This window comes from Theropithecus gelada, chromosome 14 (assembly GCF_003255815.1).
Source record: "Theropithecus gelada isolate Dixy chromosome 14, Tgel_1.0, whole genome shotgun sequence".
Taxonomy (NCBI): Eukaryota; Metazoa; Chordata; class Mammalia; order Primates; family Cercopithecidae; genus Theropithecus; species Theropithecus gelada.
Window position 1 is genome coordinate 90076170 of NC_037682.1, and position 288358 is coordinate 90364527.

Consider the following 288358-nt stretch of genomic DNA (forward strand, 5'->3'; position numbering starts at 1 on the left):
CTCTTATTTTCTTGAGCAGTGGTTTGCCGTTCTCCTTGAAAAGGCCCTTCACATCCCTTGTAAGTTGTATTCCTGGTTATTTTATTGTCTTTGTAGCAATTGTGAATGGGGATTCACTCATGATTTGGCTCTCTATTTTTCTATTATTGATGAATAGGAATGCTCGTAATTTTTGCACATTGATTTTGTATCCTGAGACTTTGCTGAAGTTGCTTATCAGCTTAAGGAGTTTTGGGTTGAGATGATGGGGTTTTCTAATTATACAATCATGCCATCTGCAAAGAGAGACAATTTGACTTCCTCTCTTCCTATTTGGATACCCTTTCTTTCTTTCTCTTGCCTTATTGCCCTGGCCAGAACTTCCAATACTATGTTGAATAGGAGTGGTGAGGGAGGGCATCGTTGTCTTGTGCCAGTTTTCAAAGGGAATGCTTCCAGTTTTTACCCATTCAGTATGATATTGGCTATAAGTTTATAATAAATAGCTCTTATTATTTTGAGATATGTTCCATGAATATCTAGTTTATTGAGAGTTTTTAGCATGAAGGGATATTGAATTTTATCGAAGGCCCTTTCTGCATCTGTTGAGATAATCATATAGTTTTTGTCATTGGTTCTGTTTATGTGGTGGATTACGTTTATTGATTTGCGTATGTTGAAGCAACCTTGGATCCCAGGGATGAAGCCAACCTGATCGTCGTGGATAAGCTTTTTAATGTGCTGCTGGATTCGGTTTGCCAGTATTTTATTGAGAATTTTCACATAAATGTTCATCAGGGATATTGGCCTGAAATTTTCTTTTTTTGTTGTGTCTCTACCAGGTTTTGGTATCAGGATGATGTTGGGCTCATAAAATGATTTAGAGAGGAGTCCCTCTTTTTTCTGTTGTTTGAAATAGTTTCAGATGGAATTGTACCAACTCCTCATTGTACGTCTGGCAGAATTTGGCTGTGAATTCATCTGGTCCTGGACTTTTGTTCGTTGATAGGCTATTAATTACTACCTCAATTTCAGAACTTGTCATTGGTCTGTTCAGGGATTTGACTTCTTCCTGGTTAAGTCTTGGAAGAGTGTACGTGTCCAGGAATTTACCCATTTCTTCTAGATTTTCTACTTTCTGTATGTAGAGTTGTTTATAGTATTCTCTGATGGTAGTTTGTATTTCTGTGGAATCAGTGGTGGTATCCCCGTTATCATTTTTTTATTGCGTCTACTTGATTCTTCTCTCTTTTCTTCTTTATTAATCTAGCTAGTGGTCTATCTATTTTGTTAATCTTTTCAAAAAACCAGTTCCTGGATTCATTGATTTTTGAAGGTTTTTTCGTGTCTCTCTCTCCTTCAGTTGTGCTCTGATCTTTGTTATTTCTTGTGTTCTGCTAGCTTTTGAATTTATTTGCTCCTGCCTCTCTAGTTCTTTTAATTGTGATGTTAGGGTATTGATTTCAGATCTTTCCAGCTTTCTGATGTGGGCATTTAGTGTTATAAATTTCCCTCTGAACACTGCTTTAGCTATGTCCCAGAGATTCTGGTATGTTGTGTCTTTGTTCTCATTGGTTTCAAAAAATTTCTTTATTTCTGCCTTAATTTTGTTATTTACCCAGTCGTCATTCAGGAGCAGGTTATTCAATTTCCATGCAGTTGTGCGATTTCAAGTGAGTTTCTTAATCCTGAGTTCTAATTTGATTGCATTGTGGTCTGAGAGAATGTTTATTATGATTTCCATCCTTTTGCATTTGCTGAGGAGGGTTTTAGTTCCAATTATGTGGTCTACTTTAGAATAAGTGCTATGTGACGCTGAGAAGAATGTATATTCTGTTGATTTGTGGTGGAGAGTTCTGTAGATGTCTATTAGGTCCACTTTGTCCAGAGCTGAGTTCAAGTCCTAAACATCCTTATTAATTTTCTGTTTTGTTAATCTGTCTAATATTGACAGTGGTACATTAAAGTCTCCCATTATTATTATGTGGGAGTCTAAGTTTTTTTATAGGTCTCTAATAACTTGTTTTATTAATCTGAGTGTTCCTGTATAGGGTGCGTATCTATTTAGGATAGTTAACTCTTTTTGTTGCATTGATCCCTTTACCATTATGTAATGCCCTTCTTTGTCTTTTTTTGTTTTTTATTCTTTGTTGATTTAAAGTCTGTTTTATCTCAATTGATCCTTAACTGTTGTTTCTCTAATCAGTTTTTCTTCAAATGGATTTATTCTCCAGTGTGGCACCAGATTTATAGTAGCATTACTTATCACCTTTTATCTATTGAAAGAAAACAATTACTAAAAGTTCTGAAATTATCTTTAAAGTATAAAATCAAAACTCAACTCTCAGTGTACAAACGCTTTTGAAATCCGACACTGAGGCCGGGCGCGGTGGCTCACGCCTGTAATCCCATCCCAGCACTTTGGGAGGCCGAGGCGGGCGGATCACAAGGTCAGGAGATCGAGACCACGGTGAAACCCCGTCTCTACTAAAAATACAAAAAATTAGCCGGGCGCGGTTGTGGGCGCCTGTAGTCCCAGCTACTCGGGAGTCTGAGGCAGGAGAATGACGTGAACCCGGGAGGCGGAGCTTGCAGTGAGCCGAGATCGCGCCACTGCACTCCAGCCTAGGCGACAGAGCGAGACTCCGTCTCAAAAAAAAAAACAAACAAACAAACAAACAAAAAAAAAGAAATCTGACACTGAACCTCCTTTTCTTCTCATCTCTCATTCTTTTCTCTTAAGCATCCTCACAGTCTGTTATCTTGCCTCTTTTCTAACCTTAAACATTCAAAGACCATTTATTGCGTTACAACTTGACATTGTTAAGGAACTTATTTTATTCTGCCTTGTCTGGGCAATATGCTATTCATTCTTTAGGCAGATAGCATAGTTGGGATGATGGGTGCTGATGGTCTGGGTCAAAACCGTGCTTCTTTAGGCAAGCCTCTTAACCATTTTAAGTTTGGTAGGTTTAACGTTCTATTTTATGAGACATTTGCAAAACTCAATATGATAATTATGTAAAGCACTAATAGAGATCCTGGTTTACACCTATCCTCAACAAAGGGTATATTTTATGATAGACTCATCCAAAAGGCCACTGATGCCAAAAAATTATTTTTAATAATCTCTGCAAGCCTCAGTATTTTGATCATGTATAATAATTCTGATAGCACTTATCATGGTGTACACGTAATTTATATTACATGGACTTCATGAAACTTGACTGAGCTTCACAAAATATTGCTTCCAAGGGAAAGAGAAGAAGTCTCAGACAAATGTTTTAGAGATATCAAACCTTCAAAAATTTCAGACCATTCATCTAACTACAGGTCACACTGCCCCATATCTTTACATTTCTTCACTTATATATCACAAGAACACTGAAATGACAGAATCATTGGAAGAGAAGTTTTGCTCAAAATCAGTAATGAGACACCAAGAAGCACTCATTTCACAGTTTTTAGTGTTACTCAAAGTATTGTTTCTGATAAAGAACTTGCATCAGAAGGTAAATCAACAAACTACTTCATTCTTGAAGAAAGTCAGATTGCTGAAGAGGGAAAAATATTTGCTGAACTAAACACTGAACCTAGTGATTAGGTTGTTTTGTATTTTTGTGCAAGTTCCTTATCACATAACAACCAAAAAGCAAAAAACAGTTCAGATATTAGGAGATAGTTTATGGATCATCCTTTGAGTATAATTAGACAATATCATTTATATCCAGTATTAGCCATGTTCAATACCATACTTACCTTTCTATTTAGAAGCAAAATGATATGATTCTGCATTCTGAATTTTCCAAACCAGTCGATAGCCATGAACATACTCTGATGTCAGTAGTTGAAATGTTCATTAATATGAGTCAGGGGGAACCAAAAGATGGCCGACAATAGAAAGTTTTAAATATTGTCATATTTTCATAGAAGAGGACACAGAATTTGGTAACAATTGAATATAGTAAATATCATTTATAATATACCACATTTTGTCTTCATGGTTTTTCTTAGAATAGAAGCTTGAAAAAAAGAATTATTAGGCTATATAATTTAACAAATAATTGCTGCATACAGGATTATATGCATAGCAGACATTCACTGTATTTCAGAATGAAATGAGTCTATGTTTAATATGCATCTCCTGTAAACAGCATATAGTTTTATCTTGCTTTTTTATCTAACCTCTTAAGCTCTGTTATTTAAATAAGATGTCACATCTATTAATATTTGACCTAATTAGTGATATGGTTGGATTTAATTCTACTATCTTGCTATTCTTTTTTATTTGTTTAATCAGTTCTTTTTAAATTATTATTCTCATGCTTTCTTTTTAGATTAATACTCTTTAGTATTCAATTTTTATATATTTTATTGAACTAGTAATTTAATCTTTGTTTTATTTTTTTTAAAGGATGCTTCTGAGTTTACAGCATGAATCTTTAACTTTTTACAAGTTGCCCCTAAATAACTATTTCAATACTTCACATATAACATAGGAACCTTAACAATAGTTGGTGTCTATTTTCCTTTCCCGTTGTTTGTACTGTTATACCTGTATATTTTACTCTTATATATGTTAAAATCTTATACTATCTGGTTATTAACTTGGATTTACACTGTCAATTATATTTTATATAAATTAAGACATGAGAGAAAATTTGTTAAATTTACCATTTCAGCACATTTCTTTGTGTAGATTAGGGATTACAGCTATTAACATTTCCTTTTGCCTGAGGAAATTACTTATTTTTTCTTGTAATGCAGGTCTAAAGAAAATGAAATAATTTTTGTTTGTCCAAAAATATCTTTATTGCATCTTTAGTTTTGAAGGATTCTCTTTTGGCTAGCTATGAAAGTCTGAGTTAACATTATTTTCTTATTTTGTTTCTGCACTTGAAAGATGCTCTGTTGTCTTCCATTTTGCACAATAAGCAACCCTGTATAGTGCTGTATTTCCTTTGGTTCAATAGCCAAATAATATTATTTTACAAGAAAAATTATTTCACAAGAAGTCTGGAGTTGTTCTTATTGTTAATCCCTTGTAAGTGGTATTTTTTGTTGTTGTTCCTCATTGATATTAAGAGGTTTTTGTTTTTTTGTTTGTTTTGTTTAGGTTTTGGGCTTTTTTGTTTGTTTGTTTTGGGATAGAGTCTTGCTCTGTTGCCCAGGCTGGAGTGCAATGGGCACAATCTCAACTCACCACAACCTCCGCCTCCAGGGTTCAAGTGATTCTCCTGTGTCAGCCTCCTGAGTAGCTGGGATTACAGGCATGAGCCACTAGGCCTGGCTAATTTTTGTATTTGTATTAGAGATGGGGTTTCACCATGTTGGTCAGGCTGGACTTGAACTCCTGACTTTGTGATCTGCCCACCTCAGCCTCCCAAAGTGCTGGGATTATAGGTGCAAACCACCGCACCTGGCCAAGATTTTTAAAAAATAATTTATTTTTAGAAATTTGTGCCATTTTCTGATTTACTGTGTTTATTTGTCTTGGGGGTTATTGAGATTCATAGATATATGAGATCTTTATCAGAGTTAAAGATATGTTATCAGATAACAACTTCTACAAATGTTTTTCTTCTCTATTTTCATTTTTCTAGTCTAATATATGTGTTTAATACATATCTAATATGTATGTTACTAAACACATATTGATATTATCCAATACATCTGTATTAGTTCATTTTCATGCTGCTGATAAAGAGACTGGGTAATTTATAAAGAAAAAGACATTTAGTGGACCAGTAGTTCCATGTGGCTGAGGAGGTCTCACAATCATGTCAGAAGGTGAAAGTCACATAAGTCACATCTTATATTGTGGCAGACAAGAGAGAACTTGTGCAGGGAAACTCCTCTTACAAAACCACCAGATCTCATGATACTTATTGAGTACCATAAGAACAGTACGGGGGAAATCACCCCCATGATTCAATTATCTTCCACTGGGTTTCCCATAACAATTTGAGCTACAATTTGAGATGAGATTTGGGTGGGGATACAGTCAAACCATCTCCATGTAATTGAGTTTCATTCATTTTATTCTGACATGTTGATCTGAATGACTCTGTTTGGAGAGTTTCTATTGTCCTATCTTCATGTTTACTAATCATCTCTTTGACAGCTTCTAATATGCTTCCAAGTTCATTTAGTGACATTTTTACTTAAATGCTTTTTCATTTTAGATATCAGTTTGTATTATTTTTATATTCTCATTTCTTGCTCAAAATTCCCTATTTGTTCTGTAATTTTTATTTGTTTTTTAACTTAAATTTAGCATTACATGTGCAGGATGTGCAGGTTTCTTACATAGGTAAATGTGTGTGTCATGGAGATTTGTTGTACCAGTTATTTTAGCAACCATGTATTAAGCTTAGTAGTCATTAGTTATTTTTCCTGATCCTCATCTTCTCCCTCTTCCCACTCTACACCCTCTGATAGGCCCCAGTGTGTGTTGTTTCCCTCTGTGTATCCATGTGTTCTCATCATTTAGCTCCCACTTATAAGTAAGAACATGCACTATCTGGTTTTCTGTTCTTGGATTAGTTTGCTAAAGACAATGGCCTCCAGCTCCATCCATGTCCCTGCAAAAGAAATGATCTCATACTTTTTTATAGATGCATAGTATTTTATGGTGTATATATACCACATTTTCTTTACCCACTCTATCATTGATCGATATTTGGGTTGATTCCATATCTTTACTATTGTGAATCATACTCTAATGAATGTATACATGTATGTGTCTTTATAATAGAATGATTTATATTCCTTTACTTATATACCTAGTAATGAGATTTTTGGGTCAAATGGTATTTCTGACTGTAGGTCTTTGAAGAATTGCCACACTGCCTTTCACAATGGTTTAACTAATATACACTCCCATCAACAGTGTATAAGTGTTTCTTTTTCTTTACAACCTCATCAGCATCTGTTATTTTTTTACCCTTTAGTAATAGCCATTCTGACTGGTGTGAATGGTATCTCATTGTAGTTTTGATTTGCATTTCTCTAATGATCAGTGATATTGAGCCTTTTTTCATATGATTGTTGGCTGGATGTATGTCTTCTTTTGAAAAGTTTCTGTTTGTGTCTTTTGCCCATTCTTCAACGGGGTTGTTTGCTTTTCTCTTATAAATTTAAGTTCCTTATAGATGCTGTATATTAGACTTTCGTTGGATGCATAGTTTGCAAAAGTTTTCTTCCATTCTTTACACTGTCTGTTTGTTGATAGTTTTCTTTTGCTGTGCAGAAGCTCTTTTTAAAAACTGAATCCCATTTGTCAATTTTTGTTCTTATTGGAATTGTTTTTGTCATCTTTCTCATGAAATCTTTGCCTGTTCCTATGTACAGAATGGTATAGCCTTGGTTGTCTTCCAGGGTTTTTATAGTTTTGGGTTTTATATTTAAGTCTTTAATCCATGGATTATACAGAAATAATCCATAAATGTTTGTACATGGTATAAGAAAGGGGTCCAGTTTTAATTTTCTGTGTATGGCTAGCCAGTTACCTCAGCACTATTTATTGAATTGGGAATCCTTTTTCTATTGCTTGTTTTTGTCAGGTTTGTTGAAAATCAGAGAGTTGTAGATATGTGGTCTTATTTCTGGGTTCTCTATTCTGTTTCATTGGTCTATGTGTCTGTTCTTGTACCAGTGCCATGCTGTTTTGGTCCCTATAGCCCTGTAGTATAGCTTGAAGTTGTGTAACGTGATGTCTCCAGGTTCATTCCTTTTACTGAGGATTGCCCTAGCTATTCAGGCTCTTTCTTATTTCCACATGTATTTTGAAATCATTTTCTTTATTTCTATGAAGAATGTCAATGGTAATTTAATGGGCATAGCATTGAATCTGTAAATTGCTTGGGTCAGTGTGATCATTTTCACAAAAATGTAAGACAGTACTTGGTCTTCTTTGCCTTCCACCATGATTGTGAGGCTTCCCCAGCCATGTGGAACTGTAAGTCTTAGTAAACCTATTTTTTTGTAAATTATCCAGTCTCTGGTATGTCTTTATTAGCAGCATGAAAATGAAGTAATACAGAGTTCATTCATGATTTGGCTCTTGGCTTGATTATTGTTGGTATACAAGAATGCCAGCAATTTTTGCACATTGATTTTGTATCTTTAGACTTCGTTAAAGTTGCTTATCAGCTTAAGAAGCTTTTGGGCTGAGATGATGGGGTTTTCTAGATATAGGATCATGTCATCTGCAAATAGGGATAGTTTGACTTCTCTTACTATTCGAATGCCCTTTATTTCTTTCTGTTACATGATTGCTCTGGTCAGACTCTAATTTTGCTTATACCTTCTTTCAAATCTTAGAACATATTTATTACAGTTATTTTAAATTTAGTGCTTGCTAATTTCATAATTTCTCTAATTCAATATATGTGTTTCTACTGGCCGATTTTTCTCCTGGCTATGGATAAAATTTTCCTGATTCTTCATAAGCTCAGCAATTTGTGATTATGTGTTGGGTGCTACTAAGACTGCATTGGTTAGTGTCTAGATTTTGTTATATGTCTTAATAAGGCATTGAGTTTTCACCTAGCATGCAGATAATTTGCTTTTGTTTCTGCTTGGCGTTGTTGAGGCTTTTAAAATTTCGATTAATATAGAGTACTCTTTAAGGCTTCATAATGCTATTCCAGCTCTGTAAGCTTTCTGAGTTCTCAATGGAATGCTCATGATGTTCATGAAGCTGTCTTCACTTTGGAGACTTGAAACTCTGTTGTCTACCTACATTGTGGAAGCAGTTTTTTATTCAGAAGATTTATGGTAATTTTTGTATCAAAAATCCAAGCTATACTTATAGTTCATTCTTTAATATCTGATTCATTAATTTGGCAAGATTATCCTGTTGTGAGTTCCTCTCTGCGATCCAGTTAGAATAGTAACTTCATACAGAAATTTAGAGTAATGATTGAGGAAAATTTGTTTACTTTGCTCAAGGAGATAAGTCCTCCATACCCTTTAGCCCAACACATCTAAAAGGCTTATAAAATAATGTATTTTATTTATATAAAATATAATTTTTCTAATTTTAGAGTGGTGTAAAACAGGAAGACCAGTACATTAAAAGTTGGATAATAGTAAAAATGGACAGAAGTGAGTAGATTTAATATCTGTTTTCTTTAAAAATTGGATTAAATGGGCCAGGCACGGTGGCTCAAGCCTGTAATCCCAGCACTTTGGGAGGCTGAGACGGGTGGATCACGAGGTCAGGAGATCGAGACCATCCTGGCTAACATGGTGAAACCCCGTCTCTACTAAAAAATACAAAAAACTAGCTAGGCGAGGTGGCGGGTGCCTGTAGTCCCAGCTACTCGGGAAGCTGAGGCAGGAGAATGGCATAAACCCGGGAGGCGGAGCTTACAGTGAGCTGAGTTCTGGCCACTGCACTCCAGCCTGGGCGACAGAGCAAGACTCCGTCTCAAAAAAAAAAAAAAAAATGGATTAAATGTATCAGTATATCTTTCCAGTTCTTAGCTATAGACACTAGTTATAAAAATATTGGTTAATTTCTTTTCTGAAAATACCAACACAATCTGAATGAATAAAAATTGGCATATACTCCTGAGTTTCTAAAAAGGTTTTTGTCCTGGTGCTTCAAATGTGGCTGATGTGAGTCCCAGGAATTTCATGTCTACTGAGTATTGCTGTGAAATAAATATTTTATTGCTATGCTTCACTAATATAATTAAGTCTCTTTGGATATACCATAGGCTTTGAAGGATGATACATGTGGGAAAAAACATTAAAGACTCATTTATTTTATGTATTTGTTCTCTTATAGTGCTTTTTTTTTTTTTTTTTTCTTTCACTGGTCTAGCCTGTGCTTCTGTGGTTCCAGACTGACACAAGCTAAGGCATCAGGGATTATAGAAAATTGAAGTTATTTGGTGCTAGTATAAATGAGAAGCCATTCTTAATATTTACATTATAAATGTTCATAAGCCATTTTGAAATGATGCTTGAGTATAGAATATTATTTATTTTCAAAGGAATGCAAAAGTATCTAAGTAGAGTTTCAAACTCAAGCCAATGCTTTATTAATAAAAAATATAATCAGCAAAAATATTGCTTAAGAGTATTTAGAATTAAATTGAGAAAATCCCGCTTTGATGATTAGGAAGATCATTATTAAGCTCAGTGCTTATTGATGTATATTTATTTTTACTGGAAAAATAATATAGAAATCTTACCTAACAAGAACATGTTGGACAAATATCTTTGAATTTGCCATTATCTTTAAATAAGTGACAGATCTATTTCAGAACTGCTCTGATTTGTAGCTTCCAATTCTTTCAGACATGCCTGAGATTTTTGCTACTATGTGAGGAGAATCAGTGCATTGATCTGACAGAAAGTAATAGATAAAATAGTTGTGTAACAATGCTACTACTCAAAATAGCTAGAAATAGTTTAACACTTTATTTGTTTGACCTCTGTGAGAAAATGTAATAAGGCTTCTGATACTTTGTTCAATCAATTAAAAATGCCTGCGTGTTTTTGTTCAGTTCAAATTTATGCTTCCACAGACATATCTCTGACAATTCTCTCTTAATTGTATTTGTTCCTCAGAAATACAGGAGTATAATTCTGAGATAATCTGTATACTTAAATTACTAACTGCTTGCTCATGCCATTAGAAAGCACTTTATTTTGTAATGAAATCTTTGTTAATTGTTTCACACGGAGAATGAACAGTTATGATAACAAGTAGATTTTAATGGTTACTTTTATATGTTGGTTGGATTGGACCAAGAAATATCCATGTCTAGGTAAATGTAATTATACTTAGAATTTGATTATACCTATAAACAACGTGAATATATGATACGTACTTTAGTATGTTACCAGATAAAATCCAGCAGTTAAGTTCTCTCTCAGAGATGAAAATATGATTATACATTCTGGCATTCCTAAGTAACTTCTATCACTTAGGCTAGTTTATATCAGTTTATTTTCTCCTGTCTTGCCTATTTTTTTCTTCTGAACTTATAGTTTTCAGTTTTATATCTTCTTTCTTATCTGAACTTACAGTTTTCAGTTTTATATCTTCTTTCTTAGTACATTGACTCAAAAGTGAAAACAAACCCACCTGTGGTTTTCCAGATAAAAACAATGAAAACACTTCAAAAATTGTAAAAATGTATTAGACTTAACACTTCAGAGACCATGGGATAGGGGTACCAAAGTATAAACTTTACCAATCTAGTATGTAATTATTCTCATTCCTGTCTCTCCTTGCTTCTCATTCTGTTCTTATAGAAATATCTTGAAGAGTTCCAAATATTCTATTTTATATGCATATAACAGCGTTTACTAGGGGGTCCAAGACACTCAGTTAAACTCCTCTCAGGGAAATGTATACCTCTGGCATTATAATTATTATGTAATAGAGGCCACTCATGTTTTTATTTCCAAAATAAATTACAGTTCTATGTCACTTGTCTTATATACCTAAACATCAAAGATGTATATGTATGTATTTAAATTATACCTCACTAAATACCAAAAAGATAAATTATATATAGACCCTATGGATTAGTAATATGTTGTATAAGGTATTATTATGATAAAGACACCCTTATGGAAAATGAATTACTTGACACAGAGAGCTCATATTTTTTGAGGGCCATAGAAAGTAGTGATGATTGCCTAGATAAGTGAATGGAGAGGGTGAAAGAAGACAAAACTAATGAGAACTGGATAAGTCTAACTTTAAAAGAATCCATACTTATGGAAAATTTGGAATAGAGAATAAGAGAGTAGCACAGAGCTGATAAAAGCTCAAAAAGCAAAAAGGATGAAAGGAAACATGCAGAAAAAAAGATTGATGTTGAATGAAAGAGGGAAAAGATGGAAAGGAGAAGGGTTGTGAGCATCCATGAGCAAGGAAGTAAATATAGGCTAGCAGCAAGGGTGTAAGCCAATCCAATATTAACAATTCAAGTGTAAGAAGTGGATTACTTAACAGCAAATATTACAACTTAAAACGTGAGAGTGTGAGATTTTGACCTTTATGACAAAGGAAGATGTATAAATTATTAGGTGAAGGCAATTTATTTTATTAAAAATAGTAAAAATTTCATTGACAGAAAAATAATGTAGAGTTTAGACTCACCACAAAACTTTTAATAATGCAGATATTACAAAGGAAAATGAAAATAATTATAAAATGACAGTAATGAGAAAAGGAGAGATAAATAAAATTAGAGCTGAATTTTATCATTTTTTGGTGCCCTTGTAAGTTTAAAAACAATGAAAGTCATTACAGAATAAAAGTTATGCTTGATTATGATGGCACTGACAGACTGTCTGGAGAGGCCACTGCGAGGAAGACAGCTGCAGCAGGGGAGGCAAGGCCAGGGCTGCACACTCCATGGAACCATGGGAGCGGGGAACACGCAAGAGCCCCACTCCCAACCCAGTTGGCAGGGAAGGAGCATGGGCTCCTGCCCGGAACTGCAGCTGTCCAATTGCAGCATTACTGAGCTCTTGGGGGTCCAGGAAGCCCCTTACCCCTGCAGGCTTGAAAGTGCCTGCTCCTGCTTGCCATCCTCTCCTGACTCCTGACACCTGCTCTATGGTGGGTCTTGGTGAAACCCCACCTTCCAACCAGGGACGGCCTGAAGCCTGGAGGCTGAACTGCCGGTTCCGGGGGAAGTCTGCAGCCTGGAATGAGAACTTCATTGATGACCATTCAGCCAATCAGATGGAACTTTTTCCAGACTTGTCTATGGTTGCCATGGACCAATCAGCATACACTTCCTTCATTCACATAAAAACCCCAGACTCAGCCAGACTCACTCACTCATCAAGATGACCTGCCTGAAGAAAGAAGCTACTTACTACAGATCTCTTTTCCACTGAGAACTGGACACTCATAAGGACAACCTGCCTGCAGAAAGATGCTATCCACTTTGGGTCTCCTGAGAGCTGTTATGTCACTCAATAAAGCTCCTCTCCATCTTGCTTGCCCTCTAGTTGTCCACGTACCTCATTCTTCCTGGATGTGGGATAAGAACTCAGGACCTGCCAAATTATGGGACTCAAGGAGCTGTAATACAAACAGGGCTGAAACATGCTCCCTCCCTGTGTCCTCCATTCTATGGGCAATGAGAAGAAGAGAAGAGCTGCAGTCCTTTGGGAACCCCAGACCTAGGGACTCCCTGAGCGAGAGCCGTAACACCCTCTTTGGGGCTCTGTGGTTCTTGGTGTCTCCAAGCTTCTGGGTATCACCACGTTCCCCTTGCCCAGGCGTGGGTGCCCACAGTGGAAGCCACTTGCAGTACATCTAATCCAGCCACAGCCTTGCACAAAGCCAACGCCTGTGCTGACAGTTGAATCTGCCAGCCCCACACAGCAGCTGGTGTGCCTGGCTCTGCACAGTGGCCGGACCCCATGCTCACTTACTCACACACCCTTCACCACTCCTGCCTGGCTTGCCCTTGGCAGGCATGGGATCTGGGCTGGTAGTATGAGTTGTGTGCAGCCTGCCAGACTGAGTGGGCAGAACAAGCCCAACAGGCCCCAGCAAAACTCAGGCCAAAGCACCACTAGCCACAGACATTTCCATCAGGAAAAGCAACACCCTAAGGATGCTGTGACAGTTACGCATTCTAAAATTAATATCTACACATGAAAAAATGTTATAAAAGGCAACTAAATTATGAGAAATTGATATGGTTTGGCTCTGTGTCCCCACCAAAATCTTATTTTGAATTGTAGTAATCCTCACTGCTCAAGGGCAGGAACAGGTGGAGATAATTGAATCATGGGGATGGTTTCCCCCATGCTTTTCTCATGATAGTGAGTTCTCACAAGATCTGATGGTTTTCTAAGGGGCTTCCCTCTTCGCTTGGCACTCATTCTCTCTCCTGCCACCCTGAGAAGAGGTGCGTTCCACCATGACTGTAAGTTTCCTGAGGCCTTCCCAGCCATGTGAAACTGTGAGTCAATTAAAACTCTTCTTTATAAATTACCCAGTCTCAGATATTTCTTCATAGCAGCATGAGAATGAACTAATGCAGAAATATTTGTAGCAAATGTTGAAAACTATTAATATTTTAAATGAAAGTGTTCATATAAATCAGTAATATAATAGTATGGGGGCAGGCATCCCCTAAAATAGCCCCTTAGGATTCCTGACTCCTCATATTCAGTAGAAGTGCATATATGTTATTAGGTGTTTATTGTCAACGCAGAAAATTGCTCTTGATTTCTGTACGCTTTCTTTTTAGAAAGTTGTTTTAACTAAGAAAGAATATTAGTATATATTTTATGGATAAATATTTACACATATTTATGGAGTACCTGTGATATTTTGTTACGTGAGTAGAAAGTGGAATAATCAAGTCAGGATGCTAAGGATGTCAATCACCATTTATTATTCCTATGTGCTGAGAACATTCTAAGTCCTCACTTCTAGCTATTTCGAAATGTACAATATATTGTTGTTAACTATAGTCACTCTACTCTACAATTGAACACTAGAACTTATCCCTTCTATATAACTGTATGTTTGTGCCCACTAAAGAAACCTCTTTATATGCACCTTCCTCATATACACCCATATCCTACCCAGCACCTGTTAACTATCATTCCACTTTCTACCTTGACAATATTATTTTTCTTTTAGCTTCCATATATACAAGAAAGTCTGTTTATACAATCATATCATCAGCAAAAGTGACAGTTTTGCCTTTTTTTCCTACTACTTTTTGAGATAATTCTTACGTGGTGATCATAACATATCATTCTTTAGATATATTACTGAATTCTATTTTTTATTATTTTAATTATAATTTTTGTTTTTGTAGTCATGAATAAGATTAATCTGTAGCTTTTTAAAAACTCCATTTGTTTTTGCTGTTAAACTTATCCTGACCTTATGAAATAAATTTGGGGTTATACTTTATGGATTGAAATATTTTAAATAATAATGAAACTGTTCTTTCTTTAAAGGTTAGATAGAACTAATTATTAAACCTTGTGGGTATGGAGCATTTTTTATTCTTAGATTTTTAATCACTCTTTCAAATTCTTCAATAGTGATTGTTCTATCATGTTTTATACTTCTTATCACTATTTTTGTAACATATTTTGTTGAAAAGTATTCATCTGCTATTCTTAAAATGTATTTATTAGAATTGTATTAGGTAATGCTACAATTGGAAAGTTTGCTTCACCTCAAAATTCATATTTTGAAAGCTAATATTCAATGTCATACTATTTAGGTGTGGAGACTTTGAGGGGTGATTAGGTTATGAGTTAGAAGTCCTTATGAATGTAATTAGTACCGTTGTAAAAGGGATCCCAGGGAACTTCCTCTCCTCTACTACATGTGAAGTTATGGTTAGAAGATAGCTATTTATGAACCAGACACTAAAACTATAGATGGCTTGATCTTGGACTTCCAGCTTGCAGAACTTTGAGAAATAAATTTATGTTGTTTATAATCCACCCAGTTTATGGTAATTTGTAATATCAACTCAAATGGACTAAGTCTCGTATTTCTTGTCATTCTTTTAATTGTGTCTATATCTATGATTATGTAGCCTTTCTCATCAGGATCAGACATTCTGACCTGGAGGAAAATGTTGAAAAAAGTAGGTTTCAAGCAGACATTTATTTTCTTATGTGGATGACATGTCAACTCGGAAAGCAGACCTTTTAAAATTATAAGAAAGATTTAAAAACTTGGTATTAAGCATCCAGGGCATTCATAATACCTTTTTAAACTTTCACATTCCAGAATTCACTCTTTCCAGAGTGATTATATTTACGTTTTTAAAGTATATTCATAATCTCGTTCATAAAATAGTGTTCATACTTAAATCATGATAACACTTAAGCCAAAACAATTTGTACGAATTATCTATATTGATAACATTTCTTCCAAGGATTAATTCCTGAATACACAATGAAATTGGGTATCTTGGTCAAGGCTCTCTGACAATTATATTTCAGTTCATCTAGGCATTCTTTCTAGCATGAGTTTATCATGTCTACCAGTGTTGTCTTCTGATAGAAAATGGCCACATTCATTGCATCCATAAGTTTTCTCTTCTGTGTGAGTTCTCCAGTATTTATTGATGCATCACTTCTGGCTAAAGGATTTTCCATATTCTCTACAACAATAGGTCTTTATACTGCATGTATTTTTCAATGTACATTGAGGTATGACTTTTTTGTCAAATGACTTTCCACATTCATTGTACACAAAGGCACAATGGATCTTTCTCCTGTATGTGTTCTCTGATGTTCTGTGAGATATGATTATAAGTGAAGGCTTTCCTACAAAAAACATAGTGTGAATTGTTTGATGTTTGATGAGGGTTAACTTACGTGAAAAGCCTTTCCCACAGTTAGTACACCCATGTGGTTACTCCCTAGTGTGATTTCTCTGATGTCTAATGAATTCAGACTTGTGGCAGAAGGCTTTTTCATATTCCTCACAGATGTGTAGTTTCTCTGCAGGTGGATCTTTATTCATTTGTACATAAGATAATTGGTTACTGCTAGTTTATACGTAAGTGCTGTGTTATTCTTGAAATCTTTCTCACAGTGGCTGCATTCCCAGGGTTTTTCCTATTATGTCTTCTATCATGGTTTGTACACTTATCTAACAACTTCCCATGCAAATTATTTTTCTGAGTAGTTTACCGTAAAACCCACCAGGTCTAAATTACATTTCAAACTCTTTCCAGAAGTATTTCAATTATTAAAACCTTGAATTGAACAGAAATTATCACTGTTCAAAAGTGATGTTTTCCTGAACATTATTCATAACTTCTTACCTTGGGCAATGTTTTTTTTTGTTTGTTTTTTGTTTTTGTTATTATTATTATTATTATTTTAAATTGAAGGGCGCACCTTATCTTAAAAGCATGCCTTGCTGTCCTTTCATCTGGAAGTTTACTTGTCAGATACCTTGTCAACAGTGGCAGCCTGGACATGCATCCTTGAAAATCCATTGTGCTTCTTCCTGCTCCATCCTGAGGATCACATCTGATTTGATGCTTTCATAACGCACTGAGATGAGGTTGCTCTTTTAATGTTTTCCCTTACTCTATTATGCTATCTTACAGAGGCTTTGAACTACATTTTGGGTGAGGGACCAAGGAGACACAAAGAGACTGTGTATCTTCTAAACCCATTTAGGGAATACAATATCTAGTATATTTCCAATTAGTCATTTTAGCCTTAGGTGGCTGCATTTGGGATTCCCAAGATCCTTCAGAGTCCACAGTGGGGTAAAGGAGTATGAAGTTTGAGTAACTATAGGTAGTTAAGTGACTGGAGTAGGGTAGGTGAAATCATGCACATAAGAGCAAAAAAACGCTTTAAAATTGTTATATAAATATTGCTAGAAATTTAGCCCTCATGTTAAGCAGGCAATCTCAACTCATCATAAGTTGCAGTTATGTTAGAGCATAGTTGGTCTTATTGTCTCTACTTGGTCGACTAACTACAGTAAAGGTTGAAAGGATTGTGGAGTAAATAAAGGAAGGTATAAAGAGGGGATGGCATTGAAGCATTTTGAAATTTTACTGAGGCTACAAGAATACCTAGCTCTGTCATTTGAGCTCTTTTGAGTAATTACCAGGCATACTATGCATGACATATTTTTTTCCACATAGATGTAGGTTTGACTTGGATTAGAATTATTAAACCATGGCCTCATTTTTTTCTCAGAAATCTGTAGATACATTTCACTTATAATATAAACATGTTTTGTTAAAATTAAATATCTTATATATTCTTCAAGGGTATGCTCACTTCTAAATTTTTAAAGAGTAATACATATTGAGAGGCAGTTCCCTTGAAATGGGTATGTCTCAGATATCTGAACCTGAGAATCAGAGGAAAAACCTCGGGTGTCCTGGAAAATGGGATTGGTTTTGACAAGGAAATGTCAAGGTGTCTAAGAAACACATGCCAAAGTGTGGGTGTTAAATGTCTACCTTCTTGAAGAGAGTTCAGGAACTAGAAAGTTAGTATTAATAAGTCAGACAAGTAGACTGTGTAGTTATGCATGTATTTCCAGGAAAAATACATCCCAGCTATTAAGGGCCTGTAATGTAATTAGTTTCCGGACAGTGGAAGATGGCATGTAAAAAATCATGAAGACTCTCAGGTCAAGTCCTCATGGTATAAATTGGATAATTTGATGCTTCTTAACACCCATCTTGTTTTTGTTGTGTATGATCTTTTAGTGAAATCTTTAGAATGTTTAAAAATTGATAGAACGATATGATTGTGAGTGAAAAGAAGCATCCCTCTAACAGAAGGGCTCAATTCTATCAATATTTGAGGAGTTTTTGGAAAAAAGAATTGATAAACTTGGCTATTGCCTTTAATGTATAGTATAAGGAAAATAAAACTTTAGAAAAATGATATGTTTAAACAGATTTAAGTATCAGCAGAGCAAACTACAACTTTTTAACAGTGGAGAATAAAAAACAGCTTTGAAAATAAATTAATGAAAGAAGAATTGATGCAATATGTTTGCATATAGTTTACCAAGCCAAACAGGTAATTTAGCAAGTTTAGAAGAATATGGTCAGATGAAAATTTGGATAATCATTATTATGGTGAAGCAGGGTAAGAATATGTATTTTCTGGCATAGTACTCTGGGATATTATATATGTGTGTGTTTCAAGTAAAGAGAAAGTAAAAAAAGGAGTAACCTGATAACTTTGGAACAGTAAGAACACAGTCAAGACCTAATTAGGATAAAGGAAATAGATTCAGGTATTAATCTAATAATTTAATGTATAATACATATAATTGTGACAGGTTGGGATCTGCATGTAAAAGGTTACATTACTATTTTTCCTAGAAGTCTACATTTAGATGTCAGTGTTATTTTTTAGAATTCCAGAAAAAAGTATTGTAAAACGCCTTTTAATTCTACTTTTATGTGACAGAAACAGATACAAGTGTACTGATAGTTTTTTGAAAAGAAGAGAAATTGACAACCCAGAATTAGAAATGCAGTTTTCTTTAATGATAGGCAGCATAACAAAGAATTTAGTAGCGTGAAATCTGAAAACAAAATGCTTGGGTTCAAACCCCAACTCTACCACTTATTAGCAGAGTGATATTGGGTAATTTGCATAACATGTCATATTGTTTTTTCATTTATAAAGTTGGAGCTGATCATGTTACCTATTTCATAAGCTTACTATCAGTTTAAATTAAATTAAAAATGTAAAGCTCTTAAACGCTGATTAGCACATTACAGTTACTGTATAAATATTTGGTTCATTTTATAATTTTCATCAATGATTATGAAAACTATGTTAGTCACTTAACTATGGTCCATGACTTACTGGTATATTGAAGTGTAGGACAGAGTAAAATTGAAAAATTGCTATTTTAAAAGTAAAAGCAGAAAGTATTGGAAATAACCATCACAATAGTATATAAACTACTTCAGGATGAGGAAATTAAATAGATCATTCAGACTAAAGTGAATTTCAGAAAAAATCAGATTCCCACATTAAATTTCCAAATAGGTGAGGAAAACTCATGGATAGTGACTGAATTATCAAATAGAAAAATACTCTGGAGATCATTTAGCCAGGATTATGGTGTTTAAAATGTGAAAAATACCATCTGAGAGCAGAGAAAACTATCTAAAAACATCATCAGACAAGAAAGCATGTGTTTTAAAGAGTAGAAATACAATTTAACATTCCATCAAACAACTAAAATGACCAAATAATACAACAGAATTTAGAAGTATTGGTCTTCAAATAAGACCAAACTAAATATGTGTCCGACCTCTGATACTATGTGAGGAACTACATGAGCCTCAGTTACCTCATCTATAAAATGAGGATATAATATCTATTTTGGATAGTGTCATTAACGTTAAATATGATAGTAAATATAAAGTACCTGGCAATGACCAGGAAAAGAGTGAGAATACAAAGTACAGTAAGTAATTATTAGTTTTTTAAATGAACATTGAAAGTATAGAATGTTAAGATGAAAAAGGAGACTGAAAAAAGAATCATCATGTGACTAACTTGATTTATAAGATATTAATAACATTTATAATTAGAAATTGTACCTACTGGTCAAAAATATAATCTAAGTATGTTAATGTACTTTATTATTAAAAACTCATGAGGATCATATAGCATACTCTATCCCAAAACAGAAGAATTAGTAAGTGCTAATTAAATACATTGGATAAATAGGTACTAAATTATCATTAAGTTAAAGCACCAGGACCATTAACAGATGAGAGAGCAGGTGTAGTTGAAAATAATACAACGTTGATGTTAGGACTAAAAATATAAATTACTGGCCAGGCGTGGTGGCTCACGCCTGTAATCCTAGCACTTTGGGAGACTGAGGCGGGCGGATCACGAGATCAGGAGATCGAGACCATCCTGGCTAACATGGTGAAACCCCGTCTCTACTAAAAATATTTAAAAAATCAGACGGGCGTGGTGGTGAGCCCCTGTAGTCCCAGCTACTCGGGAACCTAAGGCAGCAGAATGGCTGAACCCGGGAGGCGGAGCTTGCAGTGAGTCAGGATCACGCCACTGCACTGCACTCCAGCCTGGGCGACAGCACGAGACTCCGTCTCGAAAAAAAAAAAAATAATAAAAATAAATAAATAAATAAATGAATAAATAAATTACTGTATAATGAAGAACAACTCAAAAGAGCAGGAGAAGGAAACATCATTTTTGAAGGTCTCAATTTAATGAATTTTTGGGACCATAAGCATGCCTTGTCATTGAGAAGTTTTGACATATGTATATGCCCATGAATCAATCATCATAGTCAAAATATTGAATATATTCGTTACTCCAAATATTTTTGTAGCCAATTGCTATTACTTGCTTTCACCTTTCCCTGTCTTTTTCAACCAACATCTGATGTGCATTCTGTCACGATAGATCAATCTGAATTTTCTAGAATTTTGTATACATGGAATTATACAGTACACATTTTCGTCGTTTAGTTTCTTTCACTCAGTCTAATTATTTTGAGATTCATTAATGTTGTGGCGTGTGTTATTAGTTTATTCCTTTTATTGTTGTGTAGTATTCAAGTGTTTAGGTATAGCATCAAATGTTTACTCACTTTTCCATTGATGGTCATTTGGTGTTTCCCATTTTCCCATTTTTGACTATTATAAAAAAAAACTTATGGTAGTATTCATATTCAGCAAGAAGACCTAACTATCCTAAATATATATACGCCCAACACAGGAGCACCCAGATTCATAAAGCATATTCTTGGAGACCTAAAACAAAGACATAGACTCCCGCTGTTAACGTTAATGACCCTTTGTGCATGATAAGTTGGATTTCTCTTGCTTCCTTTAGAACTGTCTGGCTTTGTTTCTTAACAATACTTTTGTTCACCTCTCTTTGAGTTGACCTTTTTTAGACTTTGTTGACCTCCTTGGACATGCAGATAAATGTTTTTCATCAAAATTGAGAATTATTTATCCATTATTTAAATACTGTTTTGAGTCTATATCTTCTTTTATTCTGGAATTCTATTGTGCATACACTTTGTAGTGTTCCACAGGTCTATAAACTCTATTTCTCTTTATTGTTTCAATGTTCCTAAGACTGGTTAAACTCAATTGACCAAGCTTCAAGGTTGCCTATTCTTTCTTCTACCAGCTCAAATATATTGTTGAACCCCTATAGTAAATTTTCATTTCAGTTATTGAAATTTCCAACTTCAACATTTCCATCTGTCCCTTTTTATAATTTAAATTTCTTTATTGGCATTCTCAAGTTGTTGTCATGTTTTCCTATAATTCTTTGACAATGTTTCCTTGAAATATTTGTACATATGTATAATGCTGACTTAAAATACTTTTCTTTTTTTTTTTTTTTTTTTTGAGACGGAGTCTCGCTCTGCCGCCCAGGCTGGAGTGCAGTGGCCGGATCTCAGCTCACTGCAAGCTCCGCCTCCCGGGTTCACGCCATTCTCCTGCCTCAGCCTCCCGAGCAGTTGGGACTACAGGCGCCCGCCACCGCGCCCGGCTAGTTTTTTGTATTTTTTAGTAGAGACGGGGTTTCACCGTGTTAGCCAGGATGGTCTCGATCTCCTGACCTCGTGATCCGCCCGTCTCGGCCTCCCAAAGTGCTGGGATTACAGGCTTGAGCCACCGCGCCCGGCCTAAAATACTTTTCTAATAATTCCAGCATCTGTAGTTCCTTAGGGAAATTGTCAATTGTCTTTTAATTTGTCCTGTATATGGGCCAGATTTTCTGTTTCTTCGCATGTCTGCACATTTTAAATGATAATGTGGCAACTGTGGAAATTAAGGATCCCATGTCCTGGGTTTTATGTTATTGTTGTTGTCAATTGTTTGTTTAATAAATTCCATGAACAACTTCTGTAATTGAGAGGTGAGGCCAGCTGGACTTCCTGGGCCAAGTGGGGACTTGGGGAACTTTCCTTACAAGAGGATTGTAAAATGCACCAGTTATCGCTCTGTAAATTGCACCAATCAGCACTCTATAAAACACATGAATCAGCAGGATTCTAAAAGTAGCTAATCGCGAGGAGGAATGAAAAAAGGGCACTCTGATAGGACAAAAATGGAATATGGGCGGGGACAGAAAGTGAATGAAAGCTGGCCACGCCAGCCAGCAGCTGCAACCCTCTCTGTTCTCCTTCTAGCTGCGGTAGCTTTGTCCTTTCACTCTTCACAATAAGCCTTGGTACCGCCCACTCTTTGGGTCAGTGCCATCTTTAAGAGCTGTAACAGTCACCTTGAAGGTCCGCGACTTCATTCTTGAAGTCAGCGAGACCACCAACCCACCGGCAGGAACCAGCTCCGGACACATAATGACTGTATTCATTATTGCATGTGGCCACTGAAATCTCTTTTTGATTAGCTTAGTGGCCTGCTAATGACTTGACAGAGATTTCTTAAATAACCTGGAGCAGTTTCTCACACCCTTTGCTGGAGCGCTGTGTTTGTTGGGACATGCTTTGAATGATCAAGGAGTTTACAAGGCTCTCTTAGCCTTCACTTCCTGTTTTTACAGAGGCCTCAAGCTCAGACAGAAGTGAGAAGTTGGTGCCCTCTCAGGTCTTTCCGCACATGTATATTGGGTAAGTATTTTTGTCTGCCTCTTTTCTCCCAGGGATATTACCACCTCAGATAATATGTTCAGCTGCAATGCTGAACAATTGCCATGAACATTTTTCAACAAAATCTCTGGGGATAGGGCTTTCCTCACTGAGCAAATCCTCAGGTCAAATGAAAGGAAGCAGTAAGAATAGGAATTTTCCAGGTAGCTGCTAGACAAGTCAGGCTATTATAATTCCCTTAGGTTTGGGCGTGGAGGGATCTCCAAACCCATTCGGTTTTCTCCAGGTGATGTTAAGTTTTCTTTTCTTTTTTTCTTTTTCTTTCTTTCTTTTTTTTTTTCTTTTTTTTTTTTTGGTAGAGACGGGGTTTCGCCATATTGGCCAGGCTGGTCTTGAACTCCTGACCTCAAGTCATTTGCCCGCCTCAGCCTCCCAAAGTGCTGGGATTACAGCCGTGAGCCCCTGCGCCCGGCCAGGCTTTTTTTTTTTTTTTAATGAGATCCGAAGAAAAACAATCAAAAGTGAGGAGTTCAGGAAAACACACTCTCTAGATTGATTTTATGGGTTACTATTATCAAAAACTATTATCAAAGAGGTAGGTGACTACCTATGGAAGTTATCAATGAATGACTGACTTATGAATTTCATGAAATATTTTGAATTTTATTTTCTGTTAAAAAAATTTATAGAAACCTTAAAATCAAATATACATTAAAAAATAGAAAAAAAAATTATGTTTCGAGGGCTTATTTCTTGTATGGAAAAGAATTATATCTTTACAAATAAAATATTTGGAATTGACTGGTGATAAATGATTCAATATTAATTGTTAAAACAGACTTTTTTTCATTGTCGATAAATTGCATTAAATCTTTTTATTTTTTTAATTACAATCTCATCAACATACATGTGTAAAAATGATTTCTCCTCACTGAATGCTATTGAAACAAAACGTGGAAACAGTTTAGCTACGCGTCATCCCTTGTGGATACCACTGTTATCAATCTGTCCAAGATTAGATAATGAGCAAGAAGCAAGTTCATTATATTACAATACTTTAAGTATAGATACACACAGTGTTTGTTCAAAGTATGTGTATATCTTTGTTGTTAAAAGTATATATATAAGTATATATGTGTGTATATATACATGCATATACATGTATATACACGTGTGTATGTTTATACATGTGTACATACATGTATATATGTGTATATATATACGTGTGTGTGTGTATATATCGATATACACACAATACGAGGAAATCATTATTTCACTTATAATTTTTGTTTCATTATAATGGCAGAATAACAACCTTTCAAGTATAATGGTGGTTTGCCACAGTACCTATCTTTGTGTTCTTGTGCTGCCTTTGTGTTCTTTCAGTGAATGTTGTTTACAGGTTTCTGTTACATGTTACTGATTATATTTTCTAAAATGCAATTTTTTTGTAGACTCCTATAATTTAAAATGTGCTTGGCTGGGCGTGGTGGCTCACGCCTGTAATCCCAGCACTTTGGGAGGCCGAGGTAGGTGGATCACAAGGTCAGGAGATCGAGACCATCCTGGCTAACATGGTGAGACCCCATCTCCACTAAAAATACGAAAAATTAACCGGGCATGGTGGCAGGTGCCTGTAGTCCCAGCTACTCGGGAGGCTGAGGCAGGAGAATGGCGTGAACCCAGGAGGTGGAGCTTGCAGTGAGCCGAGATTGTGCCACTGCACTCCAGTCTGGGCGACAGAGCAAGACTCCATCTCAAAAAAAAAAAAACAAAAAAAGAAAAGAAATGAAAAATGTGCTTATAATTTGTATATCTGTGGCTTTTCAACTTATTTGATTCTGGTAATATTTTTGTATTACTAGAACTACTAGTATTATTTTGATAATAAAAATAAAACTGTTTGGAAATGTAAACACATTTGTTAAATAGCTGCTTATCACAGATGCTTAAACAGTAATGCATAAGAGGTCTCCTGGTCTGTTCCTTCTCTTTCCAATGTCTGTCTTGGAAAATAAGAAAGCAAGAAAGCACCTGCAACCAACCACTCTCCTCTGCTAAACAGGGCTCCTGGGAACTGATACCCTTGATTTTCTATCAAAAAATTATCAGACCATTTCCGGGGCCTCTACCAGCCTCCTTCCTAGATATGACTTCATGTGGGCAAATCATACTCCTGATTTGTGTACCCCTTACCTGACAGTGATCAAATGGTAGACGTTTCAGGGAGTGTTAACAGAGCAACTATTTATGAGCTAGGACAACTATATTGTTCAATGTAGCTATGTATCTCAGGCGCTCCTGGACATCCAGGTCACTTAAAAAAATACAGTTGTTCAGGGGAGAAAAATAGAATTTGTTTTATTTAACAGCTTCTTAGCTTTCTTATAATTTTAATATATTCATACATACAGAATGCGTGCTTCCATTATACTCTCCTGCCTTTGTCCCAGGAAATGGTTGGGGTGGATTTGACTATCACCATTATGGTCAATATTCATTGATTCATTCATTCATTCATTCAGTAAATATTTATTTAATTCCTACCATATGTCAAGCACTTTATTTGATGTTGATAATACAGCAGTAAAACACCAGAGTCCTATGCCTCACTGACTTCATATTTCTGAGGAAAAAAAGTGCAATATTTTAATTTGAACATTTCCTTATTAAATGGCACAGCAGTTCCCATTTCTAGGGATATTCTCCAGATAATGTCTTACATCTTTACATGAAAATATGCAAAAACATGTTTGTATCAAAAAATGGAAATAACCCAAAATCCATTTGCAAGAGATTTATTATATACTGTGCTATATCTATAAGTGCAATACTATAAAGCACTGTAAACCCCCACAGGAACTAAGTCTATGTGTATTTTTAAATTTTTTAATAAAATTAGTGACATAATTTTAGAATATGTATTTATTATAATATTTGGACAGCATGTTAAAACATGCACAGCTCTTAGGATAGATATAAATGGAATTTATAAATGATAAATATAAATGGAATTTACAAAATCATGGAAATAATAAACCTCCATTCTAGTGAATGTTTATTCCAGCAGGTAGGTGCTGTAATAAGATTAGATAGAAGATTGCACTGAAGGGTCCAAATATTTTGATTTCATGTTAATTTTTAAATTGTATATTGGTTATATGCATGCTCATTATATTATTCTTTACATTTCTTCACCAGTCTCAAAGTTTTTTACAATAAGTTAGAAAAGAATAAATATTGTCAAGCAGTGATGTATTGGCTTCCATCATTGTGGACTGTGAACTTACTCCAACAGGGCTTGTTAGCTCATGCATTTAAACAGATGATTATGATGATTGGATTTATGAAGCCATAATGTTTTTCCTTTTCCAAGGGTGAAATAACAGTGGTGGCACAACTCTGTTCTGATGAGGGCAAGGCCATGTTGATGGGCCTGGAAGTGTGGATGAAATGTGGTTGAGTAATTTTAAAGAAGAATGCTAGAGGCCAGATGGATTTCTACTAGCTATTCCTAGTTGTCTTTCTCTTTCTCTCTCGTATTCTCTCTCTATGTCTTTGTCATTCTGTATCTCGTTTCTATACATATTTCCTTCCAACTCATTCTGTTTTAGAAAGATAAAGGAATAATCTTTTGGAAGAAAAATGATACCAACTTTTGAGCAGCACCTATAGCAAATACAAAGTAGTAAATCTGAAAACAAAGGAAAGTTTCCATGAAATAAATCATTCAGTAACAAGTTAGAAGATGTTTGATTATTTGTTTAGAATAGCATAAAGTTCCAACAGGCATTGGAAAAATTTAGATGGACAGAAATCAATGCTGGGGAGGGTGCATGTCAGGGAACAGAAGCTCGGGCTTCCTTCTGCAAGAATTTTGGAAAAGGTAGGCACTTTTTAACAATATATACCATAGAGACTTACAACATATTGTTTATAAGATTTTTGGTGTTCAAAAGACTTTGTTCCCTAGGTGGAGAATAGAGTTGTGTCTTAAATACCTATCATAACCTCTGTGGTTCATGCTATGTCATCTTGCAGCAAATGTTCAATAATTTGTATTTCAGAAGTACATAACTGTGGAATGTTTTAATAAAATACATTGGAAAGACCATTCTTTGTTAAAGAGCACTAAGGTGTATAAAAGGCAATAATAAATTATAGTTTCAAAATATTCTACAGGGGTTGGAGAGTTCTCAAATAACTGAAAATAGAATTGCCATTCAACCCAGCAATCCCATTAGTGGATATATACCCAAAGGAAAATAAATTGTTCTATGAAAAAGACACTTGCACTGTACATTCACTGCAGCACTATTCATAATAGCAAATATATGGAATCAACCTAGGTGCCCATCAACGATCGATTGGAGAAAGAAAATATGGTACACATACAACATGGAATATTACACAGCCATAAAACGGAATGAAATCATGTTCTTTGCAGCAACATGGATGAGGGTAGAGGCTATTATTTTAAACAAATACTTCCAAAAACAGAAAACCAAATACCACATATTCTCACAGTGGGAGCTAAACATTGGGTGCACATAGATACCAAGATGGGAACAATAGACACTGGGATTCCAAAAGGGGAGGGAGGGCAGGTGTTGAAAAACTACATCTCAGCTACTCTGTTTACTACTTGGGTGATGGCATCATTAGAAACTCAAATGTCAGCATTATGCAGTATACCCATGACACAAACTTGCACATGTAGTCCTTGAATCTAAAACTAAAAGGAAAAATTTTACAGGGCTATGATTCTATTCCAATGTTAATTAATATAAAGTCTACCCTGTTTCCAAAAAGAAAAACCCAAAATAAAATAAAATAAAATAATAAAAATCACTTGAGATCTTATCAGGTATATAAGCCAAGATACAGGTCATCAATATCTCAAATGAAAAAGTTGTAGTTTAATGTTTCATGTGTTCATTCCATCAATATTTTTACAAACATATGTATTGAGTATTCTATGTATGATAATAAATACATTTTTTAAAGATTTAAACATATTTGACAAAGAGATGAGAGGAGGTAAGAGACCAAATTACCAAGTTTCTTAGTCTTCAACTCTGTGAGATTTGATAGATGATTGTTTTTGTTTATGTTTATTTTATTTCTATAGCACCATTCCATAATATGGTTAAATCCATTATACATAGGATATACAAAAATGAATTTTTAGCATTTTTTTATGTTATACCAAATAAGTGCTCAAGGAGTTCCTTTCTGATATTATAAACATGTCTTTGTCTTTAACGATAGCCCTCATCATAATACTGAACTAGCACCCCAATCCACTTTTATTTATTCACAAAGTATCAATCTAAGTTTGATTTCTTATGAGAATTGTTCACATAAAATTTTTATTTCAATTCTTCACAATAATCTGACATCTTTATTCCTTATTCATTATGTGTCACATAGCTTGTTTTCTGACATTCATCTTGTTCTTATAATCATGGCAGAAGGAAACTTAATCATGGCAGAAGGTGAATGGGAAGCAAGGCACATCTTCTTATGGTGGCAGGAGAGAGACAGAGGGAGAGAGAGTGAGAGAGCACACAGAGGAAGCGCCACACACTTATAAGCAACCAGATCTTGGGAGAACTCACTCACTCTCATGAGAACAGCATGACAGAAATGGCTCCTATGATCCAATCACTTCCTGCTAGGTCCCTCCCTCAACACATGGGGATTACAATTTGGATTACAATTCAAGATGAGATTTGGGTGGGGATGCAGCCAAATTATATTACTTGGATTTATATTTTGAGAATTCTACTTAATTGATTTGAGTATAAATCCCTAAATTAGATGGGGTGGCAGTGTTTGTGGTGATGAGAAACAAATAACAAAATAGATGGAAAATACAATAAAATATCTGATATATATTAGGAACTCTATGACAATTATTTTATTCTCATTTTTATGTTGTTTTTTTTTCATAGCAAATCATGAAGTTTTTATCCCTCATTATCTTTGCATAGATGGCAATGTACTCCTTTAATCCAAAACAAACTTAAGCCAAGTTTCTTTTTTTTTCTCATGCCTTACTTGGTGCTGAGCTACAAAAATGACTTGCACATGTCTCTTGAAATTACACGTTTAATATTGGAGTGGAGAAAAATTTTGCCAAATGAATTGTATTCATTGTGATCAAATTGAGAACTGACTTATAGATATTTGATAAGGTACAAATATGAGTTACTTCTAGAAAATAATTTTTAGACAATTTACCATCATAAATGGGCAGATTTAGATGGAGGTTAATTTACCTCATATCGGCTGGGCGCGGTGGCTCAAGCCTGTAATCCCAGCACTTTGGGAGGCCGAGATGGGCGGATCACGAGGTCAGGAGATCGAGACCATCCTGGCTAACACAGGGAAACCCCATCTCTACTAAAAAAAATACAAAAAACTAGCCGGGCGACATGGCGGGCACCTGTAGTCCCAGCTACTCGGGAGGCTGAGGCAGGAGAATGGCGTAAACCCGGGAGGCGGAGCTTGCAGTGAGCTGAGATCTGGCCACTGCACTCCAGCCTGGGCAACAGAGCCAGACTCCGTCTCAAAAAAAAAAAAAAAAAAATTACCTCATATCTGTTCTTTCCAGTTATATAATAGCAAAACTACACCAAATTCTGTTACACAAATATTTATTAGGTAGTATATGCAAAAATGGTCATATAATCCACTCTATAGATTCAATTATATCTCATATATATGCCATTTTAAGTAACCAACCAGATTAAATGAAAGATACAGAAGAGACAAATAAAGAACACTCTGGATGCAGAATTCTGTTAACAACTGGAAGCCTCTTAGTACAGGTCAGTTTAAGAATTCAACATCAGGCATTATCCTGGAAAGAAAATAATATGAAAGATTCTTATGCCTCCCTTTTTCCAAGGGTGGTGGGTATCTCCAAAACATTTTGATCAGTGTCTTAAAGTATTTTTGAGACACTTTCCTTTTTACCTAATAAGAGACCATTTCTATAATCAATGATACTAGCAGTAATATTCATGGGAAATAAAAACAAGTACTTCTAATAACCACTCTTTGGACTTTCTGATTAAATGCTACCTCACACCACTTAGCCATGATGTCCTGATTAGTGTATCTGACACTCCCTCAAGAATATAGCTTAAATTAAACTAAAACATATATAATGCAATATTTTCTATGTTGAAGTGTTTTTAGTTAAACCGCAGACATCATGACAGACAGTCCTCATATAAGTATGGAATAAGTATTAGAAAGTTACAAATGGCTGAGCTGAATCAGTTGTATACTGCAAGACTAATGACATCCATTTTGTTATCCAAATATCACAACCAGATGATAAAACTGAGAATACACACTTAACCTCTCTGAAATCATTCGTTAACTGAAGAGCTGTGTCAATGTGCATGTGATCTTACAAAATTTCATCATCATTCAATTTATGAACAGAGACTCTAAACTTGAGCAATTTTTGCATGTTTCTTTTTACTTTTTTACTCTAGTGCATACTGAAAGTCTTGTTTGTATAACTATATTTTGGATTAAGAGGCCCACTATAATTTTTAGGGAGATTAAACAATAAGACTAAATTTAATTCAGAATTAGTTACTTTAGTTAACAGTATATTTAAAAAATGCTTTTCAAAATTTAATGATCAGCTAGTATGTTTTCTTGATTATAAGATATGATTGATTCATTAAGAAAAAATATTCTAATATAAAAATTCTGTTTTCCTTTAAGCTGAAAGAGGTTTGTTTGTTTGTTTTTGGTAGAGACATTTGTTCAAATTAAATTGCTCAAACTTGTATAGATAGTATAATTTATTCCTCTGAGATTAGTTTTTGCTAATATATTGTATAGACCTTTATAATGTAGAATACAAGATCATAAATTCATACATCCATGATTTAAATAAAAGATGAAGGGAAACTAAACAACATTTTAAGAGTGGAAAACTTGACCTATTAGCACAAAATTTTCTTTATACAAATTAATGAAAACCTGTTATGACTTGAGATGTTAATAGAAACATACACACACACAAACAGAGAATCAGGAACCACTTACTGACAGGGATATGCTCTGATAAATATATAATTACACAATTTATCATTGTGTGAATGTCTTAGAATATACTTAGCCAAACCTAGACAGTACAGCCTACCACACACCTAGGCTATACGGTGTAGCCTATTGCTCCTAGGCTACAATTCTGTACAGCACATTACTCTACTGAATACTGTAGGTAATTAGAACAAAATGGTAAGTATTGGTGTATCTAAACATATGTAAACATAGAAAAGATACAGTAACAATGTAATATAAATGATACAAAATGGCACTCCTGTGTGGAGTACTTACCACAAATGGAACTTGCAGGACTGGGAGTTGCTCTGGGTGATCAATGAGTGAGTGGTGTATGATGTGAAGGCCTAGGACATTACTGTCCATTACTGTTGACCTTATAAACAGCATACACCTAAGCTACACTAAATTTATAAATATATTGTCTTCACCAATAAATTAACCTTAGATTAATGTAAATGTTTTACTTTATAGACTTTTTAAAAACTTTCTGTGATAACACTTAGCTTAAAACACAAACACATCATACAACTTTACAAAAATGTTTTCTTTCTTCGTATCTTTATTCTGTAAGCTCTCTTCTAATTTGTGTTTTTTCTTTTTTAACTTTATAAATTTTAAAAACTAAGTCATAAATGCATTAGCCCAGCCTTACACAGAGTCAAGATCATGGATATCATTGTCCTCCACCTCCACATCTTGTTCCACTGGAAGGTCTTTAGGACAGTAACATGCATGGAACTGTCATCCCCTACGATAATGCCTTCTTCTAGAAAACTGCCTGATTTTGTTTTACAGTCAACTTTACATATGTGTGTGTGTACACATATATAAAATTTTATATAAATATAACTTTAGAATTTAATTATATATAAATAAATTTCTCAGCTCCATTATAATCTTAGGAGACCACTGCTGTATATGCACTCTATTGTTTACTAAAATGCTATGTGGCGGAATACTTTATTTATTTATGTATAAATGTATTTATATATATGAAGTTATGTAAGTAGAAGGAATGCACACTAAAATGCTGATAAAATGTAGTAAATTGGTAATTGTATAAGCCAGTAACATAGTCATTTATTGTACTTAAGTATTATTATTATATATAATTATATATGCTATACTGTACTTTTACACCACTAGAAGCACAATTTGTTTATACCAGCATCACAACAAACACATGAGCAGCTACATTGTCACTAAGCAATAGAAAATTTTCAGCTTCATATAATCTTATGGGACTCCTGCTGTATATGTCCTCTATTGTTAACTGAAATATTATGTGTAACATGACTGTGTGTGTATTTGTTTGTGTGTGTATATGTACATGTATATATGTATACGACTATATATATAGAAATATTAACTTGTAGAATCACTTTTTAAACTTGCCTTAAATTTCATCTCGAAAAATTATAAATGACTTAGGCATCAATATTATTCAGATTTTTAAACCAAGTAGAGATATTTTAGATCTGATATTACTAACCCATTAATAATCACTTCCTGCACCTTAGCGATTTCTTTTCTCTTGAGTTCTAAAACAAACACTTTATGCATTTTATCTGCATCTTTGTGATTTCTACAGTCTTCAATTAGGCCATCTATGATCTATGGGAATAGACCAAACTTGTTTAGCTACATACAGTTTAGATTATTTGTGTAGTGTCACAAGAAAAAGTAAACAAATTAAATTTAATAGAGTTTAATTTAACAAAGAATGATGGTATAGTTTGGCAGTGTTCCCAAGCAAATCTCATCTTGAATTGTAGCTCCCACAATTCCCACATGTCGTGGGAGGATCCTGGTGGTAAGTCATTGAATTATGGGTTAAAGTCTTCCCTGTGCTATTCTCATGATACTGAATGAGTCTCACGAGACCTGATGATTTTAAAAACAGGAGTTTCCCTGCACAAACTCTCTTCTCTTGTCTGCTGCCATGTGAGATGTGCTTTTCACCTTCCACCATGATTGTGAGGCCTTCCCAGCCATGTGGAACTGTAAGTGCAATAACCCTCTTTCTCTTATAAATTGCCTAGTCTCAGTTAGGTCTTTATCAGCAGCATGAAAACAAACTAATATGGTAAATTGGTACCAGTACATCGGGGCGCTGCTGATAAGATACCTGGAAATGTGGAAGTGACTTTGGAGCTGGGTAACAGTCAGAGGTTGGAACAGTTTGGAGGGCTCAGAAGAAGACAGGAAAATAAGGGAAAGTTTGGAACTTCCTAGAGACTTGTGGAATGGCTTTGCCCAAAATGCTGATAGGGATATGGACAATGAAGTCCGGGCTGAGGAGGTCTCAGATGGAAATCAGGAACTTGTTAGAAACTGGAGCAAATATGATTCTTATTATGTTTTAGCGAAGAGACTGGCAGCATTTTGCCCTGCCCTAGAGATTTGTGGAACTTTGAACTTGAGAGAGATGATTTAGGGTATCCAACAGAAGAAATTTCTAAGAAGCAAAGAATCCAAGAGGTGAATTAGGTGCTGTTAAAAGACATCTAGTTTTATTAGGGAAGCAGAGCATAAAGGCTTGGAAAATGTGCAACCTGACAATGCCATAGAAAAGAAAATCCCATTTTCTGGGGAGAAATTCAAGCCAGCTGCAGAAAGTAGCGTAAGTAATGAGGAGCTGAATGTTAATCCCCAAGTCAATGGGGAAAATGTCTCCATGGCATGTCAAGGTCTTCATGACAGCCCATCCCATCACAGGCCCAGAGGTCTAGGAGGAAAAAGTGTTTTTTGGGGGCCAGGGCCAGGGTCTCTGTGCTGTGTGCATCCTGGGGGGCGTGGTGCCCTGTGTCTCAGCCACTCCAGCCATGACTGAAAGGAGCCAACATAGAACTCAGGCCATGGCTTCAGTGGGTGCAAGCCTCAAGTATTGGCAGCTTCCACATAGTGTTGTGCCTGCTAGTGCACAGAAGTCAAGAATTGGGGTTTGGGAACCTCCACCTAGATTTCAAAGGATGTATGGAAACACCTGGATATCCAGAAAGAAGTTTGCTGTGGAAGTAGGGCTCTCATGGATAACTTTTGTTATGGCAGGGCAGAAGGGAAATGTGGAGTTGGAGCCCCTACAAAGAGTCCCTACCTGGACACTGTCTAGTGCAGCTATGAGAAGAGGACCTCTGTCCTCCAGACCCTACAATGGTAGATCCACTGACAGCTTGCATCATGTGCCTGGAAAAGCCACTGACACTGAATGCCTGCTTGTGAAAGCAGCCAGGAGGGAGGCTGTACCCTGCAAAGCCACAGGAGTGGACCTGCCCAAGACTGTAGGAACCCACCTCTTGCATCAGCATGACCTGCATGTGAGACATAGAGTCAAAGAAAGTCATTTTGGAGCTTTAAGATTTGACTGCCCTGCTGGATTTCAGACTTGCATGGGGCCTGTAGTTCCTTTGTTTTGGCCAATTGTTTTACTTTTGGAATGGGTATATTAACCCAGTGATTATATCCCCATTGTATCTAGGAAATAGCTAACTTGCCTTTGATTTTACAGGTTCATAGGTGGAAGGGATTTGCCTTGTCTCAGATGAGACTTTGGACTGTGGATTTGTGGGTTAATGCCGAAATTAGTTAAGACTTTGGGGTACTGTTGGGAAGGCACGATTGGTTTTGAAATGTGAGGACATGAGATTTGGAAGGGGCCACGGCTGGAATTATATGGTTTGGCTGTGTCCCAGCTCCACAAATCTCATCTTGAATAGTAACTCCCACAATTGCCACATATTTGGGAGGAACCCAGTGAGAGGTAATTGAATTATGGGGGCAGGTTTTTCCTATGCTGTTCTTGTGATAGTGAATGAGTCTCATTCGATCTGATGGTTTTAAAAATGGGAGTTTCCCTGCACAAGCTCTCTCCTCTTGTCTGCTGCCATGTGAAATGTGCCTTTCCCCTTGCATCATGAATGTGATGCCTCCCCAGCCTGTAGAACTGTAGGCCCAATAAAACTTTCTTTTGTAAATTGCCTAGTCTCACGTATGTCTTTATCAGCAGCATGAAAATGAACTAATAGAATGATTTGTGAATCAGGCAGTCCTGGGAACCACCATAGGTTTAGAGTGACTCTGAGGCTGCCACATGGTTGGATAACATTTATAGACAGAAGTAAAGTGACATATAAAAAGCAAAAGTGAGATATAGAAATAATTGGATTGGTTATAGCTCAGAATCTGTCTTATTTGAACATGGTTTAAACAGTGGACTTCCTATGATTGGATAAAACTCTGGGATTGTTATAAGCATATGTTGTAGTCTGTTTATGTATCTATTTAGGTTATATCTTGTTATGTACAGAGAAACCTTTAGGCAGAACTTAAAATATGTAAGGAGGAAGTGTTAGGCTAAATTAAAATTTAAAAGTATTTCCCTTTTGGTCAATCTCTCAATTTTGAAATATTAACGGAAACTTTAGGCATTGATGTCACTCTGTCACCATCATACTGGACATATTTGGTCTCAGCTCTCACCAGGAAACAGCAAAAGAGTAGATTTTGTTAGGTGGAAACAAAGGAACAGAGCCACAACAAAAACTGATTGGTTATTTCAGGTTACTTTTTGTGAGGGTTAGCACAAAGGTGACTTCCTTATTATGTTGGAACCTTGTATTATTAGAAAGAATAAAGAAAAAACTAGTCTGTTTTAGGTTTGTCTTTTGTTTTGAAGTTTCAGCTTGATTACATCAAAATTCATAAGTATCTCCATTTTAGTTTGGTTTGGTCTGTTGGAACCTAGTTCAGGAAATCAGTCGAGAGCAATAGTCTCTTGTAATTTTATTTGACAATAGACAGTGATTGCCTTCAAAATATTTTGAGGAAGGTTGCTATTCTACCATATAAGAAGACTGAAATAAATGCAAGTCTCAGAAAAAATTTTGCCTCAATATGTAGCAATTTATTGAACAAACATCTATTTGCCCTTTATTTTTTGGGGTCATAGACCACCACCTATCAGAAAGGTGTACTTAAATAAGAAAGGAGAACTCTTACAAGACAAATCCAATCAATTGTATTTATATTGTGAAACAGCCAACAAGAAAACCTCTTAAATAAGTAGCCAGACCCAGGAACATTTAAGTATCAAGCCTTCAGAGCTCACTCCCACAGTAACTGTATAGGTTTCATAAGGATTTTTAAAATTTGTTAAATTTATGTAACACTGAGAGTGTTACTGGAACAAAGAATACTTCTTGGATCTCATGTGAGAAAGAATTCAAGGCAAAACCATAGAGTAAAGTGAAAGCAAGTTTATTAAGAAGGTAAAGGAATAAAGACTGGCTGCTCCATAGGCAGAGCGGTCCAAAGGGCTTCTGGTTTGCAATTTTAATGGTTATTTTTTGATTATATGCTTAACAAGGTATAGACTATTCATGAGTTTTTCCAGTAAAAGAGTGGGCATTTCCTTGAACTGAGGGCTCCTTCCCTTTTTAGACCATATAGGGCAACTTCCTAATATTGCTATGGCATTTATAAACTGTCATGGCATTGGTGGGAGAGTTGTTTTTATCATGCTGATGCATTAGAATTAACACATAATAAGCAGTGAGGATGACCAGAGGTCACTTTTCATTGAAATCTTGGTTTTGGTCAGATTCTTTATTGCAACCTGTTTTATCAGCAAGGTCTTCTTGACCTGTGTCTTATTCTGACCTCCTATCTCATCCTGTGACTTAAAATGCCTAACCTTCTAGAAATGCACCTCAGTAGGTCTCAGCCTCATTTTACCCAGCCCCTATTCAAGATGGAGTCACTCTGGTTTAAATGCCTCTGACAAGAGCATCACAAATATAATTTTACAATCTACATGTATAAATTACATTAACTTTACAAACAGCTCTTTTTTTTTAACACTTATTGTGTTGATTAACAGGCTATTTTACTAAAAAAGTTTTTCCTCATATTCTAAAGTGTAAATATGAATTGAGATAGAGATAACAGACACCTTGTAGCATCCTTTTTAAAAGTATGTATTTTATGATTCTAACAGTAGGTGACCACTTCTGAACTTGTTTTTTTTTTTTTCTTTTTTTAGAGAGGGTCTCACTGTTTTCCAGGCTGATCTTGAACTCCTGGGCTCAAGCAAAACTCCCATCTCACCTTCCTGAGTAGCTGGGACTGCAGGCTCTTTATTCTTTAGTCATAGCTTCATCACGATACATTCATACTATATACACTTTGCCCATTTAAAGTGTATCATTCAGTGGTTTTTAGTATATTCATGACTTTGAGACATGATTACCACAATGTATTTTAACACATTTTCATAACTTTAAAAAATAATTCTATACCCATTAGCAGTTACTCCTCATTTCCTTCCACACTCGCCCACCATTGTTTAGCTTCAGGAAACCACTTATCTTCTTTGTGATTCTAAGGATTTCCCTATTTTGGTCATTTCATATGAATAGAATAATACAACATGTGCTCCTTTGTGAGTGGTGTATTTCACTTAAAATAATGTTGTCAAGGTTCATCCATGTTGGAGTATGTATGGATACTAAATTTTTTTATTGTTGAATAATATTTTATTGTAGAAATAAGCCACTTTCTATTTCTCCATTCATTATTTGATGGACATTTGATGGTCATTTACACTTTTGGCTATTATGGCTGTGAACATTTATGTACAAGTTTCGTGTGAAAATAATGTTTTATTTCTTTTGAGTATGTGCCTAGAAGTGGAATTGCTTGGCCACAGTTTACCGTATATTTAACATTTAGAGGAACTGCAAGACTATTGCCCAAAGTAGATGCACCATTTCACATTCTCACAAGTGGTGTATAAGGGCTCTAATTTCTCTACATCCTCACAACACTCTTTATTTTGTCTTTGGAATATAGTCTTTCAGCTGGTCATGAAGTGGTAGGTTATGGAGGTTTAGATTTACATTTCCTTGGTAAATAATAATGTTGAGCATTTTCCTGTGCTTATTGACCATTTTCATATCTTCTTTTGAGAAATAACTCTTCAGATAGCATGCTTATTTTTTCATTTTTTTATTATTTAATTCAAAGAATACATATTCTAGATACAATTTCCTTAACAGAAATGATTTTCAAATATTTTCTCCCAATTAGTGAGTTATCTTTTTACTTTCTTAATGGTGTTCTTTGAAGAACAAAAACATTTCAATTTTGAGGAAGAATTTATATTTTTGTTGTTATTATTACTTATGTTTTAAAATGGTTCTAAGTAATCATTGCCTAATTCATGTTCAAGAAGATATATGTGTATGTTTTTTTCTAAGATTTTTATAGTTTTTGGTCTTATTTTTTGACCTTTGATCTAATTTAAGTTAATTTTTATATATGGTGTGGAGTAGAGATTGGTGTCATTGTTTTGCATGTGAATATCTAGACGTAGAACCATTGTTAAAAGAACAATTCATTCCGACATTGAATTGTCTTGAAACCTTTGCCAAAAATCTATCGAGCAAAATTTGAGGGTTTATCTATGGACTTTCAGTTGCATTCTATTGATCTATTGGTCTACTTTTGTGTTAGTATTTTACTTTAGTTTTGTAGTCAGTTTTGAAATTAGTTTTGTAGTCAGTTTTGAAATTAGAAAATGTGTTTTCTCCAAATTTGTTCTTCTATATCAAGAATATTTAAGCAATATTGAGTTCTTGAGAATTTAAAATACATTTTAGGATTATTTTTGAAATGAACTCATTGTCTGGTGTAATACCCAAGGTTTGTTGTCCCATTGCCAAGGAAAACAAAGATGTGGACACACACAGAGTCAGGTTGACAGCAGAAGTTTAATGTGTGAAAAAGAGAAAATAGCTCTCTGCTGCAGAGAGGGATCTGAGAAAAATGGGTTGCCAGCCCATGGCAAAATGCAGGGGATTTTGTAGATGAGCTGCTGAGAAGATGGTGTCTTATGTATATAGGGCACAAAAGACTGGTTGGAACAGGTGTGCCATTTGCATAGGGCATGAAAAACTGGTTAGAACTAGGTGTCCAATTTGCATAGGGCATGAATTTCTGGCTGCCTCCATTGTAATCTTTTATAATGCAGGTGGGTTCTCTGACTGAGCTGCCTCATGTTGCCCATTCCTTACTGTACACATGGTAACAACAAAAAAAATGTCTGGCCCCCAGGTAGCCCTTCTCTATGAGCACACCTGCTGTCATTCCCTCGTGAAAACTTCCAGCTTGCTTATCTATGTTTGCAGCTCGATTTTTCAGGCTATTTCTTGTTAGAAAAGACATGTTTTGGGGGGCTCCTTTTTTTCTAGAAGGGAAGTCTGCCGAAGACTCTATTGCCCTCACTATCTGCCTAAAGAATTTCTTTCTAGCTCCTGTATTATTATTATTATTTATTATTTATTATTATTATTATTATTTTTTAGATGGAGTCTCGCTCTGTAGCCCAGGCTGGAGTGCAGTGGCGCAATCTTGGCTCACTGCAAGCTCCGCCTACTGGGTTCACGCCATTCTCCTGCCTCAGCCTCCTGAGTAACTGAGACTACAGGCACCCGCCACCACGCTGGGCTAATTTTTTGTATTTTTTTTTAGTAGAGACGGGATTTCACCGTGTTAGCCAGGATGCTCACCATCTCCTGACCTCATTATCTACCCGCCTCAGCCTCCCAAAGTGCTGGAATTACAGGCGTGAGCCACAGCGCCCAGCAGCTCCTGTATCATTTTGTAAATTTCCAAATTTGTCCAGCTAGAATTTTGAGACAGATTGTATTTAATCTGCAGACTAATTTGGGAATATTGTTATTTTAACAACATTAAGACTTCTGATCCATTTACGTGGATTCTTTCCATAGTTTTAGGTGTTCTTTAATTTCTTTTCACAATGTTTTACACATTTTAGTGTACAAGTCTTGCATTTATTTTGTAAATTTATATCTGTATATATTATTCTTTTTGCTGCTTTTCAAAATTGAATTTTTAAAAAAAATTTTTATTATTTCTTAGAAGTATATAAAAATGCAATTGATCTTGGATCCTAACCTTACTAAACTTGTTTATTAGGTGTAACAGTTGCTGTGGATTCCTTGGGATTTCATATATAAACCATAATTCAATTAACAAATAAAGATAGTTGTACTTTTCCCTTCCAATTCTGGTGTTGACTCTTTGGTTGTTGTTGTTACCTAGTTTATCTGACTGAAAATTCTAATCCAATGTTTAATAAGAGTGGAGAGGATGGCCATCTTCATCTTATCCCTAATCTTTCTGGTAAAAATTCGGTCTTTCACAGAGAAGTATGATGTCAGTTATCAAATTTTTATAGATGCTTTTAATCAGTTTGATAAAGTTTCTTTTTTCATCTCTACTACTGCTTTTAATGTGAAGGGTTCATGAATTTTATAAAATGCTTTGTCTTTCTATATTGGAAATGATCATGTGTTTTTTGTTTTTTTTTTTTTTTAATTTTATCGTTTGCTGTGTTACTCAAAGTTTTACAGAGAAACACAAGCAACAAGATATTGTTTAATTGTATTTTCTGTAAAGTATTGGCTCACAGGATTATGGTGACGGAGAAGTCCCATGATCTACTGTCTGCAAGCTGGAGATGCAGAAAGACCAGTAGTGTGGTTCAAAGTCTTGAGAGTCAGAGAACCTGTGCCATAGATTTCAGTCCAAGTATAAAGGCCTGAAAACTAGGGGCACCAAGGGCAAGAGAAGATCAGGGTTCTAGCTCAAGTTCTCAGACAGAGTGAGAGAAAACAAATCCTCCCTTCCTCCACGTTTTTGTTCTATTCAGGCTCTCAATGGATTAGATGATGCCCACCCAAAAGGAGATGGCACATCCACATATTTAGACTACCAATTTAAATACTAATATCTCCCAGAAGCACCCTGTCAGACATGCTAGTAGTGGCAGAGATTCGAGTTACCCCGAGTTACTGGTGGTGGATCCATACAGGTCTGCAGCAACTTCAGTTTTGCCTCTTCAGAAGAAATAATTCCATTGAGGGGCATACAGCAGAAAAAGAGACCAAGGCAAGTTCCAAAGCAGGAGAGAAAGTTTATTTTAAACGGCTTTTGAACAGGAAAGAAAGGAAAATTTACTTGCAAAAGACCCAAGTGGACAAAAATGGACATTTAACCTTGATCCTAGGACTTTATAGGCTTGCCTCTTTTCCATGATTCTTCTTTTCAGGTGTGCTTCCTGAATGCTAAGTGCTCTCCTTACGCTTTGGAGTTGAGCATGTGCAATGTGTTTTAGGAAGTTATATGCATGCTCATCAGAGGTTTTCTTTCCTTTTCCGGGTTAGTGTGTCCCAAGAATATCTTCACCATTTTGTCTGTTAACACGCATGCCCAAGAAGTTGCTTCTCCCTGGGGCCTACCTTCAATTAACATTTTGACATTAACAGGTGTAATCCATCAGGAAATGGCCTCTCTCTGGCTGCTGAATTCTCATTTTTAAAGAGGAAATGCAATAATTGCTAAACTATCACCCAACATTCCTAGTGGATGAAGGAGAGTCCTCTTCTACCCCTCTCACTGACTATCTAACTACCTGTAACAGACACACCCAGAAATAAGGTTTGACCAGATATCCAGGAAATCCATGACTCAGTGAAGTTGACATAAATTAACTATCAAAATTAACTTTTGGATATTAAATCTACCTCACATTCCTTCTCAAGCCAGAAACCTGAAAGTCATCTTAAAATTCTTCTTATTGCTCTTAACTATCACATTGTATTATTATCATATAGTCAGTAACATATAGTTTATATCAGTAACATATTTTCATCTCCACAGCCTCTGCTTGGGCCTAGTAAATTTCCTGTAATTTCCTACCTGAATAACTATGAAAGCCTATCATTTGTCTATAAGTCTTCTTTTGTTGTTTCATTCCAGTATATTTTCCACAGTGATATTCAAGTAATTGTTTTGAATCACAAATAAGATCATGTTACTCTCATACTTGAAATCTCCCAGTGACTTTCCATGTTGTTACTGTTATGGTTGTTGTGTGGGTTTTTGTTTTGCTTTTACTAAAAAAAAAAAAAAAAAAAAAAAAATGACCTCCTTAGAACGTCTTTAATCAGTTTTGCCACACATTTGACTCTCTAACCCCCATAATTTTGTGATTAATTCCCATTTGTTTGAAATGTTGATAAGTTATAATGCCCTACTTCCAACTACAATAGTGAAAATGGAGCTATTTTATTTCTGCCACACCTGGTTACTCAGGCTCATTCATGAGAAGTAGATTCTATTTAATGAACTGTCACACCTGAGATTATATTTGAAACAAGTGACAGGGATATAAATGATTGATTTGGGTGCTCTGGGACAGTGCTAGCACGATGTAGAAGTAGTAGTGTTTTCTCCCTGTCCTGGAACAGTAAAAACAGCATATTGAAGATAACTTTTCTGCTAAAAAGTAAAAGGTTATCGTTCCTTCATTTTAACCAAAAATAACAGCTTTATTTTTGGTCTATTTTCAGTCCGATTCTTCAGTTGCTCCTTGATTCTGTGAACATTTAATTTTGCTATAATAATCAGATAGGAACATGTATTCTGTTGTTTGTAACCCAGAATATGGGCAGATACATGGATCCATTTCAATACCTAGCTGCTACATAACTTATTAAGATTGTTTTCACACTCTCCTTTCTACCGCATGCCTATATCTCAGCTACAGTGAGATACGTTGTATTTATTATTTTTTTCTCATCCCTCCATGTCTTTACATTTTCTGTGAATCTATGGATTTATGTATTCCACTATTTGCTCTGATAATGTTTATTGACCGTTAGCTCTCATCTCACTCAATTATCTCTCATTTAATATATACTTGCTGAGCCCCAACACTTGCTTGCACCTAAATAAACAATTTATTGTTTCCTAGAGTCATATTGTGAAACAAATAATGGAACCATCAGATTACCAAAGCACTATTCATATTATGGATTATGAATGAAAGAAAAGGATGACTGAAGTGAGATGAAAGCACAAAATAAAATAACATAGGACAGTCATTGGGGTATTGGTTCCAGGTTCAGGTTCCTTCCCACAGAGTCTATGTTAGGTCCCCTTCTCTATTATATCCTTTTTTTTTTTTTTTTTTTTTTTTTTTTTTAATACTTTAAGTTCTTGGGTACATGTGCACAACATGCAGGTTTGTTACATAGGTATACATGTGCCATGTTGGTGTGCTGCACCCATCAACTCGTCAGCACCCATCAACTCCTCATTTACATCAGTTATAACTCCCAATGCCATCCCTCTGCCCTCCCCCCTCCCCATGATAGGCCCCAGTATCTGATGTTCCCCTTCCCATGTCCAAGTGATCTCATTGTTCAATTCCCACCTATGAGTGAGAACATGCGGTGTTTGGTTTTCTGTTCTTGTGATAGTTTGCTAAGAATGATGGTTTCCAGCTGCATCCATGTCCCTACAAACGACACAAACTCATCTTTTCTTATGGCTGCATAGTATTCCATGGTGTATATGTGCCACATTTTCTTAATCCAGTCTGTCACTGATGGACATTTGGGTTGATTCCAACACTTTGCTATTGTGAGTAGTGCCGCAATAAACATACGTGTGCATGTGTCTTTATAGCAGCATGATTTATAATCCTTTGGGTATATACTCAGTAATGCAATGACTGGGTCATATGGTATGTCTAGTTCTAGCTCCTTGAGGAATCGCCATACTGTTTTCCACAGTGGTTGAACTAGTTTACAATCCCACCAACAGTGTAAAAGTGTTCCTATTTCTCCACATCCTCTCCAGCACCTGTTGTTTCCTGACTTTTTAATGATTGCTATTCTAACTGGTATGAGATGGTATCTCATTGTGGTTTTGATTTGCATTTCTCTGATGTCCAGTGATGACGAGCATTTTTTCATGTGTCTGTTGGCTATATGAATGTCTTCTTTTGAGAAATGTCTGTTCATATCCTTTGTCCACTTTTTGATGGGGTTGTTTGTTTTTTTCCTTGTAAATTTGTTTGAGTTCTTTGTAGGTTCTGGATATTAGCCCTTTGTCAGATGAGTAGATTGCAAAAATTTTCTCCCATTCTGTAGGTTGCCTGTTCACTCTGATGGTAGTTTCTTTTGCTGTGCAGAAACTCTTTAGTTTAATTAGATCCCATTTGTCAATTTTGGCTTTTGTTGCCATTGCTTTTGGTGTTTTAGACATGAAGTCCTTGCCCATGCCTATGTCCTGAATGGTATTGCCTAGGTTTTCTTCTAGGGTTTTTATGGTATTAGGTCTAACATTTCAGTCTCTAATCCATCTTGAATTAATTTTCATATAAGGAGTAAAGAAAGGATCCAGTTTCAGCTTTCTACTTATGGCTAGCCAATTTTCCCAGCACCATTTATTAAATAGGGGATCCTTCCTCCATTTCTTGTTTTTGTCAGGTTTGTCAAAGAACAGATGGCTGTAGATGTGTGGTATTATTTCTGAGGGCTCTGTTCTGTTCCATTGGTCAATATCTCTGTTTTGGTACCAGTACCATGCTGTTTTGGTTACTGTAGCCTTGTAGTATAGTTTGAAGTCAGGTAGCGTGATGTTCTTTTATTCTTTTGACTTAGGACTGTCTTGGCAATGCGGGCTCTTTTTTGGTTCCATATGAACTTTAAAGCAGTTTTTTCCAATTCTGTGAAGAAAGTCATTGGTAGCTTGATGGGGATGACATTGAATCTATAAATTACCTTGGGCAGTATGGTCATTTTCACGACATTGACTCCTCCTATCCATGAGCATGGTGTGTTCTTCCATTTGTTTGTGTCCTCTTTTATTTCACTGAGCAGTGGTTTGTGGTTCTCCTTGAAGAAGTCCTTTACATGCCTTGTAATTTGGATTCCTAGGTATTTTATTCTATTTGAAGCAATTGTAAATGGAAGTTCTTTCATGATTTGGCCCTTTGTTTGTCTGTTACTGCTGTATAAGAATGCTTGTGATTTTTGCACATTAATTTTGTATCCTGAGACTTTGCTGAAATTGCTTATCAGCTTAAGGAGATTTTAGGCTGAGACGATGGGGTTTTATAAATATACAATCATGTCATCTGCAAAGAGGGACAATTTGACTTCTTCTTTTCCTAACTGAATACCCTTGATTTCTTTCTCTTGCCTGATTGCCCTAGCCAGAACTTTCAACACTATGTTGAATAGGAGTGGTGAGAGAGGGCATCCCTGTCTTGTGCCCGTTTTCAAAGGGAATGCTTCCAGTTTTTGCCCATTCAGTATGATATTGGCCATGGGTTTGTCATAAATAGCTCTTATTATTTTGAGATATGTTCCATCAATACCGAATTTATTGAGAGTTTTTAGCATGAAGGGCTGTTGAATTTTGTCAAAAGCCTTTTCTGCATCTATTGAGATAATCATATGGGTGTTGTCTTTGGTTCTGTGTATATGCTGGATTACATTTATTGATTTGTGTATGTTGAACCAGTCTTGCATCCCAGGGATGAAGCCCACTTGATCATGGTGGATAAGCTTTTTGTTGTGCTGCTGGATTCGGTTTGCAGGATTTTACTGAGGACTTTTGCATCGATGTTCATCAGGGATCTTGGTCTAAAATTCTCTTTTTTTGTTGTGTCTCTGCCAGGCTTCGGTATCAGGATGATGTTGGCCTCATAAAATGAGTGAGGGAGGATTCTCTCTTTTTGTATTGATTGGAATAGTTTCAGAAGGAATGGTACCAGCTCCTCCTTGTACCTCTGGTAGAATTCGGCTGTGAATCTGTCTGGTCCTGGACTTTTTTTGGTTGGTAGGCTATTAATTATTGCCTTAATTTCAGAGCCTGCTATTGATCTATTCAGGGATTCAACTTCTTCCAGGTTTAGTCTTGGGAGAGTGTAAGTGTCCAGAAAATTATCCACTTCTTCTAGGTTTTCTAGTTTATTTGCATAGAGGTGTTTATAGTATTCTCTGATGGTAGTTTGTACTTCTGTGGGGTCAGTGGTGATATCCCCTTTATCATTTTTTATTGCGTCAATTTGATTCTTCTCTCTTTTCTTCTTTATTAGTCTTGCTAGCGGTCTATGAATTTTGTTTTCAAAAAACCAACTCCTGGATTCATTGATTTTTTGGAGGGTTTTTTGTGTCTCTATCTCCTTCAGTTCTGCTCTGATCTTAGTTATTTCTTACCTTCTGCTAGCTTTTGAAAGTGTTTGCTCTTGCTTCTCTAGTTCTTTCAATTATGATGTTTCGGTGTCAATTTTGATCTTTCCAGCTTTCTCATGTGGGCATTTAGTGCTATAAATTTCCCTCTACATGCTGCTTTAAATGTGTCCCAGAGATTCTGGTATGTTGTATCTTTGTTCTCGTTGGTTTCAAAGAACATCTTTATTTCTGCCTTCTTTTCGTTATGTACCCAGTAGTCATTCAGGAGAAGGTTGTTCAGTTTCCATGTAGTTGAGTGGTTTTGATTGAGTTTCTTAGTCTTGAGTTCTAGTTTGATTGCACTGTGGTCTGAGAGGCAGTTTGTTATAATTTCTGTTCTTTTACATTTGCTGAGGAGTGCTTTACTTCCACCTATGTGGTCAATTTTGGAATAAGTGTGATGTGGTGCTGAGAAGAATGTACATTCTGTTGATTTGTGGTGGAGAGTTCTGTAGATGTCTATTCGGTCCGCTTGGTGCATAGTTGAGTTCAATTCCTGGATATCCTTGTTAACTTTCTGTCTCGTTGATCTGTCTAATGTTGACAGTGAGGTGTTGAAGTCTCCCATTATTATTTTATGGGAGTCTAGTTCTCTTTGTAAGTTTCTAAGGGCTTGCTTTATGAATCTGGGTGCTCCTGTATTGGGTTCATAGATATTTAGGATCATTAGTTCTTCCTGTTGAATTGATCCCTTTACCATTATGTAATGGCCTTCTTTGTCTCTTTTGATCTTTGATGTTTTAAAGTCTGTTTTAGCAGAGACTAGGATTGCAACCCCTGCTTTTTTTTTGTTCTCCGTTTGGTTGGTGGATCTTCCTCCATCCCTTTATTTTGAGCCTATGTGTGTCTCTGCATGTGAGATGGGTCTCCTGAATACAGCAAACTGATGGGTCTTGACTCTTTATCCAATTTGCCAGTCTGTGTCTTTTAATTGGACTATTTAGTCCATTTACATTTAAGGTTAATATTGTTATGTGTGAACTTGATCCTGTCATTGTGATATTAGCTGATTATTTTGCTCATTAGTTGATGCAGTTTTTTCCTAGTGTCGATGGTCTTTACATTTTGGCATGTTTTTGCAATGGCTGGTACCGTTTGTTCCTTTAAATGTTTTGTGCTTCCTTCAGGGTCTTTTGTTGGGCAGGCCGGGTGTTGACAAAATCTCTAAGCATTTGCTTGTCTGTAAAGGATTTTATTTCTCCTTCACTGATGAAACTTAGTTTTGCTGGATATGAAATTCTGGGTTGAAAATTCTTTTCTTTAAGAATGTTGAATATTGGCCCCCACTCTCTTCTGGCTTGTCGAGTTTCTGCCGAGAGATCTGCTGTTATTCTGACGGACTTCCCTTTGTGAGTAACCTGACCTTTCTCTCTGGCTGCCCTTAACATTTTTTCCTTCATTTCAACTTTGGTGAATCTGACAATTATGTGTCTTGGAGTTGCTCTTCTTAAAGAGTATCTTTGTGGCATTCTCTGTATTTCCTGAATTTGAATGTTGGCCTGCCTTACTAGGTTGGGGAAGTTCTCCTGGATGATATCCTGAAAAGTGTTTTCCAACTTAGTTCCATTTTCTCCTTCACTTTCACGCACACAAATCAGATGTAGATTTGGTTTTTTCACAGAATCCCGTACTTCTTGGAGGCTTTGTTCACTTCTTTTTCCTCTTTTTTCTCTAGACTTCTCTTCTCGCTTCATTTCATTCATTTGATCTTCAATCATTGATCCTCTTTCTTCCAGTTGATCAAGTTGGTTACTGAAGCTTGTGCATTTGTCATGTATTTCTCGTGTCATAGTTTTTATCTCTCTCAGTTCTTTTATGGCCTTCTCTGCATTGATTATTCTAGTTATCCATTTTTCCATTCTTTTTTCAAGAATTTTAGTTTCTTTGTGCTGGGTACATAGTTCCTCCTTTACCTCTGAGTAGTTTGATCGACTGAAGCCTTCTTCTCTCAACTCGTCAAAGTCATTCTCCATCCAGCTTTGTTCTGTCACTGGCGATGAGCTGCGTTCCTTTGAAAGGGAAGATGCTCTCTGATTTTTTGAATTTCCAGGTTTTCTGCCTGCTTTTTCCCCATCTCTGTGTTTTCATCTGCCTTTGATCTTTGATGACGGTGATGAACTGATGGGGTTTTGGTGTAGGTGTTCTTTCTGTTTGTTAATTTTCCTTCTAATAGTCAGGACCCTCAGCTGTAGGTCTGTTGGAGATTGCTTGAGGTCCACTCCAGACCCTGTTTGCCTGGGTATCAGCAATGAAGGCTGCAGGAGATAGAATATTGCTGAACAGCGAGTGTTGCTGTCTCATTCTTGCTCTGGAAGCTTCGTCTCAGGAGTGTACCCAGCTGTGTGAGGTGTGAGGTGTCGGTCTGCACCTTGTGGGGGATTTCTCCCAGTTAGGCTACTCAGGGGTCAGGGACCCACTTGTTTAGGCAGTCTATCCATTCTCGGATCTCAACGTCTATGCTGGGAGATCCACTGTTCTCTTCAAAGCTGTCAGACAGGGTCATTTACATCTGCCGAGGTTTCTGCTGCTTTTTGTTTAGCTATGCCCTGTCCCCAGAGGTGGAGTCTACAGAGACAGGCAGACCCCTTGAGTTATGGTGGGCTCCACCCAGTCCAAGCTTCCCGGTGGCTTTGTTTACCTACTTAAGCCTCAGCAATGGCGGGCACCCCTCCCCAAGCCTCGCTGCTGCCTTGCAGTCAGATCTCAGACTGCTGTGCTAGCAATGAGGGAGGCTCTGGTTGTGGGACCCTCCAAACCAGGCACAGGATATAATCTGGTGTGCCGTTTGCTAAGACCCTTGGAAAAGCACAGAATTAGGGTGGGAGTTACCCTATTTTCCAGGTGTTGTATGTCTCCGTTTCCCTTGGCTAGGAAAAGTGATTCCCTTCCCCCTTGTGCTTCCCAGGTGAGGCAATGGCTCGCCCTGCTTCAGCTCTCGCTGGTCAGGCTGTACCAGTCGACCAGCACTGATTTTCCGGCACTCCCCAGTGAGATGAACCCAGTACCTCAGTTGAAAATGCAGAAATCACCCGTCCTCTGTGTTCCTTGCACTGGGAGCTGGAGGGTGGAGCTGCTCCTATTCAGCCATCTTGCTCCGGACTCTGTTCTATCTTATCAGCAGTCTGAGCAGCCTCTATCATAGAATTTAAAAAAAAAAAAAAAAGTAAGCCACTTTGTCTTTTTTGTTGTTGTTGTTGTTTGTTTGTTTGTATCTTTCTTGCTCACCAAACGATTTATTTATCGGGAACAAGGACTAATTATTTATCTTTATTTTGTCAAATAAAAATTTTGTTATATGAGCTATTATAGAAGTATATATTAGGGCATATCCACATTTCACATTTATATACATCTTCCTTCTTTTTTCCTTCTGTATTTTTGCAGATCAAGGTTAATAGAAATGCAAAGCCTAAGCAGATTTTGCATTGCACCACCAATATTAACAGCTTTTCTTTCTACATATTATGAGGTGATTTTATGTGTTGGAAATGTCCTCAGATCAATCTTTATGTAAATGCATGTGAGCTTTGGGAATAGATAACCTCAGGCTGCTCTGGTCAGAGCTGGCTTCATGTGTATATGACCTGAAGATTTGCACAAATTATATGAACAGAAAAAAATACTGAGTAGAGGAGGGTGGTTCCCCAGCAAAGGCCCCGCTCACAAGCTTGAGCCTGTAGCCCTAAGTGAGAACTTCACACCCCTATTTTCCTGGCTGAATGTTGCTTTTCCAAAACCACCCTGGCCAACCACGCCCATCTTGTACCCATGAAAACCCCAAACTCCATTGGCAGAGGAGCAAAGCAGTGCAGCAGAGAGGGAAAGAAGAGAAGAGGCATCTGAATGTCGAAGAGGCATCTGAATAATTGGGTAGGAATTTGGATGGGGATGGCCAAACTTCAGGGGAAGATTACCTTCCACTCCATCCCCTTTCTGGTTCCCATCCTGCTGAGAGCCACCTCCGTCATTCAATTAAATCTCTGCTTTCACCATCCTTCAAGTCCATGTGACTTGTTTCTTCCTGGATGTCAGACAAGGACCTGGGTACCAAGAGGGCAGAGTGTAAAAGGTTGTCACCCTGACTCTCCATTGAGCTGATTAACACTTAGCAGTCAGTGGATGGCAACTGCTAAAAGAGCATTAATTGTAACACACCCCTAGACGCTGGCATAGGGCCCGAGCCCAAAAGTGTTCGCCGGCCCCATCACCCACTTGCCTGCGTGATCCCCTTCCACAAGGGGTTTGAGCATGGCAGCCGAATAAGCGAGCCACACCCCTGTCACAAGTCTCACCAAGGGGTCCAGGTAATTTTCTTTTCTCACAAAGTCCTGCCCTTATGCAGGTCCCATGCTTAGTTTAACATTCTGATACTATTATCTTGAAATTCTTAATTTTTGAGCAGAGGGACACATTATTATTTTACACTGTGGTCCCCAAATTACAAAACCAGTACTGGTTGGTTTACATGGTTTGCAACCATACATTTCTTTCTCTTGCATTATGTCTTAAATGATTCTGCATTTTGCCCCATCACATAATAGAATGATGTGAAATTTAGTCTTTCAGTCTGCTCATTCTAACTTCACAGGTCCTTGTAACATTTGGTCACACTGTTCATTTTGATTTTGAGTCCCAACAGTATCCATGGAAGACCCTCTTAAACCCCTTACATTTTTCAGTCTGAAATCTGAAGTGATTTTCTGTAGAAGGTCTCTAAATTTTTCAGTGTTGTGCACAACACACATATTACTCTATATTTACCTCTTTTACTACAATGATTTTTGCATTTTTAAATTATTGTTTATAATAATAATTATAAACTATCATCACCATTAATTTGAATAGAAAGTTTTTGCAAATAGGAACTCTGTCATACTTAATCTTTATATTTCCCAAAGCAGTTGTCCTAGAGCTTTGTATAATACAAAGTAAAATGTTAATAAATACCTCAATAAAAATTTGTGACACGGTTGAATTAAAAAACAGCTAGTCATAAAATAACACTGTGGGATGTAAAATACACATTGAACTTGATAATTTTATAGTACACAAAAAAGGTAGTTGTTAAAAAACATTTCAATGATAATTCCTTTTGATAACTAAAAGTATTTACCAAAATACCACTATTTCCTTAATCATGTTGACCAATAAAAATATTTCCCTCATTTTATGTAAAAATCAGCTGTAATAATGCATAGATACATATCTAAGTCTTTATATCTACCTTTTTCCAAGCCTATGCTTTAAGTTACATCACAATTTTATACTTAACCATTTTGAAGTGAGTGCCTGTTATGTTCCAGAAGTACAAAGAAGTATCTATTTGATAATGAAGGATGTCATAGACTAAGAACAGTGACATAAATTTAAAAGAAACAAGGGTTAAAAGGACTGAATTATATGGAAAAAATGCATCACTACACACTTAATATCACAAAGAAGGACACAATCGGTTTTTACAAGAGGAAATGGTGAAGATATATTTTAAAGGAGTTTATGGATAAGTCCTGCAAGATCAGGTAATTCTATACTGACTATTTACTCTTTCCTTTGTGTTTTCCCAAGGACTTTCTATGTTGTATCTCATCAGAATCTTTTAACAAGACAGAAAGTAAGTTTATTACTACTCCTTGGATTTCAGTTGTAGAAATGGAATCTTACACAGTTTAAATAACTTGGCCAATATCATTTAACTGGCTGGTGGCAAAACTAATATCCAATTAAGTTGGACTGTCTCTGAAGTCCAAACTGTTAAACATCACATGAAATCCTGCCTCACTGCCTTCCAAGGGGAGATTTTTTTTTTTTTTAGGTTAATTTTTGTTTTGCTTTATTGCTTTTTTTTGGTCTCTCAGATGAAAAGGGAGCAGAATATTCCAGACTGTTAAAGTATGAAAACACACTCAAAGAGGTATGAAAATAATATCTAGATTGTGTACATTTGGGGAAAGATGTGAGCAAGGAGGCAGGCATATGTCTAAATACTTTCAGTTTATTATTATTATTATTTTTAAATTTTGAGATGAAGTCTCGCTCTGTTGCCAGGCCGGAGTGCAGTGGCGCAATCTCGGCTCACTGCAACCTCTACCTCGAGGGTTCAAGTGATTCTCCTGCCTCAGCCTCCCGAGTAGCTGGGACTACAGGTGCCTGCCACCACGCCGAGCTACTTTTTGTATTTTTAGTTGAAATGGGGTTTCACCATGTTAGCCAGGATGGTCTCGATCTCTTGACCTTGTGATCCACCTGCCTTGGTCTCCCAAAGTGCTGGGATCACAGGCATAAGCCACTGAGCCCGGCCTTTCAGCTTATTTTTATGACAACTTAGCATACATAAAATTCGATATTAGCAAGTAGTAACAACTTAATAAGTTAATAAAAGTGTTATGTAATAAAAATAATAGAAACTTTTAGTTAATATGTAAGCCCTCACAGTAGTTGGGGTGCTGAAATTTTTAGATATATTAATTTATTTAATCCTCACAAACCTGTATGGAATAAGGTATGTTAACTAATTTACAAAAGAGAAAACCAAGGCACAGAGAAACTTGTAGAGCTATTAAGTAGTAGAGTCAGTATTTGAAACTAAGCAGTATGACTCTGCAACCGACCTTCTGAACCTTTAAATTACCTTGTTTCTCAAATGAATATGTCATCATTATTATTAATCCATCTAAAAATTGTACACGTTTTAAGAAATTATTTATTTCCTCTTCTTGTTGATCATCTTTCTTAGATATAAATGCATGTCAGAGTTCTTTTAAAAAGTAAGCCTAATGAGAAATAATAAATAGTTGAACCAATTGTGCTGAGAATATACTCAAGACATGACAACGTCATTTTTATACAGGCTTTAGTGCAGGTCATGGGTAAGGTAATGGGCCTTTGAAGATAAAGATAATTTAATGTCCTGATGCCAGAGGTAAGATGGTCTTAAATAATTGACACCAGCTCAATGATCAGCAGCATTAATAACTAAATAGTGCGGGTTTTCTCCTATCAATACAGATGATAAAGATACACAAAGATAAAAATATGTTTGTTTTTTATTGAGTTAATATTAATGTACGTAAATATAAATGCTTCATACATCTGTGCAAAAGAAAGACAAATGTAAATGGGAATTACTTTTGTTGAAAAGCTATTGACCCGGGCGCAGTGGCTCACACCTGTAATCCCAGCACTTTGGGAGGCCGAGGCGAGCGAATCACGAGATCAGGAGATTGGCATCATCCTGGCTAACACGGTGAAACCCCGTCTCTACTAAAAATACAAAAAAATTGCCCGACTTAGTGGCGGGTGCCTGTAGTTCCAGCTACTTGGGAGGCCGAGGCAGGAGAATGGCGTGAACCCGGGAGGTGGAGCTTGCATTGAGCGGAGATTGCGCCACTGCACTCCAGCCTGGGCGACAGAGCGAGACTGTCTCAAAAATAAATAAAATGAAATGAAATAAAATAAAATAAAATAAAATAAAAGCTATTAAAGCTAAATAAAAGAAAAGCTAAGCTATTATGTGTAATGGACACAATATATACAACAATTTCAACCATTTCTTCGGCAATGTTTTGTTGATTCAGGAAGCATAGCTGTGTGTGTGTGTGTGTGTGTGTGTGTGTGTGTGCGCATGTGCCGGCATTTGTTTCTGCATGCATTATGCCCTATCCTTGTTGCATTTCAGTATAGTTAAATATGTCCCTTTTTCCTAAGATAAACAATCTTTGCCATAAAGGAAACACATTCCCATAATTAATTCTTAAAGTTTATAATTAAATAGCTATTATATGTGAACCAGTAGTGCTTTCCAAAATACAATATCTGCACATCTAAGTAAAAAGCTCAATGCATTAAACATATATTCCATGTTTAGTATTGTTTTTTTTTTTTTTGTTTTTTTTTTTTTTTGAGACAGAGTCTCGCTCTGTCGCCCAGGCTGGAGTGCAGTGGCGCGATCTCGGCTCACTGCAAGCTCCGCCTCCCGGGTTCACGCCATTCTCCTGCCTCAGCCTCCCGAGTAGCTGGGACTACAGGCGCCCACAACCGCGCCCGGCTAATTTTTTGTATTTTTAGTAGAGACGGGGTTTCACCGTGGTCTCGATCTCCTGACCTTGTGATCCGCCCGCCTCGGCCTCCCAAAGTGCTGGGATTACAGGCGTGAGCCACCGCGCCCGGCCCCATGTTTGGTTTTGAAAGTGCTCTTCTTCACCCCTACCTCTCTGAATGAGCAACTCATGAAGACCAAATTTCCTTCAAAATCTTAAGTATTTATGAACTCCATTTAATTGCAGTCATGTTCAAGTTTCTTCTCGTGAAAGACAGGGAAAGAAGAGATTCCATTGCCTTTTTTAGAACACCATGACTTTTTTTTCAAGATTTAATATTTCAGACATCATTTCCCTATTTTAAAGTAGATGTACTTCTGCAACTTTAGATAAGATTGTTAGATGTACACATTACCTTCTCCTGAAAGCCTTAATCAATATTTATATTCAAAAGAAAAAATAATCAACCATATATTTTATTGTAAGCCCAATATGTTTCAAAGTAGTAATAAGCACTTAATGTTGTGAATTAAAGGTTTTTGTACAAAATTTATTGCAACAATTTTTATGAAAGGAAAACAGACTAGTGATTCCATCAAGAAAACAAATGTACAGTGCACATTAAATGAACTTTACTTAATGATAGATATATCTATGTTTTAATTTCTTAAACTTCCAAATGTCTGTTTGCTTATACAGCAGTATTTTTCTCACATTGTTACCAAAGATGAGTTCTTCTTCTTTAATTGTGTTCATGTTTTTCTTCCAATTTGTTTATTTTTAAAAATTCCAATTTTTATTTGAAGTTCAGGGGTACATATGCAAGATGTGCAGGCTTGTTACCTAGGAAAGCATGTGCCATGGTGGTTTGCTGCACAGATCATCCCATCACCTAGGTATTAAGCCCAGCATCCATTAGGGATTGTTTTAGACTCTAGACAAACTTACAGATTCTTTCTCTAATTTATATTTTATTTCATCATAAAAATCTACTATCATATGAATAAATATTTCAAATTATATTGCCTAAGATCTATCTCTAAGATGTTATTTTAAAAACACTGCTATACTTCTCACAATTAGATTTGTTTTTAATTCTTACAGCCTGATGCAATTGCATGTGCTCTACAAATCATCCAGTTCGTTTGCTTCTGTACTTATTCCTTGAAATTTCAAGATTCCTAAAGTTATTTCATTACTAAGTAGAGTATATTTTTATTTCAGTCTATGTACTTCAGTATTAAAAAACAAATTTACATAGATTTGATTTTATCTTAAATAGATATATTGAAATCTATAAAAGCTTGCAATAAAGAATTAAAATATAGGAAGGAGGAAGATGATTTGATTATAATAATGGCACTTTACTAAATAAGAAAATTTGGTCATAAATCTTAAGAGAATTGAAGGTCAGAATCTAAAACAGGTTCCAGGATTCACAGACATACTAGTTATGGGCCTGGGCTTTAGAGTCATTTAGACCCCATTTAAAATCCTCCCATTGTTTCCCCTGGATTTAACTTATTTTTTTCTGAGTGTTTAATGAAAAATTGTCTCACTATAGGAGTACTAGTGCAGTGATGACTTCTGTTTTGCTCATATAACAATTGAGGACCAAATACTAAGAATATCATAGACACACACAGTATACTTGGGAAGAGTGCTAGTTTAAAAAGATTATTTATTTCAGTATTCAGTCATTCAGTATTCATTTACTGAAATGACTAGGTCATCTTTGCATCACAGAATCTGCAATCTACAAAAGGTAGAAATATATTCTGCATAATTCTTTCTAATATAAATAAAAACATTGAAATGTTCCAGTTGTCAGAGATGGAAATAAATATTTTGAATTGTTTTAAAGACTAGTTATTTTCATTCTCTCCTGATTCAAAACTTCTGTGTTTCAGGTCATTCTACTTACAAATTCCTTTTAAAACATTGTATTTTCAATCTATGGGGAATGTAAAACTAAAAATCTCTAGCACTTTAGTGTAATTGACTTTTTAGAAAACCTTAAAATATAAAAGTGCAATTTCTTGTGAAGATTTATAAGCATGTATATATCCTAAATTTTCACATTTTTGTCATGTCTCCATATTTGAGGAAATTTGTGTTATTTTCATTTTCTAACTTTCTAAAATGTGTATAATGCTTTCTTGTTACATATATGTTTATTCCAAAGTCTACTGATCTATGGGGCCTGGAAAATGGAGATAAAAACACCCTTATGTTTTGTCCTTGTACATTTCTCCTTTTTGTCTAATTTTGGAGCATATTCTTCAACCAATTTAGTGAGCTGGACATTCAAATTTTACCAGACATGATGGATGGTTTTTACCTCATATTTTAGTCTGACTAAAAGAAGAACTGAATATGTCATTTTTTACAACATTCAGTTGTGAGCAAGAGTATTGTTTTGTTTGTCCTTTAGTAGATTATTACATTTGGTCTCATGATTAAACATATACATTAACTGTACAGTTGTCTTCCTATGGTCAGACCAGCATTTGGGCTTATTCAATATTTCTTTTGTCCACTCATTCATTCATGTCTCAGCTTCCCATCGAAGAAATATTAAAAATGACAGTTCCAAATAAGTGTGGTTGGCATGGAATCTCAGAACTTAGTTGACTCTGTTGTAAAAGGTGCATTTATTTCTTTTCTTTGATATTTAAAAATAGACCTATAAGAATAAAAAAGGAAAATAATAGTGACAAAGTTTAATTAATCTAAGGCAACAAAATGCATAATACTAAATAAAAATCCATAAAAATCCAACAATTAATTATTGTCGTGTCTATTATTTACTTACTACACACACACAGACACACACACACACACACACACATACACACAATGTACTCCCAAAGAGAACCTGGGATAGTTGAAAACAGACATTAATATAATTTCCATGCATACTTTTTATTGAATTTAATTTGTGGTTTTTACAAGTATTATAATTCTTTGTCTTGATGGGCCTTGTATGGTTCACAAATTGCATGCGACTGATCTTGGCAGCATAATATCCAAATATAAAATAAATGAACTTTAATTTTATATATTTAAATTATTAAATAAATGAATTATTAATTTAAAACATACTTATAATATATATGAAGCTGATGTCATTTTTTCCTGCCATAGTGTCTCTGTGTTAAGAGTTTTGTTAGTGGGCTTTCTTGAGTTTTTAAGTAAAATTTAATTTTAAAAAGTATGAGTGTCTTTTTGTTTCTGATTTTGTTTTACAATACCTAGATATGGTAAGACATCTTACAGTCTGATTTTTAAGTAATAGTGCAATGGATTCTCAAGCATAAATTTTTAGGAAGGCTTTTACACATATAAATAATTTCCATTTATGTAAATTGCCAAATTATTTCTCAAACAATTTTACATTTGAACTTAAGAGCAGTATTCTGTCTAAGAGGAAAGGCAGTTTTTTTGATTCCCTATTATAGATATAGAGAATTAGAATTTAATAGGGATAGTTCACCAAATCACACACAAAACTTAAATTTGTGGCTCAAAAACAATGACATTTCCACTGCAATTGTTATATTTGATGTGATTGGTGTCTAATTTTTATTTGCTTCTGAGGATTAATGAAAGTCCAAATGGAAGATATTAAAATCTTCTGAGCTACTGTGTGGCACTTACAATTTATTATCTATTTTCAAAGTTGTATTTCCCAAAATCATGGTGTTTTGATAGGATATAGATATTTATAGGATTTCTCCAAAAACTGACATTTAATTCAACTCATCAATTATTTAACTCCTAATGTATGGCAGCACTCTTCTAGGCACTGTGAGAAAAAGTATTTTTGGCCAGGCGCGGTGGCTCAAGCCTGTAATCCCAGCACTTTTTGGGAGGCCGAGACGGGCGGATCACGAGGTCAGGAGATCGAGACCATCTTGGCGAACACGGTGAAACCCCGTCTCTACTAAAAAATACAAAAAAACTAGCCAGGCGAGGTGGCGGGCGCCTGTAGTCCCAGCTACTCGGGAGGCTGAGGCAGGAGAATGGCGTAAACCCAGGAGGCGGAGCTTGCAGTGAGCTGAGATCCGGCCACTGCACTCCAGCCTGGGCGACAGAGCCAGACTCCATCTCAAAAAAAAAAAAAAAAAAGTATTTTTAATCAAATAATTTTTATTATGTTGAAAAAATTGGCCAGGCACAGTGGCTCACACCTGTAATCCCAGCACTTTGGGAGGCCGAGGCGGGTGGATCACCTGAGTTCAGGAGTTTGAGACCAGCCTGGCCAACATAGTGAAACCCCATCTCTACTAAAATACAGAAATTAGCTGGGCGTGTAGTCCCAGCTACTTGGGAAGCTGAGGCAGGAGAATCATTTGAACCTGGGAGGCAAAGGTTGCAGTGAGCCCAGACTGCGCCATGGCACTTTAGCCTGGGCAACAGAGTAAGACTCTATCTACAAACAAACAAACAAAACAAACAAACAAAAAAATTAGCTTGAGGATAATTTTTTTGTTTGTTTGTTTTAAATAATCAACATTGCAAGCGTGACACAACTAGTATTACATATTAAAAGTTTTTAAAAATTCCTGTTAGGGGAATACATTTGGGCGTGGTACCTATTATGCTAAAGGCAAGAAATCCAGACATTTTTATAGACAGAAAAATGGCATATTGAGTGGTGCATTTTCTGAAACCTGATCATGTGCAGTACCTATGAAATAGATCAACTGTATGCAAGTAGAGGACACATCTTAGTGTCTTATCCCCACAGAAAGGAGATTGAACAAGAGAATGCATGAATGCTGTAGTTTGTAGAAGTGGAGTCTGGGGAGCATAAAACAAAGAAGAATGAAAAATAATACAAATGTTCCAGAATCTTCTGAAAGAATGTGGATAAACCTGTCTCAGTACTTTCTACCTGAGTAACCGAAGACAGGAACACACATTCACCTTTTTCTCTACTGTGCAATGACTAACTTATGATGTGTTCACTTCTCCATGCTTCTAGGCTGCACATACATGAGTGTCACGTGTGTTCCTAGAGGCATCCTGCATAGTGGATCAGAGAAGTCCTGGTGTAGAAAATAGGCGGTGCATGCTTCAGCGGAGGGAAACTTTGGCTACATCTTTATAAAGTTAGTGATAGTGACAATGGCTAGTATAAAGAGGGGGCCAGTAGGATGTGAGATGGATCCCAAGACATTTTCAATACACACCATAGGAAGGCAGATTTAGAAGATATCTCAGCAGCCCTAATTTTAATGGTAATGGTCAGACCTTAACTCATTCAGTAGAAATTTCCCTCAGCATCTGCTTTATATCCTGGAAGTTGTGTCACAAAGAAGAATCAGAAACATACCTCAAAGAATTCAAAACAAATTAAGAGAGAAACAAACTGTGAAAAACTGAAAAGTATTGTCATGGAGATTAAAATATAAAAATAGCAAGGACAGAAACTTAGCTAAATCTGAATATAATACAATTAAAAATGTAAGTGTCTAAACAAGTTTAATAAATATTTTGTAAATTGAAGGTGACTATGCAAATCTTGTTGGCATAAAACCTGATTCTTGGACTGAGCTTTTAGAAGGTAAGGAAGTACCTTAAAGTAGGAAGACGTAGTTAAAATAATACTAATATGGCAGAGCAGTAGAATATGATGCTATTGTATGAAAATTTATCCACTCAGTAATAATGGTGTAAGATTCAAAGGAAATTGGCGTGCATGAGTATAAATTACAAACTTTTAAATTCAGGAAGAAATAAAATTAATGATTTCAAAATCTAGAGCATCAGAAATGTTAAAATCCAATGAAATAATGGAGTCTTTGCAAAATGTATACTTCAAAATTTGCATGGTGATGCTATTTACTGAGAATAGCTTACCAAAAAGTATTTTCTACCAAGATAAAATATACAAAAGGCCTTGTCCCATAATCAGCTTTATTCAATTGAAATACGTAAAATCAATTTATTTCTAGAAATGAGAATTAGAAGTGTAATGCACATCACTAAATAAGTGAACGCACTTTGATTTCGCAGTGATTTTTTTTCTAAATTTGGTAGAAATTTAGTTAATCCAAATTTTTCTAAATTTGGTAGCCAAAGCCTCCATCCGCTGAAGCATGCACCGCTTATTTTCTACACCAGGACTTCTCTGATCCACTATGCAGGATGCCTCTAGGTACACATGTGACACTCATGTATGTGCAGCCTAGAAACATGGAGAAGTGAACACATCATAAGGCAGTCATTGCACAGTAGAGAAAAAGGTGAATGTATGCTCCTGTCTTTGGTTACTCAGGTAGAACGTACTGAGACACGTTTATCCACATTCGTTCAGAAGATTCTGGGACACTTATATTATTTTTCATTCTTCTTTGTTGTCAAGCTCAGACAAATTATATACAAATTACTGAAAATAAGTAGTTAATATAAGCCTGAATGGATAAAGTATTACACTTACTAAAATAATCCATAACCAATCAGATTAAGCAGCTTTTTTCTACTGAGATATTAAAGTGTTGATTAAAGGAGGGACATTATTGAATGGGGAAAGAACACAACTAAAACCTCATATTTGTTTTGTTGTATGTTCTCATTACAGTGCACTGCACATGTAAGAAATATATCACAAGTGTTTAATAAAAATGCTATTCAGAGCATATTTAGGCAAAATGAGAATTAAAATATTAAATAAAGAGGAATCTATTTTCATCAATGAGCCTAAAATTTATTAAATTTTTGAATATTATTAAAATGTTATATAAGTCAGAAAGTAATATAAATGTAAGGCTAGAACTAACATTTACTAAAAATATTTTGATAAACATTTTATATGTATTATCTCATTTAATCCTAATAACAAATCCAAAGGGAAGTATATTATTATCTTCATTGTTCAGAGAAGAATATTAGGCTTACCACAAGTAATAAGTTGCTCATAATAATGTATATTAGAAGAGCCTAGATTTATACCTGACAGCCTGACCACTACATTGTAGCGATACATTAAACTATTTGTTTTCCCAAAAGCCATTCAAGAGCAAGTTATTTCGTTTCCATGTAATTGCATGGTTTTTGAGAGATCTTCTTGGTATTGATTCATATTTTTATTCCATTTTGGTCTGAGAGTATGCTTGCTATAATTTTGATTTTTTAAAATTTATTGAGACTTACTTTATGGCTGAGCCTGTGGTCAATCTTAGAGTATGTCCTATGTGCAGATGAAAAGAGTGTATATTCTGTGGTTATTAGATGAAGTATTCTGTAAATGACTATCAGGTCTAACTGGTCAAGTATAGAAATTAAGTCTACAATTTCTTTGTTAGTTTTCTGCCTTGATGATCTGTCTAATGCTGTCAGTGGAGTGTCGAAGTCCCTCATTATTATTGTGTGGTTGTTTAAGTCTTTTTCTGGATCTACAAGTACTAGTTTTATAAATATGGGTGCTCCAATGTTTGATGTGTATATATTGAGGATAGTTAAGTCTTCTTGTTGAATTGAATACCTTACCATTATGTAATGCCCTACTTAGTCCTTTTTAACCATTGTTAGTTCAAAGTCTGTTTTATCTAGTATGAGAATAGTGATCACTGCTCTTTTTTATTTCTTTGTTTTCTATTAGTGTGCTAGATCTTTCTCACTTTACATTGGGACTGTGGGTGTCATTATCTGCAAGAAGGGTCTCTTGAAGACAGCAGATGATTTTTTTTTTTTTTAATCCAACATGCCAAATTGTACCTTTCAAGTGGGACATTTAAAACATTACATTCAAGGTTAATATTGATATTTGAGATTTTGTTTCTGTAATAGTACTGTAAGCTGATTGCTTTGTATTCTCAATTGTGCAGTTGCTTTATAGTGTCTGTAGGCTATGTACCTAAATGTGATTTAAAAAAATAACCCTCAACAAACTAGGCATTGAAGGAACCTATCTCAAAATAATAAGAGTCATATATAACAAGCTCAAAGCCAACATCGTACAGAGTGGACTAAAGGTGGAACCATTCCCCCGAAGAACTAGAACAAGATAAGGAAGCTCTCTGTCACCAATCCTGTTCAACATAGTACTGGAAGTCTTATCCAGAGTAGTCAGGCAAGAGAAGGAAATAAAAAGCATCCAAATAGGAAAATAAAATATCAAACTATCTTCACTGATGATATGATTTTATATCTAGAAAGCTCTAAAGACTACACCAAAAGTCTCCTAGAACTGACAAATGACTTCAGTAATGTCTCAGGATATCAAATCAATGTACAAAAATGAATACCATTTCTATACAATGATGACATTCAAACTGAGAGTGAAATCAAGAAAGCAATCTCTTTTGTAAGAGTCAAAATCAAAACAAAACACTTAAGAGTACATCTAAGCAAGGAGACGAAAAATCTCTACAGGGAAAACTACAAAACACTGTTGAAGGAAGTCATAAATGACACAAACAGAAAAGCATTTCATGCTTATGGATTGGAAGAATCAATGTCTTTAAAACGACCACACTTCCCAAAGCAATCTAGAGATTCAACACCATTCCTATAAAATTAATGAAGACATTTTTCACACAATTAGGGGGAAAAACTAATCTAAAATTCACATGGAACTAAAAAGAGCCCAATTAGCCAAAGCAATCCTAAGCAAAAAGAACAAATCTAGAGGCATCACATTACCTGACTTAAAACTATACTACGAGGATACAGTAACTAAAGCAGCAAGGTACTGGTACAAAAATAGACACATAGACCAACAGAACAGAATAGAAAACCCAGAATTAAAGATGCATACCTACAACCATCTGATATTTGACAAAACTGATAAAAATGAGCAGTGGAGAAACGTCTTCTTATTCAATCAATAGTGCTGGATATGGCTAGCCATATGCAGAAGAATGAAACTGGACCCCTACCCTTCATCATACACAAACATTACTGCAGTATAGATTAAAGAGTCAGTAAGACCTAAAACTATAAAAATCCTAGAAGAAAACCTAGGAAATTTCCTTCCTGATTTGGCCTTGGCAGAGAATAAATGGCTAAATCCTTAAAAACAATTGCAACAACCAAAAATAAATGACAAGTGGGAACTAATTAAACTAAAGAGCTTCTGCACAGAAAAAAAAAGTCGTCAACAAAGTAAAAAGATAACCTACAGAATGAGATAAATACTTGAAAGCTATGCCTGCAAAAAGGATCTAATATTCAGAATCTAAAAGGAACAAATAAATCAACAAGCAAAAAACAAATAACGCCATGATAAAGTGGACAAAAGATGTGAACAGACATATCTCAAAATAAGATATACAAGTTACCAACAAAGAAATGAAAAAAGGCTTATCATCAACAATCATCAGAGAAATGCAAATCAAAACCTTAATGTGATACTATCTTATACAAGTCAGAATGACTATTATTAAACAGTCAAAAAATAACAGATATTAGTGAGAATGCAGAGAAAAGGGAACACTTATACATTGTTGGTGGGTATATAAATTATTACAGCCATTGTGGTTAATTTCTCAGAGAACTTAAAATAGAACTATCATTTGATCCAGCAATCCTGTTACTGTTACTGTGTATGTGTCAAAAGTAAAATAAATTATGCCGGGCGCAGCGGCGGGCGCCTGTAGTCCCAGCTACTCAGGAGGCTGAGGCAGGAGAATGGCGTGAACCCAGGAGGCGGAGCTTGCAGTGAGCCGAGATTGCGCCACTGCACTCCAGCCTGGGCAACAGAGAAAGACTCCGTCAAAAAAAAAAAAAAAAAAAAAAAAAAAAAAGTAAAATAAATAATTCTACCAAAAACAGACATACGTCCACATGTTTATTACAGCAATATTCACAATAACAAAGACATGGAATCAACCTAGATGCTCATCAATAGTAGATTGGATAAAGAAAATGAGGTACATATATGTGATGGAATAAAAATCTAGCCATAAAAAAGAACAAAATAATGTCCTTTACAGCAACATGAATGCAGCTGGAGGTCATTATCCTAAGCAATCTAATGCAGAAACAGAAAATTCAATTCTGCATGTTCTCATTTTTAGGTGGAAGCTAAACATTAGGTACTCATGGACATAAAGGTAGGAACAATAAACACTGGGGACTTCAGCAGTGGGATGAGAGGGATGGGGGCAAGTGTTGGAAAACTGCTGCTGTTCACCACCTGGGTGATGGGTTCAATCATGCACCAAACCCCAGTATCATGCAATAGACCTTTGTAACAAACCTGCCCCTGAATCTAAATCAACGTTGAAAAATAAAATAATAGTCATCCTAAAATAATATAAATTTAAAATAATTGTTTCAAAAACTCCAAAGTCAAAAATATTTATGTTAGTTTTTTTGAAGGCAGAAAAAGATGTATCTTTAGATCTAAGAAAATGAGGACTTTTGGGAAAAAAAAAAAAAATCTCTGGATATTCAGGAAGAGTGAAAGAATAAAATCAGAATCTTTCAGATAGTATTCCTGTAATTCAGGGTGTTAAAGGTACTTTAGAGTTTTAAAACTTGAAGTCGGGCGCAGTGGCTCATGCCTGTAATCCCAGCACTTTGGGAGGCCAAGGTGGGTGGATTACTTGAGGTCAGGAGTTGGAAACTAGCCTGGCCAACATGGTGAAACCCCATCTCTACTAAAACTACAAAAATCAGCTGGGTGTGGTGGTGGGTGAATCGCTTGAACCTGGGAGACAGAGGTTTCAGTGAGATGAGATCTCACCACTGCACTCCAGCGTGGGTGACAGAACAAGACTTCATCTAAAAACAAAAGAAAATTAAAATTAAAAATAAATAAAACTTGAAAAAGTCACAAAAAAATGAATTCTTGTGAAAGCTATTATACCAGAAAATCTACCTCTTGTAAATTATGGAAGGATAAGAAAAATGAAAATGATCAATACTAATAGAAAAATAGTAGAAATGTAATCATGAGTGGTTGTCAAAAACTGATTTTTAACTTTATATTAAACTCTTTATGTTTCTGATGTACATATTTTTGTACATCATTTGAATACTTTTTTACTACAACTTCACATTCAAGCGTTGTTCAGAAACCTTGATTTTTAACTTTATATGCTTGAGGTATTTTTATATCCTTCTTATATGAACTTGTGATGAAAGATTTTCTTAAAATTTTTTATGATTTTTGTTGTTTTTATTTACCTTTTCATTTATCACTTATCACTGTTTACCTTTTCACTTATCATTATTCTTTGGAAGAGCAGTTTAAATGGAAAATCTAAGTGTCTTGTGACACTACTGACTTATGGGTACCTTTCGGGCATTTATTCTGTGGCAGAAAAAATGAGGTCATTGTCTTCTGCATTTTGTACATGTACAGAGAAGTGAATTGAGAATATATGTCAAAAAGTGAAATAATCTTTGCATAACTTTGAGCAAATATCTAGAGGCTATTGAATTTTTTTGGCTAAAGAAAAATGTTACTGCTAAAGTTTTAGAATATTTGGAAAAATAGTTTGTTTTATTTTGTTTTGTTTTGTTTTGTTTTGACGGAGTGTCACTCTGTCGCCAGGCTGGAGTGCAATGGAGTGATCTCAGCTCACTGCAACCTCCACTTCCTGGGTTCAAGCGATTCTCCTGCCTCAGCCTCATGAGTAGCTGGGACTACGGGCACATGGCACAACCCCAGCTAATTTTTGTATTTTTAGTAGAGACAGTGTTTCACCATGTTGGTCAGAAAGGTCTCTACCTCTTGACCTGGTGATCTACCTGCCTTGGCCTCCCAAAGTGCTTAGATTAAAGGCGTGAGCCACCGCACCTGGCCCAGAAAAACAGTTCTAAGGAAAAATTATAGTACTGCATTATTACATAAAATTTTTGCTTGTTATCTCTAATAACTACCAGCAAAAGAGGACTATAATAAAATAATCCCCTCTGTAGACAAATACACACAACAAAAGTTCCCATTTTTAAATAAAAATAATAGGCAAATGGCATCACTATATATGGAATATAAGCAATAAATATTCCTTTAGACTTTCAATTTGCATAAATTGTATCACGGAATGTTTCCTGTATGGTGATGGCCTTGCATTCAGTTGTAGGTAAGCCAATCGTTATTATTGGACAAAACTGTGACATCTGTACTTCTGCAAATGGAACAACAGTCAGAGCATAGTAGAAAAAAAATGGCTGATATGTAGAATACCAGGCATTTCTAGGAGCAGCAATTTAATATTTTATCCCTAGAAGGAAACCTAAGAACTGCAGGATAAGATAGAGCTTAAGATTGTTTTTGAGAAGAATTACGGAATTAAATGAGACTCATAGAATCAATGATGGTTAGTGAAAGAAAGGAAGAAATGAATTATGGAGAAGAGCTTGGATATAAACCCAGTTGTACAATCTTTGTCAGTTTGGTTCCTAAATTTAATGAAATATTTATGATGCTATCCAGTTTACAAAAGATTATTTTCTCTGGCACGATGATTCAGAACAACATGGTTCAAACACAGATGTGGTGGAGTTTTTTGTGCATAATAAAATTTTATAAAGCACGTCCAAAAAATATGATACATGTAACCGTTGGAGGAGTGAGAGACTTACATGAATAATACCTGCAGTTAAAATAAGAGTAAGAGAATTCACACTGATTAATTTTCCAGAGATGATAATTCTGCAAATAGTCTTTACCCATAAAACTCTCAAGTATATTTGAGACCATAGTAAGTGTTTAACTGGCTGAGGGCATATGGATTTTTAAGACATTATTTCAGAGAACACCAAATTGTATCAATATTGTAAGTAACGTGGCTGGAAAAGAGAGAGATTTTGCAATTTTGCATGTGTAAACACTTGTTAGAGAAGTCAGTTTTGTTCCTTAGCAATATTTTTAATGTTTAATAATGTTTTATGGATAAATGATTTAACTATGAAATAATAATTCCAATATAAATTATGATCAGAAAGTTTGAGGTGAAAGCAATTCCTAATTTGGGGCATGCTAGAGAATACATTCAAAAATATTCTGCATTATTTGAAAGAAGTCAGCATAAGTACTATAATAATTCAATTTACAAATAAGATAAAATTAAAAGGTATTTCAATAAAATGTTAGCAAAGAGAAGACAATTATTTCAAGTTCTTTAGAGAAGATACTAATATAGATAACAACCACATTACACACAAATTATATAAAGGCACATTATTTAATGAAAATAGATTTTAAATACAATTAAAATAGTTAAAGGGAGACTTAAAAAAATACAGATGCCAATATATAGGCAGAAAAGTAGATAACACTCTTAAGAATTTCAATTTTAAAAATTATCATTGGCCGGGCACAGTGGCTCACGTCTGTAATTCCGAGGATTTGGGAGGCCGAGGCGGGCTGATCATGAGTTCGAGACCATCCTGGCTAACATGGTGAAACCCTGTCTCTACTAAAAATACAAAACATTAGCTGGGTGTGGCAGCATGCGCCTGTAGTCCCAGCTACTCGGGAAGCTGAGGCAAGAGAATGGCGGGAACCCAGGAGGCGGAGCTTGCAGTGAGCCGAGATTGTGCCACTGCACTCCAGCCTGGGAGAGAGAGCAGACGCTGTCCCAAAAAAAAAAAAAAAAAAAAAAAAATTATCGTTATTATTATTTGAGACAGGGTCTCACTCTGTCACTCAGGCTGGAGTACAGTGACATGATCACAGCTCACTGCAGCCTTGACCTCTCGGGCTTAAGTGATCCTCCCACCTCAGCCCTGCAAGTAGCTGACACTACAGGTGCATTCCACCTTGCCTGGCTAATTTTTGTATTTTTTGTAGAGACGGGGTTTCATCATGTTGCTCGGGTTGGTCTTGAACTCCTGAACTCAGGCAGTCTGCCAACCTTGGCCTCCCAAAATGTTGAGATTGTAGATGTGAACCATTATCCTCCACAACTATAGGCATTTTAGAAGGGCTTTAATGTATAAAATTTGTTATAAAAATGGATAGGCTATAAGTAGAAAAAAGTGAGGTTACCTCCAAGACTGAACCAGGAAGAAATTGAATCCCAGAACAGGCCAATAATGAGTTCCAAAATTGAAACCAGTAATAAAAAGCTTACCAACCAAAAGAAACCCTGGGGCAGATAGATTCACAGCCAAATTCTACCAGACATATAAAGAAGAGCTGGTACAATTCATACTGAAACTGTCTCCCAAAATTAAGGAACTTACTCCCTGGGGCCAGCATCCTCCTGATAACAAAACCTGGCAGAGATACAGCAAAAAAAAAGAGACCAATATTCTTGATGAACATAGATGCAAAAATTCTTAACAAAATACTAGCAGACCAAGTGCAACAACATATCAAAAAGCTGATTCACCATGATCATATTGATTGTAAGGGGGATGCAAGGTTGGTTCAACATTCACAAATCAATAAATGTAATTTATCACAGAAAGAGAACTAATAACAAAAACCTACATGGTTATCTAAATAGATGCAGGAAAGGCTTTTGATAAAATGCAACATCACTTTATATTAAAGATCTTTAATAAACTATGCATTGAAGAAACATATTTCAAAATAATAACAGCCATCTATGACATCATACTAAATGAGAAAAAGCTGGAAGAATTGCCCTTGAAAACTGGAGCAAGAAAATAATGCCCTTTCCCACTACTCCTATTCAACAAAGTACTGAAAGTATTGGCCAGAGCAATCAGGGAGCAGGAAGAAATAAAACACATCTAAATAGGAAGAGAGGAAGTCAAACTATCCCTGTTTACAGACAACATGATTCTTTATCTAGAAAACCCCATAGTCTTTGCCCAAAAGTTCCTTGGTCTGATAAACAACTTTAGTAAAGTTCTAGGATACAAAATCAGTAGCATTACTATACACCAACAACATCCAAGCTGAAAGCCAAATCAGGAATTCAACCCAATTCGCAATTAACATAAAAAGAATAAAATACCTAGGAATACAGCTAACCAGGGAAGTGAAAGATCCCTACAACAAGAATTACAAAACATTGCAAAAGGAAATCAGAGAAAACACAAACAAATGGAAAAACATTCCATACTCATGGATAGGAAGAATCAGTGTTGTTAAAATGGCCATCCCATACTGCCCAAAGCAATGAACAGATTCATTGCTATTCCTATCAAACTACCAAAGAAATTCTTCATAGAATTAGAAAAAAGAACTATTTAAAAATTCATATAGAACCAAAATACAGCCTGAATAACCAAGGCAATCTTAAGCAAAAAGCACAAAGCTGGAGGCATCACATTACCTGACTTCAATCTATACTACAAGGCTACAGTAACCAAAACAGCATGGTACTGGTACAAAAGCAGGCACATAGACGAATGGAGCAGAATAGAGAGCCCAGAAATAATGCTTCACCTACATCCATCTGATCTTCAGCAAAGCAATCAGGAAAGGACTCCCTATTCAATAAATGGTGCTGGGAAAACTGGCTAGCCATATGCAGGAGATTGAAACTGGACCCCTTCTGTACTACATATCCAAAAATCAACTCAGGGTAGACTAGACTGAAAAGTAAAGCCTAATAATATAAAAACTCAGGAAGATTCAGAAATACAATTCTGAATATAGAACCTGGCAAATATTTCATGACAAAGATGCCAAAAGCAATTGCAACAAAAGCAAAAATTGACAAAAAGGATCTAATTAAACTAAAGAGCTTTTGCAGAACAAAAGAAACTATCAAGAGTAAAAGACAACCTGCAGAATGGGAGAAAATATTTACAAACTCTGCATCTGACAAAGGTCTAATGTCCAGAATCCATAAGGAACTTACACAAATTTGCAAGCAAAAAACAAGCAACCACATTAAAAAGTGGACAAAGTGAACAGACATTTTTCAGAAGAAGACATACATATGGCCAACAAGCATAAGAAAACGATGCTCAACATCACTAATTATTAGAGAAATGCAAATAATAACCACAATAAGAAACCGTCTCACACCAGTCAGAATGACTACTATTAAAAAGTAAAAAAAACTAACAGGTGCTGGCAAGGTTGTGGAGAAAAGGGAGCACTTACATACTCCTGGTGGGAGTGTAAATTGTTTCAGACATTGTGGAAAGCAGTGTGGTGATTCCTCAAAAACTTAAAACAAAATTACCATTCAACCCAGCAATGTCATTATTGAGTATATACCCACCAGGATATATATTGTTCTACCCTGAAGACTCATGCACACATATATTAATTGCAGGACTTTTTACAATAGCAAAGACATGAAATCAACCTAAATGCTCATCAATGTTAGATGGGATAAAAAGAAAATATGGTTCATACACCATGAAATATTATGCAGCCATAAAAAAGAATGGGATCATGTCCTTTGCAGTAACATAGATGGAGCTGGAGGTCATTATCCTAAGGAAACTAATGCAGGAGATCATTATCCTAAAGAAACTAATGCAGGAAACATTACCAAGTACTTCATGTTTTCACTTATTAGTGGGAATTAAACAATAAGAACACATGACAAAAAGAGAGCAACAACAGATACCAGGACCTACTTGAGGATGGAGGGTGGGAGGTTGGAGAGATTCAGAAAAAAATAACTGTTGAGTACTATGCTTGATATCTGGGCGATGAAATAATCTGTATGCCAAACACACAAGGCGTGCAGTTTACCTATATAACAAACTTCTACATGTACCCATGCACCCAAAATAAAAGCTAAAATAAAAACAAGAAAGGAAAAATGTGGTTACCAAGAGAGGAGAAACGATAGTAAACACCACCCTTCATCCCGCCAGGAAAAATAACAGGGAACACTGCCCAAAGCCAAATATGCCAGTGAGGCTTCTGGAGCATCTACCTAGTGCTGTATCTATTGGAATCACCATTGCTGAAGCTTTGCAGGAGCCACAAGCCTATAGTCCCATTAGGCAAGGCAGGCCTGGCAGCCTCAAATTGCCCAAAGCTTTTACTGCTATAGTTACTGCAGAAGTCAGAGTCTGTGGGCACTCTACTATTGAGATTAATGTGGTGCTGACTGTTGTTGCTTCTGCGGCCTGATGCAGGTCCATGGGTGCTGTACTTCTGACTGAGGCTACTAGGATTCACTTCAACTGTTTTTTTTTTTTTTTTTTTTTTTTTTTTTTTACACAACAGTGCCTAAATAAGAAGCTGTTGTGGCTGCTACTGGACACATGAATAGAACCAAAAAAGAACACATTTTCTCTTCTCCTCCCACCTTCCAATCTTCCTTCAGTACCTCCCATTGGTTGGCAAGGGAACATGAGACATGTAGTTTTCAGCCTTCTAAAGTCCAGTGATATGGAAGAGAACATGTAAAGGCAGAAATGAAGATAAAACCCAAAGACAAATAATAAACATACAATGTACAGTGCCTCCATTGCATTTATAAAAGTTATAAATACGTGGGAAATCAATTATGTCATCTGAGTTGACTGAAATGTTATTTCTAGTAGGCTTGATATAATGGCTGGCAGGGGTAAGAAACAGGGAGAGGAAAATAATATGGTTGCGAAATAAGAAAAGATTAGAGGCCTGGTGTAGTGGCTCACCCCTGTTATCCCAGCACTTTGGGAGGCCGAGGTGGGTGGATCACAAGGTCAGGAGATCAAGACCATCCTGGCCAACATGGTGAAACCCCATCTTTACTAAAAATACAAAACGTAGCCAGGCATAGTGGCGGGCACCTGCAGCCCCAGCTACTCAGGAGGCTGAAACAGGAGAGTTGCTTGAACCAAGGAGGCGAAGATTGCAGTGAGCCAAGATCGCGCCACTGCACTCCAGCCTGGGCAACAGAGTCAGACTCTGTGTCAAAAAAAAAAAAAAAAGTTTAGAAAACAAAAGGTCAACATTCTGGGACCCAAAATACTCACTCTAAATTTTAGTGTAAATTAACCTGAAAAAAGAAATAAAGAAATAAAGAATAGCAAAATGAAATTAGGCCTAGAAGATGGACAGACGCTGCATGGATTTAGGACACAGAAAGACACTGGTGCACATACTGGGTAATGGGCAAGATCATGTGACTGTAGCAAAATCTTTTCAACTGTTATCTATAACACTTGAAGCTCTGAAAGCCAAAGGAAAAAAAATTCAGCTTGAGGTCCTGAAATTCTGTAAACAATGGAGCTTTATTAGTACTCTCCAAAATTACGTTTCTTAATCCTACCTGGCCTACCAGAAACTTCCTTTACATGCCTAAAATTTATTTCATAAATTACATAACCTAATTAACTCCACTTTTTTTTTAAATCACTGAGAATCCAATAACACAAATATAAAAGGTAAATAGGATCAAGGAAAATCATTATAATATACATTACATATATAATAGTTCAGGTATGAAAGCAGTAGAAGACCCAATAAAGAGATATTAAAGCCTGTTGTGTTATATATTTCCTGCTTCCCTCCCCATAGCTACACTCCATACTTACACATCATGCTATATGTTTGAGAGAAATGACTCAGATATATAATTCAGCTATTTTGCTTTCTGACTTCTGCTGGAATTTGTCAATACAAGACACCAGCAGGTGTCAAAGGCAGGGAGAAAAAGGTGTGGCATTTATTTATTATTATTCGAGACTATTTATTTATTATTATTCGAGGTTTTACTCTCTTGCCCAGGAGACAGTGCAGTGGCAAGATCATGGCTCATTGTAGCCTGGAAATCCTGGGTTCTGGTGGTTCTCCCTCCTTAGCCTCCTGAGTAGCTGGGACTACAGGCATGCACAACCATGCCCATCTAATTTTTTAAAATATTTTGAGAGACAGGGCCTCACTGTATTGCCCAGGCTGGTCTGAAACTCCTGGGCTCAGGGGATGCCCCCTCCTTAGCCTTCCAAGTGTTGAGATTTCAGGAGTGAGCCACCACTATGCACCCCCCACCCCCACTCTGGAGGTGTCTAATGTTTATCTCCCTGCCATTTCATAGGTTTGTCACATTTTAGTACAGATGACAACAGTCCTCTGTATACCACTCTCTCTCCAAGTTCTAGTAATTGCTTTATTCTTTGTTTCTTCAGGTTTAGGAATATTAGAACCTTAAATGTATGACTCCTGGGTTACTTTGCTATTCCTACCCACCCCCACCAAGCCCTGTCCACATCTTTGTAAAGAGATCTTTTATTAAAACTTCTTCCAATCACACAGTTTGTAAATTCTATCTGTCCCTATCATGTCTTGACAATGTTATATATTTACTTTTAATAAACATGCTTAGATTTATGGAAAGTAAGATGGTAGGAAGCTGTTTGATAATATACAAGAAAATTATATAAGAAAACCATTACTGAAGTCAGAAACAAAATCTATTAGGATAAAAAATCATCTTTTTTTGTATATAAGAAGGGAAATAGATAATCTCAATTGGTATAGAGAGAACATTCCAAGATACAGATTGTCAAAGTGGAAAAACTGAACAAGTATGATATAATCTCAAACGTGTTAGAGCTTATTAGCATCAAAATAATTCCTCATATGTTTAAGTACTACAAGATACAGTTAATATCTTGAAATGTTACCATATATTAAAAACACATTCAGTTGTAATACATAAGACAACTCTGAAGAGCTTTTACTTCAATAATAGGGAATACAGAATGGATTAGAAAAAGGAGCCTGGTCAACATGGTGAAACCCCCTCTCCACTAAAAATACAAATATTAGCCAGGCACGGTGGTACACGCCTGTATTCCCAGCTACTCAGAAGGCTGAGGTATGAGAATTACTTGAACCCAGGAGGTGGAGATTGCAGGGAGCCAAGACTGCACCACTGCACTCCAGCCTGGGCAACACAATGAGACCCTATCTTTAAAAAAAAAAAAACAAAAAGCCAGGTGCAGGGCCTCATGTTTATAATCTCTGCACTTTCGGAGGCCGAGGTGGGCGAATCACATGAAGTCGGGAGTTGGAGACCAGCCTGACCGACCTGGAGAAACCCTGGCTCTACTAAAACTACAGAATTAGCCAGGCATAGTGGCACATGCTTGTAATTCCAGCTATTGGGGGCTGAGGAGGAGAATTGCTTGAACCCCTGAGTCAGAAGTTGTGGTGAGCCGAAATCGGGCCATTGCACTCTAGCCTGGGCAACAAGAGCGAAAATCTGTCTTTAAAAAAAAAAAAAGAATGAAAAAAGAAAGGAAACAAACAAAGAAAAAGAAAAAGGAAGTGTGTCTGGAATGGTTCCTTCCGGGGGATTCTTGGTCTCACTGACTTCAAGAATGAAGCTGCGAACCCTTGCGGTGAGTGTTACAGTTCTTAAAGATGCTGTGTCTGGAGTTTATTCCTTCAAATGTTCGGATGTGTCTGGAGTTTCTTCCTTCTGGTGGGTTCGTGGTCTCACTGACTTCAGGAGTGAAGCTGCAGACCTTCGCCCTGAGTGTTACAGCTCATAAAGGCAGTGCATCTGGAGTTGTTCATTCGTCCTGGTGGGTTCGTGGTCTCGCTGGCTTCAGAAGGAAGCTGCAGACCTCCGCAATGAGTGTTACGGCTCATAAAGGTAGTGTCGACCCAAAGAGTGAGCAGCAACCGGATTTATTGCAAAGAGTGAAAGAACAAACCTTCCACAGCATAGAAAGGGACCCGAGTGAGTTGCCCTTGCTGGCTTGGGTGACCTGCTTTTATTCCCTTATTTGGCCCCACCCACGTCCTGCCGATTGGTCCATTTTACAGAGTGCTGATTGGACTGTTTTACAGAGTGCTGATTGACTCGTTTTTACAGAGTGTTGACTGGTGCATTTATAAACCTTTAGCTAGACACAGAGTGCTGATTGGTGCATTTACAATCCTTTAGCTAGACAGAAAAGTTCTCCAAGTCCGCACCCAATTAGCTAGACACAGCACTGATTGGTGCATTTACAATCCTTTAGCTAGACAGAAAAGTTCTCCAAGTCCTCACCTGACCCAGAAGCCCAGTTGGCTTCACCTCTCAGAAGTGTATAAAAGGTAATGGAGTGGTCACAGGGTAGACATCTGTGAACAGTGTCTGTGTTAGGGCAAAAAACAAGCTAATAAAAAATGTAATATATAGTCCAGATAGTAAGTGCAAAGCTATATATTTAGCAATGTTTGTTGTTAAATAACTAGTTATGTTTTTGAAAACATCTTCCCCAAGTAGATATGAAAATATGAAGCATTTAAAAGTAACCTGTTTTAAAATCTTGTAAGAAAATCACATTGCAGTTTTTAAAGTGTCTGAAGATTCCACAGATTTCACTAAATGGGAGAGAATTCAGTGAAAGTTTTCTTGCATGTGTTTGTAAATTGGCATTAAAAAGAACATGATGCAAAAAGTATAAACCTCTCATATCTAGCAATAATGGTGGATTTCTCTCCACATATTAGCTCTCACAGTATGAGCCAAAGCTCATATTTTGTATTATTATGTCATTTCTAAGCTTCTCCATTTCTATTGCTGTTATATAAATTTAATGGAGGCTGCCCTAGTGGTATGAGCTTTTTTCCCCTTTAAATCTAAGAAGGCTACTTATAAGCTATCAGTTTGCTAAGCCCTCTGTCGCTCTTAACAGAGATATAAATATAGAAGGAAAAATGATTAACAGTTACTCCATATCTACCTCAAAGGAAAATTGGTAAGGTTTAATTGGATAATGTCTGCAAAGTGTTTCCATTCCTAAGAGAAAATCGTACATAAGCATAAGGGGAAAAGGCACCACAGTAAAATGACACTGCGTAAGTAGCAATAAAGGTAGGTTTTAGTTTGAATTCTGACAGACTAGCAGTAGGATACTGTTATGAATTGCTCTAAATCTCTATTGCAAATGTTATCTGCAAACACTCATAAAACTGAGCTATTATGGAAAGTATAAGAGATTGATAGAAGGAGAAGAGCATAAGTTCAAGTTTTTGCTCCTTCTTATCAATTGAGAGTTGGTAAGCCTGTCATGGAAACTCTCAGACCCACAGTTTTCTCAGCTATAAAATAATGCAAAAGGTCTGTTTCTACCTCACAGACATTCTGTGAGGATTATACAGTTTAAAAAGTTAAGTAAAAATGGTTAGAAATATTTAACTTGATCTCTAAGTGTTTGCTTAAAAATATTTGCCATTAATAGGATAGCTCAAAACAAGGAATGTAAGTATATTTATTCCAAAAAGTAAAGTACATTCAGTTTATGTTTATCTTTGTTTTAACTTTTTTTTTTTTTTTTTTTTTTTTTTTTGAGAGAGTCTGGGTCCCAGATGGTGAATTTAACATAACATTTGCCAGATGTATTTCTATCCCTCCCTTTCAGCATGACTTCACAGAGAATGACGATGATCTTTTTCTGATCTTATGCATCTTTAAATAAAGACATTCACCATATGTGGTTTGGATTAAATTAGACAAGGAGAAGTCCCAAGAAGAAAAACGTGTCTCTTCACTCTCCCCTAGTCAGCACCATACCCATGACTACCCTGCTTAACTATTGCAAATTACCACCTTTAGTTAATCCTCTATCCCAGCACTTCGGAAGGTCAAGGTGAAAGGATTGGTTGACCCCAGGAGTTCGAAACCAACCTGAGCAACATGGCAAGAACCATCACCCCCTTCTCTACCAAAAAGAAAAAAAATTAAAAATTAGCTAAGCATGGTTATATGTGCCTACGGGCCCAGCTATCTGGGAGGCTGAGGTGGGGGGATCCCTTAAGCCCATGAAGTCAAGCTGCAGTGAGTCATGATTGTGCCCCTGCATTCCAACCTGGGTGACAGAATGAAACCTTGTGTCGATAAATAAACAAACAAATAAGTAAAATAAATATAAATAAGAGCAGAACTTTTTAATTTTTATATACGAGTTCCTTGATAATAAAAAATTCATAAGCAATAGAGTTTGAATTGTAGTTTACTATTAGTTACAAGGTATACTATGCAGTTATGATTTTAACATGTGTTCCATAGAAGCAGTGGCTGTTTGTCCAGTTTCTTTAGATTACTAGCTGTCTTTTCACATTGCACATACAAATTAAATATTTTTTGAATGAATGATGAAATGAAGGATCTGTGTGATCATTTCATACTACTTCCACTGCTACTACCTAGTCTGAGCTTATATCATGTTTTACCTAGGATACTTTAATAACCTTCTAAGTGGTCTCTACATTTCTAACTGGAATTTGTGCCTTTATAAACTATTAAGTATGTGTAAAAACATTTTAAGTTATTTTTAAATATTTTAATTATCAAACTACATGTGTGTATAAACCTTTTACAATTATTAAATGTTTCTGTAAAACTCTTTGACATTTCCTCATTTATCTCATATACTTTTACCTATTCTTACCTATTTTCATATTTTTTACTTCCCTGTGATTTTTAAAAATGTAAAATATTTTTATTTTGTTTTTTGGTCACTAACCTGTCTTCTGTGTCAAATAATACATTTTGTTCTAAATTTCAGGTGTAGTTGTTCAATTTTAGAATAAAATTTTGCTCTTCTTATTGATTCAATTTTTTTCTGTGTGAAATTCTACATGCCACTGATTTGTCTAATTTTCTTACAAAAATTAATCGTGGTCATTTCAAGTCAATTTCTGCTAACTGCAGTATCTAAATGATCATTGAGTCATCACCTATCATTCTTGTGATTATATTTTCTTCTCTCTCTGCATTTATTAGTACTTTTATTTTATCAGCCATTATATATGAAAAGGAATATAAAACACCCAGATATCATGTTTCAACAGAGATCATTTGATTGACATGATTGGGGTTGGCAGCTGCAATCTGCATCTGACTTGACCTTTGCAAATTGTGCTTTCATTGAGTTTTGTATGAGTATGGAAGGGTTTAATTTATAAATTCTAAAAGCCTTTGAAAATTCTTAAATATTATGTTTGAATGTTACTTCTGCCCTATTATTTATTTTCTCTTCATTCTGAGAGTGGAAAACACAGTTCTGCCATTGAGGTATTTTCCAGCCCATTTCTCAAGTCTCATATCATAACTAATTTTAAAATATGGCAAATGTTTTCAAGTAGAAAAACTTTTACTCAGAAAAAAGGCCCATAATCTGGTGGGCTTTTTAGTTTAGTTTTGTTTTGGTAAAAGCACCGCAAGACTGCAGGAAATTTTACTTTTGCTTTGGATGTATAGACCTAAGTACACTTCTAGACACATCTGCAAAAACAAAACACTAAAACAAATTCTATTGAGGAAAACAGGCTCCACTTTTCTGTTGCCTCAATTTTCCCATTTGTTGTTTTAGCCACATACAATTACCAAAATTCTTGGTAGTTTTGTTTTGCTTAGTTTTTTTGTCTAGCAAAATCTTTATATCTGGGCCAGCAAAATTCTCTCCTTGATTTCAATTATACGAATTCTCCCAGTGTTACTGAAACACCAGTGGTTTGGTCTAGGTCCTGCTGCTCACAGCACAGAAAGCCAATCACTGAGATGACAAGTTATTACAAGGAAGAAGACTTTAATCCAGTGCTGCAGCCAAGGAAATGGGAGCTCGGTCTCAAATCCATCTCCCTGCTGCTAAAACCAGGAGTTTATATAGCAGGGCAGAAATGAAACAATGTGTAAGAAAACAGGAACTAGGGAGGGGCAAAGATGCAATCATGATAAATAAGGGGTCAGGCCTCTCATTGTCAGGATGTGGTGATCTGCTGAGTTTCAGTTCTTTGATACTTTTTTTGAGAGGCCTGAAGGTCCTTTCCTGAGGAAAAAAACTGAGATAAAACAAATTTAAATTTGGAGCTTTAAGACCAGAAGTGTCCATTTCTATGCTTATCTAAAAGAATAGTCTAGGGGACTTTTGGGTCAGTTTCACCAGGGTGAAAATGGCTGATGATAACAAAGGCAAAAATAAATGAGGAGTAAGACAAAATTGCTTGTAAATGATACAGATCTCTTTGAATTCAGAACACTGTTTTTCTTTTTAGTTCTCTTAGAAGAGGTGTCACTAGAAAGGAAAACAGACTAAATAAATCTCCATCACATGCCATACTCTGACAATTTTTGTTTGACTTTTCCGTACTTATTTAATAACTCAGTAATCTTCATATTCCCATGATTATCTGGACCCCTGCTTTTCCCATAACAATAGCAAGTAATCATTTGGCATCATTAGTAGTATTTAACACTAAATAAATACTTAAAACAGCACCCGACTAATTTCCCTTTGCCTAATTATTTTAATCCTTCTTAAAGTGATGTAGTTTAATGTACTTTTATCCTCTCCCCTTACATCTTTCCACGGGTATTGCTATGATAGACGAACATTAAATATATTATCATAATCCATAAGATAAAAATTATTTTAAGAGGTAGAATTATGCAAAGCTCTGACCTAAAAACATATCTTGGGATTTTTCCCCCCAGTCCTTGATGTGAATTAAATTTAAAGTTATAATAGGCTATAAAATGTATAGTTTTCCCTCCTGTATAATTAACTATGTAGAAATTCAGAGAATAGAGCTACTCGAGACACTGGTGGAGTATTAAAACAAGACTCGGATATTTAAATACAAGTCTGGACTTCTGTCTCAACACTGCTTTTTTGGGTTACCTGAAATAAAAAAAAAAATATTCCCTTTGTCTCTTATTTAATTTTCTATAAATCAGAAAAGCTCGTACCCTATTGTTCTTCTATGTATATTAAGGAATAAAATAGTGACGACTTGTGACTATGACAGTTCTGCAGAGCATTATAGCACTGAAAGAGGATAAATTTTTAAAAACAATTGACAAATTACTTTTGGATGGATAATATATACACACATATGAATATATACACACATATGAATATACACATACATATTTATTCTAAAAATTAATATAAAAACAAAGAGAATGAAATGGAAAAATAATGAAAAAATCTTGAACAGTTCCAAAAGCACATAATTTAAATTATCTAAAAAATGATTTGAAACTTGTAAATACATAGAGATTATTGTATGTTTTTGTTGTGCAGTACTGTGTTTGTAACTTTGGTGGTTTTTACCAGTTGGTGGGCTATTTTACAAGTTTATAGGGTCATAGATTATCTTTATATGTTCACCTCGAAAAGTACAAATATTTCCTGTTGGACATGAATCATTTTTATAGAAATCTGGTAGTTATACCCTAATACATGTTTATTAAACTTCCTATAAATATCCAACTCTTAAAATGAACTTTAAACTGGTTTTAACATCTTACCTGTTCCTTCATTAACACATGATTTAAATAAAAAATTGCTGCATGTTCACTTTATATTTGCATTTTTAGATGTCCTGTTGAGTAGCCCAAATGGATATATTTAATGGAGTCAAGTAATTTACCTTATGGGCTGCTTAAGTCCAGGCCCTTTTTTTCTTTCCTAATTTCCAGAGGCAAACCCAAGAAACACAGAGTTTTTATTTCACAAACTCTATTTATTCTTTCCTTCTCTATCCCTACTGATTTTGTTTTATTTTTTGCTTCTAGTTCACTTATATCAGTAACTTCTTTCCCAATGGTGGCATGATTCAGAATTTGGTTTTTAGTTAGATAATTTGGAGATTTCTGTAAGTGAATGATGAAGATCTATACCTTACCGGGTAAAAGTTGACAGAAAATATAGTTTTGAGTCTTTTTGTGTCAATTTATGAACTACAATTAACTAAGAAAACATATTTTTTTGCCCAGTTAGGAGAATGATTTTTTGATATCTGGATTGGTGAATTTTTATAGATTTTGTTCGTTTGTTTTCTTTTTCCTTTTTTTTCTTTTGATATGTGACTGAAATTGTAGAACAGGAATTGCAGACATTACATGTTTCTGTTTGTCTCTTTGTCTACAACTCAGAAAGCCTAGTGCAAAGTCTTCTTCTACCTATGGAGGGTATTTATCAATTAATATTTTATATCTCTTCAATTAAAAAAGTATTATAAGTTCATAGAAATAAGTTACCGGTTATGTCTTTTCTCTGATTTATTAATATAGAATGTAATATAAAAGTGAACCTCATAGTTTCAGTCTTATTTAAGATTGTTTTTTAATGAATAGACCAGTTAATCATGAATTTCTAATCTTATACCAGTTTTCTGATCAAAATAATAAGCTTTATTCTAGTACAAGCTTTAAAATTATAGAAAATATAAATTTTGTTCAACAAAATTGAATTTTAACTTTATGAATTTTTTATGTGAGCAATCATTTATTTTTAATAAATATATATATTTTTTGAGACAGGGTCTTGTCCTGTTACACAGCTGGAATGCAGTGGCAGAATCACAGCTCTTTGTAACCTCAAACTCCTGGACTCCAGTGACCCTCCTGCCTCAGCCTCCTGAGTAGCTGGAACTACAGGTGTGTACCACCATGCCCATCTAGATATTTCCATTTTTTTGTAGAGATAACGTCTTGTTCTGTTTCTCATGCTGGCCTAGAACTCCTGGCCTCAATGATATTCCTGTCTTAGCCTCCCAAAGTTCGCGTATAACACGCGTGAGCCACCATGAGCTATCATATTTTTAATGTGTTAACATGAACATTATTTCCAAATCTTTTGGTAACTTAAAACCTTGAATGAGTATTTAACTAATGACTACCCTTAAGATAACTGCATAATATCTAAGTAATTCAGAAGGTCAAAATATTTATTGGTAACTGGGAATAATTTTTACATATAATATTTTCATGTTATGAAATTACTACTTACTGGGTCATAGGAACACAAATGTTTACTTCTGCCACCTAAAAATGTACAAGGGAAAGTTGTGCTGTGGGTATTCATGCATTTTGCTAGTTTGCTAATATACTTATGTATGGTGAGCAGTTCTCAAGTATTTACCACCCGATTTTCTCTGTGAAATAAAGTTATTATAATCCCTTCCTAAAAAGTTATAATTGATACGGTGGTTGATATTACCTAGAAACAATAGTGACTTAGAAACATCACTGCATATGCTGAGTAATAAGGTGAGTTTTATTTTGTAAGAAAAAGAAAAAGTCATCTTGCTCTAAAGTGTTACTTTGTTCTGAAATATAAAAATATAATGAAAGACAAAATTGGAGAGTATATAGAAAGTTGTAGAATAGTGGGGGGGTGGGGTAATATTTTTTATCTTGTTTTTTAATACCTCAGTTGGTGAAGATTCTCTTGTTTTAACTTTCCCACAAAGTTCACTCACTTTTAATGAGCTTCTGTATTAAAAATTTAGGAACAAAAAAGGACTCCATGACAACTTTGGTCTCAAATAGTAAATTACTTTCCTCTTAAGTAGTAAATTAGTTCAAAATAAGAATTTGGCTTATTTTTCTCTCTTTTGTTGTTCCTGAGACAGAATCTCCCTGTGTTGTCTAGGCTGGAATGCAGTGGAGTGATCTCTGCTCACTGCAGACCAGTGTCTCCCAGGTTCAAATGATTCTTGTGCCTCAGCCTTCTGAGTATTTAGGATTACAAGAGTGCGTCACCATGACTGGCTAATTTTTGTATTTTTTGTAGAAAGAGAGTTTTGCCATGTTGGCCAGGCCAGTCTTAAACTCCTGACAAGTGATCCGCCCGCCTTGGTCTCTCAAAGTGCTGTTGTTACAGGCAGAGGCATGAGCAACTGCTAGCGGCCTGGCTTTTTCTTTGTTTTTGTTGCTTTTTTAAAATTAATCTGGCTGGGCTTGGTGGCTCACGCATGTAATCCCAACACTTTGGGATGCCAAGGTGGGAGGATCACTTGAGGTCAGGAGTTCAAGACCAGCCTGGCCAACATGATGAAACCCTATCTCTATCAAAAAATACAAAAAAAAAAAAAATTAGCTGGATGTGGTGGTGCACGCCTGTAATTCCACCTACTAAGGAGGCTGAGGCGGAAGAATCACTTGAGCCTGGGAGGCGGAGGTTGCAGTGAGCCAAGATCATGCACTACACTCCAGCTTGAGCGACAGAGTGAGACTCCATCTCAAAAAGATACCCAACAACCAAAAAAATAAAAATAAAAAAAGGAAAAACACATTGATCCTAGAGCTATTCATTAGGGGATATAAGTGAGAATACTTTATTTTCCATGTGATCTCTCTAGAAGAATAATTTTTACTGCTTGTGTTGATTTTATTATTCCTTTCATTATTTATAAAAACAAATAAAAAAATCCTCAAAATACAAGAGAACAAATGTTCCTTGCTTATCAGAACTAAATTTTCTCACATTTATGCTGCCTTCTTCTTTTTATTTAAATTTTCTTTTGTCATTTTGGTTATAATCGTAACTTCCCATCCACTCATTATTCTGTCTGAGTCAAGTGATCACATCTCCTTCAACAACTTTTAGTTTTGCCTTTTTAATATCAGAAACTCTATTTAGAAAATAAAAGAAAGCTTTGCACCAAAAAAATGCCTTTGAAATTTCCCAGAAGTTCTTCAAATCACAAGGATTTATTATTTTACATTATAAAAAGAAGCACTATAAATATTCCATATGTATGCGACATATATTATCTCATCACTGCTGGAAGAGCTGCTTGGTAGGAATTGTGAAATCAGAAGAGATGCCCAGCCTTTCCTCATTAACTTTATCCAGATGATATGTTATTAAAGTGAATACTTCAGAAATTGTACACACCATGGAAGAGCAGTGGATATTTCCCATGCCTTTACTCTACCTACTGTGCTCTTACCTTTGGGGAAACATGGATCACACCATTAATAAATAGTTATGAATTGTAATTCAAAGATAATTTTATACTCCTCGAGTTTTTATAATTGGTTGGTGAAATAAATTAATCATAGCCATTTAGTCTTATTATCAAACATATATCTGCTTTCCTATATATTCCCTGCCACAGTTTAGAAGCTAAGTGTTCAACAACTAAAGATATTCCCAGAGTTCTGTGGAAACAATAGCATCAAGTTGCTTAAAATACTCTTGCTTCAAAGAATGAAAACTTTTGTACAAGCTACTGCACTGACATTGTTTATACATTGACTGTACCATTGATCTCTGTATTTTAGGATTTTTAGTTCAAAAACAGAGAATGCTGATCCCACACCTGGAGAGCAACATTTAATTATGCAAAATTGAATGAACTAATTAAAGAAATGTAATACTTGTTTTTTGCCTGAAATGTTGGCAATGTTTGTATTGTTCTATTGGTACCTGATATTCAACATCTCGATTTTCATAGGTGGTAAGAAAGTTCATAAGCCTTAACAAATTTTGAGAACCTCAGAAAGAGTGGAATTCATTCAAATTAGATATCCTGTGGGTCAAAATGAATAGAGAGAGTATATGTATTCAGTTTTTTAGCCTCAGTATATAAGAGCAAATGATACAGATGTTCAATCTAAGATTCTGTATGAAAATCCTAAAATTCCTTTATTGGATTGCCAAAGCTATTCAGCAACTCAAAAGGAACTTTGAATTGGTTTCAACACCCTACTGCCTCCCCCATCAATTAACAAGTAAAATAAAATAGTTGACCTACATTCACTATATAATTGCATGAGTCATTTTTTAAACTTTTAGTATCTTATCATCAGGTAACAACAAATTAAAACCACATTGTTAAAGAGAAACACCGCAAAGAGTGATGGTCAATAAAAAAATATTGTAAATGCTAAATGTTGGCAAGAATACAGAGACACTGAAAATCTCATACACAATTTATGGAAGAATAAATTAGTAAACACTTAGGAAAATATTGGCATATCTACCAAATCTCAACATATATAAATCTTATGAATGAGCAACTTTATATATACATATATGTATATATAATAAGCAAATAAATATTTATGAGGGGGTATACATATGTTTGTGTGTGTATACATATAGAATGCTTATATATTCAACATACGTGCAAACATATAATGTTGAGAGAAGCCAGACACAAAAGTCCACACTCTGTAATTCCATTTATATTTAGTGCAAAAGTAATCAAAATTATTCTATGCTGTTAGAAATCAGGATGGTGGAATGGGTTGCTGGAAAAGAGCACTGAGGAGACATCTGGAGTGCTGACAGTTTCTTTGGTATGTTCAATTTGTAAGCACTTTTGGGCTAGATACACAAAACATGCACTTTTTTGGTATATATATTAGATGTTAGTAAAATTATGTGTATAAGGTAATTTTATATATATAGTGTGTATATTAATATATTTATATACACACAGTAATATTTCTATCTGTGTCTCTATATTTTCACCTCTACCTATCCACCTGTCAAATTTGATGGTTAGCCTAGTGAGCAACTCACTAATGTTGGATGTCTCAGAAGACCCATAAACTGTGACAGTCAGAGAGAAAGTGAATTTAATATTAACATGGTTAACAAATTATGCTCTAAAATTCAATAGAAGTTGCCAAATATCCACATGTTGACTTTTTGCCTGAAAATTCATACTTCTGAGAATTTATCCTAAAGACAAATATGAATACATAAAAATGATATGTGTAAAGGATATCTATTACAGCAGTGCTCATCAGAGTGAAAGATGAGAAACTATTGATATCAAAAGGTTTTGAATATATATTAGTGAAAAAAGCAAAGTTTAGAACACAGTATATAACAGGTTGTATTTTTGTAAAAATAGGATGAGAAAAATATGGATATATACTTCTATTCGCACAATAACTCCTTAAAGTATGTAGAAGAAATTAATACAATGGGATATTTATAGGGATTTAAAAGAAAAATATGATTAGAACACAATTGATAGTAAAACATCTAAAGCTCTATCTTTAATACATACAACCGGAATTTGAGTTCTGGGAATTTATTACCTTTCAAAGATGTAAAATTTTAAACACATAAAGCAAATATTAGATTTATATTGAAATCAGCAGCCCACTCCATGACAAAATCTGAAAGTGCTGGGTGGCAAGGTCAGGAGTTTTTATCCTGTTGTATAACAGAGTAGAATGTCATGGGTCTCTGTGAAAAGGCTTCAGGTAAAATACGATATTCAGGAACCTATATACCAAAAGCGGGTAATACCAATATGGTGACCTCAAACTGCAGCATGGGTGACAGAAACTTCAAAATTGGTTTTAACGTTCTATTCTATATTAATTAAATTGTGAGCTCCTTAGGGGTAAGTATTGCCTTTTTATATAATTCATTTCATTTCTGATATTTCTATGTCATGTTAGCCTTTTAAGCTTGTGTATTCTGTTTATGATAACTCATAGGCTAGAATATTGATAAAAAACACTTAACATATTACATAGCATGTGTCAAACACTGTGAAAATCAATTTAAGTGGATTAGCTTATTTAAAAATTTCAATAATTGTTTGTGGAGAGTTTTAGAGTGCCTGTGTTAAGGAAAAGCAATTTTAGAGCTGTCGAGGTTGACTACGAAGACTTAACACAGAGAATCTCAAGCTCTCGCTGTTTTTCTGCTTCTTAAGCAGATTGGTTTCCTTAGTCAAGTTTGCAAGGTGTCTTTTGCACCTCTAATCATTACATTCAGCATTCCAGCCAGAAAGAAAAACAAAAGAGAAGGGAAATATTGGAATGTTTTCTCCTCCTTCTTTTATAAGAAAAGCAAAAACTCGCCCAAACTTTCTGCAAAAAAGAATTTTCTTCTTATTGGCCGGAACCAAAGTACATGTACATGTACATGCCTAGACCTGAAGTGAGTTATTGATGAATGGTCATCAAGTGGTTATCAAGTGGGGAGGGTGGGTTTTGTAGCATAATTTAGCACACTTTTGAAAAGTTATTTGAGACGAATTTCAAAGGCATAGTGTAAAACAATTTCAACTGGTATTCAGTAAAATATTACCAGTGTATCATTTCTTTTTTCTAACTACTGATGTGCAGTAATGACTATGAAGGGACTGATTTCTACATGTGGGAGCCACTTCCATTAAAACTAATGTCACAGATAAAATGCTAAACACATCAGGAAATCCGCAGATATGAAAGAAATTCAAAACTTGAAAAAAATGGGAAAATTAAAAGAGGAGGAAACATAGATATAAAAGCATGTTGAAAGGGATTTTAAAACAGGTTGTGATTAAAATGTTCAAAGAGCAAAAGGAAGTAACAGAATAAGCGAGCATGTGTAACTTGTTCAAGGTTGTATAATTTCAAATGATAGATCTAAATTCAAACTCAGATCATTATGATTTCACAGCCTCCTCTTTTTAAATTTTTTTGTTTTAATGCAGGCCACCTTATCTATTTATATTCTAATACTATTATACTATTTGGCTAAAGCATGCAACTGAAAGAGATTTATTTAGTTCTGTGGAACTTCTAAGTCTGATTCTCCCATATAGTAACCTGGCCTGGGGTAAGGTGATAGTATCTCTGGGATTCAGACTCATATTCATAATACCTACAACATAGGGAAAGAAGAAAGATGAATAAGAGTGATACAAAAATAATCTGGGTTCTAAACAATGACAGCACAAATCTCAATTATTTTATAATAGATGCATGCCCTCAATTTAAAAAATCTGGATGAAATGTAGGCTTAATAGCAATTCTTGGAAAACAGAATATTTACTTTTGGAAGTTGACTGGCGTTTTCCTTGTATTGCAAATTATTGCACATTGGAATTACTGGGGTGGGGGAAGAGGGTATTGACTGGTACTTATTGGTTTGTTGCTATTATTTTGCATTTTAAAAGCAAGTGAGTTTTAGGCTTTGTAATCACATATGAAATATTTATACAGATTGGAAAATCCAGTATTCACATTATCAAATTCCGAAAGTTTTTTAAACGCAGAAACGTTTTTTATTTTATTTTTTTGTTTATTTTTAAGATGGAGTTTCACTCTTATTGCCCAGGCTGGAGTGTGATCTCAGCTCACTGCAACCACTGTCTCCCAGGTTCAAGCGGTTCTCCTGCCTCAGCCTCCTGAGTAGCTGGGATTACAGGCGCATGCCACAAAACCCAGCTAATTTTTGTATTTCTTTTTAGTAGAGGTGGGGGGTTTCACCATCTTGGCCAGGCTGGTCTCGAACTCCTGACCTCCTGATCCACCCGCCTCGGACTTCCAAAGTGCTGGGATTATAGGCTGTCACCGTGCCTGGCTGCAGAAACGTTTTTAAAATACCCTTGCAAATAAGCTTTCACTGCAAAATCAGACCCTCCTGAATGCCTTTGGAAAACACAATCTGAAATGAGATAAGAATATTTGTATTCCATATTTATGCCATTTAATATTTTTATTGAAAAATAATAATATGCATAATTAGGAACTGCTGTCTAAACCCATGCTGAGGATAGTATGTATTATCATGTAAATTGTATTACATTTCCAAAATCCAAAAACCTCTCTATTGAGAATATTTCTGACCCCAGACATTTCCAGTGAGGGAGCTTGGATTGATACAAATAAAAATAAGTAAATCTCTTTAAAAGTCTACTTAAGAATGTACTGGAAATGAAAAGTCTCCCAATTACTATATTGCTATTTCAAAAGACATATCTGAGAAGGAAATAATCTAATTCGCTTTTTGTTTAAATGAAGAAAATATATCCTGCAGATAAATTCTTAAAAGAGGGCTGACCAAAAGACTTTTAATAATTACCATGAGAATATAATGTTTCCTTCTAGATTTATAGGAAGCTCTTTGACCTCCAGGAACAATAGTTTATCATAAATTTAAGTAACACAAAGGAGAGAAAGAGATGGACTGTGTATGGTCCATCTACTAGCATTAACCCCACACTACAGGACATTACTAATTTTTCCACTGTATGAAGTAGTAAATCAACTGGTTTCTATTTTCTAGGAAGAATAGATAAAATGACATGTCTCAAATCAGAATAATAATTACGAAGGTCAAAGGCCTTTGAGCTGATACTTAACTATGATACATAATGAGGATAGTTCATAAAGATTTGAATATCTGAATTATTTTTTCTGGATTCACTTTTATTGGCATTTTTCCTAGAGAAGTTTCTAATCAATGCTTAATAAAAATGATTCTAAACATATTTAGAATATGGCTTAAGTAAAAATAAAGCAATAAAAAGCAATACAAATATTCTGCATACCTTTAAGATTGAGGCAATGATTTCTTGTAATTCTTTTCTAATTTCCACTCTTAGTTTAAAAGATAAATGCTATCTGCATTTTATTACCGCAACCATGAAATACTATTAGATGTAAAACTACTTTGGAAAATGTAAGTCAGTAGAAAATGCAATGTTATATTCAACCATAATTATAATGTAATATGTGAAATATTTGTAAATTATGCATTTTAGTAATTATTTTCTAGCTTTGGATTCCTAGCTTCCCATTAGCTTTGGCATTATTTTATGAAAACAACAATGACATATAAATAAACATGTGTATATGAAATTTTAGGTCCAACATTAGCAAATTATATTTGAAGATGTCTCAAATATTTGGATATACTTGTTGATATAGTTGTAATTATGTAATTTTGTTTTGGCTTTATCAATACGTATTTTACCAATTCTCTGCCACGAACATTAAAATGGAAAGGACCCATAAAAAGTCTGCTAGGTATAACTTAAAATATTTCACAGCTAAGTGGAAAATATTTCACTTTTTAAGTCTTAGATAGATACCATTGAGAATTATGAAGTAGATTATTGAGCTTGCTATGGTGAACATTTCACCATCATTTAAACTAAAATTCAAGTTCAAGAAAACAAAGCATATGTATTCTAAGATTTTATATAAAGCATATAGCACTAAAAAGAGGAGCACTTACTATTTTGAGTTACGTGAGAATGAATGATTAAATTCCATGGCAGCAATCCTGTGTTCCTGGGCAGTTTACTTACCTCTCTGATACCTCATTTTGGTAAAATATGGTTCATGGAAACGACTTACTGGAATTGCTGAGAGGCTTTATAACACTGGACACAGCACAGTGTCTGCAAACCAGAAAGATGATGGTAGGCTTTTGTTTTGTTTGTTTCATTTTTGCTTCCTGGTTCCTCTTCAGCACTCACCAAACTCTGTAAAACCGCTTATTTTATCTGGACCATCTTCTTGATTAATATCATCCAGAGCTTTATAACCACTCAAAAAAATAAATAAATAAATAAAATAAAAAATTCTGTGGACCACAAAATCATGCACTCACTTGTCATCAGAATAGGGAAAGGCCCTACATGTTAAGTCACACATCTGATGCTTGGGCTCCTTCCAAGGAATCAGTTAGTCTTGATGAACACAAGAGGCAAAAAAAAAATCCTTTAATATTTGTACAGTGGACAGGAGATGACTATCGAATACTCTCTAGTACTCCTTCCTCTTACTCAGAGTACACTCTAATTTTTGTTAGGCAATATGTAAGCAAAATGAAGAATTTTGGATTCAGCCAGGTTTGAATTAATATGCATTCCCACATTTTTTCAAAAAGAGATATGTATCCTGTATGTTTGTTGTATATAGCAAATGACATATTCTTTTTTTTTTTTTTTTGAGACGGAGTCTCGCGCTGTCGCCCAGGCTGGAGTGCAGTGGCCGGATCTCAGCTCACTGCAAGCTCCGCCTCCCGGATTTACGCCATTCTCCTGCCTCAGCCTCCCGAGTAGCTGGGACTACAGGCGCCCGCCACCTCGCCTGGCTATTTTTTTGTATTTTTTAGTAGAGACGGGGTTTCACTGTGTTAGCCAGGATGGTCTCCATCTCCTGACCTCGTGATCCGCCCATCTCGGCCTCCCAAAGTGCTGGGATTACAGGCTTGAGCCACCGCGCCTGGCCGCAAATGACATATTCTATTTAGAGTTCATATAATTTATAGTACTGATAATCATAATAAATATATGGTAAATTATTTTTAGCATTTTATGACTACATACCTACCATTTACTTGTGCATGTTACTTGTCAGACACTGTAATAAACCCTTTACATGCATAATTTCATCTAATTCATATCACCTATGAGATAGATTGAATTATTGGGACAATTTTACAGATAAGAAAACTGACATTTGAAATTGTGCCTGTGGAATCATCAAAGGTGGTTGGATACTAAGAAAAGATCATGTCAATATTGGACCAGCTTTACAATACTGTCTGCCTTTTAATAATCCTAAACTCTGAGTCTCTTCCCTTTAACCAGTACTGTATAATCACTGTCAAATTTAAACACTTTAAATTTTCTAGTTCAGATTCATATAAAACTTGTGTTATTATCAGTTGCTTGAGTTTAGCTAAGTCCAACTAATTACATATTAGTAATTTATGCCTACCTGGCATTAGCCATTGTGATGAGATTGAGTGCTTTTCTAATATTCACAGATTTCTATTAATTGATGAATATACACATGGGTCCTTAAGTACATTGGACCACTTGCAAGATGCAGAGACAATGACATTTTATTACCTTCATTTTTTTTTACCATACCATGGGTGTTTCAAAAGCCTGACTCAGAGCAGAACAATTAACAAAGATTCAATAGTTTCCAATACTAGTATACATTCTCTAAGTTTCTGCAATGGTTCCACATTTCCATGAATGATCTACATCTGCATTTTCGTCATACTCAGAAGCATTATCTCTATAATTTTTTTATATCTTATTGGTGTGGGCATTAGTGGAAGAGAAAGGACTAGGAATGTGTGTGTAACAACATTATTTTAAAGAAAATACTAACCAAAAATAGGATGGATCAACTGTATAGAAAAGCAAATATAGAGATATTTTACTCAGAAGAAGAAATGATGAAAGGAAGGATAGAAAGTATTTAAAAGTTTCCCGTACATCTGAGTTTATTTGAAAATAGGCACCTTGATATTCATGAACAATACTGAGCAGGTCATAATAAATTATTTTTAATATTAGTTTACTGCAGCATTCAGTCTCTCACACCCTAAATATCACTTTTATTGTTTACAAAGAAATATTAATTACATTGCAACTTTTTATTTTCAGAGAAAACTCATAGATGACAGTTCTGGATTTTAATAACTTCTTAGGTGTTAAGTACAATTATCTCAGCATTCTATCCAAAGTGATTCTTAATTATTTTAGTCTATTATTTTACGAACATTCAATACATTTTTTAATCTGAAACATAAAACATTTTTTAATCTGAAACATTTCCACATGAGTGATAATTTCAAAAATACACACACTCAATTTTTAAGCACAAAACACCATGTTTTGAGCAAAGGTCTTATTTTTTTCCTCTGTCTACTAGCCTTAGTTATAAAGAAAAAATATCTTGTACTTTCTGTGCAATAGTACTTGAAGGCATGTTTTTTCCTAAGTGGAGGACAATTAATTCTAGGTCAATTATCTATAAACTCTGATCTGTCTCTCAGTTCATTATTATACGCAAGCTTCGTTACTGTTCCTTAAAATTACAATTTGGAGGTTGATATTCATTTATGAATATTCCTCTAAATATTTTTACTAATTCAAAGATTTTTATTGGGTGTTTTATTCAAGGCATCTTGCTAGGACTTACATGGAATTCAAATATGAATAAGGCATGGCCTCCTATTTCCAAGGCTATTACCTGTCCAGTTGTCTAAACTTGTATCACAGTTTTTCAATGTGATTTAATATATATTCTTTTTTACTTAACATTTTTGACTCTGGAAAAGCATAGTGCAATATGAAAACATGGATCACATTGTTCACTTTCTAGTGCAGATTAAATACATGTTAAATAAAACCAATCCAAGATTTCCTTTGAATAACTATGTTTTCATTTATTTTTATTTTTTATTTTTACATTTGTATCTATAGAATTATCTTTATCTCTTACTTCATTTCCTGCTTAGGTTAAAAAGAAAAATAAGAAAAAAAATGTTTGCACTTATCACTAGTTTCAAACAAACAAAATCTAAAATATTAATTGTCATTGCTCATATTAGTAAAAGCTCTTTGCATGATTGCTTCAGCCTGTCCCCCTTGCTAAAATTGTGTGTGTGTGTGTGTGTGTGTGTGTGTGTTTAGACAGACAGAGAGAGAGAGAGAGAGAGAGAGACAGAAAGAGAGAGAGAGATCCATACTACAATTTGCAAGGATATTGTTACAAAGTTTCTTCCCAGTGATTTCTTTGCACTTTAAATGACTACTTGATTTGGAGGCCACATTTCAATACATGTTCTTCAAATATTTTATTTAAAGTATATTATTTATGAGAATCTGTAAGAAAATAAAGTGGAACTTAAATAAAGCTTATACTTACAAAGTTTTAAATATGTGACTTCTAACCAACAGTAACATATATGGTATTAAGCAGTAGATCAATATTTTGGAGGGTTTTTTGTTTACTTTGTTTTCTATTTAATTTCATAAAAATCAAACTTACCAGCCCCGTTTGAAATTTTTGTAGATTTCTCTACTTGTTTCTCTTCTCTATATTCCTCTATTAAATTATACTTTCTTAAATATAGCATCATTAGTTCTCACAGTGCGTTTATTTCAGTGATCATATGCGTGATAACTTTTTCTATTGGGGTTAAAAATGTTTGTAAAATTTAAAAAACATTAATTTTGCCTAAACTGTTACTGGAATCCTTTGTTTTAAAAATGTAATAAAAAGATGCTGCATTTATTGATTCTTTCTCTCTCAGACATACATATATATATACACACAATTTAAACCCTTAAAAACACACACTTTTTTCGTACTTAAAGGCAAAATGTAGTAAGTGTGCTTAAGACAAAATTACAACAGCCATTAAAGGCATATGTGGCACAAAAAGTTCACTATCTCCTAAAGTCTGTACATTAGACCTAAAAGATATTTGGGTTAGCAAAGCAGTAAAGAACATCATGTATAGGGGTGTGATGACTGCTATGTATAGAATTACAAGGAGCTGAACTGTGATATAGAAATTGGTATAATATTTGCCTTTAACATGGACACTGTTATGCTGGGTCTACAATAAAATTAATTTGGACTTATTTTTTGCAGGAAAACTGAAAAATTAGGAAATTAAAATGCAAATTATTTTAGAAGGGATATAATCCACAAATAATATCCAGTTCTTTGGGGGTTTCTTTTTTTTTCTTTATTTCTTCTGAAAAAAGAATGGGATACATGTGCAGAAAGTTCAAGTTTGTTACATAGGTATACATGCACCCTGGTGGTTTGCTACAGCTATTGACCTATCCTCTAAGTTCCCTCCCCTAACGTCCCACTCCCCAACTGGCCCTGATGTGTGTTATTCCCCTCTCTGTGTCCATGTGTTCTCAATGTTCAACTCCCATTTATGAATGAGAACATGTAGTGTTTGGTTTTCTGTTCCTGTGTTAGTTTGCTGAGGATGATGGCTTCCAGCTTCATCCATGTCACTGCAGAGGACATGATCTCATTCCTTTTCATGGCTGCATAGTATTTCATGATATATATATACCACATTTTCTTTGTCCAGTCTATCATTGATGAGCATTTGGGTTGGTTCCATGTCTTTGATATTGTAAACAGTGCTACAATAAACATGTGTGCTTGTGCCTTTATAATAGAATGATTTATAATCCTTTGGGTATATACCCAGTAATGGGATTACTGGGTCAAATGGTATTTCTGGTTCTAGGTCCTTGAGGAATCACCATACTGTCTTCTACAACAGTTGAACTCATTTACACTCCCACTAATAGTGTAAAAGCATTCCTCTTTCTGCACAGTCTTGCCAGCGTCTATTGTTTCCCAACTTTTTAATAATCGCCATTTAGAATGGCATGAGATGGCATCTCATTGTGGTTTTGATTTGCATTTCTCTGATGACCAGTGATATTGAGGTTTTTTTCATATGTTTATTGGCCACGTAAGTGTCTTCTTTTGAGAAGTGTCTGTTCATATCCTTAGCCCACTTTTTGATGGGATTGTCTTTGTCCTGTGAATATGTTTAAGTTCCTTGTAAATTCTGGATATTAGACCCTTGTCAGATGGATACATTGCAAAAAATTGTCTCCCATTCTTTAGGTTGCCTCTTCATTCTAATGATCATTTCTTTGGCTGTGCAGAAGTTCTTGAGTTTAATTAGATCCCATTTGCCAATTTTTGCTTTCATTGCAATTGCTTTTGGCTTTTTTGTCCAGAAGTCTTTGCCCATGCCTATGTCCTGAATGGTACTGGCTAGGTTTTCTTGTAGGGTTTTTATGGTTTTGGGTTTTACATTTAAGTCTTTAATCCATCTTGAGTTAATTTTGGGTCAAGTGTTAGGAAGGGGTCCAGTTTCAGTTTTCTGCATATGTCTAGCCAGTTTTCCCAGCACCATTTAGTGATTAGGAGATCCTTTTCCTATTGCTTGTTTTTGTCAGGTTTGTTGAAAATCAGATGGTTGTAGATGTGTGGTGTTATTTCTGTCGTCTCTGTTCTGCTTTGTTGGTCCATATATCTGTTTTGGTTCTAGTACCATTGAAGGAGATAGAGACACAAAGAAACCTCCAAACAATCAACAAATCCAGGAGCTGTTTTTTTGAAAAAATTAACAAAATAAGCCAGGCGTGGTGGCTCATGCCTGTAATCCCAGCACTTGGGGGGCTGAGGCAGGCAGATCATGAGGTCAGGAGTTCAAGACCTGCCTGACCAAAAAGTGAAACCCCATCTCTACTAAAAATACAAAAATTAGCCGGGTGTGGTGGTACATGCCTATAATTCCAGCTACTCAGGAGGCTGAGGCAGGAGAATTGCTTGAACCCGGGAGTTGGAGGTTGCAATGAGTGGAGATGGTGCCATTGCACTCTAGCCTGGGCAACAGAGTGAGACTCTGTCTCCAAAAACAAAAAACAAAAAACAAAAAAAAAGTGGAAGAGAGAGAAGAATCAAATAGTCAAAATAAAAAAGTGATAAAGGGGATATCAACAGTGACCCCACAGAAATACAAGCTACTATCTGACAATACTGTACACACCTCTATGCAAATAAACTAGAAAATCTAGAAGAAATGGATAAATTCTTGCATCCATACCCCCTACCGAGACTAAACCAGGAAGAAATTGAATTCCTGAATAAACCAATAACAAGCTCTGAAATTGAGAGCCTACCAACAACAACAACCAAAAATTCCCAGATGTATTCACAGCTGAATTCTACCAGAAATACAAGGAGGAGCTGTTACCTTTCCTTCTGAAACTATTCCAATCAGTTGGAAAGGAGGGACTCCTCCCTAACTCATTTTATAAAGCCAGCATCGTCCTGATACCAAAACCATGAAGAGACACAACAAAAAAAGAAAACTTGGGGCCAATATTCCTGATGAACATCGATGAGAAAATCTTCAATAAAATACGGGCAAACTGAATCAAACAGCACATCAAAAAACTTAGCCACCACGATAAAGTTGTGTTCATCCATGGGATGCAAGTCTGGTTCAACATAGGCCAATCAATAAATGCAATCTATCACATAAACAGAGCAAAAGAAAAAACCACATAATTATCTCAACAGTTGCAGAAAAGGCCTTTGATTAAATCAACATCCCTTCTTGTTAAAAACTCCCAAAAAGCTAGGACTTGATGGAACATATCTCAAAATAATAAGAGCTATTTATGACAAACCCACAGCCAATATCATATTGAATGGGTAAGAGCTGGAAGCCTTCCCTTTGAAAACCAGTACAAGACAAGGATGCCCTCTCTCACCACCCTATTCAACATAGTATTGGAAGTTCTGGCCAGGGAAATCAGGCAAACAAAAGAAATAAAGTGTATTTAAATAGGAAGAGAAGAAGTCAGGTTATCTCTGTTTGCAGATAACATGATTTTATATTTAGAAAACCCCATTATCTCAGCCCCAAAACTTCTTGAACTGATAAGCAACTTCAGCAAAGTCTCAGGATGCAAAATCACAAGCATTCCTATACATCAACAATAGGGAAGCAGAGAGCCAAATCATGAATGAACTCTCATTCACAATCACTAAAATGAGAATAAAATACCTAGGAATACAGCTAACAAGGGATGTGAAGGACCTTTTCAAGGAGAACTACAAACCACTGCTCAAGAAAATGAGAGGACACAAATGAATGGAAAAATATTCCATCCTCATGGATAGGAAGAATCAATATCAAGAAAGTAATTTATAAATTCAATGCTATTCCCATCATACTCCCATTGACATTCTTCACAGAATGAGAAAAAACTATTTTAAATTTTATATGGAATCAAAGAAGACCCTGTAGAGTCAAGACAATTCTAAGCAAAAGAAGATAGCTGGAGGCATCACACTACCTGACGTCAAACTATATTACAAGGCTGCAGTAACCAAAACAGCATGGTACTGTTACCAAAACAGACATAGAGACCAATGGAGTAGAATTTCAGGGGTTCAAAAGCAATAAGATTTATTTTCAAAACTCTTTGAAAAAACATTGTTTTAATCAGATGATAAATCTATCTGTGTGTCCTGTCCATGGGTATTTCATGTTTCATTGTACTTATAACCTGATTTATTTTAAAACAAAAATAAACATAGGCATAAACAGCAACATCACTGTTTCAACCAGAGAGTTCCTATGACCCCTACCCCACATTTGTTCCTTTAACTGAGAAATCTAATACTAGGATATTAAATTCAGTACTTTCTTTGAAAGCATAAAATACCTCCAAATACACACATACAATTTTCATAAATGTGCCCTCTGAATTTTCACAAACTTTGCACTTTGTGTAGCCTCCAAGCAGATCAAGAAAAAATAAACATTATCAATACCAGAGAAGCCCACTTTTGCTTCTTTCTGGCCAATAACCTACACCCTTCAACATTATACAGATGTCTAACAGTAAATATTATTTATTTTCTGTTTTGTGCTTTATATAAATACAATCAAAGTGTATGTAATTTTTTGCATCTGCCTTTATTGTTTCAATATTCTCATTGTGTTTGTTTATTCTTATCTCAGTATAGCACTCCATTATTTGATATATTATAACCAAGGAGGTGAAAAATATCTACAAGGAAAACTACAAAACACTGCTGAAAGAAATCATAGATGACACAAACAAATGGAAACATGCCATGCTCATTGATGAGTAGAATCAGTATTGTGAAAATGACCATACTACCATTAAATGCAATTCTAATCAAAATATCTTTATCATTCTTCACAGAACTAGAAAAAACGATCCTAAAATTCATATGTAACAAAAAATAGTCTGCAAAGCAAGACTAAGCAAAAAGAACAAATCTAGAGGCATCACATTACCTGACTTCAAGCTATACTACAAGTCTATATTTACCAAAGCAGCATGGTACTGTTATAAAAATGGTCATGTAGACCAATGGAACAGCATAGAGAACCCAGAAATAAAGCCAAATAGTTATAGCCAACTAATCTTTGACAAAACTAACAAAAACATAAAGTGGTGAAAGGACACCCACTTCAACAAATGGTGCTGGGATCATTGGCAAGCCACATGTAGAAGAATGAAACTGGATCTTCATCTCTTATACAAAAATCAACTCAAGAGGGATCAAAGATTTAAATCTAAAACCTGAAACCATAAAAATTCCATAAGATAAACATTAGGAAAACTCTTCTAGACACTGGTTTAGGCAAAGAGTTCATGACCAAGGACCCAAAAGCGAATGCAACAAAAACTAATGTAAATAGATGGGACTTAATTAAACCAAAAAGCTTCTGCACAGCAAAATAAATAAATGATAAGCAGAGTAAACAGACAACCCACCGAATGGGAGAAAATATTCATAAACTATGCATCTGATGAAGGACTAATACCCAGAATCTACAAGATACTCAAACCAATCAGAAAAAAAAAAAATCCCATTAAAAAGTGGGCTAAGAACTAAAGGGGCTGAGAATAATTTTATGTGATTATTGGCCTCTTATATTTCTTGTTTGGAAAATGACATTTTATCAGTGTGTTTCATACTGCTAATACAGACATACCTGAGACTAGGTAATTTATAAAGGAAAGAGGCTTAATAGACTCACAGTTCCACATAGCTAGGAAGCCTCACAATCAAGGAGTGAGGCAAACGAAGAGCAAAGGCATGTCTTATATGGTGGTAGGCAAAATAACTTGTGCAGGGGAACTCCCATTTATAAAACCATCAGATCTACTGAGACTTCTTCACTAGCATGAGAACAGTATCGGGGGGAAACCACCCCCATGATTCAGTTATCTCCACTTGGCCCTACCCTTGACACATGGGGATTGTTACATTCAAGGTGTGATTTGGGTGGGTACACAGCCAAACAATATCAGAGATGTTCAAGTACCTTGGTCATTTTTTGTTGTTGTTGAATTGTTTACCTTTTCTTACTGTTTTTTGATAATTGCTTAATTGTACTCTCAATGTGATTTTTATGTCATATGTATATATCAGAAGTATCATCTCTGTGACTACTTTTTGAATCTCATGATTTTTTAAAGAACATGTTCTTAAATACAGTCAACCATATCTCTTATCTTCATGGTGTTTGAATCCTTCATATGGAAACTATGCCTTCTTGAAGTCATAAAGGTGTTCTCCTTTTTTTTTCTAGAACATTCATAATATTACCATTCTCATTTATAATTACAATTCTTTAGGAATTTATTTTTGGGTATAACATAGAGTACAGATCCAGATTCATTTTTTCCCATATAGATATGAAATTCACTAAGAACAATTTATAGAAGAGTCATTTCTCTACTTTGTTCTAGGATCACATTGTTATGAATTAGGTGCATAGGTGAATTTGTTTCTGGATTTTATAATGTTTATTGTTTAACTGTCTGTCCTCAAATCAATACCACACTGTCTTGAGAAATATATTTTTATATTTAGATTTTTAGTGTATATATTTAACAAAATTATTTTTTGTTGTATTTGTTTGTTTTTAGAGATGGAATCTAACTATGTTGCTCAACCTGAACTCAAATTCCTGGGCTTAAGTTATCCTTCCACCTCAGTTCCCCACTTAAGTGGGGACACAGGTGTATACCACCATGGCTGGCTCATGATGTTTTAATATACATATACATAGTGAAATAATTACTACAGATAAGCAAATTAACATATCCGTGATGTCAAATAGTTACCTTTTTTGTTGGTAAAAGTACCTAAAATCCACTCTTTTATCCAGTTTTCAATAGTATTTACTAGAGTGGTTCTCCCAATAATTTGTGGTTTCACTTTCCATGGTTTCAGTTGCCCATGGTCAACCACAATCCACAAATATTATATAAAATAAGATATTGAGAGAGATTACATTCACATAAATTTAACTACAGTATATTGTTGTAATTATTCCTTATTATTATCTTACTGTACAAAATTTATAAATTTAACTTAATCATAGATATGTATATATATAAATAGAAAATGGAGTATATATAGGGTTTGATAATATCCATGGTTTGAGGCATCCAAGAGGATCTCAGAACATGTCTCCTTCTATAAGAGGGGACTAGTCTATGGTCCTCTTGATGTATCTTAAATCTCTAGATTTATGAAACTGTAACTTTGTACGCTTTCACCTCCGTATCCTCATTCCTCCACTCCATCTCTCTACGTAGTAACCACCTATCTTCTGTGTTTTTATGTATTCAAGTTTTTTGTTGTTGTTTTCAATCCACATGTAAGTACGATCATTCAGTATTTTTCTTTCTGTGACTGACTTATTGCACTTAAAATAATATCTTCTACGTTCTTCCATGTTGTTGCAAATTGCTGGATTTTGACACAGAATCTTAGGTGTTCCGTCACCAATCAGAAAACTCTGTGGCCGGCAGCACCTCTGCTTGCGTTTTGCTGATGCCCGCTGGACTCATTCCACCCACGTGGACCAGCAAGCTGTGGTTGGCTTGCACTATCGGCCCAGATCCCATGCCTGCCAAAGGCGAGCCAGGCACACAGCAGCCAGTGGTGTGTGAGCAAGGGAGTGTGGGGTCCAGCCACTGCGCACAGCAAGGTGCATCAGCTGTGGCAGGATAGGCAGCTCCAGGTGCTGGCACAGGCACTGGCTCCATATCAGGGTGCACCTGTACCAGGCATACTGCAAACAGCTTCCACTGTGGGCACTGGGGATGGTGGTGTAGCCCGAATGCTCAGAGATACCAAGAACCACAGAGCCCCAAAAGGGTGTTACAGGGTGTCACAGCCCAGGTTCAGGGAGCCCCCAAAGTCTGGGCCCCCAGATGGGCCACAACTCTTCTCTCCTCATCACTTGCAGGGCAGTGAGCAGTGGAGTGGGGGTGTGTTTTGGTGGTGTGTGTTTCAGCCCATCTGTGTCACAGCTATTTCAGTACTGCTGCCCTGCTCCGGCCCACAGCTCCTGGGCTGTGCAGGCCCTGCCACTTCTTCCCAGTGCATTGGGCAGCTGCTTGGCACCGGCAAAAGATGGGAGGGCTATAGTGTTACAGCAGCTCAGCCAGGGTAACCCAAGGTCTGGGACCCCAGAAGGGTCGCCACTCTTCACTCCCACAGTCTGGGAGCATGACACATCCTGCAACTCAACAATCCAGCTCGGAACATGTCACAGCTACTTTCGCTCCTGCCAGCTAGTTCCAAGTTCTTCTCCCGCATCCAGGAAGAATGAAGTTATGTGGACAACTGGAGGATGAACAAGGTAAAGAGGAGATTTATTGAACAACAGAACAGCTCCTGAAGTGGGTAGCCCTATTCACAGGCAGACCATCCTGAAGAGTGCCGTGGAGACCCAAAGTGGGTAGCTCTTATCTGCCCGCAGGTCTTCTTGAAGAGTGTCTGAGTCTGGCTGAGTCTGGGGTGTTTTAATGGGCTCATAACGGAGAAAAAGTACGCTGATTCGTCCATGGGTGGCCATGGGTGGGCCTGGAAAAAGCACCGTCCAACCACCCAAAAGACTTATTAAGGAAGTTTTCACTGTGGGTTGTGGACTGCATCCAGAACTGGCAGTCAAGCCCCCAAGCTTCAGGCTGTCCCTGGCTTGAAGGTGGGGTTTCACCAGGGAGCCACCTCTTCCCATCTAGGAACCTGTCTGCCTCCTGCTGCCATCAACATGCTGTCCACGGCATCCAGGAAGTCCACGCAAGGGGCACTTGCAGGCCCATGGCTAGCTGCCTTCAGTTCCCCAGCCTCCCTCCCATGCTCGACGGTGCCCAAAATCCAAAGGAGGCCGAGGCGGCAGGAGCCTGGCATGTCAGCACTGCCCTGGGCATAAGCATACCTGGCCAGGTCACAATAGCACCTGGGCTCTACCACAGCATTGCTCCACATCAGAGTGGGTGCTGGGAGCAGGAAGAGGCCAACGAGTGGGAGGAGGCACTTCAAGCCTGCAGGGGCAAGGGACTTCCCAGGCCCCAAGAGCACAGGGATGCCCAGGTCTGGAGCTGCAGCTGCTCCTGGGAACATAGGGCTCAAGACCTACCAACTCACTAAGGGGTGGGGATCTCACCTCTTCCTGGCCCCCACTGGCTCCACGGAGCATACAGCCCTGGCCGCACCTCTCCTGCTGCAGCTGGCGTCTTCCTCACAGCGGCCGCCCCAGATAGGGTGCTGCTGCCATCAACTTCCTTCTTTTATAAAACTGAAAATAATTCCATTGTGTATATTGATCACAATTTATTTATTCATTTATCCATCACTGGACACTTAGGTTGTTTCCATATCTTAGCTATTGTGGATACTGCTGAAAAGAACATGGGGATATAGATGTCTCTCTGAGGGGCTAATTTTATTTATTGTGGGTAAATACCTGAAGAAGGATTGCTGGGTCTTATGATAGTTCTGTGTTTAGTTTATCTGGTGTATTTTGCCATTCTTGCATTTCTATAAAGAAATACCTGAGACTGGGTAATTTATAAAGAAAACAGTTTTCGGCCAGGCACGGTGGCTCAAGCCTGTAATCCCAGCACTTTGGGAGACTGAGACAGGCGGATCACGAGGTCAAGAGATCAAGACCATCCTGGCTAACACAGTGAAACCCTGTCTCTACTAAAAATACAAACAATTAGCCAGGCGTGGTGGGTGTGCCTGTAGTCCCAGCTACTCGGGAGGCTGAGGCAGGAGAATGGCTGAACCCGGGAGGCGAAGGTTTTAGTGAGCTGAGATTGCGCCCATGCACTCCAGCCTGGGTGACAGAGCAAGACCCCGTCAAAAAAAAAAAAAAAAAAAAAAAAAGTTTTGATTGGATTACAGTTCTGTAGGCTGTACAGGAAGCATGGTACCGGGCATCTTCTTGACTGATGAGGCCTCAGGAAGCTTACAATCATAGTGGAAGGCAAAGGGAAAGCTGGCATATAACATGGTGAGAGCCTGAACAAGGGAGAGAGAGAGTGGTAGACGCAGTGTTATACACTTTTAAACAACCACATCTTATGAGAACTTACTATTTTGAAGAAAGAACCAAACAATGAGGTATTCACCCCCCATGACACAAACACTTACCATCAGACTCCACCTCTGGCATTGGGGATTACAACTAAACATGAGATTCGGATGGAGACAAATATCCAAACTATATTATCCAAGAACCTTCATATTCTTTCCACCATCACTGCACCAATATACATTTCAAGAAACAATGCACAAAGATTCCTTTTGCTCCACAGCCATGCCAACATTTGTTGTCTCTTATCTCCTGAGTTGAGTAGCTGAGACTACAGGTGCATGCCACCATTCCCAGCTAAGTTATTACTATTATTTTTTAAAAGTTTTGTAGAGACAAGGTCTTGCTATGTTGGCCAGGCTAGTCTTGAACTCCTGACCTCAAGATATCCTTCCACTTTAGACTCCAAAATTGTTGGAATTACAGGTGCAAGCCACTTGGTCTAGCTCTTGTCTTTTTGATAAAAGCCATTCTAATAGCTGTGAGGTGATAGCTCACTGTGGTTTTGATTTGCATTACCCTGATGATTAATGATGTTGAGAATATTTTCATATACTGTTGGCCATATTTATGTTTTATTTGAAGAAATATTTATTCTGGTCCTTTGGTCATTTTAAAATCAAATTATTCATTTTATTTTGCTATTGAGTTTTGTGAGTTGCTTATATGTTTTGTATATCACCTCCTATCTGATACATGTTTTGTATATTTAGATATTGATCACTATGTGGATCTCCAGTTTTGCTTTTCTTAGTATCTGGTTTTGTTTCGTTTTATTTGAATTTGATTTTTTAAAGTATATTTTTCTTGCCCTATATTATTTAGATCTGTGGGAAATAAGGAGATAAAAGCTGAGATCTTCATTACCCCTGCTATGTATATAGTTGTCCCTTGGTATCCACAGGGGATTTGTTCCAGGACTCCCTATGGATACCAAAATCCACAGATACTCATGTCCTTTATATAAAATGGTCTAGTATTTACATATAACTTACACATCCTAGATAATTTATAATATCCAATAAATGTAAATTCTCTGTAAGTAGCTGTTATACTGTATTGTTTTTAAAATTTCCATTATTTTAATTGTTGTATTGTTATTTTTTATTTTCTGTTTTGGCTGTTTTTGATCTATGGTTGATAAAATTCACAGACATGAAACCTGTACATATGGAAAGTCACCAACTCTCTCTCTCTCGCCATATATATATGAGTATATATGTATATGTATATATATGTATAAGCATATATATGTATATGCTTATATATATATAAGCATAGAAATGTTTATATTTATCCTAAGAGGACCAGATTTTCCTAGTTTGATAAATCCTCCATTATGTATTCCTTTTTCTAAGGCTAGAGTCCTTCAAATTAGAATTTCCTCTGAGGGCAAAATCCCTGAAAAAATTACTGATCGTTTACAGTGATGGAAAAGGTAAACAGACTTCCCGTTAATCAAGGTTTTTTTTTAATAATGCAAGACTCAGAAATTAAGCAGTTTATCTTCTGCTTCATTATTGATATATTTTAAAAATAATCCTTTAATATATGTAATCTTCAAACTTACAGAACTTTCTGACTCATTTTTCAGTAGGTTTATTTATTTCTTCTGCATTTATACACTGGAAAGATGTTAGAAAATTTTTATTGTTTTTGATATCAGACATTCTTGACTGAATATTTTGATTATTATTTTTAGCCATAATTTATCTCTCTTTTTTAACAGGTTACTTAATATTAGTCACTTTGCTTAATTTACATGTTAGATACACATTTTAGAATTTTATTTTTTAATTTGGAAAATATAGTAGATTTCTCAGCATCTCTTCTATACCAACAGAAATTTTAATATTAATATTTCTTTCTTTCTTTTTTTTTTTTTTTTTTTTTTTTTAAGCTCCGACTCCCGGGTTCACGCCATTCTCCTGCCTCAGCCTCCCGAGTAGCTGGGACTACAGGTGCCCACTACCACACTCGGCTACGCTATTTTTTTGTATATTTAGTAGAGACAGGGTTTCACCGTGTTAGCCAGGATGGTCTCAATCTCTTAACCTCCTGATCCGCCCCCCTCGGCCTCCTGAAGTGCTGGGATTACAGGCGTGAGCCACCGCGCCTGGCCATATTTCTTATTTTTTGAACTCATATATTGCTTTCCATTTATCTAGAGTTTTGATTTGAACTAACCATATTTTTTCATTAGTTATTTTCTCAAGACTATTTGATAATATTGTCCTTAATATTTTTATGCCTATATATATGTAGAAAGTCTGTATATTTTGGGAATTGTAAGTCTATATGTGTTGTTAGTTTTTGTTCAGTGCTGTCCTTTTGCAAATAGATTCGTTAAATTTCTATATTTGTGTATAGCTGTATAACTTTAAATAGCAGGTACTATTTTGATACTTAAAATAATGTACCTGAAAGTTTATCTGGCAACTCATCTTTATGTGATTTTTACATTTAAGAAACTTATAGTTTCGATGGCGGAATTTCTATATTTAGTTTTCAATTTTGCTAATTGATTTTTTTCAAATAATACAATGTGCATATTCTCAGTTTGGGTATAGAGCTATATACAGTGTTATTTAAAATGTTTTATTATAATCTCTTCAATATTTTAAATGTCTAATAATCTATACAGCAAAAATACTTTTCATATTAATTTTATAATAAACATTGATTTATAAAATATGTTCTGGGATTTTATTTGGAAATGCATTAACTCTATTTTGAATTTGAGGAACATTGACATCTTATTAATATTGTGTCTTACAATCATTGGACACATTACATTTATAAGTTTATTTATGCCTGTGATTTCTTTCATCATTTTTGTTTTGTTTTGTTTTCAGCAACTGAACTTAAAGCAAAATTTATTTTGTCTATTTTTGTAGTACATTGGAGATTACGTGATTCATAGTATTTGCTCAGTATATATTTGTCAAATAAGTTAATGAGCTGAGAAAAGTTTAGAGAAAGCAAACGTACGCAGGGCATATTCATGGGGTTGGCAAAAATTAATGAGGAGAAATCAGAGTATATTTTAGAACTCAGAGTTTGACATTATGATATGAAAATAGCACTGCGGCATATGGGATGGTGTCAGACTCTTTATTTTGACTCATGCATTTCATTTACACTTGAAAGCATCAGTGTTTGGAGCAAGGTGAGATGTTTGTATTTGCTTGACCCATGTGTGCTATATTTGCACACAGAAATATATGAATGGCCATTCATGCTGAAACATAAAAGTAAGGGATACTAAAGAGATAGCTCAAATTTGACTGAACATGCAATATTTTGTTAGAGCCTACAAAGTCAAGAAAATAAACTTAGAATAATGTGTAATATCTTATAAGAAATATGTACTTGTTTCTTATGTACTCATCCAAAGAGATGAGTCTCATCCATTTGGAGGAGACTATGTACTCATCCAAATATTTGAATTTGATTAAGGGAATTGTGTTTGTCAAAATTACTCAGAACTCATTTTCGAAATCATAGATTACAGTGTTGGAAAGAGACTTAAATGATCGCATGTTTATCTAGACACTTCAATATTATCAAAATTTCTGACAAAATAAGAATCCAATTTATTGTTACAATAATTAATAATGACATTGCACATACTTTTGACTCTGTTCTGATTCCTTGACATATACATTATTAATCATTTATTTCTCACAAATTTCCCATGACCCAAGAATAATTATTATTTTTACTTTATAGATAAGAAAACAGAGGCAAGAAAGATTGTGTGACATACTCAAAGTCACACGGTAAATTATTTACTTTTTCTTAAATATGTGACAGTTAAATTTATCTCAACATCTTTTGTAAACCTAGGTAATTTAAATATTTAAATATTCTTTCCTGATATGCTTGCATTTTCTTTGTTACACATCCCACTCCCACTTCTTATATAACATTTTTCAGCTTTTCAATACTTGTATAACTATAGTATTTATATGCCATAATTAAAAGTAACTGTCATTAAAATTACATTTTTATGACCTCAAATTTGTATTTTTTTCATAGTTTTATGCCATGAAATAGTGTACTTGTGTATCTATCTATATATCTATCTATCTACCATATATCTTCTATCTGTCAAGGTTCCTCAGAGAATATAATAAACAACAGGATGTGTGTGTATGTATATAAAAATATTTATTATACTAAATCGCCTCACACAATTATAGAGACTAGCAGATCAAATGTGTAGTTTGGGCCAGAAATCTCGAGATTCAGGAGAACTAACGATGGAGATAAAGTTCAAAAGCAGCCTGCTGAAAAATTTCCTCTTACTCAAGGGAGAGTCGGTCTGCTTGTTCTATCTGGGCTTTCAAATGATTGAATGAGACCCTTCTACATTCTGACAGCATTGTTTTACTCTACCAATTAAAATGTTAATCTCACCCAAAAACTGTCATAGAAACATCTAGAAAAATGTCTGACCAAGTTATCTGGGCACTTTGTGGCCAAGTCCAGTTGACAATTTAATTACCCATCTCTACCTTCTATCTATCTATCTATCTATCTATCTATCTATCTATCTATCTATCTATCTATCTATCTATCTATCTATCTATCTATCTATCTATCTTCCATATATCTATTGTCTATATGTTGCTATCATCTTTAATTTTTCATCAAACTCGTTTCTGAGGAAATCTTTTAATATTGTGATGACATGCAGGCTGTTTTAAGGCAAAATTTTCTGTTGTAACTTAGCAATTTCTGAGCTAATAAAATTCTGTTTTCTTTCAGTGTGTGCCTATCCAGGTGATTGTTTCCTAGATCATTGCTTTCTCAAAATCTCACCTGCCCATGTGGAAAAGTAATGGCAACAAAACTTGATCTAAATTTAGAAGATATTTCTCTGAGACTTACATTCTCTAAATATTCATCTCCTCATGCCTAGAACTCCTTTTCTTTCCCCTATTATATAAAATGACTGATATCCTCTAGGTGACGGATCTTATTCATATCATAAATATAATCTTTTAGTAAACAGCTTACATTCCAATTGGCTGTGCTGTATGTGAAGATTGTTATGTGTACAAAGTTATATAATACTCTATTTCTATTCTCTACATCTTAGTGTTTCCTCAGAGAAACCACTCATGTTCTTATTTTTCTTTGTTATGAAAGCTTTACTAATACATTCAAAATGTCTGGCAAGTTAACATTAACGTTACCAAGTTAGTGTTTATTATTTTTAAATAATTTTACTATAAATTGATAATTTCTAATTGTATGTCTTTGTGGAATATGGGATAATGTCATAATGTATTAATACAGTGTGAAATAATTAAATTAACCTAGTTATCGTGTGTGTGTGTGGTGAGAAAATTTGAAATGTACTCTCAGCAATTTTGAGATACACAATATACTGTTATTAATGGTATTCACCATGCTGTGCAATAGATCTCAAAAAAAATAAAACTACCCCTCCTAGATGAGATTTGTAACCTTTGACAAACATCTTCCCATTCCTCCACTCCTATCTGCTGTAACCACTATTCTACTCTCTGCTTCTATGAGTTCAATTGTTTTAGATTCCACATATACGTAAGAAAATCAGATACTGTTTTTCTGTGTCTGGTTTATTTCACTTAGCATGGTGTTCTCCAATTACATCTATATTGTCACAAATGACAATTACCTTCTTCTTTAAGGGTGAATAGCATTTCATTGTGTATAAATACCACATTTTCTTTATTCATTTATTTTTTGATGGACACTCAGGTTGATTTCACGACTTGGCTATTATAAATAGTGCTGCAATGAACATGACAGTGCATACTTCTCTTCAACAAACTGCTTTCAAATCTATTGAATAAATAGCCAAAGGTGGAATTTCTGGATCACATGGCAGTTCTATTTTGTTTTTTGGAGGAAGCTCCAAAATGTTTTCTATAATGGCTGTTCTAATATACACCCGCACCAAAAGTGTACAAGCGTTCCCTTTTTCCCATATCCTCACCAACAATTATCTGTTGTGTTTTTGATAAAACCATTCTGGCAATTGTGAGATATCTCACTGTAGTTTTAATTTGCATTCCCCTAATTATTAGCAGTAGCCAGTATTTTTTAATATATCTGTTTGCCATTTGTATGTCTTCTTCTGAGAAATATCTGTTCAGGCCTCTGGCCTATTTCTTGATTATGTTCTTTGTTTTCTTGTTATTGAATTTTTTGAGATGCCTGTATTTTGGATATTAACCTCTTATCAAATTTTGTTTTTCAAACGTTTTCTTTCAATACATAGGTTTTCTCTTCACAGTTTTGTTTTTCCTGTGCAGAAACTATTTAGTTTGATATCATTTTATTTGACTACATTTTGTTTTATTGCCTTTATATTTGGTATCAAATCAAAAAAATAATTGCCTCAGACAAATGTTATGTACTTTATCTCTACACACCACTTTTTTATTTCCTTGTAGTTTTATAGTTTCTGGACTTAAGTGTTTAATCCACATTATTTTATATATTATGTTAGATAAGGGACCAATTTTATTATTCTGCATATAGATATCCAGTTTCTACAAACTGTTTTATGAATAGACTATCCTTTTCTATTGTATATTCTTGGCACTTTTGTTGTATGCCAATTGTTTGTATGTATGTGTGTGGATTCATTTCTGAGCTCTCTGTTGTGTGTCATTAGTTATGTAGCTGTCTTTTTTTTTTTTTTTTTTTTTACTAACATGATGTTGTTTTAATGAGCAGTTTTGTAGTGTAGTTTGAAATAAGGTAGTGTAATGACTCCAGATTTGTTCTTTTTGCATGTGATTGTCATGTCTATTCAGGTTTTTTGTGTGTTTCTTTGTGAATTTTAGGATGTTTTTCCAATTTCTAAGAAATATGACATTAGAATTTTGATAGGGATAATATAACACCTACAGATTTCTTTGGGTAGTATGTATATTTTAACAATGGCAATTTTTCCAATCCATGAACATGGGATACATTTCCATTTATTCATGTCTCCTTCAAATTCTTTCATCAATGTTTTATAGGTTTTGGTGTGTAGATCCTTCACTTCCTTGGTTAAATTTATTCCTAAGTATTTTATTTTTCGTAGCTACTATAGACGGGATTTTTCCCTTGACTTCTTTTGCAAGTAATTTATTTATTGGTATAGAGACATGCTGCTGATTTTTGTAGGTTGATTTTGTATCTTGTAACTTTACTGCAATTGTTTATTAGTTCAAAAAGCTTTTTAGTGGATTACTTAGGATTTTTAAATATAAGATTATATTATCAGCGAACAGTGACAATTTCACTTCTTTCTTTTCTTTTGGAATACCTTTTATTTATCTATCATGCCTAATTTCTGTGGCAAGCACTTGGAAAACTATATTGATTCCAAGTGCTCAGAGTGGGCATTGGGATCTTGTTCCAAATAGATGACTGACTCTCAGGTTTTCATCATTGAGTATAATGTTAGCTGCGGACTTCTCATATACGGTCTTCACTTACTGAATTATATTCCTTCTATACCTAATTTGGTGAGAGCTTTTATTACAAATGTATTGAATTTTGCCCAGTGCTTTTTCTGCATCTAATGAGGCGACCATATTTTTTTGTTTTTCATTCTGCTAATGTGATGCATCACATTTATCAATTTACATATGTTGAATAATCCTTCTATGAACCAATCTGAAACGGAAGATTTATTTTTTGAAACATATTTATTTAATTTCAAATACATGTTTTTATTAATTATAGGGCTATTTAAATTTTCTCTCTTACTAGGTGGGTTGCATTTGTGTTTTTCAAGAAATTGTTCTGTTTCACCTAATTGTCAAAATTGTTTGGGTGGAATTGTTTACAGTGTTTCTTTTTTATTATGCTAATGTTTGCAGCATCTGTAGTAATATCCTCTGTTTTGTTCCTGATATTGATCATTTGAGCTCTCTATCTCCCTCTTTCTATCTACATCTGTCTCTTGGTAATCTTACACCAATTGTATTCATCTTTTAAAGAGTCAATTTTTGTATCATTAATTTTCTCTATTTTTTAATTTAATTTTTATGTTTATTTACTCTTTTTTTTTCTGTTTACTTTTAATTATTTTCTTTTTCTAGTATCTAGAGATAGGATCTTGGGTTATTGGTTTCAATGTTTTCTCTTGTATGCATTTAGTACTATAAATTTCCCTTTCTATTTATCAAATTTTAACCATCTCCTTAATTTTAAAAACTTTAAGATAATTGAACGGACATGGTGCTGTGTGCCTGTAGTCCCAGCTATTGGAGAAGCTGAGGTAGGAGGATCACATCAGCCTAGGGTTAAGACTGTAGTAACCTGCTCAGTCACACCACTGCCCTCCAGCCTAGGGCAACAGAATGATACCCCTACCTCCAAAAAGAAAAAAAAAAAAAAAAGATTTGGGATGGTTTTCTTATTTTCTTAAAGGGTAAATGCATATATAGGTGGGCAGGCATGGAGCCTCACGCTTATAATCCCAGCAATTTAGGAGGCCGAAACTGGCGGATCACCTGAGGTCGGTAGTTCGAGACCAGCCTGGCCAACATGGTGAAACCCTGTCTCTACTAAAAAGTATAAAAATTATCCGGGAGTGGTGGCAGGCGCCTGCAATTCCAGCTACTTGGGAGGCCGAGGCAGGAGAATCGCTTGAACCCGGGAAATGGAGGTTGCAGTGAGCCAAGATCACGCCATTGCACTCCAGCCTGGGGTACGAAAAAGAAACTCCGTCAAAAAAATGTGTAGTTATATATTGCGAATTTGCCTCCGTATGTGTTTTACCACTTTTTACTTTTACTGGCATTGTATGAGAGAGTGTTTGTTTCCCTCAGTGTCTCACAAAAATTGTTTACTGTCAAGTGTTTGCATATTTCTTTTCTTTTCTTTTTCTTTTTTTCTTTTCTTTTTTTTTTTTTTTTTTTTTTGGAGATGGACTCTCGCTCTGTCACCCAGGCTGGAGTGCAGTGCAGTGGTGCGATCTCCGTTCACTGCAAGCTCTGCCTCCTGGGTTCACGCCATTCTCCTACCTCAGTCTTACTAGTAGCTGGGACTACAGGTGCCCGCCACCACCCCCGGCTAATTTTTTGTATTTTTGGTAGAGACGGGGTTTCACCGTGTTAGCCAGGATGGTCAGGATGGTCTCTATCTCCTGACCTCGTGATCCACCCGCCTCGGCCTCCCAAAGTGCTGGGATTACAGGCGTGAGCCACGGCGCCCGGCCAAATATTTGGATATTTCTTTCTTTCTTTCTTTCTTTTTTGAGGCGACATTTCCCTCTTGTCACCCAGGCTGAAGTGCAATGGCGAGATCTTGGCTCACGGCGACCTCTGCCTCCCGGGCTCAAGCGACTATCCTGCCTCACCCTCCTGAGTAGCTGGGATCACTCCCGGCTAATTTTGTATTTTTAGTGGAGAGGAGGGTTTCACCATGTTGGCCAGGCTGGTCTCAATCTCCTGACCTCGTGATTCACCCGCCAAGGCCTCCCAAAGTTCTGGGATTACAGGCATGAGCCACTGCTCCTGGCTCAAGTGTTTGCATATTTATAAAGAAAGGGTTGAGACGTGGCACCTCTGTATAACTTAATTTGCTTTTCTCTTATTGTAAGTTATTGCAGTTTACTTTTCATGTGTGTAGGAGTGATTTGTATGCTTTGATGTAAACTCTATTTCTTTTGCCCTATATTGTTTAGTTTGTGAGAAATCTCATTTAATATTTCACTTTGACATTGCTTGTGATTTTCTTTCATTACGAAATCCTTTTTTAATAAGTTGTAAAAAACGTTATCAAGATTTTAAAAATTTCATCTCAATTTTAAGTTATAGTTGGAAGCTTTTTTCTATATTCAGATATGTCAGCCAATCCATGTTTTAATTAACATATTTATGTTTTTAATATACAGATCTCTTGCCAGTAGCGAAAATTTTGTGTTGTTTAACATGAGCCACGAGTCAGGTTTTATTATTTCCAAATGGCTATTACAAGATCCAGTGAATTGGATTTTGCAATGTACTTATTTCCCTTTCTGGACTTTATATTTTGTTCCCCTGGTCTGTCTGTCTATTTATATACCAGTGCACCACTTCAATTTTGGAAGCTGTATGAATATTTTAATATTTGGAAAGGGTGTTTACCTTTTCATTGGCATTTTTATTAAATGTCTTTTATTACATGAAATGCTTGTTTTTCTATATAAATTCTACAATCATCTTGTCACTTCTAGGAGGACAATAAAACACAGAAAATAAAACTTTGTATTTATATTTGGATTATATCCAATTTGTATATTCATTTGCAGAAAAGTTTTTACATGACTAAGTCATCCTATTGAAGAAATGAAGATGTTTTCTTATTTACTCAGGTGACCTCTGTGTCTTTTAGGAATGTTTCATTTTAACATTCTTTTGTTACTATCTTTAACATTTTCATTGAAGCATAAAATTATCTGTGTTTAAATGACTGAGATATGTAAAGTAAATGAATCTTAATTGTACAGCTTAGTGAATTTATACATAAATATTTGATGAATTTATACATATATTTGATGAATTTATACATATATATTTGCTGAATTTATACACATGTATGTATATATTTGTATAAACCAGTGTATCCACCACTACCACCTCCATCAGAAACAGAATATTTGCAGTGCTGTACATGGTTTAGTCATGTTCCTTCATGACTAAAGTAAATGAGTTTTAATTGTACAGCTTGGTGAATTTATACATATATATATGGTGAATTTACACATAAATATGTATATACTTGTACAAACCAACATATCCGTCATTACCGCCTCCATCAGAAACTGGATATTTGCAGCACTGTACATGGTTTAGTCATGTTCCTTCACAATCAATGCCATATTCTGTCCTCAAAATAACCATTTTTCTGTGACTAAAAATTAGCATTTCTATTTGACATTTTTATTGAAGAGTAATGACCAAGCATTTTGAAGAAAGTTCTTCAAATTGGATTTATCTGAAGTTTTCTCATGATTATGCTAAGCTTATGTTTTTTAAAAAGAATATCACAAAAGTTATGTGCTCTTTTCATTACAACACGTCGGGGCTATTTGATATACATAAAATTCATTATGAATGATGTTCACCTTAATTATTTGGCTTAAGGAATATCTATCAGGTTTTTCCATTCTAAGGTTACTATTTTTATAATTCTCCAATCTGTTTATTAGAAGACGGTCACTAGAGGTGCACTTTCGAAAGAAAAGGAGTCAAGCTCTACTTTTATCCCTACCTTTCATATAATGTGAGTTGTTGGGGAAAAAAAGCTTACAAAAGTTTGTAAACTTCCCTGAGTCCAGGGTCACTGTGGCCTTCCTACTCACGCACTAGCCAATGCTTGGATTTTAACAACTAATTAAAAATTTCCAGACAAATATTTGTATAAGTTATTTTGCAGGCTATCTTCCAGATAATTCTATTTTGGGTTCTATTTATACTTTTTCTTCTCATTCTGGGATTCAAATTATACATAAATTGGTACTTCATATCAATCTTGCACACTTTTTATATATTCCCAAGTTTTATCTCTCTGTACTTCATTCTGGATATTTATTCAATTTTATCTATCTGTTTTATAATTTTCTCTACAGATCTGCTTAATCTTCTGGTAAATCTGTTACTGAATAATTCCATTTTTGTGCTTTGTACTACATTTTAATTGAGGATTTTTTGTTATTTTCTTTCCTGTAGTTTTCATTGTTTTCTGTTAGTTATGAGAATATTAAAATTTACTATTTATGTCTTAAAATAGTTATTTTGAAATTATTATTAGATATTAGATTATTTTTACGGTACATTGCCCACTACGTTTATGGTTACATTTTGTTTTAGCAGACTTAATAGTTTTTTAATACACTCAGAAGAGAAAATTATTTTAATATATGTGTCAATTCAGGAGAGACACTTTAGTGGCATCTTATCGTTATTCCTAGTTTGTACTTCTTTAGGCTCCCACACACACACACAAAAAAAAAAAAAAAGAAAGAAATTTTACATGCAGGTTTCCACTTTGGTGAACCCTGAACTCTGTTTGGTGTCTGATACATGAATCTATAAACCACTCTGTTTTCTCATCTTCTACGCTACCATTTTAGGGGTTAGAATATTTCCTAAAGATTAAATCAGTCCTAAATGTGGGTCTTAATGTTTTAGGCATATCTCCTTTTTTTTTTTTTGAAATGGAGCCTCCCTCTGTCACCCAGGCTGGAGTGCAATGGCGCCATCTTGGCTCACTGCAACCTCCACCTCCCGGGTTCAAGCAATTTTCCTGCCTCAGCCTCCTGAGTAGCTGGGATTGCAGGTGCATACCACCACGCCTGGCTAATGTTTTTTTTTTCTTTTCTTTTCTTTCTTTCTTTCTTTTTTTTTTTTTTTTTAGTAGAAACAGGTTTTACCATGTTGCTCAGGCTGGTCTTAAACTCCTGACTCCATGATCCACAGCCTCGGCCTCCCAAAGTGCTGGGATTACAGGCGTGAGCCACCGCACTCAGCCTCTTTGTTCTTAATGCAACAAATTATCCCTTATTTGACAAGAGTTTCATACAAGAAGAGACATTGCTTTTGTCTATTTTTTCCTCAGTTTTTTCTAACAGAAGAGTTAGTGCAAAAATAAATCTACTCAGCCATTCATAGAAGCAACTTTTTTCAATCTTATTTTACATGTTATTTGGTAACCAAGTAGATACTTTAAATAGTATTTAAATATATAAAATGTTTACAATTTGAAAGTGTCTATGCAGATAAAATAGTGATATTTAAGTTAGTAAACCTGAATGACTAAAGTTTTGATGCTCACTGTAGAGAAATGATACAAAAACTGTTCTATAGTTCCACTATAAAAGACTAACAGTTATTAATCAAATAGTAATAAAATTGAAGCATAGGCAAATAAGATTCTAATTAACTTGAGGAAAACTGAGTCAATTAGCACTGCAATGAAATATAACAACCAAATCTATCATATGCCAAAATAACTTCTGTCCTTCAAAAAAAGGTGAGAACATATATACATATATGGAACTACATTTAATTACCTATATTTTAATAAAACATTTACTGTATATATCTACATATATAACAACTATTTCCACCCTTTTAAATCTCCTCAAAGCATTTGGTTTAGTCAGAGAGCAAAATATTGTATATATTAATAAAAAGTTAATTTCAAATTGATATTAAAAATTAATACATCATTTTTTATGTGTCATGAGCTAACATACTCGAACACTTATTTGACATCTTAACCTAATTCATTGTTTGAAAAGATGTCTATTTTAATGTGTTAAAAGTAGAATTTCAAATATTTAATCAATATTATTAAAAAATTACAAATCTTGTGATTTTAGTTACCATAACAATAATGTTCTTTATTCTTAATATGAAAAGTTAATTCTGTAGCAAAATAAATAAGTAAATGAGACAAGGAAAGGTAAGTAGTAAATTACCAGCCTAGAAACATGTCTAGTTAAATATACATGCTGGGAATCACATATTTTTAGTAAATGTCTGCTTCTTTTCAAATGGCTCGACACTGTAGATGAACCTTCTTTTATTCATTTATCTCTTCATATTTACCCTGCGGTAGAAAAAATAATTATTCAAGAATGTTGATGTAAAATGCTTGTACTTATTCCTTTGAGTACGTGATTGAGCACAGAAGAGACTTAAAAGTGTATTTTTGAAGTAAAATTCTACCTACTTAATTTCTGAAAAACGTACTGCTACATATCCATTCTAAAGAGTGATTTATATGTGTCTTTCCGGCAATAGTATGTAGCACTACTCATTTCATTACATGTGTTTTAACAGGGAACACCAAGCCCATTTTTTTTTTTTTTTTTTTTTCCTTTGAGACAAAGTCTCGCTCTGTCTCCCAGGCTCCATGCCTTGGCGTGATCTCGGCTCCCTGCAACCTTTGCCTTGCAGTTCAAATGATTCTCCTGCCTCAGCCTCCCAAGTAGGTGGGATTACAGGCCCCGGCCACCACGCCCGGCGAATTTTGGTATTTTTATGGAGATGGAGTTTCGCCATGTTGGCCAGCCTGATCTCAAACGCCTGACCTCAGGTGGTCCGCCAGCCTCAGCCCATGCCCATTTTTAATTTTTTTTTCAGTATGATGAAGTAGAAATTTTCTTCCCACAAAGTAGAAATTTATTCTCACGAAGTAGAAATTTTCTTTCATTTTTGAGAATTTTTTTCATTGAATAAATCATCTAATATGATATATAAATGATGTAACTATGTAACTATGTTGTTCAGCTAATTCAAAATGAACATTATATTACATTAAACATTTTGTGGATAAAAACAAGCTAACTTTCAATAACAAAGCTTAATGAATTAAATGCTAGAGAAATGTTTACCCCTGCGAAGTCAAATCCAAATATATAAAAAAATCTTTCAACTAGACTACACATCAGATCCTGAATTTAACTAATGTTGATGTAACCAGTTTAATAACGTTCTAAAATGCACTTATAGCCAAAGTATTGATTGGATTTTCTTCAGTGACTTGATGATAAATTTATAGAGTAAGATTTAGAAATAATTGTGGTACCTTAAATGTGTCTCAAGCAGTAAGACTTTTCTTTCTCATTCTTTTTTTCTATTTTGTATTTTTCTAATATCTCTAATTTGATAAAATTGAAGGTTAATATCAAGCAGCAAATTTAAATTAAAACATCTCTGTAGTTGGATTCTTCAAGCCAACTGGGGAAAAATAAGCTTTTAATTGGTGGGTTATAATAGCAAACCTACATTTATAATTACAAAAATATTGTTTGTACAAAAATCTTCAATTATAAAAGGAATGTGTTTAATGGTCATGTGTACTTAATTAGCATTTGTTAATATAATATGTGATCAATAATCTCTACATGTAATTAGTAAAGTACCTTGAGTCAGAATGAACATTACTTACTATTTCTTATGCTATCTAGATATCAAATATCCACATCTCAGATAACTGTCTGTACTCCTATTAGTGATATTTAATAGCATTGTGAAAAGTAAATATTTTGACATTCCATCTTTTCATTTATCTACTTCCTTAGGAGTAAAATTATATACATGATCAGTAACACCAAGCCTGTCATCAGTTAGTCTCATTTTTGTCCCTTTCTATTCTCATGAAGCTTTCCATATAAATCATCACACCCAAAAAACCAGTGAATTGATACGTTGCTATGGCAAAATTACACTGCAATTTAAATTTCATGGGATTAGATGGTCAATCTTGAGACATATCTCCTCTAACAGTCAAAACCACTGAAGATATATCACGATGTTATTAAATGTACAGGGCTACAAATGTATAGGGCTAGAAAATATACAGCTCCAAGATGCCAAGAAAATGAAAGTGAAAGAGAGCAGCTTGTGGAAATATTTGTATAAGCTTTCACGGTTCAGAGTTGAAAAGTAGCTGTAATGATAACATTCCAAAAACACTTTAGGGACATGTTAGGAAGCATTACACCAATTACTTTAATGTTCGGTTATGGTCAAAATCTTGGCAAGTCTTTTAAGTGTTTAACTAGGGAAATATTTGGAAAAGCGTCCCTTGATTTAAGCTTGTGTATACTGCCTTAAATATCAAACAGAATGTATGGTGTATTTGATGAAAGTAGAACTTCTATTGCCACTGAATACTGTCAAACTGCTTTTCCAAAATTTATAAAACATTTTTAAAGCCAATTTCTATAAGAGTAAATGAAGAAAATTGACCATTTTTTTTCTACTCTTGGATAAATATTTTATACAGTTAAGACATGGGTAAAATGTCTTCTTCCCAATCTAAAGGCTATCTGATGTAACTTTCAATTGAAAATAGTAAAGCAGAGGTCTTTAATTTTTTAGTAAATATTGAACCCCATAAACCTCAATTTAGCAGTCAAGAAATAATGTTCTGTTAGACATTAACCCATTTTGAAGAAAATGTGATTAATTATTCAAAGATTCTTATAAAGACGGTCATTCAATTGATTAGCCCATGAACATTTTTCCATGCCCTTAACATTTTTAGCAGCTTTTTTCTATGCTGTATAATATTATTGAATACCATTGATGTATAACTTGAAGCTCAGATATTACAAACTACCCTTTCCATACCAATAGTTAGTTGTAAGTGATAAAGTGAGTAATTTATGCTTCTGTAAAGAAAGGTGAAAAACAAATAATCTGGGAAATATGGAGTTAACTAGAATGTGAGTAGAAAAAATATTCTACTAATTATGATATTCTAAAATATTCTAATTCTAATAATGTTCTAGAATATTTGTTCCTGCAGAAGAAATAGATTTTACAAAGTAATCATTTTAGACAAAGTATTTCTTAAAAATGTTTCTCAATTTTAATTAACTATTTAAGCACTACTTATTATTAAAATACACTCAATACATGAATATTTTAAAGTGGAATACACTTTTTTTTTTGCTTCCTTATTTACATATCTTTCCTTCCATTGCCTAACAATCTTTTTTGTCTCTTTTAAAACATCTATGTTTATTTTCTTACTTCTATTTTATTTATGTAGCCAACACATAAATAAAAAGTCTGGCATTTGTAATAAGTAACTTGCCAAAAAAAAAAATTACCAATTTTCACTTATCTATACACTTTTATGGGAGAAAAATATGTCACCATTCTACATATAGCATTTTCTAGGTTCCCTTAATGTATTTAGAGAAAGGCATTCCAATTTTGACCTAAAAATATGTAATTAATATTGCCTTCTCATGGATGGATGAAAGTGTGAGAGAGGCTTTCTACCGGATATTGATAAAGATATCCTAGACAGATCAAGACATTACACTTTATATCTAATACCCAAGTCCCATATTTCAGCATCAAAAATGATAAATTTGATTAACATATTCAGTTCATTTTCCATCAACCTAACAATAAAAAAGAATACTCTTTTATAGCAAATGTTTTGAAAGAAAAATCTACAGGCAATGCTTGCTTTTATTGTTTTTTAAAAAATAAAAAAAATTGTCAGTGAAGGTTTCTTTAATAAACTAAGCTTTGTTATACATAAGCCAACATTAATTTATGTCATATAAACCAGCATTTGTTTAGTATGTGCCAGACATTATGTTACTTTAAAAACATTATTTATGTTAAACATTGTAAGCATGAAATTATTATGTCTCTTTCATACAGATAAGAAAACAATGATAACACAAACCTGCATAGCTACTGTATTAGAGCCAGAGATTAAAATTAATCATACTATTAATATTTCTGAAGGAAAACTTTTCTACATGCATTACAAAAACAGAGAAAGCACAGCATCTCTCGTTGGCCAGGATAAATTGTCATAACTTAGAAATCATCACCTTTCAATTTTTTGATTGTCTTTCCAGATTGCTGTCTGTGAGGAATTAGTTTACATTTTCTCAGCTCTTTAATGATTATAAGAACTTGATTTGGCAGTGCTATGTAATTGTGACTCTCACCGTTCAGTTCATTTTTAAAATTTACCTTTTTTGTTCTAAGTGCTAATAATATTAATTTAAAATAGAAGAAAGTATTGTTTCATGCTCTGGAAAAAACTTGTGAGTCACATGATTTTACTTGTGTAACTGTAATTTAGATAATCAAAATAAAGATGCATCTAGACATTCCCTTCTACTGTAAAAGCTGAGGCTTAGAGTTACTTGGCACAGTGTTTGGAATATATGATGCAATCTGTAGTCCCCTAGGGTATTTGTTCATTAACCTCATCTAAAAATTTTAAAATGAATTATTTCAGAGACATAGATATTGTCTCTGTGGGTGAATTAGGAAGGATTTCATGTATATTGGTGAAGCAACCATGATAAGTAGGTACCTTCATTTAGATATATGTATGTTCCTCTATTCTCTAGAGTGGGAAAAACACCCAAAAGTAAATATTGCTAATGGAAAAAGGATAATTTAGAAACTAGATTGACTTGGATAGTTTCCTTCATTGATTATATTCCAGACTTAATTACTTATTTCTCACTTGTCGTGTTCAAATTAAGCAACGAGACACTAATCCCTAGCTTTGGACAGAAAGGTGTATTCATTGAGGCATCTGTTAAAGTATTTTATTCATATTCAGCAAGTCATGGAATATTTTCTTACACATTTTACATTTGACAGACTATAGATACGTAAATAGCAACAGATTTTTGTAAACATCAACAATGTTAGTCCAAGGTAAAAATTCTTACACTATAAAATTTTGATTCTTGCATTTTCTATTTCTTTTTCAATTTAGTTAATCTATCTACCTCATATTTATATGGTAAATTATTTTATTATAACATTATTATAAATATAAAGAGTTAGCGTAGAAAGAAATTTTGATGTATTCAGAAGAAATTATTTCAGTTTTAAACTTTCAAATATATGATCTTATAATCAAAGGCTATCTAGCCCATAAATGCAATTTCTTTTTTTTTTTTTAATTATTTTATTGTACTTTAAGTTCTAGGGTACATGTGTACAACGTGCAGGTTTGTTACATATGTATACATGTGCCATGTTGGTGTGCTGCACCCATTAACTTGTCATTTACATTAGGTATATCTCCTAATGCTATCCCTCCCTCCTCCCCCCTCCCCACAATAGGCCCTGGTGTGTGATGTTCCCCTTCCTGTGTCCAAGTGATCTCATTGTTCAATTCCCACCTATGAGTGAGAACATGTGGTGTTTGGTTTTCTGTTCTTGTGACAGTTTGCTGAGAATGATGGTTTCCAGCTGCATCCATGTCCCTACAAAGGATATGAACTCATCCATTTTTATGGCCACATAGTATTCCATGGTGTATATGTGCCACATTTTCTTAATCCAGTCTGTCACTGATGGACATTTGGGTTGCTTCCAAGTCTTTGCTATTGTGAATAGTGCCTCAATAAACATACGTGTGCATGTGTCTTTATAGCAGCATGATTTATAATCCTTTGGGTATATACCCAGTAATGGGATGGCTGGGTCAAATGGTATTTCTAGTTCTAGATCCTTGAGGAATCGCCACACTGTTTTCCACAATGCTTGAACTAGTTCACAGTCCCACCAACAGTGTAAAAGTGTTGCTATTTCCCCACATCCTCTCCAGCATCTGTTGTTTCCTGACTTTTTGATGATTGCCATTCTAACTGGTGTGAGATGGTATCTCATTGTGGTTTTGATTTGCATTTCTCTGGTGGCAAATGATGATGAGCATTTTTTCATGTGTCTGTTGGCTGTATGAATGTCTTCTTTTGAGAAGTGTCTGTTCATATCCATTGCCCTTGGGCAATACCTTGGGCAGTATGGCCATTTTCACAATATTGATTCTTCCTATCCATGAGCATGGTATGTTCTTCCATTTGTTTGTGTCCTCTTTTATTTCACTGGGCAGTGGTTTGTAGTTCTCCTTGAGGAGATCCTTCACATCCCTTGTAATTTGGATTCCTAGGTATTTTATTCTCTTTGAAGCAATTGTGAATGGAAGTTCATTCATGATTTGGCTCTCTGTTTTTCAAGGATATAAGGAGGCTTTTAGTTGTACAATATCTTATATTATACCTATGTTACCCCTATATGCACTTCCACTGCAGTAAATTGTTATTTCCTTTTAGGAGGCAAAGGGAGAAGGTGGTATTGAATGGAAAGAGGGGCTCAGTTATCTTTTCTGAACTATTCCTTCTCCTTTCACTCAGGCAATGACTCAAGCAATAGAGATTTATTTTCTAGGGACTAAAAAGAAGCGAGAAAGAGATAATAAAATTGTCAACACTGAACACTGGCTATTTCAAACCTGGATATTCCCTTGACTTTCATTCCATTTCCTTACTATTAACTTCTAAATCTTCATCTACTTCTATCCCAGGCAAAATTCAGTAATCTAGCATTTGTTTTGATTCTGACTTAGACCCTAATATTCCATGTTATACAAGTAGAAATACTATTCAAAAACTTTTTGTAACAGAGATAGTCTGAAGAGTAAACTGGCATGAGGGGTGGGGCACTAAAAATTTGAGATGGGAAAACAGAATGTTATGTGAGGACTTTCAATATATGTTTGTGTGTGTGTGTAGATATAAGAATGAGAGAGGGAGAGGGAGTATTTTAAGATTGATAATTATTACCAAGAGAGAAAGCAACTTAAGATTTATTAAGCACTTATTGTGTGCAAAGGACCATGACAAGTACTTTATACATTGAATATTTAGTCCTGGTAGCAATTATATTAAATAATTATGAGTATTACCTCCATTTTACATGATGTCTTTGTCCACTTTGCAATAAAATATTTGAGAATGGGTAATTTATAAGTAGCAGAAAGGTATTTATCACAGCAGTTCTGAAGGCTAGGGAGTCCAAGATCATGGTGTTGTCATTTGGCGATGTTCTTCTCCTGACATCCACACATGGAAGAATAGAAGAGTGCAAATCTAGTCTGGCAAATTCCTTTTATAACATTATTAATCCATTAGGTCCTACCTCTCAATGCTGTTGCATTAATAATTAAGTTTTCAACGTATAATTTTTGGGGTGAAGGACACCTGTTCAAAACATAGCATGTGGAAATCAAGACATAGTTAGTAAATAATTTATCTCAATATTATATAGTTAGTAAAAGAAAAGAGATGTTAAAACCCAAGTCTCACTCTTGAGATGTGACCAGAGTCACCAGGTTGAATTAAAGACATTCTTGTAATATCAGTACCAGTTCGTGGTTTCCTCTTTGAGAGTAATAGTTTTAATTTTTCCTTCTCACTCCATGGACTCTGACTTTATTAGTAAAGGTTAACATATTTGTATATTAGAACTTAATAATTTTTCTTATTAATAAATGCTCAAAGCATAGTTCTTTACTCAATGTGAATAAAGAGATACTTTATATTTCTTGGTTTGTAGCTGCAAATAACCTTGCCTTAAGATAGATTAGATGTTCGAATTCTCAAAATTTAAACGTGACTAATTTCACTTTTGGAGAATTATGTTTCTAAAGATAGATAGATACAATGCTATATGCATAATTCTTTCTGCTTATTTCACTGCCCGTATAACTCAACATACATTCCCTCTACATATATGTCATATGATTGAATAATAGAAGAAATGAGACTTTCATATTTTACTCATGAGACCAATCTCAAAAATTAGGAATAAATATTAAGTTCTTATGGTAAACTTATATGATCACAATATCTTTTATGCAAGTATCATTTTCATCTCATTATTAGAGGTCATTCACATAGGTTTAAAATCTGAATGAATAGTTATAAACATAGTTCTCAAAGAAGTTAGTTTCTCTACTCCAATCTTTAATTTTTAGACTTACTAAAAAAGTGATAAAAAGCAGTATTTAATTTTCATTTATCAGTAATTTATATATGCACCTGTTAGAGATAAAACTTTCTAATAGTTCCCATAAAAGTGGAATTGGTAACAGATAGTACCACAGTAATATCTGAAATTTCATATATCTTCTTACTCAGATAACACTACACAAGAAGACAGTCTGAAATACACAGAATTCAAACTAAGCTGGCAAATTTTCAGAAAATGCCCTATATGCTCAATATCAGAGCTCAGCTTTCTGTGTAACTTTCATTACAAAAACAAGATGCTGGGAAATTACGAAAAGGAGAGACTATTTTCTTAAATGTCCATTAAACTGGCGAATATTTTTAAACATTTTCTTCACAATTGTGATGACTGACTCATTTTATATGAACATAAATTTTCAAGACAACAAAATAGGAATAGTGAATTCTTAATGTTTTATAATTGACTATAATAATATTCTACCAATATTAGTCACAAACAGCATGAAACTAATTCCCATATGTTTATTTACAAATTTAATTTCGTAATATCAATTAAGTGTCATCAAACTAATTTGCACAAAGTTTCATGCAATTCTTTGTTGGTAAGAATGCTTTTCGGAATTAATGCTATAGTATGCCACCTAAGGCATAAAGGGGTAATCACTCTACAATATACTGCTTTTTGTTCCATGATTGCCTAACAATTAACCTATTCCTCCTGGCTAAAGTTGTCATTTATGCCACAAAATAGCAGTAAATTAATTATAGCCTTCAAAATTGATCTCCATGAAAGTTGTGGATGATGCCACTTTCTGTGCACTCTCCTCTCTGCTCTTTCTATCACCAGTGTTCAGACTATGGATAAATACTAAGAAAACAGAAAGTTGAAAATCAGATTTTTCCTTTTTTTTTTTTTTTTTTTTTTGAATGTTCAAAATATGCAGGTTGATCTGTTTTATGAAACTTATGATTTTTTTCATATATTCCGAAGATCAAAGTTTCTTTTATTTCTATTAACTTTCAAGAGCAGCCATTACTTCATACTAAGGAAGTAGTCCCTTAATTCTAACAGAACAGGCTCAAATTCCCATTCTTCTTTGCCATAGTCACAAATATGCACTCTACCATACTGAGAACATTCCAGGAGCTCCAGTGCATTTTCAGAGTTTGCAAGCTGCTGTGGCGGTCTTTCATTAATGTCTTTATGAGGACAAAACACGCATAAACTTCAACAATTTATGAAGCAATATATTGTACTGGTTAAAATTACATACTCTGGAGTCAGACATAGGTTTCAGTATCTCCTGTCTATTTAATAACTATTTAATATATAAATTTAAGCAAATTACTTAGTAATTATGCCTCAGTTTCCCTGTAAAATTCAGCCATTATATTTACTTAATATAATTACTATGAGAAATAAATTGAAGGATATGTATGGATCACTTCACATAGTGTTTGACACATAATCAATACTTGATAAACCTTAATTTGGAGAAGGCAATGTAATATGCTGTGTATCGATGACCCTAATGAAATTATTTAAATAACTTTATGAACCTAATTTGGGAGGCTATTAGAGGATAACAAGATTGTAATACTTTAAATTAGACTGTTTTCTTTTTACATTTTTGACTGTGAAGATAATGTGTTTACCAGGAAAGTTTATTTTGATTGTTTTATGATATAAGAAAACTTATATTTTATTAATTGCTCTCAAGTTGTTCAATTCATAGCAGGACAATGGGAGAGTCCTTAGCAAATATGCAAACTCTTTGGGAAAACTAAATGCACACAATCAACAATAAAAAATTCAAACTTTGAAAACAAAAATTCAGATACACATATCCTAGATAGAATGCTGAAATACCAAGTGGATGTGAAGTAACAAACAATGCATAACTAATCAGGAAAAAATTGTAAACCTAGTCCTGCAGAATAGAGAAATAGATGTTTACACAGATAAAAGTTACGAATACAGAGTAATAAATGTAATTAAGAAAATCCTATACCAATAAAAAAATCACAAGCTTATAAAAATAATTCTTAATAAAAATTTAATAAAAATAAAACCAAATATGTTGGATTTCTCTACCCAGACCATCATTTAAATCAGTTTAATACCAGCCAGCCCCTGGCATCTTACTACACATATGCAGGTAGAAAACAGATTATAGGTATAGGGGGGCGGAGCAAGATGGCCGAATAGGAACAGCTCCAGTCTCCAACTCCCAGCACCAGCGACACAGAAGACCGGTGATTTCTGCATTTTCAACTGAGGTACTGGGTTCATCTCACTGGGGAGTGCCGGACGATCGGTGCTGGTCAGCTGCTGCAGCCCGACCAGCGAGAGCTGAAGCAGGGCAAGGCATTGCCTCACCTGGGAAGCGCAAGGGGGAAGGGAATCCCTTTTCCTAGCCAGGGGAACTGAGACACACAACACCTGGCAAATCGGGTAACTCCCACCCCAATACTGCGCTTTAAGCAAACAGGCACACCAGGAGATCATATCCCACACCTGGCCGGGAGGGTCCCACACCCACGGAGCATGCCTCATTGCTAGCACAGCAGTCTGTGATCTACCGGCAAGGCAGCAACGAGGCTGGGGGAGGGGCGCCCGCCATTGCTGAGGCTTAAGTAGGTAAACAAAGCTGCTGGGAAGCTCGAACTGGGTGGAGCTCACAGCAGCTCAAGGAAACCTGTCTGTCTCTGTAGACTCCACCTCTGGGGACAGGGCACAGTAAACAATAACAAACGCAGCAGAAACCTCTGCAGATGCAAACGACTCTGTCTGACAGCTTTGAAGAGAGCAGTGGATCTCCCAACATGGAGGTTGAGATCTGAGAAGGGACAGACTCCCTGCTCAAGCAGGTCCCTGACCCCTGAGTAGCCTAACTGAGAGACATCCCCCACTAGGGGCAGTCTGACACCCCACACCTCACAGGGTGGAGTACACCCCTGAGAGGAAGCTTCCAAAGCAAGAATCAGACAGGTACACTTGCTGTTCAGAAATATTCTATCTTCTGCAGCCTCTGCTGCTGATACCCAGGCAAACAGGGTCTGGAGTGGACCTCAAGCAATCTCCAACAGACAGACAGCTGAGGGTCCTGACTGTTAGAAGGAAAACTATCAAACAGGAAGGACACCTACACCAAAACCCCATCAGTACATCACCATCATCAAAGACCAGAGGCAGATAAAACCACAAAGATGGGGAAAAAGCAGGGCAGAAAAGCTGGAAATTCAAAAAATAAGAGCGCATCTCCCCCGGCAAAGGAGGGCAGCTCATCGCCAGCAATGGATCAAAGCTGGACGGAGAATGACTTTGATGAGATGAGAGAAGAAGGCTTCAGTCCATCAAATTTCTCAGAGCTAAAGGAGGAATTACGTACCCAGCGCAAAGAAACTAAAAATCTTGAAAAAAAAGTGGAAGAATTGATGACTAGAGTAAATAATGCAGAGAAGGTCATAAACGAAATGAAAGAGATGAAAACTATGACACGAGAAAGACGTGACAAATGCACAAGCTTCAGTAACCGACTCGATCAACTGGAAGAAAGAGTATCAGCGATTGAGGATCAAATGAATGAAATGAAGCGAGAAGAGAAACCAAAAGAAAAAAGAAGAAAAAGAAATGAACAAAGCCTGCAAGAAGTATGGGATTATGTAAAAAGACCAAATCTACGTCTGATTGGGGTGCCTGAAAGTGAGGGGGAAAATGGAACCAAGTTGGAAAACACTCTTCAGGATATCATCCAGGAGAACTTCCCCAACCTAGTAGGGCAGGCCAACATTCAAATCCAGGAAATACAGAGAACGCCACAAAGATACTCCTCGAGAAGAGCAACTCCAAGACACATAATTGCCAGATTCACCAAAGTTGAAATGAAGGAAAAAATGTTAAGGGCAGCCAGAGAGAAAGGTCGGGTTACCCACAAAGGGAAGCCCATCAGACTAACAGCAGATCTCTCGGCAGAAACTCTACCAGCCAGAAGAGAGTGGGGGCCAATATTCAACATTCTTAAAGAAAAGAATTTTAAACCCAGAATTTCATATCCAGCCAAACTAAGTTTCATAAGTGAAGGAGAAATAAAATCCTTTACAGATAAGCAAATGCTTAGAGATTTTGTCACCACTAGGCCTACTTCACAAGAGACCCTGAAGGAAGCACTCAACATGGAAAGGAACAACCGGTACCAGCCATTGCAAAAACATGCCAAAATGTAAAGACCATCGAGGCTAGGAAGAAACTGCATCAACTAACGAGCAAAATAACCAGTTAATATCATAATGGCAGGATCAAGTTCACACATAACAATCTTAACCTTAAATGTAAATGGACTAAATGCTCCAATGAAAAGACACAGACTGGCAAACTGGATAAAGAGTCAAGACCCATCAGTCTGCTGTATTCAGGAGACCCATCTCACACGCAGAGACATACATAGGCTCAAAATAAAGGGATGGAGGAAGATTTACCAAGCAAATGGAGAACAAAAGAAAGCAGGGGTTGCAATCCTAGTCTCTGATAAAACAGACTTTAAACCATCAAAGATCAAAAGAGACAAAGAAGGCCATTACATAATGGTAAAGGGATCAATTCAACAGGAAGAGCTAACTATCCTAAATATATATGCACCCAATACAGGAGCACCTAGATTCATAAAGCAAGTCCTTAGAGACTTACAAACAGACTTAGACTCCCATACAACACTCCACTGTCAACATTAGACAGATCAACGAGACAGAAAGTTAACAAGGATATCCAGGAATTGAACTCATCTCTGCAGCAAGCAGACCTAATAGACATCTATATAGAACTCTCCACCCCAAATCAACAGAATATACATTCTTCTCAGCACCACATCGTACTTACTCCAAAATTGACCATATAATTGGAAGTAAAGCACTCCTCAGCAAATGTACAAGAACAGAAATTATAACAAACTGTCTCTCAGACCACAGTGCAATCAAACTAGAACTCAGGACTAAGAAACTCAATCAAAACCGCTCAACTACATGGAAACTGAACAACCTGCTCCTGAATGACTACTGGGTACATAAGGAAATGAAGGCAGAAATAAAGATGTTCTTTGAAACCAATGAGAACAAAGATACAACATACCAGAATCTCTGGGACACATTTAAAGCAGTGTGTAGAGGGAAATTTACAGCACTAAATGCCCACAAGAGAAAGCAGGAAAGATCTAAAATTGACACTCTAACATTGCAATTAAAAGAACTAGAGAAGCAAGAGCAAACACATTCGAAAGCTAGCAGAAGGCAAGAAATAACTAAGATCAGAGCAGAACTGAAGGAGATAGAGACACAAAAAACCCTTCAAAAAATCAATGAATCCAGGAGTTGGTTTTTTGAAAAGATCAACAAAATTGACAGACCACTAGCGAGACTAATAAAGAAGAAAAGAGAGAAGAATCAAATCGACGCAATTAAAAATGATAAAGGGGATATCACCACCAACCCCACAGAAATACAAACTACCATCAGAGAATACTATAAACACCTCTACGCAAATAAACTGGAAAATCTAGAAGAAATGGATAATTTCCTGGACACTTACACTCTTCCAAGACTAAACCAGGAAGAAGTTGAATCCCTGAATAGACCAATAGCAGGCTCTGAAATTGAGGCAATAATTAATAGCCTACCAACCAAAAAAAGTCCAGGACCAGATGGATTCACAGCTGAATTCTACCAGAGGTATAAGGAGGAGTTGGTACCATTCCTTCTGAAACTATTCCAATCAATAGAAAAAGAGGGAATCCTCCCTAACTCATTTTATGAGGCCAACATCATCCTGATACCAAAGCCTGGCAGAGACACAACAAAAAAAGAGAATTTTAGACCAATATCCCTGATGAACATCGATGCAAAAATCCTCAATAAAATACAGGCAAACCGGATTCAGCAGCACATCAAAAAGCTTATCCACCATGATCAAGTGGGCTTCATCCCTGGGATGCAAGGCTGTTTCAACATTCGCAAATCAATAAACATAATCCAGCATATAAACAGAACCAAAGACAAGAACCACATGATTATCTCAATAGATGCAGAAAAGGCTTTTGACAAAATTCAACAGCCCTTCATGCTAAAAACGCTCAATAAATTCGGTATTGATGGAACGTACCTCAAAATAATAAGAGCTATTTATGACAAACCCACAGCCAATATCATACTGAATGGGCAAAAACTGGAAAAATTCCCTTTGAAAACTGGCACAAGACAGGGATGCCCTCTCTCACCACTCCTATTCAACATAGTGTTGGAAGTTCTGGCTAGGGCAATTAGGCAAGAGAAAGAAATCAAGGGTATTCAGTTAGGAAAAGAAGAAGTCAAATTGTCACTGTTTGCAGATGACATGATTGTATATTTAGAAAATCCCATTGTCTCAGCCCAAAATCTCCTTAAGCTGATAAACAACTTCAGCAAAGTCTCAGGATACAAAATTAATGTGCAAAAATCACAAGCATTCTTATACACCAGTAACAGACAAACAGAGAGCCAAATCAGGAATGAACTTCCATTCACAATTGCTTCAAAGAGAATCAAATACCTAGGAATCCAACTTACAAGGGATGTAAAGGACCTCTTCAAGGAGAACTACTAACCACTGCTCAGTGAAATAAAAGAGGATACAAACAAATGGAAGAACATGCCATGCTCATGGATAGGAAGAATTAATATCGTGAAAATGGCCATACTGCCCAAGGTAATTTATAGATTCAATGCCATCCCCATCAAGCTACCAATGAGTTTCTTCACAGAATTGGAAAAAACTGCTTTAAAGTTCATATGGAACCAAAAAAGAGCCCGCATCTCCAAGACAATCCTAAGTCAAAAGAACAAAGCTGGAGGCATTACGCTACCTGACTTCAAACTATACTACAAGGCTACAGTAACCAAAACAGCATGGTACTGGTACCAAAACAGAGATATAGACCAATGGAACAAAACAGAGTCCTCAGAAATAATACCACACATCTACAGCCATCTGATCTTTGACAAACCTGAGAGAAACAAGAAATGGGGAAAGGATTCCCTATTTAATAAATGGTGCTGGGAAAATTGGCTAGCCATAAGTAGAAAGCTGAAACTGGATCCTTTCCTTACTCCTTATACGAAAATTAATTCAAGATGGATTAGAGACTTAAATGTTAGACCTAATACCATAAAAATCCTACAGGAAAACCTAGGTAATACCATTCAGGACATAGGCATGGGCAAAGACTTCATGTCTAAAACACCAAAAGCAACGGCAGCAAAACCCAAAATTGACAAATGGGATCTCATTAAACTGAAGAGCTTCTGCACAGCAAAAGAAACTACCATCAGAGTGAACAGGCAACCTACAGAATGGGAGAAAATTTTTACAATCTACTCATCTGACAAAGGGCTAATATCCAGAACTTACAAAGAACTCAAACAAATTTACAAGAAAAAAACAAACAACCCCATCAAAAAGTGGGCAAAGGATATGAACAGACATTTCTCAAAAGAAGACATTCATACAGCCAACAGACACATGACAAAATGCTCATCATCACTGGCCATCAGAGAAATGCAAATCAAAACCACAATGAGATACCATCTCACACCAGTTAGAATGGCGATCATTCAAAAGTCAGGAAACAACAGGTGCTGGAGAGGATGTGGAGAAATAGGAACACTTTTACACTGTTGGTGGGATTGTAAACTAGTTCAATCATTATGGAAAACAGTATGGCGATTCCTCAAGGATCTAGAACTAGATGTACCATACGACCCAGCCATCCCATTACTGGGTATATACCCAAAGGATTATAAATTATGCTGGTATAAAGACACATGCGCACGTATGTTTATTACAGTACTATTCACAATAGCAAAGACTTGGAATCAACCCAAATGTCCATCAGTGACAGATTGGATTAAGAAAATGTGGCACATATACACCATGGAATACTATGCAGCCATAAAAAAGGATGAGTTTGTGTCCTTTGTAGGGACATGGATGCAGCTGGAAACCATCATTCTTAGCAAACTATCCCAAGAACAGAAAACCAAACACCGCATGTTCTCACTCATAGGTGGGAACTGAACAATGAGATCACTTGGACTCAGGAAGGGGAACATCACACACCGGGGCCTATCATGGGGAGGGAGGAGGGGGGAGGGATTGCATTGGGAGTTATACCTGATGTAAATGACGAGTTGATGGGTGCAGCACACCAACATGGCACAAGTATACATATGTAACAAACCTGCACGTTATGCACATGTACCCTACAACTTAAAGTATAATAATAAATAAATTAAAAAAAAAGAAAACAGATTATAAGATATACATCATATATGAAAATGAAAACTATAGTAGAGATTATACTTTATTAAAAATTACAAAATAAAATTAAAGTTTTTACATATTTAAAATAAAAACATCCTGAATTTACATTGAGGGAATATCTGAAACTCAATTTTTATGAAAGACAATTTCTTAAAAGATTTCTGGAAGACTAAGAAAATAGATTATGAAAAACATAACTAAGAAAACAATTCAGTTAGTTAAACTTTTAAAATTTTAGGCAGTATTTACTGATCATTTATTAGAATGAATTAGTATAATCTTCTAATGTTTTCTCTCATCTCACTGTTCCCAGTAATCGTTTTAATAATTATTCCTCCCTTTCAGGGTTAGACGTTACTTCCTGCTCTATATAGTATGATAATAAATAGCATAGACTGTGGATTCAGATTGCTCAGATTCAATCAAAATTTTGCCATATGGCTATCTAAATTTTATCTCATTATTTTACTTTTCTCTTCCTCAGTTTCTTCATCTATTGAATAATAGTATATCTGACTCACTAAGTAAGCGAAATAGCTAACTACTGTTTTATTATTTTGGTTATTTTGTAACCATAAGTAGTCCATTGTTCAGTATTTATCTATTTAAATAACATCTCCACCAATCTCTAGTCCTTCCACTGTGAATTTGTAATTCTTAAATTCTTTATTTTGAGCTGCATCTTAATTTTTTCAGCAGTGTCTCAGGTATTTTATAGCCAAATTCCTTCAGGTTTGAAAATTTCTACGTATTGTAGTTACACTTTTAGTAAAATCTTGGCTGGATATAATATTGTCGGTATATCTTTTCTTTCTCCCTTAACTTTATAAATATTATTTTCTGTTATTGAATATTACAACAAAAATATTTATTTTTGGGGGAGGGAGCAACTCACTTTACTGTTTGTAGACAATTTCCTTAGTCTATTTGGATGGATTAAAAAATATTATTGCCTTAAAACTTATTACCTATATGGGATATTTGTTTTAGTTAATAACATTTCATAAAAAAGAAAGTTCTTAAAACTGTTTTCTCTGTATTCACAAATTTAATTTTGCTAGATAAAAGATATAAACAGGCCATTAAGAAAAAAATTATAAATGTTTAATAAACTAAAGATATACTCAACCTTATCAATAATCATAGATGCAAAATAAAATAATATGAGATTAACCAAATATTCACATTTCTATAATGTCAATTGAAGTTTTAAGAGGTCAGTTTTTAAAAAAATCATTGGTTTCTCACCTGAGGTGTAAATATAAAATCAAGTAATAGATTTCTAAATTTTAGCTCAGTGACTGCTAAAAGCATAATTGAAAGCATAGTCTAAGTGTGCAGCCAAACATATTTAGTATCACATTCTAAATTAAATAATCTTTTCTGCCCAGTCAGAGGCAGCACTGATCAAAGATAGGCCACATACAAAAGGGCAACTTCACAACGTCTTTCACAGATCTCTGAGATAGCAAAATTTCCCTTCTCTTCAAGCACACAGATCGGACAATAGGAAAGATCATCTGAGCATGCTCAGTGCCTTCTCCACCTGTCACAAATTCTCCAATGAAAAGTATTGTTAATGTAACTGAAATACCTTTACATAGAATAATGAGAGGTCTGAGAAAATCTGTCTTCACTAGAAATGTCAAGTATCAGCAAAGGTGTAGGGAGCCAAGGGCTCTCAAAAACCACCAATGGGAGTTACACATATAACCAACTTGGAAATTATCTGGTGAAGCTTACTGTAGTGAAGTCTTCCAGATACTATACTCAAAATTATAATATCTGTGCCTGTCTCTGTCTCTCTGTCTCTCTCCCTCTCTCATTCTTTTTCTCCAAACATTTACATATGGGTGTAAGTATGTGTCAATATGTTAATGTGTATTTATGTACATATATCTGTATACGTATATGTGTATATAAATATATATGTATGTATAGGCTACCCTGCTTTGATAAATAACCTCACAACAAAGTTGACTCAAAAAAGATAGACATTTATTTCTCCTTCACACAGTAATCTGAAGTTAGCCGGGAAATGTAAGATGGATACAGAGATATACTGCATAAACTATTGCAGGATAAGCTGACTTTGACCTGGGTTACTTTCATTGTTCCCATTTCTGATTCCTGAGAGCAAGCAAAATAACTTTATGAGATGATGACAGTACTCTATATTTGCACCGTCTATTATGATAGTCACTAGACAAATGTGGCTATCATACATGTGAAACATGGCTAGTGTAACTGAAAACTAAAATTTTAAATTTATTTAATTGCCATATGTGATACAGGACAGGCAAGCCCCAAAGTGCAGCTTTGCCTTCAGGGTTCTTGGCTTTGCCCAGGAAAGAATTCAAAGGTAATCCAGAGGCAGAAGTAAACAACTTTATTGAAGAGGCAGTGTCACAGCTACAGTGGTGTTACAGATTCGTGACTGCTCCATAGCTAGGGCTAACCTGTAGGCAGAGAGTAGCAGTTTGGGGCAATTTTGCAGTCAAATTTATATCCACTTTTAATTGCATGCAGATTAAGGTGCAGTTTATGCAGAAATTTCTCGGGAAGGGGTAGTAATCATTGGGTCACCACCGTGGAAAGGGGCAGTAATGCCTGTATGTTGCCATGGCAACAGTAAATTGAACATAACACACCAGCAGACTGTCTAATTGAAAGCTGCTTTTACTCTGGCTCTGTTTTAGCTAGTTGTCAATCTGGTCCAGTGTCTAAGTCTCAGCCCTGGGGTCAAGTCTTTCCTCCTATAGATCACATATGTAGCTAATTGCTATTATACAATGCTGTTTTTAGTCATCATGTGACATGAAGCCTGGCAAGCTTCACTTCTACATCTCAGTTCATGGACACAGTAAAGAGAAATCCAAGACAATTTTAAGATTTATTTTAAAAAAGAATTTTGAACACACTGCTCAAATTTACATCTTACGGTCATACTTTGAGCCACAAAAGAGGCAGGAAAATCTATCTCTAGCTTGGGCAGCTATGAATCCCGTTAAAAGTTTGTAACAGAGGAAGGTCATTCTGCCTTAGTATATGTTATAGAGAAATGTTTACATTTCAAGTCAAGGGCAAACACCATTTATTAAAACTTTATATAAATAATGAAACGGACAAAAATCTGGACAAATAGATTAAATATTAATTTTAGGATATTGTGCATTTTCTGGGTTAGGAGGGAGATAAAGGGGTTAGTGGATGCAATTATATCTGAAAAAACTCTTATGCACTAAACATGATTGGATTGATATGTATATACATTATCATTTTTCATTCAAACCTTATCAGAATTACAGTTAAGTAATGTAAAAGAAGTACACTACAAGAGCAGTAGTAGACAAAAGAACAACATTTTTGAAAATGTAAAGTAGCTGAAAAAAATTGTAATTACAAAGTGAAGATTTAAATAGTCAAAATATAAATGACTATACAATGAAAGACAAAATGAAACAAGCCCACATACATTGCAAAACCCTAATCAGGCTTAGTAATTATAGACACCAGGCCTTTTCAGGGGTGTGGATGGGAAATAAAATGTAAGAACAAATTGTAAGTCTGTGAGTTTGCTGTAAGAGGAATGGTTACCAGTGATCTTTTGAATGAAAGATGTAAATCAATACATACTCCAAGGTTTATTTAATAGAAAATGATATAGCAACTTAAAAAGAGATTATAATGAAAGGAAATATTGAAGCCTACTCCTAAAATGAGGTACAAGATTCCTGATCTTTCACACACACCCATGAAACCTGTAGGTTCTTAGATTATCTCCAATAGACTAAGGATTCTGTCAGGCTTAAGAGACTGGCTGACATGTATCAGAATCACTTGAGCATCTACTGATTGAAGAAAAATAAATCTCTGTCAAAGAGAAGAATAAAGAATACACAAGCATAAAAAGACATAATGTCTCTGATTATTTACTATACAATTACTGAATAATGAAAAGGAGGTAAACTAGAGACACATGAAGATCTTGGAGTCTGTTTGAAATTCTCTTTACATCTTATATTAATGGAAATTGTGGGAATTCTTTACCCTCTATCACACATATCTTAGTATAGAAACTAATCTCTAAAGACCTTCAAATAGGAAAAGAGGGGAGCTGTGTCATACCTATAATCCAAACTACTTGGGAGGCTAAGACAGCAGAATCACTTCACCCCAAGAGTTTGAAGCCATTCTGGGCCACATAGCAAGACCCTGTCATTTTTTTTTTTTTTTTTTTTTTTTTTTAGAGAGACAGGATCTTACTGTGTTTCTCAGGCTGGTCTCGAACACTTAAACCAAGTTTATTAAAAACTAATTAAGAGTGGCTTACAGCACAGCTAAATTAATATCAAGTAAATCTTAAACAAAAATTATTAAATTAAAAATCACATTATATGTTGTTACCAGAAGTAATTCATCAACACTCAAACATTTGGTAATAATAATTTAAGTAGAAATGTCATGCTCACTTAAAATTTGATATAATTCAATTTCCAAACCTTTGTAATCCAGTATGAGATTATTTTATTATAAATAAATGTAGAAAATCAGACATTTTTGGTACAAATATCATTTGGTTTTAAAACATTTTATACAAGCACTACCACTTATGTCTTTTGTAAGTAATGTCATTTTGTTGTTTCTTTGTAATACGATAGAATTTTCTCAATTATCAGATATTCTTCTACAAATTAAACCTCTCCAAATTCACATTGAAATATAAAAGTAATGTAGTAAGCCTTTTAACTTTCTGAGGGAAAAGTAATTCTTTTTTTTTTTTTTTTTTTTTTTTTGAGACGGAGTCTCGCTCTGTCGCCTGGGCTGGAGTGCAGTGGCCGGATCTCAGCTCACTGCAAGCTCCGCCTCCCGGGTTCACGCCATTCTCCTGCCTCAGCCTCCCGAGTAGCTGGGACTACAGGCGCCCGCCACCTCGCCCGGCTAGTTTTTTTTGTATTTTTTAGTAGAGACGGGGTTTCACCATGTTAGCCAGGATGGTCTCCATCTCTTGACCTCGCGATCCGCCCGTCTCGGCCTCCCAAAGTGCTGGGATTACAGGCTTGAGCCACCGCGCCCGGCCGGGAAAAGTAATTCTAACTTAGACCTCTCTATTCATCCAATCCATCAACCAATCATAAGATTAGAATGTAGATGTTTTCAATTGTGTAGGTCTCAGAGTATGATGTCTCATTCTTATTATGATGCTAATAAATGATTTATTAACAAATTTCTTGTAGAAAATCAAGAAAAGTCATATCTGGTATCTAGAAAAGAGAAGTTATAGAACAGAAAGGAGGCACAGGGAATTTTTAGGACAATAAGGAGAAAAGCCCCATGAAAGCAACGACTTCAAGAGGGATGTCCTCAATGAGAAAAAGAGTACTAACGGGTTTTCTCATATACTTTAAAGTATTGAGAAGTAATTTGCAATTCTATAGGAGTGTTGGAAGAAAAAAAGGGATATAAGTATATAGAAAATTATGCCAAAATGTGGAATCATTAACTCCAAGGTGAATAAAATAGCATACAATAAAAATAAATAATACTAATATACTACAGATGCAAGAAAAGAATCATGTTAAAATCAAGATGCTATAAACATAGAGCATTACACATACAAATGATGTTGTATAACTAATTAGAACATCTATGTGAGTCTGTTGTGGAGTAGGGAGAGGAAGAGCTTATATAACTATAGGGTATTATTTTTAGACAATATATAAAATTGAATAGAGTCATAGTGAAAGATGGTTGTTGAACAGGTTGTGTATTTATGATTAAATCCACCTTATATAATATCTCAATTTAACAATATGTATTAAAAACAGCTATTTGCAAAGGCAGCAAAAACAAAATTGACAAATGGGATTTAATTAAACTAAGAGCTTTCTTCACAGCAAAAGAAACAATCAACAGAGTAAACAGAAAACCTAAAGAATGGGAGAAAACATTTGCAAACTGTGAATCTGACAAAGGACTGCTTTTCAGATCCTATAGGGAACAAATAAATAAACAAGAAAAGAACAAACAAGCCCATTAAAACCTGGGCACAGGGCCAGGCGCTGTGGCTCGCGCCTGTAATCCCGGCACTTTGGGATGCCCAGATGGGTGGATTGCCTGAGGTCAGGAGTTCGAGACCAGCCTGGCCAGCATGATGAAATCCTGTCTGTACTGAAAATACAAAAATTATCCAGGCACGGTGGCGCAAGCCTGTAGTCCCAGCTACTCAGGAGGCTGAGGCAAGAAAATTGCTTGAACCCAGGAGGCAGAGGTTGCAATGAGCCGAGATCACACCACTTCACTTCAGCTTGGGCAACAAGGCAAGACTCCATCTCAAAACAAACAAGGAAACAAAAAAAGGGGGGCAAAGGACAAGGAATAGACACTTCTCAAAAGAAAACATACAAGCAGCCAACAGCATATGAAAATATGTTCATCACTAATCATCAGAGAAATGCAAATTAAAATAACAATTATTAATAGACACCATTTCAAACCAGTTAGAATGACTATTATTAAAAAGTCAAAAAATAACAGCTGTTGGCAGGGATGTAGAGAAAAAGAACACATATACATTGTCGGTGCGATTGTAAGTTAGTTAAACCCTGTGGAAAACTGTATGGATATAACTTAGATAACTAAAAATACTATTATTCAACCCAGAAATCTCACTAATGGGTATGTGCTCAAAAGAAAATAAATCATGCTATTAAAAAGACACTTGCGTTTGTATTCTTATTGCAGCACTATTCACAAAAACAAAGTCATAGAACCAATCTAAATGCCCATCAGTGGTGGATAGGATAAAGAAAATGTGGTGCGGCCAGGCGTAGTAGCTCACGCCTGTAATCCCAGCACTTTGGGAGGCCGAGGCTGGCGGATCAACTGAGGTTGGGAGTTCGAGACCAACCTGACCAACATGGAGAGACCCTGTCTCTACTAAAAATACAAAATTAGCCAGACGTGGTGGCACATGCCTGTAATCCCAGCTACTCGGGAAGTTGAGGCAGGAGAATTGCTTGAACCCGGGAGGTAGAGGTTGTGGTGAGCCGAAATCATGCCATTGCACTCTAGCCTGGGTAACAAGAGTGAACTCCATGTCAAAAAAAAAAAAAAAAAAAGAAAGAAAGAAAGAAAATGTAGTGCATATATATCATGGAATACCACACAGCCATAAAAAAATATAATTATGTCTTTTGCAGCAACATGGATGTAGCCTGATAACATTAACAAAAGAAAATCAAATACTACATGTTTTCATTTGTAAGTGGGAGCCAAACAATGGAAATATATGGATATAAAGATGGAAAAAACAGACACTCGGCACTCCAAAAAGGGGGAGGGAGGGATAGAGGCAAGGGTTGAAAAACTGACTATTGCGCACTATGTTCATTCTTTGGGTGATATGTTCAATAGAATCCCAAACTCAAGCATTATGCAATATGCCAATGTCGCAGACCTGCACAGGTACACCTTGAATCTAAAATAATTCTTAAAGATGAAAAACATGCTATTTGAGAATGTGGAAGAAAATATCATCATAAGCATCTAAAATAATTTAAAGTGATGTTTTGGAGGAGACCAGGAAGTAGTGGTAGAGAAGTGGAAGTCAGGAAAACACTGATTCTGGATTTTGTTTTGTTTTGTTTTGTTGTTAAAGGTTTATAGTAGCACGTTTTGAAACAGAGAGGAAAGATGCCCCAGCTTCATGTCAAGAAATATCAAATTCCAGAATTACAACTCTTTAAAAAGTTGCATGATATTTTGCCATAATTATTATGCTGCTTTTGAATTTATTTACATTAAATCATTATTTATTACCAGAAAAGGAGGTTTGAAGTTTAAAACAATTTATTGATGAAAGCATATGTAACACGGGTCACAAATGTGCTTTAAAATTTTAGTACATTTTCTATAATCTATGAATCAGATATTAAAACTTGTCACATAAAACGGACACTGGAGCAAAGAATGCTTATTACGAAGTTTGATAGTTAGAACTTTATATAGTTTTTATTCATTTGATACATATTTATTAAAAACATAATACATAGATGAATAAGCAGCACTTCTGCCCTAAGAGCTACGGTCCTACAAGGGAGAGAGACAATACAGAGGCAATTATGGAGTATAATATCTGCTAAAGAATATCTGGTTAGGGTGTGACAGAAGTGACAGGTGAAGCCAGCTGGGCTTCTGGGTGGGGTAGGGACTTGAAGAACTTTTCTGTCTAGCTAGAGGATTGTAAACACACCAATCAGTGCTCTGTGTCTAGCTAAAGGTTTGTAAATGCACCAATCAGCACTTGGTAAAAACGGATGAATCAGCACTCTGTAAAATGGACCAATCAGCAGGATGTGGGCGGGGGCCAAATAAGGGAATAAAATCTGGCTGCCCAAGCCAGCAGCAACAACCTGCTGGGGTCCCATTCCATGCTTTGGAAGCTTGATACATCTTGCTGCTGATCACTCTGGGTCTGCACTACCTTTCTGAGCTGTGGAGCTGTAACACTCACGACGAGGGTCTGCGGCTTCATTCCTGAAGTCAGTGAGACCATGAACCCATTGGAAGGACAAAACTCTGGACACATCTGAACATCTGAAGGAACAAACTGCAGACACACCATCTTTAAGAGCTGTACCACTCACCGCGAGTGTCCCTGGCTTCATTCTTGAAGTCAGTGAGACCAAGAACCCTCCAGAAGGAACCAATTCTGGACACAGAAGCATATAGAAAGACAGACCAGTCTGGCACCAAGACTTCAGAAGTGTTTTTTCAAAGGAATTGGTTTTCAACTGAGTTCCAAAGAGTGAACAGGTGTCAGCTAGAAAAAGATCCCTAAAAGAATAATTTGTCTTTAATATAGTCATCTTTTAAAAGTTTTTGATCTCTATCCTTTCCACAACCACTACTTTTTAATTATTTTGAATTTTTCAAATATTTTTACTTTAATGCATGTTAAAAATCACTTTATAGGTCTATCTGTATTTTGTCATCTTACAATGGCACCGAACATGACTCACCAGTTTGCTAATCAGATTAGCCCAGCGATTTTATTTAATAATGATAAAATAGCTAGAAGTGAGTAGATAAGTATAATTCAGTATTAATATTAACATAATAAAGGCTAATATAGGTAGCCAATGAACTAACATAATGTGTTTATAGAAATAGTCTTCATGGAAAGGCTAATTTCTTTCAAGGCCTTGCATGTCATGATTATACCTAAGTATGCTATTTTAAAGATTTTAAAGCACTTATTGTTTGCCCTTTCATGGTCCTAATCTTAGAGAACGGAACACACACACACACACACATCCAAACACCTCATGTACATTTGCTAAAATCTTCAGAATGAATATAATTGAAATCTTATTTGCTTATGTGTTTCCAGTGTCCAGAACAATTCCAATTAACTTAGTGTTTGATTTCTGCTTAAATGAATAAATATTAATTTGTAAATAAATAATATAAATGAAATTCAGTTCTCTGTCATAGTCATTCATGATCTGCGAACTAGAATGAAAGATTCCTTTATTTAAACATTCACCATTACATCTGGTTTTAAATTGATGCTAAAATGGACATCTTTTAGTTTTTATTTTGTTTCATTTTTTTTTAGATGGAGTCTCATTCTGTCGCCCAGACTGGAGTGTGGTGGCGCGATCTCTGCTCACTGCAAGCTCTGCCTCCTGGGCTCACACCATTCTTCTGTCTCAGCCTCCTGGGTAGCTGGGACTACAGGTGCCCACCACCACGCCTGGCTAATTTTTGTATTTTGTTCAGTAGAGACGGGGTTTCACCATGTTAGCCAGGATGGTCTTGATCTCCTGACCTCGTGATCCACCCGCCTTGGCCCCCGAAAGTGCTGGGATTTCAGGCGTGAGCTGCCGCGCCCGGCCTAATTTTATTTTCAAATGAGGCTCTAATGTACATAACATACCAACGTGGGATAAGTGATCACCTTTAAGCACCTATTTTCTGTATTTAATTGAATGACCTAACTCTAACCTTCAGTAACTAAGGTTAAAAAGGCAGGGCCAGGTATAAACAAAAGAATAGAGGAATGTTACTGAACTGCAATGCCTTGCTTTCCCCTTCCACCACTGGAAAATATAAAGATTGTTTTACTATTTATCCAAATTGTTGGAAAATCAGTTAAGGAGACTACTCAGATAACTTTGGTAATGTATTATTTCTGCTACTCAGTAGTTTGTTGTGTGACTTGTGTTTAGGATATATAGTCAGGGAGTTAGCGACTCATATTCTTTCTGATACCCTGACAAGAAAAATATGATGCTAAATGGCATTTCTCCTATTTGTTTTGATAAAAGATACTATGGGACATGTGCGAGTCTTTTATGAGAAAAAAATAAATTAGACATTTTGGATCATGCCTAGAGAGCTATTTGGACAGACAATGAGAGCCCAAAAGGGAGATGAGTCACTGCATTCCCTCACGCTGAACAAAAGAAGTGATCAGCTGGAGAACACTGCATGATAAACAGCAAAGGAATTGCAATTGAGAGAACCAAACAAGGTGAAATTTGCATACCGACTTTTGTATTACAAGCTATATTTCTAACACAAGTGGTAATATATGTTATAAAAACCTCAGTGTCCTGTTTTCAGTGAAGGTTTGGGTTCTTAATTTTTTTCAAATCAAAATGACAATGGTTTAAGGTTTCTATACAATTTGGGATAAGATAATCTATGTCCTGTTACATTGATAATTTTAAAATTATACATGTTTTAATATAAAAAAATACTTAGTTTGAACTGGTTTTGTCTGTAGTTTATACAAAATCTGTATTTTGTCATATCATGCCTTTGATTATAATAATTCTTCGGTGCTTATTTTTCAACATATAATACAATTCTAATTTTCTACAAAGCCTTGGATGAACTGATCCTTGCCATTGCTTCCAATATAGCCTACATTCTCCTGTGTCTGGAATTGGTTCCTTCCAGTGGGTTCTTGGTCTTGGTGACTTCAAGAATGAAGCTGTGGACCCTCAGCCCTGAGTGTTTCAGTCCATAAAGGTGGTGGTCCGGAGTTGTTCATTCCTCCCAGTTGGTTTCGCTGACCGCTGACTTCAGGAGTGAAGCTGCAGACCTTCGAAGTAAGCCTTACAGCTCTTTTTTTTTTTTTTGAGACGGAGTCTCGCTCTGTCGCCCAGGCTGGGGTGCAGTGGCCGGATCTCAGCTCACTGCAAGCTCCGCCTCCCGGGTTTACGCCATTCTCCTGCCTCAGCCTCCCTAGTAGCTGGGACTACAGGCGCCCGCCACCTCGCCCGGCTAGTTTTTTTGCACTTTTTAGTAGAGACGGGGTTTCACCGTGTTAGCCAGGATGATCTCGATCTCCTGACCTCGTGATCCGCCCGTCTGGGCCTCCCAAAGTGCTGGGATTACAGGCTTGAGCCACCGCACCCGGCCAACAGCTCTTAAACATAGTACAGACCTAAAAAGTGAGCAGCTGCAAGATTTATTGCAAAGAGCAAAAGAACAAAGCTTCCACAGCATGGAACAGGAGACATCTGGTCATTCTGCAAGCTTGGGTGGCCTGCTTTTATTCTCTTATTGGCCCCAACCACATCCTGTTGATTGGTCCATTTTACAGAGAGCTGATTGGTCCATTTTACAGAGTGCTGATTGGTCCATTCTACAGAAGGCTGATGGGTCCGTTTTACAGAGTACTGATTGGTCTGTTTTTACAGAGTGCTGATTGGTGCATTTACAAACCTTTAGCTAGACACAGAGCACTGATTGGATCATTTACTGGCTCCATTGATTGGAGCTACAAACCTTTAGCTAGAAGAAAAGTTCTCCAAGTCCCCTCCCACCCCAGAAGCCCAGCCAGCTTCACGTTTCACTCCTCCTGCTCAAAAGACCTGTACTCTGTCTTCTAAATGCCTCCAAAACTCCAGGGCCTGATTTATTCCATTTTTATGCATTGCTATCTTTGTAACACTACACTCCACAGTACCATCTTTAAAACTTACAAATATCTCTTTCAATTTTTTAACTTAAATTTCACTGAGACATTTTGTAACCATACAATATAAAGGCATTTCAGCCTTCCCTCAGTTATACCATGTTTTATGCCTTTATATATTTTACCCAACAGCATTTATTCTACTGGGTGATTCTTTGTTTTTGTTTGATTTTTATTTTGCTTTGATAGAATATAAACTTGATGAGGGAAATAATTTTGACTGTATTGCTCACATTCCTTTCATCATTAGTAGCTGGCACTGAGCAGTCACTTTTTGTACATCTAGAACAACGATTAATAAACCTCCCAGATAGATTCCCTATTGCACAAATTGACAAAAATCTCCCAGAGCCCACAAGATGCATCTATAAAATAATGTTTTGTTTTGTTTTTTTTTAATAAAAGGAATACGTCTGTCTTGATTGCCCTATTTTTTTTTACAATTAAGATTTTATTTTCTTTTTTGCTGATATACAATAATTGTACATATTTATAGAGTGCATATGTTATTTCAATATATGCATATAATATACATTTATCAAATCAGGATAATTAGAATATCCATCACCTCAAACATATATCATTTCATTCTTCACTTTGCAGGTATTTTGAAATATGCAATGAAGTATTGTCAATTACAGTCATTCTATGTGATATCCAACAGGAGTACTTAGTCATTCTATCTCACTTTAGTTTTGTACTCATTAACCAACCTCTCATCATCCTCACTTCCCAATCTAAACTTCCTGGCCTTTGCTATCATTCTGTTCTCTACCTCCATAAGATCCAGTTTTTACTTCACACATATAAGGGAGAACATGTGATATTTGTTTCTCTGTGCCTGATTTCAGTTAACATAATGTCCTTCAGTTCTATCCATGTTGCTACAAATGACAGAATTTTATTCTTTGTAATGGCTAAATAATATTCCATTGTGTATGTATACTACATTTTCTTTATCTGTTCATCTATTGATGGACACTTACGTTGAATTCATATCTTGGCTATTGTGAATATAGCTGCAATATATAGCTCTTCCATGTACTTATTTTCTTTCTTTCGGATATATATCCAGCAGTGAGACTGCTGAATCATATGGTAGATCTATTTTTAGCTTTTTGAGGAACTTTCTTACTGTTTCCCACAGCGGTTGTTCTAATTTACATTCCCACCACCCGTGTGTTTTTCACTTTGAATGCATCCTCATCAGCATTTTGTTATTTTTTGCCTTTTTTTTACAGTAGCCATTTTAACTGGGATGAGATGATATCTCATTCTGGTTTTCAGTTGCATTTATTTGATGATCGCTGATCTCCAACATTTTTTCATATACATGTTGGTCATTTGTATGTTTTGTGAAATGTCTATTTGGATCTTTTTTCCCATTTTAATTTGATTATTATTTTTTTACTTTTGAGCTGTTTGAGTCTCTTTTATATTGTGATTATTAATCCTTTGTCAGATGAATAGGTTACAAATGCTTTCTCCTATTATGTGGCTTGCCACTTTTTTGTTTCCTTTGCTGTGCAGCAGCTTTGCAGCTTGATGTAATCTCTTATGTCTATTTTTGTTTTTGTTGCCCGTGTTTCTGAAATCTTACCCCCAAAATCTTTACCCAAACCAATGTCCTGAAGCACTTCCCCAGTGTTTTCTTCTAGTAATTTCAGTTTCAGATCTTACATTAGAGTATTTAACCCATTTTGAGTTGATTTTTTGTATATAGTGTGAGATAGGGGCCTAGTTTTATTCTTCATCATATGGATACCCCGTGTTTTTAGCAACATTTATTAAACAGATTTTCCTTTCCCCAATATATGTTTTTAAGATCTTTGTTAAAAATGAGTTGGCTGCAAATGTGTGACTCTATACTTGAATTTGTATTTAATTTCATTGGTCTATGTGTCTGGTTTTATGGCAGTACTGTGCTGTTTTGTTTACAACGTTTGGAGCATATTTTGACGTCAAGTAGTGCGATGCTTCCAGCTTTATTCTTTTTAATCAGGATTGCCTTGGCTATATGTGGTCTTTTCTGGTGCCATAGAAATTTTAGGATTGTTTTTCTACATTTCCTTCTTCTACTGAAGAATGGCATTTGTAATTTGATAGGGATTGCATTGAATCTCTAGATTGCTTTTGGTAGTGTGGTCGTTTTAACAATCTTAATTCTTTTAATCTATGAAAATAGGATATATTTTCACTATTTGTGACCCCTTCAATTTCCTTCATCAGTGTTTTATAGTTTTCTTTGTAGAGATCTTTCACTTACTTGGTTAAATTTATTCCAATGTATTTTTTAGTTATTGTAAATGGGATTACTGTCTTGACTTTTTTCAGATTGCTCTCTGTTGGTGTATAGAAGTGCTACTGATTTTTGTATGTTAATTTTGAAAAAAGCAAATTTACTGAATTCAGTTATTAGTTCTACAGTATTTTGGTGGAATCTTTAGGTTCTTCTAAATATAGGATTATGCCATCTGCAAACAAGGACAATTTCACCTTTTCTTGCTTAATTAGTCTGTTTAGGTCTTTCAGTTCTGTATTGAATAAAAGTGGTGAAAGTGGGCATCCTTGTCTTTTTTTGAGATCTAAGAGGAAAGGCTTTTAATTTTGTCCCATTCAGTATTGCATTAACTGTGCGTTTACCATATATGGCCTTAAATGTTCTTATATCTGTTCCTTCTACACCAAGTTTTTTGAGAGTTTTAATCAAGAATGGACGTTAATTTTTACTGAATATCATTAATACCAGTTTTTCTCAAATGATTTCAAAATATTAAAGGGGAGGGATTACATCCAAACTCATCTAAAGATCAGCATAACCCTAATGCCAAAACAACAGATGCTCTCTCAGCATCTATTGAAATAATCATATGATTTTTATTCTTGATTCTTTTAATGTAATATGTGGCATTTATTGATTGGTTTACACTGAGTCACTCTTGAATCCCTGTGATGAATCCACTTGATCACCATGAATAACTTTTCAATGTGTTGTTGAATTTGGTTTACTGGTAGTTTGTTGAAGATGTTTGCATCTATGTTCATCTGTGATATTGAGCTGTAGTTTTCTTTCTCCGTTATGTTCTTGTATGGTTTTGGTATCAGGGTTATGCTGACCTTTTAGATGAATTTGGATGTAATCCCTCCTCTTTAATGTTTTGAAATAGTTTGAGAAAAATTGATATTAATTATGCTTTTAATGTTTTGTAGAATCTAGCAGCTAGTCCTTCAGGCCTTGGGCTTTTTTTGATGAGACATTTTTTATTACTGCTTTGATCTCATTACTTATTATCAGTCTTTTCAGAATTTCTGTTTCTTCACGGTTCAATCTTTGTCAGTTGTACGTCCAGAAATTTATCTGTTTCTTCTAAGTTTCCTAATAGTTTCTGATGATCCTTTGTATTTCTACAGTATCAGTTTCAATGTCTCCTTTTTCATCTCTGATTTTGTTAATTTGTATCTTCTCTTTTTTTAGTTATTCTAGTTTCTCAATTCTTTTTTGAAGTCCAACTTTTACTTTTATTGATGTTTTTGCATTATTTTTAGTCTAAAATTTATTTATTTCTACTCTGATATTTATTTTTATTTATTTTTTCACTAGTTTTGGAAGATTTTCTTTTCATTTGTTCTTTATTTTTCTTTTACTGCATTGTGGTATATCATTTGTTTGTTTATTTTAAGTCTTTCTCCTTTTTTGATGTTGACATTTATTGCTATAGCCTTCCTTCAGAACTATTTTTGCTGTATCCCATAGGTTTTGGTATGTTGTGACTTCATTTTTATTTATCTCAAGAAATTTTAATATTTACTTTCAAATTTCTTCCTTGATCCATTTGTCATTCAAGAACATGTTGTTTAGTTTCCATAAATTTATATAGATTCCAATATTCTTCTGTTATTTATTTCTAGTTTTATTCCATTGTGGTCAGAAAAGATACTTGATATGATTTTCATTTATTTAAATTTACTAAGACCTGCTTTTTACCTAACATATTGTTTATCCTGAAGAATATTTCATGTGATGTTGAGAAATACGTGTATTCTGCAGTTGTTGGAATGTTCTTTAAATGTTTGTTTAAATACATCTACTTCATTTTGTCTATAGTGCAGTTTAAATTCAATGTCTGTTACTTTTTTGACTGAATGATCTCTCCACTGCTGAAAGTGAAGTGTGGAACAGCCTTATTATTACTGTTTTGCAGTCAGCTTCTCCCTTTAAGTCTATTAATATTTGTTGCATACATTTAGGAGCTCCAGTATTGGGTGCATATGTGTCCATAATTGTTATATCTTCTTGCTATGTTGATACTTTTTCATTATATAATGGCCTTTTTTACCTTTTTGTTTTTTACTTGAACTCTACTTTGTGTGATATAAGAATAGCTACTCCTATTCTTTCTTATTTCCATTTTCATGCAGTAACTTTTTCCATCTCTTCACTCTCAGTCTGTGTGCCAACATATGTGAGGTGAGTTTCTTGTAGATAGTATACATTATATATCTGGATTTTAAAAAAATCCATCAGCCACTCTTTTAGCTGGATAATTTAAATTATTTATATTGATAGGTCTGGCTTTACTACTGCCATCTTGTTACTTGTTTCTTATTGTTAGATCCTTCTTTTTTTCTGTCTTCCCTAGTTGTTATGTGATTTTCTTTCTTCTGTTTGATCAATTCTGCTGTTAGAGCTTTCTAATAAATTTTTCAGATTAATTTTTATATTCTTAATTTCTAGGATTTCTGTTTGTGTTTTCCCAAATTTTGTCTATATCTTTGCCAAGCTTGGAAATTTGGATTGTTTTCCAAATTTCATTTCATTTTCTATCTGTACTTTTGTGTAATTCCCTGAAATTCTTAAGAGATTTATTCTGAATTCTCTGACCTTGCATAAATTTTTAGTGCTTCTGGGTTCTTTGCTAGAACTCAATTGGTTTATTTTAGTGGTGTCACATTTTCTTGAGTTTTTGCAATCTTTGTGACTTTCCGTTGATGCCTGTGCATTACAATAATCACTTCTAGTTTTGCAGCTCTTCTTTGGTGGTGGTAGTTTTTTTTTTTTTTTTTTTTTTTTTTTTTTTTTTTTTTTTTTCCGCTTAGTATTGGAATGTGAACTCTGGCCTGCGATTTCTTCCAATTTTGAGGAAGACTAATAGCGAACACCAGAACTAAAACACTTCACTGGAACTGACTTTTGCCCTGATATGTTATTTCCAGTCTGGGAAAAACTTACAGTGCTCATGGAAACCTAAATACTGCTCTGGAACTAAATCACTTCTTTCCTATTTTTTCCTAATCTGGGGAAGGCTTATAGTGAGCACCAAAACTTAAACTTTGCCCCAGAGGAATATTGCCATACTGCCATTTTATTTTCCCCATTCTAGGGAAGACTTCAGTGGGCACTGAAGGTTAAGCCTGACCTTTTAATTGTTTCTGAGTCAGGAGTAACCTCCACAAGAGTACCTGGGCTTTGTGAAAAATACAACCAGGGATTCATACCTTGCTGTCTATTGTGTCTGTGCAGCAATATGGTGCTGGTCAGTCTCTTCAATTTGGCATACCAAGTGATCTCAGCATGGAATAGCCATCAAGATCCGTGTGCCAAAGGCTGCAATTATTGCCCTGCTCTTGGTATGTAACTAACCCCAGGTAGGGCAGCCCTCCTGGTACTCTCACTAGTTCTCGTGAGATGGGACCAAAGTTGGCTTACCGCAAAGATTCCCAGACCAATAGGGACATAAAATGTCTACCTAAAATTTCCTCCTCTCACCTCAGAAACCATGAGTCTTAGAAAATTCTCTGTGAGTGGCATTATGCTGGCTTGGAGGAGTGGCCATTATAGTCTGAAATTACTCATGATGTTTTTTTTTTCCTAAATTCTGTGACCCAGGGAGCTTTTCCGCTTCTTCTCTGTGTTCTGGTTAATTCATGGTTGTATCTTTTTATTTGAATAATTTCTTTTTATATTTGTGCTGGGGGAGTCATGCCATGGAATCTTCTTTTCTGCCATCTTGCTGATGTTCCTCAGCCTTATCAGTTCTTCATTATCATGATGATACTTCTGAGATAGAAAATATTAGGAAAACAAAATAACAGGCAGAAAAAATTAAATGAAAAGACAAGTGTTGTTATAAAATCTGTTGTGTGAGATTTATAATTATTTCAGAATGTCAGAAAAATTTTCTCCAATCCCTATATCTTTTTGTACCATTTTATTGAAAATAAATGTAAAGTAACACTGAGAATTATCTAAAAGTAAGAATTAGTTACACTTTATAGATGCAGTACATGAGATTAGAAAGACAATAACTGTATTTTCTGATACTGGCATTTATATTTATTCTTGTATGTATCATCTGTTCTCTGATTATTTTCTAAGCTTACTAAAGAGATTTCTACTAAATATCTCTGTTCTTAAAATTATTAAATGCATTTCAAATCTTCACCCTACCTACTTAGGCTTTTCTATATCTTTTTAATAATGAGCCTTCATGTATTAAAGTTGGGCTTTGTCATTTACCGAAAAAGAACAAAAGACATGTTGCATTTTTTTGTCTTTTCCAACTAATAATTTTAATTGCCTTTATAAAAGCATTAGTCAAAGACAGCTTCAATACTATAGATGGATTTTCTAAGCTTACCATTTGGGAATGTACATCACACATGGAATCTTTATCTATGCTACTATTTTTATAGTTTAAGTAATTAACATATGGCAGCCTGCTTCACCAAGGGCAGTTTTTGAAGATAAAGCATCTGATTTGATTTTGATTCAAGTCTTAACTGAGTCTTATAATGATTATCCTCCAAATCATAAACATTTTTTTAAAAATATCTTATTTATATTAGAAAAAATAAAAAGAAATATGTTCCAATTATAATAGAGAAAACATGAATGTTAATCAATCATAACATTCCATCTTACCAATTTGTAAACTATAAATATAAAGAGAATATATTTTGTCAAGCCATGTGAAAAAATTATTATTGAATCATTACTATGATACTATTTATGTATATTAATTAAATGCTATACTTGGTAATTTGTTTAACATAGCTCAATAAATATAAAATATTTTTATTAATAGTTTTAAAAATACTGTGGGATTTTCAAAAAATTTTTGATGCAGATTTGTCATAAAATAGCCAGAATTTCCTTATGCAGATAAGTTGATTATAATCAGGGCACAATAATTGCTGCTATTAGAATATTGAATTTCAAAATATAAGGAAGGGTAAGATTAAAATGAGCTTTAGTAATAAAGAAAGGTTTTATGTCAGAGCTGATGTGCTGAATCTTGAAATGTAGGTAAAATTTACAATGGTAGAGATGAGAGAAGAAAGAAATCTAAACCTGAGAAGAGTGTCAGCATATGATACAGGCTAATTAAAAAGACACTTCTCCATGAATCTAAGTAAATTAATAATGAATATTGCCAAAGTGATCTTTTATATCTACAATTGTTATAATTTTATCAAAGTGACAGTGATTAATAATGATGAATTATAGAGGCAATATTAATACTTCTGTTTAACTTGTAAGGTAATTTTCAGTGATAATTAAGGTTACACTAAGTAAACCAAAGCAAAATTATATTGATTTAACTAATACTAATGACTGATTCTTAATTTAGTCTTAAACACATTTTATTGAATGTCTATTGTGGACTAGCTTCTAAATTAGACAGGCAGGTGGGAATATGAGTAAGGCATATTCCTCAGGTTTAAACATACCAGATACTCTGTTAAGGAAAACACTAATATAAATGCATGCAGTAAAACACAATGTAATGTTTTCAAAGGCAGATAAAGAGACTGGCCTGTGCAGACATGCCCAGGACCAGTTAATATGTATTAAAACATCATTGTAGTGATCAAAAATTATCTGGAAAGTTAAGAGATTTTATTTAACCAAACACTCATGGAGTATAGCATGAGGGTAGAAGAGATATTCTGATAATTTGAATAGGATAAAAGAGTAAGGATCTTATTCTTCCTTCCAATGAAAACTATACAGGAAATATTAGCATCACTATATGAAACTTTGAAAAGAGTAGTTGTTTTTTTGCAAGATTTTTGTTTTGGTTGACTTGAATGAATAAGATTAGTGCCAAAACAGAGCTACTTCAGACTATAATAAGCTGAATATTCCTCCAGTATTTCTTCTCTATACTTCACCAAATTCCTATATACAATTATACAGTTTGTATATAAGGAACAAATCAGGCTAAAGAAAGACATGGAAATCAAATACTTTGGTACAATATGAAAGAGATTTATTGGGGTTATAATTTACTACATCTAGGTAAGAATGAAACTGGGGAAACACTTTTCTGCATTCTTTTTTTTTTTCCTTCAACTTTTTGTTTAAGTTCTGAGAAGCATGTGTGGGATGCACAGGTTTGTTACATAGGTAAGTGTGTGCCATGGTGCTTTGCTACACAGATCAACCCATCAGCTATGTATTAAGCCCAGCATCCACTAGCTATTCTTCTTAATCCTCTTCCTTCACCCACCCCCTGCCCTTCAACAAGCCTCAGTTATGTTGTTTTCCCCAATGTGTCCATGAGTTCTCATCATTCAGCTCCCACTTATAAGTGAGAACGTGGTGTTTGATTTACTGTTTCTACATTAGTTTGCTGAGGATAATGGCTTCCAGCTCCATCCATGTCCCTGCAAAGGACACTTTCTCCTTCATTTTTTATGGCTGCATAGTATTCCATGGTGTACCTGTACCACATTTTTAAATCCAATGTATCATGGATGGGCATTTGGGTTAATCTCATGTCTTTGCTATAGTGAATAGTGCACAGTGCACATATGCGTGCATGTTATCTTTATAATAGAATGATTTCTATTCCTTTATTGTAATTGTCCATTCTTATGCTGCTACAAAGAACTGCCCCAGACTGGATCATTTACAGAGGAAAGGGGTTTAATTGACTCACAATTCAGCATGGCTGGGGAGGCCTCAGGAAACTTACAGTCACAGCAGAAGGGGAAGCAAACATGTCCTTCTTCATGTGGTGGCAGGAGAGAATAATGCCAAACAAAGAAGGAAAAGCCCCTTATAAAACCATCAGCTCTCATGATAACTGACTCACTGTCAATATGACAACGGTATGAGGGTAACCGCCCCCATGATTCAATTACTTCCCATTGATTCCCTCCTTTGACATGTAGAGATTATGAAAAGTACAATTCAAAATGAGATTGGGGTGGGGACACAACAAAACCATATCAGGTATATACCTAGTAATGGGATTGCTGGGCCAAATGGTATTTCTGCCTCTAGGTCTTTGAGGAATCACCACACTATCTTCCACAATCTTTTAACTGATTTATACTACCATCAACAGTGTATAAGCATCTTTTTTCCTCACAACCTGAGTAGCATCTGTTATTTTTGACATTTCTTTAACAATAGCTATTCTGACTGGTGCGAGATGGAATCACATTGTAGTTTTGGTTTGCATTTTCTAATGATCATTGTTGATCCTTTATTCATATGATTGTTGGCTGCATATATATGTTTCATTTTTTAAGTGTCTGTTCATGTCCTTTGACCACTTTTTAATCAGGTTCCTTTTTTTTCTCATAAATTTGTTTAAGTTCCTTATAGATGCTGGATATTAGACTTTTGCCATATGTACAGTTTGCAAAGCTTGTCTTCCATTCTATACATTGTCTATTTACTCTGTTAACTGTTTCTTTGGCTATGCAGATTCTCTTTAGTTTAATTAGATCCTATTTGTCAATTTTTGCTTTTGTTGCAATTGCTTTGGCGCTTTCATCATGAAATCTGTGCCCCTGCCTATGTCCTGAATGGTGTGGAAGTGCCATCAACATGTAATTTTCAGAGGACACATTGTTTCACACAACTCAGAATTAGACTTTAGCCTCACTAGGACCACTGAACGAATAATAGTAAATATTAATTTGTTATACAACTAGTGGATGGTGTGAAAGTGAGTTTACTGGCATGTATCCACCTCAATATATATGCCTGCGTGGTAATTAATAATGGATCAGCTGAAAATCTGAAAACTCTCATTAACTATTTCCGAAACTAAATAAAAAGACTCTTTTAAGTAAACATTATGTGTTATCTTCCCTAATATCCCTGTTTACATCTCAAAAATAGGTACATAATAGGTGACAAGATTATTTGTTGCTGTTAATTGAAAAAAATGAGAATGATTATTAAAAACTGATTGTAAATATAAATTAAATCCTGATTAAGTTAAAAAATTCCACTATAAAGCATTTTTCCAAAAACACATTTTATAAATAAATAAATAGAGAGATATTCTACATAAATTGAAAAAAATGTTTATTTTCATAAAGTAGTAGTGAAGGAAGGTTGTTTTGATTTCATGCTTTGAACATCTTAGTTTGAACTCAAAAAATTTGCCAAGTCTCTGTCTCTAGAGCCTAATTTTTTTCACGTTTAATTCCATGAAGTTTTATAGTTATCTATTTTATTCCATATAATAATAACTCTGGGGATATAACTCTGCAGAAGGAATTATCTAACTTTATATTCATTGGTCAGTAAACAAATTTAATTTCAGCATATATTGTTATGAGTTCTAAAATTGCTAATATAATTTAGAATCTTCTTTATCCTGAATTATGAAACTTTTTTTTTTTTTTTTTTTTTTTTGAGACGGAGTCTCGCTCTGCTGCCCAGGCTGGAGTGCAGTGGCCAGATCTCGGCTCACTTGCAAGCTCCGCCTCCCGGGTTCACGCCATTCTCCTGCCTCAGCCTCCCGAGTAGCTGGGACTACGAAACTTTTGTTAAAGAGAGCCATGCCATTACACAACTACAGAAAATATGCAGGCAGAAACACGAGGACTTTGTGATCCGAAGCCACCATTTTGAATGAAGGGATTGTGTCTGTTTATATGTTTATAGTTCCAGAGCCTAAACAGTACTAGCACAAAATAGGGCATCAAGGAATGTTTGTTAAATGTAACTGAACATCCAATATTCTTGCTCTTTAGTCCTACTCTCGGTACAAAAGTAGATGATAGTTTACATTGTTACCTTATCACATTTTCATCTGAACAGTCTTCCTTAGAGCCAATGTTGTTCTTCCGTTTAAAAGATTATTGTCCAAGAGAATAATGATTGAGATTCAGAGAAGAAAAATTTATATAGGCCTTTAAATTCTACTTCTAAGATTTTTCTTTGGGCTGTGATTTGTTATCATTTTTTGAAATCATATTATCTGTCTTTCTTTGTCTCTTCACTGACATATTTTTAGGGTAATTGTTTAGCCAATAGAAAGATAGAATTGAAATAAGTATAGGTAAATTGTCCATTTGAGGAGTTGAGATGAGAATAGTGAATGCAAAAACAGTTTAATAATCAGAAAGGACTGAGAGTTGAAAAGTAAGTGAGAACATGATCTCAAAGTTAGAAAGTAACAAATATGAGAAAGAAAATTAGGCAGAACATTACCCAATCCTAAATAAAAGGGAAGTCTCATTCTCTTGTCTGCCTAATAGTTAAGAACACAGATAAACAGATAGTCATACTTGAGCTTTGATTTTAGCCCTGCCACTTTCTACTGGTGCATTCCTGGACCATGAAGCCTTTCTAAATTTATTTTCTAATGTGGGGATAATATTTCAGTCTGAAATACTGCAAAAGTGATATTATTGTATCCATTTTAGAGGACACAACTGTATCACAGTTTTTGGCAAATGATATGTTGTTGTTACTTTTGATCACCCAAGTACAAGTGTTTCCGGTTTCTTCATCTTATTTTTATTACGTGTTTTTTGTTTTTTGTTTTAACATCTAATTAGCAATCTTTTGGGAGATACTTTGGAACCATTCCATTAAAATATATTGCTTCCCATAACATTCTTACTCATTATGCTTAATATCCTCTGACGAATATTGCCCAAACCAATCTACCATAGTTATTGAAATATAGTGATTGTCTAACTCCAGTACTTTCTTCTCTTTGTCAGTCAACATTCCACTCCCTTTTATTTTGCATATTTGTGTACTTATTTATCATTATTTTAGTGGTATCAGCACATGAATTTCCATTTTTTATTCAATAGGTTGTAATCTATTACTGATCTTACTGATTTTCAGTTTAAAAATTTTTAATACTTGGTCAATAGATGCTCCTTAATGCTGGCTTCTCTCTCCTTTTCACATGCCTCTATCTTGTTCTTGAGCACTCTCTTACTTTTGGCAGAAGATATTCCAGGCTAATTTTGTATGTTCTCTGTCTGCCTTAGAGCCATCCATTTTTTTCAAACAGAAAAACAAAGCAACAAATTAAAAACACAAAAATCAACAACAAAACAAACAGTAGGGAATACTGTGTACATAAAAATCATTTTTGTAGACTAGAGAATTAACTTCATCTGACCAAGAGATAATTAGAGAAATTGCAGAAAAAGTAAATATAGTGAGCAGTTAATATATTTATTTTCAGATATGGGTAAAAATATGCAGAAATGTGAGTGGAAGAATAATGTGTAAACATTACAGGTTCGAACAAAGTAGAAAGAATACTACAAAAAACATGGGACCAGAAAAGATGCATAAAGGAGTAATAGAAAAAGATTATTGGATGTTTACAGATAACAGGTAAAAGTCAGAGAATGTGATTTAAAAAGGCAAATTCAATAATAAATAGATGAGAATAAGAAAAATCAGGCACCAGAGAAAGAATAAATAAAAATTATAAAGGCTCCTCAATACCAAAATAATTTTTAAAAAGCAAAAAAGACACTCCACAAAAGTAAGAGGCACAGAAAATTTAATAACTTATAATGTTAAACTAAAATCTCAACTCAAAATGCTAGCAGAAGAGTGAGAAATAAATTCCAAAGGAAGCATTGTCATCCTTGACTTTTAAAAGTATTAATTTCTTCCCCTGTACTCAACTTTTTCTGGAATTACAGTCACTTGGATGGTAGAACTCTTTGGATGATGGACAAGGAATCATCATTTGTCATTTTAAGTTCCAGGAGATTTTATTAAAATGAATGCCTATACGAAACTTCTCTTATGCACAACTATACATCTCCTCCATGCACCTCTTGTCCCAATTTATTCTGCGTGATCAGTTCTTTTATTTAAAATTATTTTATTTAATTCCAAGATACACGTGGAGGATGTGCAGGTTTGCTCCATAGGTAAACATGTGCCTTGATAATTTGCTGCACCTATCAACCTGTCACCTATGTATTAAGCCCAGCATGCATTAGCTCTTTTCCCTAATGCTCTCTCCCTCCCTCTGGCTTTCACCCAGCAGGCTCCAGTATGTGTTGTTTCTCTCTCTGTATCCATGTGTTTTCATTGTTTAGCTCCCATTTATGAGTGAAAACATGCAGTGTTGGTTTTCTATTCCTGCATTAGTTTGCTGAGGATGATGGCTTCCAGCTTTATCCATGTCCCTGCAAAGGAGATGATCTTATTTTTTTTGTTTATGGCTGCATAGTATTATTCCATGGTGTATGTGTACCAAATTGTGAATAGTACTGCAGTGAACATACGCGTGCATGTATCTTTATAATAGAATGATTTATATTCCTTTGGATATATACTCAGTAATTGGATTACTGGGTCAAATGGTATTTCTGGTTCTAAATCTTTGACAAATTACTGCACTGTTTTCCACAGTGGTTGAACTAATTTACATTTCCACCATCAGTGTAAAAGTGTTCCTATTTCTCTGCAACCTCGCCAGCATCTGTTGTTCTTGACTAAACAATCTTCTAGTTACATTGCATAGATGCAGGAAGGCAGCGCCTTGCAATGTATGCTTTCTGTCCTGAGATTTCTTCGATTTTGTGATGTGGTACAACCTGAGAACGCATTTCAGGACTAACTTAGACAAAATCTTAAAACATATCAAAATTTTATCTTTAATCAATGATGTATGGGAACTAAGAGATAATGCTTCTTTATTTAGTGCCCCTGGCAGACAATTCTGAGATGCATTTCATAAGGTTTTTTACAATTTTCCAGTAACTGTAGCACCTGTCGTGCATAGCTATTGTCGATATTTAATGTGTAAGTGCATTGATTTTTACCTTATTTTCTTCTCCACTCTGTTTGCTCACTCCTACTCCACGATATCACTTCTCCAATAAACTAGCTTTGCGCAAACCTTTGTTTCAAGCTCTAAGTCTGAAAGGATCTGAGAAATAACAGGGATACCAAATGTGAATCTTAATGTGGAACATCATTAAGGAATTTGAATCTGTATCACTTATTGAGACAACAATGAAGCCCATATTGCTGGGAGGAAGTGGGGAGGTGAAAGTAGCTAGTCATTTAATAGTTTCATATTTGCTAAGATAATCACATGTAGAGGATTGATAAAACGCAAGTAGAACATTAATAGTTCTGCTTTGTTTTGAGATGGAGTCTCACTCTGTTGCTCAGGCTGGAGTACAGTGGCCCAATATCAGCTCACTGCAGCCTCCACCACCAAGGTTCAAGTGATTCTCATGCCTCAGCCTCCCGAGTAGCTGGGACTTACAGGTGCACACCACCACGCATGGCTAATTTTTTATATTTTTAGTAGAGACGGGGTTTCACCATGTTGGCCAGGCGGGTCTCGAACACCTGACCTCAGGTGATCTACCTGCTTCGGCCTCTCAAAATGCTGGGATTACAAGCATAAGCCACTGCATCCTTCCAGATCGTCAATTGTTAAATGATGTGATAATTCTGTAATTTAAATGGTATGAGGGCAATGATAATTGTGGTTGGATGAATTTTGTTAACTACAAAATTCTAAGCACACTATCTATCATCTCAAGACATTGTACAAATTAGAATATTTTTATTTAAATATTTAATGTGACCATCTATTGAAGTCACAGGCCTCAAAAGACTGAAAATTAGGAATAGCATATACTCGTAAGGTAATAGAGTTATAAACAAGCTGAAGACACAGTTTCCTGATAGGAATAGAGTAATATCCTAAGACTTAGGAAGAAAGATTTTAATTATTTCAGTCATTTGAAATTTATTGAGGCTTGTTTTATTCTGCAAAATACAAACTACTTTGTCAATGTTTCCTTAGTCTTTGAAAAGAATGTGTATTCTGCAGTTTTAGGTGTGGTTTCCTGTAAATGTCAAGTAGATCGAGATGCTTAATAATGTTGTTCCAATTCTTATTCTCTTTCTAATACTTATTCAGTAAATTATTAAGATATGAGTTTTTAAATATCCAGATATAATTGTAATTTCATCTCTTTATTTTTGACTGTTTTGATTGGTGTATATTTTTTATTGTGGTAAAAAATAGCATGATATTGGCTGGGTGCAGTAGTTCACGCTCCTGCCTCCACAAGAATTGTGAGGCAATCCTTCAGTCCTAGCAGGAGAAGGCCCTAAAGTGTTAAAAACGAGTCTTTAAAGACTAGGATGTATTTGCTCCTTCAAATGCACAGACACTATCACAAAGGTTCACAGATGGCAAAAATCAGACAAACATGATATCACCAAAGGAAAATAGTAAAACTCAAGTAATCATTCCCAGAGATATGCAGATCTATGAATCTCTGAAAAAATTCAAAACAGACATCTTAAAGAAAATCAATGAGATTCAAGAAAACACAGATGACTAAATAAAAAAAGAAAAACAATGCATTAACAAAATGAGAAGTTTAATATGGACAGAGAAACCATTAAAAAGGACCAAACAGAAATTACGGAGCTGAAGAATACAATGGTGGAACTGAAAAACTCGTTGGAGACCTTCAACAGCAAATTTGATCATGCAAAACAAAAAATTAGCAAATTCAAAGACAGGTCATTTGAAATAAAATAATTAGAGAAATAAAAAGAAAACAAATGAAAAAGAATGAAGAAAACATAAGGTACCATTGAGACACCATCAAATGTACAAATACATGATTTATGGCACTCTCCAAGGATAAGAGCGAGAGAAAAAAAATTATGCTTATTGGCCGGGTGGGGTGACTCACACCTGTAATCCCAGCACTTTGAGAGGCCGAGGCAGGAGGATCAGGAGTTTGAGACCAGCCTGGCCAACATAGTAAAACCCCATCTCTACTAAAAATATAAAATCAGCCAAGTGTGGTGGCACGCGCCTGTAGTCCCAACCACTTGGGAAGCTGAGGCAGTAGAATTACTTGAACCCAGGAAGTGGAGTGGAGGTCACACTGAGCCGAGATTGCACCACTGCACTCCAGCCTGGGCAACTGAGCAAAACTCTGAAAACAAACAAACAAACAAACACTTATTTAAGGACATAGTGTCTGAAAGCTTCCCAAATCTTGGAAAAAATATTGACATCCATAACCATGAAGCGCAAAAAAAAATTGAAGCATGATAATTCCAAATAATAATAGTCTGAAACATATTATAATGAAATTATCAAAAATCAAATACAGATAGCAAGATAATAGAGACTTGTAACATATAAACTATCTCATATAAGGCTATCAGCACACTCCTCAACAGAAACCTTGGCAGCCAGGAAAGAGTAGGATAATATATTCAAACTGTTAAGAAGAAAGTAATTGCCAAGCCAGAATACCAAAACTGGCAAAGTGGTCCTTAGGATATGAAGAAAAAAATAAAAACATTCGAATACAAAAAAGGCTGATGGAATTCATCACTAAAGACCAGCTTTACAAGAAATGCTAAAGGGAGTTCTTCAAGTTGAAACAAAAGCTCACTAAGCACCAACATAAAACATGACATTATAAAATAACTGGTAATAGTAAATTACAGTCAAAATTCAGAATACTCTAATGATGTAACTGTGGTGTGTAAATTACTTTCAGCTCTAGTATAAGACCTAAAAGTCAAAAGTATTTTTTAAAAATAGCTACCATCATTAGTTAATGATGTGCAATATAAAAACACATGTCAAGTTCGACATCAATAGCATGAAACAAGAGGAGAGAAGTAAAATTGTAGAGGTTTTGCAGTCTAGAATATCATAAAATGCTTTATGTAAGCCGCATAGTAACTACTAATAAAAGGCTAAGTACAAACACAAAAGATGAAGAGAAAAGGATCAAAGCATACTACTACAAAAATTTAAAATATTATAAAGGAAGACAGCAATATTGAAAAAAAGGAAATAAAGGAAATTTCAAGGAGTCAGTAAACAATTAACAAAATGGCAGTAGTAAGGTATTATGTGTCAAAAATTTCTTTAAATATTAACGAAGTAATTTTCCGATTGAAAGACACAAAGTTTAAATAGATTAAGACAAAACAAAACAAAATATTCAAAAATAGGCCACCAACAAAAGATTTACATTACCCTTCATGAGAACACATATAAATTGAAAATGATAGAAAAAGTTATTCTGTGCAGATGGAGCTAAAGAGAGCAGGGGTGAATATACTTATATCACACAAAATAGGCTTTAAGTAAAAAACTGTAAAAAGCGACAAAAGCAATCATTATATAATGATAAAGGAGTCAATTTATCAAGATATATAACATTTAAATATATATGCACCCAAAATTGGAGCACCTGAATATACAATACAAATGCTAATATATATGAAGAGTGAGATGGACTGCAACACAATAAAACTAGATAATTTCAATACACCACTTTCAAAACTGAACAGGTTATCCAGCCATGAAATCAATTAGAAAATGTTAGACTTGGACTAAACTTTAGACAAAATGAATGTAACAGATATATACAAACTTTCCATCCAATAGCTGCAGAGTACACATTTTTCTCAGCTACATACATTTTCCAGGATAGGAAAAAAATACTAGGAAACATAAGAAGCCTTAACAAATTTAAGGAGTCTGAAATTATATAAAATATCTGTCAAATTATTCCACTGCAATGGGATGAAATTATAAATCAATAACAAGAGGAAATTTGTAAAATTCAGACATCTATGGAATTTAAAGAACCTTGTTCTATACAACCAAGGATTCCATGAAGAACAAACAGGAAAATTTAAAAATATCTTGAGACAATAAAATAGAAATATAACATACCATGTCATATGGGATACAACAAAAGCTGTTCTAAGAGGAAAGTGTATAGCAATAAACGCCTACATTTACAAGAAGAAAGATCTCAAATAAACAAACTAAGTTCACCTCAAGGAATTAGAAAAAGAACAAACTAAACCCAAATTTAGTAGAAGAAAATAAATAATAAAGACCAGAAAATAGATTAAATAGAGACTACAAAACAATTTTAAAACAATGAAGTTAAAAGCCATTTTTAATATAGAAAAATCAAGAAACATTTAGACTAAGGAAAAAGAGAAAGATTCAATAAAATTAGAAATGAAAAAGGAGATATTACAACTGTTAGTATAGAAATACAAAGGAAGGATAATAAGATAATACTCTTAACAATTACATACACCAAAAAATTGGATAACCTAGAAGAACAGAAAAGATTTCAGACACAAACATCTACCAAGATTGAATCATGAAGAATGAGAAAATCTAACAGACCAATTGTGATTAAAGAGATTGAATTGGTAATAAAAACTCTCTGAACAAGGATAAATTCAGGACCTAATTGCTTTATTGCTGAATTCTAACAAATATTTAAAAACTTAGTGTGAATTTTTATCAAAATCTTCCAAAAAATTAGAAGAGAGGAAATACTTTCATTCTGTTAAATCAGTATTACCTTGATATCAAAGCCAGACAAGGAGAATACAGGAAAGTTACAGTCCTGGACAGCTTTTATAAATATAGTCATATAATATATGGTCATGTTTGCTTGACTCTTTTACTTAATAAATCTATTCCAGGTTCATGCTGTAAAACTATCAATACTTCATTTTTTATAGTAAAATAATATTCAATTTTATGAATATATATTATTACTTATTCATTAATCAGGTGATTAACATTTACATTTTTTCTCCACATTTGGCTGTAGTATGTGATAAATAATATGTTGTGAATATAGATGTACTAGCTTTTATATAACTATTTTAAAATTTCTCCTGAACATATGCCTAAGAGTGGAATTGTGAGATCATATGACAACCCTATTTTTAAAATTTTGAGGAACTACCAGACAGATTTCCAATGTGGCTTCAGCCACATTGGCTGTATATAAAATTGAGAAATTAAATACGAATGAGAAATTGATTTCAATTTTTCCACATCCTTAACACTTGTTATTGGTTTTTATTTTTATTGTAGCCATCCTAGTAGATGTATAATATACCATCTAATTGATTGGTAGTTTTCTTGTGATATTTTTCTCAGGTTTGGATAGAAGTCTAATTCTGACCTTATGTAGTGAGCTGAGAAGTAACACTGACCTCATGTAATGCACTGAGAAGGATTTACATTCCTTAACTTTTTGAATGGTTTGTGGTATTAATTCTTCCTTAATGTTTGGAATAATTCGTAAGTGATCCTTCTTGGGCCTGAGCTTTTCTTTGTGAGAAATTTTTAAATTATCAATTCAGTTTTTTTTTTTTTTTAGCTATTTAAGGCATGGATCTCAGGTTTTCTAGTTTTTCTTGGGTTTGATTTGGTAGTTGTGCCAGTCTAGAATGTGTTTTATTACATCTAGCCTATTTAATGTGTTTCTATAAGTCATTCATAGTATTCACTTATATGGGATTCCATTATAGTCCATTGTAACAAAAAATTATTTTATGTTACTAGTTATGATATAGGAATAATACAGGTCATCACAGAAGAATAAAAAAATTCAAACAGCAGGTTCACATGACTAAAGGCAATGGGGCTGATAAGACCTTAAAAAACAAGTGTGTGGACCAAGCTGGCTAAGAACAAACATGGCTCCAGACCAAACATGGCTCTGGATTTGACCTAGGTTTCACCAAGGACATTATTACGCACTCATTAACATACTAAATCACAGACCCACAAGCACCATGAAAGTCCTGAGAACACCCATATTTGATATAAAATTGATGGCACCACGGTTTTGAGAAATCTCCACTTTTTCAAGGAATTTTCATGAATATTCCACTCCTTAGTTAAATAAACCTATACAGGTAGAAATCATAAACTCTATTGCACAACTTTTTGAGTTGACTCACAATCCCCTTTCTTGTGTGTGTATTTTTCCCTTTGCAATAAATCTTTGCACTTTCACTATTTTCTGACTCATCCTTGAACTTCTTCTCATCATAGTGTCAAGGGCATGGATACTGGCTAAGTTGATGTCCCACCAACATTTGGAAATGTCTCCCAGCCCACTGGTATCAGTTATGTCCCGATTCCATTGCTAGTAATCTGCCACTTCTCCCTGTTTTTACTTAGTGTAGGTAAATAGTTGCAATTTTTTTTATTGCTTTGATGAACCAACACTTACTGTCATATATTTCTCTGTTTATTCTATTCTCCAATCTAATTTAAGCTCTACTAATACAATTTCCTTCATTTTGATGAATTCTATGTCATTAATTCTTCTTTTTCCACTGTTACAACCTGTACAATTAGGTTGTTGATTTGTAAACTTTCTTCTTTTCTAGTCTTTTACAGATATATCTTTCCCTCTAAGCACTGCTTTAGGTGCAACCATATATTTTTTTTTATTTGCAAAGTGTTTTTAGCTTTTTTTTGTTATTTACTCTTAAATCCTGTATTAGTCCACTCTCACACTCCTAATAGAGACATAACTGCAACTGGGTAATTTATAAAGGAAACATTTAATTGATTCATGCAGTTCAGCATGGCTGAGGAGGCCTCAGAAAACTTACAATCATGGCAGAAGGGGGAGAAAATATGTCCTTCTTCACATTGTGGCAGAAGACAGAATGAGTGCCCAGTGAAGGGGAAAGCCCCTTATAAAATCATCAGATGTACTGAGAACTAACTTACTACCACTGGAACAGGATAGGTGAAATCACTCCCATGATTCAATTATCTCCACCTGGTCCTTTCTATGACACATGGGTATTATGAAAACTACAATTGAAGATGAGATATGGGTGAGGATATAGCCAAACCATATTATTCCACCACTGGCCCCTCCCAAGTATCATGTCCTCACATTTCAAAACACAATCATGCCCTTTCAACAATGCCCCAAAATCTTAACTCATTCCAGCATTAACTCAAAAGTCGAAGTCCAAAGTCTCATCTGAGACAAGGAAAGTCCCTTCCCCCTACAAGTCTGTAAAATCAAAAGCAAGTTAGTTACTTCCTGGATGCAATGGAGGTACAGGCATTAGGTAAATAAATCCATTCCAAATGGGATAAATTGGCCAAAACCAAGGGGCTACAGGCCCCATGCAAGTCCAAAATCCAATAGGGCAGTCATAACTCTTAAAGGTCCAAAATTACCTCCTTTGACTCCATGTCTCACATCCAAATCATGCTGATGCAAGAGGTGGGTTCCCACATTCTTGGACAGCTCTGCCCCTGTGGTTTTGTAGTGTAGAGCCCCACTCCCAGCTGCTTTCACGGGCTGGCATTCAGTGTCTGTGGCTTTTCCAGCTGCACAGTGCCAGCTATCAGTAGATCTACCTTTATGGGGTCTGGAGTATAGTGGCCCTCGTCTCACAGCTCCGTTAGGTAGTACTGCAGTGGAGACTCTGAGTGGGGGCTCTGGCCCTACATTTCTCTTTCATATTACCTTAGCAGAGGTGCTCCAGGAGGGCTCTTGCCCTGCAATAGACTTCTGCCTGGACATCCACATGTTTCCATACATCCTCTGAAATCTAGGCAGAAATTCACAAACCTCAATTCTTGTCTCCTGTGCACCTGCAGGCTCAACATCATGTGGAAGCTGACAGGGCCTGGGGCTTGCACCCTTTAAAGTCACAGCCCAAATTGTATGGTCCCTTTTAGCCATGGTTAGAGCAGCTGGAATTCAGGGTACCAAGTCTCTAAGCTGCACACAGCAGGGGGTCCCCAGACCCAGTCATTTTTTTCCTCCTAGGCCTCTGAACCCCTGATGGGAGCAAAGGTCTCTGACATGCCCTGGAGACATTTTCCCCATTGTCTTGGTGATTTGGCTCCTAGTACTTACGCAAATTTCTGCAGCTGGCTTGAATTTCTCCCCAGATTTTTTTTTCTACTGCATCGTCTGGCTGCAAATTTTCCAAACTTTTATGCTCTGTCACCACTTGAATGCTTTGCTGCTTAGAAATGTCTTCTTCCAGATACCCCAAATCATCTCTATCAAGTTTAAAGTTCCACAGATCTCTAGGACAGAGGCAAAATGCCACCAGTCTTTTTGCTAGCTCATAGCAAGAGTTTGCTCCAGTTCCCAACAAGTTCTTCATCTTCATTTGAGACCACTTCAGCCTGGACTTTATTGTCCATATTACTATTGGCATTTTGGTCAAATACATTCAACAAGTCTCTAGGAAATTCCAACCTTTCCCACATTTTCCTCTCTTCTGAGCCCTCTAATCTGCTCCATCCTTTGCTGTTACCCAGTTCCAAAGCCACTTCCACATTTTGGGGTATCTTTGAAGCAGCACTCCACTACCTGGTACCAATTTACTATATTAATCCATTCTCACATTGTGAATAAAGACATACCTGAGACTGGGTAATTTATAAAGGAAAGAGGTTTAATTGACTCACAGTTCAGCATGGCTGGGGAGGCTTCAGGAAACTTACCATCATGGCAGAAGAAGAAGCAAACACATCCTTTTTCCCATGGTGGCAGGGGAGCGAATGAATGCACAGTGCAAGGGAAGCCTCTTATAAAACCATCAGATCTCATGAGAACTAACCTACTATCATGAAAAGAGAATGGGGAAAACTGCTCCCATGATTCAATTATCTCCACCTGGTACCTCCCACAACCTGTGGGGATTATTGGAACTACAATTCAAGATGAGATTTGGATGGGGACACAGCCAAACCATATCAAATCCCTTGATTATTTAAGATTTTATTGTTTTATTTCTACACATTTGTGATTCCAAACGCCTTTGTATTCTTGATTTACAATTATATCTATTGTGGTTTAAGAGTACATACTTTGATTTTATTATTTAAACTTATTGAGGCTTTTTATTGTCTAGTAAATGGTCTATCCTGTGAGTGTTCCATTTGTACTTCAGAAGAATTCATATTCAGCTGCTATTCAGTGGGTGGTCTATAGATATCTGTTAGAACTACTTGGTGCATAGTATTTTCAAGTCTTTTCTTTCCTTGTTGATGGTCTGCACAATTGTATCCATTATGGAAAATTAGTTATTTGCATCTCTGATTATCATTGTGGCATCATCTATTTATTTGCATATACGTTTATAATTGTTATAACTTCCTTATGAATTACCCTATCATTATTAAAAAATGTTTCTTTTTTATCTCTAGTCCTTTTTTTAATTCTACTCGTTTGAATGTTAATATAACCATTCCAGCTTTCTTATAGTTACTCTTTACAATAAGTGTTTTTTTAAATGATTTTACTGGTTTCTCCATTGATTCCGGGGACAGTCATTGTGAATAACAATAGTTTAGCAGAATTCTCTTTAATGTTTTTTCTCTGACTTCTCTATTAAGTTGGTTCCCTTTATTGCTGTCACCCAGCTGTTAGGATCTATAAATGTTTGCTGATTGATATATAGTCCTTGAGATCTGGGGGATTAAAGTAGACATCTCTTTATCAACTTAGATGGAGCCTTAGGTTAAGGAAACCAAGATACAATCTGGCTGGCATGGCCAGTTTTTAAATTTCTATGGCTAAACTCCCTAACAAATGGAGCAATCAGGCTAATTTACAGTCCAGACAATTGCAACTCTGATTGGACAGAGGACCTATTTTACAGCCATTTGTTTGTTTGTTTGTTTGGATAAGCTATTTACAGATCTTAAACCAGTTTCAGCCAGCTTTTAGAAGCTGTACACACACCATTTTTGTGTCTTTTTTTCCCAAAACCTGCTGAATATATGAGATACTGGCCCTGTGAGGTATTAAACCCAATCTGCCCTTACGCTCTTCAAAGAAAGAGCATCTTTGGTGCATGCTGGAGACTTTCTCTTCCCAGCATGCACACTAGTATAGCCAATACAGCTCTCCTTTCTACAATATAGCCGTATTGGTGGTCTTTTGGGTGACATTTTCATGAATTCCCTTGGGCATGAAGTTCTCCAAAGTCTGATTTAGTTACATTTGGGCCCCTTTATTTAGGTAATATTAGAGGCCAGTCTTCTTGATTTGTTCTGACCTTAGGAAAGCTCTTCTTACTTATATCTTTTCTTGGTTCTCTCAATAAATTTGCTGGTATGTTGCTTAGCTTATTGCCCTCATGGATCTGCCAGCCTCTTTTTAATTGTTTACTTCTAAAATCTTTTTTATTGAGTGCACCCTTAGGCTTGAACTTTTCCCACAGTTTCAAATAATATCAGTTATCTTGGGGAAATCTTTGGAACTCTCAATTCTGATGGTCTGCCCCTACATCTGGATAAAACCTCTGAGTCACTGCTGCAGAGCTGTGTGCAGGTATAATGACCTATTTCTCTTGGAGTGGTATCTCTACTTTAAGAGAATAGTGCTTTGCATGGGCAACAGTTTCTGCTCTTCTTGGCTTGTCTCTCTCTTAGTGTGGAACTTTACCCTTATGAGCAAGTTGGAGTGACAGTAATCAGGTTCTTGGTATTCTTGACCTACCATACCTGGATGTTAGAAGAAGTGAGGCCTTGTGTTTGGGCTATACTTACTTGGATTTAATATCTGCAACATAATCACTAGCCTTTCTCATTTCCTGCTTTCACCCACCAAGAAATTCTGTGTTGCAGAAGTTAAATTCCAGGGAAGTACACTATAAATTTTACTACCCAATAAGATAGGGATATTACCCTTTTATCTTCATTCATTATTGTGCTAAAAAGAAGCAATATTAACATTTAATTTTGTCTTAGTCACATGGTGATTATATTTTTCATAAATATAATGTCCTACTTAGGTGAATACTAGAAACCTAATCTTAATATTATCTTTAGAATTATACATCAAAAAGTCTCTAACTTTTTAGCTGCCAAAATGACTGACTCTTGTTGCCTAGAAGGCCATGAACTCAAATATTTACATTATTAGTGTCCCCATTTCCAATAACAATCTGTGTCTCATTACTTTGCCTTCTTTTTGTCAATGAATGTTCAATATATACATTCATACAATTATCTAACATAGAACTGTAGGTCTTATGATCCTTGACTCTTCCTACTCAATTATCTCCAATATCTTAGCTGGCACCAGTTTTTCTGATTATAAATCCTTGTCATTTATTTATAACTCTGATGAAAAATATCTGGTCACTAGTGTTAAGAATTCTCACTGAGCTATTTTCAAGACAAATGAGATACTACATCCTTTGTAAATAGAATAAAAATTACCAAAAAATGCATTAGATAGAGTAATACTTTTAAGAATAACAACCTGTACTGGGGCAAAAAAACATTGTCAGTTAAAATTCCAACTCGTCATTAGAAGTTCATAGATATAATTATTTTTGGTGAAAATTGGTATTAATACTTATGAATATCTTTTATTCTACTTAACATCTTACTTCTGTAATAATAGCTCAGAGGAATATTATTATATTAACATTTAAACCTTTTATCAGGATTCTAAGAATTTCCTAGTTTTTAATTTGTGGTGAAATGGAGAAAACAACATTGTGAATGGGCTGATCAGACATAAGAAATTTTCAGTGTTTAAATTCTTATTATAATTTTTTAAATAGCTGATATTTGATGACAAATGATGAATCATTTGTTTACTTGCAAAAAGTTGAACATTATTAAATTAAAATAGAAATGCTTATTTATGCAAATACTAGCAAACATGATATGATGTAAGCATATAATAGGTAGTTTGAATAAATGAATACTGATACACATTTTGAATAAATAAATACTAATTCAAGATCTATTACTTGCTGCAATGTACTCAGAAACATGCATGTTCTTCTTACAACTATGATGCATATCTCAAGAATTCGTGCTGAAATAAATAAGATTTTTAATTTTATTACATCACCAATAGTGTAAAAGTAGTTGAAAGTTTGAAGACTTGAAAATAAAGGCAATGACAATATAAATAGTGATCTCATTATCACAAGTCAATAAAAGGTGCTTTATGTTTTACTTAATTAAATAGCAGTCAGTCTCACACTTAGTGCATTAAAACTTTTTGTCTGTAATGATGACCTAGAATATTTTTTCTTTATCAAACTGCCTTCCAAATCAGAAGCATGCATGAATGAGTTAGTCTAGGTTTGAGCCAGCATTTCCATAATTAATTTTGTTATATTGTCATTAGACCAAGAGATTAGATGATAGACTGTTTTTATAATCTACAAAATTATGAGAATCCAGGGTAGTGTTTAGTTTTTATGAAATAGTCTGCTGCTAGGGTGAAAGACGTTAGTATGCTAAATATCATAGATATAATTAATATCAATGGACACCGGAAAATATACCTCAGTAAGATGTGAAACCTATCGCAACTGCTAATATTATTTGCAAATTGCATTAATCACATAAACTGTGTTGTATATAAATAATTTTGTCTGTAGTCTGAGTCTGTTCTCAAATTGGTGTGTTTAAGGCAGTAGACCTTTCAGCATTTCAAGTGGCTAAAAATAATATTTAATATTACACATTTTCAAATTGTGGTGTGATATGGTTTGGCTTGTCCCGACCCCAAATCTCAACTTGAATTGTATCTCCCAGAATTCCCACATGTTGTGGGAGGGACCCAGAGGGAGGTCATTGAATCATGGGGGCCTGTCTTTCCTATGCTATTCTTGTGATAGTAAATAAGTCTCACGAGATCTGATGGGTTTATCAGGGGTTTCTGCTTTTGCTTCTTCGTTTTCTCTTTCCACCGCCATGTAAGGAGTGCCTTTCCCCACCGTGCCCCACCATGATTCTGAAGCCTCCCCAGCTATGTGGAACTTTAAATCCAATTAAACCTCTTTTTGTTCCCAGTTTCATGTATGTCTTTATCAGAAGTGTGAAAACAGACTAATACATGATGTTGCCAAAATATATTTTACATTTAGACAATTCGCTTTTGTTGATGAAATGAATCCTTTAATATTCTGTGTGATATAGTGTGTTGCTGTGCACTTATTTTAAAATAAATAATTTTCTCACATCACTCTTCTAAAATTGTTTGTCGGGGTCACCATATTCCACATGTTGCTAAATTCAATTGTCAAATCACAGTTATAAATTTATTTATCAGAGCTTTCAATGGTTAACTACACTCTTTTTGTTTTCCTTCTCCATTGTTCCTTTGCTGCTCTCTGCTCTTTTCTTTATTATTTTTTTTAATTTGGGAGTGTTTGTATGACTCAGTCTTTACCTTTTCCTCTTGAGAATCTCCTTTACTGTTATGACTTTACATATTCTCGATACATTAATCACTCTGTGTATGTGTGTGTGTGTATATATATTTTTTCAGAGAACTCTTTGATAATAACTAGGGAATTTAGAATCTTGTATCAAACTCTCAGTGAATTACTACAACCAAAGTTTATTATTAACTCATGCAAAGTCTACTGCCAGTCTGAGTGATTGATGAGGTCAGCTTTCATCCATGAATAGGTTTACAACTCAGAAGGTTTCATCGTCAAGCCATCTACACAATATCCATGATCTCATAATTCTCATGAGGGCCTTGGGGAATTGAACCAAGCCAGTTAAACACTCCTATCCTCAAATGAAAGAATCCCTGCTCACATTTAATTGGCCAAAGCAGATCGCATAGTGGGGAAGTATAATCTGTGTTCCCAAAACTATGAAACAAAATATTGATGAATACATGAACTGCCTATCAAAAATGTCTCTGTCATAGTTTTTTAAGGTTTAATCTATTTTATGTGTAAAATGCTTAGAACATGCCCTGCACAAATTAGACACATATGTCAGGAATGAAAATTTTGGACAATTATACTCTTAGCTGCTGTGGTGAGGAAATAATTAGGTTAAAATTTTAGATAATAAGTCAGTAATACAGAATAAAGAGCTTATAGTAAAGAAAATAAACAGGTGAGTTAAGAATCTGTAAGGGAAGAATCACCTAGGACTGACTGCTGGGAAAGAGGGCATGTCTGAAGCAGTAAACATAGAAGAAAGGAAATTATTTTATTCTAAAATTCAAAGAAAGATATTAGGCCCAAATCATAATAGAATAGTTTCTGACAAGCCAGGTACTGTTGTAACTAAACCCACTCAAATTAGATATTATGGAGCAATATATTGTCTTCTGCAGATACAAGTTATAAGGTAAAGGAGAAGAACAGCAAATGTAACTTCTAGTTATACTCAAGTCTCATTATTAAGAAGTAATTATGCAGTAATTAGAAAAGAAAGAAACAGAGACAGATACAGAAAATACTGGCTTTATGAAACAAAAAAGCAAGTTCTACTTGCCCCTTCCTCTTCTATTCCATAGATGGATAAAATTTATTAGTCAAAGTTATAACTAAAAAAAAAAAAAAAAAAAAAGTTTGCTGGTGAATATATAAAACTAATTTTCAAGGGAAGTGGATAATAAACTATGGTACAAAACTATAAATATTAACAGGAAAACAATTGAGATAAAATGGCATAAGATCATTGGATATATACATAAAGAAATATCTTGTATCTACTGTCTTTAGCTTCATTTGTATGGACAAAATGAGGTACTGTCCTTAGAGGGCAAAACGTTCAAATCCACACATATAATCAAGACATCCTTGGAGGTAGTAGTAGTTTTAATTTTGAGACTGTTCAGAAAAGAGAAATAGATGGCAAAATAGAGAGTTTATATTTTTGAGAGAACGAAATGTGAGAAAAATTGGCGGTAAAATAGATAGTTTCTATGTGATGTGCTCATAATTTCCCTATGAAAAATAACAAGCCACAAATACTGTCATGATAGCATTTATTTTATATGTTGGTAGAACAAACCAAACAGAATTGAAATAATCCCTTTAGAAGAGTAATGATCCTCAGTTAAAGGAGGCATAAAAACATTTTCAAAATTGAGTAAGAATAGAAAAGCTACTGTGAATGATTGATAATTATCACTTTCTTAATACAAGAATGTTCAAACTGCTTTTTTAAGGGGCATAATAAAATATGTCATGATCTTTTAAACATTGTGAGAAACCTTTATTTTAGCTAAAAGTAACAATCTTTACTTTGACCTCAGATATTTGGAGTTATGGTTTAGCTCAAATATCTGAAGAGGAATATATGAAATGACTCCAAACCTATCAAAATTCATTTTCAAAAAAGGATTAAACTATTTTTCTTTATCTGCCCTAAAACCTAAAAGCAAAGAAAGTCATAGTAAAGAGCAATCTTATTTTCTCAAAAAGTAACTAAGCCTAGGTGCGGTGGCTCACACCTGTAATCCCAGCACTTTGGGAGGCTAAGGCAGGGGAATCACGAGGTCAGGAGATCGAGACCATCCTGGCCAACATGGTGAAACCTTGTGTCTACTAAAAATACAGAAAATTAGCCGTCGTGATGGCATGTGCCTGTAGTCTCAGCTACTTGGGAGGCTGAGACAGGGGAATCTCTTGAACCCAGGAGGCGGGGGAGGTTGCAGTGAGCCAAAATCGCGCCGCTGCGCTCCAGCCTGGCAACAGAGCAAGACTCAGTCTCAAAAAAAAAAAGAGAGAGAGAAAAACAGCTGACCTTTTTTTCAGCTTTAAACATCCCTCTTTCTTGAATGAGTTGGGGGACATTTACCTTGCTGGAGTGGTTACAGTGTATATATCTAATGGTAAATTTGGGTTACATATGTTTTGGTAGTTTTCTGCCAGCTCTGCCCCTTGTCCTTTCCTCCCCACTCCTCCTCCTGCACCCCGTTCTTCATCCTCATTTTCCTTCTGCTATTCCTCTTTCTCCTTTTTATTCTTTTTATTTTGGTTGTTTTCTTCCTTTGCCTTTTCTTTTTCATCCTCCGCACTTTTCGTTTCCTAAAATAATTACATCAATTGTATCTGGTATTATCAACCTGACATATTCATAATAAATGCCCCAGTAATCATTTACCTGACAGTTTAGCTTGCATTTATAACCAATTGCATAAGTCTATTATTTCATTAGAGGTTAAATAATAATAATAATATCAAAATAATTTAGATTCAGTTCATCTCTATATAAAACAAGTTTTCTGGGTGAATTATTTGGTTAACCTGAAATACAGGTTACCAGGGAAAGTAGTATAAATGTTTAAATCTTTTCCTATATTTACGAATTTTCAAGATAATTGGCATCCTAACAAAGTGCATGGCATATTACAGGTTTTCTTTAAATATCATTATGAACTTATGGATCTCTAGATATTTCATGTCTTTTAATATACTGTATATGTTACTGTTTTTTGATGGTCAAGCTATTCTGCTCATTAATTCAGAAGCCATTAAATTCTATTCGAGCATTTGCTTCTATTTATTTTCTTTATTGTCTTTTTATTTGCAATGGATATCTAGATATCTACTGGTCTTATGATTTTCTTAATTTTTTGAATTTTGACATCACTGGAGATTTACATGCAGTGGAAAGAAATGTAAAACACAAAGAGATCCTATATACTTTTTAACCTGTTTCCCCCAATGATAACATATTACATACCTATATAATTCTATACCACAGTAAAAATTGGCATTGATGTAATTCATCTACCTTATTTTTTGTGTCATTTCCAAGAGACTCCAGCAATCTTTGCTTCCCTTCCCTTCTGGTCCAACAATATAATCAGGGATGATTTGGTACTCTCTGTGCATCACATCTGAAATTAGTCATGTTGCTAAAGAGCTCAAATTCTTGTCAGTGGAAAAATGGTATTAATGACAACAATCTAAACACTAGAGTCTCCACTGATATGAGGTTGTCATAGTTTGTAATCCATTTTTGTGTTCAGAGCCTGCCAACATGCAGTATTTTACTATGAAAAATAAATGAGTTCATATTGATCGTTTCTCAAACAAAAGATTACAGGTGTGGGATTTATTTTGTTGTGGTTTCTGAATATTTTTTAGCTTTTATTTCTATTTTCTTTTTTACTGATAATTTGGGTTATGTTGACATTCACATGCCATATTTAACGTATATTTGATGGGTATCATTATCTGTTATCTCTCCTTATTCACATTTCACCGTTTTCCATTCTGCTGTTTTATTTAGGAGGCGGACCCAAAAAGCTTGCTCTATTGCTATTATTTGGGTTTAGCAAATGGTAGCAACTGGAAAGAACGTGGTGAATTGAGGGATTATGTAATATAAATATTATTCCTTTGGTGCTTGGTTCCTAAATTATATGAGGCAAACTTTATCGTCAAGATGTTTTCTTGGGTTGGCAGCAACTGTGTCCCAATTCTGCCTTTCAGATATTGGAGTAAAAGAGTTTTGCTGTTAATCCCAGGGTACTGCATTAATCTTAGTGGAGTGCCCTCAGCCTCCTCACAGGTTTTATAATTGCCCTGTGTTTAAAAACTTCTGAAATCCCTTAGCTTAGGTGTGACATCTACTTTCTGCTGAAACTATCATTGATACAACAGAGCAGTCTAAAAATTGAAATCAATGAATATTTATTTAGATTGTACTGAATTCTGTCATATGTTCTAGGTTATTAAAATTTTAAAGACATAAAATATGGCCCCTGTTCTCAAGATACTTGATGAAACAAGTTAGTTGATGAAACTGACAAATCAATGCGTAATTCGATGTAAAATAGCAAATCTATTATAGAACTATGGAAGATCTGCTTTGAGAGCACAAAATAAACCTGCATAATTCATCATAAGTTAAGAGGGCATGATGGCTCATGCCTATAGTCCCAGCACTTTGGGAGGACCAGGTAGGTGGATCACTCGAGGTCAGGAGTTCAAGACCAGCCTGGCCAACATGGTGAAACTGCATCTCTACTAAAAATACAAAAATTAGCAGGGTGTGGTAGTGTGCGACTGTAATCCCAACCACTCAGGAGGCTGAGGCAGGAGAATCACTTGAACCCGGGAGGTGGAGGTTGTAGTGAGCCAAGATCGTGCCACTGCACTCCAGCCTGGGCAACAGAATAAGACTCCATCTAGAAAAAAATAAAAATAAATAAGAGGTCTTCTTAGTGAATATGCTCCTGAGCTATACTTATTAAGAATTCTTTTATATATATTTAAAGTGCTCTGAAGAAAGACTATAGCTTATTTATTCTCATAATATATACAAGCTTCACTGTACATAGTAGGTTCAATACATACACTTTTGATGATTAATTGAATATATAGGCATAAGTAACAGAACATCCAAAATAGAAAATAGTTGTGTGTGTGATTTTTTTAATTTAGCTGAATAAAAGTTCAAGTTTTTACATATGATTTTTAATAAATTTTACTGTCTTATAATTATTTTATTATCAGTGAATGCAACTTAATAATTTCATATGTCCTTATAGTATTTTTCTAAATTGTATTTGAATGATTATGAGTAAATATTTGTAAGATCAGTAATGCCTATTCAAATATTCATTAAATTTTATTTAGGGACCATGGAAGGAGGAATTTAAAAAACCTCAGGGTTTCAGGAGACTGATCTTAAAAACAGCTAAGATCAATAAAACAATCAATATTTGAACTGTGGATGAAGCATTTTCCCTGCAATGGTCACAAGTCTACAGTTAAATACTGCTAGATACTGAGATCTTATTTTCTTTCAAGGTTGCCCAATCCATTTTCTTTCAAGATTGATATTTCATAAAATGTGTAGAGTCTGCAAATAGAGCCAACCATAATCATAAGAAATAAGGAATAGATTTTTCTGAATTATACAATTCTGATGTGTGGTCATTATAATTGCATTTCAGATAAACTACTAATATACTATGTCGGATCATTTCTTTCAATATAGTTCTCTCTCATAAGTAATTAAGTGTTCATTTTCTGAATTTTTTCTTCCAAAATATTAGAAACTTCATGGTATTATATTTTACATGAAGCTGAGAGCTATTTTATGTCATAGTTTTATATCTTATTATAAACCTATTGTACATCTTGCTTAAAATATAGTTATAAAATATTAGAAAATAAGATACGGTTTTTTGCATGACAATATTAAAACTTTTAAGCATGAGTGTCGCACAGTTAATAAGAAAAAAATATTTAACTCAATTACTAATGGAGAAAATATCACTAATAACATGGAGTAACACCCTTTGGCTGCATACTTGCCTCCATTCTTTATTTACAGAAGTTAAATTACTATCTAAAAAGTGACATAAGCAAGATAGCAAAATAAAAATTTCCCAGCTTCACTTTCCCACGCAGAAATGAAACTTGCAATTATCCACATGCAAGAATATCACTCTTAATATCCCAGTACTAGGGAGTGAGCCTAAGATACCTACTTGGACCATAGAAACAAGATAAATGTGATCAAATAGTAAGAGAATGGTTGTCTGTTACCATGCTGGCCATACTCCAAGCCAGCACAGTGCGCGGGCACAAAATATCCTAGACCCACAATTTGTGCAATGGAAAATGTGAATTAGAGGTGGACACCCAGCTTCCTCACCGTTCTGGGACACCTTGAAGGAAGCTCACTCCTGCCACATCTCAATGAATAGTACTGTACCCAGGAAATCTCTTCTTCAGAAATAAAGAGATATTAAGTTTTCCAAGCAAATACTTAGCGAGTTTATCTGAAGTTGTTCAAGTTGACAAAAAGGATGCTAATGAGTAACATGGAGACAGCTAAAAGTATCAAATTTACAGGTAAAAGTAAGTACACAGTCAAATTCAGAATAATAAAGGTAATAGTGGCACAGTAGTCGTTTATATCTTTAGTATGAAGTTTAAAAGACAGAACTGGCTGGGCGCGGTGGCTCACGCCTGTAATCCCCGCACTTTGGGAGGCCGAATCGGGCAGATCACGAGGTCAGGAGATCGAGACCATCCTGGCTAACACGGTGAAACTCCATTTCCACTAAAAATACAAAAAGTAGCTGGGCATGGTGGCGCACACCTGTAGTCCCAGCTAATCGGGAGGCTGAGGCGGGAGAATCCCTTCAATCTGGGAGGCGGAGGTTGCAGTGAGCCGAGATCGTGCCACTGAACAGCCTGGCGACAGAGCGAGATTCTGTCTCAACAATAACAACAAACAAAAGACAGAACTATTAAAATAATATTTTATTTATATAATAATTTAGTAATCTGTTAAATTATGTAACATCAAATGTCAAAAGATGTAAATTGGGACATCAGAAATTCAAAATGTGGGTGGGGAGTGGAGATAAAGTGTAGACATTTTTCCTGTTTTGTTTTTGTTTTTTTTTAAAATTTGCAATCAAAGTTGTTATTAGCTTTAAGTAACTTGCTATAAGATGTATTTTGTAAGCTTCATGCAAACAACAAAGCGAAAACTTAAAAAATATACACTACAAAATAAAAGCAAAGAATTAAAATATACTACTACAGAAAATTACTTGGCCAAAATGAAGACAGAAAGAGAGACAGAAAGGAAGAAATCACCTGCAATACAATATGGAAATCAATAAAAAAAAAAATGGCAAGAGTAGGTCCTTACCTATCAACAATTACCTTGAGCCTAAATGGATTGAATTATTAAATTTAAAAACATAGAAGAGTTGAATGGATAAAAAGGTAAGAATCAACTAAATTATGCTTACAAGAGACTCATTTAATCTGTAAGCATACAGGTAGAACTGAAAAGTGCAGGGGTGGAAAAAGATATTTCATGCAATGGAAACATCAAGAGAATAAGAGTAGCTATAGTTTTAACAGATAAAATAGAATGTAAATCAAAAACTGTGAAAAGAGACAAAGAAGGTCATCATATAATGATAAAAGGGTCAATTCAGCAAGAGGACATAAGAATTGCAAATATACGTACACTCAACATTGGAGCACCTAAATGTAATAAAGAAAATATTAATCTAAAGGGAGAGATAGTAATAGTACAATAATAGTAGAGGATTTTTTTTTTTTTTTTTTTTTTTGAGACTGAGTCTGGCTCTGTCGCCCAGGCTGGAGTGCGGTGGCTGGATCTCAGCTCACTGCAAGCTCCGCCTCCCAGGTTCACGCCATTCTCCTGCCTCAGCCTCCCGAGTAGCTGGGACCACAGGCGCCATAGTAGAGGATTTTAACACTTCATTTTCAGCTGTGGACAAATCATCCATACGGAAAATATAAAAAGAAACATTGGATTTAAGTTGCACTCTAGACCAAATGGTCCTAACATAAATTAACAGAATATTTCATCCCACAATAGTAAAATACACAGTATTATTAACTGCACATGGAATTTTTTTCTTGGATGTTGGATACAAAACAAGTCTTAAAGTTGGATATGTTAGGATACAAAGCAAGTCTTAAAATGTTTAAGATAATTGAAATCCTATAAAGAATATTTTCTGACCATAACGGTATAAAAATAAAAAACCATAACAGAAAGAATTTCTGAAACTTCAGAAAGTTGGACAAGTCTCCCAGATTTAGTCATTGATATGTTTTTCAAGGCAATACTAGTTTATTTTCAGAGGAGTGGAGTCATTTTCCTCTCTGGAAAAAAAAATGTCAGGGGTACTTGAAGTGTTCAATGTTGTCAGCCACATTATCGGTGTTCCTGGGACAATAATGATTGAAAACCTAATTCTAAATTTTAGCAAACCTTTTCAGAAAGTAACATATCAACAAGGGGAGCAGAAAAAAAAAACAGCCATAGAGAGGAAAAGACCTACAAAGTTTTATCTACACATATAGAGAAATAAATATCTCATGATAGTTATTAAAAAGTAATCGTGTTCATATCCTTTGCCCACTTTTTGATGGGATTGTTTGTTTTTTTCTTATAAATTTGTTTGAGTTCTTTGTAGGTTCTGGATATTAGCCCTTTGTCAGATGAGTAGATTGCAAAAATTTTCTTTCATTCTGTAGGTTGCCTGTTCACTCTGATAGTAGTTTCTTTTGCTGTGCAGAAGCTCTTTAGTTTAATTAGATCCCATTTGTCAATTTTGGCTTTTGTTGCCGTTGCTTTTGGTGTTTTAGACATGAAGTCCTTGCCCATACCTATGTCCTGAATGGTATTACCTAGGTTTTCTTCTAGGGTTTTTATGGTTTTAGGTCAAACATTTAAGTCTCTAATCCATCTTGAATTAATTTTCGTATAAGGAGTAAGGAAAGGATCCAGTTTCAGCTTTCTACTTATGGCTAGCCAATTATCCCAGCACCATTTATTAAATAGGGAATCCTTTCCCCATTTCTTGTTTTTGTCAGGTTTGTCAAAGATCAGATGGCTGTAGATGTGTAATATTATTTCTGAGGGCTCTGTTCTGTTCCATTGGTCTATATCTCTGTTTTGGTACCAGTACCATGCTGTTTTGGTTACTGTAGCCTTGTAGTAAAAGAAGACATTCATATAGCCAACAGACATATGAAAAAAATGCTCATAATCACTAGCCATTAGAGAAATGCAAATCAAAACCACAATGAGATACCATCTCACACCAGTTAGAATGGCAATCATTAAAAAATCAGGAAACAACAGGTGCTGGAGAGGACGTGGAGAAATAGGAACACTTCTACACTGTTGGTGGGACTGTAAACTAGTTCAACCATTGTGGAAGACAGTGTGGCGATTTCTCAAGGGTCTATAACTAGAAATACCATTTGACCCAGCCATCCCAGTACTGGGTATATACCCAAAGGATTATAAATCATGCTGCTATAAAGACACATGCACACGTATGTTTATTGTGGCACTATTCACAATAGCAAAGACTTGGAGTCAACCCAAATGTCCATCAGTGACAGACTGGATTAAGAAAATGTGGCACATATACACCATGGAATACTATGTGGCCATAAAAAAGGATGAGTTTATGTTCTTTCTAGGTACATGGATGCAGCTGGAAACCATCATTCTCAGCAAACTATCACAAGAACAGAAGACCAAACACCGCATGTTCTCACTCATAGGTGGGAATAGAACAATGAGATCACTCGGACACAGGAAGGGGAACATCACACACTGGGGTCTATTGTGGAGAGGGGGGAGGGGGGACGGATAGCATTAGGAGATATACCTAATGTAAATGACGAGTTAATGGGTGCAGCACACCAACATGGCACATGTATACATATGTAACAAACCTGCATGTTGTGTACATGTACCCTAGAACTTAAAGTATATATATATAAAAAAGTAATCCCGAAAGGATTGTGATCTTTAGTATGGAGTTGGGGGTATGGCCAAGATATGATGACATGGCAGGGAATAAGTGTTCTGGACCCCAAGTTACTCTGATTTTTCAGTTTCTTATCTATGCTGCCAAATGATGGAGAGTAAAGAAATATTTTGATGCAGTTGTTACACGATAGCTAATTCAGGAACAGGGCAAGGTGAAGAAAGAAGGAGATTGTTTCTGGAGAGGCAAAAGAAAGATATTCAGCCTGCATAGCTACATGGAAACTTAAGTTAGCATGACATGTATTTCTATGTGTTAATGCTATACTCTAAATATTGCTCTAAAATTTTTGTTGACATTTAATTGCCTTTGTAAAAGTATTAGGAGGTAAGACTTTTAAGAGGTGATAAGGCCATGAAAGCTCCACTCTCATGGGTGCAATTGATTCATGATGAAAGGGTGAGATCAGCCTCCTTACTCTCTCTAGTTCACTTACCTTCTGCCATGTGATGTCACAGCAAGAAGGCCCTTACAAGATGTCAACATATTAATATTAAACTCCCCAACTTCCAGAACAGTGAGTCAGTACATTTCTGTTCATCATATATTACCAACTTTCAGATATTCTGCTATAGCTATAAAAAAATGCACTAAAAGAACTAAAATCTAGTTGTTATTTTTTTTCTTAAAAATGCAGGTAAAATACATGTTTCAGGCTTCTTTTATGTGGTCATATTACAGTAGTCTGAATCATCATATATTGACAGATTGAACAGATAAAAATTGGAGACTCAATTAAATTTAAATTTGAGATAAACAACAGATACTTATTTTAGTAAAAGTTTAATTCCTCAAATATTTGTTATATAGTCATACAAAAAATACAATCATTGTTTATCTGAAATACAAATATAATTGTATGTCCTTTTATAAATTTTACAATGTCAAATCAATGGAAAGTGGATGGAAATATTAGACTGGTTTGCTGGTAGGTTGGCTCGGTATAAAATAAATTAATTACAGTAATAATAATGATGATAACAACCTGGATTTGTAGAGCTTGCCAATCTCTGTCGCTTAAATAGTCTCCCATGGCCAATTTCAAACTACCAACATAAACTGAATATACAGGTAGAAAAAGACAAGCACAGTGAATCATTGTAAACTAACAACTAACTAACTATACATCTTTTTTTTTTTTTTTTTTTTTTTTCTCTCCCAGGCTGGAGGGTTGTGGTGCAATCTTGGTGACTGCAACCTCCATCTCCCGGGTTCAAGCGATTCTCCTGCCTCAGCTTCCCAAGTGTCTGGGATTACAGGGGTGCTCAACCATGCCCAGATAATTTTTGTATTTTTTAGTAGAGACAGGGTTTCGCCATGTTGCCCAGGCTTGTCTTGAACTCCTCATCTCAGGTGATCCACCTGCTTCAGCCTCCCAAAGTGCTGGGATTATAGGCGTAAGCCACCACGCTCGGCCGACTATACATCATTTTTAATCCTTTTGCTTAAAAAAAAGAAAAAAAAAACTTCGCACAATCCTCCATTTTCTATGCTTCTTATAAATGGCAGGATTTAGTTATACGTCTGCCATCTTTAAGAAACAAAGAAATGGATTTAGTTACATGTCTGCCATCTAGAAGAGCCATGAGGAGAGGACATCAAAACCTCCACAACATGAAAAGTCCTTAAGCCCTATGTCATTTTTTGAGGTGAACTATGAGATCAGGTACACTTGCATTGAAATGTGTGTTGTGAGTAGAAATGAACTTTAATTCTGTGAAGCCACGGATAGTTTGGGATTTATCCATTAAAACATCTAGAATTTATATTATCTTGTAAGCCAGTTTGGTTATATGGATCATAATGCAATCAAACATTAGGAACCAAAACAAAAATTTCACTTTTTTAGTCATCATTTAAAATATTTATTATATATTAATTAAATTGGAAACATTGTTATTAGATAACAGGGAGTACAACAACGATTTCTGTAGATAGTTTAGAAAGCTTAGAGAAACTTTAGACAGTTTAGAAGCCAAAAAAAATCCAACATAATATAGACTACTAATAGGAAAGGACACTGTTTTAGAAGCATACTGAACAATCGAATGGCAGCATAGTTAATATTTTGTGTCTTTCTACTTAGTGTTAAACATATTTGGAATGCCATCTCCCTTTTCTGTTTATCAAATTGCTGCCCGTTATTCAAGAAATACCTTAAATGTTATCTCTTTGTGCTTTCCAAATATTGCTTCTTTTATACTTTATATTTTGTGGAAAGTTCACCTATAGCTCTCTTGTAATTATAATTTCCATATTTATACTTATCACTGAATGTTATATTCATTTAAATCTAGAACCCAGACATATTTACCTTTATTTTCTCCTCCATTCCTAACAAAATGCTTCTGCATATAGTATTTAAGAGCAGTCTTTCTGACTTCTGTTTTGTATGAAACGGTTTATTTCAGAAATCCAGCTATGTAGCCGTAGTTGTCTTCATAATTATTTTTAGAAAGCTAGGTATGTTTTATAAATAATGGTCCATGTGACTGGCTATGATATATTATAATTTCTGAGATGCATTTTCGTGTTTGCTCTTTGTGTCAGTACTTGTCTACATGCATGGCTGAAGAAATAATCTAAGAATATATTGAATATACTCAACTGGAAACTATGCATTTCCCTTTGGATTATACTTAAGAATAAAGACTGCTTCTTATTTTGATTCCTCCCAAGATCTAGCACAGTGCCTTCTGCATTTAAAGTACTAAATAGGATTTCAAACAACCTTTTCCTCATCTATCTGTGCAATACTATGCTAGCATAATCAATGGTGAAAAGTAACACAATAACCCATGAGAATTGTCTATCAATGCCAGTCACATTTTGCCATGCCTGGCAGAATTTGCTTTTCTCCCTTGCTTTGTAATAATATCTTCCCCATGTTTCTGATGGTACACAGCTTTGATTGCTACTTTCTAGACTGTTCCATCTGCTACTCTCTCATCTCCCAGCAGACAAGCCACTATACTGTGCCACTTTAATTTTTGCTTTAGTGCCCTTAAACGGCTTCTCTGTCTTACCAGCCGGGCTTTAGCTCACCATAAAGCACCTGCTAGAGAATTCTGCGGCCAGCCTGGTGATTGTGGTATGCTTTCAGAAATAAAGTGAAAATGCTTGTGGAATTGAGGTCAAAAACCTCCTTCATATTTCTTGGCAGTTAATTGACTATGTTTTTCAGAGTAGGAATGTGAGTTATAGCATGCTTTTGTTCACAGGGTCAGAATTAGAAATCGACAGTTTCTGACACTGACACTTCTAGATTCATTAAAAGGCCAAACTAAGGCCATAACACATGTGCACAGGCTTTTAGTGTCATAGTCCTGTTAATGGCAGGTGTTTATACTGTCAAATTAGAATACAGCTACACCATAACCTTATCATCGGCTACAGGTGCCAAGTTCATACTACAGTTGACACACTCTTCTTACAGAGCTTCTACAGAGATCCTAGCCTTAGCTAATTAAAGAAGTTACCCTATGCCAGTCTTTAAAGTTGATTCAGTTTTGCATATAATGCCACCTATACATGGCTGAACATTAAATTAAGAAATAATTATTTCTTCTCTTGATGGCATAGAGTGAACTCATAACTGATGGAATCACATGCAAATATTCAGGCAGAATAAATTGAATATTCATCTAGTATGTAAATTTTCCCTCCAAAGAAAGCACATTTTCATAACTCATGATTCTCAGGATTATTGCTTCTTTGATATGTAATGATAATCCAGGTATTTATGTTTTAAAAAATCCTTAAAATAATTATCCTTTAAAAAGATTTATGCAGAATCTAGTTAGTTGCCTTATATCTAATCCACATGCTTTCTGGAGGGCAAAAAGGGGGTTAAAATATCATCCTTAGGCAGGTCTTCCTAACATGAAACTAAATGATTCTTATGTATTTCTCAGGTCTGGACTTTTATTTTTAATTCTATAAAAATCTTACTAACATTACCTTTCTATAATTTTGATTAAAGATAAACATATTCCACATGATATTTTCCCCCTTATTGTCTGCTTATTTTTTCTCATTAAGAAGGCCTGTAATTTTTTCTGTACCTTGCTTAAGCATTAGTGATATGGTGAAAACTATCCCTCAAGAGTTTTGCTGTACTACTGCTTGCCAATAAAGAAGCTAGTGTTTCTCAAGACTCTGTTCACTTTATGCTAGAATGTGGTAAGATGCAGGTGTATGCTAGCAGCAAGGATGTTAATCTTCTAAAATAGGTAATTTTCTAACATAATTTTTCATCTTTGTACTTTTTCTTCAAGTAATTCCATGTAAAGTATAAAAATAAACAAACAGATAATAGAAAAGCAAGACCTTTTTGCTCTGTTTAAGGGCAATAAAGGTACAGAAACCTACAAACTTAGTCCTCTCCTAGTATTTCTATATAAGTCAATCATCTTTTCTTAGTGTGTCATAAAGCACAACATGAAAACCAGAGATGGATGAGATTAGATAGTTCTATCAGACTACCTGTGTTTGGGGCTATTGTGGTTTGTATATATACATAAACACATATATACACAAATATATCTATGTATATGTGTACATATATGCGCATGTCCTATAGACACATACACGGATGCACACATGCATGCATGTTAGAGAATTATTAAATATCATTAATAAAATGTAGCTGTTTTACATCCTGATTTTAAAGGGTATTCATTTTGTGAGAGAGAAATAAACCATTTCAAAGCATATTGTAGGACGTTTAAAAACGTGGCTTCAGAGAAAAATCCATATGTAGGGAGCAATAATCATCTTAGGTAGGCAAAATACTGTCACTTTTGATTATAAAGCTCATTAGTTTTATCAGTGTACATATGAATATGAAAGTAGTTAGATGTTATATGATGAAAGGTTTTATTATATTGACTATTTTCAAAACTTTTCACATTCTAATCTGGATTTATAATTCCATTCTACTCACAATTTCTTTACATCTCTATTTTTTATAATTTGTTTTTATTTGTGTTTTCTGCAGAATAACTATCTTTCCATGTATTATGCCTCAAAATTGAGGCTTCACTCAAGAAAAATTGTTATGTTGTATTCATTTGAACATCAATGTCTTACTGTATTTCTGCAAATAATTAACAGATGTACTGTTTGCCACATGTGACATACTAGGCATTTCAAAACAATTTGCAGTCAGATGGTGGCACAATACAAGTGTTTATGAAGTGCTTACAATGTGATAGGAGCAGAACATACAATTTTCTCTAATCCTCAAAGTAAGTAGTTTTTTTGCCAAAATTATAGGCAATTAAATAATCTTAGAGGAGTAAGTGATTAGCCAATAAATAGATGCATGACTAATATATAATGGAGCCCAAATTTAACTCCTAAGTTAACTACTAAGTCTTATAATTACACACCATTTGGGGGCATTCCCCAATTGCTATTAATCTCAATAAGATGATATAAAATGACATGCACATATATGTGTATATATGTATGTATGTATATAATATATATTATATATTATACATATATGTGTGTGTATATATATACATATAATATTCAAATTACAATAAGCTTTTGTTCAGTAACCCAGACGCTATGGTTAACAGTTAAGAATTAATGCAATGTACACATCAGGATTTTTTTTTTAATGGTTTACTATTTCATTGGCTATGGGGAAGAAGGGAAGGTGCACATTGGAAAAATTTTGTAATTTTGTATAGTCTGGCAGAAGCCTACTTTTTGTTGAGGTTAACTTTTGTTTCTACCACTTTCATTTGGAAAACTCTATAAATGTTCTAAGTAGTAGATACTCAGGATTCAGTTTTTGTCGTTTAGGATTTCTTAGGGACTCTGGGAAAGGTAGGTGGTAATCTTCAGATTCACATTATACCTCCATCCTGAGTAATGCCCTCGATGTCATCTTATCATTGACCTGTCTCATCATCTCTCTTTGGATAACCTTCATGAGTGCTGAATTTCAAGATTCTTGTGCAGTTCTTCCAGAATGTGGTCTCCCAACTGACAACAATAGCAGCAGTAGTTTGAAACTTATTATAAAATTATATCATTAGGCCTCACTGATGAACTACTGAATTAGAAGTTCAGATGCGGCCCAGCAATCTACATTTGAATAAGCCTTCTAGGTAGAGATGATGCATGTCAAAGTTTGAAAACTAGACCTCTAATCTGAAAAGTAGAGATCACTTCTTGTCATGACTGCTACTGCTATAGCTTGTCTATACAGCTGCTGAAGTGCTAATTCCCCTGCTTCTCGGTGGAAAAACCACCAAAATGGAGGGTGCAGTCCTTCTTCTTAGCTAAGAACGAGATCATGAAGGCATCAAGAAGCTGAAGCCCATTCTGTCTTCTCTCCTGCTTTCACAGTAAGATTAATAAGAATGGTAGCTGCCGGCGGGGCACGGTGGCTCACGCCTGTAATCCTAACACTTTGGGAGGCTGAGGCGGGCGGATCACGAGGTCAGGAGATCGAGACTATCCTGGCTAACACGGTGAAACCCAGTCTACTAAAAATACAAAAAAAAAAAAAAAAAAAAATTAGCCGGGTGTGGTATTAGGCGCCTGTAGTCCCAGCTATTCGGGAGCCTGAGGCAGGAGAATCGCTTGAACCTGGGAGGCAGAGGTTGCAGTGAGCCAAGATCGCGTCACTGCACTCCAGCCTGGGCGACAGAGCAAGACTCTGTCTAAAAAAAAAAAAAAAAAAAAAAAAAAAAAAAGAAACTTTGGGAGGCCGAGGCGGGTGGATCACGAGGTCAGGAGATAGAGACCATGCTGGCTAACACGGTGAAACCCTGTCTCTACTTAAAAAACAAATACAAAAAATTAGCCGGGCGCGGTGGTGGGCGCTTATAGTTCCAGCTACTCGGGAGGCTGAGGCAAGAGAATGGGGTGAACCCGGGAGGCGGAGCTTGCAGTGAGCCGAGATCGCGCCACTGCACTCCAGCCTGGGCGAAAGAGCGAGACTCCGTCTCAAAAATAAATAATTAAATAAATAAATAAATAAATATAAAAAAGAATGTTGGCTCCTATCTCTTGAGTATCTCCTTTGGGTCTGACATTTTGCAGCTCATTAAATCTTCACAGCAACCAAATACAGATTACCTGCTAGCGTCTCTTTGGGCTTTAGTTGGAGAGGTTTGAGATTATTGCATTCCTTAGATCACCACACAGTGCTATCACTGTCTTAGCAAGGTTTCACTCTTTTTTTTTAACTTCCTTTTATCTGTAGATCTCCCCTCAAACTCCATCTCCCCATAATGGGCAAACATCTTTATCTGTTGTTTCATGTTATAATATTCGCATGTGCTTTTTAAAATGGGAATATTTTATTAATACGGTTTTAGATATATTTTTTCTAAATAGTTTAATTGAGATAAAATTCACATACCGTACAAATCATCCACATGAAGAGCACAATTCAATGGCTTTTAGTATATTTGGAGAATAGTGCATCAGTTATTACAATCAGTTTCAGAGTAGTTTCATTACAAAAAACAGAAACAGAAACGAAAAAAGTACACTTAGCCTTAGCCATTACCCCACAACCTCTGTGATGGTTAATATTAAGTGTCAATTTGATTGGACCGATGGATGCAAAGTATTGTTTCTGGGTGTGTCTGTGAAGGTGTTGCCAGAGATTAGCATTTGAGTAAACAGACGGCCTATCCTGGGACTTCATCTTGTGATCATATGAGTTAATTTTCAATAAACTACCTTTTACATATGCATATATTCTATTAGTTCTGTCCCTCTGGAGAACCCTGATTAATACAACCCCCATCCCACAGCTCTAGACAACCACTAATCTACTTTCTCTTTCTGTTGATTTGCCTACCATGGTAATTCATATGAGTAGGATAATCTTATATGTACTCTTTTGTGCCGATTTAGTTAATTTAGCATAATGTTTTCAAGGTTTTCCATGGCATAGCACATAACAATTCAATTCTTTATATTGCTGAATCATATACCATTGCATGGGTATACCACATTGTATTCATTAGTTGATCAACATTTGGGTTACTTACAAATTTTAGCTATTATAAATGCAGCTATGGACATTCATGTATATGTTTTTATGTGGATTTTTTTAAAAAATATTTCTCTTGGGTACATAATCCAACCATGTCATAACTGTTTTATTCCATTATAATTTTTTAAACATTTTTTAGCCAGTCTAGCTAAAGATGTATCTATTTTGTAAACCTTAAAAAAACTGGTTTCCTTGACTTTATTGTTTTTCTATTTTTTATCTTTTTAATTTCAACATGAATTCATATTATATACCCCTCAATGCATACACATTCTCGGAAAGAAGGAAGTCTGTATATCTTTTTTCCTGACCTTGCCGTGATGCATTTTATGCTTCTCTTCTTTGTGCCTTATTTCTCATGACCTTCATCCACAAATCACAAAGGACACTTCACACCTGTAGTCTGCAGGATTCATTTGTCATTTATTAATTTAATAGTTATTATAAAGTGTCTTCTGTTTTAGGCACATGGGATATACATCTGTGAATGAAAAGACAGCTATCTCTGCCCTCATAAAGCCATATTCTAAACAAGAGATGACAGAGATTAAAGAATGAACACAATAAATGTGTAAATTATCTAGGATATTAAAGGTCAACACAGAAGATAAAAACTGAGCAGGTATTGTGAAATTAGGAGTGCCTGGCTGCAATTTTATGACAGGATAGATCTTACTGTGAAGTTGATATTTGAACCAAGCCTAGAGAGAAGCCAGGGTGCTTTTGAGGGAAGAAAGGAGTAGTACTATGAGACAGTTGGATAGTTTCCAATTTTTGGCTTCCATGAATAAGGCTGCTATATGAATTCCAGTGCATTTAAAAAATATATCTGTCTTCCTTTCCATAGCTGAACAGTTATCTTACTTGGTGACATTCCCACCAGCAAGGTATTAGAGTCCCACTTGCTCCACATCCTCATCAACTTTTGCTGTTATCCACTTTATTTGTTTTTAATGTGAGTTAAAGTGGTATCTTATTATGGATTTAATTACATTTTTCTAATAATTAATGGTGTTGGGTATCTTTTCTTCTGTGATCACTGGCCATTTTTGTACCTTATTTTTTGTAGCATCTGCTAAGTCTTTTACCATTTCCTTTTTTAATTATAGTTGTTTTTCTGCCTTTGATGAAAGCTCGATAGAGGTAGTTTTCTGTCTTTTTTTTACTCCTGTCTCATAGAAGTGAAATATATGCCTTATTAGGTACTTATAAAAAGTAGTATATTATGACTTACCAAGAATGTCACACAGTGTTATTGTTGTTCTAATTAATAATCCCTTTTTAGGTTGAGAATGTCAAATTTCTCAAAATGGTAGGATTTTTACCTTACATGTTCATTTTGGTTTTTGGCATTTTTTTGCAGATAGGTTTTATTTTTGATGTGTAGTATATTCGCATGAATAAAATCCAAATAATATAAAATAGACAACTGTAAGAAACCTTTCTCTGTTTTTAGCCACTTGTGTGTAACAGCACAAGTTCTCCATCCACAGTCAATGAACGTTGTTTCTTGTGTATCTTTATAAAGACATTTTATCTGTATAAAATCAAATCAAGAATATACATTAATTTATTTACTTTTCCACAGAAGATAGGATGTACAGTTCTGCATTTTGACTTTCTGAAACATTATTATGAATTACAACAAACACAAACATAAAGAATACGTACAACATATGACCTTGAATAATCATCACCGAGGTAAAGTTTTATTTATTTATTTGGAATTTAATAAATGTAAAAATACATAGTAAATATTTTATTGTATCTGGCTAACTTTACATAATTTTTAGGATACACACATGTTGCACGTTTGTCATTCATTTACCTCTGTTGCTATAAACTGTTCTGTTGTACAAATGTGCCAGATATTCCACTGTTGAACATTTGGGTTGCTTCCAGTTTCATTGTACTATCACCAATCTTCCTGCAAAGCATTATTCATCTCAGCTCATCTAGATTTACTTCTTGTTTATCCTCAGGGCTGTGTAGAGCATGATGTTGACTCCACTAATGCAATAAAATATGTTAACCAAAGATAAATGTTCTCTAACCGTTGGTCTGCGAGATATTTCAGAAAGTATGAAATACCAGCTTGTCAGCATTGTTGTAAATGATTTGTACCTGGATTTGGTAGATTGTGTAGGATTTTGACAATTAAGTTTGGGCACGTAGTTGGAATTCGACTACATGACCAGCTCACCATAAGAATCACCATGAACAGACTGCTGACTTCTTGGTACCAAGATATCCTGATGCCTGTTATGGCACATGATGACCTAGAGACCAAGCATTTCCTGTGTAATGCAATGGTGGGAGAACAAAAAAGTTTACTCCTAAGATCCCCAGACCCTTTTCAATGATATATTTTTCCTGCATTTGCCTGAAACAGTTTTTCATGAGTATAAACTGAGCAACATGAGTCCCTTAAAAAATCAAACACAAAGTAAATAATGTGTTTTTAATGCACATGCCATATAAGTATCTGGTGTGTGTGTGTGTATACATATATACATGTGTGTGTGTATATAGTGTATGTATAGTGTATAGTGTGTGTATCAATATTTTATGTATTTAAGATTGGAATGACTGGGTAATACATTTATATCTTCACATTTGTTGGTAATGACAAATCATTTTCTATGCACATGCCATTAATATTTTTTATAAGAATCTTGTATGTGTGTGTTTGTATACATATGTGTGTGTGTATATATATAGTGTGTTTGTGTACATATATACACATTCATATCTATGAATGTACCAATATTTTGTGTATATTTAAGATTGCAATGGCTGGATAATACAACATTCACATCTTCATATTTACTGGTAATGATAAATAATTTTCTAATGTGGTGGTTCCTATTTTCACCCCTGAGGGCAGTTTATAAAAGGTCCTTTTACTCCAACAGTAGCCAATCCCTGGGATTTGCAGATTTTTAAATGTCTGCTCATCTGTTGGGTGTGTAATAGCTTTACATTTTGGCTTTATTTTACAATTCTCTCATTGCTAAACAAGTTGAAAATATTTTTACAGCTTTATTGGCCATTTCTGTCAAGGTGCCTCTCTGCAAGCACAAGGGCTTTTCTAAAATACTTATTTTTCATGAAGCTTCTTACTTCATGGTTTCTGTTTTAAAGGTCCGTGACAGAAAGCTTCCTGTGTTCTGAGGACATAAAGATATTTTCTATATTATGTGGTAAAAGTGTCATTGTTTATCTTTAAGTATATGATTCATTTTTATTGTTTGCTTATTTGTTTAGTAAAATTTGGAATAATTTTTCTTTTTTTTAATTCCTTATTCTCTTATTTCTTCTCCTCTTTTTTTGTTCTTCCTCCTCCTCCTTTTTCTTCTTTTAATAAGACCAATGAGTTGTGCCGATAGTTACTTTAAAAAATATTTTATACACTTTATTTTCATAAAGTGTCCATATGTATAGGGCTGCCTGTGGGTTTTTGTTGAGTCCGTTTGTTCTATGTTTCTGCTTGAATGAATACTACACTGCCTTGATTTATGCAGCTTCACAAGTGTCATTATTGAGTAGAGTGACTCCTCCAATCTTGCTTTCTCTCAAAATGCAACATTTTGGTCTTTTGCATTTCCATGAAGCTTTAGAATCAGAATTTTCAGTTATACTGGCATACATATACATATAAACAAGTAAAACCACATAGAAACTGTTGAGATTGTTATTGGCATTGCATTGGAATTATAGATCAATTTGTAGAAAATAAGCATAATAATAATATCAAGTTGTTCAGTGCATGAGCATGGTTCATGTCTTCATTAAATTTGATATTATTTAGCTTTTTCTAGAATATATTATGCTTTCCTGGAGGAATTATTTTTTGTAACCTGACATAAAATGATTTTGGCTATAGACTTTTTTTCCTAATATTTTTAGTAACTGATCTAATAATTTTAATGGTAATAGAATTATTCAGGGTTTCTGTGTTTTGGAATCGTGTAGAGGATGTGTCCAGGCCTGGTTAAAACTATTTCTGGGTATTTTATAATATTCAAGCAATTTAAAATTGTTTTACATTTTAATTTTTCTATTATAAACATTGCAACTGTAGAGCATTATGACTGAAATTTATGCAAATTGACTTTACATTTAACATATTTACTAAATTCTCCTATTAGTTTTATTACTTTATCTTCACCTATATAATCATATTTTTTAAAGTAATGACAGTTTTAGTTTGCTCTTTTGAAATCTGAATACTTTGTTGTTGTTTGCTTCTTGCATTAATGATGTAGTGTGGTGTAAAATAAAAGTGGTGAAAATAAGCACCCCTTTTTTGTTTTGTAGCTGTGTCTTGAGTATTACTTTGATAATTTGAATTATTTACAAAAATTTGTCCCTTTAAATTACATTTTTCAAAAGCAGTATAATTCTTAAAAACATTCTTCTGTCATTTTTAACAGCTCTGAGACCTGCAGTGGTTTTCTTTTTTATTACTGACACTCTTTTTCTTTATCAGAAGAGTTACTTAGGATACATTTGTATACATACACACATATTTCTTTAACTATATCTATATAGTTGTTTCTTTTTTTAACTTTTATTTTACTTTCATGCATACATGTGCAGGTTTTCTGTATAGGTAATTGCATGTCACAGGAGCTTAGCATACAGATTATTTTATCACCTACATACTAGGCATAGTATCTGACAGATAGTTTTTCGATCCTTATCCTTCTCTTATTATCCACCCTAAAGTAGATCTCAGTGTCTATTGCTCCCTTCTTTGTGTCCATGTGTACTCAACGTTTAGCTCCCACTTACATGTGAGAACATGTGGCATTTGGTTTTCTGGTCCTGCATTAGTTTACTTAGGACAAGCTTGTCCAACTCGTGGTCCACCAGCTGCAGGCAGCCCAGGATGTCTTTGAATATAGCCCAACACGAATTCATAAACTTTCTTAAAACATTATGAGATATTTTTGCATTTTTTTTTTTAGCTCGTCAGTTAGTGTTAGTGTATTTTATGTTTGGCCCACAACAATTCTTCTTCCAGTGTGGCCCAGGGAACCCAAAATATTGGACTCTCTTGATTAAGGTAATGGCCTCCAGCTCCATCCATGTTGCACAAAGAACATGACCTCATTCTTTTTATGGCTGTGTAGTATTCCATGGTGTATATGTACATTTTCTTGTCTACCATTGACAGAGATCTAGGTTAATTCCATGTCACTGCTATTGTGAAATGTGCTGCAATGAACATATACATGCACGTGTTCATTCATATTCCTTTAGACATATACCCAGTAATGGGATTGCTGTGTTGAATAGTAGTTTTAAGTTCTCTGAGAAATCTCCAAATAGTAGTTTTAAGTTCTCTTAGAAATCTCCAAATAGCTTTCCACAGTGGCTTACACTCCCACCAGCAGTGTACAGTGTTCATTTTTCTCCACAACTTTGCCAGCATCTGTTATTTAAAAAATTTTTAATAATAGTCATTCTGACTTGTGTGAGATGGTGTCTCATGGATGGTTTTATCTGCATTTCTCTAATGATTAGCGATGTAGAGGGCTTTTTCATATGCTTGTTAGTTGTGGATATATCTTCTATTGAGAAGTGTCTCTTCATGGCCTTTGTCCACATTCTTTGTGGTGTTCTCTTGATTACTTGATTTGGCTCCATAGAGTTTTATAAATTATATTAGCATTTCTAGAGACTTCTAGAATTTATTGATGCTATCAATTGAATAACTGCTTTTATTTATTTTAATAATATACTGTCCTTTAAGAATAACTTTAATTCTCCAAATTCCTTTGGTTTTTCTTTTCTTTTCTACCTTCTTATCATGGATGATTCAGTTATTTATTTCTGAGGTTGAACCATTTGCAATATATGCACTGGAAGCTCTACATTTTTTCTTATCTGCATTTCACAAATTTTAGTATGTAGTATTTTAACTGTCATTCAAGTCTGTATTTTTAATAATTTCCATCATGATGTATTGCTTTATGTAGGATTATTTAAAATGTGTTTCTTAACTTTCTGGATCTAAGTGGATTTTTAAGTGATCTATTTGTTAATCATCTGTAACATAATTTTACATTAATGATATGACATTTTATAATTCAATCTTTTGCTATTTTGAGTATTTATTAATGAACTGATATATTATCAAATATTTCACACGTACTTGTCACAAGTTGGCAAGGGTACAGAGAAAAAAAGAGCTCTCATACATTTTTGATGTCAGTATAAAATTAACAAATGTTTACTGGACATTACTATGGTCAAGCAAATATATATTCTATGCTAGGCAATTAATTAATTACTATATATATATATATAAAATTTATATTATATATAAATTATTTGCTAAAATATATAATTTCCCTTCAGAGTGTTTCTGAAGATCAGGTTAGGCCTACACAGATATGAACCTTTGTCTTATTTATGAACATATCCAATATGTGTGGAGGAATGTCTGTCACATAATACATGCTTACTAGTTACCTCTAGACTAAATCAGTATATACATAAAACAAACATTTTAAGCTATTGAACAGTAAATTGCCTACTCCCTGTTGTTCAAGAACTACCATCTTTCAACACAATGGACACATACACTCAAAAAACCTAGATTCAATTTTCATTTCTGACATTTACTGGCTATGTATCTTTGGAAAATCACTTGTCCTCTCTGTTCCTCAGTTTCTTCATCTGTTAAATATGAATAATACTTCTTACTCATTAGTTGCTGTGAATTTTAAATAATTCATCATTTTAAAAAATACAGAGTAGTCCTAGGGAATTTAATTGTTATGTAATTGCTTGCTGTTATTATTGTAGTAGAGAGGTTTGGATGAGTGAAAATGAGGTTTGCTCAGAAATGTGGGGAAAATTTGACAATTGCTGTTTACAGTGGAGATGGACCAAGAAACTTAGGCTGACAGATAGACAAAATGAGGGAATTTGGCTAATTATTTGCCTGAGGGAGGAGGAAGTTAAATGAAGAAAAAGTTGTACTGCCTTTATTCAAATATATTGCCTATCATAATATTTATTGAATAGGTAAGTCTGGGACCTCTTAAGAGACACTTCTACCTTATTAAAAATATAGCCACTAAATCAATAGACCAGACCACTGTTGTCTACAAAAGTATGGTAATTGTCATTCTTGCAAACATTATCACAATTATATAATGCATGTGAAGGCTTTTCATAAATCACAAAAAGCTATACAAATGATATTAGTAGCAAAAAGTCTGCTTTGCTGGGCGCCACTGGTAATTTCTTTCATGTTTTATGTACTTTCTCAGGTTTCTTACCTCTCTGTAATCATAGTAGTTAGAGCTTTCATTTCCCTACAGCTTTCTATCTATCCTGATAGAACAATCTTTCTGGTTTCTGATCTCTTTCTGTCTAGTCTCTTATCTCTCTCTGTCTCCCAGACATCTCTACTTAAGTGTCTTTCTATGCTTTATGACAAAGACAGAATGTCTGTTCTTTTCCTTAAGCCCTGTCCTCTGCTTCTTTTCTCTCTCTGTTGAAGTTATAACATTTTGTAATATTTAAATGCAGACTTATAAAACTAATTCCAGACATACAATAGTGCATGTGCAAATGTTTTCAATCACCTCACAAAAATCTGCAGTATTTGTATTAGTCTTAAAGCAATAACTTTACTTGTTTAACATTGTCATCTAAATATGTAAATCAAAAAGTGGCATGAATGTAGTTTTATTATTTTCCCACTGTAATGGATATTAGTCATACTAGTATTTGAGATATATTATCTGAAGCACTTAACTTTATAATGACTGTAAAAAATTTGATGTGTGTAACACTGCAAAAATACTAAACTTTAAAAATATACAAATAAAAGATATAGCAACTGAAATTATTGAGATTAGAAAGAAAAATGGGGCATGTAAGGTAATATAATTTTTAGAGACTCTCTTGATAAGAAAGGGAAACAATAATTTGGTTTATGAGCCAATATTCCACACCTCTATTAATATTAAACCAATAATTTTCAGTTTTTTATGACACACTTACATTTTTAAAACATTATTTTATTGCTACAATTTCCTAGTGTGTATATAGTGTGTGTGTATATATATATGTAGTGGATATATATAGTATATATATAGCATATATATATAAAGTATTGCCCAACATTACTAACTCTATTTTTCACCTTGAATTTATTCCTTACATGAAAGCATTATAGCAATCGGAAACAAAAAATAAGAAAAAAAGTTGTCTTCCAAGATGTCAACAAATCAAAGTTTAAAAAACAAATATTTAAAACCTTATGGTTACCTTAATTTTCACCAACTAATCTTTTATTCATTTAAAACATTTTAGTTTGCATTAATATGTTGAATTTATATGCTTAGTATAGGGGAAGAACAAATTACATATTGTCTCTCTAGGAGAAGAATGGAATCTAGTAAAGGAATATATACATGAAGAAATGATAGTAATAAAAACACTTTAGGTGTGCTATCTAAAGTGTAGTTTACATACAGAATTATAATAAAATGACATAGATGAAATGCTCTACTCCCCTTTGTGAGATATTAACTGCTTCACAGGCAACTGATATTTGAGCCAAAATTTGAAAAATGAGTTAGTAAGTTTTTGTCTTATGTGTAGGAAGAATAGAGCTGTCTGAGGGAAAGGTGAAATTTGGGAAAATTCATTGAATAATTAAAACTTCATGCAATTCAACATAGCTGTACTTTAGGGGCAAGGAATGGGTACAGGAAAAAATGAGGCTGAAGATGTAGGCTGCAATGAAACTTAGACAAGTTTTATATATCTTCTGAAACACTTTTGAAAATGTTATTGTAGGCCAGGCGCGGTGGCTCACGCCTGTAATCCCAGCACTTTGGGAGGCCGAGGCGGGCAGATCACGAGGTCAGGAGATGGAGACCATCCTGGCTAACACGGTGAAACACCGAGTCAACTAAAAATACAAAAAAATTAGCCGGTCATGGTGACTGGCGCCTGTAGTCCCAGCTACTCGGGAGGCTGAAGCAGAAGAATGGCGTGAACCCAGGAGCCGCAGCTTGCAGTGAGCCGAGATCGCGCCACTGTGCTCCAGCCTGGGCCACAGCCTCTGTCTCAAAAAGAAAAAAAAAAAAAAGAAAATGTTATTGTAAATAAACATGTTGGAGATAGAGAGCGGGAAGAAAAAAATATACAGTCATGGCTCATTTCTTGAAAGTGAAAGAAAATCTAACTGAAGCAAGCTTAACCAACTATCACAATGTAAATATATATATTCACAGAACAAAAGAATCTACAGTGAAGTTTTATGTCAGGCATGGTTGAATCTAGACGCTGATACAATAATTTAAATTCTAGCCTCAACTTTGCTCTGTGTTGCTCTAATTTTCAGATAGACACCACAAATAGTTACATAAATATTTTTTAACAATCTCACACAAAGGCCAGGCGCGGTGGATCACATCTGTAATCCCAGAATTTTGGGAGGCCATGGCAGGCAAATCACTTGAGGTTAGGAGTTCAGAGAGCAGCCTGGCCAACACGGTGAAACCTGTCTCCACTAAAAATACAAAAATTAGCTGGACGGTTGTGTGTACCTATAATCCCAGCTACTCAGGAGGCTGAGGCAAGAGAATGGCACTTCAGCCTGCATGACAGAGTGAGGCTCCGTCTCAAAAATAAAATTAAAAAAAAGAAGAAGAAAGAAAGGAAAGAGGGAAGGAAGGAAGGATGGACAGAAGGAAGGAAGGAAGGACGGACGGAAGGACGGAAGGAAGGAAAGAAGAAAGGAAAGAAAAGAAATCCCACACACAGGTTATACTGCATAGAAAATCTTTTCCAGTATTTGATCAACTTCTTTTAGTATTATTTACTTCGGCTTTGACGGATTCATACGCCCAGGCTGGATTCAATCCCAGTGAAGAGATGCAGTGTTGTAATTGTCCAAACTAGAATACAAGCTCACCTCATTGAGGCTTTAGCTCTACAACGAAGCAGATAGAATTATAATGATGAAACAATGGAATGTATTAAAGTTATAGAAACCTGCAGATATATAAGTTTTACAAGAAAGTTGAAATAATCTCAACTAGTGGCATAAAATAAGATAATCACAAATTTTTGGATACTCTTCCAAGAGGCAAAGTCTAGGTACCATCATTTTATAACAGAGTCAGCTCTGTGACTCCTTGACTAATAGAGTATGATGGAAGTGATGCTATTTACTATTCACAGGTCAGTTTCAGAACTGTTGCCAGAGTAGTTTTAGGAGCTCTAGGAGCTGAGTTTCTACTTCTTGTGTCTTAGAAAATTCACTTTTGGAAATGAGTTACCATACTCTAAAAAGAGACCAAATGCTTCACATGGAGAGGCTCATGTAGAGGATGAGGGAGGGCCTCAAGCCCACATACCTGGCTGAGTTCCCAGAAAACAGCCAGCTTGTATCTCCTGCCCTTGTGATTGAGCTGTCTTTAAAGCAACCTGTCCCAGATGACACCCCATCAAGCAAACTGCTGTCATCTCTAGGAAAACCTGCCCACGCTGCAGATTCATTGTTTTTACATGGCAATAGATAAATAGAATTCTTTTTTTTTTTGTCCCTGAATGTGATGTGTTGCCATAAGAAAAACCTAAAACCTTTGAATTGTACCCTCTTGGATGGGATGGGAAAAAGAGAGATTATAAAATTTAAATAAATAGATAAATAACTCAATAAATAAACAAAAGGCCTTTGGATCCCCTACCTTCTGTGGGCAGAGAGCAGAATAAAATGGCTATTCAGTTGCAAACATGCGGGCCATTTCTTGTGGGAAAGGAAATATAACTTAGGAGCAGGAAGGAAAATCTTCTACAGCCAAGTCAATACTTACAAACAATCATAGATAGCAGGACTGGGCCCCACTGAAAGAACTGGCAACATGCAGCCATACAAATTTAGAAATTTGTCTGAACCCATGGGTACTATATGCTTTTGTCTTCCCTCCCTACTCCTTTTTGGAATGGTAGTAAATATCATGATTAACTTACTTCCCCAGGATTTCAACACTTTGTGTTGGGTGTGGGAATGGCAGACAACAGTTTACATTAACTCACCTATTTTTATATTAATATGAACTGCACCCAAGAAGGCTCATCCATATCTGAATTTGATTTAGACAACAATATCGTAGATTTAATGAAATGGAATGTGGGTGGGCCTTGGCAAGGGTCAGTGTAAAATAAACAAACAAAAAAGTAGATACTTTGTGACCCCAGTGTGGACTAAAATAGAGTCCAAATGGCTTGATATTTTTTTCCTCAAAATGAGTGGTCTGTGTACTCTACAGGTAAATCTGGGTGGACTCCATGACTACTTAATCATTAGAATATGATAAAAGCAATCCACTTCCTTTTTTTTTTTTTTTTTTGAAACAGAGTTTCACTTTTGTTGCCCAGGCTGGACTGCAATGGCACGATCTCAGCTCACTGCAGCCTCAGCCTCCTGGGTTCAAGTGATTCTCCTGCCTCAGCCTCCCGAGTAGCTGGGATTACAGGTGCCTGCCACCACGCCTGGCTAAGTTTTTGTATTTTCAGTAGAGACAGGATTTCGCCATGTTGGCCAGGCTGGTCTCGAGCTCCTGACCTCAGGCCATCTGCCTACCTTGCCCTCCCAAAGTGCTGGGATTAGAGGCGTGAGCCATTGCGCCCAGCCCACTGCCAATTTTTGACCCCAGGCCTCAAAAAACTGGGAGCTACCACTGGCTCTGAATAACGTTACATGTTTATGTTCCTGTTACTGTGTTTTAGAACTCAGTCACAATGCTACAAGGAAATCTAGATAGTTGAAAAGTGTTTGTGAGGAAGGGGGGCCACTGTAGTGAACAGCCAGCACATTCTTGCCAGCCATGTGACTGAGAAATCTTAAAAATGGATCTTCCAATTCCAGTTTTGCTGCCAAGCTAATAACCATCCTTATCATGAGCTGCTCGAAGTGCAAACTCTTGAGCAAAAAACATCATCTTTGTTTCCTAAGTCATCACTAGTCTTAGGCTAATTTGACACATAAAAAGAGACAATTGTAACACTTAGGATGGGGTATATGAAACAGAACAAAAATGAGAACCATAAAAGGAGGAGTTATAGGAAATACACTTTAAATGGATTGTCTCTTTCTTTTCTTTTTTCTATGGAAAGTCCTTAACAATAATGAGCAAAAAACAAGGCCAGAGTTAGGAAGGGAATGGATTCCACTGTAACGGTGAAGATGCTGACAACTTTGTCTTGCTAGTATTAAGGTGGAAGAAGTTGTAGGATATTATATGCCTGCTGCAGATTTGATATTCACTGTTGCTCTTCATATTTATTAAAACTTTTCCTTGAAAATTAGCATATTAAAATTGCTTTCATGTATACAACACTAGACTGACAACCTTGTAATATTCTGTGTTCTAAGTGAGAGCTCAATGCCTAAACTAATTTAGTGCCTTTCTGTAAGAGTCTCTCTGATGTGATTGTTACGATAGCATTCCAGACCTTGTCTGTTTTCTTCACCACTGACTTTCTATCATATTAAATGCTCTATAAATATTTTGATACATTTATTAGGTAGAGAATTTGGAAAAAAAGACCATGATCACTCAGCCTATATATGTATGTATGTATGTGTGTATGTGTTTCCATGTGCATGTGTGTGTATATGTGTATAGATATATACATATTTAACAATTTTAATTATATCTTATAAAACTGTTACAGTATCTTGGTTAAAGAGGAAAGGCTCTGTGCTCAAAATATCTGGGTTGGAATGACCCCAGCTCTGCCATTCTTATCTGCCAGTTCCTCCATGTTCAACTACTTCATCTGTAAAATAGGAATATTTCAGAGTTTGTGAGAATTAAATGAGATAACAGATTTAAAAACTTAGTTCTGTTATGAAATCAAAGTTCTCAATATAAGTTAATTATTATAATTTTTTTATGTTTGAGTTCTAAAATGTAGTTTTTCACCCTGTCAATTTTATATCTTCACCTAATAACCAGTTCTTCCCTTATAAAAGCAAAGCTAGAATGTCCTATATTTTAATTTGTAATTCTTGTCAGCAAGTTTTATGTTTCCATTACATGTTCTTTTCCATTCCCTGCCAAGTGTTGTGATTATCTATTATTGTCAACAAACTACCCTCAAACTTTGTGTCTTAAAACATTAGAGGCCGGTCGCAGTGGCTCACGCTTGTAAGCCCAGCACTTTGGGAGCCTGAGGCGAGCAGATCCCCTGAGGTCAGGAGTTCGAGACTAGCCTGGCCAACAGAGTGAAACCCTATCTCTACAAAAATACAAAAATTAGCCAGGCATGATGATGCGTGCCTGTAATCCCAGCTACTTGGGAGGGTGAGGCAGGAGAATCACTTGAACACAGAAGGCAGAGGTTGCAGCGAGCCAAGATCGTGCCGCTATACTCCGGCCTGGCTGACAGAGTGAGACTCCATCTCAAAACAAAAACAAAACAAAAACAAAAAGCCAAAAAGAAACACATTAGAAAGCACGTATTTTTAAATGAAACTGATGGAATATTTTTTTTCTGATAGCCCTCCAGAAAATAAAATTTCTTAAGAATTAGAAATAGAAAAAAAAAGAATCTTTGGTTTTATTATCTTAACAATCAATGAAATTCCAATAATTTAATTAATTCTCTACTTGAATCAATTTCAACCATCATGTCAAATATTTTGCTTTTTCGGGAGAGTCTCCTTCACTGTACGTAAATAATTAAATAAAAGATCATAGACTTGTTTCAGAAATAATAGGGCCGTTCTTTTAGTTTTTCCTAGCATGTGAGCTCCAACATTCTAACAATTATAATGCTCAATCCCTTTTCAATCTCTTTAAATCTGACATGAAATCCCTTAAAATGTTGTTTTATTGTATTATAACTCTACCATGGCAAAAATTCTTTAATGAAAACTAAATAATAAATTACATTTCTGTTTAAAACACCAAATAACTTTAAAGAAATATACACATGTTATTTTGCTTCTCTCTCACATTAAAATCTAAGTGTAAAAATTTGCTTTGAAATAGTTTAAGTTCTCTTTTTCTGAGTTCTGAAATTCTACAATCTATTTTCATTTCTGTTGTGGACAGGTGCAGAATTATTAGCGAATTCGTAACTTTCAGCTGTTTTTTTTTTTTTTTTTTTTTCCCATTGTCAATTCTTCATTCAGGTAAGAATTGCATTTTTGCAGTTATCTCTATTTCATGACTTTAGTAAGGCCTGTTAACATTTCTACCATGTGTTGATGGTCATGATCTTCTCTAATAACCTATTTGTTCGCAAACTAAATGCTACTTTTAGCATCGCTATCTTGCCCCTTGGTGATGGCGATGATAATAGGGCGTAATGCTATAGCAAAGATGGCAAAATGTGCAAAACCCAAAAGGCTACCAAAGGGTTTTCAAAGTCCGAAGGTAAACCTAACACAGAAGTAAATGGGCACTACATTCTTCATCTTATCAGTTTAATTACTTAGGCACTTTTTTTGAGAATGGGGGTCTCTCTGCATGAGGAAAGGGAATAAACAATATAAACACAATATATTATTAATTTTCCATTGGTGAGAAAATATCTTTAGTTCTTTTATACCAGGAAGCTGCTTTTTAAACTGTAATGTTTCTTGGAGCTAAACACACACAAATACACCACACGTTTGAAATAAATTTTCTCTTATTATTTAGGATATTTTAGGAGCCACTCAAAAGCACATGACTTCAACTTGTTATAGCTTTAAATATGTTTATATGCTTTTTGATATAAGTAGTTACTAAACTCTGTTAGAAAACAGATCTAGTCTCAGACTAGAGAATATTACGTGTGTGTGTGTGTGTGTGTGTGTGTGTGTGTGTGTGAGATCATGTGGAAAACATTATTGTTGTTCATCAAGAAAATATAGTTAGGAAAATAAGAAAAAGTAAATCTAAAGACTTAAACAAAAAGCATCTACAGTCAACAACTGGCTAATAGGTTTTTGTTTTGTTTTGTTTTTACAAACCAAATTTCTAAGACTGTTTAATACAGGTGGGTCAAGGATAATTTATTATTTGTGCTGATTATTTACTGTCTCTGTCTTCCCCTGGATGTAAGCTAATATGGAAGAAAAAAGTTTTTCAGTTTGTTCACTGCTATGCTAAGTGCCTAGCACAGTGTTTGAAAGAGTAGTTAGTTGAAAAACATCAGTGAAATAAATTTCTGTATCAACGTTTAAATGGCTATTGATTTTTTTAAAAGATAATACAAATGCAACCAACTCATTTATCTTTGGAGAATCAGCATAAAATGGCAAAAATATGTGAGTATTTTTATTGGCCAGAGCTAGCAGATGTTGCAAGCAAATACTACAAAGAATATTGACTAATTGACTATATTTATATATTTATATAATAAATTTAATATAAATTTGCTTTAATATAAAAGCATAAGGCAAAGGTGGACTTCATGGAAAACATTTACACATCACAAAAGCAATGTAATTAAAAAGGGCTTTAATGGAAAACTATTAATCATCACGTGAAAAAGACAGTTCATTGCATTTGAGCGTCTTTATTTGACAAAGAAATCACTCTCATTAGGATTTTCTAACATCAGAGGGGTACATTTTGAAGCAGAGAGTTACAAATGCCATAGATGAAGGAGATAGCAAAGAGAACAGTACATCAGGTCTAACCAATGCTGGGACATTTTACACAAATGGATTAAAAACCTGTTACAAGCAAATCTCCCTTCCGGGGACACGTTTCTCCATCTAATAATATTAACATTATTCTTGATCATTTTAATGCAATTGATGAACACTCTCCCCTTGGTGATGATCTCGGCTCAGTGCAACTTCCACCTCTCAGGTTCAAGCAATTCTCCTGCCTCAGTCTCCCAAGTAGCTGGGATTACAGGTGCATGCCACCACACCCAGCTAATTTTCGTATTTTTAGTAGAGAGAGGGTTTCTGCATATTGGCCAGGCTGGTCTCGAACTCCTGACCTCAAGTGATCTGCCCTCCTCGGCCTCCCAAAGTGCTGGGATTACTGGTGTGAGACACTGTGCCCGGCCCAGAGCTAGTACTTTTAGATAGCCAGCTAAAGAAGGAGCTGGGGATATGGGGTGTGAGGAGCCATCTTAGTGCAGATGATCCATTAATTGCTTTTTGTTGATTGAATAGACATGAGATAATTAATGAGGAGCCTCAGAAGTAAGGAAGAGGGTAGTGTTCCATTAAGACCAGTGAATGATACAGAAGTGAGAAACATGGTGTTGTTCAGATAGCCATGATAATATAATGGTACAAAATCTTCATCATTCTGTACTCAGCAGATACTCAGAAAACACATTCCTCTTTCCTAGTTTTGCCACCAAATTGTCTCTTAATAGCCCATTTTTTTCAACATAGAAAAAAATACAGAGAAGAAAACATGCTACCAATACCTAATGATTTGGGAATTAATAAATGTTTGTTGGTACAACATTTTGAGCCTCTGTAGGAGACTATATTCAATACTGAGAGGAATTAATCTATATGCTACTTTCTTCTGACTCACCAGGGTATTTTTACTAGCCTTTATGATCCACATCTCTATGTGATACTTATGCTTATGCTTCACACTGTATGTATGTTTGTGTCATATATATTTGCCCAATTGTGACTTGCTACTAGCTTATAATAGTTTGTGAGAGATCAAACCATTAGTTCCAGTGTTTTCACCTCCATATGGGAAGAGCCAACTTTATAATTTGGACCTGAATTTATTCTATTCTAATACTACTCTTGGGGATTTTTGCAAAATATTAAAACTGAAAAATGATTGGCAGATTATCTCAATTCATATATACATTTGTGGTCCACTTTTCTATGACTGTGAAGTTCAAGAAGTCTTACATAAATGAAGAAAGTGTATTGCTTAAATCATATTGTTTAGTGATGAAAATTAGAATTTGAAGTGGTTGTTTTATGATTTGATCCTTTCAAATTATTTTAAGTTTTTATTGATCTCCTCATTTTGCTATGAACATTTATAGCACTTTGCTGTTTCAATATTTTTAGGAAGCATCAATTCTCTATCTGGATACTTTTACTAAAATTTCCACATTAGGCTATTGACTGGACCATCATCTGTCTTCCTAGGTATTTCTCAAGATTCTAGCTAAAACGGAAAGTCTGCATATACAATCCAGGACCCTTGCTGAGACTGGATCACATTTGTCCTGAGGGAACAAAATGCAGGGCGGGGGGCTATAATTCAGAAACTGAGTATTTAACCCTCCAATTATTCCCTTGCAGTTGCATTATATCTAAAATGATAGAGACACACCAGAAATCTTATGACCTGTACTCCCCACTTTTCTTAATTTCAGTTTGTTTGAGAGCAAAACAAGTAAAATCCTCAAAACCAACTACTCCACATTTTCAACTATTTCCAACCATAAAGCTCTATTAATCTTTCTCCCATGTAACCAACAATTCTACAAATGTTCAGATTTTCAGAGTATAAAAATTGTATTCAATCAGATCATTTTCCTCTGTCCCAGTGATATTTCTTGTGTTGATCACATTTAGGATATGACACTGAAGAAATTCAGTGTGAGACTTAAAATTCATTCACTCCCATTACTCTCCTCCCACTTTTCTCAATTTGATCAATATTCTATGAAATTATAAAGCACAGAACTGAGTACTGGGCACGTAGCTTTTATCTAAGAGTCAAAATGTGTGTATACACACACACACACAAATTGGAACTGTTACTACTTTCAAAATTTGTATTTCCAAATTGTAACTCTGTCACCTTTAGGAAAGAGGTAATACCTCCTACAAAGGAGAAAAGTAGACTTATTTCTAGTAATTATACTAAATGATAGATAATCCCTTAAAAAGTTTTTGGACTTCTGCAGTCACTTGCATATGTATTGCTAGCAGAATATACAATCTAAGTAAACTTAAACTTCTGAAAACTAGTAGTTTCATATACAATAGAAATCTGAATTTATCAAACTATCCACCAAATTTGGCTGACTATTCAAATTATATGTAAGTAGGTTGACTAGCTCTGATTTATGTAGGCCTAAGTAAAAAGTACTAAGTCATGCTAAATCATTTTCACTATCTTCATTGAGATCTGGCAGGTGTTCTGACTCTGTCTTTTAATTTCCTTTCTTGAATATATTTATTTATATATATATATACACATACACATATATGCACCAAGGTAATAATGAATATATATATATATGTGCACCAAGGTAATATTGAATATACATATATTTATATGCACCAGGGTAATATTGAATATATCTATCTATCTATCTATCTATCTATCTATCTATCTATATGCGCCAAGGTAATATTGAATATATATATATACATATGCACCAAGGTAATATTGAATCACAGTATTTTTCACAATAATAGGGAAAATGCCTTCAAAATGTTTGTCATAAGAAATAATAAAATTATGAGGTGATATTTTCCAGGAGAAAAATCCAAGGAAATGAAGTTATACCTAAGGTTTTCAACAGATACTGGTTTTTAAAAACTACCTTTGAACTCCAACTGGCTTTTAAGTTAAAATTCTGCAAATATCAAGTCAACCAAAGGTACTTTCAAAGATGTGTTACCACTGTCAGGAAAAAGACTTAGATAAATGTAGCTCCCCTTTTTTCCATAGCTCTACAGAGAATTTAATATGTTCTAGAGCTTTTAAAATCATGTTACAGGAATAAAACTCTGTAGGTGCAAGAACTGTCCATGGCGAAGGCTGACTGCCATCATAATTGCAACATACAGTGTTCCTGACAATATTTGTATTGTTTCATCTGTACACGTTACTTTTCTACAAACGTTACCACCATCCAGCCTGTGAGAGGCAGCTGTTCTGTGGGACTTTTGGCTAAAATGCTTGGCTATCCATGCTCTCCCAAGGATACAAATTCTTCTACCGCTGTAATGACTAAAGCAAGAGTTCCATTCTGGAAACATTTTTCAGAAAAGCAAATATAGATTTTGAGACCAAAAAAATCAAGACTTACTCTCTTCTTTTAAAAATATAAGTATGGTGGAAGAATCTATGGATATGGGGAATAAATTAGGGGTAAAGTTAGGAGAAACCATGTGTACATCCTAATTTTGTCATATTCAGTTTCTTTGACCTTGAGCAAATGACTTCATGTCTTTTTTAAAATACATGAGAAATATACCTCCAATATGAATTTGCACTGGGACAACTTGTGAGAAAACGTTTTGCAGATTGTAAGTACAAGGCAAAGCTACTTGTTGCTGTTTATGGTTATAATCATAATTACTAAATAGTCAGCCTGTCAACTCCTCCTTCCGCTCTAGGATGCTCTGAAGCATAGTGTATTCTAATTTTCCAAAGACTTTGTAATAGTGTATGTCAGTGCTCAATTGTCTTCCCCAGCTCAAAAACTTTTAAATGCCTAATAAAGTGGATCGTAAATTCCTTCATTTAGCATCTGAAACCATTTATCATGTGTTAAAGACACATTATTTTTATATCTAACTCCCACGATTTGCCATTTGCTTGTTCCTTTCAGACCTGATTTTTAAACAAATTATCTGAATATGGATTGCTATCTTTCTGTGTTTTCCTCACAAGTTCCTCCTTCAGCTGGAATCTCTTTCCAGGTCATTTTCTTTTTTTTCAGAAAGCTTTCATTGTCCTATTATTATAATCTTTTTCCCACTGAAATATTCTATCTATTTATTAAAGCACTCCAGTGTAGATAAAATTTGTTTTATGCAGATTAACAAATATATGATATATTCTAAAATATGGAAGATACAGGCTAAGTATTTCTGAAAAAAGTGAGTGATTAGCTGATAGTTGTTTAGAAACTCAGATATTTAATGTGTAAGTAAAGATACTTTATGTGTAAGTAAAACCTTATAGTCCATAGGTGCTTAGAGAGCTCATATAGATATAGAAATGCATATTCAAATATATTTTTATAAATCTCTTAATGTTCATACACACATATGCACACACACAGAGAAGCATATTATTATTATTATTATTTTGCTTCCAGTTGATGTTTTAAAGAGATAATTGGTTTTTACCATAGATAACTAGATAACTTTCTAGGAAAATACATAGTTTAAAAAAAATAGCATTTCTTAAGCAATAGTTACCCTTCACCTACTCATTTACCATCACAATGTGGAAGAAAAAGAGATGGAAAGGAAAAAATTATTTTGTTGTGGCACAACATGAGAGTGAAACTTCCATACAGATGTAAGAAATGGAAGGACCTGAGCATCTTAGAAGTGAAAGCAGCAGAGGGCCCTGAAGAAAAGGAGAATAATAGCAAGAAGAACAACTTCACTGAAATATCTGTGATTATTTAGATACATTTTTCTTAAAATGGCTGTAAGTTTTTACATTTAAATATATTTGCAATAACTCCCTTTCATGGAATTACACAGTAAAATATTGTGAGTATGATTATTATTGTTTTGCTAGCAAAAATATCTGAGTATAGTGTGCACTATTAATCAATTATTTCAGGTATTTTAGTGGAAGTTTCTGACTTGGTTTAATTACATTTTTATTAAAAATAAAAATACAAGAAAAGCAATGAAAATGCTATTAAAATTGAAAGTGTAATATTAATATACATGCTCAGTAAATAACGTGATCCACCATTAGTGGGGTACAAATACAATATTTAACTTTTATAATGATGCCATTAAAATATTATATTCATTTCATACACGAAAATTTAAGGCTCAGGTTAAGTGACTTTCTGAATGTCAAAGTTTACAAATGACATACCTCTTTGTCCATTCCACTCTGCTCCTTCTAATATCTACAGTAAATATATATAAAATTAATTTAATGTTTTTAAACAAAATCCTTATTGAAGGACCAATGGTGTCCTATGAAGTATGTCCATAGACGTGTCTGTCAAAGAAATTTAACAACTGTCAAATCATTTAGTATAATATAATTTCATCTAGAAATTATTAAGATTTTAAATAAAACTTTGGAATATATGAATACATTAATTCAAAACAGATCATAAACTTAGACAACATATTTTTTACAATTATTTTTAAAACATCTGATAAAGACTGCCAAATAATGAACAAAATGTTTGAATAGGAGTTCACTAAAGAGGATGTGCGGAAATCAAATAAACAAATGAAAAGATGCTATACACAATTAGTCATCAAGGAAGCACAAATTGAAACCACAATGATATACCACCTCATATCTATAAGCATGGAAAAACGAAACAACAACAAAGAAATACTGACAATACCAAATGTTGTTGAAAATGCAAATTAACAAGAAATTTTTTATATTGCTGGAATTTTCACATGTGCGAGGAAAGATGGTAGGCATTTTGAAAAACACTTTTGGCAATCTCTTTTAATTTAAATATGCACTTATTATATGATCCTGCTGTGTCCCACTTGTAGTTATACATCTAAGATAAATTAAAACTTACATTCACATGCATTAAGTGTACAAACAAAGGTTTTTAACGGTTTTACTTATATTTGACAAAAAACAGAAGTAATCTAAACTGTTGAATGAATAAACAAATATTACATAATTTTATGTGTAAGGGTTGAATACAAAGAGGCAAAAGGGCATCTATTTTGTTTATAAAATGATTCTTCATCTTGATAATGTCAGTAACTACACAACTTCACTCAATTGTATAAAGTCATTGAACTCTATATTGAAAACTGTGTATTTTACTCTATACAAATTAAACTTCAATAAACTTCACTTTTAAAAACTATAATATACTTAACATTATGTTGAAATTAATGATACTTAGAAGCAAAGTATACTAATACAAATTAAAAAATAATGTTTACTGCTTCATGCATTCTTTCTATTTCCAAAGTTTTAAGTAGCTCTAAATAAAGTTTAAAGTGAACAATTACTTACCTACCCTCAAGATGTTTATAATATTTGATGAATAATAACCATGTAAACAAAATTTAAAATCTACACTTTTTTGGTGTTATAACATTGGAAAACATTTTTGACCATAATGTATAATGCAAGATATGAATGGAAGATGTGAAATTATATTTCTTGCAAATAGGGGTCCAATTGTTTCTGTAGCATTTGTGGAATGTTGCATTTCTCCACTAAATTACCATTGCACCATTGCCAAAAATCAATTGACTATTCTCTTCTGTTGAGCTATGTGTTTCTCCATTTTCCAATGCAATATTGTCATTACTAATTATATTTATAGTATTTATTGAAATCAGTAAGAGTGCCCTTCAACTTTATTTTTTTTAGACATACTTTAGCAATTATAGTTCATTTAACTTTCCAAACAAGTTTAAAACTATCTAATGGAAGTCCACAGAAAAATTTTCCTGGTATTTTCATTACGAATTAATATAATTTATATGTCAATTTGTGCCAAAGCAATAATACTGAGTTTTCCAGACCATGAACACAATAAACCTCTTCACTTATTTAGATCTTTTGATTACTCTTACCAATGACTTTTGGTTTTCAGCAAACTGATATTTCAGTTATTATATTTATGAATAAGCATTATTGGGTTTTGGATGCTATTTTTGATGTCACTTAAAAGAAGTAGTTTCCTATTGTTCATTACCAGTGCATACAAATAAATTTGGATTTATTTTATTAACTGAATCCCACAATCTTACCAAACTCAATTATTGATGCTAAACTTATTTATTTATTTATTTTTAGTAAATTATTTGGGTCTTATACAGTAAAATCTGCAAATAGAGATAATTTTATTTTTCCATTTCTATATGAATGCCTTATGTTCTTTTTCATTACTTTTTGTAGTATCTAGAATTCACCCCCATTTCACTCATGAAAACATTGAGATAACATAAGTTATGTGAGTGGCTACAGAGTATGTGGCTACATGAAGCATTGGGAATTAGAACTCAGGTCTGTCAGACACAAACTTCTGATATTTAACCACACAACCAATGTAGAACCAGTTACTATTTCAATGCTATTCTAAAGTTACAAATATATCGAGATAGCGTTGCAAAATTATTATACTAATGATACATTGTTCCTATATAGTTTGCAAACATTTAAACAATGTTTAGAGTGATTCAAGATTAACTGAATCCTTAGACTTCACCACTTTTTACCAACTTGGTATAAGACTGGTAAAAAGTGAAGCATAACTTTAATCAAAATGATCATAATGAAGTAAAATGAAGGCATCTGATGGTCTTCGTAAGTTAATTGTAAGCGTCAAAAATTGAGTAGTTTTAAAGTAGCCAAAGAAGTATGAGACATCTATGAAGAGTTGTTTAGGAGTCTTTCTGTTTCTATTACTGTATGTTTGATTGTACTCCACACAAATACATATGCAGTTAGTAGGTTTGTCTACTATATCAACTCATTCTTAATCGCCATGCTTTTCCCTCATCACATTTTATTACTACACATTAACTGCATGTGGAAACAAAAGGAAGTCCTTGGGTCAAAAACAGCAAAATGTGGAAGTCTGTGTTGAAGACAACTTCAGTGACAGGAAAAGTTATGTTGTGTGAACAGAATGGGGAGTTCAGATTTGTACAGCATATTCATTCTAACATCTGTGCTGAATATTTTATACATAAATATATTACTTTGATAAATGTTTAATTTAAATATTTTATTATATGTAAACTATTGTATCAAATTAATAGAAGTTAAAACATTATTACCTTTCTTATTTAGTTATTTCTAGTTTGATTTATGATTCTTTTTATTTTGGAAATCTAAAAATTGTATTATCATTAAAGGGTATTGTATTTTCAATAATATTATTTAAAGCATATCTTTAATAATGTATTTTTAGTACTAACAATCACATAATTTCAAATTATAAATTATTTATGTTTTTGACTAAAAAGGAATCTTTTATATAACCAATTAATACAAGTTTCAAAATTATATGGGTATATAATCTGAATTCATGTTTTATACTGACAAAGTATTTTGTGTGAATCAATTTAAGTACTATAAAATAATCTTGAGAGTGCTACATTTTTACAACAAAATTCTGCAAAGTCTAAATCTTAAATCTGTTTTGAAAAGACACACAAAAGTCCTCAAAGTGGCCTAGCTTCCATTATATTCATTTTCAGCCCCTAGAGCATTAAGCATTTATGTATTTTTTAGAAGGAAACTAGTTTCTTGTTGATAATTTATATAGAATAGATATCTGGTTGTGAGACTTTAGAAAAATCAAATTACATTGAGCTAATCCTTTTAGTATCACTGGCAAGTGTATGGTAAATCTCTAATTGGTAGGCTGTTTATATTTGTTCTTATAATGACAAGATGACTTCAAAGCAGTCTCTGTTGATTTTAATTCCCACTTTGATTCTTGTTGCAAGGTGTTTACAGGGGAAAAATCTAAAATTAATTCCATTACATAAAAATGAGAGGTAGTTTCTTGTACTTTCATTATATTATATTGTATTAATTATATGTAACCACATGCTGAAACATGGAAAAGTTAGATTTTTACAGGTCTGTATTAAAAAAAAAAACCTGGACTCATGCAGAAAGCAAGTCATGACTTTCTAAGTATACTTAGATTTTCAACACAAGTTCTTTTAATACTTAGTTAATAATGATTTTGTATGGAATCAGAGAGGCTGTTAGTTTACAATTTAAAAAATCAATATTATTTTTAAAAGCTAAAATTAATAGAAAAATTAATTTCAGAAGAGCTTTTTTTCTTTTTAATTCTTGTTTTCTGAATATAGTCACTCCTCAGATGATTATTTCACCTCTTAAGCGATATGTGGCTTTTGGGATTTGTCACTATTTCCATAGAACAGCCAAAGTGATCTATTAAAAGTACCTGTTAGCTCCTATTATTGTTCACTTAAAACTCTCCAGTGACTTCTTCTTACAAAGAGGATAAAAATCCCAACTTGCTATGGCTCCTTTGACCTATGCCTTTCCTGCATTTCCAACTTCTTTTTATTCCTCTGACTTTGTTCTCTCTCTCACTCACTATACTGCTCTTTGCTGGGTTACTCAAAACACCAGACACTTTCTTACCTTATTGATGAGAATAACTCTTCTTTCTGCCCCTTTTAACTCATATTTACATACTGATTCCTTTTTGTAATTCAGATCTTAATTTATATGTCACCTCTTCCGGTAACCTTGACCACCATTGACCGTGAGCATCGCAGTTGCTGTCACAATAGCAATTCCCGTTTTGCTTTTAACTTAAATATAGTTTCCAGTACCCATTTCTACTTTGTGGAAATTTGACTTCACTCTGGGCTAAAGATGATGATTTTTCTTTCTACTTTCATCATAATTACACTAAATTCTCATCACAGTCATTCTTTTTCAGAATGCCCCATTTCAGATCCACGTGATCCAGGCAAACATATGCTAGGGTCTTCACAGAAATAACTTTTTAAATATTTTAAACACAAGACTTTAATTATCTTGTTCTTTCTGTGTCTCTCAACTTAGTCAAGATCAAGGAAACATACAATGTGGGAAGTGTTTGACGGAGCCATAGTAACAGAAAATCTACTTTAAAATGAAAGTAGACCAAGAGCAGTGGCTCACACCTGCAATCCCAGCACTTTGGGAGGCTGAGGCGGGAGGATCACCTAAGGTCAGGAGTTCTAGACCAGCCTGACTAACGTGGTGAAACCCCCTCTCTACTAAAAATACAAAAATTAGCCTGGCATAGTGACGGATGCCTGTAATCCCAGCTACTCGGGAGGCTGAGGCAGGAGAATAGCTTGAACCTGGGAGGCAGAGATTGCAGTGAGCCGAGATCATGCCATTGCACTCCAGCCTGGGCAACAGAGCAAGACTCTGTCTAAAAAATAAAAATAAATAAATAAAGTAATACTAAATCTGAGCCCCCTGAAGTTATCATTAAGCTGTTGATTTGAAGTAGTCCTGAGGTCCACCTTGACCTTAGAATTAGTCATTATTTTACTTGTATATTTTTTTCATTTCTTGCAGTTGCATGCACTTTCACTGATGTGTGTTTATCTTATTTAATGTTAGTATCCTTAGTCACTTTCTGTCCAACTACCCTGTCTTATATTCTACCTTGAATTTATGTTAGAAGTTATCTTTTATTTATTTAATGTTTATCTATATATCCTTAAGAATAAGAACATTAAAAACTAGAGGTTAATTTCTCTAATTTATTTTTATATTTCTTAGCACATAGGAGGTAAAAAAGTAATTTTTGTTGGATAAATGAGTGATGAAAATGGCTGGATAAATTAGATATCAGGGTCAGTTTTGTTACATCAGATTTATTAAGCTGTGTCCCCTCATTCTTGACGGAAATCTTGAAACCACAGAGAACCTGAAGTCCTAAAGTTCCAAAAGCTACACTTCATATTTTTTGAAGAAACCTTGCCTTGCCACATCTCTTTAACTTGCCTGTGTTCATTTTAGTTTCTCTAAGTTTAGTTTATATTCAACTTTGTTAAACAGGGTTTTTGCGAATGCCTGAGACTTAGGCCCATCTCTACATCTATGTTACTAATCCTAAACTGTTTCCTGAGTTCCACTGAGCACTACTCCTCCCACATGAATGCACTGTAATCATCTGAAACTCAACACATATGTTTAAATTAAAGCATTGTGTCTTTCTATTATTGTACCCAGTTTCAATTTATTGGAATATGGAATGTGAATACTTGAGCCAAAATGTTTTTACTGGGATATTAGCTGAAGATGAGAGAAAAGCAAAATGAAAGGAAGGTTTAACTGTCACACTGCTGAGAGTTATTTAGCCCTTGACTGTTTATTCCTATATTTCTTCCACTTGAGAGACATTATACATCTATCTTGTTTATGCTGCTATTATTTTAAGAGATATCAGGTGGACCTTGTTCTAACAGATATATTTATACATATATATATATACACACCCACTATATATATATTATATATACACACTAAATGCACATGCACATATACAGTATTTAAAATATTTAAACATATGTATATATACATACATATATCTAAGTGTATAAACACATACATTTACATCAATATACATGTTTTATGAGGGCCAAATCTTTGTATCCCTCAAAGTACATGCAGAATGTTTGTTGATTAGAGTTATTTGGCTTTTGCATCATGATGCAAGATCCAAACATCAAAAGAAAAAATAAGGATTCCAGAACCAGATACAGTGGGTCTTTTACTGGGTGTGTTATTGGGTTATTAACTTTTAAGTGTACATAATTTTACTAATCTATAGGTTGAGGTTAATATTGACATCTATGTGAAAGTACTTCCATGAAGATTAAATGAGATAGATAGTATTGTGTATTTTTTAAGAATAAAGTAAAATCAAGCAGCTTCATTTGAATTATGTGCATCTACTTGCACATTGTACAATGTTAGGATATGAAAGCTTCCAGAGTATTAGTATCTTCATTTAATAAAAGTATAATATATACTTCAAAATGCTGTGAAGAATAAGTGAGATAATGTATACAGAGCACTTACAACAGTTCTTCAAATACATTAAAATATCAATACATAGTATTTTGATAATTTTATTTTTGAAAAGTTGTTTTGAAGAATTGATTTCTGCTTATGATGTTCCCAGAACATAGCTTAGTTTATAGTAAGTTTTTAGTTAATGGATTCTATTTTTGTTCTATTTTATTCACATTTGTGTGATCAGGTATTTGGTGATCACAGACCAAGGTCTAAAACATTATGTACTTTAAGCCTTGGCCGGCCAAAGTGGCTCATGCCTGTAATCCCAGCACTTTGAGAGGCTGAGGTGGGTGGATCATGAGGTCAAGAGATCGAGATCATCCTGACCAACATGGTGAAACCCCATCTCTACTGAAAATACAAAAATTAGCTGGGCATGGTGGCATGTGCCTGTAGTCCCACTACTAGGGAGGCTGTGGCAGGAGAATTGCTTCAACCCGGGAGGCGGAGGTTGCAGTGAGCCGAGATCGTGCCACTGCACTCCAAACTGGAGACAGAATGAGACTCCTTTTCAAAAAAAAAAAAAAGGCCTTATAGATTTTGTTAAAAACTTTTTTAAAGTTTTGAATTGCCAAGATAGTTTAGAGAGTTCCATTTATACTACACTGAATTTCCTCTATATCTAATATCTTTAATTTATCCAGGATCCCATGCGAGTTACCATGATACAATTTACTAATTGTATCTCCTTAGGCTCTTCTTGGCTGTGACAGTTTCTCAGTCATTCCCTACTTTTAATGATATAGTTTTGAGGTGTGCTGCTCAGATATTTGCAGAATGTGCCTTAATTGGGATTTGTCTGGTGTTCCTCTCTTGTTTAAAGTGAGGTTATGTGTTTTGGGGAGGAAGATGTGAGAGACACTGTCATTTTCATCACATCATATTAAGGGTACATACTCTTAACATGACATCACTGCGGATGTGAAACCTGATCAATTTGATTGAGGCAGTGTTCATTGAGTCTTTCTATTGTAAAATTATTCTTTTTTTCTCTTCCCCTACTGTACTCCTTGGAAGTCATTATTTCTAACTTGCTGGGGTGTTATTTTATCTAGAGTCTCTCAGCTGACAGAGCAAGAAAATGCATGTAGCAATATATAAATATCTATAAATATTTCAAATTCCATATTATGTATCTATAGTAAGTTAAACCATAGCACATACTGGTGTCCTTAACTGTAATCAATGACCACATCGATCATTCTACTTCCTCCTCTTGCTTAACCACAAACTCCCACTACAGCAGGGAGAACAGGCTTCCACCATTCTTTTACTTAATTGCTCAGATTTAGTATGCATGAGTGTTGGTGTCTGAATTAACACGCAATCCTGTAGTAAAGAACATGTCGTATGGTATATACACAATGCTTATCTATACTCACTTTTTCCTGTGGTCTCTCAGACACCCCACAATTCAGAATTTATTTATGGCAGCATCTTTTTCCCTACTTCCTTCAGTGATATTACTTCATACATTTGCAATACAGTTATATTGTTTGTCACATTCTGCATGCCATGATAGAATCCTTGACCCTCTAAATTATTATGATATTTTACTTTACTACATTAAGTTTCACTCTGAGTTACAAAGTTCTATATAATTTAACAAATGCATAAATTTTTGCATTGAGTTGTCTTCTTCCCCTAAGTATTCTTAGTTGAATGCTTGGTGCTTTATTATTAAATATTTTGCTTTTATCTAACCCAATGAACTATGTTTTCTTTGAACAATAACTACATTTTATGCCACAGAGTAGTAATTCTGGATACTGAGTTCCTGTACTGAGTTTAAGATACATTATTATTTTCCTTGGAAAAATCTTTAGTCCTCTTAGTCTGCTTTGCTGCCTGCAGCACTGACCAATCCTTCATATTTTGAGGCAAACCAAAAACGTCTCATAACGTATTTTTTTTAGCTATGTAACAGTAAATCAGATTAAATAAGATATTTTTCCAATTGATAGATTGTAATGGTGGGAATTTTACAAAAATACATAGAAAGCAAACCCAGAATATTTCTAATAAATAATCTCGGTGTAGTTATAGCTCACCTTATTTAATATGCATATGAAAGTCTACTGTTAATAATTTTTTTTCTTTCTTTTTCTATTGTGGTAAAATGCATATAACAAAATTTATCATTTTAGCCATTTCTAATTGTACAGCTCAGTGGTATTAAATATATTCATAATATTGTGCGACCATGACCACCATCAGTTCCATATCTGTGTTCATCTTGTAAAGCTGAAACTCTATACCCATTAAACAATAAATCCCTGTTCTCCCCATTACCCCTGCCAGTGCCTGGCAACCATCATTCTATTTTCTGTCTTTTTTATTTTGACTACTCTCAGTACCTCATGTAAGTGGTATCACAAGTTATTTGTCTTTTTGTGACTGGCTTATTTCACTTAGCCTAATGTCCTCAAGGTTTATTCTTGTTGTAGCATTATGTCAGAATTTTATTCCTTTTTAAAGCTGAATAATATTTCACTGTGTATATACAATATTTTGTTTATCCATCCATCCATCGATGGACACTTCAATTATTTCCACATTTTAGTTATGTGAATAATGCTGCTTAGAACATGGGAATACAAATATCTCTTTGAGACTCTAATTCTGATTCTTGTGGATATACATCTAGCAGAGAAATTGATCAATTATATGATAATAGCATTTCTAATTGTATAAGGAACTATCATATTGTTTTCCCCTGTGGCTTTAATGTTTTACATTCCCACACACAGTGCTAAAGGGTTCCAATTTCTCTACATCCTCATCCTCACCAAAACTTGTTATTTTCTGTTTTTCTGTTTTTTTTTTGTTTTTTTTTTTTTTTCATAGTAGGTATTCTAATGGGTGTGACATGGTATCTCTTTGTAGTTTTGACTTGCATTTCCCTGATGACTAGTGAATTGAGCATCTTGTTATGTACTTGTTGGCCATTTGTAAAATTTTTTTGGAGAAATGTCTGTTCAAGTCATTTTCCTATTTTTGAATTGAGTTGTTTGGCTTTTGTTGTTCCTTTCAGGGGTCCTCTATGTATTCTGGATATTAATCACTTACTAGATATATGATTTACAAATATGTTTTAGCATTCTTTGGAGTGTTATTTAACTCTGTTGATATTGTCCTTAGATATATATATTTTTTAAAAAAATTACAGGGTTAAAATTTGACTATTTCATCTTTTGTTGCCTGTGTCTTTGGTGTTATGTCCAAGAAACTGGCAAATCCAATGTCATACATTTTTGTTCTGTATTTCATTCTAACTATTTTATAGTTTTAGATTTTACATTTATGCTTTTGATTCCATTTGAGTTAATTCTTGTATATAGTACCAGGTAAAGGACAACTTCATTCTTTTGCTTATGGATATTAAGTTTTTGCCATACTCTGTTAAAAAGATTGTTCTTTCTTCATGAAATGATCTTAGCATCCTTGTCAAAAACCATTTGACGATATATGTAAGAGTTTATTTCAGGACTTTCTGTTATATTTTACTGATTTATGTGGCTGTCTTTATGCCAGTACCACACATTTCTGAATTCTTAGCTTTGTAGTAAATTTTGAAATCAAGAAGGGTGGGTCTTATTAGTTTCTTCATGTTTCAAAATGATTTTGCTATTCAACATCCCTTGAGATCCCACATGAATTTGAAGATGGGTTTTTCTGTTTCTGCAAAGTCATTTGGATTTTAACAGGAATCACATTTAATCTGTAAATTGATTTGGATAGCATTGATATAATGATATTAAGCCTTCCAATCCATAAACATGGGATGAGTTTCTATTCATCTGTGCCTTCTTTAATTTATGTCACCAATGTTTTGTAGTTTTCATTAAACAAGCTTTCATCTCATTGATTAATTCCTAAGTATTTTATTCTTTTTGATGCTATTATACATAGAAGTTTTTCTTACTTTCTTTCCAGGTTGTATGTTCATAGTGTACAGAAACGAAACTGCATTTTGTGCATTGACTTTGTATCCTGCTACTTTGGTGAATTCATTTATTATTTCTTACTCTGTGTGTGTGTGTGTGTGTGTGTGTGTGTGTGTGTGTGTAATCTTTAGCATTTTCCATGTAGATAATCATACCATCTGTGAAGAGATAATTGTACTTTCTACTTCCAAATTAACTGCCTTTTATTATTTTTTCTTGCCTAATTTCTCTGGCTAGAATTTATAGTACTCCGTTGAACCAAAGTGGTAAAAGTTAAATGTTTGCTTTGTTTTTGAACTTAGAAAAAAAACCTGTCAGTTCCTGTAGCATGATGTTTGCTATGGATTTTTTATATATGTCTTTTATTAGATTGAGGTACTTTCCATTTGTTCCTTGTTTGATGAGGGTTTTTGTCATGGAAGCATGTTGAATTTTGTCAAATGCATTTTCTGCATCAATTGAGATAATCATGTGGGTTATTCCCACTATTTAATCAATATGATGTATATATCGATTGATTTTCATACATTAAGTCTTTGTTGCATTCCAGAAATAAATGCCATTTAGTCATTTTGTTTGGTTTTGTTGTGTTGTGTAGTGAGACAGACTCTCAATCGGTTGCCCAGGCTGGAGTGCAGTGCTGCAATCTCGGCTCACTGCAACCTCTGCCTCCTGGGTTCAAACAATTCTCCTACCTCAGCCTCCCAGGTAGCTGGGATTACAGGCACCCACCACCACGCCCAGTTAATTTTTTGTATTTTTAGTAGAGATGAGGTTTCACCATGTTGGCCAGGCTGGTTTCGAACCTCTGACCTCAAGTGATCCACCTACCTTGGCCTCCCAAACTGCTAGGAATATGGGCATGAGCCACCACACCCAGCCTAGTCGTGGTTTATAATCATTTTAATGTAGTGCTAAATTCAGACTGCTAGTATTTTGTTGGGGATTTTTCCATCAATGTTCAGAAGAGATATTAGTCTATACTTTTCTTGTAGTGTCTAGGTCTGATTTTGGTATTGAGGTAATGCAGACTGCATAGAATAAGGAAGTGTTTGGTTTGCTCTTTGCTACTGCTCCTTCTTTTTTCCTTCTTCTTTTTTTTTTTTTTTTTGTTTTTGTTTTGGGCAAATGTTTAAGAAAAATTGGTGTTCAATTATCTTTAAATATTTGGTAGAACTCACCAGTAAAACCAATAGGTCTGGCCCTTTCTTTGTTGGGAGAGTTTTGATTACTGATTCAATCTCCTTACTAGTTTTAGCTTTATTCAGATATTTCATTTTTTTCTGAATTAGTCTTTGTAGCTTTCATGTTTCCAGAAATTTGTCTATTTTATCTAGGTTATCCAATTTGTTAGTGTACAATTTGTTCACAGTACTCTCTTATAATCTTTAATATTTCTGTTGAATAGGTAGTAATGTACTCACTCTGGTTTCTGATTTTAGTAACTCGAATAGTCATTCTTTTTTTCTTAACTTATCTAGCTAAAGGTTTAGCAATTTTGTTTAACCTTTTAAAGAACTACCTTTTGGTTTCATTGATTTTCTCTATTGTTTCTCTATTCTCAATTTCATTTCTCTCTATTCTAATCTTACTTATTTCCTTCTTTCTATTACCCTTGGGATTCCTTTTTTTAATTTTTAATTTTTTTTAGTTTTTCAAGTTGTAAATCAGGTTTCGATTTTGGATCTTCTTGTTTTTTAATGTAAGCATGTATAACTATAAATTTCACCCTGCATACTGTTTTTGCTCTGTTCCATGTTTTGGTGTGCTGTGTTTTCATTTTAATTCATCTCTAAGTATTTTCTAATTTCCCTTGTGAATTCTTTGATTCATTGGCAATGTGTAAGAGTATGTTTCTTAAATTTTGCAAATTTTTAAGTTTTACTATTGCTATTGATTTCTAGCTTAATCCCATTTCGGTTAGAAAAGATACTGCATAATAACTATTGAGACTTCATATTTGGCCTAACATATGGTCAATCCTGGAAAATGTTCCATATGCCTGATGTAACAGTGTATGCTCTTCTTGACTAAATAATTTGTATATGTCTGTTAGATCTGCTGGTTTTAGTACTCTACTTGCTTACTTATGTCTGCTGGTTCTACCCATTATTGAAAGTGGGGTTTTGCAATTTCCAACTATCGTTGAACAACTGTCTGAAGTTTCTCCATTTAATTTTGTCAATTTTAGCTTCATATATTTTGATAGTATATATTAGATATATAAAGGTTTATAATTATTGTATTTTCTTGCTATATTGAACTTTTTGTTATTACATAATATCCTTCTTTGTCTCCTGTATGCTTTTTTGGTGAAAGTTTATTTTGTCTTATGTTAATATAGCCACTCCTGTTCTCTTTTACTATTTGCATGTTACATAATTTTGCATTCTTTCACTTTCATTCTATTTGTGTCATTGAATATAAAGTGAGTCACCTATATACAGTGTATAGTTGGATAAAGGTTTTTATTTTTTATTTTTTATTTTTTAATTTTAATTTTAATTTTTTTGAGATAGAGTCTCGCTCTGTGGCCCAGGCTGGAGTGCAGTGGTGTGATCTCAGCTCACTGCAAGCTCCACCTCCCGAGTTCACGCCTTTCTCCTGCCTCAGCCTCCAGAGTAGCTGGGACTACAGGTGCCCACCACCATGCCCGGCTAATTTTTTTAATTTTTTGTAGAGACGGGGTTTCACCATATGTTAGCCAGGATGGTCTCGATCTCCTGACATCATGATCCACCCGCCTCAGCCTCCCAAAGTGAGCCACTGTGCCCTGCCGGATAAAAGATTTTTTAAAATCCGGTCGGCCAATTTGTGTCTTTTGTTTGAAGAGTGTAATACATTTTCCACCAAGTAATTACTGATAAATTGAGTCTTAATTTTGTTACTTTTCTTTTTGTTATTTATATGCCTGATTGCTTTTTGGATCCTTGTTTCCTGCATTGCTGTCAGCTATTGTGTTTATCTGTATTGTGGAGTAAAATATTTAAATTCATGTATCAGGTCTTTTTGTATAGTATTTTTTTTGTAGTTACCACGAAATTAAGTTTAAAATCTTAAAATTATAATATTCTAATTAGAATTCATGTTAACTTTAATAACATACAAAAACTCTGCTCTTTTAAAAGCTTCATCTCCACCCTTTTTGAAAATTGATATCAAACATTAAGTTTATACATTGTGTGTGCCAAAATATATACTAATGATTATTTTAAATGCATTTGTCTATTAAATTATATACCAAAAAACTGTTGAGTTACAAGCCAAAGTTATAAGAGTTCTAGCTTTTATAATTGCCCATGTGTTTACCTTTATTAAGATCTAAAGTTTTTCATGTGGTTTCAAGTTACTATCAACTGTGATTTCATTTCTGCCTTGTAGAAATCCCTTAAGCGTCTCTTGAATGACAGGTCTAGTGGTAACAAGCTTCCTCAGCATTTGTTTATCTGAGAACATCCTAATTTCTTCCTTAATTTTGAAGAACAGATTAGCTATATATAGGATTATTCATGGACAGTTCTTTATTATTGTTGTTATTATTATTATTATTATTAACTTGGAGTATATTAGACCACTGTCTTCTAGTCTCCAAAGTTACTAAGAAACCTCTTGATAGGCTGGGTGCAGTGGCTCATGCCTATAATCCCAGCACTTTGAGAGGCCAAAGTGAGAGGATCACCTGAGGTCAGAAGTTCAAAATCAGCCTGGCCAACATGGTGAAACCCTGTTTCAACTGAAAATACAAAAATTAGCTGAGCGTGGTGGTGGAAACCTGTAATCCCAGCTACTCAGGAGGGTGAGGCAGGAGGATCATTGGAACCTGGGAGGCAGGGATTGCAGTGAGCTGAGATCATGGCATTGTACTCCCACCTGGGCAACAAGAGCGAAACTCAAGAAAGAAGGAAGGAAGGAAGGAAGGAAGGGAGGGAGGGAGGGAGGGAGGGAGGGAGGGAGGAAGGAAAGAAGGAAGGAAGGAAGGAAGGAAGGGAGGAAAGAAAGAAAGAAAAGGAGGAGTAAGGAAGGAAGGAAGGAAGGAAGGAAGGAAAGGAAGGAAGGAAGGGAAGGAAGGAAGGAAATCAGTTGATAATATTACTGAAGAGTATTCATATGTAAAAAATCACTTCTCTCTTGCAACTTTCAAGATTATATCTTTATCTTTTCAAAGTTCAATTATAATTTGTCTTTTCATAGGTCTCTTTGAGTTCATCTTATTTTTAGGAGGTTTATATTCATGTTTTTCATCAAATTGGAAAGTTTCCAGCTATTATTTTTATATTCTCTCTTATCATTTCTCTTTTTATTTCTCTTCTAAGACTCCCAAAATGCATATGTTAGTCGGTTTCGTGGTGTCCCTTAGGTCATTTAGTCTCTGTTAACTTTTCTTCAATCTTTTTTTTCTGTTCCTCAGACCCAATAATTTACATTATCTTATATTCAAGTCCACTAATTCTTCTTTTGGCTTTCTAAAAACTGCCTTTGAATTCCTTTAGTGAATGTTTTTATTTCAAATATTGCAATTTTAAGTTTCAGAATTTCTTTTTGGTATCTTTTTAAGATTTCTATCTTTTTATTAATATCTCTAATTGTTTCTTATTTCTTGTTTATTGTTATAAATGTGATCTCCACATTTTTCTTTAGTTCTTCAAGCATCTTTAAGAAAGTTATTTTAAAGTTTTTGTTTGGTAGATCTATCATTTTCAGAGGCAGTTTTTATTGATTTTTTTTTTCATTTTAATGGGCCATGCTTTCTATTCTCTTTGTATGCCTTTTAATTTTTTCTCAAAAAAATGAATATTTGAGCCTAATAAATTTGTACTGTAGAAATTGGATTCTCCCCCTTACCTAGGGTATGTTGTTCTTTGTAATTGTTTTTACTTATTTATTGTTGTTGTTGTTGTTTTAAAAAATATTTTCTAGATTGTCTGTGCCAATAATGTGTCTGAATTATACATTCAGGGTCTTTGTAGGTCTTTTAAGAACCTGCACTTTTCTCTGGGCACACACAATCACTTTTTAATTTTCTTATATAAAACTGTTCTTAAATTATTGTTCTTTAATGTCCGGTTGCCAAAAGGGGGAAAGAGAAAATACAAGAGTGAAAAAATGGTCACTGAGTCATTAAATTCTCTGAAAGTCACTTTCGAAAAAGGGGGCCGTGTTGCAACAATGGAGGAAGGTAAAACAACAATGGCTGCCAGTCCCTTTATCTGCATCTCTGTGATAAGACATGGCAACCAATTATTAGAGCAAAGATCTCTAATATTTGGAGGACAGAGTCCCTTCTTTTTCCAGTCCTGGCTCTTGAAAACTGTGTTCAGGCAGCCCTAGGGACAAGTGTTAAAACTGCCTGTCATAGGGCAGAGGGTGGGGATGAGTAACTGTTACTGTGCTAAGAGCTGAAATTGAAAATAAATAAATAAATAAATAACTGCAACTTACCATCCAGGCCCTGCCCCAGAAGTTAGAAGGCTTCAGTAGACTCCAGAGTTCCAAAATTGTTACATAAGACACATTATGCCTATGCAATTGACTACATGGTGGTATAGATTCCTGGGTCTTCCTACTCCATCATCTTTATAGCCTACTGTGAATAATTTTTAAATAAAATATGTTTTGAAAATTGCCACTTCAAATATTTCTACTGAATGTTATTGTGGACTATAAGACTGTCTTTTACATCAATACAGTTTTATATATCAAGTGTACTGAGCAAAATGCATAATTACAACATTTTAAAAGGTGTAGTTAAGCCGACATAAAATCATTATTAAAACTAATTTGATAATAATAATAAAAAGAAAAGTATTTTTAAAATCAGTCTAACAAAAACATATTTCTCAGAAATATGTTTACAGAACTAATAAATTTTAAACAACATTATTGTCAGCTTATTGATTTATTACCAAATATTCTTGGAAATCAGTTTAACAATAAATATATCAATTCTACAAAACAAATCTATGGGATTGGTATATGTAGAATTAATGTTCCATGATAAGTGGCAATGCCTATGACAGACAAATTATCTCTGTCTAGCTTATTAAATATGTACTGAGAAATTACTAATATGTTAGGTACATGTTCAAATCCTAGTAACATTACAAGTCTCACCCCCTCCTACTTTTCCTCTCCCACCTCATATTTCATCCCTGAAGAACATTAGGCTTGATCAGGTAAGGAAAGTATAGGACACAATGGAAACGTAGGCCTGGAATTTCTAAAGAAGGACCAAAGGAATTGTATGTTTGAACATTTCTTCTACTAGAATTTTTGACATCATTTTGCATGGGAATTTTTTCCCTTGATACTAGTGTAATAAGAATTGAAATAAGACTATGCCATTTTTAAAAAAGTACTTCTGGAGAGTCTCCTCTTTCTGGTATTTTTTTTTTTTTTTTTGAGATAGAGTCTCGCTTTGTCACCTAGGATGGAGTGGCACAATCTCAGCTCACTGCAATCTCCACTTCCCTGGTTCAAGCAGTTCTCCTGCCTCAGCCTCCTGAGTAGCTGGGATTACAGGCGCCCGCCACCACACCCAGCTAATTTTTATATTTTTAGTACAGACAGGGTTTCACCATGTTGGCCAGGCTGGTCTTGAACTCCTGGCCTCAAGTGATCCACCTGCCTCGGCCTCCCAAAGTGCTGGGATTACAGGTGTAAGCCACCGTGATGGGCTCTCATTTTCAACAGAATAAAAGACAATGGAAATAATTTACTGAAGCAGGCAAGAAGAAAACTATCTAAACACCTTTTATTTTTGGTCTTTTCTCCCTTTGTCTTTCAGTTGTAGTGGTGAAATGTGAAAATACAAGATCTATGAGATCTACCATAGTAATATTGTATGGTACATAAATATTTATGTGCAGGATAGTAATTGAGACTGAAGTTTGGAGCTAGTATTCATAATTCACTCTAATGCCAGAATTCAGAAGTAGGATTCAAGTTTCTCAGTTGGAATTGGTTGATAATTAAAAGATGGAGATTCCAGTCATATATCATGTTTTCTTAAATTATGAATTATTATTCATCTTATAGAATTTTTTTTTGAGACAGATGGTCACTTTGTCACCCAGGCTGGAGTGCTGTGGCATGATCTTGACTCAGAGCAAACTCTGCTTCCTGGGTTCAAGCAATTCTCATACTTCAGCCTCCAGAGTAGCTAGGACCACAGGCACATGCCACTACGCCTGGCTACTCTTTTTTTTTTTTTTTAATAGAGACAGAGTTTCACCATGTTGGCCAGGATAGTCTCTATCTCCTGACCTCGTGATCTACCCACCTTGGCACTGTCAAAGTGCTGGGATTACAGGCATGAGTCACCACACCCAGCCCATGCATCTTATAGAAAATTATACTGTATAATAGACTAACATTTGTTTAACCATTTTTCGACTTTATCAATTCTGGTAATTCTTTCATATTTTCTTTTAGGTCATTTTCAAGAAATAAAATATTAATAAAACCATTGAAAACTAATTTATGCACCCCAATGTTGCTTTTAAGTATTATTATGACAAATTTGCTTTTTATTGTACCCACATAAAATATAATTTTATTACATGTCTATATATTCCAAAATAAGATTATATATACAATTATTTTTCCTAACTAAAGCTTTATGTAATCATTGCCATCCTGTGTGGATATTCTCTGTTTTGTAAATGCTACTTTTAATCCTTTTTTCAAGTTGGTAAACATTTCCGTAAGTATTAAGAACAAAGAAATTTGCACCAATTGTACAGGTTTGGCTTGATTTTTCTCACAGCAAGTACACCCATGTAAACAGCACCCAAATCAATGAATACAATATTGCCATCCACAAAGGAGCTATATTTCCGTGTTCTCCAAATTTTTTCCATGTCACTCCTTGTCAACAGTAACCAATATCATGTTTCTAACACCATAGATTTGTTTTGACTCATTTTAAACATTAAATGAATATACTCATCTCATATGTACTATTTTTGTGTCTTGAATTTTAACTGATATTGTAACAAATCAAAATAATTAATGGAAGAGAACTGACTTTGTTGCCATATTGACTGTTTCAAGCCATTAACATTTTCCCAGTTATCTATTGTGTCATACCAATCAACTCAACTTTAGTGGCTTAAGACAATACTTTGTCTAGCTCGTGAATTCAATTAGAGTAAGACTTTGTGAAGACAGCTTGTTTTTCTTCAGTGTGGCTTCAGCTGGGGCCACTTCCAAATGGCTGGTTCCTATGGCTGAAAAGTTGGTTGATGACTGTCAGGCAGGCGAATCTGTTGATGATGTTGTATCTGCACCTCTCCATAGAGATGCTTGCTTTTTCTCCCAGCATGAATGCTAAATTCCAGTAGCAAGTGTTCCTTGAGAGGAGAAGTAGAAGCTGCTAGTCTCTGAAGGTCTGAGTCCCCAAGCTGATAAAATGTTACCTTTGCCACATTGTCTTGCTCAAAGCATGAAGAGGAATAGACAAAACTTCTTGCTGGGAAAAGTATCTAATAATATGTGGCCATTTTATACTTTCATACAAATCTTTAACATATTTCTCCTAGGTATTTCATTTATTCCTAGTCATATAATATTCTTAATGCTATCTATCACAAATGGTACAATTTTGTAGAAACTTATATAAATGTTAGTTGCTGAGGTGTAGAAGTATAAATAATTTCTAAAAAACAACTTGTCTCATCAGCTGTGCTAAATATATTTATTAATTTGAATTGATTTTCTATATATTATCTTTGAATTTTAACATATATAATAATGTTATCTTTAAACAATTAGAATTTCATTTCTTCTTTTCCAATCTCCATACAGATTTATTTGGACGTAAAGGAATACATATGTCACATTTGAGCAATCATTGTCTACCTTAAAATCACAAAGGAGGTTATTTCACTGACTCAGTCCTCGAGCACGTTGTTAATAAGAAGCTGTGATAGCTGGCATGATTGCCTCATTATGATCTCAGAAAGAAAGCGTTTGATATTTCATTATTACTTTTCTGTTTCTGTTTTTGTTTTTGTTTTTGTTCACTTGTTTATTTTAGCATAAAGCTTTAACAGATTACATTTTCTCCTGTTGCTAGTTTGCTAAGAATTTTTGGAAAGAATTGGTGTTGAATTTGATCAGATCCTAAGTTTATTTTTCTTTTTGTGCTCAATTATTGATTTATTTCCATATTAACTGAGGCATATATTCACTTCTTGACCCTTTTTAAATTTTGTAGACAATTTCAAACCCACCCACATACTCCCCAGTGTTCACAAATTACCATGAAAAACATCTGTTGTAACCTCTCAGAGCTAAGCCCAAGAGAATGCATTTTCTTTGAAGTCCATCTTCCCATTCTAAATCTTGTATTTTTAGAGTATTTCTCATATGTGCCTTTCTTCTCTGAATCTGCCCACACATAAACCTAAGACACAATTTATTAGCAACCTCCAGGCACAGAATTACCAAGTTGTCCCTAAAACAGCTGAAGACCTTAATAGTCTCACTTCTTCTAGATTTCGTACTCCTGCTGTTTTCCTGACCACAAAGAATCTGTTTACTTTTTTGAAGGTCATTTAATTTTCCAAAATGGATATTTCTTGTTATTTTATTTTAAACATTTAGGCTTCTTTTGGAGGGGGGATTTTTCAGCATCTCCAGTTGTCAAGAAGACACATGGTTTCCCCAACCCTTCTTGTTTTAATGCTTCAATTTCTTCTACGTTATTTTCATTACAATTGTTTTCTTTTTTCTCTTTTTCAAGTTATGACATTCATCAGATGTCCCATGATCCTTAGATAAAAGCTTTGTATGCATGTGGCAGGCTCATCAAGTATTAAGCCTGATTGTATTGTCTGTCATGAAACTAAACCATTTAATTGAAGAAATCACAACTGTCAATATATTTAGGTTTTTATTCTTGGGCTCATTAGTTTGTACATGCTGGAATACTTCAATATCCTTCTAGGAGGTGCTAACTCGGTATTTTTCAGTAGTGTTTAAGTGATATGACATAACTTAGGCCAAGCCCAATTCCTTCTTTCTTTGAGATTACATGTTCTTAGGCTCTCTATTAAAAATAATTACCAGACCAGGAGAGGTGGCTCAAGCCTGTAATCTCAGCACTTTGGGAGGCCAAGGTGGGCAGATTACCTGAGGCCAGGAGTTTGAGACCATTCTGGCCAAAGTGGTGAGACCCCGTCTCTACAAAAAAATGCAAAAATTAGCCAGGCGTGGTGGTGCACACTTGTAATCCCAGCTACTTGAGAGGCTGAGGCAGGAGAATCGCTTGAACCTGGGTAGTGGAGGTTGCAGTAAGCTGAGATCGTGCCACTAAACTCCAGTGTGGGTGACAGATCGAGACTCTGTCACAAAAAAATAAATAAAAATAAAAATAATCACCATTATTATGTTTTTGTCCTCCAGTTATACCATATAACTTATAACCCTAAGAGCTAAAATATTAGAGCATTTTCTAGATGATTTTGAAGTACTATGCATCTCCTAAACTGAAGATTTGTTTCTGAAAGTGCATATGTGCACAGTTATATTGAGGTTGTTGAAGGTACAGAAGTGAAATAATTCACGTACTTCCGCAGCAGAATAGACAGATTACACATGATTATGGTTTATGCTTTCTGCTCATCTTCAATAAGTACTGTTCTTATTATTCATATAATGTCCTAAAAGAGAAAAAATAAATTGGGTCCATAAGCAATTACTAGACCAATATAATAACATTATTGTTGATAACATTATTTTTAATGGTTATTTCCAAGTACTTTCATGAATTTTGAATCTGACATTATTGGTACATTGTTGGGTGTAAAGTTACATATATAGCCCTTTGGTGAACATGAGATCTTTTTTTTCTTTTTTTTTTTGGAGAACACAGACTGCTAGTAAAGCATCAGTTTTACATCATAATAAGTGACATTCCAGAGAAGAAGGCTCCTTTAAGCTTCTGTATTTCTCAACATAATGTCAGTGCTTAATCAAAAAACTTTAGACAAATTAAGCTTAACAGAAGTTAACTGAGCAGAGAATGATTTGCAAATCAGGACGTTCCCCAAACCAGAATATGTTCAGAGCAACTCCTGGATTGCCACATGATTGAATAATATTTATGGACAGACAAAAAAAAAAAAAAAAAAAGAGAGACTTACGGAAAGCAGAAGCAAGGTACGGAAACAACTGAATTGGTTAGGACTTTATTTTATTTATTTATTGTATTTGCTTTTGTATTGTATTTTGTATTTTATTTATTTATTTATTGTATTTATTTATTTATTTTAGTTATTTATTGTATTTGCTTTATTTTAACACAGTTTGAACAGTTGGCCACTTGTGAATGCTACAACTCCATGATTGGTATGAGAAGTCTCTTTACATATCCTGTTAGTTTACCATTTACTATGTATGGAGAAATCCATAGGCTGAACTTAAAATATGTAAGAAAGTGGCTTTGGACTAAACTAAATCAATAATTCATTCTGTTATAATTATTTCTTTCTCTGCATATTATTCTTTCTTTCTGTTCATAAAATACCAGCATTTTTTATTTCTTTATATCTTTTTCATTTTAAAGGTGATTTTAGCTGGATATTTAAGGCAAAATCCTGATTACTTCCCTTGGAAAACATCAAATATTGTTCTGAAATTTCTTCTGAAGTCTGTTTCCAACTTGCGACACTTATTTTCTAATGCCTCATCTAACTTTTAAGAATCACAAGGGCAAAAATTATGTCCTATCACACACAGACATATATATGTATAATCTAGCATGTTTCCTTTTACAAAACCTTGCCTATATGGGTTGCTAATGTAGCTTACATAAATTCATACATTCGATACTGCAAACTTTTCTATAAGGGCTATGCCATGTATTTCAAATAAAAAGAAATTCTGATAGTTTTAGGGCAGCAGACTATCATTTTGTCTTAGATGAGTAAATGACCCATGAGTTTAAAGGACAAAGGAACACAGGCTAAGATCCCATCATTTGGTTGGATTTCATTTCAGAAAGTTACTTGGCTTTCAGATGTACTCTGCAGGTGCAATCCTCACCTACCTCCAATCTTTTAGGATCAACCTCTTCAGAGAATAAACTCCTTGTTTATTCCAGGATGGGGAGGAGTAGTCATCTAGACACAGGTGGCAAGGAATTTGCTTGGATTCTGATGCTAGTTTTTAAATTTTTTTTTGAGGTAGAGTCTCACTCCATCACCCAAGCTGGAGCACAGTAGAGTCACAGGATCCTTAGGGTGTCCCTTAGCCAGCCAGAAATCTTAGTGGCCAATGGCACTTTTACCCAAGTTTTGCTTGAGCATGCTAGGTTTGTTCTGTGCACTTGGCCTAGCAGACTGCACTCAGCTCATGCTACCAGCCCAGATCCCATGACTGCCAAGGGCGAGCCAGGTGCAGAGTGGTGAGGGGTGTATGAGCAAGCAGGCCTGGGGTCAAGCCCCTGCACACAGCCAGGCATACTGGCTGTGGCTCAACAGGCAGCTCCAGGTGCTGGCATCAGTGCTGGGTCCCTGTGAGGCTGCAGCTAGACCAAGCATAGTACAGGCAGCTTCCACTGCTAGCACTGGGGAACACAGTGGCATCCAGAAGCTTGGAGATGCCAGCAACTGCAGAGCACCAAAGAGGGCGTCACAGCCCTGGCTCAGAGAGCTCCTAGGTGAGGGCTCCCCGAAAGGAAGCAGCTCTCTTCTTCTCTCTTCTTTTTCTCATCACCCACAATGTGGTGAGCGAGGACAGTATTTCAGCCCTGTTTGTGTGGCAGCTCTTTGAGTCCTGCAATTCGGTGGGTCCTGAGTTCTTGTCCTGTGTCCAGGAAGAATGAGATATGCAGACAACTGGAGGGTGAGTAAGGCTAAAACGTGCTTTATTGAGTGACAGAATAGCTTTTAGGAGACCTGAAGTAGGTAGCTCCTTTCCATAGGTCACCTAACGAGTTCAGCTCTCAGCACAGAGGAGACCCAGAGTGTGTAGCTCCTATCCACAGGTAGGTCATCTCAACAAGTGTACAGGTCTCAGCTGAGAGGAGACCCACAGTGGGTAGCTCCTCTCTGCAGGCAGATTTTCCTGACATCTGCCAGAGTCTGGCTGAGTCCAGGGTTTTTTTGGCTTTCAGAGGGAGAGGAAGTGCATGTTGATTGGTCCATGGGCAGACATGGGTGGGCAGAGGAAAAGCACCATAAGTTCTTACACTAGTCCACAGAACTGGTAGCTCAACCCCCAGACTTCAGGCCATCTCCGGGGACCTGCTCCTTTCCACCCAGGAGCCTGTCTGCCATCTGCTGCCATTAACCTGCCATTCATAGTGCCGAGGCTCTTTGTGCCAATGGAAGCTTGCAGGCCTGTGCCAAGCTGCCCTCAGCCCTCCCTCAACCTCCCTCCCATGCTCATCAGTGCCCAAAGTCCAGGGAGAGCTGAGGAATCATGGGGCTGATGCCACCAGGGGGCTGGAGAGTCAGCACTGGCCCCAGTGCACACACACCTGGCTGGGTTGTGACAGCACTTGGGCTCGCCCACAACTTTCCTCCAAAATCTGAGCAGGTACCAGGCGCATGTAGAGACTAGGCAGTGGGAGCATGCATTTTGAAGCCTGCAGGGCCAAGGGGCTTCCTGGACCCCAAGAGCACAGGGATGCCCAGGTTCACAGTCAAGACTGGGTGACTTCAACTGTGCCCAGGAGCATGAGGCTCCTGCCCTACCAACTCAGAAGAGGATGAGGCTCCTGCCTGTTCCCAGCTGCCTCTGGCTCCATGGAACTTGCATCCCTGGCCACACCTCCTATGCTGCAGCTGGCATCTTTGCAGCAGCCATGCTGCTGCTGCCATCAATGGCATTATCTCTGTTCATTGCAACCTCTGTCTCCCAGGTTCAAGCAGTGCTTGTGCCTCAGCATCCCAAGTAGCTGGAATTACAGGTTTGTACCACTATGCCTGGCTATTTTTTGTATTTTCAGTAGAGACAGGTTTTGCCATGTTGGCCAGGCTAGTCTCAAACTCCTGACCTGAAGTGACCTGCCCACCTCGGCCTCCCAAAGTGCTGGGATTACAAGTATGAACCACTGTGCCTGGCCTCTTCTGATACTTCTTTTATGGATTTTCAAATACTCCTATTTTTTATCACTCTACTTTCAATGATTCTGGTTTCCAAAATTACTAAAGCTGTTTCAAGTCCTGTGGTATGGATGAACCAACTTCTAGGATCCCTTTATTACTTGCATGTTTCATCTGTTTGCCAATATTCAATTTACTATTACACATCTAATTTTCACCCATGAACATTTTGTTAATATTTGTTTTTTTTTTTCGTTCTTGAGTGTGTGTGTGTGTATGTGTGTGTGTATTTTTGTATTACCCTTTATGATTTTCAGTGCTGCCTTCCCTCCAAGGGGAAGACAGAACAGTTGAAGTAGTGCATCTGGAAATGTAACAATATTTTCTTTCTAATTCTATGAGATGTTCTTTTCCATTTCTGTACAAGCCTGAGCTTCAGATACTTCAAAATTCATGAAGTTTCCTGACTAAATCTTACTGCTCTTACATTTTTATTTTCTATAGGTCATGATCTCTTTATTTTTTTCTAATTTTTACATATGACTATAATTGATCATGAATATAATTTTTGTCAGGAGTATATTTTGAGTCCTGTATCTTTCCATCAAATCAAGCAACATTATGTTACAGAGCTTTCATGAGGACTTTAAACTTTTCTAAAACCTCACAGCTACTAATCCTAAAAGATGTACCACAATGATCATAGCATATATTCCATATTACACTGTGTATTAAACATATATTTATACATGTCTGATATTTTAAGTTATAATTTTTTGGAAACACACACACACATATATACACACACACACACATACACACACATAAGTAGAAAATTTTGGAAATGTATTCATCTACTAATATAGCTGTGAGGGGTAAAAAGGTGGAGGACAAAAGAAGAGAGAGATGGGAAATACCAATTCTGATTTTCAAAAGGAAACATAACAACAATAAAACACCATTCTGTGTCTATGTGTGTATCATAGAAATGTGAGAATTACCAATAACCCGCTAATAGTGACTATATCTGTGTGGTGAGATTTCATGTAATATTTGCCTTCTTCCTTGAACTATTCTTATTTTATATCATTTTCTGAAAATAAATTATTATATATTTTTTACCTGAAAATGGTTAGTTCTACAGAAACACAACCAGGTACACTACCAGGCTCCTTCTTGGTATTTTATAAAACATATAATATACGTATTATTCATATTTTCTGAGGTTTTTGTCATCTGTGATTTTTAAAAAGCTGCTATTTAAACTTTTAAAGTAGAATAATAATAGTAGTAAAAATATCAGAATGCTTGTCTTTAAATATAGAATGATATTTATTTTGTACATGTTTTCTACAAATTTGTATCACTCTTTTGCCAGATTCATGGAGTTATGACCCACTATTTAAGTGAGATGAAGGCAGTCCCCAGAGTCATACTAGCTGTGATTCAATCACTCACAAATATTAGCCCCTGCCATAAGCACACACTAAAATAACTATGCTAATTTCAATTGATAAATTGTAATGAATCTTATTTTCCTACCTGCTGTATATCATTGAGAATGGAATAATGAAAATAAGAAAAAAAACTTCTTTAAATATAAAGAGGAAAAGCAACATAAAGAGCAGAAATTAGAAAAATAACACACACACACACACACACACACACACATATATATGAGACATCTTCTACATGCCAAAGGCTATCTCAGCATGTATATTGTCATTAACAGTCTGAAGCACTTATGAGAATAATGTATCCCTTATGAGTGTTTCTCTTCTTTTTTATTAAAGAAATTAAGGGACAAACAAGTAAAATAAATTTGACAAAGTTATTGTAGCTGGTAGCTCTATACGAATCTATAATGCTAAAGTCATTAAATAAGTTGAGAAAAGGGCTTAGACCTAAATACAGGAGAGTTCTGACAAGGTATAATTAATGTTATTGAATATATGAAGCCATCTAAATAGGAGCATGTCTTTGTTTTCATGTGATTGTTGATTACTATATCTGAGCCACTCTGCATATGTGAGGAAAGTATCAGGCCATAGACTGAAATGAGACACACCTGCATGTAAATCCTGGTTTCTTTTATGTGACCTTGAGAACACTAAACCACTCTAGTCAAGTTTCATTCAAATAACATTAGACCTCATCTATAACATATGACTGTAAAAATTAAATTACTATTCATGTGGAAAGTTTTCCCAAGTCAGTATTTTTTCTTAAATGCTATCAATTCATATTTATGGTTAAACCCCTCTTTTTTCCTAGAGAGAAACAAGTAAATAAGGCACAAGTTTTGTCTTTAACTTGCTTAAGATATTGTTTATTTCTTCTAAATTTAGAAAAACAAGTACACAAGATGTAACGGCAGATTTATCTCCAACATTGGTAGATTTAGCATTTGATTATTTAAGGCATTGAAGATCATTATTTTATATATATCTGCATTTAATACAATTAGGCTAATGTGCTTGGCACTAGGGATAAAAATATGAATACAAAACCACCATATTTTGATGTAACTTGCAACCTGATTGGGACAGAAAGCAATTGGTACTGGCCGAGGTGTTAAAAGTCCAGCATATCGTGGACAATGACACATATGCAATTAGTCTCAATAAAGGAGAGATGGAATAGGAAACCATATGCAATGATGGGAGAATAGTCAGGTGTAGGTAAATGGCATCATTTCCAAGCCACTCATTATGCCTTTTATTATATTATCTATTCCTATTTTGGTAACTTTGAGAGGTTGCAAAAAGAAAAATTTTAGTAGGCAGAAATGTTCCATCCTACTAATCCTTTTCTGACCACTGAGTGTTCCTGAACCACTCGCCAAAATCTTATGCCTCACGTGAAATTTATTAAGCTGCTTTGAAAATTATAATCTTGGTTTGCACACCTCACAGCGTTGGCTTGCTTGATTACTCCAGATGTGCAACAATTGCCTTCTTTTCTCCTGCTTACATTATTTCATGGCAACTTTGCAACCTAAAATCTAGAATTCAAACTGCCTATAAATAGGAAGGAGCAGCATGACTCTACTTTTCCACCAATCACTGATGAACTCACCCATATTCTCTTCTTTCTTTGCATGTTCTCACTATGCTTTCAATATTGTAGATTAATGTTTTTTGTTTTTGTTTTTGTTTTTGTTTTTTTTCCATTCCATCTCCACTACTGATATGTTGGTTGGCCTTATTCCCTAGAAGTTGATCAAGTTTTATTACTTAGTGACTGTTAAGTATTTGGACTCTTTTCAGATTGTCTTAAACATCCACTTTTAAGAATTGTTCTATGGGTAGTCTTAATCCAAACCTCACATGTGATGCTTTTTGAACTCTTTCGTTGGATCACCAGGAAAGGCAAATTATTGTATTCAGGTATCCAAGTGACCCTATTGTTTTCTGTGTTGAAGAAGAATGCCCTATCTCATGACCTATCGGAAGTATACAATTGCATCAATTTAGTGGGGGACAATTTTAAATGGAGGAATAACAACATGGCTCATTCTGCACATTTAATGACTTATCCTTTGTTTGGTTCCTGACTTGGTTCAAGGGCAAGAGGTTAGCCCAGCTAGACCCTGAGCACATGCTCTTATAATCTTCTATAATACACTCCACTGTTATCCTGAATTGGTGATAATAAAAATACTTTTTTTTTTTTTTTTTTTTTTGAGACGGAGTCTCACTCTCTCGCCCAGGCTGTAGTGCAGTGGTGCAATCTCAGCTCACTGCAAGCTCCGCCTTCTGTGTTCACACCATTCTCCTTCCTCAGTCTCCCCAGTAGCTGGGACTACAAGCGCCTGCCACTACGCCCGGCTAATTTTTTTGTATTTTTAGTAGAGTCAGGGTTTCACCGTGTTAGCCAGGATGGTCTCCATCTCCTGACCTCGTGATCTGCCTGCCTCAGCCTCCCAAAGTGCTGGGATTACAGGTGTGAGCCACCGCGCCCAGCCAATAAAAATACTTTTAGTAGCTGCATGGATGAACTACTTTTAATGGCTATGTAAGTACTCTATTGCATAATATAATTATTGCATGATTACCATGACTTAATGGATAATACAGTTTTGGATAAAGCAAAATTTAAAAATGAGTTGATTTAAATAAAATGTTAAATAATAATAAAAGTTGTCGAATCATATAACAAAATTATGAATATGCTGCTCAAATAATTGAGAATTGTAAAAATCAGCTGTTATGTTTACCCATCTTTTTCCACTAAATCAAAACATTCCTGCACTGTACATCTCTTGATATCCATGACCTCTAGACCATGTGAAGTCCCTATTCACAACCATCACTCTGTACTTTTCTCTCAGAAATCTCATCCAGTTTCTCATTATTGATTTGATAACTTTTTTTCACTTTAGGTTCAATGAACATGTATAGTATTATGTCTATCTTATACTCATTGGTTCCTGATTTAGTAATTGGGCCGTGGTAGGCTTTAACATTTGCTACATGAATAAGCCGGAAATGACTCATTTCACAGGGTTTCAATCACGGAAAAGGCAAACTCTGTAAAAAACAGGATTTACAAGACAGATAATCGGCATTGCTCTTTAAAGTTATTATTCTGAGTCTTTTTAAGTTATTATGGCTGCTTTATTATATATAATGCAAAAATGCTATTAGTAAATTTTTTGTTTTCTGCTGCTCCTTTTGGTTGCTAAGTAGATATCAGATATGCATGTTGGCAGGTTTCAGATATGGGAATGGGGATCTGGATCTGTGTTTCAGATTCAAGGCTTCAGAAAACTGGATTTTCAAAGTGGAGTAAGACGGGCCTTGGATTCCTTGGCATAAGTCAGAATAGAGCTACTGAGAGGTGCCATGGGTGGGTAAGGTAAGAGGGTAAATGAGAGAATCCAAAAACAGCAGCAATATAGTATAGAATGGCAAGCTAGTGAACTCTGTGGATGGAACTGTTCGGTGATCATTTAGAACAGGTACATCTGATCCTGAATTTAAAGTTGACTTTATTTCCATAGTTCAAAGCCATTGTATATATTTAATACTTCATATACATTGAATTTTATCAATAAAAAAGGTTAATTAAAGAAAGACACTGGATCTACCCAATGCGGAACAATGGCAGCAAATCTAGTAGTATTGGAAGATTGATAGACAGAATTAAATTAGACCAAGCTGGAACTTACGGTCCAGAAGGGGTTAAGATAGCTGCCCATAGTTGTATAAATCAGAGATATTGTGAGAAATTAAGAGATATTCTAAAATTGTACAGTTGAATTTCTAGTCTTTTTTGTTTGTTTGTTTTTGAGACGGAGTCTCGCTCTGCCGCCCAGGCGGGAGTGCAGTGGCCGGATCTCAGCTCACTGCAAGCTCCGCCTCCCGGGTTCACGCCATTCTCCTGCCTCAGCCTCCCGAGTAGCTGGGACTACAGGCGCCCGCCACCACCCACGGCTCTTTTTTTTTTTTTTTGTATTTTTAGTAGAGACAGGGTTTTACCATGTTAGCCAGGATGGTCTAGATCTCCTGACCTTGTGATCCGCCTCCTCGGCCTCCTAAAGTGCTGGGATTACAGGCGTGAGCCACTGCACCCGGCCCCTCTAATCATTTTCATGTTTATATTAGGGTAGAATAATCCAACTGAATTATTTAACAACGATTGTTGAACAATAATAATGAATTATTAAATAATGGCCGGGCGCGGTGGCTCAAGCCTGTAATCCCAGCACTTTGGGAGGCCGAGACGGGCGGATCACGAGGTCGGGAGATCGAGACCATCCTGGCTAACACGGTGAAACCCCGTCTCTACTAAAAAAATACAAAAAACTAGCCGGGCGAGGTGGCGGGCGCCTGTAGTCCCAGCTACTCGGGAGGCTGAGGCAGGAGAATGGCGTGAACCCGGGAGGCGGAGCTTGCAGTAAGCTGAGATCCGGCCAATGCACTCCAGCCTGGGCGACAGAGGGAGACTCCGTCTCAAAAAAAAAAAAATAATAATAATAATAATCAATATTTATATACAAATTTATTAATCTAGTATTTATGTTCATCTTTTTTATTTTTACAAAATGGCGACATAAGTAAAAGTTTTTGTTAGCCTTCAAGTTCAGCTCATCAGCTAAGAAGAAAATGAGAAAAGAAGAGATCCATTTGATCCATTTGTTATACAATTGGGTATTCTGGTCAATAAGTTTAACAAATATCTACCAGGAGGTCTATATTATAGCATACATATAGTGAATTAATCTAATCTAAAAGTTAAAAGTTAACTATAAGCATCAGTCCATGTTATAACATTACATGGATTCAAAATCAGTTGTGTATTTTTGAGGGAGTTCCTTAGAGTTAACTGGTAGTTTTTATTTATTTATTTATTTTTAATTTGTGAAACTGGCTTTGTGTATTTAGTAAAGGTTGTGAAGCCAATCTGGATTGACAGTGTATGTGAAAACAGAGAGAGGTACTTGGGGCAGTGTTTATGGAGAGTCAAGGAAGGAGAGAGAGCAGTGAGACATTTAATAGTTATATGTGGATTTACTAATACTAATTATCTACATCTACAATAGTACATTGAACTCTAGCTTGGATTATAAACATAACATAAAGGAATGCTACTTTATATCTTGGATTCAACTCACAAAAATAGAAATTTCAAATTGTTATACTCAGATATTTTAAGGGGACTTTTCCATTACTGATGCCCCATAAGGTGAAATCATCCTTTATATTTGCTTTAACCTCAGTGTTAATCTCAAAAAACTTGCACAGTGAGGTAGAATTTGAATGACAACACAGATCTATAAAAATATTAGGTACACAGAAACTTAGAAGCTATGTTAAAAGATCCATATATATACATATATATTACTATATATAAACTACTATATATATAGTAGTTTATTTTACATGGCTGAAATTTATTTTCAACTTTAATCTGACTGATTCATAGTCACAATATTTGTCTTTTTGGGAGGGCTTCACAGTCTGCCATATAAAATATTTATATCCTTTTTTCTTCATATGAATCAAAATTATCATCATTCCTCTTCTCACTGATTTTACAAATGAAACTGCATAACTAATCCATAGCATTTTTAGAGAAGAAAAATGACTTGACACACAGCAGGAATATGCTCACCTGACAAGCCATCACTCTAAAGTTTCCATTAGCTCAATCAGAAAATGGCTTTACAGTTAAAAAAAAAAAAAAAAAATGAAGGCTTGGAGTCTATTACTCCCATGGCTATAGTTTGGCAAACTTACAGAAAAAAATCATTTTTTTTCCTCACAGCCTGATAATATTCAAACTTTTTCAATCACTCCTTAACGGTTAGCATTATTCTCACACCTGGAAAAACAAAAATAAAACAGAGATGAGGAGAGAGAGAAAAGGTGTGGGTACAGGAATAAAAGGGAAAGGAGGAGTGTAGAGGAAGAGATAAAAGAGACGAAGGGAAAAAGGAGGGAAGGATGTCTCTGACTGCTGAGAAATAAATGTAAGAGGTAGTAACACTGGTAAAAGTGATGTGGTTTGTGGTAGTTTTCAGTGTCAACCAACAACTTACAGACATTCTTGGAATGAGAAATGACTGTTGAAATAAAACTGACATAGTAACAAGAAAAAATGAAACAGATAACTAGAGTAAGAATTCATCAAATGGATATTATTTGTAGAGCTTCTTACAATGGAATCTTCTTTCTGTGCTGCTGTGTGCTGCACAGAGAAGGTAAAGGTGAGGGAAGCAGTGCTAATAACCTATGATGTGGCAACTGGGTTTATTCTGTTTCACACTCTCTATAAACTATGAGAGGTTTTAGTTGCCTTTTTTAGACAAGAAAAAAATGTCTCTGAGACGTCGCCTTCTTTGGTTTGTATTCTCAGTAATCACCATTAATCCCTCTTGTCCATTATCAACCTTTCATTCAAGATACTTTGCTCTCCAGATGACTAATCTCTATGGACTACTTCAAAGGGATCTCTCGCACTTTGATTTCTGTATGGGTTCAGCCAAAGGAAGATAACAGAGGAAGATCAGTAAACAGTAAGAAAGAGAGGACAGAGTAAATGGTCCTCCAGTGCTCTCTCTGCTTGGCTGCTTTCTTCTATCTAAGTGTGCTTTCTGATACCTAAAGCCGCATTTCCTACCTTTCAGCTCCTTCTACAGCTATATCCCCCTATCTGGATTACGTTATACTCCCGCTCGCACTTTATCAGGCCTAGCAGTGACAAAAGTTCTCCAGTATTTCTAACCTTTGGAGACCTACACAATGTTTGTTATTTCTTTTTTTTTTTCTTTCTTTCCTTTTTCTTTCTTTCTTTCTTTCTTTTTTTTTTTTTTTTTTTTTTGTTTGACGGAGTCTCACTCTGTTACCCAGCCTGTCACCCAGGCTGGAGTTCAGTGGCGCGATCTCAGCTCACTGCAAGCTCTGTTTCCCCGGTTTACGCCTTTCTTCCACCTCAGCCTCCCGAGTAGCTGGGACTACAAGCGCCCCCCACCACGCCCAGCTAATTTTGTTTTTGTATGTTTAGTAGAGACGAGGTTTCACCGTGTTAGCCAGGATGGTCTTGATCTCCTGACCTCGTGATCCGCCGCCTCCGCCTTCCACAGTGCTGGGATTCCAGGCGTGAGCCACCGCGCCCAACCCCTCCCCCACTTTTTTTTCTTGCTATGGTCCCTACCTTTTTTGGAAAAAAAAGAAAAGAAAAAACTTGTTCCTAACGTCTCTTCAATTAACTCATACCAATGTGAAGTCACTTTCTATTAGAATTCATCTACTAGTTGACAAAGCCAAGATTTAAACCCAGGTTTGCCTATAAAACCTATAATTTTTTTTTACCAGCCCACAACCTATTTGGAAATTATTATTATTGTTATTATTCAGACAAGAGTTTAACTCTTGTTGCCCAAACTGGAGTGCAATGGCACGATCTCAGCTCACTGCAACCTCTGCCTCTGGGTTCAAGCGATTCTCTTGCCTCGGTCTCCCAAGTAGCTGGGGTTACAGGGATGCACCACCACACCCAGCTAATTTTGTATTTTTTAGTAGAGACAGGGTTTCACCATGTTGGTCAGACTAGTCTTGAACTCCTGACCGCAAGTGATCTGCCCACTTTGACCTCCCAAAGTGCTGGGATTACAGGCGGGAACCACCGCACCCAGCCTGGGAGATAATTTTTAAGGACCATTGGCCTGACAGTTATGTTTATTTTAAACCTTTCAATTAGTAACTGTTTTCAATATTTTAGGATGATCATCTATTTAATGAAATTTGTGTTCCCGGAAAAATAAATAGTGACATAATTGCTTGAAGGCATTTATTAGAGATTTTGTTCTGGGACCAGATTCACACAATTCAGTAAGTAGGTTTGTTTTCATTGTTTCCAACCCCATGTAAGCTAACTTATCTATCTTAGCCAGCATTCCTAGATTGTTCATAGCTCCATGCAACTTTTTAAATAAATGTGACTCTACTGGGGCATCTACTTATGTCTCCTGGAAAGAGTCAACCAGCCGAGCGTGATGGCTTATGCCTGTAATCTCAGCATTTTGGGAGGCTGAGGTGGGTGAATCACAAGGTCAAGAGATGGAGACCATCCTGACCAACATGGTGAAACCCGTCTCTACTAAAAAAAAACAACACAAAAATTAGCTGGGCATGTTGGCACACACCTGTAGTCCCAGCTACTCGGGAGGCTGAGGCAGGAGCAATCGCTTGAATCCAGGAGGCAGAGGTTGCAGTGAGCCAAGATCGTGCCACTGCACTCCAGCCTGGGAAAGAGCGAGACTGTATCAAAAACAAACAAACAACAACAAAAAAACAGTCAACCTATTTATTGTCTTACACTACACAATAACATTAAGGATGCATTTTTAAGTCAACATAAATGAGGGTATAGTTGAGTCCAAATCAGGCAGATTATGAGCAACTTGGAAGCAGTCAACATGCCCTTCACGTCTTTTAATCCCAGATGTTTAGTGCTACATTTGGCCTACAATGGCCTAACTTAATAAAGTAAGTTATTAGATGATGTACTCATAATGGAAATAAAGAATATTCTTATTTATGCAATTAATCTTCCCTTTAATAATGCCAGACACTTCTGATTTCTCTTCTGCCTCATTGATCACTCATTCCTCATCTCATTTGCTGACTCCTTTTCTTTGATCTACTTTTTCTTTTTTGGCAAGCCTCCTAGGCTCTACAATCTCCCCTTTTAAGGTAATTTAAGATTTTTATTTTTGTGTGTATGACATGGATCTCTTTGGTAGCCTGGCAAAACATCAGGACTCATTCTTAGAATATTGTTTTTATGCATAAGATATGTAATAGTGTAAAGAAAATCAATCATCAAAATACATTTTAAAAGGTTTGTATTCAAGTAATATATGTGCTTCTTTATATATTAAATAGGAAAATCTGATGGTATGCCTACTACTACAATAAATTTGAAATCGATTTAGTATAAACCACATTTTGAGATATCAGCAAACACTAAAACGATAGCTATAATTCCTGTTGGTGATTATTATTATTACTTTTTGCTTCTGGGAATAATTAAAGAAAATGCTAGTTAATTAAGCTTGGTAAAATATAAAATGCAAACGTTTCCATTCATATTAATCTTTGGATTCCATCTATATCCATTTATCTTTTGTTAAAATGTCTAATTTAAATGGGTTATTCAATATCATGATGGAAAACAGAATCTATATGCTAAAAGACTCGCAAATTTACATCTATATTTCAGACTGCTCTCCAGAGCTCCAGTGAAGCTGGGCTGTGTTTCAGACATCTCAAATTTACCATAGCCAAAACAGAATTCTGGAATTCTTGATTCATGTCATAAAATGATCTCAGTCTTAATTTTTTTCACTATTAAAATAAAGCCAAGAAAAGGCAAAACTCTGGCACTGTTTTCTCATTTGCTCAATTTTTGCTTAAAGCTGGCCTTCTTCTCAGTCATTGCTTTACCTTATCCTGCCACATCAAGTTCATCAGACAAAATTGTCCGTTTTACTGAGGTCCAAATGTTTTTTAGCCTAGCCTAAGCCTGGTTAAGTTTTCATCTGGATTACGCTAACCTTTTTAAAACCTTTTTTTTTCTTCCTGCAGTTATTGCCCCTTAGTATTTTCTTCTAAGAGCAGTCAGAACTGTCTTTAAAATGTAATTCAAGTGATGGATCCATCTCTGCCTCTTTCTACAAATTTTGGTTGTTTTAACCACTCTAAGGTCCATCCACATCTGAGAGTCCCTTTGTTCCTAGAATACATCAAGCTCTTTCTTATTTTAAGGATACCCAATATGATCCCACCACCTCAAAACCTCCTTCTTTTTTAAAAAAATAATACAAATATCATCTTTTTAGAGAGGTCACTGTTGAAATCCTACCCAAAAGAGTAAAATCATGTGCAGCAGTCACTCTTTTAAACATTATCCTTCAAATGCAGCATCTGTGTAATAATGACACATGCATAAATGATGATAGACAAACTACATATTATCATTTTATTTACTTATTAATTATCTGTCTTATCCAAGAGAATAATTGTTAAAATGTATGTGTTTTTCATTGACTCTTTATTGCCTAGTAGATAATCTATCATACACTAAAGACTTAATAATAAACCCCTGACTCATGGATAATTCATAAGCAGTAAGCTTCCCTAAACCTTTGTTCAGCGATATAATTCCTTCCAGATAAGAAACAGTTTAGAATTATTTTTAATAATCCTAATTCAACTGTTTTTTAAAAATGCCATAATAGGTCAGGAGTGGTAGCTCATGCCTGTAAATCCCAGCATTTTGGGAGGCTGAGGCAGAAAAAATTAGCCGGGAGTGGTGGTGCACACCTGTAATCCCAGCTACTTGGGAGGCTGAGGCAGGGGAATCACTTTAACTCAGGAGATGGAGGTTAGAGTGAGCAGAGATGACACCACTGCACTACAGCCTGGGCAACAGACTGAGACTCTGTCTCAAAAAAAAAAAAAAAAAAAAAAAAAATAGCCATACAAAGAGATATTTGTTTGTATCTAACATAATTTTATATAGCACTGAATAAAAATATCCATTTCAAAGTGATCTGGCCAGTATTTTTTAACATGTTCTAAGACAGACATGGTGTGAAGATCTATTTCCTTTACCATTGTTCAAGGTCCTCACTTAAGAAACAAATTTTGTTGTTTACAATTATTCATAAATCAGCTAGAATATTTATTTATGAAACTCACTGTGATTATTTTAGGATTGGAAGGAATGATGGTCTTATTTATGACTGTGTGATTTTCTGACAATAACTAAGAAAACATGAAAGTAATCATGACTTTACAAAACAGCTATTGACAAAAAGGCAAAGATAATACTTGGGAAATGCAACATATGCAAATCAGCAGGTCCAGATGATAAACACCTTAGGCTATTAAGGGAAGAGATAAACATTCTGGGCCACTTAAAATTATTTCAAACAAAAAACAAACTGGTCAAAATTTTTTAAAAACAGCATAACGTTGAGAAAATATAAATATGCAATCAGTTTCTTTTTTAATAGAAAAAATTCTGTGTGATACTGATATTAATAGATATGAAAATAGTGAGGTAGGACAATGCCATCAGGAGCAAACTCAAAATAGATTTTGATAGGAAAACACCATTTCATCTATTCCCTTAGTTTTTGCACTGTAATGCAATTACTATGCACAGTACCATCATCATTCAAGTATTAAAATAGCCTCTATTTATATATAGTTATGTAGAAGATTAAGTGATATGACTAGCCATATGTAATCAATGTGGAATCAGAATATAAACAGCAAATAATAATCTCTATAAATGAAGTCATCTTAGGGAACTTTTGGGAAGGTGCTGATGAAATAATATCAAATTTGAACTTAATTATAACCTCTGTACTAAACTGGAAGAATAAAAAGCCTGTCTTAAATTTCAGATAATATTAAATTGAGAAGAATTAAGAAACTGAGAAAGACAGAGATATGATGTAAGTCTAAAGATAAAAATGTGAGCAAAGAAAACAAAATTAAATTCACATTGAGAAAGTAAGAGATAACATATCAGATTAAATATAATTTTTAATTAATATAAAATTAGGGACAGAAAACTGTGTAAAACAATGTCCAAAGAAACCTAAGTGAAATGAGGTTAGACCAATTAGATATTACACAGGAGAAAAAAAAAAAAAAGAACAGCCACTTGACTTAAACTCCATCTGGAACCCAGTACCTGTATGAAATCCTTAATTGTAATAATTTCCAAGAATAATTTAAAATTTTGTTAAACACAAATAATTATTTGTGTATTTACCATAAATCAAAAATAAACCATCAGCAGTAATACTCTGACACTGGAATTAAGCAAAATATTGGCTTTAGAACACAAAATGAGAGTCTGAAAGTTTTTATAGGAAGTGGCATGGTAAAGTGGAAATGAAATCTAAAAAATCTGCCCTAACCTTATTGTGGCAGAAGCTGGACCAAAGCCAGGGCCTATTTTCTTTCAAAATCCAGACATCAGAGATTTATTCTCTGAATTAGAATTATGTTAGTAATTAGTATAGATAAAGAAAAAATTGATTATACAGAATGAACAGTCTATCAAACCATTAATAAAAACCTACATAAATTTCCACTATAAAGTAAATATAAGCACCATATAATTTTAAACATATTTTTATATTTATTTCAGGTAAATAAATATACCTCTTGAGGCAATGCCTTCAATGAATATTTTATATTAGAACCTGGAAAAAGGAAGGGAAATTTTAATTCATTATAAACTATATATGTAGAGTATACATGTAATTATATCATGCACTATATGTGTATAACAAGGTTCAGTATTTTATTAAAAGCATAAAATACATCTGTTCTTTGTCATATCAATGTCTTTTAATGATGAAATACTATTATTATAGTTATTTTTAAGTAGAAAATTATAGTTTTCTTTCAATATGCTAAGCTACATATATTTTGAATGATATAAAAAATAGATCACTGATCTTTTTATGATCATCAATATGTGAAAGCAATATATAAGTGGGGTAGGAGCTGTTTGCCCTATAGACCTTGATAAGGACCAGTTTGGGTAATTATATTCCACCTGCCAAACTTGTCCCTGTAGGTTTTAGTCTGCAGAGCTGTTAAACAGCTGCCACATGTTATGACAGTGATAATTGCAATTTGGTGATGAAGGAAATGGCTCTTTCTTATTTCTTTATTTATTTGAATTTAATAAAACTCAGGAGCTTGAATAAACATCTTATACATATTGTACAATCTTTTTGTACAGAATCTGCATTACCTAACCCATTTAACAATCAAGTTTTAAAATAATAAGTAATTTTCCTGAATAACATGCAATGATAATATGTTTATTTGAAGACAATGAGTAGGAGGAATTGAACAAAGTGTTTTGAAATGGAGACAAATTTTAGAAGAAAATGATACCTAGGCCCACGTCATGAAAGGTATAGATATGCAACCTCAAGTCATGTAAAATTAGAGTTGTAAGTTTTGCCAAGTATTTAGATTTTTGTTTCCATCAATTTGCAAGAAATTCATTGCATGCACATTTAAAATGGTTTCACTTTATATACGATTAACTTGTATTTTCTCATTATGAATTTCATTTCGCTTTTCTCTCTTCATAATTCTTATATTTATACTTACTTACATCAGAGTCTTGCCCTTGTTAGTGTTCTCCATTCTTTTCCAGTCAAAACGAGTTTGTTTGGGGAAACCACTATCAAACACACACACACACACACACACACACTTGTCAGACACACACAGAATCCTTTGTCTACTGAACTTACTCATCTTTAGGTGTCATTCAAGAGTTGCCTCCTTACGGAAGAGTTCTGATTCACCACACGTAGTGCAATTTCAATTTCCTTTGTTATTTTGTTATAGAAACCTTTGCTTCACTGTGTAATACTTTCCTTGAGTTTACAATTATATATTTGTTTGCATGATTGCATGATCATTTTCTGTTTTTACTAGAGCTTAATTTCATGAGAACAGGGTTCTTTGTATAAATATTTTATAAATATTTTCTAAGTTAACAACCTTTTGGCAAACATTTCTCTAAATCTATATTGCTTACCCTTCCTTATAACTTAGCCCTTTTTTTCACTTCTGCATATATATTTAATATCAAACATTTAATAAATGCTAAGCACAATACTACTTTATGTTACATATGTTATAGCATTTATTTTTAACAGCAATCATATAAAAATGTATTTATATTGTCATTTTACAAGCAAGGAGCAAAGACTCAGATAAGATAAATATGAGATAAATATGTTTTCACCTAGAAGTGACATGCTGAATTTAAACTTAGATTTGTTGATTTTTTTTTTTTTTTTTTTGGTCCAGAACTCCAAGTATATTACTCTGACTCCAGAGTTGGTTAAGATAACAGAACAGCAATATACTAAAATCAATGTGTGTTATGAAATCAAGTAGATGAAGGTCAGTAAATCCCAGCTTTTAAGTATTAAAGCCTAGGTAATGCATTTTGTAATTTAGAGAAGAGTACTAAGGGATCTACTCAGTCTTTGTATCTTTAGACATTATTGTGAAGGTCCTGCTGGTCACAATAATCTATACCCTTTCTTAGAAAATCTTAACATCTTAAATGGTCACAAATTATGTATTCCCTTTTTGTCACACTGTATCTAAAGAGAAAACTGAAAACTCTACAATGGCAAACAAGGCAAAAGATAAATTCTAAAAGTTAAAGGCACAGATCAAACTACTTTTAGAGATAAGTGGTAATTGTAAGAGTAAATGATATTATCTGAAGAATATGTAAGATCAACGATCTAGAATCCTGGTAGCATTTACAATATAGAAAATTGTAAATTATGTAATAAAAGAAATAAACAGCATCATAATCCATTTCTTAGTGATTTTGCTAAGTATCCAATGTGTTTTAATCTAAATTATTTGTATTCCAGACTTTATATACATGTAAGTTTCATAATTCATGGAATCTGGAAAATAATTATACCAGAGTTATTCTGATGAGCAGCATCTGATTTAGGACTCTATAGCTTAGATTCTGAATTGAAGCTCTACAAATAATTTATCTGGCAAGCTCAGTTCCAATCAATATGCATTTCTTGAAATTTCAAAACCTAAGGAGCTGGAACCAATCTTTTAGCTTCAGGTAAAGATTCCACTTGAATCTTTATTTTGTCTTAGAAAATTGCTTTTCCTCTTATACAAGAAAAAGCATTCCCTTCCATAAACATGTATCTTTCAGACTATAAAAACATATTTTTTCATTTCTTTACTTCCATTAAACATGTCCTTAAAATTCATCACATAAAGCAGTTACTTGATATTCTCCAATTAATCAATATATACTGGCTTATATAAACTGCCCTACTGTATTCAATAATTTTCTAACTTACTTGAGACCCTATAATCCATCACATAGATTACATTCTTTCTATCCTTAGACTTGAACATTTTTTTTACAGTTTATAACTTTTTCCAGATTCTACCTTAGAAAGATTTTCTTCAGAAACATTGTCAAGAGTAACTATTCTCAGCATTTGAGAAATAAGAAAAATATCATGTCAAAAATAGATTCTCGGTTGACTAAATTAAAGGAAAGCCTAGGAATATTTGTACTGCAATAATTTGTTTGCTTTCACAAATACAAACCTCATCATGTCACTTAAGTGTACTATTGCTGTTAGTTTTGTGTAATTATTTTTTCTGTGCAGATATTAACATAGTAACTGATACACATTACAATATGTGTGTGTTTGTATAATACATGAATGGATGAATTACAGACATAAGAAGTCATTTTCATTTTATTCTAAGGCAAAAGTGTCATTCTTATGAGAAAATGATCCATCATCAACAAATAACATGAGAAACAGGTGGAGAAGACTTGCAGATTTAAAAGACTCAAGATACATTTAAACTACTTGAATTATGATCCAACTAAACTTTAAAAAACTCTAACATTTATGTAATAATCAGAAAATATGAGCACTACCTAAATATTAGATTAGCAATCCCTAACTTTTTGGCACCACAGACCAGTTCTGTGGAAGACAATTTTTCCACAGACCAGGGTTAGGGTGATAGGAGGTAGAGGTTGGGGATGGGGAGCTGGGGGCGGAGGTGGTTTCTGGATGCTTCAAGTGCGTTACATTTATCATTAGATTCTCCTAAGAAGTGTGCAGCCTAGATCCCTCACATGCGCAGTTCACAATAGAGCTGGCAGTCCTAGGAGAATCTAATGCTGTTACTGATCTGACAGGAGGCAGAGCTTAGGCGATAATGCTTGTTCACTTGCCCCTCACCTTCTGCTGTGCAGCCTGGTTCCTAATAGGGCACTGAGCAGTTGTGGTCCATGGGTTAGGGGCCTTAGTTTTAGACAATATAGTTATTTCAGATATAATGATGATGTTAACCATCATTTTAAGAAGAAACTATTGAAGAGATGCAGACTGAAATATGTATGCATGAAATTACATGAAGTCTTGGATTTGCTTCAAAATAATCTGGGGCAGGAGTACATAGGAATATAAATTAGAATGGCTGAAATGGATGATTTTTGAATCTTTGTGATGGATATAAGAAGTTTATTAACCTATTTATCCTATTAATACTTCTACATATGATCAGAATTTTCTATAATAAAATGTTAAAAAGTAATATTTTCTAATGTAACTATTCAAATAATCTTTAAAAAAACTTGATATGCATTTAAACAGTTGGTAGTATTAGTGATACATCCTTTTTTTCTTTGAGACAGTCTGGCTCTGTCACCCAGGCTGGAGTGCAGTGGTGCAATCTTGGCTCACTGCAACCTGTGCCTCCCAGGTTCAAGCGATTCTCCTGCGTCAGCCTCCGGAGTAGCTGGAATTACAGGTGCCTACCTGGCTAATTTTTGTAGTTTTAGTAGAGATAGGGTTTTCACCATGTTGGCCAGGCTGTTCTCAAACTCTTGACCTCAGGTGATCCTCCTGCCTTGGCCTCCCAAAGTGTTGGAATTGAGCCACCACACCCAGCCGATATATTTTTTAATACAATACAATGGTGATTATTACCCATCAATTTCTGCTACCAAATATTTCATCTCTAATAAAAGGATTATATACATACTTATAAAAAGTGAGTTTTCCTTTACCCTGTCTCTATGACACATTATTGTTGGCTTTCAACCCAAAGACACTGACATAGCTCCAATTCATATCAATCCCGAGCAGTGACAAATAGGTCTACAGTGACTATAAGAATTAGGACATAGCCGGGCACGGTGGCTCAAGCCTGCAATCCCAGCACTTTGGGAGGCTGAGGCGGGTGGATCATCAGGTCAGGATATCAAGACCATCCTGGCTAACACGATGAAACCCCGTCGGTACTAAAAATACAAAACAATTAGCCAGGTGTGGTGGCGGGCGCCTATAGTCTCAGCTACTCGGGAGGCTGAAGCAGGAGAATGGCATGAACCCAGGAGGCAGAGCTTGCAGTGAGCCGAGATCACACCGCTGCACTCCAGCCTGGGTGACAGAGTGAGACTCTTTCTGAAAAAACAAAAAATAATTAGGACATTATACTACTATAAATTAAAATTGAGATAATGACTTTTTGTATCTTACTTGAAATATCACTCTTCTTGCACATTAAGGCTTATGGCAACATTATGTAAATTGAAAACTTGAAAATAAATTAACTTCAATGTGAATCTTGAACTCATGACTGTGCAAAGCGAGGCCATGTATCTGGCACATAAAATGAATTGGGACAGAATGAATAAAAATCAGAAAATAAATCTAGAAACTGAATAAAATTTCTCTCTCTTTGTATTTCTCCCCCTACCACCCTTACTGGGCCTTCATAGCTAATCTAATTACTCTTAGGGTTTTGATAGGAATGAAGCTAAGGATATAATCATGATACAATAGGCATTTTATTCCGAATTAATCATTTTCATTAATAAAATTCATTAAAAATCATTGAATTCTTTGTATGATTCAAAGTTAAGTTTCTGTAAATTTTAGCATATGATGACTTGAAGCCCAGTTTTCTTCTATAACAGAAAATGTATTTTTTTATTCTGTTTGACTTCCAATCTCAAATCAGCTTTTTTCTTTCTTAACTTCCACGTTCCCCAACTAATTCTACTTACCTAAGGTAAAATCTTAAAAACATGGATGTTTTCACTTCTTCTACTCTTGTTTCCAAATTGCTCAACAAGATCTCTTGATTCTTTCATAATTAATTTCCATTTTTACTGCCATTGCCTAGTCCAAATCCTAGGCTTTTAGACTGAAATTACTGTCTCTTCATTAATTTTCTTGTATCTAAGCTTTTCCATATCCACAGAAGACCTAACACTATGGTCTCACAATTCTTTTTAAAATGTTCTTATATTACATTACTAACAATTAATTACATTTTAATTTTCTTTTATTTATAAAGTATTTTCAAATACATTAGATTGATCTCACAAACTTTATTTATCTTTAAAGTCTTATGAAAAGCTTACGAAAAGCTCAGAGGCTTTAACATTGATCTGCAAGTGGAGATTTACATCTAGGTTTTCTCTATTTCTGAATTTAATATTGAATACTCTTTAGTGCACTGGGTATCTTGTTCATGAACCTATAGTGGTTCTTCATTCTTTCTGAGTATATCATTTGACAAATAAATTATCCTCAACTATAATTTCCGTTCTCCCTACTCTGTGTGTGTGTATGTGTGTGTGTGTATTTGTGCCTCTCTCACTTACTATTTAACTTTTTTTTTTTTTAACGACAGAGTTTTGCTCTTGTTGCCCAGGCTGGCTGGAGTGCAATGGCACGATCTCGGCCCACTGCAGCCTTCTCCTCCCGGGTTCAAGCAATTCTCCTGCCTCAGCCTCCCGAGTAGCTGGGATTACAGGCACCCACCACCACGCCCAGCTAATTTTTGTACTTTTAGTAGAGACAGGGTTTCGCCATGTTGGCCAGACTGGTTTTGAACTCCTGACCTCAGGTGATCCGCCCACCTCGGTCTCCCAAAGTGCTAAGATAACAGCGGTGAGCCACCGCACCCGGCCCACCATTTAACTTTTACTCCTTTTAGATCAAAGCTGATCAGAGCCCTTTTTCCTTGCATGCATTGCATCTACTGCCAACCTCATAAATTTCCTGCTACCTAAAATTTTATCCCATTTGTAATTCAAATCTTTCCATCTTTCTTAACATTTTGTAAATCAACTATCAGTAACATATTTTTCTCATTAATTTGCAAACATATTCATTGCATAAAACATGCTATAACAGGTTGTAAATTATATCAAGTATTGACATTATACACAACTTTAAATAATCCTATACTAGCTCATTATGTACCTAAGAATTCTGTAAATACTAATTGGTTCAAACAACTGGTATACTTGCTCACACTACAATTAGGAAGAGTTAGATGTACCTCCTACCTCATTTTAGCCTTTGATTTTCAATATGTCACTAATTCTGAGCCAACAGTTCAGTATCAATCATTATCCAAGCATTTTAATTATACTTATTATTTATTTTACATTAAAATAATTTCTACAGAGGCTTAATTTGTATAATAAAACTTTGAATAAGTTTTGATTACTTCATTATTAGATAGCCACCTAAAGAAACCTTCTTGTTAAAGGTTTGTTGAATTTAATTGTTGTCAAACCTAAGTGCACACCTTAGCAATGTCTTTTATTGGGTGGTTGTGAAGAAAGGCCAGGAGTAGGGTAGAGAGGCATAATTATAATGTATTCTTCTTGGCATACCTTTATAATTCTTGATCAGAAATTTTTTACTGGGTTAACTAATATGGGAAAGAAAATTCATGAGAACATGGTGGATAAAACACATTTGTGACTAACACTATGTTTAGAGAATGTGGTGTCAACATTCAGAAGTAGAAAGAAAGTCACCAAGTTGCCTTGTCTACACAAGGGTAATAAAATTAGAGGGGTTTTTTGTTTGTTTGTTTTTTCTCATTCCTCAACTGACTATGCAAAATTTCCAAATATGTATGTAGGCATATAAACACATATACTCAAACATACTTCATTTGCTTAGAACTAGCAGAAAGTAGGTAGAAATTGATTCAGTAAGCAATTTTAAGTAATTTTAGCATTGTACAATTAAAGCCATAACATAAATCGATTCTTTAAAGTTAAAAATGATTTATGAAAGTAGTAAATTGTAAATATTTTTCAATGAGTAAGATTGCCAAAATAGCATGAATGCATTAATTTGTGCCAAAGGCCTTAAAGTTGACAATGCATCAGTAAATATATACTCACCAAGCCTATATACTTTGAAAAGGCTTGTATTAAGTTATCAAGCCTGGCCTACCACAGTCTCTCAATAGCTGATGGTCATAAAGGCAATGCTAACAATTGGCTATAAACATGGAAGAAAGAGGAAGTGTTTCATTATCTGTTGACTACCAACTACCCCAAAACAGAGATTGAAAAACTCAATAATTTTCTTTTCCTTATAATATTGTTAGTTAGGAGTTCAGGAAAGGCTCTGCTGGGCAATTTACCTCTAGCTGGGAGGGGCCAGGAGATTCATTTCCAAGTTAGATGCCAAGCGCAAATGTCTAGATCTTTGGTGGAAGCAGTTGGAATATTGGCCTCAACTGGGCTTGTCATCTTCATCTTCCCCTTGAGGTATCAGGGCCACTCCATGTGGTTTCCTCAGTAAGTTAGACTTCTCACATGGCAGCTCAGGCCTTTGAAAAACAAGATAGAAACTGCCCATCTTATTAAAGGCTGGGCCTGGAATCGGCATGTTGTCACACCCCTGTGTTTGATTTATCAATGTAGCTACAGCCTAGTCTACATTCAAAGGATCGGGAAAAGAGCCTCACTTCCTGATGGAAGATATATTGAAAAATTGCCAGTCTTTTTAATTCACCACAGAAAGAAAAATGAAGGGAAAATTTTCTTTAAAAATAGTCTTGACAGCCAGAATTTTGAAAGTAACAAGGAGTATTCCCATGTAATACAGTGTTATCAACCTTCCTCTGTAGGAGATTCTGTGATGTATCATCTAGATCTCCCCTTTAAGATTGAGGGACTTTTTTGTACTGCAGGAAATGTTACCTGCTTATAGATGAATCCCTGTTTGTGAATTGCTCTCAGTCAAAGGAAGCTTCCTTACTCAAAATTCCATTCTTCCATGAGATCAATTACATCCAATGACTAGTCAATATGGTGTACCTGGACCTGCCGCCTTTCAGCTCAATTTGGGACAATACTAAGTTGCTATTCCAGCTCTGCAGTTCCTTGAGGATCTAAACAGCTCAACTTCTCCCTCTGTCTACACTAGCTTCCTTCTTTTTCTCACTGCTATTGTTTTTGAGAGTACCCTAAAAAAAATCTCCTCACACAAAACTGCATTAGTGTTTCCTGGAGAATCAACATATGATGCTTTTTTAATATATGGTAAATGGCTATAAAGCAATCTATAAATTATAACACATAGATATTTATTATTTGTGTTTTTTTATGCAAAATATTTGGCATAGTTTTGTATGCTTCTATCTTTGATGTGTTAATAAAATTAATAACAAGAAAGCTCTATTTGAAATTTGATGCATTCAATTATTTTTATTAATCTTATAATATTTCTATAAAAAGTAGAAATTTACTGAAAGTTACAACTTGAGATTGAATGGTAGTCCATTGTAAGTGTTTGCAGGAAGATGAATTTTTTTTTTTTAAATAAAATTCCGCAAGTAAACATTTCCTCCAATGAAGCTCAAAGAAATTACAATGTCATTATTTATAATACTTTGTTGATTCACTGTGTATTTTAAAGGAATTGGGGCTTATCTAAAACAAAATCCCCACAGTCAAAGAGCTTAGAAGTACAAAAGAGAAAAAGGCAATCAGAGCTGCAGGGGGGCTGAAAATCACATTGATTTGAAGATTAAAGATATGCAATTGAATGAGACAAAAGTAATGCAAATTCCATGCCAAATTCAGTCACAACAAAATCATTTTGTCTAGTTCACAAAATGGTACTTTTTTTTTTTTTTCTTTCATTTGTTTCAGCTCTTTCTAGACCTTGAAAAAAACAAAAGTGCTGACAGACTGTGAGGTCACACATATTGACAGTAAATATTTCATGCCCAGGGCAAAATGATTAGAATCATCATATTTGAAATTTTTAATCCAAATCCTTCTACTTGGTGTCTTTTTATATAACTGACCTCTTTTTCCACAGGAGCCAAGTAGAATCATTCAGTGCTTTCTGCATCTGCTCCATTCCTTTCATATCAGCATTTCAGTCTCCTTCGCTTTCTTCCCTTTGCTTCCCAGGCGTTGACTTTCTCAATGCTGAGCCCTGTATTGCTATATTCCCATTCTCTTTTAAGACGTCACTTTGTCCTTAAACTTCACACATTCTTTAGTACGTTAAAAAATAAAACTCATAAATCTAAATTTGTATTTTCACTCCTATCTTCATGCTTCTAGGGCATTTCCACTAAATATCTCACTACTATATCTAACAAGATGCCCAAAACTTGTCTTTACACTCAATTAATATCATATCATACCATATAATGATTTTTCCATTATTACTGTATTTATGTGAGTAACATCATAATCCTTATACTTCTGCATATTTTAAATATTGCCTTTTCTTTAGCAAATTTTTCTTCCAAGTCTCGTATAACATCAGGTCAAACATCGTTATTAAGCCTGCCCAGTTTCTCTGTTAGTTTGTTACCAGCCTTAATTAGTTTTTGTTTTTGTTTTTGTTTTTTTTAATAAACTCACACACCCAAACTGCTACATTTCACTCATTTGACAAATATTAACTGCACTCCAATAATATGCCAGGCTGTATGCTCAGAATTGAGAATACTGTTTTTACAAAGCTAGATATGCTGCTTGATGTCAAGAACCTTACTTTCTCCAAAAAGAAAAGTATTATGACAATATGGGAAGCATGGGGTGCTGGGGATATAAAGATGAAAGAATTTTTTTTATTTGTCCTAGCTGCTGCTTCTTTAATTCACACAGCATATCCATATAGTGAGTATGTAATCTGTTTTAGTCACTAGTACAAAATAGATACCAACAAATAAGAAAAAAAGAAAATGAGTATTATATGTCATCTTCGTTTAATGTGTATGTGCCAGGTACTTCACATTAAATGAAGGCATAAATACAAAATATGTTTTTGGAAAAGTGTTATTAACTTATAGTAACTCGTAGATAGTAAAAGAAATATTACTTTAAACAAATAATTAAAGCATACTTTTCCCAAATCTTAAAATGTTTCCTTTTACGCTTGTGTATTAACCCCAACTAATCAGATGCTATATTGTAAGACATGCTGTAGTCTTGAAATAATTTTTATTGAGGTTTGCTTTTTCATGAATTTGTAGCCTTCTATTTGCTCTTTACTGAATGATTTTGGAGAGGGTAATATCTGATTTATATTTCTATGTCTTAGAGTGATAGTTCAGTATTTTGTACTTAATGTTCTTTCATATATCTATATATTGATAATTTTTCTATCTCAAGCTATTTATATATTACATACCATTCCTCCAATCTGAAGTTCTAATTTCTTTCAAGAACTCCAAATGAGTGCCTAACAAAAGTTTTGTTAAAGAGAAAGCATTATTGTTTACTATTTCTAAAAATTTCATCAAAACACTTCAAAAGTTGGATTATATAGAAGCTGTCATGTAAGTCAATTTTTAATATCATTATTTAAATATATCAATGTTCAGCTTGAAGGATGGATCTCAGGCCTTCTAGTTCATCTTGCCTAATTGTTTGGTCAACATCGTTCTGCATATTACACCTGCTGTTAGTTAAAATATGCTTTAGTTAAAATATGCACTGCTGCCCCCACTGAGTGTTCCCAGTACATCCCTCCTGCCTTAGGTCCTGACACCTGCAAACTGTCATTTGAGCCAATTAAGATAATTGTTTTTCCAAAGACTGTTTGGCCAAGGAAAATAGAAATCATTAGAGTAGCTTCCTTTTTTGGATTTATCTGTACAATGCTTATTAGTTGTTCATTACTGTTCAAACAATTTGAAATTTCTGACTTCGTAGTTTACTAGAGATTTCTTACAGTGAGGAATTCACCAATTATTTTTACAGTTTATATCAAACTTCTTTATTATATTTTCAGCTTGGAGAGTTACTAGATTCTTTTTAAATATGACATCTCCTTTAGCCAGAAGACATGTACACTAATTGTCTAATGTTTGGACAGAAATTTGGGAAGATGGGAGATAGAAGTAAATAGTTCATTTCAGCATAAGATAGGTAAAGAATCGTTATACATCATATAGCATCACATATATTACCTCTTTTTTTTTTTTTTTTTCTTGAGATAGAGTCTCACTCTGTCACCCAGGCTGGAGTGCAGTGGGGGCAATCTCAGTTCACTGCAACCTCCCACTCCTGGGTTCAGGTGATTCTCCTGCCTCAGTCTCCCAAGTAGCTGTGATTACAGGCACCTGCCACCATGCCCAGCTAATTTTTGTATGTTTGTTAGAGACAGGGTTTCACCTTGTTGACCTCAAGTAATACACCCACCTCAGCCTCCCAAAATGCTGGGATTATAGGGGTGAGCCACTGCACTTGCCCATATATATTACTTCTTAAAAATAATTTTTGTAACCTATTGTGTGTATGTATATGTATATATACATATGTGAATTTTTAGTCTTATGTTACTATTTTGTAGCATTAAATTGATACTGATGTAATTAAACTCATTGCCAAAAATTTCAGCTTACTCCTACCAATACTCCCTTCTATTAATTATTTAATAATCTTCAAGATGTGGAAAGAAAATCTTTCTTTTTCAAATTTACTTTCCACTACTTCCTTTTAAAACTTCTGTTGCAGGAAGTCAGGGACCCTGAACAGAGGGACCAACTGGAACCTCAACAGAGGAACATAAATTGTGAAGCTTTCATTTTAATATGGACATATATCAATTCTCAAATAATGCTTTTATAATTTCTTATGGCAGTCTTTACTTCAATCTCCAAACAGAAATTGTGAAGATTTCATTTTAATACAGACATTTATCAGTTACCAAAATTAATACTTTTATAATTTCTTATGTCTGTCTTTAATCTCTTAATCCTGTTATCTTCATAAGCTGAGAACGTATGTCACCTTGGGACCACTGTTGGGTTAACTGTACAAATTGATTGTAAAACGTGTGTTTGAACAATATGAAATCAGTGCACCTTGAAAAAGAACAGAATAACAGCAGTTTTCAGAGAACAAGGGAAGACAACCATAAGGTCTGACTGCCTGTGGGGTTGGGCAGAATAGAGCCATATTTTTCTTCTTGCAAAGAGCCTATAAATGGATGTGCAAGTAGGGAAGATATCACTAAATTCTTTTCCCAGCAAGGAATATTAATAATTAAGACCCTGGGAAAGGAATGCATTCCTGGAGGGAGGTCTATAAATGGCTGCTCTGGAAGTGTCTGTCTTATGCGGTTGAGATAAGGACTGAAAAACACCCTGGTCTCCTGCAGTACCCTCAGGCTTACTAGGATTGAGAAACCCCACCCTGGCAAATTTGAGGTCAAACCAGTTCTCTGCTCTTGAACCCTGTTTTCTGTTGTTTAAGATGTTTATCAAGACAATACATGCACAGCTGATCATAGACCCTTATCAGTAGTTCTGAATTTGCCCTTGTCCTGTTCCCTCAGTAGCATGTAATCTTTGTTCTCCTTTTTGCCCTTTGAAGCATGTGATCCTGTGACCTACTCCCTGTTCTTGCACCACTTCTCCTTTTGAAATCCTTAATAAAACTTGCTGGCTTGGCCGGGCGCGGTGGCTCAAGCCTGTAATCCCAGCACTTTGGGAGGCCGAGGCGGGTGGATCACGAGGTCAGGAGATCGAGACCATCCTGGCTAACATGGTGAAACCCCGTCTCTACTAAAAATACAAAAAAACTAGCCGGGCGTGGTGGCGGACGCCTGTAGTCCCAGCTACTCGGAGGCTGAGGCAGGAGAATGGCGTGAACCTGGGAGGCGGAGCTTGCAGTGAGCCGAGATCGCGCCACTGCACTCCAGCCTGGGTGACACAGCGCGAGACTCCGTCTCAAAAAAAAAAAAAAAAAAAAAAAAAAAAAACTTGCTGGCTTTAAGGCTCAGGTGGGCATCATGGTCCTAGTGATATGTGATGTCACTCCTGGAGCCCCAGCTGTAAAATTCCTCTCTTTATACTCTCTTTATTTCTTAGCTGGCCAATACTTGTGGAAAATAGAAAGAACCTACATTGAAATACTGGGGATAGGTTCCCCCAATAAACTTCCATATTCCATTTTTTATTTCCATTTATGAAATACATTATACAGACTTCATACCTTCATAAATTCTCTTCTCAGATTTCCATGTCCTCATTTTTATAATTTACTGATCTTTCAAGCACCAGCATGCAAATAAAAATAACACATTCTCATGAAGTCCTTCCTAAAAACTTATCTCCTAATAAATACTTTTCCTCTACTATTATATCAATTTAACTGTGATTCTATTATGTTACTAATTATGTCCTATTAATTCAAGAATCCCTACATTTTATAGTCTAGGTATGATAAAATGTAGGCATAGAAGATAGATTATTAAGTAAGATGCATATGCTCCATGTTGTTATAGACCTCACCTCATAGCATAACAGATGGATGTGGAACAAGTAATAATGCTGAAGTATGATTGGTATTATGTTAAGGGGATTAATTTAAATTATGTAAACATAAACATAAATATGTAAAGCATAAGCTAGACTTCTATAGAGACATTTAAGAAATAAGACAGTTTAAATAAAAAAAAAATGAGTAAGGTAGTGTTTGAATAGATAGTGTACCAGGAAGGAGGAGGAACCTGGTAGAAGGCTGAGGTTTGGGAGGGATTATGACAAATGTGAGGAACTATAAGATGAGAAGAGTAGCAGGAACATGAATGTGGCTGGAGAGGCAACTCAGAGTGATATCATGATTTTATATAAAGGGCAATTTGTGAACTCTGAACAATTTAGTGAAGTGAATGATTTGATGATGTTTATAGTTTGGGAGAACTCTCTAACTGTAGTCTTAAAGATGAGTTGGTAATTAGAAAACAAGTCATAAGCAGTGACAGTGATGATGAATAAAATTATAGGGATTTTGTATAAGTAGTAATTTGAAAAATATTTCAGAGATTTGTAAAATTTGGCAGTAGCATAAGTGTGAGGAAAAGAATGAAGAGAGAGAGAGAAATGTTCATATTTCTGTGTTGAACAATTAAGTGCTACATTATTCTGAGATGTAAATCAGCATGTCATAAGTAATGAGAGTACCTGAAGTTTAGTAATTATCATATTAATTTAACAGTACTTACATAAGATCAAAGTGAAGATATTGAGCTATCTTTAACTGGATATATATATTGCACGTATATAGAGAAATAGTGCAATTGAAGAAGATAAATAACAACTTAAAAAATGGATGAGATCTATTTTTGAGATAAAAAAGTATCTTATAATTAACACAATGAACCTCAACAGAATAGATAAAAATAAATCCAAATAAAAGGATTTCTAAGCAAATTCTTTCTAACATTGAAGCTAAATGAAGTATCAACCATATCAAAGCTTATACAACCTTTTATGAGTTGAACATGGTATCGATACCAAACTAGGCAAGAGTAATTTCAGAATTGGAAATAGATGTAAAATTCTTGACAAACTTGACAAATTAGGAAGCAAAAATGAACAGTGTCTAAAAATAAAACAAATTTTCATAACAGTGCCATTCCCTTATATCTCCCCATGAGAATCAGGATAATTTAACATAGAAATGTAAGACTTTTCTGATGGCTCTCTGGAAGATTAGATATTTGGAAAGTGTATCTTGTCCACAATTATTAAAATGCTGTTATATATGTAATATATATATACATGTAATATACGTAATGTGTATATGTATATTACATGTATATATATTACATATATTAGTGGATTATATATATTATATGTGTATATATGTGCAGAAAGCTATGAGGCGCTTTTCCTCCAGATTCTGAGGGACAAATCAGTCCCAATAGTTCAGGGTACATTCCAGAGGATTATAAGCTGAGGACGGTGAAGAGAACTGGTTGCCCATCCTGAAAGACATGGAATAGAAGCATCCCTCATTCCCTTCCTTCTTTCAGTGAAAACTCAATATATACATATATTTTATGTATATATATGTATACATATAATATGTGTGTGTGTGTGTGTAGCATTTGGTGATTGTCACATGGCCATGTTAAAAAATTAAATTTGAGAATAAATGAGGAGGAATTAATACATTTCATTAGTAGAACATTTTCCAAACCTAAATGACACGGAGTTAGAATTTCATATAATAAATAGTGTAGGATTAGGAGGCAAATTTGGATACCAGCAGGGTGGAAGGTCAAATTAATCTCTCTCCCATTCTAATGCTGAGTTCTCCACCAAAGAACTGTAGAGGAAGATAGCCGATATATTTGGCTTTATCAGAATTAGATTTAACTGTGTATAGTCCTAAAAAGCCAAGATTAAAATTTAATTTGAAATAATCTATAGTTTGTTGTGCCTGTCAATTGTCTAATGAAAACAAACATATACATTATTTGGATGAATATAAACAAATAACTCAGACTTTGAAAAAACATGGAGTAGCAGGGGCCAGATTTGCCATCTTATCCAAACAAAATTAAAAAATGAATGAGAAGATACAAAACAAATGTTTTCCAGACACTGGATATTAGGCATAGAGGGCAGTGATCCTTGATAGATAGGAAACACACAAATAAAGAAACAGAAACAAGCCTTATGATTGCCTAGAGAGAGTTTTTAGGCTGTGGTATAAGAAAACCAAGGAGGAGTCTGGTCTTTTCGCTGAAATGATGAGAAAGCTAGATGTATGGTGAGGCCAAGAAGACTAGATTTTAATAGGGAAGCATTCCGAGATAAGAGCTACACAGACAGAAACCTCCCAGGTTTTCCCTGCTTCATGAGTACATAGCATATTGGTACCTATGGCCGGCATATGGCAAGGTCACCAGGACTCAGGGATAAGGGGTGGAGAGTGAAGGGAGGATGCTCACTTTCTCTCTCTGTCACACTCTGAGTTTTCACTGAAAGAAGGAAGGGAATGAGGGATGACTCTATTCCCTGTCTTTCAGGATGGGCAACCAGTTCTCTTCACCACCTTCAGCTTATAATACTCTGGAATGTATCCTGAACCATTGGGACTGATTTGACCCTCAGAATCTGGAGGAAAAGTGTCTCATAGCCCTCTGTACAAAGGTTTGGCCAAATTATGATTTACAGGAAGGACTAGTTTGGCTTCAGGAAGGAATCATTCATTTCTATACCATCTGGCAGTTGTAACTTTTCTGTACACATAAGGATAGATGGTCTGAGGCCCCACATGTGCAAGTTTTCTATACTTTGCAAGGCAATCCAGACCTTTGCCAACAATGTAGGATTGATCCAGCCCTCCTGTTTGCCATCTCAGGGAAGGCTGCAAGGGGCACCCCAGCAGAGGAACCCGCTCCCTCAAGCCCTGCTCTTCTGAGTCCACCATGACCTCCCTATCCATCTGCAGCCTCTCACTTGCCCCTCCTAGAAATCATTGCTCTAGACAAGCCCCAGTCTCCCTCTTCCCCCTCCAATAGATGAATGCTTTTGGGATTTGACTAAGCTAGTAAAGGAAAATTATGGCGCCAAATGCTTATATTAGAGATCAGTTTCTATCTTAAGAAGAAACAAACAGAAGGAAATGAAAAGGATCAGAGCAGCTGTGGAAAATAGTACTATACATATTAATCTACTTTTCAATTCATTCCACAGGGTCAACATGACTGTTTTTTTCTTTTTTTGAGATGGAGTCTTGCTCTGTTGCACAGGATGGAGTGCAGTGGCATAATCTTGGCTCACTGCAACCTCTGCCTCCTGGGTTCAAGCAATTCTCCTGCCTCAGCCTCCCAAGTAGCTAGGATTACAGATGCCTGCCACCATGCCTGGCTAATTTTTGTATTTTTAGTAGAGACGGGGTTTCACCATGTTAGCCAGGCTGGTCTCGAACTCCTGACCTCAGGTGATCTGCCTGCCATGGCCTCCCAAAGTGCTGAGATTACAGTCACTGTGCCCAGCCGATATGACTGTGTAACCAAGTGACATAACATGTTAAAAGAAAAATAAAATGACAAATCAATATTCCTCAAAAACATACTCTAAAACTTGTAGCAGAACTGCAACAAATTGAATCTAACAATATAACAAAATAATAATCATAAGCAAGTGTTCATTGCAGGGGCAAGATTGATTTAATGTTAGAATATCAGTCAAAGTAAATTTCAAAGAATATCATTTAATAATATTCAGCATTTATTTTGAATTTAAAAAACTAAGGAAACTAGAAATATAAGTCAACTGCTTCAATCTGATAAATGTCATTTACTAAAAAACCTAGAGCTAATATCACATTTAATGGGCTGGGCATGGTGGATCATGCCTATAATCCCAGCATTTTAGGAGGCCAAGGTGGGCGGATCATGAGGTCAGGAGATCGAGATCGAGACTATGCTGGCCAATATGGTGAAACCCTGTCTCTACAAAAAATACAAAAATTAGTTGGATGTGGTGACATGCGCCTGTAATCCCAGCTACTCAGGAGGCTGAGGAAGGAAAATCGCTTGAACGTAGGAGGCGGAGATTGCAGTGAGCCAAGATCGTGCCCCTGCACTCCTGCCCGGCAACAGAGCGAGACTCCATATCAAAATAAATAAATAAATAAAATAAAATTAATTAATTAAATAAAAAATACAAAAATTAGCCAGGTGTGGTGGCGGGCACCTGTAGTCCCAACTACTCGAGAGGTTGGGGCAGGAGAATCACTTAAACCCGGGAGACAGAGTTTCCAGTGAGCTGAGATCACGCCACTGCATTCCAGCCTGGGTGACAGAGCAAGACTCCGTTTAAAAATATCTATATCTATATAGATATAGATAGATCTATCTATATATACACACATATATATCTACATATATCGATATATATACACATATATAATATATATTGATATATATGTATATATCAATATATGTATATGTATGTAAATGTGAGATATATATCTCACATTTAATGGTTAAAAAAAAACTGGACTCTTTGCTGCTGAGGTCAGGATCAAGGAAAGGACATTCACTTCTATGCAGTGTTTCACTGGAGGTTCTAACCAATATAGTAGGTAATATAAATATATATACATGTATATTTATCACTAACAACAAATGTGTTTTGAATATATTAGCTAAAATATTATATAATTGATATAATTTTATATGTAACACATTTTTAAATTTTTATAATATGACATACATATGTTATAATATGTCATAAAAAGTAGGTGTCTAAGTACCAGTTATTTCCAAGCATTGTTCTATTTTACTCCTATATTTTTCTTTCTAGTCCGAAGTAATATAATTAGTAAAGCTATTAAAGTTGATATCCATTATTATGCACTTAAAAACTTTTTGAAATTGTGCGTGCGATCCATCAACCATGAGCCATTTAAATACAGATGTAGATTTCCTCATCTTTGATTGGCTTATAGATACCACCAAATATCTGCTTCAATTTCAAAGTCTAAATAAAAATTATAAAATTCTAAAAATACATGTAGAAATTGAACTATCTTAAGAAAGGGAGAACAGAGAAAAACACATTAAATAAATCGATAGCATTTATTTATTTTATTGTTTCCTTTTTATACTTATATGTTTAAAAATACACTGAGCGTTGTATGAAATTTCAGAGCTAACAATAAAAACCTTGTTTTGGGTTTCTTTAGAAACCAGGTCAGAAATGTCACAGGTAAGTAACCAAATGCTGACAGTACTGAAAGGAAGAAATCCCACTTGCAGATTTCAGCTGCTGAGTACCTGCTAGAAGAGACAGGCTCCAGATTCTAGGCCTGTTATATTACTGCTTCAGACTATAGAAGAAAAGCAGTCTGGACACAGGATGGGGAACAACACATACTGGGGTCGGGGGGAGGGAGAGCATCAGGATAAATAATTAATGAATGTGGGGCTTAATCCCTAGGTGATGGGTTGATAGGTGCAGCAAACCACCATGGCACATGTTTACCTATGTAACAAACCTGCACGTCTTGCACATGTATCTCAGAATTTAAAACTAAATTAAATTAAATTAAATTAAATTAAAAACGAACAAAAAAAGGAATTAAAATGATATATTTAATCTTTGGAAAATGTATGAGCATTCTTAATTGCAAAGGAAGTGCTGCTTCCTCCTTGGTTATTTCAACTTTTTTTTTTTTCTTTTCTTTCTTTCCTTTTTTTTTTTTTTTTTTTTTTTGAGACAGTGTCTTTCTGTGTTACCAGGCTGGAGTGCAGTGGCACAATCTCTGCTCATTGCAACCTCTGCCTCCCGAGTTCAAGCAATTATCCTGCCTCAGCCTCCTGAGTAGCTGGGACTACAGGGGCACGCCACTGTGCCCAGCTAATTTTTTGTATTTTTAGTAGAAACAGAATTTCATCATGTTGGCCAGGCTGGTCCCAAACTCCAGACCTCGCGATCCGCCCGCTGTCCGCTTCAGCCTCCCAAAGTTTTGAGATTACAGGCCTGAGCCACTGGGCCCAGCTGGTTATTGTAACTTTTTAACTACTAGAGAAATAGAGTGGAAGAGTCCACAGTCGCCAAGGTATCAGTTACTTCAATTTGTTACTTTAACCACATTTGGAAAGGCCATTTTTTATTTTTATCATTTTGTGATTCACATCAAATAGTTTTAAACTGGGCATATAATAGCTACTAATGACAAGCTAAGCTTGATTACCTTGGGTCCATTGGTGTCTTTACTTTTATCTTTATTTTGTAATAATAGAATAGTTATTTTGTATGCATTTTAGTTTTACTTTAAGTAAGCCAACATAATGTAAATATTTGCTATCAAAAGCATGTACTGCTCTTCAGACAGTTATATACTGCTTCTTAATTTTGTTTTGATCTTATATTTTGCTGTATTTAAAAGCCATTTTTGTTTGATTATATTTTGTTAATTTTGTTCGATTATTTTGCTGTATGTAAAAGCCATTTTAAAAATATCTACAATATCATGTGAAATGAACACGAATCTATGGCGTTAAAATAAAAACACAGTGATATAAACTGTTAACCGCATGTAAACTCTATTAACTACTGTACTATTACATCAAGAAAGGTATGTGCTCTTTATAGTGAATGAGATGAATAAGGCCCTGTCTTAAGGTGGATGTCATCACCTTTTAGAAATTAGTGTTTGCTTTAAATTCAATTTTTCACCGTAATAATTTGGAATTTTATAACTACTAGTTGTGAAACAATGATTAATCAGCATATGTTTTAATGTGTATTTTAAGTACATTATCTCATATAATCCCTACTGCAGTCAACCTTGGTAGGTAGATAGTAGGTAGATACTACATCAACATTTTACAGATAATGCAAATGGGACTTAGCGTAGATGAGGTAGACCAATGTACAACAAACAGAAAGCTGGAAGACATAACACTGTGATTTACCATTCTGATTCACAGTAGAGGCAGTATGTTTTTGTCCCTTTGTTTTCTTTGATCTCTTCTTCAGAGTAATCTTTAGCTCCTTCTTCCTCCTTTCCCTTTGCTCCCACATTCCCACATTAAATTGCTAATCTTAATTCATCCTCTATAATATTTTTCACTGTGGTTGTTTTCCTAGTCTTCTCTACTACTAAACCAGCCTCATTTTATTTTCTTCAGATATTGAAGTACCTTTCTAAATAATTCCTGGTCTTTTACATTTTTCCAATTTATCCAACCCATGGACTACATATATAAAAACCAGTGTTGTCATTTTTCTACACACCAATATAAACACAAACATACACACTAAAAAATGTACTATGTTTGTTGTAATAGGAGACAAAATAGGGGAGAGGGGGAGTCAGGAGAGAAGATTGAGGAGAATAAATGGTATTGTAAAACTGTAACATTGAATGTTTTTATTGCAAAAAAGGAAGCTTGTTTCTTACTCTGATACTTTGCAGGTGTGTATAAATTATTGACATATGCTACAACTGAAAATGGCTGCTCCTTGTCCTTTCCTATTCCCAAAGTCAAAAATACCTTCCCCCTTTTAGTATTCTTTTCTTCTCTTATTTGTGTGTCTATCACAGTGGAGCTATATTGAACTTCATTTCTAGGTAGTCTATTAGCATGAACATACAAACAAAGGAAGAAAATCAAGCAGGGTGATGACAGAAGAATTCTGTTTGACTCAGTAATAAAATCTCACAGGCTCATTATATTTTCAAAGGGAGTCACTTTATGTAGGATTGACAATGATTAAGTATCTGGACAAGTAAAAGGAAACAGTGATAGGGTTATGATAAAAAGGAAATTGTTAACAGTCAACTTCCTTCTTTGATGGCAATCAAAGGAAGAATTATTATGTATTCTATTTAGAATTTTAGCATTTATTATGTACATAGAATTTCAACCTCTCATCTGCCTTAACATTAACAAATCTTTCAGTGAAATTGAAATATACCACAGCTACCAAAGAAAGGAAATTAAGCAATTGGCCGGGCGCGGTGGCTCAAGCCTGTAATCCCAGCACTTTGGGAGGCCGAGATGGGCGGATCACGAGGTCAGGAGATCGAGACCATCCTGGCTAACACGGTGAAACCCCATCTCTACTAAGAAATACAAAAAATAGCCGGGCGAGGTGGCAGCGCCTGTAGTCCCAGCTACTCGGGAGGCTGAGGCCGGAGAATGGCGTGAACCTGGGAGGCGGAGCTTGCAGTGAGCTGAGATCCGGCCACTGCACTCCAGCCTGGGCTACAGAGCAAGACTCCGTCTCAAAAAAAAAAAAAGGAAATTAAGCAATTAAGAAAGGAAATTTAACTATTTATTTTTCAATTACTGGCTCAATAATGTGAACATGTCATATATTAGAATTTTTTTTTTTAATTCACGTACAGTAAAAATAAAATGTGGAAACAAAAATATCTTAATTGTTAAAAATATATAATATCCTGGCCCTCATAGCTATTACAATGTATATTTAATTTTTTTATTGGGTGAAAAGAAGCATTTGGGTATAGCATTTGACAATTTAAGTGTGCAATTGTTTATAACACTAAAAAATCAACAGATATTTTCAATCACATTTCAATGTTTGAAATATACTTGAAATATTTACTAATTTTATTGTTGGTGTATTTATTTATTTATTTGAGACAGGGGGTCTCACTCTGTCACCCAGGCTGGAGTGCAGTGGTATGGTCTCAGCTCACTGCAACCTCTACCTACCAGGTGGAGGCGATTCTCATGCCTCAGCCTCCTAAGTAACTGGGACTACAGGTGCTCTCCACTATACTCAGCTAATTTTTGTAATTTTAGTGGAGATGGGTTTTCTCCATGTTGGCCAGGCTGGTCTCGAACTCCTGACCTCAAGCAATCGGGCCATCTTGGCCTCCCAAAGTGCTGGGATTACAGGTGTGAGCCCCTGCACCCAGCCAGAATATTTATTAATTTTAAATATAATTTAAGAAAAATATGTGTATGAAATTTCTCATAAAATATCCATTTTAGCTAGCCTGTGTTCAGCAAACAGTAATATTGATTATAATATTGATTATTCAGGAGGATGGCCATAAAGGATTTTACCGATTTAGAAATGATTTCAAAATTTGTATTGATTGCTTTTATTTTAAATGTTTTTATTTCCTTTTAGTAGAATCTGTCTGTTCTTTCCTTAATGTCTACTCTTCATTGATAACCTTTATATCCAATGTGATGTTTTACTATTTTTTCTTTCCCAACTTGCCTTCCTTTATCTTTCATTCCTCTGCTTCACTAACATTGATCATTAAATTCTTTGTATTTTTGATGTGCTCTTCATCACTAAACTACTTCATGAAGGAAGTCACTGACTTGCTGGAAGATGGGAATTAATGCAGACATTCAGAGAATGTTAAGAGTGAAGGTTATTTTTTTTTTCCCAACTGCCGCTCCTGTGATGTTAAAAAATATTTTCAGCAGTATTTTTCTTATAGATTACATAAGTTGGGTCCTATAAGATATCAAATTGAAGTAAAAAAAATTAAGTAAACCACACAGATGATATCACCTCTAGACAGATACTTTTTTGGACATGGTATCAAAAGATGATAGACATGAATTTCCTTTGCAATACTTAAATGGGTATTTTGTTATTTCTTTGATCGTTATTATCAAAACCATTATCTTCAGTTTACAAATTTTCATTACAGCAAAGGTGAAAGAGATAGTCAGGTGTTGTTGGTATGATAAATTTTAGTTGAAGAAATTGAGGCTCAGGTCTCATAAACAACCAATCTTTTCTGACATCTAGTCTATACTGTAAGCACAATTTGCCTAAAAAAGTTAAACAAATATTGAACTCTAGTTATTGAATTTGATAATTGCAGTAGTCATATGCTAAATGCAAATTAATGTTTGTGTTTTCCACATTTAAATAAATTAGTAAAAGAGGATGAAATAAGTAATATTTCTCACTGCTGAAAAAGATATTATTATAATGTAGAGGAAGACTAAAATTTACCTTTAAGTATTGAAATATAATTGGAAATTAATGTAGTCATGATTTTTAACAGAGAATCTGTATACAGATCTCTAACCTCAAACAGTCTCTATCTATCAATCTTTATTTATTTCCTAGAGGCCTTCAAATCCATGTCATACTACTAGTAAAGTAATACGAAGCACCAGTATCTTGGTTTCTAAATATCATTCTCAATAGAAAATACCAAACCAAACCAAGATTCCTTGAAGAGGCCGGGCGTGGTGGCTCAAGCCTGTAATCCCAGCACTTTGGGAGGCCGAGATGGGCGGATCACGAGGTCAGGAGATCGAGACCATCCTGGCTAACACAGTGAAACCCCGTCTCTACTAAAAATACAAAAAATTAGCCGGGCGTAGTGGCGGCGCCTGTAGTCCCAGCTACTCGGGAGGCTGAGGCAGGAGAATGGCGTAAACCCGGGAGGCGGAGCTTGCAGTGAGCCGAGATCGCGCCACTGCACTCCAGCCTGGGCGACAGAGCGAGACTCCGCCTCAAAAAAAAAAAATCGTGAGGAAAAAAAAAAGATTCCTTGAAGAGGTTGATTTTATGTCAGGGATACAGAATGGATGCGTCTTAAACACACCATTGTGACACAAAGTAATGAAGTGCTCATAAAGTGATGATGATGTACCAAGAGCACACAGGAAAAAAAAAAAAAATAGTAGACAGAAAAAAATGAAAAGAAAGCAAATAAGACCAAATGTAAACAATTGGTGAATATAGTAAAAAAGTAACCGCTATTGCTAGAATATTCCTGTAAATGTGTTACTATATCAGATCAACAATTAGACATCCAGATTCTGTTAATGGCAGCCTATTTCTATCATACAATTGCTAATTTAAAGCAAAGCTAATTGGAATGTAGTGCAGTGTTTACAATACATGTTGTTATACATTATTCTTTGTTATAAAATCCTTGTTATTTTAAGCCACTGGGTTGTGGTAATTTGTTATGGCAGACCTAGGAAACTAATATTTAGATTTAAATATGGGAAACTGGGTCCTAGTATACTCCATACATAAAATTGTAGAGGTGGCTTTGGAATTGGGTAGTGCATAAAGGCTGGAAAAGTTTTGAAGTATATGGTAGAAAAAGAGCCTAGATTTCTTTGAAGAATCTGCTGGTAGAAATACGACTGTTAAAGATGATTTGAGTGAGGGCTCAGAAAGAAAGGGAGCTGCAAGAGAAAGCTTCTATCACCTTAGGAAATATACATATCACCATGAACAGAATGTTTCCAGAAATATGAATGGCAAAAGTGCTTCTGGTAAGGTCTCAGACTGAAAAAAGAAACATCATGTTAGAACCTGGAGAAAAAGTGATCCTTATTAAAAAAAAAAAAAGGCAAAAAAATTGCCAAATTAGGTTTTATTGTATAAAAAGTAGAATTTTTAAGTGAAAAACTTGAGCATGAAGCTGAGGAGATTTTCAAGCATAATGCTGAAGTTGTCACCTGATGTATGCTTGCTTCTTATGGTCAAATGTGAGAGAAAAGAGATACATTAAGGAAAGAACTGCTAAACAGAAAAAAAAAAAAAAAAAAAAAAAAAAACAGAGCTTGTTGATGCAGAAAATTCTCAGCCTGTCAATATTACAAAAGATGTTCATGCATACTCTTGAAAAATTGTCAAAGATATGGCTGGACAATCTTTTGCTAAAAAGATTAGTCATGTGACCTTTTGCATCTAAACAACCATCTTAGCAGATGCCAGGAATAGGGATGGGGTTATCACAGATGGATCTGTGGACAACTTTTATGTCTAAGACATGGATTCCATTAACACTCACAAAGGTTAGACAACTTTTCCCAGCTGAAACACTGCTAGCCTAGACTGAAAGGGACATGGATGTAGCAAAATAGAAGATTGACTCTGAGAGCAGGGCTGCAGAGGAATAGGTCATCGGAGAGAGAATAGTTGCAGCCCTGGAGAACTAATGGGGTGAGCACCAAACCACAGGGGATAAACATTTCTAACCAAACAAGAGGTTTCTTAGGTCTTGAAACCTAATAAAATATGTCTTGTGTTGCAAAGTTGCTTTGGACCAGTACTATTTTCTCTATTTAAGAATGGGAATTTTTTTTGTACCTGCCGTACCATTGTATTTTGGAAGAAGTCAATTATTTCCCAGTTTCAGAGGTCCATGAATGGGGAGGAATTTCACTCCAGGAAGGATCATGCCTGATTGTATGCTTACTTGATTAAGATGATGAGATTTGAAACTATTTGAATTAATATTTAGGGGATACTGGAGACTTGAAGGTGGTAATGAAGTAGGTTAGTTCTTAATTCTTTGGAGGATATTTGGATGACATCACTTTATATTGTATGGAAGACATGTGCATTATGGGGGGAGGCAAAATGAGGGAGATACTGGGTTGTATAGTATCCCCTCGAAATTCATGCCAACCTAGAATATCAGAGTGTTAATTCATTTGAGACTAGGATTGAAGTGCTGGTGTAGCTAAACTGGAGCCTATAGTTCCTTTGGTATCAAATCTTTGTACACACATAGAAGACCTACCGTTTTCCCAGCAAAATTATGACTTGACCCTAGTTATTAGTCCAGTGACCAAGAGGGAATGATAATGGTAGATCCTGAGGAGGCTGTATGTGTTATTTCAAGGAAGGCACTCCTGTATGGTCTTCAAGTAATAGAGTGAACTGCCTTAAACAGGGAAGAGTGAGTCACTTTTGCAGGTCTAAGGATTTTAACTAACCTAAGAATTCAAGATTTCTGAAGTGTACGGTCCCATAAGTGTCCTTAAGAACTCTAATGGTCCCAGAATTTCCTAATTAAGTTTCTAATTTCATAGAGCACATTTTCTGGGTTGAGAATTTAACCTTTACCAAAGCTTTTTCTGGCATCCAGCTAAATGAGGTAATACTCTTTTATACAATGCTAACTAGACTTTCTCGTTTATTAATCATTCATAAACCTGTATTGCATTTCTCTAATGAATCAATAGCATCTAGCAAGTGTCATCCGTTCCATATTACTTACTATACACTTCTTCTGGACCTCCCAAATGCTAGAAATACTATACTGTCCACTCATTCCATTTTACGTTATCTCTTCACAATTCACTACTGGATGAATTTTTTTTTTTTTTTTTTTGAGACCGTGTGTCACTCTGTCACCCAGGCTGGAGTGCAGTGGTGCCATCTTATCTCACTGTAGCCTCTGCCTCCTGAGATCAAGTGATTCTCCTGTCTCAGCCTCCCTAATAGCTGGGATTACAGGCATGCATCACCACGCCGAGCTGATTTTTGTATTTTTAAGACAGGGGTAGATATGGGGGTTTCACCATGTTGGCCAGGCTTGTCTCGAACTCCTGACCTGAGGTGATCCACTTGCCTTGGCCTCCCAAAGTGCTGGGATTACAGGCATGAGCCCCTGTGCCCGGCATACTGGATGAATTTTTAAGAATTGCATCTCTATAGCATGTAAGGGACATTTACTACTAAACCTGACCAGTGACTGAGTACTCATTAGCATCTCATCTTGCTGGTGGTTTATTCTGTTTTATTTTAGGATTAGTTTCCTAGGAATGCATCCAATACCAACAGACATAAGTCACTTTCCCCAGGAAATAAAGATTTGCTTACAGAGATTTTGTTGATGGGTACTACTGAGAACACTATTTGTAAGAGAGTGAATCAATCAGGATTGGGTATAAAGAGAAGTTGAATTATGATTTACTTGTAACTGAGGCATCAGTCAGTTGGACTTTCGAAATGAGATGGGTTTTCAGGGATACCCTGAATATATGTGAGAGGCGTGGACCTCTGTACACCTTCGTCACACAATCACTGAAGATGGGATTCCCATATGGTAAGGGCAAGATGTTAGGTGAAGCAGCTTGACACTATTGCTGGAGAAGAAGTTGACTATGAGAATTTAGCAGGCAATACTCCAAGCAGCTGCAGTAATTATGCCCTTAAATAGTATCTGGGAAGTACTCAACAGCACTTACTAAAAGTAATTAGTCCTGGTGCCCTTCAAGCATACGAATGGCTTTGAATGTTAGGGGAGAAGACACATTTACAAAAATAACTTGGAATTCCAGAACCTGTCTGCAGTCTTACCAATGGAAAAGCAGATGCCAGAAATAGTTGAGTAATAGTTACAAGAAACACTTTTCTAACAAGAAAATGCCCTAGGGAGATAAACTGAGAATCTCTTAATTGCTCTTAATCCAGGAAATCACGAGAAATATTCTACTAAAATTAAATATAAACTTGATGCTGTTTCTCTTGTTTTAAATGAAAAATAAACCATAATTCTACATAAAATTTAAATTGCCCATGGAAATAAGGCAACAATCTTTTCTTGAAAATTAGATCCCAAAAAATTTTTTGGAGATATGTAGAGGCGTAAAGTATACAGAAATACATCATTCAATCCATTTAAACTTCATCTGTTTTTCCAAAGTACGTTAGAATATATTTGTCAGCTAGCCAGCGATGAAGAAAATATGTCCTACAGCTACAATAAGGATATGTTTTGACTAGACCATCTTGTTTTTTTGGAGATGTGAGACAGTATGCTTTTCTTATACACCATCTTTTTAAATGATTGGTAAGTAGCTAAGATTGTGAATTCTGGCTGACTGAGACCAGTGATATGCAATTTTAGCATGTGTATTATATATTTTCTGTGTGTAACACTAATTCTAAATTTGATGCACTAAAATATCTGCTTCCAATTTTGCCTTTAATTTATTAGAATGTGTAAGAGAGTGGCTGTCCCAAACACAGATCTCTTACTAGAGTGACAGTTATTCATTACTACTTTGCTAAAGCACTATATCAATTGTGTTTCATTTTAGAATCCTTTCATCATTTAGATAGATTTGAAAGTTATTCTTGATTGGTTATGTTAGCATGTTTGGAATGCTATGTTATATAGGTTATTACCTACAGTACTTCATTAGTTTTTTCTCTATTGGGGTTAAAGTTGGCATGTATTTATTATATTTGATGTTTCACAGTGCTATGCATTGGATACAAGTTTGAGATACATATTTATTAGTTGCATGTTAATTTATTTTGAGGATTTATTTTGTTTATGGTGGTAGTTCTCTATGAATTGCTTCACCTATTGAATTTTGATTAATTTGTACTTATAATGATAGGTCAAATTAAAATAAAAAGCCACACTAATAATATAGGATATACATTTGTGGGAGACTAGTAAGTTATTTGCCTCAAACTATATTATTCATAGATGAAAATTAAAGTTAATTAAAATATTGATCTCAAAATAAGAACTACAGCTTTTTATTTGTGAATCTTTTAAAGAGGAATATTCCTCAAGGTCACATTTCTTTTTTCCTTCCTTTAAACAACAAATCAAATCATTTCAGAGGATAATGGCTTGCTTTAAATAATAAAAAACAATGGCAGAGGCAGATTTTCCATGAAACTAGTGAGGCTTAAACCAAGGCAGCTAGCTTAAATGGATGCCATCTGAGTCTCTGAAAGGGGTGCTAGCAAAGTGTTTTAAAATATATATTTTAATGACTTTTCCAAATGTAAGATATTTCAACTTCTATTTTCATTCTAACTTCCTCTTTATCACAGTTTTCTCTGTGTTAGGTAATATTGACTACCAGAAGGATTTTGAGGATCTGGCTAAGGAGAAGAAGGTTGAAAGACAGATTTAATTAAGACTTTACATGCTACACAGTCACTGCTGTATATAATTAAGATATTGTTAGTAATCTCCATATATTGTAAAGGCTTCTGGGAGTAATTCTCATATGCTTTGTGCTTATTCATAAAGATTTGGTACCAGAAGTGTTATCAACATACCCTAGAATCTTTTCCTGTTATAGGTGGCAATCAGTAATGGCAGCCTTTTATGCCAGGTGGTACATGGATCAGTGCAATATTTCCACGTGCGAAATATGTTGCATCCAGCCTCCATATTATCACCAGAAACTTCACTTTCTTCTTTGTGGTAGGAGAATCACAATGTAGCAATTATTCTTACCCTCTAAAAGGGATATTTCAGCAAGTTCCTGACTATTGGTCCCGGAGCTTGCTGAAATATCCTGAAGTGAGAAGTTAAAGAAACTACTTATCTCCCTATCTATGAAGATTTACCTCCCTATCTGTGATGACTATGGTGTTACTTCAAGTGCAGTGCTTTCAAAGAACTAGCCAGTTTGTATTCATCCTGTCCAAACATCTCTGTCATCAATGTAATAAATCAATAAGATATTTTGCAGACTTCAGATAGGCTAGGCCTCTTCATATTATATTGTGACAGAGAGTAGAAGAGTTCATCTACCCTTGAGCAAATTTCTGAAGGAATATTTTTATTTGTCCCATGAATACGAGTTCTTTTTGTTTTGTTTTGGTTTTTTTTGTTTTGTTTTGTTTTTTTTTTTTTGGACTAGAGGAAAATACTTTCTCAGGTCTATTCTAGTAATAACACTGCATCTGGCAAAACAACCACAACTGGGACTAAGTGATTAAACTTGGGTCAGTTTATGGCCATTCTCACAAATTAAATAGAGATGAAAGCCTCATGGACAAAGACTTCATGGCTGAAACACCAAAAGCATAGCAACAAAAGCCAGAATTGACAAATAGGATCTAATCAAACTAAAGAGCTCCTGCACAGCAAAAATAGTCTATCATCTGAGTGCATAGGCAACCTACAGAATGGGAGAAAATTTTTGCAATCTATCCATCTGACAAAGGGCTAATATCCAGAATCTACAAAGAACTTAAACAAATTTACAAGAAAAAAACAAACAACCCCTTCAAAAAGTGGGCGAAGGATATGAACAGACACTTCTCAAAAGAAGACATTTATGTGTCCAACATACTTGAAAAAAAACTCATCACTGGTTATTGAAGAAATGCAAATCAAAACCACAATGAGATAGACACCATCTCATGCCAGTTATAATGGCAATCATTAAATGTCAGGAAACAACAGATGCTGAAGAGGATGTGGAGAAATAGGAATGCTTTTACGCTGTTGGTGGGAGGGTGAATTAGTTCAACCATTATAGAAGACAGTGTGGTGATTCCTCAAGGATCTAGAACCAGAAATACCATTTGACCCAGCAGTCTCATTACTGGGTATACAACCAAAGGATTATAAATCATTCTACTATGAAGATGCATGCTCACATATGTTTATTGCAGCACTGTTTACAATAGCAAAGACTTGGAACCAACCCAAATGCTCATCAATGATAGACTGGATAAAGAAAATGTGGTACATATACACCACGAAATACTATGAAGCCATAAAAGAGAATGAGTTCTTGTCCTTTGCAGGGACATGGATAAAGCTGGAAGCCATCATTCTCAGCAAACTAACACAGGAACAGAAAACCAAACATCGCATGTTCTCACTCATAAGTGGGAGCTGAACAATGAGAACACATGGACACAGGGAGAGGAACATCACGTACTGGGGCCTGTAAGGGGTTGAGGGGTAAGGGGAGGGAAAGCATTAGGACAAATACCTAATGCACGCAGGGCTTAACACCTAGATGATGGGTTGATAGGTGCAGCAAACCACCATGGCATATGTATACCTATGTAACAAACCTGCACATTCTACACGTGTATCCCAGAACATTGATCTCTACAACTTCAAGAAATCAGTATAATTAAATATATATATATATATGTATTTGTTTTTTCTTAGCTAAGTGTACAACAGTTTCAGAGGCTTCCACTTGGCGTTCTCCAGTATGACAGTGCTTACTCCATAAGCCATAGACCATGTAGGGTTCCGTTTACTGCCAAGTATGTTAATCTAAATTGTACACTCAATGAGACAATAACCATTGAGTATCTCTGCAGACTCACAGGACTTACTAGAAATTGGATTTTAGCCAGAATTATATGTATTACCCACTCTTTATAAGAAATCATATTTTACATGTTGGTATATCATTTTCAACTCAGACCCTATGTCTCAGAGTCTTCCAAATGTCTGAGTATTCAAATTTCCAAGTGTATATTCACTCTTATGAATGACTCTAGATACTTTTAGGAAAATTACCAGGGATATAATTACAATATATGCTGGTGATGATGTGGCAGGGTCCTTCCTCCTTTAGCCTTGACCATTCCATTAGCCAAAGGGTCCTAGTTAGAAGAGTGGCTCAGATTCAGGAACTGAGTAAAGAATATGACTTTTTCTTATAGCAACTGTCCTCAGCTTTCTGCTTTCTTTTCTGTCTTCCTTTGATTGTACATTGTTATAAATAAAGTTTCAGTGCCACAAAAGAAGTAGCACTCGAATATAAAATTTTCCTTTTAATTTTCAGCAATGCAAGTTACTCCTATAGAAGGATGAGCCCTTACAGATGGAGCAATGGTGAGAGTACACTTGGACAAGGGAGGGGAAGGGGTTCTTATCCCTGACACACGTTGCCCCAGCTGCTGTGTCATTCCCCTATTGGCTAGGGTTAGACAGCATGGGCTAAGCTAATTGCGATTGGCTAAAGTGAATGACAGGGTGAGTGGTTTGGTGGGAAAAATAGTTATGACAGAACAGGTAATCAGAATAAGGCAGGGTGGAGTAGGCAATCCGAATGAGTCAGGGTGGAGCAGGTGATTGAAATGAGTTAGGGTAGAGGAGGTAATCGAAAAAGGTTGCCTTATAGGAAGTTAAATTTAAAAGTAGAAGGCAAAAAATTGAACATACTGACATATTGGTTCTTTGAAAAGAAATTTAGAACTCATATCTAACAACCCCTCCTCTTGCCTTTCCTTGCAGCTTTTTTTTCAAACTTTTTTTTTTTTTTTTTAATACATCTTGGCTTAGTCGTTTTGCTTGATTTCCAAAAGAAGCTTCTCTAGATAAGGTGGAGGATAGTTAAGGGAAGTTTTAGTAAGTGCCATTTTTATGAGCCTGTGCACCAACCCACAGATGCATGGTATGACACAGCACCCAACGAGAATAAGTACACCCATTACGGCTGTGAGGGAAGTAAGAATTCAGGCTATTATTCCTTTCCATTTACCAAACCACTTTTCTAACCATCCTGTAAAGGACTCGTTTACCCCTGAGTTGTTGGCTAACTCATTGGACAGAGCAGTCTGAACTTGCAATGTCTGTTATACTTCCATCAGGGGCAGTGTTGTACAACATTCAGTTTAATTATAACGCAAACTCCTCCTCTTTCTGCTAATATCATGTCTAAGGATGTTCTGTTTTCTCAATCCATCTGGCTGGTAGCCCTTAATTGCTCAGCTATTCCTGTAACAGCACCTCTAAGGTAGTTAATAAATCACTGTTGGCTGTAGTAGATGTAGTTTATCTAATCTACATTTTTATTAATTGTCACCTACCAAAATATTGACTCAAATCCTGCAGCTATCTGATTTCCGGTTTTAAATTGATCTGATATTCCCTGTGGGACTCTAATTGTGTCTAAATAAATAAGAGAGTCGAAAGACCCATAAGGGGCTTCTCTTGCTTTACGATGTCTTATTTTTCCTTCCTCTGGTTGATGAAATGCCAGGGTGAAAGGGATAGGCAATTGGACTAAAGCAGAAGTGCCACTCCAGTTATTTGGCAGAGTGTCCAGTAAAGGTCGACCACAATACCACCAAACATCCACTCAGGGATGAACAAGGGCTGACTGATTGATAAGCTCTTGAAAATTCTTAAGCTTATCGCATCCCTTCAGGTATCCAAGGAACGCTAAGTTTCCTCCCTGTTGTGAGAGACACGAAGTGAACTTAGTGTTGGGAGACGGAAGCTGGAAGGCCCTCAAGGGCAGACCTGTAGGGTGCCGGACTTCAGGATATAGCAGAGAGAGAGCTTGGCACAACTTATTACTCCAGGTTGTAGAATCTTGGAAAGAGCTACCATGCATTCCACATCTGGTCGACTGGAGGACCACCCTAGTGGAAAGGGGGCAATCTGCGCCTCTGACCTGTCGTGCACACAAGCATAGAAATTGCTTTTGCTTAACGTGTGGACAGAATATTTGATTCACTCCAACCAGGCATTCGCATCTTGGTATCCTGTCTTAATTGCCAAAGTTTGTTTTAAGTCTTTAACTTCTACTGTCCTCTAGTAAAATTAATGTATGGTTATAGGAAATTACAAAAACTGGGTGGGGCAACCCATCCTTGCTCTTTAGTGGTCCACAGAACATTGGACCAATTAAGGCATAAAAGCTCTACATCTGGGGGCAAGACTCCTGGTTGACACTGGGGTCTTTATTGAATTCTCCCCAGATTACTTGGCCCCAATTTGCTAAGGCCCAGTCTGAGGAGAGTCATGAGGGACAGAGGTACTTTTCTGAAGTAGAGAGCTGTCTTTGACTTGGCAAGTCCCCACAGAGTATAACAAGGCAAGCATCAAATGCAATAGTTTTAGGCAAAATTAACTTGGTTATGTTATAACTAGATGATCAGCAATAGAGTGAGGAAAGAAGAAAGAGTAATAGAATAGATGAAAAGAGTTAAATTTTTCTTAGCTTTAGTTTGGTAGGGTTTTCCCCTGGGACCATGGCCCACAACTCTGGAGGGGGTGTTGCTTTCTTGACTCAGGTGTGATGAGTCTATCCCCATTCTGCTGTAGGAACAGCAGTCTTGGTGGTTAGCAGGGTAAGGTAGGGTCCTTCCCAGGATGGCTTGAGTTTTCCTTCTTTCTACCCTTTGATGAGAACATGATCCTTAGGCTGGTTCTGGTTTACCAGAAATTCTAGGGGTGGTACCTGTGTTAAAAGACTTCTAGTTTTGAGGGAAAGCAAGATAACCAAGTATATAATTTATAGTATATGTCCATATGTATAGTATAGTACATATAGTATATGTGTTAAAAGACTTCTAGTTTTGAGGGAAAGGAAGATAAACCAAGTATATAATTTCTAATAAATTGATCTTTTGTTTTAAATGTGGGGACATCAGCAGTCCTTGCTGCCTTCTTACTAAGAAATTTCTTTTAGCTCTATTTTCATTCGTTTTTAGACCAAAAAAGTGAAACATCATTTTATATTTGATAATGCTTCCTGTATGATTTTTATACTGGATAAGCTAAATTTAATCTTTATATTAGTGTGTTATTAATGTTAAACTTAATTTTAATAAAACCTTATAGGCATATTTATTCAATTTTTAATGTCTGACCATAAGGTAAGATTTTTTATAGGCTCTTTTTAACCTTTTATAATTTTTGTTGAAGAGCAGATTAGTGCTTTTTAAAAAAAAAAAAAAAAAAAAAAAACCTGTTGTGCTTTTATTTCAATGTCCAGTTCACAGAAGAACTGGATGATACCCCTTTAACTTTATCCAGTATGTTTACACACAGAATTTCCTTTACAATTAATGTTTCAAAACTTGCTTAAACCTTTAAAACAAAAAATATATTTTTTAAACCTTTTAATGTAGGTAAAAATCCACATTCTTATGCCTCCTTATAATCCTTTTATTAAAGGTATATTTTACTGTCCTTATAGACCTTGCACATAAACTATTTCTTCAATAGTTTTACATTCAGGAGGCCGAATTACTTTTAAATTATACAATATTTCTTGCATAAATTCCCTTTTATAACATTTTTTCATGACTTTTACAGACAATTCTTCGACATGCCTCAATTGTCTGACTTGTTGCAAACATCTCTTTCTTTAACAACCAGTTAATTTATTTTAGGACAAGAATGTACCATATAACATTCCTTTTTACATAAATTATCCCCCACTTTATTTTTTTTTTTTTCAAAGATGATAACCATTCTTTTCCAAAATGAACTTCCTTCATGTCTGTGGACTAGACTGTCTAAGGCTACAAGAATAATAATACATGTTACACTGTTAACTTTTAGCAAACTTTACTTTTGTTGAAAACCTTGTAAATTTGGGATTTCAATAATTTTTTTGCTATTACTAGGACGTTGTTCAGTCCATGTTAACTTAGAATTGGTATGCATGGCTCTTTCCTGATTCTGTGAGTACTTTCAGGCTTGACTGAGTGCAAATAGCTTGCACATTTGAGTAGACCAATTTTTAGGCAATTTTCCTAACTTTGCTTCTGGGAGAGTTTCCTTATCACTTCGTGAATACCCATTGTGTCTTTTTCCCTCAATCACGCAGGAGGAACCATCTATCTTGTGTCCTGAAGGGAGTTCCTCCTAGGTCTGGTGGGACCTTTGTATGGTAATTAATTAAGATTTAGATCCCCTGTTAGGAAACTTGCTGGGTTAAGGGAATTATCAGTGGTTAATGTTAAATCATCTTCTTCCAACAGAATAGTCCCAACTTTACCTCACCCATACTGGTGAGGTGTGCTCACAATGAGGTTTCCTCTAAAAGCTATTTTTCTACTTTCTTCTGCTAGCCAAGCAGTTGGCACTACAGATTGAATGCAGTTGGGCCATCCATGGGTTACTGGGTTAAGGATTTTTGATAGAAAAGCTACGGGTTGTCAGTGGCCTCAGTGCTTTCTGGCTCCACCCTTGTTTACACTGACAACAAGGTGGTATTGAAGTGTTATAGGGTCATGGAGAAGACCTTCAATTATCAATTATAGGTTTTAAATTTATCCTGGCTTTTAAAGGAATAGGGTACACTGTTTTTTCTTTACTACTTCTATCTTTGTCTTTCTTTCTCTCTTCGACTTTTTGTCTCTCTCTTTGACTCCCTCATTGTCTGTCTCTTCCTCTCTCTCTGCCTCTCTTTCTCTCTTTTTCTCTTTGACTCCCTCTTTGTCTCTCTGTCCCTTCCTCACTCTCTCTGCCTCTCTTTCTCTCTCTCCTCTCTCTCTCTCTCCTCTCTGCTGTTCTTTCCCTGCCTCTGCCACCACTTATGTTGTTCTTCTCCCCTCTCCTTCCTCTTCGCCTAGAGGGACCAGCAGGAGTGGAGCTACTCTTTCTTCCCCTGAGAAGAAAGGAAAGGGGAGTTCTGAATATTGTTCTTACTACCAGAGGTTTGTGTGAGGTTCAGCCACCCCCATGGGGATTTCTCACCTCTTACTGAGCTTCAAACTCCCTCATGGGGATTTCTCACCTCTTTGAGGTTCAATCCCCCATTATGGGGATGTCTTGCCTCTTTCTGAGGTTCAACCCCCCTCTTGGGGAATTCTCACCTCTTTTTGAGGTTCAACCCCCCCCCCATGGGGATGTCTCACCTCTTTCTGAGGTTCAGCCCCCCTCATGGGGAATTCTCACTTCTTTTTGAGGTTCAACTCCCCCTTATGGGGATTTCTCTTCTTTCTAAGGCTCAACCCCTGCTCATGAAGATTTCTCACTTCTTTCTGAGGTTCAACCCCCACCATGGGGATTTCTCACCTCTTTTTAACCTCCAAGACATCCTGACTAGGGAATATTTAACCGCCCCCCCACCCCCGCCACAGCTTTCTTTCCCTAGCTCCAACTAAGGAATGCTTTATCACCCCTGTGGTTTCTCTCTTTTTGGTGTGTCCTAACCAAGGAATGGTTTACTGCCTTGCAGCTTTTTCCTTAGTCCTGACCACCAAGAAGATACTTTACCAGCTCCCATGGCTTCTCCTTCCTTGGTCTGTGCACAGAGTCATTGCCGCAGTATGTGAGGATCCTTTAAGCTAGGTTGCTGACCAGTTTTTCTTTTTTTTTCTTCCATGTTGCTGAGAACTTGGGTTATTCCTCGCACTGGATGGGTGTTGATTTCTTACCCCTGAGGCCGCCACAAAGGGGCGGGGCATGCCTTCTCATTAGAGAGAAACAGAGACTGCCCCTGGAGGGGAATGTAATCACAGGTGAGCCCCCAAATTGTTATAAATAAAGTTTCAGTGCTGCAAAAGAAATAGCACTTGAATATAAAATTTTCTTTTTAATTCTTAGCAAGGCAAGTTACTTCTATAGAAGGGTGTGCCCTTACGGATGGAGCCATGGTGAGAGCCCACTTGGACAAGGGAAGGAAAGGGGTTCTTATCCCTGACGCACTTATCCTTGCTGCTGTGTTGTTCCCCTATTGGCTGGGGTTAGACCACACAGGCTAAACTAATTCCGATTGGCAAATTTAAAGAGAGTGATGGGGTGAGTGGTTTGGCGGGAAAAAATGGTTGTGACAGAGCAGGTAATTGTAATGATTCAGGGTGGAGTAGGTAATTGGAATGAGTCAGGGTGGAGCAGGTAATCAAAATGAGTCAGGGTGGAGCAGGTGATTGAAATGAATCAGGGTGGAGCAGGTAATCCAAAAAGGTTGCTTTATGAGGAAGTTAAGTTTAAAAATAGAAGGCAAAGAATTGAACATACTGACATATTGATTCTTTGAAAAGAAATTTAAAACTCATATCTAAACATGTTAAAAACAAACAAGCAAGCAAACAAAAAACCTTTTTGTTACTCATCTGTTGTTACTAGGCCATATGTCATGCTACTGTGTGTTTTTTTTTTTTTTTTTTTGAGACGGAGTCTCGCTGTGTCGCCCAGGGTGGAGTGCAGTGGCCGGATCTCAGCTCACTGCAAGCTCCGCCTCCCGGGTTCACGCCATTCTCCTGCCTCAGCCTCCTGAGTAGCCGGGACTACAGGCGCCCACCACCTCGCCCGGCTAGTTTTTTGTATTTTTTAGTAGAGACGGGGTTTCACCGTGTCAGCCAGGATGGTCTCGAACTCCTGACCTCGTGATCCGCCCGTCTCGGCCTCCCAAAGTGCTGGGATTACAGGCTTGAGCCACCGCGCCCGGCCGCTACTGTGTTTTATTAACCATCTCCATAACTATTTGTGTGTCAAATCTCCTAAGTTGCCACTGTACCTTTGCCAGTCATTATAGTAAAAGTGGTCCTATTGTCTCTAGTGGATAGGGACTGCTACCTAACCTTTATATTTCAGGGCTCCATCATCCCCATGGATATTAATAGACCCATTTGTGTGACCTTTTCTACCATCATCAAATTTGCTGCAGAAAACAGTCAGCACTGAACTGTTTAGCTGTCTAGAGCCGCTC